The sequence below is a fragment of the Macaca mulatta genome, chromosome 3, assembly GCF_049350105.2.
Source record: "Macaca mulatta isolate MMU2019108-1 chromosome 3, T2T-MMU8v2.0, whole genome shotgun sequence".
Classification (NCBI taxonomy): Eukaryota; Metazoa; Chordata; class Mammalia; order Primates; family Cercopithecidae; genus Macaca; species Macaca mulatta.
In genome coordinates this window covers 15,991,177-16,277,520 of record NC_133408.1, presented here as the reverse complement: position 1 = coordinate 16,277,520, position 286,344 = coordinate 15,991,177, and the positions used below count along the sequence as shown (strand labels likewise).

At 43.0% G+C, this 286,344-nt stretch overlaps 1 protein-coding gene across 5 annotated transcripts; it reads right to left on the bottom strand.

The window, feature by feature from the left end:
- Window positions 1–48,058: 48,058 nt before the first annotated feature.
- TIAM1 (TIAM Rac1 associated GEF 1) lies at window positions 48,059–275,143 on the bottom strand. Of its 5 annotated transcripts, XM_077994821.1 has the most exons (29): window positions 275,002–275,143; window positions 270,064–270,244; window positions 207,154–207,328; window positions 197,199–197,368; window positions 196,395–197,025; window positions 181,819–182,266; window positions 175,349–175,521; window positions 155,735–155,959; window positions 153,434–153,619; window positions 147,282–147,428; window positions 143,034–143,108; window positions 139,945–140,115; window positions 132,841–132,945; window positions 124,147–124,228; window positions 115,672–115,758; window positions 111,139–111,363; window positions 94,528–94,631; window positions 84,144–84,323; window positions 82,721–82,789; window positions 82,296–82,421; window positions 76,457–76,565; window positions 70,968–71,147; window positions 70,762–70,880; window positions 65,575–65,683; window positions 60,504–60,562; window positions 59,831–59,933; window positions 56,666–56,753; window positions 54,475–54,647; window positions 48,059–50,477 (listed from the first exon to the last, which is right to left on the bottom strand). In XM_077994821.1, exons 5-29 carry the CDS (start codon window positions 196,980–196,982, stop codon window positions 50,008–50,010), a joined length of 4,401 nt encoding a protein of 1,466 aa, XP_077850947.1. In that variant the 5' UTR covers window positions 196,983–197,025; window positions 197,199–197,368; window positions 207,154–207,328; window positions 270,064–270,244; window positions 275,002–275,143; the 3' UTR covers window positions 48,059–50,007.
- Window positions 275,144–286,344: the final 11,201 nt, after the last annotated feature.

Here is a 286,344-nt window from a genome sequence, read left to right as displayed (position 1 = left end):
TTTGGGGGCAACGTCTTGCCCTCCTGTGGAGAATCACCCTCATCCTCGCTGGTGGTGTTGATGGAGTTGTCATTTAGGATGCCTCCCCTTTCCTGATTCAGGGGTAATAAACTAGGTCGGATTCTCCCTGTCCCCAACAACGATTCAAATATTGTGCAGCAAACTCCAAAGACAGAAAACATTTGGAGCAGATTTTTCCCAAAAGTGATGCTCCCAGACACTGTCCATTATTATTCTTACTCTGCCCACATGCTTGTCCCACTTATTGCTTATTTATTCATCATTTATTGCTTATTTTTTCTTCAGTTCTGTGTGCTATCCCATATCCTTCCAGTACATTTCTTTATTTTTCTCTCCTTATCATTAGCTAGAGGTAGCTTCTGTTGCCAGCAATCAAAGTGCCGGAGCTGAGCTGACCATCCAGCCATTGATACGATGATAGGGCCCCAGTTAGACATTTACAAGTCACTGCCCTGGGACAAATTGTGACATTGGGCTCCCTGGGTCTCTCTTTCCTGGATGCTTGTGTCTCCTTCCACCTGTGTTTACAGGATGTGCACTTTCATTATCAATTTGCCATGGTCAGCTAATCCCTTCTAAGACGATAATGAATGATAATAGCTAGGGTTGCATCATCCACTAAAAGAGATTTTATTTCAGTAGGAAGCACAAAAAGAACTAGAAAATGTGGCCAGGTGCAGCGGCTCATGCCTGTAATTTCAGAACTTTGGGAGGCCAAGGTAGGTGGATCACCTGAGGTCAGAAGTTTGAGACCAGCCTAGGCAACATGGTGAAATCCCATCTCTATCAAAAAAAATACAAAAATTAGCTGGATGTGGTGGCACACACCTGTAGTTCCAGCTACTCGGGAAGCTGAGGCACCAGAATCGCTTGAACCCAGAGGTGCAGGTTGCAGTGAGCCGAGATCCCCCCACTGCACTCCAGCCTAGGTGACAGAGTGAAACCCTGTCTCAAACAAAAACAAACAAACAAACAAACAAAAACAAACAAAAAAGTAGAAAATGTGGCAGACACAGAAGAGTGAGACACTAATTGTGAAATTCCACATATACTAAGAAAATATGTACAATAAATCATCCTGTGTAATCTTAGCAGTGTCTTCCAAGACCCTCCACAATTCATGGCATTCCCCACACAAGGACTCTCTCTGTATCAATTCTTAATTAACTAGTTACTGAACATTGTACCCAGGACCGTGACAACTTACGCTCAGCCCTTCCATGCTCTTCCATACCCAGTGCAGACACATTTATTGGGGTTTAATTCAAAATGCGTAAAAAGAAAACTCTGCAAATTGTTTTTAAAAAGGTATCATCTACTCTTTCACTGTTAGGAGCAAGTTTTACTGCAGATTGCTCAAATAATAAATTCCTGGGATTGAGGCCCATCTGCATTATCTTGTGCTGCTCGTTTTTCTCTGTGCACACTAACAGTGTGATCGGAGTAAACTACTGCAATCCGTACCATCTTGCAGATGTTCCGTTATGTTCTTCTATGAAACAGGTTTCTTAACCAAGGACAAGAGAAAAATTGTCAATTAATACCTGTCTCATTTAATGTGCAGGTGAATAGACGGCTCAGACAGCTGTGTTTCCTCAGGGGCTTCCAATTACAAAGGATTAAGAACGTATCCCTGCCCTGAGTTTCCCAGATGTCTCATATAATCACTTTTACTCCAAGAACTTTGGCTACAGCACTCTTATAAATACCAGTCATATTTTGAGAAAGACTCAAATCAGATAACTAGAATTGCATGCATGAAGTCAGTTCTAAATAGGTTCTGGACCCTAAACACTACAGATTCCCACTTTCTACTTTATTTACCCCAGGCCCCTACCTGGAAAATGCTCCCTCCCCTTTGTTCAGTTAAATCCTCCATGTCCTTTGAGGCATATGTCATTCCCTTCCTCCATGAAAGGTTCTGTGACCCACTGATCTCTGGCACATCCCTCCCCTGGGATCCATGAATCCCCTGAAATTGCAAGAGTCTCTTGAGGCACTTTGCATAGCTGGTCACGCACCCTGACCTCGAGGCAAATCCCAAGGCTTCTCTCCTCCTGTTTGGACAACTTATAAAAAATATCCTTGCACCCCTGCCAGAAAGTCCAGGGATATTTTGAAGAACAGAGGTACAACTGGGTCACAGAGCTGACAGGGCACAGGAAGAAGATGTTTAGCTAGAGGAACAAAAATGAGGTGAATAGTCTGCTTTTAAAAAAGATTTAAAGGGGGCCGGGCGCGGTGGCTCAAGCCTGTAATCCCAGCACTTTGGGAGGCCGAGACGGGCGGATCACGAGGTCAGGAGATCGAGACCATCCTGGCTAACACGGTGAAACCCCGTCTCTACTAAAAAATACAAAAAACTAGCCGGGCGAGGTGGCGGGCGCCTGTAGTCCCAGCTACTCGGGAGGCTGAGGCAGGAGAATGGCGTGAACCCGGGAGGCGGAGCTTGCAGTGAGCTGAGATCTGGCCACTGCACTCCAGCCTGGGCGACAGAGCGGGACTCCGTCTCAAAAAAAAAAAAAAAAAAGATTTAAAGGGATTTTCTTCTCTTGTGTGTGGCATAGGCTATAAGTAAAATTTATCAGGTCAAGATCAGCATTTGGTATAACCTTGATCTACCTCTAGTCTAAGTCCAAATTTACAGGGATACAGAGAGCCCTTGAAGCTGGGCATGATTCAGACTAGCAGCAGGGTTGGAGTCTCCAGAGAAACTAGGTCCTTAGGTAATAAAGAATTCCTTACTTGCAGGGTTCTGTACATGGCATCTAACTAGGACAGAGGCTGGCAGCTGAAGGGAGATTCAAGGAGACCTGGGTTCTGCTTCTGGCCCAATCCCATCCTATTAAAAATCATACACCACCTTGTAGAGTTAGTTGTCTATTTTAGACTCTTTCCAATTTTACTAATAGATTGTAAACCCCGCGAAGAGAATCTTTATCTCCCTAGCAACCATTTATCATGCCTTCCACATAATAAATATAAAGTGCTCAATGGTTTAAATTAGAAATGATTTCTTAGTGAAAAAAAAAAAATTACGTGGAGAAAAAGAAGTATCCTAACCAAAATATCCTATCCACCAATGAAACTAGGCAATTTAACACAGCTATGCACAGTAGAACTCACTAGAATAATTGCTTCCTCAGACTGCAGGCTCCAAGGGGAAAGATTTATCTTTGTGCCTGACACAGAGGAGAAGCTCAACAAATATATTTAACTAATTAAGTACAAGTAACTCAAAAGTTAGTATTTCAACACCCCCCCCCACCATACTAGTTTTCTATTGCTACTGCAACAAATTACCACAAACTTAGTGGCTTAAAATGACACAGATTTATTGTCCTGTAGTTCTGTAAGTCTAAAATCTAACTGGACTAAAATCTAGGTGTAAGGAGGGCTAGGTGTCTAGGTGTAGGGCTAAGTTCATTCTGAAGGCTGGAGGGGAGAATCTGTTTCCTTGCCTTTCTCAACTCCTAAAGGTGGACTGCATTCGTTGGCTCATAGCCCCTCCCTCCATCTTCAAAGCCAGCAGGGTAGCATCTTCAAATCTCTCTCTGTGACTCAGACACTTTTGCCTCCCTCTTAATAAGGACGATTGTGATTACAGGCAACCAGAGTAATCCAATAAGCTTCCCATCTCAAGACCCTTAACTTAATCTCATCTGCAAACTCCCTCTTGCCATGTTAGGTAACATACTCGCAGATTTCAGGGATTAGGATGTGGACATTTGGGGGCCACTGTTCTACCTACCACCACTCCCCCATCACAAACACATGCGCGCACACACACACACACACACACAAATGATTGTGTGGCCATGTCAGACATTTGTGAAGCTCCCCAGTGCTGAGATAGAGGATGTTTAGAAGTTTTCACATTGCTCCCACCAGAGAGATAAAAATAGAGCAGACGAAAGATGCCACTACCCCCACCTTCCAGGGCAGAGTGAGTACGTGTCTTCTCCCCTGTGAAGCAGCCCGCAGCAATGGCCAGCCTCTCCCTCCACACTGGGGCTGCAACTGCAAAGTTCATTGCCAACTGAAATATATTAATCAAATAATTTGTATATGTGATAGAAAGTTATGGGAATCTCTTTTATAAAGAAAACAAAGTTAAAACCAGAGGATCACTTAAAATTGGGGTGTACCCACGTTTATTTTGTCAAGCTCCAGGGTCTGTAATCCCAGATATTTGGGAGGCTGAGGCAGGAGGATTGCTTGAGCCCAGGAGTTTGAGGCTGCAGTGAGCTATGATCATGCCACTGCACTCCAGCCTGGGCAACAGTGTGACACTCTATCTCTAAAAAAGAAAAAGAAAGAATATTTTATCAAGTTCACCATCCTGAATCCCACTCAGAAAGCTACTGCCCCACGATTCCTTAAGGCTTTAGCCTCAAAAGTGAAGCAATGTGGGAGCCCTCATCAGAAAAATCAAATTTCTATGATTTGGTTTTCGAACAAAATAAGTAATAGAGGAGAAGAAAGAAAAACAGAGAAGACCAGAGGAGAAGAGGAAATGAGAGGGAAAGGAAAGGGAGGAGAGGAGGAAAAAGAGAGATGGTAGATAAAAATTTTCAGGGCATGCTTCCTTAGGAAGCAAAAACTTAGGCGACGCTTGCATCCAGTTTTCTTGAGGAGTGCAACACACTGGAATCTGGAGTGGGAGGAAAGGATAGCAGAGTGGCAAAACATAGCAAATAGAAGGGGATCCTCTCCCAGCTGGTCACATCCTCAACATCAAGTATATCTGCCTAGCACATGGACAGCCTCCAGATGCTACACGGAAACTAGAACCACATGGGGAGGGAAGGAGAGCAATTGATCTGTAGGCTTGTTCTTGTCTCGCCTTCTCATCAGTCCAAGTTCATACAACTTGTGCTACCTGCTCCCTCTGGGAAGCCACTGAGAAGCCAGACCACACTCCCTGAACACAGTCTTTATCTCAGTTCTGAAGGAGTAGGAAGGCCAGAGTCCTGTGAGCCTGGTCTTAGCTAACTCCAAGTTCAAACTCAACTGATCCATTGTCTCTAGGGATGCCTTTGCAGGACAGACCCTGATGGAAGCATGGGGCCTCAAACCCCCTGGTCTGCCTTTAGCGACTACATTCAAGGCCCCAGGAACCTAGTTAAGACAATTCATCTCCAGGGAAACTAGTTGGGCTTCCATCTTGCTGCTTCTTGGCCACAGGACCAAGACTCTGTATCACTCGAGTGCTGGATCTGCTGTGGTTCTACATCCATGAGCACAGTGGAGGTCACAGCAGCCACACTGCATAGTCGCAGTGAGCTCTGTGATGTGGAGGAAGTGAGCCAGGGGCACAGCTGCCCAGAGAGCCCTTGCCGCAGAGGAAGTTATGGTTCAAGACTTATGGAAAAGAAAAGATATAACATGGGGCACAGAGAGGCGCATAAAATTGGACCTGATACCAAACCAAGCACATAGTAATTTGTACATAACACCAAATTCTGACATGGCGATGAAGTGCTTTGAATTTCAGTGGGAAAAAAGTCTCCCAAAGGTGAGGGGACAAAGACAGCATCAGAAAAGCAGCAGCTCTCAAGCTAAGCCATGAGGGAGAGCTTGTAATAAGTAACTCCCAAAGATGGAGGTTGCATAATCATGCTGTGATCACGTAAATGCATCAGGAGCTGTCCTAGAAACTTTCCATGAAATAGTCCATTTAATCTACTGCTCTGGTCTGGGAGAGTTAAAGATGTTATTCCCATTCAACTAATAAGGAAGCTGACAATACAGTTTAGTGAAGGTCATTCAAAGTGGCAAAAAGAGCTAAAGATGTGGAAGAGTTGAGGGCTCATTGAGGAGAAAAGAAAAATATATTTTTAAGGGGTAGACAACCCCCAGACCCAGGAGGGTCTTCAGAGCTGGGCTGTAGAGTTGGAATATTATTTGGTGACAATGAGGCAAGCAGGGAAGGGTTATCTACTGAGGAATGACTTGTGTATAGAGTTTCAGAAGATAATCCTGCTGGTGGCATGAAGAACGAAGGCAGAGATGAATGGAAAGATAATCAGACTTCTGTCTTCCAAGTAGAAGAAGACAGAGGCCCTAGTGACCTTGAAAACCTGAAAGTGAACAAGATGGCAGGAAGATGAAGACAACCCTGGGGCTCTTCCAGGAGCATATCACTGGTGGCCCAGTGCAGATGAGGGGAACTACATTCCCTATTTGCCCTTCTGCACTAATTGTGCAAAGCTCTGGCCATGAGACCTGAATCACCCAAAGGCTATAGACGAGTGTGAAACTTTCAACTCGCTGTGACTCTCCCAAAGACAGAGAGTACATGAGGGCTCAGGACCAGCCCTGCCTTAATCCTAACATTTCTTTTGTAGTCGCAGGATCATATCACTTGGCACTTCCATTTTCAAGCAGTTCTAGAACTTTCCAGGTGCACTTGCTAATTATCACAGACCACTGGGTGCTGGGAGAAGCAGCTACAGTGATCACAGCCATAAGCAGAGTGCAGTTGGGCCCAAAACTAGTGTCTGCATGAAAAAGACATACAGAAGATCTGTTTCTTTGCAATATGGTATTATATTCACCAGATAAACATGGAGCTCATGAATTATCTTTCATCCAGTAAGATTAGCAACTCTTAGGAAATGATGTCCTACCTGGGATGAGAAAAAATAAAATTTATTATAAATGAAATATGCAACCCTATATGCAAACAGTTATAGGAGATGCGTTTGTATGAACTTTGTGCTGTTACAGAAAGCTAAATTTCCCTGAAGACTCTGAAAAGGTTATCACACGTGGTTTCTTACTGTCAGCCTATGGGCGAGGCAGGGTCTGCGAGGAATGGTCTCAAGCAATAGCCTCTCTTAGGAGCCAGTAAATTGCACTCGCTGGAGTATGCTCCCCACCTGCCCACAGGCCCTTCTTCCCCTCCTCAGCAGTCACAGTTCCAAATCAGTTCCTCTCACTGCCTTCAAGTCTTGCCCCCACCTCCATTTGAGGATTCAAAGTAGAGTTTAGATATTTTACAGGTCTGCTGCAGAAATTGGCTCTGAAAACATGACTTAAATTAGAGCTTAAGCAACCAGAGAAAAATATTCAAGACCTAGAGAGAATTTCAGGAGAACATTTATACATATCTTGGTATAGTATAATAGGTGGAATGGTGGTTCCCAAAAATAGGGTCAGGTGTGGTGGCTCACACCAGTAGTCCCAACATTTTAGGAAGCCGATGTGAGAGGATCATTTGAGCCCAGGAATTCAAGACCAACCTGGGCAACACAGCAAGACCCCATCTCTACAAAAAAAAAATTAGCTGAATGTGATGTTGCATGCTTATAGGACTAGCTACTAGGGAGGCTGAGGCAGGAGGATCTCTTGAGCCCAAAAGTTCGAGCCTGCAGTGAGCTATGGTCACACCACTGCACTCCAGCTTGGGTGACAAAGGGAAACTGTGTCTCAAAAAAATAAATAAAAATTAAAAAGATACGTTCCCATCCTAATTCCCAAAACCTGTAAAGGTTAATTTATTGGGGAAAAGAATGTTTGTAGTTGTGATTAAGAATCTTGAGATAAGATGATCCTGGATAATTAGGTGGGCCCTGAATTCAATGACAAGTGTCCTTATAAATAAAGGGCAGAGGGAGATTTGAGACAGAAGAGGGGAAGACACAGAGAATAGGAGGAAGCAATGTAACCATGGAGGTGGAGATTAGAGAGATGCAACCACACACCCAAGAATGCCAACAGCAATCAGAAGCCAGAGGGGCAATGGATGGAATATCTTCTAGAGCTTCCAGAAGGAGTACAGCCCTGACCCTGACGACACCTCCATTTCAGACTCCTGGCCTCCAGAACTCTGAGAGAATAAGTTTCCGTTTTAAGCTACATAATTTGTGATAATTTGTGACAGAAACCCCTTCAGTGCCAGCAGAAGACTCAGTATGGGATTCTTGTTGAAATCGCTGGGAAGAGAGGACAGTGGATTAGTGGGAGCTGTCGGGAGCTACCTTGAGACCACAGAGGGACATCGGGCTGAGATCAGAATCAACACAGAAAAGAGCAGAGTTGAAAACAGAGACATCGGCCGGGCGCGGTGGCTCAAGCCTGTAATCCCAGCACTTTGGGAGGCCGAGACGGGCGGATCACGAGGTCAAGAGATCGAGACCATCCTGGCTAACCCGGTGAAACCCCGTCTCTACTAAAAAAATACAAAAAAAACTAGCCGGGCGCGGTGGCGGGCGCCTGTAGTCCCAGCTACTCAGGAGGCTGAGGCAGGAGAATGGCGTGAACCCGGGAGGCGGAGCTTGCAGTGAGCTGAGATCCGGCCACTGCACTCCAGCCCGGGCGACAGAGCGAGACTCCGTCTCAAAAAAAAAAAAAAAAGAAAAGACATCAAGGCAACACCCCAAAACACCCCTGGAACCCCTGAGCTTTTCAGTTAAGTGAGATAATATGTCCTTGCTTTATTAATTTGAGTTTATTGACCTTTTTTTCACTTGCAACTGACTTGATTCAGGACACAAAGCAATGCAGACCCCAAGAGCATAAGCAATGCCTGAGGTTTCCTGTGAGAAGCGCCTGAAAGCCAATGTTCATTTGAGTGATGATTCTCATCAGTTTTTGGTTTTAAAGGTAGTCCAAGAGAAAGAGAAAGAACAAATCAAAACATGAATTTTGTCTGCAGATCAGTTTTCTATGACATCACCCCGCCCAGTCCTGGCTACTGTGGCTTTGAATCACCTGTCTTTTCAGTTCAAAGTTGGTAATTCAATCTTGCCTCCTATCAGCATCTCTAGCCAATCTTCCAGCCTTCAGGGAAATGGCGTACAAAATAATAGCTTTGTTGACATCAGAAAAGAGGAGCAGAATGTACCAAACATGACGTTAACTAGGTAAAGACATTGCTTCATGTCCTGCTGGAAACAATGGTCAAGTCACATTCCTCTTACTGGAAGCCAGAATCCATCCAAGCTATTAGCAAAGATATTCAATGTTTGAGATGTGTATGGCACTTTATAACTTATGAAGTGCTCTCTTTTTACATTTATTTTTATTTTTCAATAGAGATGGGGTCTTACTATGTTGCCCAAGCTGGTCTCGAACTCCTGGGCTCAAGCAATCCTCCCACCTCAGCATCCTAAAGTGCTGGGATGACAGGCATGAGCCATCGCTCATAGCCAAAATGCTTTCTTATCTATTTTCTTATTTAATTTTCTCTACCTCCAGCCTTCCATGGTAGGCAAGGACAGAATGGTACCCTGGCCTGCTACAGATGAGGAAACTGAGGCTCAGTAAAGTTGAGGGGTTACTTGTAGGCCAAAGAGCTGGTGACTCTAAAAACAAGACCCATGCCATCACGATATAACAGTGAATCTAAGGAATGCTTCCTTTGCCTCAGTAAGAGAACAATGAAGCTTTGCATCCCCTCCACTATCTCCCAAGTCACTAAACAAAGGCCTGGATAGGCTTTTCTTTTTTGATTTGGCTGACTACAGCTGTAGATGAAAAGAGAAACAAGTCTATTGCATGATTCCAGAGCTGAGAAATCCCTATGTCCCCAACTACCTCCTCCCCACCCCAGCTCCCACTACCTCTGAAACTGGAGCAAGAGAGCCTTTTATTCCACCATTAGACCTGGACTAAAAAAAAACTGCATAACATCAAACAGGAATTCACCATAACTGTGAAATCACCCCACAATCATCCCTTTCACCTACATTTCCCAATGATTTCTCACCAGCCTCCCATTTTACTCTTCCACCACCCACTGCCCCCAAATGCAAGGCTTCCTAAGAGCAGACTTGAATGTGAGTGAGGAGAGAAGTGAAAACTGCAGGGCACTGGGCATTGGGAGGATCTGCGTGTATAGGGGTGGACAGCCAGGGCAGAGAGAGGCGGGCTGCGAAAAAGGAGGGAATAATCCAGGTACCCTGTACTGCACCAGCTGCCACTTATGTGTCATCTTATTTAATCCTGATGACCCAGCTCCTTTATGGAAGGCATTGTTTCCTTCCCTGTGTAAATGCAGAAATCGAAGCTCTGGAAGGTAAAATAAGTTGCTCAGTTCAGGAGAAAAAGACCAACATGACTATGTATGCATGATTACGTAACATAAGATTGTAACGCCCACCTTGCTAGAAGACTCTCTCTCCTTTGGTGGCTTTGAAGCAGCAAGCTGCCATGTTGTGAACTGTCTATGGAGTGGACACGTGTCAGTGGCCTTTGGCTGATAGCAAGAAACTGAAGCCCACAATGCAACAGCCTGCCAGGAACTGAATTCTGCCGATAACCATGCATCCTTGGAAGCAAATCCTTCCCCAGTTGAGCCTTAGATGAAACCATAGTCCTGGTCAACACCTTGACTGCAGTTTTACAGAGGATCCAGCTAAGCCAGGCCTGGACTCCTGACCCGTAGATTTTATGAGGTGTGTTATAGTGTTTTCTTGGCATGATAGAAGAAGGTGGAAAGATATGTATCAGACATTAGAGGAAGATCAGCATAGGAAGTCAGTTTTCACCAATGACTACTCAATTCTACAGTATTCCCCTGACTTTTAGGCTCTTGCTTGCTTTTATAAAATCTGTCCCACTTGTTTCTTTTCTTGTCACAATAATAGCAGTCCATGATCATTAATCAATTTCCCTTCATTTTGAGCCAACACAGTTGTGGTAAAACTATTTTTTGAAGGTGAAGGTGTACAAAGTTTGCAACTCTTTAAAAAACCCTTCACGAGACTAAACCAAAATGGCCAAGGCCCCCTTTACCTGTGCATTTTCTAAAAACAAATCATCTTTAGAAGGGCAGCCTGATTAGAGCCCACACATTTCTCTCTCCTCCTGCCACTGCATCATCAGATCAGTGCTATGACGATGCTTCAATCATAGTTCTCAGACCTGATGGACCATCCAAATCACCTCAAAAGCCTGAGAGAGGCCAGGCGTCGTGGCTCAGGAGAGGTCAGGAGATCGAGACCATCCTGGCTAACACGGTGAAACCTTATCTCTACTGAAAACACAAAAACAACATTAGCCGGGCACGGTGGCAGGCGCCTGTAGTCCCAGCTACTCAGGAGGCTGAGGCAAGAGAATAGCATGAACCCAGGAGGCGGAGCTTGCAGTGAGCTGAGATCCGGCCACTGCACTCCAGCCTGGATGACAGAGGGAGACTCCGTCTCAAAAAAAGAAAAAAAAAAGCCTGAGAGAAAAACACAGATACCAAGTTTAATGAGACTGCTATATAGCAGCGGTTCTCCAAGTGTCGTCTCCTGGAACTCACGGAAATGCAACTTCCCAGGTCTTACCCTGGTCTCACTCCTAAAACAGGCACTCTGGGGGTAAAGCCAACAATCTGCGATTCTGAAACTCACTCATGTTTGAGAACCTCTGTGGTGTGGAATGCTCACGGCATAGAAAGTATAAGCAATAATAGTAATATGGGAGAAAAGGCAGTCTGCAAAGAAGTGTGTTCAATCCATTTCAATTTTTTAGGGAAAAAAAATCTCCTAGAAATCTATAAACAAAATATCAAAGGTGGTTATTTCTGGATGATGGTTTTCATTTTTTCTTTGTCATCTTCTATATACATAGCTTTTCTAAAATAGGTATGTATTACTTTCAAAATCAAAACAAGTTAAAAGAGAAATAGAACTGTGAGACTGAAAGGCAATTAATTTAAAGTATATAGCACAAAATTTACCATTTTTAATATTGCATTTTTGAGATATTCAAAAATTTTTCCCTTTTTATTTCACATAGAAATGTAGAATAATTTTCCTTACCCCTATAATAATAGTGGAAGATAGGGCAAGGGGAAAAATGATGAGTTGTTTTGACTTCATGGAAATGCAGATTTCTCTCGTGAATTCACAGGTTCCAAACTGGAGAATCTGGCTGATGACTATTGTAATTGTGGTCACTGTGTCTTCAGTGAAATCCCCAAGGTAATTTTTGTCAGTTTCTGCTCCATGTCACTTATCATTACTGACAATCTACTTCAGTAGGTAAAACCAAAATTTAAAGGAATAGACCGGCCAGGCGCAGTGGCTCACACCTGTAATCCCGGTACTTTGGGAGGTCAAGGCGGATAGATCACCTGAGGTCAGGAGTTCGAGAATACCCTGGCCAACACGGTGAACCTTCATCTCTACTAAAAATACAAAAAAAAAAAAAAAAAAGCTGGGGGTGGTGGCACGCCTGTAGTCCCAACTACTCAGGAGGCTGAGGCACAAGAATCACTTGAACTTGGGAGGCAGAGGTTGCAGTGAGCGGAGATCGTACCACTGCACTCCAGCCTGGGTGACACAGTGAGACTCTATCTCAAAGAAAAGAAAAGAAGAACAATAGAACACAGGTGGCTGTGTTTCTCAACTTTAATGTGCTCAGCAATTGCCTAGAAATCTCCCCAAATATCCGGGGATCTCATTCTAATACGGATTCTGATTTAGCAGTTGTGGGATGGTAACCAAGATCCTGCATTTCCAACAAGCTCTCAGGTAATGCCAAATGCCCATGCTGTTTGCCCTCAGGCCGCCCTTTGAATGGAGCCCACATGAAGGTTTCGAGCCCACCTTGTTGAGTGGTTTTCAGCCTATAACATCAGGTGAATGGTTTGCCCATGTCTTTTGAACAGGACTGCACGGTCCCGGTTCCCTGAAGGAGAGTCAGCAAAACAGCCACCAGTGGAGATCCATTACCTCGGAAGCACCTTCCCCCAACAGATCCCTCTCAGGCTATCCACTTACATTTTACTTATGGCAGGCTTATCTTTCCAACTTGTTTGTAAATACACACTACAAAGGCCGGAAAATGGGCCCGGGACAGTGTTTTTCTCAAAAAGTAGTTTCTCACATTGGTTAATGAGTCACAGTGGAAAATGGAAGATGCTAATCTTGCAAAAAGCATAGGCCAGGCACGGGGTGGGGGTCACGCCTGTAATCCCAGCACTTTGGGAGGCCAAAGTGGGAGGATCACTTGGGCCCAGAAGTTTGAGACCAGCCTGGGCAACACAGCAAGATTCAATCTCTGCTAGAATTAAAAAAAAAAAAAAAAAAAAAAAAAGCCAGGCACATGCCTGTAGTCCCAGCTACTCAGGAGGTGAAGGCAAGAGGATCACTTGAGCTTGGGAGTTCAAAGTTGCAGTGAACTATGATCCCTACCTCCAAAAATAAATAAATAAATAAAAGGCATAATTATAAGTTGGCAGAAATAATAATTATATAGTAATTTTTTTTTGAGCCAAAGTCTTGCTCTGTTGCCCAGGCTGGAGTGCAGTGGCGTGATCTCGGCTCACTGCAACCTCCGCATCCCTGGTTCAAGAGATTCTCCTGCCTCAGCCTCCAAGTAGCTGGGACTACAGGCGCATGCCACCACACCTGGCTAATTTTTTGTATTTTTTGTAGAAACGGGGTTTCACCATGTTAGCCAGGATGGTCTCAATCTCCTGACCTCGTGATCTGCCCGCCTCAGCCTCCCAAAGTGCTGGGATTACAGGTGTGAGCCACCGCACCCAGCCTATAATAATTATTATGGTGATAGCTGTCTTTACAACAATCCCACCCACAAGGTTGGTGATATTTTTATCCTATTTTTTGAGATGAGAAAATGGAAGGACAAAGAATTTTAAAAGCTTGCCCACTTACTGGTAGAAGTAGCAAAGCCGGGACTTGAACCCAGGAAGTCAGGCCCTCCAAAGTCTTCTTTCAATTTATTGATTTACTTTCCTTTTTTCCCCATTCCTGTTCAACTAACCGCTAAGATTTGTGTCCAAAGTCTTTCCATAATCAAAAGAAAAGAAAAAGACCATATTGTATTAACTGATATTCTGTCTACTTTTACTGTAAGGTGAGACAGTTGCTTGGAATAGTGAATCAGAATCTGAACATGGTGCTTCTAAGGCAATAAAGACAGGGAGAACCCTAAAGAGCTGGCATTCAAGAAACCATTGCAGATCACATCATTCTACGTCTCATTGTGTGATTTGGACAGCTGAAACCTTGACAGATTCCGGAACTAGTTCAAGGTCACACACACAATGGAAAATGTAGTTGAAACCAATTTAGGAGGGCCCCTACCAACCTCCTCTTGTTAGTTTGAATAGCCTGAAAGAGAAGGAAAAGCAGCAGTAACACCAATTAGAAGCAGAAAAGCTCATCTGCCTCCTAACTCCCTAAAGATCCTTCAGGCCCTTTAAAAAAAAAAAAAGTAGTGTCCAAGACACAAATACCAAGCCCACTGAAGGTCTCAATAACCAAGTTGTGTGATGAGGCACTTCTGCAGAGGAATATTTCTTTGGAGCTCTAAATCATCTCATCCTTAAATTAAATAATTCTTCCCCCCCCCCACCCGTGCCCACAAGGTAATTTAGAATAAAGAAGATTGTGTTTGTAACCCACCTTTCCTGCCCGCAACACACATGCACCTTGATCCCCTCATCTGTCAGGCTACAAAGTTCCTTTTAAAAAATATTTTTTCTAATTGACAAAGTTGTATTTTGCTTGTTAACTCTCCCAGTTAAAAGGTTGGATACTTTTTAAAGTAACACAGATGGAGATACGGGAAAGCAAAGATCAAAAACATTGGTGAAAGCACTGAAATGTTTCTTTTCTAGAAAGATTCATTAGTGATCAGAGGGAAAAAAAGGAAGAAAGGAAGGAGGGAGGGAGGGAGGGAGGGAGGGAGGGAGGAAGGAAGGAAGAGAGAAAAAGAGAGAAAGAAGGAAGGAAGCAAGGGAAAGAGGGAGGGAGGGAAGGAGAGAGACAGAAAGGAAAGAAGAAAGAGAAAGAAAAAAAGAAAGAAAGAAAGAAAGAAAGAAAGAAAGAAAGAAAGAAAGAAAGAAAGAAAGAAAGAAAGAAAGAGAGAGAAGAAGGAAGGAAAGAAAGAAAAAGAAAGAAAGAGAGAGAGAGAAAGAAAGAGAGAGAGAAAGAAAGAGAGAGAGAGAACGAGAAAAAAAGAAAGGAAGAAAACCTAAATTTCTTTTCAGTTGCTTAACCAAAGAAACTTCTGGAAAGCTATAGTCTCCATGCAGAAAATGAGTTGTAGCTATCAAATGTCAAAATCTAAATGCTCTCCAGATTTGACAATGGATTTTTCTAAACAACTCCCACATTGCCCTCTCTGGGGCCAGGACAGATGAAACTGTGAAAATGAAAGGTTGAGGAAAGGAACACTGAACTCTGCCATGTGACTGTTCAACTGTTTACACCCAAAAACGAAAGTCCATTTCCATCCTTAAAAATAGTAAAGGGGAAGGAAAAGTATCTTTTCCATTTGATCCATTTTCTTGGAAAGTTTGTTATTAAAAGAAACAGTAAGCTAGGCACGGTGACTCACTCCTGTAATCCCAGCACTTTGGGAGGCTGAGGCAGGTGGATCACCAGAGGTCAGGAGTTCAAGACCACCCTGATCAACATGGCGAAACCCCGTCTCTACTAAAAATACAAAAATTAGCCAGGCGTGGTGGCGGGCGCCTGTAATCCCAACTACTCAGGAGGCTGAGGCAGGAGAATTGCTTGAACCCAGGAGGCGGAGGTTACAGTGAGCCGAGATCGTGCCATTGCACTCCAGCCTGGGCGAAAGAGCGAGACGCCATCTCAAATAAACAAACAAACAAACAAAGGAAACAGTTATTTGTGGGGGAACAGGTGAATAAATGTTCAAAGAATGTGATGAAGAGAAACATCCCCTTCCTGTTATCACATCTGAGCTGACTTATTGAAATAATAGGAGGAGAAGGAAATGAAAAAGGGAAAGGAAAGGAGGACAGGGGAGAGAGGGGAGGGAGGAAGAGAAAGATAGAGTATGAAAATAAGAACCATAATTTTGGGTCCTAGCAACATGCTTGAGTTTGCGTTTGACCCTAAAAACATTCATAGTGAAAGAGCGGCCTCCTCTGGTCACAGGCAGGAAATTCAAGAACTTCTCTTTCTCAACCAAAGTCAATTTTAAACTGAAAATGGATGGATTATTACATTGGAAAAGAACTGTATTCAGCATTTACTAAATCTGCCATTGTGCACTAAAATCTTATAAACTAGAAAACTCAACCCAAAATCAGTGTTCTGAGGGTGATGAGTTCCAGCAAAGTCCTATGAGAAATTAGAGTTGGATAGGATCTTGTTCACATTTAGTCTATTCTCCCTCACAGTGATCTTCCCCAGTTCAGTAAAAACTCAAAATTATCCTCCAGGGTGAAACACTTTTCCCAAAATGGTCACCAAGATCTGCTTGTACTCCGTTTGGAGCCAGATAGACCTAGATTTGAATGCTGGGTTTATAGAGCTTCATAACTTTGGGCCAGGACTTAGTCTGTTTTTCCACCTAAATAGGCCCCGTAGCACCTCTCAGGGCTTCTCTGCAGATGCAGTGAAAGCACGCACAAAGCACTAAGCATGTAGGAAAAATTTTGACAACGTCAGGGCCCCTTCCTGTTGCTACCGCTGAATCCAATATAGCCGGTAGCTCATTGAGTTGTATGTCTAATATTTGTGTATTTGTTCTTCTTTTTTTATGTTTTACTTATTTATGAAAGTAAAGATCATCTTGATAACTTTTATTGTGGTAAAACATGCGACATTTGATAAAATATAATTTGCCATTCTAACCATTTGTAAGTGTATGTTTCAGTGGCATCAATTATATTGGCAATATTGTCCAACCATCACCACTATCCATTTCCAAAACTTTCATCACTTCAAATAGAAACGTTGTATCCATTAAGAAATAATTCCTCCTCCCCGCCTCCTCCTCTCATTCCTGGTAACTTCTAATCTACTTTCTGTCTCTATGAATTTGCCTATTTTAGATATTTCATGTAAGTGGGATTATGCAATATTTGTCCTTTTGCATGTGGCTTATTTCACTTGCCATAATATTTTTGAGATTCATTCATGTTGTAGCATGCATCAAAACTTTATTACATGCGGTGCAGTGGCTCACGTCTGAAATCCTAGCACTCTGGGAGGCCAAGGCAGGCGAATCACCTAAGGTCGGGAGTTTGAGACCAGTCTGGGCAACATGGTGAAATCCTGTCTCTACCAAAAATACAAAAATTAGCCAGGTGTGGTGGGCCATACCTATAATCCCAGCTACTTGGGAGGCTGAGACATGAGAATCGCTTGAATCCAGGAGGCGGAGGTTGCACTGAGCCAAGATCGTGCCATTGCACTCCATCCTGGGCAACAGAGCAAGACCCTGTCTCAGAAAAAAAAAAAACAAAACAAAACTATTCGTTTTTGTTGCTGAATATTTCCTTACATAGATATACATTTTGTTTAGCCATTCATCTGTTGATAGACACTGAGTAATTTCCACCTTTTGGCTATTGTGAATAATAAGCATTGGTGCACAAGTATCTATTCAGGTCTCTGCTTTCAGATCTTTTGGATGTATACCCAGAAGTGGAATTTCTGGATCATATGGTAAATTCTATGTTTCATTTTTTTCTAGACAGAGTCTCCCTATCTTACACAGGCTGGTCTCCAACTCCTGGATTGAAGCAATCTTCCTATCTCAGCCTCCCAAGTAGTTTGTATTACAGACATGAGCCACCACACCCAGCTAGGCTTCATATATATATGTGTGTGTGAATTTTGGAACCACCACCATCATGTTTTCCACATCAAGTGTACCATTTTACATTCCCACAAGCAATCTACAAGGGTTCCAATTTCCACACATCATTGCCAACGGTTGCTGACAGGGGATTTTTCATTGTGCAAAACTGAAACTCTGTATCCATTAAACAGCTTTGTTTTCCTTCCCCCTACCCTTAGCAACTACCTTTTTCCTCACTTCAAACAGAAACTTCCTACCCATTAAGCAACAACTCCTCCTTTCCTCTCTCCCAGCTCCTGGTAACTTTCAATCTACTTTGTTTCTATGAGTTTGGCTACTTTAGATACCTCATATCAATGGAATCACGCAATGTTTGTCTTTTTATGACTGGCTGGCTTCCCTTAGCACAATTTCCTCAAAGTTCCTCCAAGTTGTCATATGTAACAGGATTTTCTTCTTTTTTAAAGCTGAGTAGTATTCCTCTGTATGTATATTGCATTTACTTTATCCATTCTTCTATCAGCGGATATTTGGGTTGCTTCTACCTCTTGGCTACCGTGAATAATGCTGCAATGAACATTGGTGTGAAAATATATCTTCAAGATCCTGCTTTCAATTCTTTTGGCTATATAACCAGAAGTGAAGTTGCTAGATTATATGCTAAATCTGTTTTTAATTTTTTGAGGAATTTCCATATTGTTCTCCATAGCAGCCTGTACCATTTTACCTTCCCACCAACAGTGCACAAGGGTTCCAGTTTCCCCATATCCTCTCCAACACTTGTTATTTTGTGGTTTTTTTTTTTATAGTGGCCATACTAATATGGGTATGAAGTGACATTTCATTGTGGTTTTGATTTGCATTTCTCTAATGATTAGTGATGTTGAGCATCTTTTCATATGCTTGGTGGCCATTTGGATACCATCCCTGGAGAAATGTATGTTCAGGTACCTTACCCATTTTTAATTGAGTTATTTGTTGTTGAGTTATAGTCACTCTTTATATATTCTGGGTATTTATCCCTTGTCAGATATATGATTTGCAAATATTTTCACCCATTCTGTAGATTTGCTTTTCACTCTGCTGACTCTTTCCTTTGATGTGCAGAAGTTTTTAAGTTTGATGTAGTCCCATCTGTCTGTTTTTGCTTTTGTTGCCAAGCTTTTTGTGTCATATATAAGAACTTATTGCCAAATCCAAGATGATGAAGATTTATCCCTATGTTTTCTCCTAAAAGTGTTATGGTTTTAGCTTCTATATTTAAGTCATTGATTTATTTTGAGTGCATTTTTTTCCTTTCTGCTTTTGGGTTTTAAATAAAACAAAATTTTAATGAGCTGTAAAATTATTTATATACATATTTTTGGCTTTCATTTATATGAGACATCCACTCCAAATGAAATTTCAAATGAAATTTTTGACATTTTATTTCAAAATTATACTTGATTTTCTGTATATTTACATGTAGTTTTTTTTCTCTTAGGATTTTATTCTCAAACTATAAATACTGACTTAGATACCTTTAATTCATCATAATGTATCAAACATTTTCTGATTTTATTCCTCTGTATTTTATAGAGGATATGTCTCAGGTTTGGGATAGTATCTTAATAAAGTAACCCCTTCAAAAGGCAAACATTCAGATAAAGTTACCAGAAATCAATAATTTTTTAGTCAATTTGATAAGAAAGAAGAATGAACTATAGACACCCTGAATAAAAAATGAAGCATTGCTATTTTTTTACTCATCATTAAGACATATGGGTTTTAATTAAATATAATTTATATAATTAACTATTTAAAATTCTTTTTTCTCTTCTATAGTTTTTTATTGATATATAATAATTACACATAATTATGGAGTACATGTGATATTTGGTTAAATGTATACAATGTATAATCAAATCAGGGTAATTAGAATATCTATCACCTCATTTATCCTTTCTTTGTGTTTCTAACAGAGAAATGCCAGATCTTGTCTTCTGGCTATTGTGAAAGGCACAATAAATTATTATTAACTATTGTCACTTTATTGCTCTACCAAACATTAGAACGCATTCCTTCTATTTAACTGTATTTCCTTTATTGGGTAAGGAAACACATCCCCAATCCCCACCGGCCTTCTCACCCTCTGGTAACCATCCTTCTATGTTCTACCTTCATAAAATCAACTTTGATTGAGACATATGAATAAGAAGATGTGATATATGTGTCTTTCTGTGCCTGAATTATTTCACTTATGTAAGGTCCTCCAGATTCATCCATGCTGTCACAAATGACAGAATTTCATTCCTTTTAATGGCTGAACAGTATTCCATTGTGTATCTGTGCCTTATTTTTTAATTCATTTATCCACTGATGGATACTCAGGTTGTTTTCATATCTTGGCTACTGTGAACAGTGCTGCAATAAATATAGAAATGCAGATATCTCTTCAACATACTTTTTTTTTTTTTTTTTTTTTTTTTTTTTGAGACAAGGTCTTGCTCTGTCACCCAGATTAGAGCGCAGTGGCGCAATCTCAACTCACCACAACCTCTGCCTTCCAGGTTCAAGCGATTCTCCTGCCTCAGGCCCCTGAGTAACTGGGATTACAGGCCTGCACCACCACTACTGGCTAATTTTTGTATTTTTAGTAGAAATGGGGTTTCACCATGTTGGCCAGGCTGGTCTCAAACTCCTGACCTCAAATGATCCACCCACCTCAGCCTCCCAAAATCCTGGGATTACAGGTGTGAGCCACCACACCCCGCCACTGATTTCTTTTCTTTTGGATATATACCCAGTACTGGGATTGCTGGATCCTACAGTAAATCTATTTTGAACTTTTGAAGAACCTCTATACTGTTTTCCATAGTGGCTATACTAATTTACATTCTCATCAACAGTGTACCGGCAGGCATTTGTCATTTCTTGTATTTTTTATAATAGCTATTTTTACTGGGGAAGATAATATCTCATTGCATACAATATCTGGTTTGCATTTTCCTGATGACTAGTGATGTTGAACATTTTGCCATATACCTATTGGCCATTTATATGTCTTCTTTTGTGAAATGTCTATTCAGATCATTTGCCCATTCTTTAATCAGATTATTCAGGTTTTTTGCTGTTGTTTGAATTTCTTATATATTTTGGTTATTAATCCTTTGTCAAATGGATGTAAATATTTCCTCCCATTCTGTAGTTTGCCTCTTCACTCTGCTGATTATTTTCTTGCTGTGTAAGAAGTTTTTTAGCTTGATATAATCCTATTTGTTGATTTTTGCTTTCGTTGCCTGTACTTGTGAGGTTGTACTAAAAAAAAAAATCTTCGCCCAGACTAATGTCCTGAAGCATTTCCCCAGTGTTTTCTTCTAGTAGTGTCATGGTTTCAGGTCTTACATTTAAACATTTAATCCATTTGATTTGATTTTTTAATATGGTGAGAGATACGGTCCTAGTTTTATTCTTCCACGTACGGATAGCCAGTTTTTCCAGCACCATTTATTGACGAGACAGTTCTTTCCCCAATGTATGTTCTTGGCATCTTTGTCAAAAATGAGTTGGCTATATATGCATAGATTTATTTCTGGGCTCTCTATTCTGTTCCATTTGGTCTATGTGTCTGTTTTTGTGCCAGTACTATGCTATTTTTGGTTACTATAGCTTTGTAGTACATTTTGAAATCTGTTAGTGTGATACCTCCAGCTCTGTTCTTTTTGTTCAAAATTGCTTTGGTTATTCAGGGTCTTTTGTTCCAAGTGAATTTTAGGATTCTTTTTTTTTTCTGTTTCTGTGAAGAATGTTGCTATAGTTGGATATTTGACACCCCCACCCCACCACCAAATCTCACATTGAAATGTGATCCCCGATGTTGGAAGTGGAGACTAGCAGGAGGTGTTTGCATCATGGTGGCAGATTCCTCATGAATGGCTTGTTGCCATCCGCCTGGTAATGAGTTCTTGCTCTATTTACAAGATCTGATTGTTAAAAAAAGGCCTGGCACCTCCTTACCTGCTCTCTTCCTCCCTGTCTTGTCTGGTGATCTCACCGGATCCTTTTCAGCTTTTGCCATGAGTAGAAGTAATCTAAGGCCTTTGCCAGAAGCAGATGCTAATACTATGCATCTTGTACAGCCTGCAGAACCATAAGCCAAATAAACATCTTTTCTTTACAAATTAACCAGGTATTCCTTTACAGCAACATAAACAGACTAAGACAAGTGTCACTGGTATTTTGATAGGGACTGCATTGATTCTGTAGATCATTTTAGGTGGTGATATGACTTGCCTGTGTCTCCACCCAAATCTCATCTTGAACTGTAGCTCACATAATTCCCTCATGTTGTGGGAGGCACCCAGTGGGAGATAACTGAATCATGGGGGCAGTTTCCCCCATACTGTTCTCGAGGTAATTGATAAGTCTCACGAGATCTGATGGTTTTATAAAGGGAAACCTCTTTTGCTTGGCTCTCATTCTCTTCTCTTGTCTGCAGCCATGTGACATGTGCCTTTTGCTTTCTGCCTCCTGCCATGAATGTGAGCCCTCCCCAGCCACCATGGCATTGTGAGTCCATTAAACCTCTTTCTTTTGTAAATTGCCCAGTTTTGGGTATGTCTTTATCGACAGTGTGAAAACAGGCTAATAGAGGTGCTATGGACACATCAATATCAGTTTTTCCAATCCATGAGCATGGGATATCTTTTCACCTTTTGGTGTCCTCTCCAATTTCTTTCATGAGTGTTTTGTAGTTTTCACTGTAGAGATCTTTCACTTTGTTGATTAAATTTATTCCTAGGGCTTTGTTTTTGCTTTGGTAGCTAGAATAAATGGGATCACTTTCCTTTTCAGATTGTTCTCTGTTGACATATACAAATGCTACTGATGGCCAGGCATGGTTGCTCATGCCTGTAATCCCAAAACTTTGCAAGGCCAGGGTGGGAGGATTGCAAGAGCCTAGGAGTTCAAGAACAGCCTGGACAACAAAGTGAGACTTTAATCTCTACAAAATTTTTTTTAAAAATTAGCCAGGTGTGGTGGCACATGCCTTTAGTCCCAGCTACTTGGGAGGCTGAGGTAGAAGAATCACTTGAGCCTGGGATGTCTAGGCTTCAGTGAGCCATGATCCTGCTGCTGCACTCCAGCCTGGGTGACTGAGCAAGACCCTGTCTCAAACAAACAAATAAACAACAAATGCCACTGATGTTTGTATATTGGTTTTGTATTTTGCAACTTCACTGAATTTGTTCACTAGTTCTAACAGTTTTTTGGTGGAATCTTTAAGTTTTTCTAAATATAGAATCATGTCATCTGTAAACAAGAATAATTTGACTTCTTTCTTTCCCATTTGGGTGCCCTTTGTTTCTTTCTCTTACCTAATTGCTCTGGCTAGGACTTCCAGGATTATATTGAATAAAAGGGGTGAAAGTGGGCAACCTTGTCTTGTTCCAGACCTTAGAGGAAAGGCTTTTGATTTTTCCCTATTCAGTAGAATGTTAGCTATGGGTTTGTTATATATGACTTTTGGCCATATAAAAGTCATATATGGCTTTTATTGTTTTGAGATATATTCCTTCTATACTCTGTCAAAAGTTTTTATCACGAAGGGATGTTAAATTTTATTGAATGCTTTTTCAGCATCTATGGTAATTATACGATTTTTTGTTCTTGACTCTGTTAATGTGATGTATCATGTTTATTGATTTGCATATGTTGAACCATCCTTACATTCCTGGGATACAAGTGATCATAATGATTGATCTTTGTAATGTGTTGTTGAATTTAGTTTGCTAAATCTTCTGGTGAAGATTTCTGCACGTATATTAATCAGGAATATTGGCCTGTCATTTTCTTTTTGTTGTTGTTGTTGTCTCCTTATCTAGTTTTAGCATCAGATTAATGCTGAAATCACTTTGAATTAATTTTTGTATATGGTGTGAGGTAAGAGTGCAACTACATTCATTTACATTTGTCCTATATGCCTATCTTTGTAACAGTGTCACATTGTTTGATTACTGTAACTTTATATTAAGTTTTGAAATCCAGAAATGTTAGCTTTCCAATTTTATTCTTTTTTTAACTTTTATTTTAGGTTCAGGGGTACATGTCCAGGTTTGTTACATAGGTATATTGAGTGTCATGGGGGTTTGGTGTACAGATTATTTCACCACCCACATAATAAGCACAGTACCTAATAGGCAGATTTTTTTGTTATTTTTCTTTTTCAATATGTTTTTGCTATTTAGGGGCCCTGCGCAATTACGTATGATTTAACAATTCGCTTTTTCACTTCTGCAAATAAGGCTGCTGGGGAAACTATTTTTGAATAACTAAACTGAAAAGATCTTAACACCCAATGCAACATTGTTTTCAGATACTTATAAGTTTTCTGGAAAACCTAGTGACTGTACATGAAGAGTCAAGTTAGTCAGAGAACAGACACTACCCATGACAGAATGTCTAAGTAATGAGACTATTCCTGCTCTGGAAATAAAAGAAAAAAAAGAAACAAAAAACATGTCTCATTTACATGTTCAATCAATCCAATCAATCACCAGTGGTTTATATTTCTGTTAAGCCCCCGTAAAAGACCAAAGCAGAGTTTCACTTTTACTTTGCAAAATTCTAGTATCTTTGCTAAAAACAATGCCTATGAAATAGTGTCTTTGAAATAATGTCTTTGGCAAGGATGTCACCCAAGCCGATACAACCAAATAAGTTTTGATCCCAAAAGTGATCCCATGGGGAAGAAAGTATATTCCCAAAGAGGGTGATTTTACTCAAAAATTCTCTATGGCAACTGCTGCTCTCAGGATAGGCTTAACACATGCATATATACATACATCCACACATCTACACACACACATTCTAATTCCAATCGGGTCACATGTTGGTTTGGAGTGAAATTTTTTAAAAGCATGTTAGCTACTTGTTTACTGTTTCCCATATCAGCTTTGTTGTCTTATATATGAGGTTGTGTTTCCAGTCAGAGCTTGTGTATGTTTCTGCACAGGCCTTCAGAGCACCCACCACAGCCCCAAGCTCCTGTGGCAGCCTCACCAGCTCATCTGTTCTACCTGTGGCCTTAGCTTGTTCTGCACCAAGGCAACAGTTTTTGTGAATCCGAGTTTGAAAGCCTGAGAAATGGCTGGGCGTGGTGGCTCACGCCTGTAATCCCAGCACTTTGGGAGGCTGAGGTGGGCAGATCACAAGGTCAGGAGATCGAGACCATCCTGGCTAACACGGTGAAACCCTGTCTCTACTAAAAATACAAAAAAATAGCCGGGCATGGTGGCGGGCACCTGTAGTCCCAGCTACTAGGGAGGCTGAGGCAGGAGAATGGTGTGAACCCAGGAGACAGAGCTTGCAGTGAACCGAGATCGCGCCACCGCACTCCAGCCTGGGTGACTAAGCAAGACTCTGTCTCAAAAAAAAAAAAAAAAAAAAGCAAGCCTGAGAAATCCAGCACCACCATGTGTTATCTCTATGTCACCCCGAGTGTATTAGCCGGGGTCCTCTAGAGGGACAGAACTAATAGGATAGATGTATATATACAAGGGAGTTAATTAAGGAGTATTGACTCACACCATCACAAGATGAGGTCCCAGAACAGGCCACCTGCAAGCTGAGGAGTAAGGAAGCCAATCCAAGTCCCAAAGCTGAAGAACTTGGAGTCTGATGTTTGAGGGCAGGAAGTATCCAGCACGGGAGAAAGATGGAGGCCAGAAGACTCAGCCAGTCTAGTCTTTCCATGTCCTTCTGCCATTTTTTATTCTGGCCGAGCTAGCAGCTGATTAGATGGTGCCCACCCAGACTGAGGGTGGGTCTGCCTCTCCCAGTCCACTGACTCAAATGTTAATCTTTTCTGAGAACACCCTCACAGACACACCCAGGAATAATACTTTGCATCCTTCAATCCAATCAAGTTGACACTCAGTATTAACCATCACACTGGGTCATAGCCCAAAATGTAGTTCCCCACAATCATCTGACATCTCCTTTCTCCTCGTGTTCCTTCTGCTCTGTGCCCTTTGCCTCTCTTCCTCCCAAATCATCCCCTTGTGCCCTCCAGGACGTTCAAACCCTGATGAAAGGCCAGCTCCATCCTCAGGCTTCATCACGTCACTCACTTCCATATTGCAGCTTCCTGGGTTTGCACCTAATTGGGTAAAGCCCAGCACACACGTCTACATTCCAGTTGCAAGGGGTATGTGGGAGGGCTGGGAAAGGAAGCCGACCAGATTCTACCTTGAGAAAGCAGGACAATGCTCCCGAGGTGAGATGCTATCTATGCAAGGAAGGTGTTCACCATTTGGACAGCCACAGCTGGAAGATGCCCACTACCCAGGTTTTCATAGTCATAGGTAAGGAGAAGTTTTGGCAGTGGAGGATTCAAGATAATTTTTTAGATTATTTTAATTTTTTTGAGACAGTCTTGCTCTGTCACCCAGGCCAGAGTGCAGTGGTACGATCTCAGCTCACTGCAATCTCCACCTCCTGGATTCAAGCCATTCTCCTGCCTCAGCCTCTCAAGTAGCTGGGATTATAGGTGCCCACCATCATTCTCTGCTAATTTTTGTATTTTAGAAGAGATGGAGTTTTGCCAAACTGGTCTCAGACTCCTGACCTCAAGTGATCTGCCCGCCTCCCGAAGTGCTGGGATTACGGGTTTTGTAAGCCGCCGCACCAGGCCTAAATTTTACAGGAAGCAGGACTCAGTGATGGATTGGATGTGGACTACAGAGAGAGATGACTAGCTGTCCAGCTTGAGCAACCTGAGAGCAGGTGAGGCCATTTATTGAGATGAAACATGACGGAAGAAGATAAAGTGAAGGCGGAAATGATAAGTTCAGTTTGGGACATATTGGCCTTGAGGGGCTTTGCAAATTGCCAGGTTCTGAGGCTCCAGTGGTGGCAGCAGCAATCACTCGCGGCCTTTGTGTGGCACCCAGCATTTGTTCTAATTCCATCCATCGCCAGCTGATTCTCATTTCCCAAGCCTTTGTTCAGGCTGTCGAACGCCAGGGATCTGGGTTACCCTCTCCTAGTCCTAAACACTGTCCCCAGCCAAACCCCATTTAACCTAATTACTAGGCATGTGAGCCTGGGCAAACCACTTCACTGCTCTAGGCCTCGGTTCCTCATCTATAAAACGATAGGGTTACAAAAGATGACGTCCAAGGGTCCTTCTAGGTCCACTCTGGTTCTAAATAAAATGCGGCACTTCGCTGATCCACCGCGAGAGGGCACCAGAGAAACGTCCTCGCACAGGACGGCACTGGCAGTGCCCCGAGCCAGCCAGGGAGGGTACCAGGTGGGATGCAGCGAGGGAGGTGGAAGTAAGGTGGAACGCCATCCTTCCGCATCCTTCAGACTCGGGCAAACCCTTAGATCTAGGAAAAATGTTCGATAAGCAGCAGCCGCAGCCAACATTCTATTTATTCCTTTTATTTCTTTATCAAGACAAAAAGCATTGTCCGGCTCTTCACTGCCAGAGTGTTAGTTAAATGCATGAATTTTCGAGGTACATTAGATCCAACTGGCCCATTACAGTCACCTGGACGCTCTTAAATACACCGATGCTCCGCTCCCAACCACAGCAGCGCGAGGGGCCACAGCCTTCCCATCAGCTAAAAGATGAACTCGGGACAGATTCCTGCTTGGGACGGATTCCTGCTCGCCTCCCACTCCTGGCCCCCGGAAACTCACAGTCTGGTTGCTAAGTCAGATTTAGCTCCTTTGTGCACATTGTCAAAAAAACTTGAGACAATCCTACAGGTTTCCAGCAGGGAGCACTGGGGCACACGTGGTACCCTCAAAGCTGGTTCGGCGAAAAGCCCTTGATATGTGGCGAGCTTGCTCTCTTATCCTTACTGTGAGAAGCAGGGCAGAATCTTGATCCTTGGATTTCCAGCGTACAGTCCTGTTCTAATAGCTAATCGATGAACCTTCTGGCTTGGAAATACAGGGCCTTGCCAGTCTTGCCCTGTGTGTGCTGTCTAATCCCGGTCATGAACACGGAACACAAAAGCTGCTGTTTGTGGTAAGAGCCACACCTTCCTCTCTCACCTCTAAGATGGTGAGAAAAGATAAGCATATCTGCCCAATTCATCTGATGGGGTTTGTGAGGACCAGATAAATGTATATGTACATGTTCTGAAGTGTATAACACAAATGCAAACTCCAGGTGGAGTTATCCTAAGGGTGTGATTCATTATACCATGAATAATGTAATTATACAGGGGTGTCGTCATTTTCAAGGCAATGTTCACATCGCAGTGTTTTCTTTACAATAGCTAAAATGTAAATGATCTAAATGTCCAAAATTATCAAATATCAAGTTGAGACCCTCTTTTTGTCAGCAAGTATTTGAGGACCTATAGCGTGTTAGTCTGTTTTTGCATTGCTATAAAGGAATATCTCAGCTGGGCTCAGTGGCTCATGCCTGTAATCCCAGCGTTTTGGGAGGCCAAGGTGGGCAGATCACGAGGTCAGGAGTTCGAGACCAGCCTGGCCAATATGGTAAAACCTGTCTCTACTAAAAATACAAAAATTAGCTGGGCATGATGGTGCACGCCTGTAGTCCCAGCTACTCCAGAGGCTGAGGCAGAATGATCACTTGAACATAGGAGGCAGAGGTTGCAGTGAGCAAAGATCGTGCCACTGCACTCCAGCCTGGGTGACAGAGTGAGACTCCGTCTCAAAAAAAAAAAAAAAAAAAAAAAACCTGAGGCGGGGTAATTTATAATAAAAGCAGCTTAATTGGCTCATGGTTCTGCAGGCTGTACAAGCATGGCTCCAGTGTCTGCCTCTGGTGAGGCCTCAGGAAGCTTCCAGTCATGGCAGTTGGAGAAGGGAGAGACGGTGATGTCACATGGCAAGATCCAGGGTTGCCGGGAGGTTCCAGACTTTTATACAACCAGGTCTCATGTGAACTCACCGAGTAAGAACTCACTTATCACCTGGTGATGGTGCTAAACCATTTACGAGAGTCCTGCCCCATGATCCAATCACCCCCACCAGGCCTCACCTTCAGTATTGGAAATCACATTTCAACATGAGATTTGGAGGAGGCACACGTCCAAACTCTATCATATGGTGTGTCATTCCAAAGGGAATCTTTGTAACCATTAAAAAATATGTTATAGGAAGATGCTTAATGATAAGGGGAACTACTCATGACGGATAATAAATGAAAGAAGGCAGATGATACTACAATAAGGTACAATATGATTCTATTTAAATATGCATTCATATATGTGTATAAGTTAGACATGTGTATACATATGTAAATATGGGAGCAATACCCAAATTTTAGCAATGGTTATATAAGGGTAAATAGGATCTGCCATATAAGGCTGGAAAATTAAGATCTTAATTTTCTTTTCTGCAATAGATAATGAGGTAACAGGAAGAGGAAGAAAGAGTCATTGTTCTCCTTGGTGGCTCTGTGTACTAGTCTGTTCTCAGGCTGCTAATAAAAGACACACCCAAGACTGGGTGATTTATAAAGGAAAGAGGTTTAATGGACTCACAGTTCCACATGGCTGGAGAGGCCTCCCAATCATGGCAGAAGGCAAAGGAAGAGAGCAGAGGCACGTCTAACATGGTGGCAGACAAGAGGACATGTGCAGGAGAACTGCCCTTTATAAACCATCAGATCTCATGAGACTTATTCACTACTGCAAGAACAGCATGGGAAAAACCCACCCCCATGATTCAATTACCTCCCATCGGGTCTCTCCCACAACACATGGGGATTATGGCAGCTACAATTCATTTGGGTGGGGACACAACCAACCTATATCAGTTTGTATCTTAGGCAGATAAAGGAACTTCAGTTTGTTTGGGAGAGATCTTGGGGGTAGGTGGTCGGAGACTTTGAGGCTTCTTCAGTTCAGCATGGCAAAAATGCCATATTGTGAGGTATTGCTTTCTGAGCCCCAACAAGGTCAAACTTGTAACCTCCAGCTAAGCCCTACCTCCAGATTCTGTTGCACTGGGGACTAATTTTCCAACACATACTTTTTGGGGAATACATTCAAATCATAGCAGTCACTAAGATTGTCTTAGTGTGTTGGTGAGTTCGGCCATACCTGAAGCATCTTTACCCATCTGCTATGGTTTGAATGTGTCCCCTTCTCAAATTCATGTAGAAACTTGTATTAGTCCATTTTCATACTGCTATGAAGAAATACCTGAGACTGGGTAATTTATAAAGAAAAAGAGATTTCATGGACTCACAGTTTCACATGGCTGGAAAGGCTTCACAATCATGGTGGAAGGCTAAGGAAGAACAGAGGCACATCTTACAGGGTGACAGGCAAGAGGGCATGTACAGGGGAACTGCCCTTGATAAAACCATCAGAGCTCATGAAATTTATTCACTATTATGAGAACAGCACAGGAAAAACCCACCCCCATGGTACAATTACCTCCCACCAGGTCTCTCCTACAACACGTAGGGATTATGGGAGCTACATTTCAAGATGAGATTTGGGTGGGGACACAGGTAAACCATATAATTCCACCCCAGCCCCAACCAAATCTCATGTCCTCACATTTAAAAACCAATTGTGCCTTCCCAGCAGTCATCCAAAGTCTTAACTCATTACAGCATTAACTCAAAAGTCCACATTCCAAAGTCTCATCTGAGACAAGGCAAGTCCCTTCCACTTATGATCTTGTAAAATCAAAAGTAAGTTAGTTACTTCCTAGACACAATGAGGGTATAGGCATTGGGTAAATATACCTGCTCCAAATGGAAGAAACTGCCCAAAACAAAGGGGTTACAGTCCCCATGAAGTCCAAAATCCAATAGGTCAGTCATTAAACCTTAAAGTTCCAAAATGATCCCCTTTTGACTCCATTTCTTACATCTAGTTCATGCTGATGCAAGAGGTGGATTCCCATGGCTTTGGACAGCTCCACTCCTGTGGCTTTGAAGGGTATAGCCCCACTCCCAGCTGCTTTCAAGGCCTGGCATTAAGTGTCTGCAGCTTTTCCAGGTGCATGGTGCAATCTGTCAGTGGATCTACCATTCTGGGGTCTGGAGGATGATGGCCCTCTTCTCACAGTTTCAATAGGCAGTGCCTCAGTGGGGACTCTGTGTGGGGGCTCCCACCCCACATTTCTCTTCCACACTGCCCTAGCAGAGGTTCTCCATGAGGGCCCTGCCCCTGCAGGAAACTTCTGCCTGGACATCCAGGCATTTCCATACATCCTCTGAAATCTAGGCAGAAGTTCCCAAACCTCAGTTCTTGACTCCTGTGCACCCACAGGCTCACCATGTGGAAGCTGCCAAGGCTTGGGGCTTGCACCCTCTGAAACCAAAGTCTGAGCTGTACCTTGGCCCCTTTTAGCTATGGCTAGAGCAGCTAGGAGAAAACACGGCACCAAGTCCCTAGGCTGCACACAGCAGGGGAGCCCCAGACCTGGCCCAGAAACCCATTTTTCCCTCCTAGGCCTCAGGCCTGTGATGGTAGGTGCTACTGTGAAGGTCTCTGACATGCTCTGGAGATATCATTCCCATTGTTTTGGTGATTAACATTTGGCTCCTTGTTACTTATGCAAATTTCTGCAGCAGGCTTGAATTTCTCCCTAGAAAATGCATTTTTCTCTTCTGTTGCATCATTAGCCTACAAATTTTCCAAATTTTTATGCTCTGCTTCCTCTTGAACGCTTTGCCACTTAGTAATTTCTTCCGCCAGATATCCTAAATCATCTCTCTCAAGTTCAAAGTTCCACAGATCTCTAGGGCTGTAGCAAAATGCTGCCAGTCTCTTTGCTAAAGTATAACAAGAATCACCTTTGCTCCAGTTCTCAACAAGTTCCTCATCTCCATCTGAAAACACCTCAGCCTGGACTTTATTGTCCATATCACTATCAGCATTGCAGTCAAAGCCATTCAACAAGTTTCTAGGAAGTTCCAAACTTTCCCACATCTTTCTGTCTTCTGAGCCCTCCAAATCCCTAGGAAGTTCCAAACTTTCTCAAGTTTTTCTATTTTCTGAGCCCTCCAAACTGTTCCAAGCTCTGCTTGTTACCCAGTTCCAAAGTCACTTCCACATTTTCAAGTATCTTAATAGCAGTACCCTACTCTAAAGGCACCAATTTACTGTATTAGTCCATTTTCATACTGCTATGGAGAAATACCTGAGACTGGATAATTAATTTTTTAAAAAGAGGTTTAATGGACTCACAGTTCTACATGACTGGGGAGGCCTCACAATCATGGCAGAAGGCTAGGGAGGAGCAAAGGCACATCTTACATGGCAGAAGGCAAGAGTGTGTGTGCTGGGGAACTGCCCTTTATAAAACTATCAGATCTCGTGAGACTCACTCACTATCATGAGAACAGCAAGGGAAAAATCTGCCCCTGTGATTAAATTACCTCTCACTGGGTCTCTCTCATGACACAGGGATTATGGGAGCTACCATTCAAGATGAGATTTGGGTGGGGACACAGCCAAACCATATCAAAACTTAACCTCTATTGTGGTGTGTAAGAGGTGGAGCCTTTTGGGAAGATTAAGTCATGAGGGCTCCTCGTTCACAAATAGATTAGTGTCTTATAAAAAGGACTGGAGGGAATTAGCTTGGGCTTCTTTGCTCTTGGGCTCATCTGCCAAGCAAAAAAAACCCTTACTAGACACCAAATACCAGTGTCTTGATCTTGGACTTCTCAGCCTCCAGAACTGTGAGAAATAAATTTCTGTTGTTATTTATTATCCAGTCTGAGATGTTTTATCCAGTCTGAGATGTTTTCTTTTAGCAACATAAATGAACTAAGTAATCATGTCTTCCCACTGTAACATAAGCTCCCATGAGGACAAGGATTTTATCTTGACACCCCCAGCACAAAGAACAATGCCTGGTGCTTCACAAATACACTATGTGCTCAATAAATATTTGTTGAATAAGTGAATAAATTGTCCTAGGCAAGCAGTGAAGCCTGGTCCCATTAGTCACTTTGTAGCCTGGATGGTGGGTGCCATTGCTTCTCTTGGGCAGCCTGTTTAAAGATCCATCACCAATGAAGAGACACATTTTGGGTTGTTCATACAATGTAATACAACAACAGAGAAAGAACATACTACTCGAACATTCAGATGAAGCTCACAGGTTTAGGATGAGTAAAAGGAGCCAATCACAAAGAATACATTTTACCTGATCCCATTTACGTGAAGTGCAAAAACAGACAAAACTAATTGATCATGATGGAGCAGACACAGGGGAACTTTATGGGGTGCTGGAAATGTTCCACCTCTTACTCTGACTGGCGGTTGCATCAAGGTGCCAAGGTGCACATATTTTAAAAATCACTGTAGGAGACCAGAGTAAGCCACCCCAAAATATGCCTCTTTGGCATAGGGATTATTTTGCACTGATTATTTTGAGAAACAGCAGACACAGAAGAAGCTCTAAAACCAAAGTAGAAGTTAACCTTTTGTATGGGAAATATACCACTATAAAGGAAATCTCCATTTGTAAGGGTGTCTCCCTCTCTAACAGGAATAAAAGGATGACTAAATCACACGAGACTGCTATCAATGGAGAAGGCACTGACTTAAATCTGCATAACAAACCTTATTCTTGTTTACTGTGCCTCCTTTCCTGGTCACCTTCCTATAAATTGCCTCCCCCATAGCCCTCTTGTTTTTGTTTTCTCTGGTGAGGCTATATAAGCCAGGGTTCTATGCCATGGCTTTGAGATTTACTCATTTCTCTGGGTACCTCCCATGTATATATGAAATATAATATTAATAAACTTCAGCTTGTTTTCCTCTTATTTTATTTTATTTTTTTTGAGACAGAGTCTCGCTCTGCTGCCCAGGCTGGAGTGCAGCAGTGTGATCTCGGCTCACTGCAAGCTCCACCTCCCAGGTTCACACCATTCTCCTTCCTCAGCCTCCTGAGTAGCTGGGACTACAGGCACCCGCCACCATGCCCAGCTAATTTTTTGTATTTTTAGTGGAGACAGGGTTTCACCATGTTAGCCAGGATGATCTCGATTTCCTGACCTTGTGATCCGCCCGCCTCGGCCTCCCAAAGTGCTGGGCTTACAGACGTGAGCCACAGCACCCAGCTGTTTTCCTCTTATTAATCTGTTATTACAAAGATCCTAAGAACCCAGAAAAGCAGAGGGAAAATTATTTTTTCCTCTTCTACATCACCAAGGTATTGCTGGCAAAAACAGTCACACTGTAAAATATTTGAAGAGATTTATTCTGAGCCAACTATGAGTGACCAGTGACCCATGACACAATCCTCAGGAGATCCTGGGGAGAACATGTGCCTAAGGTGGTCTGACTACAACTTGGTTTTATACATTTCAGAGAGACGTAAGATGTCAATCAATACATGTATGATGTACACTGGTTCAGTCTACAAAGGTGGGAAGCAGGGGCTTCCAAGTTGTAGGAAGATTCAAAGATTATTTGATTAGCAATTGGTTGAAAAAGCTATTATCTAAAGACCTGTAATGAATAGAGTTATGATAAGGCATTGTGTAGACCAAGGTTTTATCACACAGAGGAAGCCTCCAGGTAGCAGGCTTCAGAGAGAATAGATTGTAAATATTTCTTATCAGACCTAAAGAGCCTATTCTATCAGTAATTCCAAAAGGGAGGAGAGTATAATGAGTATAATGTCTGGCTCCCCCTTCCCATCACGGCCTGAACTGGCTTTTCAGTTAACTTTAACATGCCCTGGGCCAAGAGGAGGGGTCTATACAGATGGTTGGGGGGAATGGAATTTGATTTTTGGTTTATAGTATTCACTTATGTAGTACACTTTGGTGTATATATACCTTTTACCTCAATTTTAAGTCATTTTAAAAAAGATCCCTCTCCCTCTCTTGAAATTCCCTCTAATTCCTTTTTCTCATCCAGTTATCAGTAAATTAATGATATGCTTTGGATTTGTGTCCCTGCCAAAATCTCATGTTGAATTGTAATCCCAAATGTCGGAGGTGGGGCCTGGTGGGAGGTGATGGGATCATGGAGACAGACTTCCCTCTTGCTGTTCTCATGATAGTGAATTCTCACAAGATCTGGTTGTTTAAAAGTGTGTAGCACTTCCCTTTTGGGCTCTCTTCCTTCTGCTCTAGCCATGTAGGACATGCTGGTTTTCCCTTTCCTCCCACCATGATTGTAAGTTTCCTGAGGCCTCCCCACCCATGTTTCCTATACAGCCTGTGGAACTGTGAGCCAACTAAACCTCTTTTTATTTTTTTAATAAATTACCCAGTCTCAGGTAGTTCTTTGTAGCATTGTGAGAATTAGCTAACACAGAATATTGGTACAGAGAGTGTGAGGCATTGCTATAAAGGTGCCACATTCCACCTGAAAATGTGGAAGCAGCTTTGGAACTGTGTAATGGGCAGAGGTTGGAACAGTTTGGAGGGCTCAGAAGAAGACAGGAAGATAAGGGAAAGTTTGGAACTTCCTAGAGAGTTGTTAAATTGTTGTGACCAAAATGCTATAGTGATATAGTCAAGGCTGAAAAGGTCTCAGAAGGAGATGAGGAACTTACTGGAAACTGGAGCAAAGGTGACTTGTGTTATGTGTTAGCAAAGAGGTTGGAGGCATTGTGCCCCTGCCCTAGAGATCCGTGGAACTTTGAACTTGAGAGTGACGATTTAGAGTATTGGTGGAATAAATTTCTAAGTAGCAAAATGTTCAATAGATGGCCTGGTTGCTTCTAGCAGCCTATGCTTATATTCATGAGCAAAGAAATAATCTGGAACTGGAACTTATATTTTAAAAGGTACAGAGTGTAAAAGTTTAGAAAATTTGCAGGCTGGCCATGTGATGGAAAAGAAAAACCCATTTTCTGGGGAGGAATTCAAGCTGGCTGCATAAGCCAGTTTGCATAAGCAAATAAGCTGAATCTTAATAGTCAAGACAATGGGGAAAATGCCTCAAAGACACTTTAGAGACCTTTGCAGCAGCCCCTCCCATCACAGGCCTGGAGACACAGGAGGGAAAAATGGTTTTGTAGGCCAGACCCTGGGCCCTGCTGCCCTGGGCAACCTCAGGACACCATTCCCTGCATCCCAACTGTTCCAGCTCCAGCCGTGGCTAAAAGGGGCCAATGTACAGCTCAGGCCACTGCTTCAGAGAGTGCAAGCCATAAGCCCTAGCAGCTTCCATGTGGTGTTAAGCCTGTGGGTGCGCAGAGGGCAAGAGTTGAGGTTTGGGAGCCTCTGCCTAGATTTCAGAGGATGTATGGAAATGCCTGCATGTCCAGGCAGAAGTCTGTTGCAGGGGCAGAGCCTTCATGGAGAACCTCTTCTAGGGAACTATGGAGGGCAAATGTGGAGTTGGAGCCCTCACACAGAGTCCCTACTCAAGCACTGCCTAGTGGCGCTGTGAGAAGTAGGGCCACCATCCTCCAACCCCTAGAATGGTAGATCCACTGACAACTTGCACTGTGAGCTTGGAAAGGCCACAGGCACTCAACACCACACCACGAAGACAGCTATGGCAGCTATACCCTGCAGAGTCATGGGGTAGAGCTACCCAAGGCCTTAGCAGCCCACCCATTGCATCTGTGTGGCCTGAATGTGAGACATGGAGTCAAAGGAGATTATTTTGGAGCTTTAAGACTTAATGACTTCCCTGCTGGGTTTGAACTTCATGGGGCCTGTAACCCTTTTGTTTTGGCCAATTTCTCCCACTAGGAAGGGGTGCATGTAACAGATGCCTGTACCTCCATTGTATCTTGGAAGTAACTAACTTGTTTTTCATTTTACAGGCTCATAGGCAAAAGGGACTTGTCTTATCTCAGATGAGACTTTGGACTGTGGAGTTTTGAGTTAATGCAGAAGTGAGTTAAGACTCAGGGGACTGTTGAGAAGGGATGATTGTATTTTGCAATGTGAGAAGGACAACAGATTTGGGAGGGTCCAGGGTAAAATGACATGGTTTGGATTTGTGTCCCCACCAAAATCTCATGTTGAATTGTAATCCCCAGTGTTGGAGGAGGGGCCTGGTAGAAGGTGACTGGATCATGGGGGCGTACATCCCCCCTTGCTGTTCTCGTGATAGTGAGTTCTCACAAGATCTGGTTGTTTAAAAGTGTATAGCAGCCGGCTGCGGTGGCTCACGCCTGTAATCGCAGCCTTTTGGGAGGATGAGGCAGATGGATCACTTGAGGCCAGGAGTTGGAGACCAGCCTGTGCAATGTGGTGAAACCTGTCTCTCTCCTAAAAATACAAAAATTAGCTGGGTGTGGTGGTGCATGCCTGTAATCCCCAGCTACCTGGGAGGCTGAGGCTGGAGAATTGCTTGAACTCGGGAGGTGGAGGTTGATGGGCTGAGATCGCACCACTGCACTCCAGCCTGGGCGACAGTGCAAGACTCCATCTCAAAAAAACAAAACAAAACAAAACAGTATGTAGCACTTCTGCTTTTGCTCTCTTCCTCCTGCTCCAGCTGGCCTCCCCTTTGCCTTCCACCATGATTGTCCATACTTCCTGTACGTCCTGTGAAACCGTGAGCCAATTAAGCCTCTTTTCTTTAATAAATTATCCAGTCCCATGTAGTTCTTTATAGCAATGTGAGAATGGACTAATACAATTAATAAAACATTTCAGAGTCAGTTCAGAATCTAACAATGACTTGCATGTTTCCAGCTTGAGATGCCAGCTTTCCTCTTGCCTCCCCAACATAATTTTACTTTTGCCATGTCAAAATTTCTTAAACGTAATATCTGCCAAGGTACAATAGGAACATTTCCTTCTAGAAAGCACGACCATTTCTTAACTTATAAAAACAAGCTCCAAGGCAGACAGGGATCCCCTCTGAGGCCCCACCACATGGTAGTGGCAGCCTGGGATCCCACTCCCGGGATTAGTGATATTGCTGGAGTCTGTAGATCCGAAACATAAGAGATTATCCTGGACCAGCTGTCTTCATAACAGAGCTCTTCATAAATAAAACCAGACCAACTTTTCTGGGCTATTACAGAAAAATGAGCAAAAGAAAATAACAACTGAAGCGTAGCGAATATAATAACCCAAAATATGACACTTTGGCATAAGGGCATAAGGATCCTTTTTTTCTTTTTTCTTTTTTTTTTTTTGAGACCGAATCTCGCTCTGTTGCCCAGGCTGGAGTGCAGTGGCATGATCTCTCCTCACTGCAACCTCTGCCTCCCAGGTTCAAGGGATGTGATTCTCCTGCCTCAGCCTCCTAAGTAGCCGGGATTACAGGCATGCACCACCACGTCTGGCTAAGTTTTGTATTTTTAGTAGAGACGGGGTTTCACCATGTTGGTCAGGCTGGTCACGAACTCCTGACCTCAAGTGATCCGCACTCCTTGGCCTCCCAAAATGCTGGGATTACAGGCGTGAGCCACTGCGCCCAGCCGGCATAAGGATTCTTCTGACATGAAGGCAATTGAGAAGAAGCAGATACGACAAAAGCTCTCTGCCCTTCCTCTATTTGCCTAAAAGCAAAACATAGATTTACATCAGGGTCCCCCCTCTCCTCTCTACCAAAAAGAGATGACTTTACAACCTTATCAACCTGAAGATGGCACCAGAGGAATCTACATGACAAACTAGCCGTTATCCACCCTTAGTTTCCTTTCCTATTTGCCTTCCCACAATTTGCCACCCCTAAAGACTGAAGGTCCTTTTCCTTGTCTTGTCACTTCTCTAAAGATGTGATGCTCTTTGTTAGAGTTACTGTATACACCAAAGTTCTCGGCCACCTCTTTGACAGTTACTCTTTCTCTGAGTTTGCTCCCATGGGTATATGAAATGTTTGCTTTTCTTTTGATAATCTGTCTTTTGTTACACAGATCCCAGTTAAAAACTAAGAAGGAGAGAAAGAAAAATTATTTTTCCTCTCACAGGCAACTACAAGTTTTAAAACTCAAATATCATTTTTTAAGAGAATTTCAAGATCAACTGCTTAAGAAACAGAAGTATCAATAAAACTCTGGTAGAATTCTCAAGGGTGTTCCTTATAAAAATTGAGTGAATAATGTAATTTTAACTAAAACAAATTGTATATGCCCTGAACAAGATTAAGGAAAAAAAAAGAAAGAAACAGTTGATGGAATTTCATGTGTATTTATTTGTACTATAGATTTCTTTCTGGTGTGCAGAGTTATAGGAGAAATCTGAAAGTCAACCAGAAAAAAATATTTTAGTAAATTCTTCCTATCTTAGCTAAGATATAGAATGTAATTCCCAAACTGGGGTACTTTAGACTCAGCTATCTGAATGTGAATTATTGAGTAATACGGCAGTAACACAGGGCTTACCCACAAATTGCTAGTCTGATTACAGCTTCCGTATTTGCTTTAAAAATCAGGCCGGGCGCAGTGGTTCATGCCTGTAATCCTAGCACTTTGGGAGGCCGAGGTGGGCGGATCATGAGGTCAGGAGTTCAAGACCATCCTGGCCAACATAGTGAAACCCCATCTCTACTAAAAATACAAAAATTAGCCAGGCATGGTGGCACCATCTGTAGTCCCAGCTACTTGGGAGGCTGAGACAGGAGAATCGCTTGAACCCAGGAGGTAGAGGTTGTGGTGAGCCGAGATCGTGCCACTGCACTCTAGCCTGGGCAACACAGTGAGACTCCATCTCAAAAAAAAAAAAAAAAAAAAAAAGTACAAAAATTGAACACACTTTTGAGGTAGCTTTTCCATTTTAAAAAATTCAATACAAACATGTTTACTTTTATTCTAATCACTTAGATCACTTTTAAGTCTAAATTGACTTTTATATATTTAACAGGGTGGTGCATAAGTTTACAAATGAATAGAAAACCCTAATGAGAATAAAGGCATTTTCCAGCATCTTCTCTACAAATGCCAACTTTCACTTGATTAGTCAAAACCAGAGCTAGAAGCTTCCAAAGCGAACTTGGCACCATCTCATCATCTCAGAACACTGAGAACATTGAGGCCCTGCTACTTCCTCGATGCGGGCTGCGGGAGGGAGAGGGAGACACGGCAGGTGGTGGCCACTAATGGTCACGTGATAAAGTAGGTCGTGTCATCCCCATGGTAGAGGTGCAGAAAGAGACGCAGAACGATTGGTGTTTCGCCCAGGTTCACACAGCTGGTCAACAGAAATGCCAAGGTTCAAGCACACAGGGGTCCACCCCAAAGCCCATGCACTTCCTCTCCATTCAGATGCCCTGTTCCCAACAGAGAGGGGAAGAGTGAGAGCCTGGACTGCTCTCGACAATAACTCCAACTTCTCAGCAATAATTTCCAATTTCTCCTCAGAAACTCCCTAAGATAATTTAAAAAATATATTCCCTCTGACAGCTAAATGTCATAATAAATGTTTTTATCATCAATTCAAGTAGTTTCAAAGGATGCTATGGTAGATTACTGCAGTGATGATCCCTAAGGAGCCACACTTCCCTGGATCCATGACCCTGGAGCGTTCCTTCCCAACTGGACACATGGCTTGCTTTTGCCAAGGGTTATGAAAAGGGGAGTCAGGAGGAAGCCTGAAAATCACTTGTGTTCTGGGACTTGCTCCTGCTACTCTTTGGAACCTGCGGTCACCACGTAAGGAAGCCTCTGCTAGTCTACTAGTGGAAAAGACACCATGTGAAGCAGAGACGAGCTGTCCTGGCTGAGGTTCCTAGACCAAGCAGCCCTCCAACTGACACATATGTGAGACCACAGGGTGTGAGAACACGTGGCGCGGGCTGAGCTGAACCACCAGCTGACCACAGAGATCCAGCAGCTCAGCCAAGTCCAGAACTACCCAGCTAACCCCCAGATTCATGAACATTATAAATGCTTGTTGTATTAAGCCACTAAGCCTTAGGGTGCTTTTGTTACCTAGCAACTGATACACTTACATATTATAAAATTTGAGATTTTCAAATAAAACTATTATGTCAGTTTCAGTGTATCCAGTGTATCCAAAATCCCAAATCAATTTGATGCCCATCATCCATTCAAAGGATACATTTAAAAACTCAAAAATTTCACATCATTCCTTTTTTCTTTTAGCCCCATTTTTCTAATATCCTATTATATCCTATTACCCTATGATACTTCTTTAAAATAAAGATATCTGGATAAATGTCTATGTTAAAAGTTTTGGCATTTCCTATGCCATAAAGCTCCAACTATTTTTTTAAAAAATCACTTACGGATTGTGTTACCATAAAGTAAGTATTATTGGTACATGATTGACCAATATAAAAATATATCAGCTAGGCACAGTGGCTCATGCCTGTGATCCCAGCACTTTGGGAGGCTAAGAGGGGAAAACTGCTTGAAGCTAGGAGTTCCAGACCAGCTTGGGTGACATATGGAGATCCTGTCTCTATAAAAATTTTGTAATTTTTACAAAAAATGTAAAAATTAGCCCCAGGGTCATGGTATGTGCCTGTAGTCCCAGCTGTTCTGGAGGCTGAGGTGTGAGGATCATCTGAGTCCAGTTTGAGGCTGCAATGAGCTATAATTGCACTCCTGCACTCCAGCCTGGGTGACAGAGTGAGGCCCTGTCCCCCCATCCCCCGCCAAAAATGTGTGTGTGTGTGTGTGTGTATATATATATTTTAGTAAAATGTATCAAGGTTTATTTCAAGTGAATGCCACTCCATCCCTGCCTTGACTTTCTACCCATTCCCCAAACTAAACAACTCTGTTCCTGGAGCCATTACCACTTTCCCATCTGCTGGAGTTTATATATATACACATATATATGGAGAGAGAGAGTTTATGTGTGTGTGTGTGTGTGTGTGTGTGTGTGTGTGTGTGTGTGTATATATATATATATATATAGAGAGAGAGAGAGAGAGAGAGAGAGAGAGACATAAAAATATCAAATATAAAGAGTAAAACTTCACTGGAAATAATCTCTTAATGAAATGGATATTTTTATTTTTCAATTAGTTCATGTATCCATTCAGTGGCTCTTATTTTTAGCTAGGCAGAGTTGTGCATCAATTCTATTTCTATTTTTCATTTTTTTTTTTTTTTTTTTTTTTTTTTTGAGGCAGAGTCTCGCTCTGTCCCCCAGGCTGGAGTGCAGTGGCGCGATCTCGGCTCACTGCAAGCTCCGCCTCCCGGGTTCCCGCCATTCTCCTGCCTCAGCCTCCCGAGTAGCTGGGACTACAGGCGCCGCCACCACGCCCGGCTAATTTTTTTTGTATTTTTAGTGGAGACGGGGTTTCATTGTGTTAGCCAGGATGGTCTCGATCTCCTGACCTCGTGATCCGCCCGTCTCGGCCTCCCAAAGTGCTGGGATTACAGGCTTGAGCCACCGCGCCCGGCTCTATTTTTCATTTTTGTAGCTGCAAGCACAGAAAAGCCTTGTTTGAAGACTACTGGGAGTGAAAGGAGTTTAATTACGGCAGTTTTATGTGTCACTCAATTCTCTGACCTCTTGAATTATCTGCACCAAATCAGAGATATCATCCATAATTAATGATTTATCACCTGACGACTTGATTAGGTCCTTCTTCAAACTGATTAGGAGCAAATAATTAGAAACCACCTGACTCACCGAAGGATTAGCTCCCTGGTCGGTGGTGTCATTTACTTTCTGAACACGCCATTTCTCTGTGACCGTTTGTTTAGTATCCCAGAGGTTCTTCCCCCTAAGTACAATCCAGGACAGGACAGCTGAGAGGAGTCTCTCTCTCTCTCTCTTTTTTTTTTAATAAAATGGGAGCAAGATGACTGTGAAAAAGGAGGGAGGGAAGACAGCGTGCACTTTATCACAAGCACATTCCCAGGCAGATCAGTTTTAGGAAAGGGCACTTGACACTGAGTATCTAGATATGGATTCTCCTTAAACTATTTGCATCCTGGAACCCTTGGAAAGTCACATTTTGGTTCAAGGATCATTGCTCTTTCTGGTCCGATGCACCTTACTCCAGCTGGTGGCGAGAAACTCCCTGAGACTTGAAAGTTTAATAGGAGACCTGCCAGTCATTGTCTGTTTCCCTGATTTTCCACAAAAACGCATCTTTTATGCAAGGGCTTTTAGCAAAAGGTATCAAGATTTGTTTCAAGTGAATGACGCTCCATTCCTACCTCGACTTTCTATCCATTCCCCAAATTAAACAGCTCTGTTCCTGGGGCCATTACCACTTTCCCATCTGCTGGAGTTTAGGAGTGAATTATAACATTACGGTCGCTTAAGCCACAACCTAGTCCTGTGACATCGCTGGTCCAACTATTAAGTCTATTCAAACCTTAAAAAAAAAAAAAAAAAAGAGGCAATAAATGCTTATTCCTCAAAATGGCCATGTCTGTCACATAAAACTGATTTTATCAATATCGTAAAAAACTCAACCTTCATTTAAATCTGGAGGCATGACATCACACAGCATGTATGAGGTGGGGGAATATTTAAAATCTCTGAAACTTTGAAGGGGAGTGCATGGATGCTATTCCTATCACCAGAAACCCCCAATACCCTGAAGACTGACAGTAAAACTGAGTGTGCCTGTAATCCCAGCACTTTGGGAGGCCGAGGTGGGTGGATCATGAGGTCAGGAGATCGAGACCATCCTGGCCCACATGGTGAAAACCCATCTCTACTAAAATACAAAAAAATTAGCTGGGACTGGTGGCACACACCTGTAGTCACAGCTACTCAGGAGGCTGAGGCAGGGGAATTGCTTGAACCCAGGTGGCAGAGGTTGCAGTGAGCCGAGATCGCGTCATTGCACTCCAGCCTGGTTACAGAGCGAGACTCCATCTCAAAACAAAACAAAACAAAAAACTGAGTGTGAACAGAGAAAGCAGGACAGGAGTGGGAGAAGGCCCAGCCCACCAAGCATAACCGGCCAAAATAATCGAAATGCAAACTCAGGTGGAAAAGCCATTTCTGTGACAAAGTGGAGACATTAGACAGGAAGTAGATCTTGACATCTCACCAGAAGACAAACAGGAATACAGCATCCTGGAATTCAGAAATGGCCATCAGGATTTAAAATGTATATAAATGTATGCAAAGCTACCTCTTCAGTATTCCCTCAGGAAGCAACTGGACCAATGCACAGAAACATCCAGTACAGGTGTTCATCGTGTTTTCTTAATAACAAAACCCCTGGAATCCTTAATGCCCATTGGTTATTGGTTATGTAAAGTGGGAATTGCTTATGTAAATTACGGTGAACAATGACCATTATGATGGATGTGACTATGTCTTACAGTGACGCAGACCTTTATAGAATGTCATGAAAATGTCTACAACTTGTATCATTAAGAGTAAAAATCAGGTTAACAAAACAGTATGTTAACAAAATATAAACTCATTTTTAAGTGTGTGTATGCGTGCACAACCCATGCCTGTATTCAACAAACCCATCAAGGACAATCAAATGTTACCGTCTTGATTGAAAGTGAGGGGCCTATAATTAACCAACCATTAATGTTTAAAATACAAGGTAACGTCACCAGGCAGAACACACAAGCACAGAGCTGAGTAGAACAGAAGACAGGACATCCTGTAACCAAATCATTCTTGGGAGCAGCCCAGGAAGCCCCGGGTGGTGTTCAAGAAAAGAAACTAAGTATTGAAGTCAAAAAGGATGAAGCTGGTGCCCAGAAAGGTGAAAGCAATCCCACCAGGGCCTCATGGGCTACAAAAATCTAACTTTGGCTTGACCTGGGTATGAAGTATGTTGAAGAACAAGGAAAAAGAAATTCTGAAGCATTATGTGATTCCTGAATTTTTAAAAAAATATTAGGGACCCTGGATTTGCGTTTTTTAAAAAAGTGTCACACCTCCCTGACTTGAGGGTAGTTGACTGTACAGAAAGTGCAAGGCGTGCACATATAGTCTAAATCCCTTGTCTTTTTTCTTTTTTTTGAGACGGAGTCTCACTCTGTCGCCCAGGCTGAAGTGCAGTGGCGCGATCTCGGCTCACTGCAACCTCCGCCTCCAGGTTCAAGCAATTCTCTGCCTCAGCCTCCTGAGTAGTTGGGATTATAGGCAAGTGCCATCATGCCCGGCTAATTTTTGTATTTTTAGTAGAGACAGGGTTCCACCATCTTGGCCAAGCTGGTCTTGAACTCCTGACCTTGTGATCCACCTGCCTCAGCCTCCCAAAGTACTAGGATTACACGCATGAGCCACTGCACCCAGCCAATCCCTTGTCATTTTTAATCCCAAGGGACCGCCTGTAATCACAGCACTTTGGGAGGCCAAGGTGGGTGGATCACCTGAGGTCAAGGGTTCGAGACCAGCCTGGCCAACATGGTGAAACCCTGTCTCTATCAAAATATACAAAAATTAGCCGGGCATGTGATCCTAGCTACTTGGGAGGCTGAGGCAGGTAGAACTGCTTGAACCTGGGAGGCGGAGGTTGCAGTGAGCCGAAATCGTAGCACTGCACTCCAACCTGGGCGACAGAGTGAGAAGAAAGAGAGACAGAGAGAGAGAGAGAGAGAGGGAGATCCCAAGTGACTAGACAACAGCAGAGGATCCACTGCACACAAGTTAGAAGCCATCAGCCCAGTTTGACAGCAGTGACATGAAGATGTGCATGAGTCACATCTAACTCAGGAACATGGTCGAGGTGGTGGACTCAGTGACAGTAGAAACTGACTTACTAAAACAGTAGAATGTATAGGCTAAAGGTTGCTTCATGATGTAGAAAGAATAGACCAGAATAAACTCCATTGTTGATGAATGAGGGTTTCTACAGAATGCATTCTGTTGGTATATGGTGTGGGTGGGGAGGCATATGACAGGCAGAAGAATGGAAATAAGGCGATCCCAGGAACACGACCTGGGAGGGTTTCTACCCCTACACTGTTCAGCAGAAGGCAGTATCTTGCCAACAGTATCCATACTCCATGTGTTTACAGAAGCTTTACACATTCATGGTTTCTGTTCTGAGTATTCCTTTTTCCTTCTTCCAACGACTTCCTTTAGAGAAGCCTAGGGGGATTGTGACACTGCATTTTTTTTTTTTTTTTTCAGATGGAGTCTCACTCTGTCACCCAGGCTGGAGTGTTCCTGGAGCCATTACCACTGTCCTATCTGCTGGAGCTGAGGAGTGATAGGACACTGGAGTGCAGTGCGGCAGTCTCAGCTCACCGCAGTCCCACCCCCCGGGTTCAAGCGATTCTCCTGCCTCAGCCTCCCAAGTTGCCGGAATTACAGATGTGTGCCACCACGCCCGACTAACTTTTGTATTTTTAGTCAAGATGGGATTTCACCACGTTGGCCAGGCTGATCTCGAACTCCTGACCTCAAGTGATCCACCCGCCTCGGCCCCCCAAAGTGCTGGGATTACAGGCACGAGCCACTGCACCCGGCCATTGACACTGCAATTTTGATCTCACACATTCTCTATGTAAGTGGCTGAATATTTTGACTATTTCTTTCTCTCCTTGTATTTGCACAACTTCCCCACAACCTGCTCAGCACCTCCCTTCTAAGGCAACTGTCACAGAGGTTCCCTATCCTGGAATAGGTTTGTGCCAAAAAGCAGAATTGCCTGTAAAACTTGGGTATCAACAAGCTTGCAAAAAAACACAAGGGCTCCCCGCTGCAACCCAGCTTCTCTGTCCTCATCCCCATAACCACCCACACACAGAAAAGGCAATAGCCAGCAGGGCACGATGGCTCGTGCCTGTAATCCCAGCACTCTGGGAGGCCGAGGTGGGTGGATCACAAGGTCAGGCGTTCGAGACCAGCCTGACCAACAGTGAAACCCCGTCTCTACTAAAAATACAAAACAAAATTAGCTGGGCATGGTGGCGGGCGCCTGTTATCCTAGCTACTCAAGAGGCTGAGGCAGGAGAATCCCTTGAATCTGGGAGGCGGAGGTTGCAGTGAGCCGAGATCATGCCACTGCACTTCACCCTGGGTGACAGTGCGAGACTCCCTCTCAAACAAACAAATAAACAAACAAAAACAGTACTAGCCCCTGGCTGGGGATACAGGCAGGAGAGCTGTGGAAGGGGACGGACCAGAACTTGGGCAAAGCATCCTGGCAACATCCCAGAGAGGAGACAGAATGCCGGGGACCAGGCTGCAGACGTGTCCTGGGTGAGCAGAAGGATACACTAGAGAGCCCACCATCACGCGTGAAGGAGCCTGTGGATGGATGAGCACGCTGGTCACTGCTACAGTTATCTTTGCAGAAGGGAGCTCCCCGCCCCCAAAACCTCACAAACAAAAAGGGAGAGGAAAACTGAGGATGCTTTCTGCCAGCCTGGTGGGAGATGAGCCTGAAAATAAACAAAACTAGTGGGGAAAGAGGTATGATTATTCCTCTATAGTCGACTTTGAGCACTCATTTCCTCCAAACACATAGGCTCAGCTATTGGTGAGGAAAGCAGCCCAAACTGCTAAATCTCATTTACACCAGAGTTCTAACTGCTGGAAGAACTTCATGGAGCAGGTGTTAAAGCTGGCTTCAGTCATCCCCCAAGACGGATGCATTGGCTACAGAAAGAAATCTTGTGTCTTCCAGATGTACATATTGTTGCTGTAATGCCTGAATATATTTACAAGAAAGAGGAATGTGCTCCAAATCACTGCTCAACATCAAAATGTTTGGAGGCCACCAAATGAATGTGACTCAAACATGAACATGGGTGAGTCATCAGAGGATCCCGTTAAGATGGAAGTTCTGGTTTAGGGCCTCTGGGTGGGGCCCAAGCTTCTGCATTTTTCTTTTCTGAGACAGGGTCTCTCTCTGCTACCCAGGCTGGAGTGCAATAGTGTGATCACAGTTCACTGCAAGCCTCAAATTCCTGAGCTCAAGCAATCCTCCCACCTCAGCCTCCTGAGTAGCTGGGACTAAAGGTATGAACCACGACGACTAGCGAAGTATTTTATTTTTCATAGAGATGGGGTCTCACTTTGTTGCCCAGGCTGGTCTTGAACTTCTAGCCTCAAGTGCTCCTCCTGCCTCCCAGTTTTTTGCACTTCCAACAAGCTCCCAGCGACATGATGCTGCTGCTGGTCTCAGGACCCCCACTGCAAGGAGCAAGTAGCTACACCACAGGGCTCGCCATGCGCCAGGGAGAGGCTCCTCTAGAGACAGGAGACAATGTTTTCACCGAGGGCAGGGACGGATGGGGTAACGTTGATGGGGAAGGTTTGTAAGGGACTCGGGAGGGTCAGATCTGGGGACTCTGACGGGAAGAGAAAGGCAGCCCAAGACACTATGTACCTTGTTTTGTGATTCTGTGAAAGGCTCAGGCAGCGGATCCCCGGTGATAAAATGTGGAGTGATTCAAGAGCTCAGTCAGGCCGGTCGGAGCTCTGCACTTCACCCCACCATTTTCATGGGAATCCCCCAGCCTGCTCCCAGTGGGATAGGCAGGAGACTGGAAAAGAAACAGTGCCCAGTAGGGTAACGTTAGGTCAAGATGCCAAGCAACTGTAATGCACCTGTTTTCCTGTTAAAGCTTCAAGCACTACCACAACAGCGTTCTCCTGATGATCATGAGTTACTTCAACGAACGGCATTCCCAGGAATCTTCTCCCACGGCCTCTCTCCCGCCAACAATTCATACTCATCCTCCCATCCAAAAAGGCATAGAACCGCCCAGACACTTTTCAGTATTTTTATTGTTTGACAAGCATTGACAACGTTCCATTCATAGACCTAAAAACATAAAAATAGACCTTCTTTCAGCTTATAAAAGAAATATATAAGAACTTTTGACATAGACACGTCATGACCTTATGTACAAGAGACAATGGCACCCTCTCCAAGCACCAGACTTCCGAGTGTTTTCAGATGGATGTGTTGCACTGGAACCAGTAAATGCGACGATTAGAAGCCTCTGCTTCCGTTTTCCATCTGGACGCGATCGAACCGGAGATGATATGGAAAAATGCAGTGGTACAAAGGGTATAGAAACCATTCTAAAGCTTTTTAAGAAAACCAGAAGATATAGCAAAAATTTAATAGAATAAAACTTTCAAAAGATCAAGCTCGAAGCCCTGGAAACCCGAAAGGCGGGGGGACGGGGATACAGGGTGGGAACGCAGGAAAAGCAGGCAGAGGCACAAGAGCATGATGTACTGAACTCTCTATTGTCTGGAAATATAAAGTCATAACTGATTTTTATAAAATATAACTCCTAAAGCTACTATAAAATTCAGGTCTAAAGTACCTACTGATGTGTCAAACACCAAATAGATATTTTCCCCAAAAAAAGTTTTCATAGTATTTTAAACCCTTCTTAGGAAGTGGACATTGTGACATGGGAAAAGAAAAAGCTATAAACCTTTTTAAAAAAAAAAAAAAAATTGAAAGTGCTATAACTTGTTTTTCTTCTTAGTATTTGGCTATCTGTTTAGACCATTAATGTGTTGAGCGTGTTTACCCTGTTTCGTTGGCATGAAGAAAGTGTTCAACACAAGAGAAGTTTTTAAAGAGGCTGTTCTGTTTAAAGGTTTGGTTATGAACTGTCAGGGAAGGGGAAGGTAATCTATGGATGAAGATGCAATTTTAATGGAAAAACCAATGATCACCATGGCAACCCCATGAGAAGGAGGCTCCCCTCCCTGCCATGTGCAACAGACACACACCCCCGCCCACCTGGGTGTCATGTTTAATCCAACCAAACTCCCAGCTCAAATACAGATTCAAACATTAAAAAGAAAAAAAAAAATCCGCTTCTTGGAAGAAAAGTATATCCTTAGCATGAGCTTGTTGGCCTTTCATGTATAAATATAAAACCACCACACCTCACTCTCTCTGTAAAAGGTTATATCCTCATTTTTTAGGCTCAGGGTTACACTAACACTGTAAAATCCTCATCTATTTGTGCCCCTGCATCTCAGGTAAAATACAAAAAATAGTGTTTCTTCTTTCTCTCAAGCGATAAATTTGGATCTCTTTTCAAAGAGTTTGGCATCTCTATAATTCTATGCAAAACTAGAGCTTCCGAACATGGACACAGAGTAAGACCAGCTATAGACCAAAACAGGAAGGGAAAAAAAAAGGCTCATTGAAACATGAATTGCCACCCTCTCCTCACACATTCTTAAAATACACAGAGATTCTGAGACATGGAAGAGGGAAGGGTACAGTCAGAACACTGCAAGCTGTACACATTTCATTTCATTTTGTGTTTGAAAGAGGTTTCCCAACTAGGGACTGATTTCAGATAGAAGGATCGTGTGTGCGCTACTATCCCTTAAATTAATCTGCTGTACATCTGTTAACTCCTGGGGGTGATCTGCTTTCCAGTGCTATAGAATCTTTTTTCTTTTAATTGTTCAGGCCCTGATTAACTGAGAATAAATAAAAGCCCTTAGTAATATACAGAAGATAGGACTCAAGCTTATTTGGGATTCTGAGGAATTATTTCTGATGTTGTTGAAAATGACAAAGTTGGGTGGCTACATGGCTTCAGAACCAAGTCAGCTGCCAAAACCGTGTGTGCAAGAGCGCGACCTAAGGGACATTCTTGTCGACGGTACAGGAGGGTGGGCAGAGTTAGGGCAGGAAGTATCTACACACATTCTCTACGGGGCAGGTGACACAGTCAGATCTCAGTGTTCAGTTTCCTGGAGGGGGCAAAGTCTTCGCGCCTAACCCAAATGACTTCCTCGCTTGCGCTCTCCAGGCCTCCATTGATCCCCGACAGGGCAGCTTGCTTCTTGAGCTGCGCCATGCGGGACGCGTGACTATCCAGGGTTTTCCGGCCTCTTTCCCGCTGACTGATGGAGGCAGCCTGAAGCCGCTCCTGCAGGTCTCTGTCCACTGAGGCGCCCTTCACGGACTCACAGAACTCATCATCGTCACTGAGGATGTCTGTCTCCTTGATGTCATCTTGCTCCTCATACTGAGCAAGATCAAACTGCTCCTCTACCCATCGGTCAGTGTCCCCACCACCGGGGGGCTGCTGGGACTCTTTCTCCGGGCTGCTTGCGGAGACGGCATCAGAATCAATGGTAAACCTGTTTCGAGCCAGCCGCCGCCTCCTCCTCCCAAGAGACTTGCTTGGGGCAGACACTGCACACACACACAAAAATATAAAAATAAAACCCCCACATGCTTTACGTGCGATGAAAATCCAGAAAGCAAAGGACAGGAGAAAATAAACACCGAAATGGTATGCACTGAATGCCTTGATGTCTTTTGGGGCTTACAGTCTAGATATCACCAGTCTGTCTCGGAGCATTTACCTTGTCGAGGTATCTGGACTTAGATGTTCTAGCAACTGATGGAAGGGCAAGGGGGAACCGGGGCACACAGCAGAGGTTGTAGGTTATGGGCAAAGGGGCACTCAGCTCCCTGGGAAATAATCTACTATTCTAACCCGTGCACCTAAGAGATGGGTAACAGACTACAGCTGCTCTCAAGTAGACAGACCACTGATTTGGGGATGAGTTAGTGAGTTAGTGTCCTCAATCCTGGTCATGTCCCATGGTCCAGTGCTATGAAGATCCCCAGCGCTGTCCCAGGGTTGTTTAGCTGGAATAGGTTTTTAGTAAGGGTGGGGGTGCCTCTCTAGTTTTGCTGTCTTTGTAGAAAATGCATCAAGGAGGCAGAAGCACTGGTCTAAGTTACTTGTTTTCTGGGAACTTGAACGTAACATTTCTTGGGATCTGCAGTTAGATCAAGGGCACCACATCCCTCTTAGAGAGCCTATGAAAAGAGAGTGGCTCTCAAAGACATGGAATCTTCAGTTATTTCCCTGTCTTCTTTCTGACAAAGTCCCACGTCTGGTAGGAGGCTAAGCAAACGTGAGCCTTAGTCTCCTCCAATTACAGTCTGTGCATCGCTCACTCTTCTACAAAGCAATTAACGTATCAGTGCCTCAGTGGCATGAGAAATAAAAAACCGATGATACGCAAGCAGTTTGATCAACAAAGTGCTGTATAAAGTGACTACCAGTTACGAAAACTTCATTCTTTCACCTACTGCCCTCTAGGAAGCCAGAATTAAAAACAAGCAAACAAAAGACACCATCCAATCAAGCCAACAATCCCACTACACGCCTATGCGAGACTGTTCACAGGGAAGGCCGCTGCTTCTCCCTCGAGAGTGAAGCGGCTGTTGCATTAGACACGAAAAGGTGAAATGCAACACGGGCTTTCCAGTGGAGGGGCAGAGTCTCAAAGTCAACTGGGAGCTGCTTTCCTGAAACCAAAGCCCCAGAAACCATCTAATTGCTTCCGTGCTACTAGAAGATGCCTCGTGTCTCAGTTGCTGCCAAACGCAGCCTTGACTTCAAACGCAGCAGGCGCAAGGTTAGAGAGGTCAACGAGGAGCTGAATTGGCTCCCACTGCAGCCAGGCTCTGCCTCAGACCCCTGTGTGTCCATCACTATTCCTGAGAGTTCTACCATCTCAAACCGTGGAACAAATGGACACTACTGTTGGTTGAGGATGGGAATAAAAGCCATTTCCAGGCAAAATGGAAAAAGGGAATAGAAAAGAGGAGAAAAAAGAAACAAACAAACAAAAAAACCCCGACTTCTATTGAGAAGAGACAAAAATTCTTGTTCACTTTTATCTCAGCACCAGCAAAATACAGCATCCCTCTCTCCAATCACTACATTAGAACTACCTCAGCTCAAAGCTACTGGAAATATCTGTTCATGATTTGCATGCTGAAGTATCTAGGGGTAAAGTGTGTTAATGTCTACATCTTTGAAATGTGTCAAAAATAAGATGAGGTGACGAATGATAGATGGATTCTAATAGATGAGTGATAATGAGAAGATAGAAAAATATAGAATATACATGGTAGGTGGGAATTCTTTCAGCTCTTCTCTAAGTTTGAAAATTTTCTTAGAAAGTAGAACAAAGAAAAAAATCTCTTAATTCAGTTATTGGCAGATGTATATAGCACTTTAGGCTTAATACGGAAGCAGAGTATTTGGCTTTACTATCCTAGCCAAACAGAACAGAGGGAGAAATAAACTAGCTGGGTATTCAGGACAAAGCAAAATGAAGCATGAGTATCTGTTCCTAGTATGCTTAAGAACCCGGCTACCGTTACTGGGTTCTTCCCAGTCTTTCAGGGATGCAATCTTTGACTATTTCCAGTGTTCACTGTTAAGACTGCCGGGAATTGCTGTGCTGTTCTACTCAGGCACCATTTTAAACTCCTCTAACATGAAGATTCTGAGGATAGTGAGATGCCTCCGAAGCAAAGTGATACAGACTTTCTTCAGCCAAAAATGAGCCATCAGGCAGAAAAATCTCTCAATCAGCTAAATCCAAAGGCTATGACATCAAGGCTTTCTCTTGGTAATCATGATGGATGATGGTGTTAAATTGTGGGCTGGTTTTGTTTTCTTTCCAAATGCATCTCAGCCCGAAAACTGAGTGACAGACTAACCATGCTTAGTTTCAAAGTAAATGCAGCCCTGAATTTAGGTTCATTGATTAACAACTGAAACAGGTGAGTTCCCTGAGGTTGAGACACATATTTCCAAACCGTTTTAAACATTTCCCTAGCAAACAAGAGGGGTAGATAAGACAAATCCAAGATAAAAATCTCTAAAGTGAGTTACAAAGGACCAATAAACTATTCTTCCATGGGGACCCCATGAGAAATTGTGCATATGGAGGTATGCAAGACTCTTAGGATACCTCAGAAAACTTAGCAAAGTGCTGGGTGTTCACTGCACTAAGCTTTCAATAAACACTTATCAACTGATTGGAGAAGAGGTTTACACTAACTAGTCCCCAAACATTAGTTAAATTTAAGGTTCTTTTTTTTTTTTTGGAGACGGAGTCTCGCTCTGTCGCCCAGGCTGGAGTGCAGTGGCCGGATCTAAGCTCACTGCAAGCTCTGCCTCCCGGGTTTATGCCATTCTCCTGCCTCAGCCTCCCGAGTAGCTGGGACTACAGGCGCCCGCCACCCCGCCTGGCTAGTTTTTTGGATTTTTAGTAGAGACGGGGTTTCACTGTGTTAGCCAGGATGGTCTCGATCTCCTGACCTCGTGACCCCGCCCGTCTCGGCCTCTCAAAGTGCTGGGATTACAGGCTTGAGCCACCGTGCCTGGCCAAATGTAAGGTTCTTAAAGAATGTAATATCCCATGTCAAGCCAGGGGGGTTTTGTCTATGAAAACCTTCAGGCATTCATACTTCTGTCCATGCCTCTTTGACAGGTAGAATGGTAATGGGGACAAAGGCCAGACACTTTTCTGGCAAGTGCAAAGGGGGCCTCTTTTAATGAAATCCTCCCTGCAAAATTCTAGGCTGCCTCTTAAGAAAGTTTTGATTAAAATGTTAGTATCTTGATGTCATTAAGTCCCTAAGTATGAAAACAGCTTTATCCCTAGACAAATTTTGCTACCATTAACGGGTGGTAGTATTTATTTTACTTCTTCACTGCTCCACCGTAATGGATTAAGTCCTACAAGAATATTTATGCTAGGGCCATTTAAACTCTAGATTCTTGTTTCCAAGAATAGTTCGAGGCTTCCCCAAATTAACATGGAGACTAAAAATAAAGCTGCAGGCACAAGGCCAGGATAAAAACTGGAAGTGTCATGTGGGCTACCAAACCTAGAACCCTTACTACTCAGAGCAGGCATTGCTATGCTGCCAGACCGTGAAGCCACCATGTTCTCAGAACAGAGGGCTGTGACCCTGCTGAAATGTGACACACGGCTTTCTGCTAGACAAAGCTGGCCGTCATGCAAAGCAGCGACTCTCATTCTGCAAGCAGGCGGAGACAGCCTCTCCAGAAAGAGGATGTGTCTGCATCCCGGCTTGGCAAATGAGAGAGGAGCTCACCAGCCAAAAGGAGAAGGGAGGCAAAGGGAAGGCTTGAGGGAGGACAAGAGGAATGTAGATATAGGGCGGATCCCCAGGAGCCACCAGGAAGGAGGCAAGGGCAAGGAACCTCACACCAGGGAAGAACCGTCCTCCTACATCAGTCCCCACCAGGCCACACCTCACCCCCACTCAACAAGGTGGTCAAGCTCACTGGAGTTCTACTGCGGAGTGGGGGTGACGGGAATCTTGAACGTCTGAATTCCCACAGTACCTGCCCTGCTCATGGCCGGCCTGGCCCCCTTCAGTGCACACAATCTTTTCCCTCCAAAAGGGACATATTGCTGGGATGAGGGAAGGCTCTCGGTTTTGAGGAGCTGTCTTCTGTGCTTATCGCGCAGGATTGAATGCACGGCCTTCAGGAAATCCTTTCGGCTCTCCGGGGAGCTAGGAAAAGATTTACAGATGTTAGAGAACCAGGGCTTAACACATGGGGAACTTCTAAGGTTATCAGGTGCAACCAAACAAATAACCCTTAGGGCCAAAGGCTGAAGACTGAGGCCTTGACTCCAATTTCTATGCTGAGTGGTGATTTTACAGCCAGGAAGAAAGAGCACATAACTCTTTTCCCTTCATGCTTTGTGATCCATCTCTTGCCACCGATGTGGGGCAGAGCAGCCTATTAACGAACAGATCTATGGACAGTGGGAGTTTGTACCACGAAGCTGCCAAATTCTGCTCCTGGCACTTAAGGCAGAGCTTTTCATTGTAAAATGTTTTTGAGGGCAAATGAACCACAAGATTCTTGCGGCTCTGCAGAGCACCCAAAGGCTGATGTCTCAACATTCCTAATGTCCTCTAGAGCTGAGCTCCCTCCTGGTAAATATCAACGATTCCCATGACACATTTCAACATGTATATATTAAGGCTGTAAAGAACTATCAAATCTTCCCAAGTCCCAATTCTCATGGTTTAAAAAAAAAAAGAAAGTGCTTCCTAGGTGAGAGATATTTTTCTTGTTATATTCCCAATATTTTTACCCAGGTAAGTTTCATCTGGTATTCCTTATTAACAATACATACAGCATCCGTGTAAGTAGGCTTACTAAACTCCACGGACCTTACCAACAAAATCACAAACAGATGAGCCAAAACAGACAGTAAAGGTGGTGCTCAAACCCCATGGGGTTATACAAACATTTCACTTGTAGTCCTGACAGCTTTCCGGGGATCTGACCTTTGTTGACCTCTGTCACCCAACACAGACAGATCTGATGTAGCAACACAAAACATGGGTTTTGAGGTTAAACCCACCATTCATTTTCTTTTTGTTTCTTTTTTTGAGACAGAGTCTCGCACCCAGGCGAGTGGTATGATCTTGGCTCACTGCAACTTCCACCTCCCAGGTTCAAGAGATTCTCCTGCCTCAGCCTCCCAAGTAGCTGTGATTACAGGCACCTGCCACCACACCTGGCTAATTTTTGTATTTTTAGTGGAGACAGGGTTTCACCATGTTGGCCAGGCTGGCCTCAAACTCCTGACCTCAAGTGATCCGCCTGCCTTGCTGGGATTACAGGTGTGAGCCACCATGCCCGGCACCAGCATTCATTTTCTCTGAGGCCTTAGGCAAAGTACCATCTCTAAGCCTTGCTTCCCCATTTGTAAATTGGAGTAAGAATAGTACTAGGCTGGTGCAAAAAATAATTGCAGTTTTTTCCATTAAAATTAATGGCACTTTTAATTACTTTTAATGGTAAAAACTGCAGTTTCTTTTTGTACCAACCTAATACCCTGGTCTGACTAACCGAAATAATGAATGTAAGGTGTTTAGCAAAGTTTATGCTTGGTAAAGGTACCTTCTTACCATACTAATATTATAAAATATTGCTACTAATCATACAATATCGATTCTATTGTCTTTTGTAGATAATCCATAGTATATTAGTACTCACTGTGTGAGGTACTGGGTAATTTACTGAGTAAATCACTGAGTGTCTATGATTAAATTAAAGCATGATTCAATATGGGCACATTTAAAGCCAAATATATTAAATGCCATCTGTTGGGGTCATCCATCTTATATTTTTAGAAAAACAAATGGTTGCATATGCGGGAAGACCTCAAATTCTCGTGGGGGAGGGAGAGGAGAGAAGGAAGGAAAGAAAGAGGGTGGCAGGGTAGAAGAAAAACAACAAGAAATAAGTAGAAGCCCACATGAGCCCAGCTTCCCCTCAAGACGTGCAGGTGATCAACACAGGGCGACCTCCCTATGTGCTCCAAATGATCAGGAATCCCGATGACACCTTCACACGCTGTCACCTCCTCCCAGCTGACTCTCCGTTTACTGCATCTCAGCGATGTTACAGTACAAGCAATGTACCAAACACCAGAATACAACATAAGACACCAAACCATTCCAGTCTGCAGAACTGTCATCACGGCCTCGACTCACAGGCCCAGGCTCACCTGCAGCACAAGTGGAACACCCTCTCCGGCCTCCCTTCAGACTCGGATTTGACGTGGACAATTTCACACACGGCATTTGCGTCTGCGTCTAAAGACATTAAAACAACAGGAAATCAGGGTATGTTTCTAATGGATTTATTTACATGTTTACAAAAGCATTTTCCAGCTGTGATAGAGAATTAATAATGCAGAAATGTACAAGATCAAAGATATTTTCCTACTATTCCACGATCTAAAGAGATGAAGCGACTGAAAGCTTAATGGATGCTAAGAAGAGAACACTTGGAAAATTTCCAGTTGGTAAAATCTTCTAGACGGTCTAAAAGGCCAGTCAATCATACTGACTGAACTCACTTTTTTTTTTTTTTTTTTTTTTTGAGATGGCATCTTGCTCTGTCATCCAGGCTGGAGCGCAGTGGCATGATCTCAGCTCACTGCAACCTCTGCCTCCCGGGTTCAAGCGAGCGATTCTCCTGCCTCAGCTTCCTGAGTAGCTGGATGTACACCACCATGCCTGGATAATTTTTGTATTTTTGGTAGAGACAGGGTTTCACCATGTTGGTCAGGCTGGTCTCGAACTCCTGACCTCATGATCCACTCGCCTCGGCCTCCCAAAGTGCTGGGATTACAGGCGTGTGCCACCACGCCCGGCCTGAACTCACTCTTTCAGCCATGCAGTCTGTTTAACTGAACTGTGCATTTCAATTAAATGATTAGTTGTTTTGGCAACAGTTGGACTAAATGGAGCCAAAGCCTCCTATGCAGATTTCATCTGGCCAGTGATATGACAGGTAAGCCCTTGCTGTCTGTTAAGGGAGTCTTCCCCCAGGTGGCTGGGCCTAAAGCCCTGGAGATCTAATGGGGTTTCTCGCCCCCCCGCCTACCCCTGGAGTCTACTTTGAACACAGCAGAAATGGTATGCCAAGAAAGGAAGGAACAATTTTAAAATAATTTGGAAGCTCTGTAGTGCCTATAATGGCAGAGTACTTTAAGTCACAAATAAAGTGTTTGTGAAAGGAACAATTCACTGCAGACATTCAGGCCATACGCTGTGAAGTCTCACTTTTATCCAGTGGCTCAGAACCCTGGTCACAAACCCTCACTGTGGTTGCATGATTTAACCCTAACCAGAATCTATCTGCAAAAAATTTTACAAACTTTCCGAACTAAGATAAAAACCTAAAATTCCACATTCTGATTCTCAAATCCACTAGAGTGGATTTCATAATGAAAAACATCTTGACGAGTCTTTATAACTCAAGTAAAATAAGCTTTTATCTTGATGGTTTTAAACTTGATTTGAATGAAAACTAGAGAGTGAGAATGGAGCATCGTATTACAAAGATGGCATTGTCTTCAAAATTTGAAGTCTTTATGTGTTTACTCCTCAATGCAGGCGAAATTCCTGGCTTAGAAGCTGTCAGTCTGCTACAAAAATAAACTTTCCCATTTGTAAACCTGGCATGAGGAAACAAAGGAACTGGATAATTCATAACCTACGATTCTAAAGTAAGACTTTAGTATTTAAGTGCCCAAACCTCAAAATGCTATTTGTAGCTGCCCTAGACTCACGACTTACAGGTGCCTGCAAATGTACGTGTAAATCAATTTTGCAAATCACATCGTAAGTAAAAGGGCATCCAGCAAATCACTGCCGGGAGATTAGAGAGAAATCTTCTAAAACAAATAATCATTCCAAATATATTTGCCCTACGTGATTTGTGCATTGGAGACTTCCTCCTGTAAGGCAGAAAAACTGTGAAGGGAGAAACACCTTTAATTTGGAAGAGTAACTCAAAGTGGGCACAATATGGCAAGAGGTTCTCCTCATGATGTTGGACTAGTGTGAGTTGGTTTTCTGAGGATCAGATCCAGTTTTACCGCTTATGGCAAATGGGAACAAGGAGAGGCTACACAACAGAAATTGGATAGTAAGACCTTAATGTTCACTTTAGATGCCAAAAGCATCACATAGAAATTCACTTGATCACACACCTGCCGGTCTCCACCGCCAGGGCTTTTCCTTACCAAAGCTGCACCTGCTGTCCAAGTGGGACAGGGAACAGGTGTGGCTAGAGTGTCCACTTGACTCCCCAGAGATGCTCTTTCCAGGGTGTGCCTGGGAGAGCCACACAGCCCATCCCTCCTCTTGAGAACTTGGCCTCACATTAGGCCCAGGATGGGGAGCTTCTGAGTCACAAAAATATCACTTTTCTTAGTCAGTACCCTGCTACTCATGTGTTTAAAGCATCGTCTAATTATATTATCAAGTATACTCACAGCTACCCAACAACTCACTTCACGGCTATGTGGATCATAGAAAAAGAACCAACATTTCAGACTGGGCGTGGCAGCTCACGTCAGTAATCCCAGCACTTTGGGAGGCCAAGGCGGGAGGCTTGCTTGAGCCCAGGAGTTCAAGACCAGCTTGGGCAAAATAGCAAAATTCCACTTCTACAAAATATTTAAAAAACTAGCTGGGTGTGTTGGCACACGCCTGTAGTCCCAGGTACTTGGAAAGGATAGCTTGAGCCTAGAAATTTGAGGCCACAGCGAGGTACGACAGCACCACTGCTCTCCAGTCTGGGCGACAGAATGAGATCCTGTCTCTAAAACAATTAAAATAAATTTTAAAAAGAATCAACATTCAAAAGCCTTCACACTAATACCAAAGATAAAGATTTGTAATACTTTAGGGAAAAAACGTGTAGTCAATGCTTTTTAGTGCTTTGGGCGGTATATTTGGATCTCTCCGTTGAAAGGCAAGGGAGTAGTTTACCTGGGCTTTGTCTGCTCACAGTCTCAAGGATTGTTTCAAGAAGCACAGGCTCACTGTACTCAGATGGCAGTCGCTATAGTATTGATGTACAGAATGGAATAACTAGAATCTCTTCCAGGAATTTTGAAGACATTACACATCCATTCACTCAGTTCATTCATTCACTTGGTTCATTCATTCATTCATTCATTCATTCATTCATTCAATATTTAATCAATGGCTGGGTAAATAAGAGGCCATGAAGAGACTGAGAGACAAGAGAGTTAAGCATAGAAAAAAAAAAAAAGACAGTAGAAGGGTTAGACCTAGAGTGTGGATTCAAACAAGTAATTCCTACACACACCAGAGATAAGTGTGTGAAATACCCAGCGCAGGTGAGAGTTTACCTGTACTCGCCAGAGCTCGAACCTGCAGCGCTTCCGTGGGGATCATGTGTCGAAATCTGCAGGGGTCCCAGTCCTCATAAATGGAAAGCCTGTGGGATCCCACCTGCAGGGGAGGAGTCAGCTGCGTAAGAATCTAACCTGCCCCGGACCAGTTCCCTGCATTTGCTAAACCAGCGACAGACTCTCACGCAGTAACTCCAGGCGTGCCCAAAGGATCTTCACCCCCACGAGCTCCTGTTCATCCAGCAGGGAGTGAGAGGCTGCGTGATAAATACGTTGAGGGGAGGGTGGGCAAATAAGTTTGCTAAGCAAATGCAGTGAAGAGAGACACACACAGGAAAGAGGAGAAAAGGGATCCCAAAACAAGAACAGGGGCAACAGAGAAGGGGAAAAGTAGCGTTAGGAAGGTTCTGGGCCATGGCAGACCCAATCAGCAATTGAGTCCAATTGGTTCCAATTCACAAAAATGAGACCAATTCATTTTTGTGCTCTAAACATAAGCCTGCCTGAAAAGAGGGCAGGATGGGTGATCTCAAGCATCCTTAGCAACGCTTAAGAAATAAACAAGATCATAAAAAGGCTCATACTGACAAAATGGTAGAATTATGCAGACATAACTGATGAGCAGATAGAGAAATAGTTTCAAACCATGGGGTGACAAAAGAAGTCTTACAAGTTTCTTCTTCTGTTTGGAACCATCTTTATACACAAGGACCACAGCAGTTTTGAAAACTGGAAAAAATAAAATAAAGACAGTTATGGCATGTCATGTGTAGCGTTTTCCTCTTGACATCACTAACTTGTGGTAATAAACACTACAGTTATGAAGAGGACATCGAGATCCCAGTTAACTGACTCCCACACACCTCCCATTCATTCATCACATCAGTGAAAATCAAAAGCCTATTGAGACACGCAATTTTCCAGGTTCAAAATAAACAAAGAAAGCCTACATAAATGGAAACAACCTATGCCTCAAAACACTTTTGGGTACAATACATTAGGTATGCTATCATTTCAAGGTTAAAACTTCAGCTGATACATATTCAACAAAAATGTACTAATTCAGTCGATGGAGGAATAATATAAATGTCTTTCACAATAACAATGCAATTGCTGAAGATGATTTATACTTATGCAAATTAAGGTAATAGTGCACACAGACAGCGATAATTTAGGAAATATAACTCATCGTTTCACCTGAAGAAACAAAAATGAGTTTATGAAATAGAATTCAACTGTACTTCCTCCAGAATGACTGAATCAGAGTAAGCTCTCTAGGAGTGGTAAACATGTAGTAGTTTCATTCTTATATTCTTTCGGGGGTGGGGAGATACAACGGAGTTATGCATAATCTTCCAGAGAATTCGTTAAGCAATGCCAAGCACATTTAACATGCAGTGATTCTGATTCTTCCTAAAAGGGGAAGTAGAGTTGGCACCCAGAAGGACTGGAAGGGTGACCGACTCCTGCCTGTCCTTCGTTCTCTGTGTCAGGGTCTCTGCTATGGTCCACGTTTGTGTTTCCCCAAAATTCATACCTTGAAACTAATCACCCTTGTAGTTTCAGGAGGTGGGCCTTTGAGAAGTGATCAGGCCGTGAGGACTCTGCCCTCATGAATGGGATTAGTGTCCTTATAAAAGAGATTTGAGAGAGATGCCTTGACCCTTTCGCCATGTGAAACCACAGCTAGGAAGTATGAGAAAGCGGGATCTTGGACTTCCAGCCTCCACAACTGTGAGAAATAAATCTGTTGTTTGGAAGCTGGCCAATTTATGATATTTTGTTATAGCAGCCCAAATGGACTAAGATAGTCTCCATTATCCCTTCATACTCTGACCCCAAGGAATACCCCAGTCACACAGCAGCTGAAGGAGGCACAGCCTTGTATACCAGACACAGAATTACAAAAGGAACAAGCACTCAGAGAATTCTCAGGGATGGGCCACCAGGCTCACAGGCCCTTTGGAGGCCAACCGGAAGTATCTGGTTCAATTTCTATCCTACGTAGGGCAAGCCGGTCTTGTCTCCTCTTTGTGTAAGATCATGCTAATCTCCACTGCAGGGAAATAAGCCCTGAGATGCAAAGAAACTGACTCCAGCCACTAGGTCTAGACTGCCCATAGCCCTTCACACCTCACAGCATCTGACCCCTCCAGGTTCCCAGAGCACAGACTGGCAGATTCCCTCCAAAGGTTCACACTGACCTGAAGCGGCCACACCAGCCTCTTCATAGTAGCTAAGCACAAGCAACCTGAGAAGGCCCTTCATTCCCACTATGAAGCCTTCAGAAATCACAGAGGCTGGGACAGCTAGGTCCTCTTAGAAATGAAAGGGCTCTACCCCAATGCCTCTCATCTCAGAAGCGCCACCCTGCCACTGGAACCACAGCTCAATGGTATGACTGCCCCCATGTCCCTTAATCTTAACCATCGCGGATCACAGCAGGAGGGTCAGAGAGTGAGTGTCAGCCTGGCACCAGGACCTCTGCCTGTCCCTTAAACTTCCCCGAACCCTCGGAGATAGTGTTCCTCAAGTGACTCCACAGCGTTGCCCAATCCCTTCAGACATGGCCTTGATGATCTCCAAAACTCACGCTACCTTTGCCAGCCTAAAGCTTCCACTCTGCGCCCAAAAAGGTGAATGTCAAATACCCTTCAAGGCAGAAGCCTATTTCTATTTGTGTTTGTTTTTTGTTTAAGGCAACGATCACCAACATTTGGTACACACGAGCCATCCTGTGAGTGAAACATCAAGGTGCTTCGTTGGCAGCAAGTCGACTTCGGTTTCAGCAGAAAGCTGCACTATTTCCTGAGGTTAGAGGTTTAAACCAAAACAAGATGACAACCACATTTTAACCCCAAATCTGCCGACTGAGGGGAACCGTGATCCCTCCTTCACAGCAACTCTTCCTTATTTCAACTCCTTGCTCAGCCTCTCTGCTAGTTCTGCCTTACTACTTGAAATCACACCCAAACCATCAAACTTGTCTCTTTAACGACTGGGAATCCACAGAAGCTCATCATGACTACAGCCTTTGTTCATAATCCCAGTTTTAATCCTTCCCCTTCTCTTTCCTTTTACTCTGGAGAGGATTCTGAGTAATGACAAAGCTGTCTTGTATCTCAGAGCCTTCAGTTTTTCTCTTGTGAACTACGGCCCCTGCTGAGTTTGCTGACGGTGTGATGCTCTGAAGCTGGAGTATGCAGTCTCCATTTACACCTGGGACAGGTGTTGTGGGCCCACCTTCCTGGAGGCAGCTCCCATACCGACCTCTCATAAACAGCCCAGGAGGCAGGGAACAGAGTAATGCAGAGTCCACTATCTGAGCCTGTGCAGAAAGTGGCACCTAAATCCCCAACCTCAAAACCAGCATTTTCCTGAATCACTTACACCATGGGCTGGCAAACAAGGGCCCTCAGGCCAGACCCAGGACTGCTGCCACCTGTGTGGTGCAGCTGCTGATCCAACCGCGGATCCAGCCATCTCATTCATTTACACGTTATCTACGGCTGCTTCTGGCTCCAGTGGAAAAGCATGTGGCCTCCTGGCCCAAAGCCTAAAATGTACCATGTAGCCTTTAAAAGAAGAGGGCCAGGCACGGTGGCTCATGTCTGTAATCCCAACACTTTGGGAGGCCGAGGCAGGCAGATCACAAGGTCAAGAGATTGAGATCATGCTTCAATATGGTGAAACTCCGTCTCTACTAAAAATACAAAAATTAGCTGGGCGCCATGGCGCACACCTATAGTTCCAGCTACTCGGGAGGCTGAGACAGACGAATTGCTTGAACCCGGGAGGCAGAGGTTGCAGTGACCTGAGAATGCACCATTGCACTCCAGCCTGGAGACATAGCGAGACTCCGTACCACCCACCCTCCAAAAAAAAAAAAAAAAAAAAAAACCAGAAAAGAGTTTGTCAACCCATTTTCTCCTACTTAAATTATTTTCTTATTCTAAATCTGTTGATTTCTAACTGCAGTGAATCTGTAAAATTGAGGGCAAAGCCATAACGAATCTAAATGTTGACCTCTAGTCCTACATCATGGTGTGGGTCATTTATATCAATATCCTCCATCCCATGAATGACCCATTAAGCAGCATCAGGGAGATCCCAGACTCCTCCAAGAAGAAATCACTATAGAAGAAACACAAGTGGTGATGTTGAAAAGAAAGCAAATACTACTGCCCTCCTCCCCCAAAACACCTACCCCATCAAAAACTAACAACTTGTTAAAATACCCCCAATATTCCTTTGAATGGCCTATTTAGTCACATGCTTTCTCTGCATTTATATATTTTGTTTTGTCTTGTTTTGTTTTAGACAGAGTCTTGCTGGAGTCCAGTGGCACAATCTCAGCTCACTACAACCTCTGCTTCCCGGGTACAAGTGATTCTCCTGCCTCAGCCTCTCAAGTAGCTGGGATTACAGGTGCCTGCCACCACATCCAGCTAATTTTTGGATTTTTAGTAAGGACGGGGTTTTACCATATTAGCCAGGTTAGTCTTGAACTCCTGACCTCAAGTGATCCGTCTGCCTTGGCCTCCCAAAGTGCTGGGATTACAGGTGTGAGCCACCGCACCTGGCCTCCTTTGTTATTTTTAATGAAATGGCATCAACAGCTACAGGGGCTCTTTGCAAATTCTAGGAATATCAGTAACTTTTCAGTGAAGGCTAAGTGATCTAAATAGAAAGTCCAATGAATCTTTGCATGAAATACTTTGATTTTAAAATCACTAGGACATTCCGATTGGGGATACTTTGTTCACATCATGGAGGAAAAAAAAAGTTTAGTTAAGAAGGAGTAAGCAACCTCCGTTCCCCACAAGCCCACACAAATAATATAAGGCAAGAGAATAAGCCATATTTCCATTATATTATGTTCCTACCAATGAGTCTTTTAGCAGGAGGCTAGGACAAAACACAACCTAAAACAAAAGCATGGAGTGTTGACAGTTTTATATTCATGAACAACACAGCAATATGCCAATAAGCATTTCCATTGCAACAACAAGCCGTGTTTCCTAAATTATACATAATTCCCAGTAAGCTAACCCATGTTTTTTCTCTCTCTCAAAAAGCGTATTACAATACAATCACATGAGATCTCTAATTGCAGCAATTGCATCCATCTAAACTGGTTTATTAAAGAATAAATCATTCGCAAACATCTCGAATGTCACTAGCATTGAGTGGCAATGTGATTGAGATGCACCTCACAGCTGATCCAGGCACTCCAGAGTTTGCCACAACAGCTCAGCTGAGAACCAGCATCCTAAATCCTGGTTTTAAGACCAAACAGTAACAAAGTCAGGAAGAAAATAAAAGATCTAGGATTTGGGGGCCTCAGAACCAGAGGCCATTTTGCCTTGATTTTTCACTTTATTTTTCCTTGGTTTATAATTAACCCATTATTTTGAAAAGATACTCAGAGCAGCAGACCCCCCCCCCAAAAAAAAAGAAAAAGAAAAAAAATTCTTTTCCTGCCTGTGTGTTTATGTCTGGGACAGACTTGGGCACAGCCACTTCCGCCCACCCATGTGGCTGAGTGACCACACAGTGTAATTTAACTCGAAGGTTTCATTTAGTGTTTGCGAGATGTTGGTGGCTACGGCAGGAAGACCCATTCAAGTAACTGCAATTAACTTTATTTTTAATCGGTTGGGTCTTGAAAAAGAAATGTTCTTGTTTTGAAAAATAAGCTAGACTTTTCCCCCTCCATAAAACCCTTTTCTGATACACACCAAAGGCTGCCAGCTCTGGTTCCTTTTTCCACTTGCCCAGCGAGGCCGGCGGGTTCAGCCAGATCACGGTGGTGTGCAAAAGCAGGTCCCCCATGCTCAGATCTGCAACCTGAAAGCCAGAGATGTGACAAAGCTTACCGGGCAGTATTATTAACACTCAGATCTTCATGACGTCTGAAAATTCAGCATGCTGGTATTAATTTTACTTCAAGAAAATACTGCTCCTAAAAACATTTGCTTAAATATACGAGATAATGCGTAAGTTAAACTGCTTGATTTAGCCATTCCACAACGTAACACATCAAAACATCACGCTGTACACCATAAATATGTAAAATTTTTACTTCTCAATTTCATGTTTTTGAGAAAAGAAATAGCACCAAAATGACAGATTACATTTTTAAAAAATTCTTTCGATTTGTGACGGTCTCAATCACCACCACCAAACAGGCTGAGGATACGATATCCCATCAAAACAGGCTGAAGATACAATACCTTTCCAATGGGAAATAATAGTATCATTATGTTCTAGCCTTGTTTGAGCTAGGAACAATACAATGAAATTGTAACAAGAAAATCCTTTAACTCATATGAAATCTCCTGATTGAAAAATAAATCCTCTCTATTCCCAAAGAAACACACGGAATACAGGGGAGAGAAAAGGCTGGTTTTTTTTTCCCCCCTTTACGCCAAGTTTGTCTACTAGAATTTCAGAATAAGATGGCAAATAGGTACAAACTGGGGCTCTGAAATTCACATGCAGTTAGTCTGTTAAAACTAATCTACGAAACTGGAGGTGTTTTGTGTTCAAACAGAGAGAGTTTCCCAAGGAGATGCTAATGGTTGTCTACGACAAAGATCCACCCCCAGATAACTGCAGACATTTCCACCAGTGAGTATCTACTTTTTGGAAGTGTAAGCAAATTATTTCTTCTTCCAATCCATTTCAAAGATGACTTTATTTCACTTTAGATGAGGGAGATAAGCCAAATGAAGAGTTTGAAGATTCCTCTATTGGCACGGGCAGTGTGAGTGCTGGAACCCCAACAGACCATGAGGTGTAGTCACTTGCCCCCAGTGGTCACATGCTAAACTGTCTCAGACAAGTGCTGGTTGCAGAGCCATCTAGACACAATGATCCAGAGAGCCTGATGCAAGTTCAATGTCTGCCTCACAACAGTCACATTTGCTTTTCTCACTGGAGTCACTGACCTCCTTCCAAACTGAGCTGAGTTTCCTATATAGTAGCAACCTGGCAACCCTCCACTGAACACAGTGCAGTTGGGATGGCCCTTCTCAAGCCACCAAAACAGGCTACCATGCTGAGATGTGGCTCCATCAGTACGGAGTACAATGCATTACTGCCTCCCTTGATTGGGATTATTATAATCATCACTGTCATTATTACTGAGCTGTAGTACCATTAGTATAACCAAGGGTTAAAATAATTTTTAAGCAGCTATATTATTTTGTCTATAGGTATTAAGTAACTCATCAACCAAACTTCCAGGATATTATCAGCCAAGGTAATGACATCGTCTCCACTACCTGTCCCCCAAAGACCCACACAGAAGAGGAGGAATTATACACAAAAGTCAAATTCCCAGGTACCACAGTCCCTGGGAGTACATCTTTAAAAGTGATTAAAGGCCAACATGGTAGACTGTCCAACTCTACTTCCTCCCACAGAATTACATTATCTGCACCTTCTGCCATGTGATTTTCCAGCACCTCCCACTAGACTAGGCAGGGTACATACATCACTGCCCAGATGACTTTGGGTGTAGGCATTTGACTTAACGCCCACCTTCCAGCCATGGGAAGGACTTGCCCAAGACAGCCACTGCTGCTTCAGCCTGGATCCTGGAAGGAAGAGACAAGGGGCACACCAGAACCTTCAGAACTGGAGCTAACCAAGAGAAACCAAACCTTGGTTGACCTACAAAGCCACATTTGAGATAAATATTTGTTGTAGAGAACCACTGAGATTTTAAGTTACTTGTTACACAACTTAAAATGGGCTGATGCTGTGCCTGTGCACAAGGTTTCTCTCTGGACAAGCTTCACACGGCAAGTGGAATAGGGGGTCAGGGTGCTCCCTCTGGCCACAGCCTCTCCCTGGGGCTTCCCCTGGTTCCCTTCTGAATCTTCCTCCCAAACCCCAAGAGAAAGTTCTGCTGGGAGGCCTCTACCTTCCTAAAGACTGGGATGCCCTACTGAGCCAGCATTTTTAAGGACTTCTTTTAAGGGGAAATGCCCTCTTGCATTCTTCTTCCTCCTACTTAAGCCAAAGGGATTCCTTAGCCCAACTCCCCAGAGTTTAACATGGAGGTATGAGGTTGAAGACCCAGTTTCATCAAAAAGCTGTTTCTTTGCCAGCTTTGTTCTCTATAAACCTACTTGCCTTCAGAGATATCTTAAGGAATGTTGGCTGAAGACAGGATTCAGGTACCCTGCGTTCCTAGAATGTTAACGTTTCACAATAAACCTGCTGGTACCAGCAGATACTGATAAATGTTCCTATTCCTGTTTACAAACTTCATCAATCCATTCTAGGCTGTTACTTCATATTGCCACTAAGAGGGAACCACAAGGATCAGGAGTTCAGGAATTGCTTTTGTGAAAATCTGAATATAATTTGGGTACCTCCACAATCACCTGCCTCAGTATCCGTAATTCTTCCAATATACTGCTGAGAGCAGTGGAGTAGAATTGTCACTGATCTTGGCATAGACTATCCTATTTCCCAAGACTCATTCTCCCTAGGGTTTTGTTCTTACGGCACTGAGGCTGCTGCATCCTTTCCAGTTTAAAGGCCGTTCTCCTCAATGGAAGAAAGAGATGAAATGGGGCCTGAGACTTGAGTGACCAACTGCCTTTGAGTAATTGATTCCCATTGGGGGTCTATTTCCTGTTCGTTTGTCTTATCCTGCCATAACAATATCTTCTCTTGCTCTCTTTGGCATCTTTTCCAAGCCAGAAATTCTCTGGGCTTTGCACCTCCTGGTAAAAGTAGGATTTTCCTCCTCTTCAGTCCTGGTACTCAGCCAGTGTCCCTCCTTCCATCTTTTGCATATTTCTTTTTACAATCTCAGCCCACAAAAAATACTTTGTATAGCACTATATGGCTTTGTTCCTCACTGGAAAGATTTCTTACGTGTCAGAATTTCATTTTAAAGGACTTCCAGTTTCACTGAAGCCATATTTCCTTTAATAGTCTCTGACTTTTGATCATATTCATCTTTTTTTCCTAAATTCTTTGTAACCCACTATCCATCTCGCCTTCTAATCTTTAGCATCATGGTCATTTGCTCCCAAGGTCATTAAAATCCAATAATTAATTTGGCATATAAAGAAAATATAATACGATGTAATGAAGATGTTCACTTCCATGGCCTTTACCAGTAAAATGCGCTTCTGTTAGAATGAAATAAACCAAAGGAGAGGAGGACTTCTTATAATAAAAAAAGTTTGCAGTATTATTCATATTAGTCAATTTAAAAAAGCATTAAAATTCTCTGATCAACATAAAATCAAGGTATAAAATTACCTTCAAGATATAACTAAACATATACATAGATATTAAAAACAATCAAAATCAACACCAAAATATGGTAAGTTCTATGTCTTGAAACCATGGTTTTCTTCTTGCCTTTTTCTGTATTTTGCCCTTTTTTTTAATAAGCATCATTTTTTTCTTCTTATAAAGTTTTATAAGAAAGTGAGAACTCAGTCCAGGGGGGCAACCTTCATCTTTTCTATACTGATAGATTAAATTATCTGCCAAGTAGTCTGAGAACATGCTCATGCTCTGCTTGTTATGTAAAAACAAAATTGTGTTTCAGTTGAAAACTACACATCCTCTACAGCACACCTTCCTGGGCTATCAGATTCTGACTGTATACTGTCTTTGAGAGCCTGTGCAACTCTCTGTAAGGTGTAGGTAACAGAGATGTGTAAATTCTGTCCAGTCTGACACTGGCCTAGCTGATTTCCTCCAGCTGTGGAAAAACCAGCTTTGTCTCATTTACAATTCATCTCAACATTTCTTCACTCCATATATAAACCTGTGTAATTGTGACTTTTCCAATGAACTTTTACAACACCTGCCTGGGTCCCCCACATCTTATGAGTAAAATAAATTATGAGATATCATCATTTTACCTCTTTCAGAAAATTATTCTTTAACAGCCTGAAAACTTGTTTTGTTTCATTAAGGACAAAAAAAATGAGCCTGGATAATGGCCTTTAATATCTCTGGAGATGAGGTGCTTTCTCTAGTCTACACTAAACAACCAAACTTCGTCCCACCCACACGCTTTTAACCCTGCTGCTAGTCACAGCAAGTGTTTTTCCTCTAGGTTCCTTCCCACATTTTATCTTTTTTAAGGTGGAAAGAAAAACTGAGTCTAATATTCTAGTTGAATCTGAGCGTACAGAGGCATTGATGAATGTTAACATATATCATATCCCTACAATTCCTCTAAGTATTACTGGCTTTTTTAATTGAAAAATAATAATTGTATGTATTCAGGGGTACACAGCGATGCTTTGATACATGTACTGTATAACTCATCAGATCAGAGCAATTAACTTCTCCATGCATCTCAAACATCTACCACTTCTCTGTGTTGGCAACAAACTTTTATTCAGGTAAGAGCTTCTTAATGACTCAGGCACCACTTTTAGCTCACCTTCAGTCTTTCTCAGGTGTATCTGTTCCTGCCACTGCTCTTCCAGGCAGGTTTTTGGGTAGATCCGATTCAGAGTCATCTGAAATTTTTATTCCTTTGACAACTATTTATTGAGCACCCACTATGTGCCTGTGTCATTCTAATCTCTGGAGGGAGAGCCCTGGGCTTTAATGACACTTCTAGAAACAGCCCAGATTGTGGTAATGGAAGTTCACTTTCACACTTAACACAGAATAAAGCCAGAGATCCCCAGGGTGAGGAGCTGAACATCAGGAAAAGATTTCCTACAGGAAGAAACAGTCCAGCTGAGGAAGAAAATTCACATTGCAGCCTCGGATAAAGCACAGATGTTCCACTAAGAAAAACAACAGCATCCTAACTGTTTTACTTTATAAGTAACACCTTTTTTTAAAAAAGGAAAAAAAAAAAAAAAAAAGCAAACTCAAACTCGGCTTTCCTGACAGATGTGTCCTGAGAAGATGGGGACCCTCACCTCTTTTTTCTCACCAGTCTGTTCAGCGATCAGCTGGTCAAACACAGCCCCAAACTCTTCATGGATTTTCTGCATCTCATTGATGTGACTGGCAACCTTGTTCATGGTCTTAATGGCCACTGGAAGAAAACAGGCCGTGAAATGAGAAGCTATTTAGAGACCCTCACGGAGACTCAGGTCTGCGGGGGTCCCGGGCCGAGGCCTACCGTCCAGGTGGTAGTGCTCCTCGCTCTCGGCATCGGTCAGGGCGAACAGCTCCCTGAGCAGAAGTGGGTACTTGAGGATCCTCTGGATGGGCTTGATGAGGTACGACTCGAGCGTGGATGAGTGCTGCTGCTTCGGGTTCTGGGCATCCAAGAACGCCTTGAAAGCCGTGTCTGTCTTGGCTGGCAGGGTTTAAACACAGGTCATCGGGGTGGAACGCCCACGTGACTCCCTTCCCACAATTTCCCTCCCTTCCTCCGTGACTCCGAGGTGCCTTTTTGCAGGACTGAGCAGAGAGTGGGTGGCAGGAAGAGGGAAAGGTAGGGGAGGGCGGTCAGGGAGACCACAGGCAGTCAGATCTACGTATTTATGTGTTGGGGTGGAGTGGGGAGAAGCCTGATGAGTTACAGGATGACGGAGTGTAGACTGCAGACACCCGGATTTCCAGCGGCTGCTCTTTATCCTCCTCCTATTACACATGTTTTTTTTATCCTGATGTTTTGACACCTGGGGCTTTACGGTCCATGGGGAGACTGCCCCACCCACACTGGTCAGTGTCTGGAGATAGTAAAAGACTTGCCAGGAAATGTGCCTTTTATAGAGTCCCCACACACTGTCACCTCCTCTCTGAGGCTCTTATACCCTGGGCCACCATTCCCGTCCTAATCATCTCAGGGTGGGGAGCAGACATCTTGGCTTTGAGTGCACCCCAGAGCCCGGCCTCCCCAGTTCCTTCCCTCAGAAACCCCAAGAAAGGCTCTTAACCACATCTTCCGCTCGCTCCCTCTGCCTCCTGACTGACCCTGCAGGTCCTCATCTGGCCCGCATGGCATGGGGTGCCCCTGCCTCTTGGGAACTCTGAGTGACAAACTGGTAATCATCCATCCCCTGAGCTGTTGGCTTTGTCATCCGAAAATAAGGATAAAGCTATATTCTGAACACTCCTTACCCTAGTTTTCCTAATCTTTCAAGCATTTCACTGCTGGAAAAACCTCTTTTGAAAAAGGCAAGCAGGCCAGGCGCAGTGGCTCATGAATGTAATCCTAGCAGTTTGGGAGGCCGAGGCGGGTGGATCACTTGCGGTCAGGAGTTTGAAACCAGCCTGGCCAACCTGCTGAAATCTCATCTCTACTAAAAATACAAAAACATTAGCCGGGCTGGTGGCAGGCGCTCGTAATCCCAGCTACTCAGGAGAAGGAGGCAGGAGAATCACTTGAACCCGGGAGGCGGAGGTTGCAGAGAGCCGAGATCGCGCCACTGCACTCCAGCCTGGGTGACAGAGGGAGACTCTGTCTCCAAAAAATAAAAAAATAAAAAAAGATTGAAAATTAAAAAGAATGGCAAGCAGACGCAGAAGCAGCAGCACCTCGCAGTGCCGGTGAAGGAGACAGAGGCAGGCTCTCCCACAGTGATCTGCTCGAAGTTAACTCGGTGGCACCACCTTAGCGTCTGTGCGATCTGATCTGATGCAACTCAGGCAGCACTTTCCTCACCAGCCTTGCCTCCTTCCTCTGTGCCCCAGCTGGTTTGGGAAGCAGCCCTGGGGGGTTGTGGGCCCCAGACAGAGGTACCTGGCAGGGGCTGATAGGAAGCCATGGCTAATGCCTTCCAGGTACAAAGGAATGTTGGGGGGAGGGCAAAATATGGGAAGAGGAAGAAACAATGTATCCAAGCAATGTAACAGTGGACACACACTGCCTCTGGGTTGGCGAGCATGTGGGGGTGTGGCACGGCCAGCATGGGCGCAGAAACTCCACACACCCTTGCCCCATACTTCGCCCAATCACCTCTCCATTTGGCTATTCCTGAGTAGCACCTTTTATGATAAACCAATAAATGAACACAATCAACATTGGAAAAAGCACATTCTTCACATTCAGAACCTAAATATTCATCTGGATGACTTTCCTCCATTGGAAATTTTACATGGCACTCCAATGACTCGATACTTTTCGTAACAGCACCTGGAATGTTACGGGAACTCAAAAATCTCTTCAATAAATAAATACCCTCTCCCTGCAAAAAACAGGGGAAGTGTATATATAATTTTTTAAATATATATATAAACACACACACATATATTAGAAAGTTTAAAATATAGAAATTTAAGTTTACTGATATATATATTTTATTAGAAAGCTTAAAATATAAAAATTTAAAAGTTTAATGATATTTATAGATTTTATTAGAAAGTTTAAAATAAATATTAAACTTTTAAACTGTCTAATAAAAATATCTTTGCATCCCCAGTGGTTAGGGGTATGAGCTAAGACTAAAGATGCTATAAAAGGGCATCAGAACATGATTCTTTATTTTTTTTTCCTGAGACGGAGTCTCAATCTGTCACCCAGGATAGAGTGCGATGGCACATTGTGGATCACTGCAACCTCCACCTCCCGAGTTCAAGCGATTCTCCTGCCTCACCCTCCCGAGTAGCTGGGACTACAGGCATGCACCATCATGTCTGGCTAATTTTTTTTTTTTTTGTATTTTTAGCAGAGATGGGGTTTCACCATGTTGGTTAGGCTGGTCTCCAACTCCTGACCTCAAACAATCTGCCTGCCTCAGCCTCCCAAAGGGCTGGGATTACAGGCGTGAGCCACCACACCTGGCCCTGTCTTTAATTTTAAAAAACAGCAATCATGGGGGAAGACCTCATAAGACCACAATCTTGTAATCCCCATTAAGCCCCATTAAGAGCAATCATTTCTTGTTGGCATCATTTCTTGTCTCTCCAAAGCACAAATTCCTGAAGAGAAAGGCACTGGGGAAAGGGGCCGACTAGCCCCATGTGACAGAAGGGCTGGGCCAGGCTTGGGGCCAGAATATGGGGAAGCAATGGATTTTGTGGGGCATCCCGCATCTAGGGCCACGTCTAGAAGGGACCTGGGAACTCTTGCCCAACAAAATATTCATGTCCAAAAATATGCCTGTGGGTATTTCACCCATCAACTGAATTCCATATCAGAGCAAAAGAGTGCACGGTTCACAGCGCTTGGTGCGGTACGGGAGCATCACTCCTCCAGTCCAGCTGTGAGTCCGTGATGAACATGAACATGCACTTTGTTGTTCTCAAAGTTATCCCAACCCTCTAGGCTCATTAGACAATTAGAAAAATATGGGTCGGCTGGGCACAGTGGATCACACCTGTAATCCTAGCACTCCGGGAAGCCAAGGTGGGCAGATCACCTGAGGTCAGGAGCTCAAGACCAGCCTGGCCAACATGGTGAGACCCCATCTGTACTGAAAATACAAAAATTAGCTGGGCATGGTGGTGTGCATCTGTAGTCCCAGCTACTCAGGAGGCTGAGGCAGGAGAATCACTTGAACCCGGGAGGCAGAGGTTGCAGTGAGCTGAGATCACACCACTGCGCTCCAGCCTGGGTGACAGAGTAAGACTCCATCTCAGGAAAAAAAAAAAGAAAAAAAGAAAAATATGGGTCATACCCACTGTTTTAAGGGATAGTTTTGAAAGATAATATAATATTTTTCTTATTGAATTAAGAAACAATCCATGGTGGCAGAATTTAATCTAATTGAGTGATTAAAAATAACACAAATTGCTCAAGGGCTGAGGTGGGTATATCATTTCACTGTGGAGCAAAGCACTCTAAAATTGTTACTTTAACAATCTCATAACAATTAGCATTCAATAAAGGTTGTAAAAGAAACACACTGCACACGTAGAGCCATATGCCCAACACAGCACACGGGAAAGGTCAGGCAGCATGACAAGGAGAATCCCAGGTCCCCTTTTCATTTGAGGTTCCACCAGAACTCTGTTGCACAGATCACCACTACCATTAAGACTGTTTTTATCTGGGGCAGGCTCATTGTTACTCAGAGATCTGTATTGTGCTAATACTTCCTATAATAGGTTTTAAATTAAGTCAAGCTAGTTCTCTTTGGTAGCAAACATAAACACAACACAAGAACATTATTTACATATCCGGGGACCTGATCAGCAGCTGTTTACTTGGCAGCTACAGTCAAGTGTTAAGGAACAGCAAGCTGATTTCCAGAGATTCTTTGAAATCAAACTTTCTGTTGGTGCTACTGTTTGCCAAGAAAATGTTTCCTTAATCCTTTTACCATCAAAAACCACCATATGCTGAACTATGGAGACATAACCACTTTCTGGAGACTCTCAGAATGTTCCACCGTCTTCTCAGAATACTTAAGAAAAAGCAGCTTGCCAATATAAAAATTCTACTTTGTCCTGCACAAAAATAAACCACAAATGCAAGAATTTTCAAGGATAACTGAGACAACTCTAGAAGTGCTTTTGGGAGCTGTTATCACACTCCTAGGAACAAAAGTAGGTGAAGGAAAGATACAACTCCACAAAAAGGTATACAGTAAGTCCTCACTTAATGTAGTCAGTAAGTTCTTAGAAACTGCAACTTTATGCAAAATGACATATAATGAAACCAATTTTCTTCCTCATCAACATTATAGTGAAATGATGTTGAACAGAATACATTAGTTGGGGACCTGCTGCACATCGTGTCACTTAAAAGTCACAGTTTCCAAGAACCTACCAACAACATGAAGTGAGGACTTAGTTATGAAGTGTGGTAGGTTATAATCGAAACTAATGAAAAACAGAAATAAAGCAGGGAATTTCTAAACTCCCTACATTTTTACATAACTGCAAAATGACCCATCAATTCTGGCCCCAAATAGCAAGGTAAAACTTTCATTACAAGAAAACTGACAAAATCATTAATTCAAGATATTGGCCAGGTGTGGTGGCTCATGCCTGTAATCCCAGCACTGTGGGAGGCTGAGGTGGGCAGATCACTTGAGGTCAGGAATTTAAGACCAGTCTGGCCAACATGGTGAAACCCCATCTCTACCAAAAAATACAAAAATTAGCCAGGTGTGGTGGCAGGTGCCTGTAGTCCCAGCTACTCAGGAGGCTGAGGCAGGAGAATCACTTGACCTGGGAGGTGGAGGTTGCAGTGAGCCGAGATTGCGCCACTGCACTCCAGCCCGAGTGAGAGCGCAAGACTGTCTCAAAAAAAAGGCATGGAGCAGTGGCTCACACCTGTAATCCCAGCACTTTGGGAAGCCGAGGCAGGTGGATCACCTGAGGTCAAGTGTTCGAGACCAGCCTGGCCAACATGGCGAAACCCCATCTCTGCTAAAAATACAAAAATTAGCCAGGTGTGGTGGTGCATGTCTGTAATCCCAGCAACTCGGGAGGCTGAGGCAGGAGAATCACTTGAACCTGGGAGGTGGAGGTTGCAGTGAGCTGAGATCGTGCCACTGCACTCCAGCGTGGGCAACAGTGAGACTCTGTCTCAAAAAGAAGAAGAAGAAAAAAAAAAGAACACATTGCATTGTTCAGCACCCCTATCAGTGGCTTGCTGGAACATCTATCTGGCAATCAATGACTCTTAGATTTCTGTCCAAAAGTCCCCAACCACTGTCAGCCACACAACTGAGAAGCAGCACACCCCCAACTCCACATCCTCAGAGGCCTTACCTTTCACCAGGACCTTGGGAACTTTTGTGTGGCTGGCGCAGAAGGCACTGTAGAGCTTGAAGCGGTCAGCATAATACAGGAACGATCCCCCCAGAGAGAACAGCACTTTCTGGATTTGATGAGAAAAGGCAGAGTTGGTTTGTTTCCTTCCTCCACTGGAAATATCAGCAGGTTATGGCAGGGAGCTCACATCTGCCTGGCTCACCCCACCAATCAACACCTTCCGTGCCTGTCAGAGCCTTTCTTTGTTATCAAAGGCCCTAAAATTGCCCATTACAAAGTATGTGCACGTACAGGTTTGTGTACAAGGTGTTGGACTTTGTCTTCTTAGTATTTACAAGGGAGATGTCCCTGGTTTTCCAGGTCTGTGTCTTTTAATAACCTATCTAGGCTGTTTGAATGTTGATGAGAAAGTATATATTTTGGAAAAATCAGAAATCTCAATTCTCTCATTAGCTCCTGCTGGCAAACTAAATAAAGCAGGAAATGCTCATACCCCCTGCTCCCGAAGTAGAACATGTTCCTCTGATCGCTATCTTCATGCCTTCCACAACCACCCTCTCCTCTAGCGGCTAAGAACATAAGCAATATTAAAACAAGAAACACGCTCAACTATGGAAATCAGTATCATCTCCCCAGCCTGTCTGCCCTGTCCCAGTAGTTCACAACTGGGTAGAGGCCTTCTCATTAAGATTTTACTATGCCTGACAGGATACTTTGCATCCCACATACTATATATACATATATATATATGTATCTCCTCAGAAAAACATCTGCGAGTTTCACACTGAAAGAGTCTTGTTCAGAGAGGCCTTATTTAGTTTATCGAGGCTTAGAATTAAAAGGCAGACTTCAAGCAAAGAAATAAGGTTTTGAATTTGAGTAACGAACTAGGTTCCCCAAAATGCAATTTATCTAATGAACACTGACAGTCTCTCCATGACAAAAAAAAAAAAAAAAGTTTATTTTAAACCACACGTAATTGGTAGAGGCCTCACTTCTCTTCTTGCATGTTCTCCTTTTTCTCCTTTACTTTCCAAGTCCTCCCCAAATCTCTACCCTAGCGTGGAGGGTGTCAGCAGGAGTACCCTCGGTACTGCCGTCGGACTTTGAGAGGGACAGTTATCCTTGGAGCCTGATATGGTTTGGCTGTGTCCTCAACCAAATCTCACCTTGAAGTGTAGCTCCTATAGTCCCCATATGTTGTGGGAAGTAACTGAATAATGGAGGCAGGTTTTTCCTGTGCTGTTCCCACGATAGCGAATAAGTCTCATGAGATCTGATGGTTTTTATAAAGGGCAGTTCCCTTGCACATGCTCTCTTGCCTGCCACCATGTAAGACGTGACTTTGCTCCTCCTGAGGCCTCTCCAGCCATGTGGAGCTGTGAATCCATTAAACCTCTTTTTCTTTACAAATTACTCAGTCTCAGGTATTTCTTCATAGCAATGTGAAAATTAACTAATACAGAGTCATACTCAAGAATTAAGCAAAAAAACAGTTGTGGAAGAAAGTATGCTAAATGTAACCCCTCCCTTTAGCCATCCTAAAGCCATTCATTTGTTTAACTTAATATTTACTAAGTGTCTATTTACCCTACCGTAACTACAGATAAAACATTAACGTATTCTTATTCCTCCTGCCTTATGATTATCAGGGAACACAGTGCACACACGTATGAGGGGTTTATACACAAAGACTGCACTTCCCCAATGTTTCTGTTCTGCAGGACTTAAGAACGCTTCTCACAGGCTGATGTACATTGCAAATTTCCAAATGAAAATTTTTATCAAAACTTACTTAACATCAGAACTAATTATTTTCTTCTGATACTACCTGAGACTAATGCTCTATGCAACTCAGTTTGAAGATTTTAACAAGTTTTTCTTTTTTCTTTTTTGTCAAATATACAATGAGGAATTTTTTTTTTTAGTTTCTTTTTTGAGATGGAGTCTCGCTCTGTCGCCCAGGCTGGAGTGCAGTGGCGCGATCTCGGCTCACTGCAAGCTCCGCCTCCCGGGTTCACGCCATTCTCCTGCCTCAGCCTCCCGAGTAGCTGGGACTACAGGCCCCCGCCACCTCACCCAGCTAATGTTTTGTATTTTTTAGTAGAGACGGCGTTTCACTGTGTTAGCCAGGATGGTCTGGATCTCCTGACCTCGTGATCCGCCCGCCTCGGCCTCCCAAAGTGCTGGGATTACAGGCGTGAGCCACCGCGCCCGGCTGACAATGATAATTTTAAAAAGGGCAGCAATTGTGGAAATCGACAGCAGTAGGTTTGGGAGCAAACAGCGACTGTGTGGAAACCAACTCAGAGAGCCCGGAGAGAATCCCGCAGGTAGGCACGCTCAGTGCCCATCAGCCATCTCGCCTTACAGATGGAATGGAGACAATCAGATTGTGCTGTAAGCAGCCAAGTGAAGGTCTATGAAGAGGGTCCCGCTTACGTGGAATTGAGAAGAGTGACTGTTGAGTATGGAAGTACAGGTTTGGTATCCTTGATCCAAAATGCTTGGGACCAGAAGTATTTCAGATTTCGTATTTTTTCAGATTTGGGAATATCTACATTATATTTACTGGTTGAGCATCAAAAATTGAAAATCCAGAATGCTCCAATGGCCATTTCTTTTGAGTATCATGTGGGTACTCAAAAAGTTGCTGATACAGCAGTTCAGATTTCAGATTTTCAGATTTGAGAAGCTCCACCTGTAGCTAAAAGAAGCAACGTACCAGCCCCTCCCTAGAATAACACTGATCTCAGTACACTCAAGTTCACATCAAAGTTCTGTTACCCAAAGTCTCCTTCCTGTGAATCCTTTTAGTGATGAACTGGACCCAAACTCAAAGAACCAGTCCCACAGCAAAAGACTTACTAATGAATATTAGCTACGTTAGGTTAAAACAATATTTTAAAGTACATCTATATCCATTTTTTAACCAACCCTGGCCTCCAGAATACATCCATTTTTATTAAGCAGCTTTTCTGTTTATCTAACTACCGGGCCACATCACATGTTCTACTGTGCAAATTATTAATTTACTAATTTAGAAAACATATCACTACAAGGAACCTAACTATTTCAAATGAAGAGTATTAACCACCAAGAAGCAATTTTTGAATACAAAAATGAACTATATGGAGTATTCAGGGTGAAAGATATATTGTGCCTACAACCTTCTCTTAAATGGTTTAGGAAGAAAACACTTTATATGTACACATAGACACACCATACATGCATAATGTACACACATGCACATATAGATACACATGCGCATAGGAGACAGGGAGGGGAAGAAAGAATAAAGCAAATGTAGCCCAATGTTACCATTTGGGGAATCTAGATGAAGGGTATTCAGGAATTCTTTGCACTATTCTTTTAACTTTTCTGTAAGTCTGAAATTATATCCAAACAAAAATGAACACCTATAATATATACATATATATTCACATACTTATGTGTGTTTGTATGTAATTCTTAGTAGCTCCTGTTGCACAGAGGCAATGTAAAGAAATAACACACACACACACAAACATATATTGAGGTAGAGTATCGAGGTGAGGCAGTCTTTACCTCAGCTCCGAAACTTGTACCCTAACATTACACAGCTAGATTTCTGCAAGTATTAGAAGACAGGCAAAGAGTATGGGGGCCTATACATACATGAACAACTGATTCTTAACACAAATGCAAAAGATATTGAGTGGAAAAAGGATCAAACGATAGTCACTGCAACAAACAGGATGAGAAAAATTGGATATTCATACACACACAAGTTAACTTTGATTCCTATGTTAAACCATAATAAATTTAAGTTCAAATAGATCAGAAGTCTAAATGTAAAACTATGAAACTTCTAGGAGAAAACTACAAAACTTCTAAGAGAAAACACAGGAAAAAATCTTTATGATCCTGGTTTAGGCAAAGATTTCATAGATAAGACACCAAACGTGTGATTCAAAAAGGGAAAATGTAAAAAACTGTACTTCATCAAAATTAAAAACTTCTGCTCTGTGAAGGGCACTGTCAAGAGAATGAAAAGACGGGCCTCAAACACAGAAACAAAATTTACAAATCATGTATCTGATAAAGGACTTATATTCAGGATATACAAAGAACTCTCAAAACTCAGTATAAGTAAACAAATAACCCAGTAAAATAGGCAAATTATTTGAACAAACACTTCACCAAGGTGGATACACTGAGGGGCAAAAAACAAGCACATAAAAGAAGATGCTCATCATCGTAAGTCACTAGGGAAATTAAAATTAGAACCATAATGAGGTGCTACCACACACCTGTTAGAATGGCTAAAAAAGGGACCGGGACCTCAGCAGAACAATGAGGAGGAACAGATGGAGGGAGCTGCAATGGTATAACCACTCTGTAGTTTAGCAGTTTCTTAAAAAGTTACACATACCCTTACCATATGACCCACCCATTCCCTTCCTGGGTACTTAAGAGAAATGAGAGCACATATCCATACTAAAACTTGTACACCAATGTTCACAGCAGCTTTATTTGTAATTACCAAAAACTGGAAACAACCCAAATGCCCAAGAAAGGTGAGTGGATAACAAAGTGTGGTCTATCCATTCAATGGAAGACAATGCAGCAATGAAAAGGAATGAGCTCTTGATACACGCAGCAATATGGACGGATCTCAGTAAAACTATGCTGAGTGGAAGGAGCCCCCCAAAAAACAGGTACTTGGTATGGGAGTCCACCAATATAAAATTCCAGAATGCAAACGTTATTTATAACAGGGAGCCGGGGTAGAGTAGGAGGGCAATAAGCAGCAGGAGAGAAAAACCACAAAACGGCAGGACAAGACTTTTAGGAGTAACGATTATGTGCACTGTCCTGATTGTGGTGATGGTTTCACAGGGGTGTGTGTGTGTGAATTCATCAAATTCCACACTAAACATATGCGACATATACTACTGCACAATTATACCTTAATCTGTTTGTTAAAGCACATGAGGGTGACATGTAAGCCAACACATGAAGCAGTGTGCTTTGTTAATTGGAGATGCAACACAGGAAATCTGCAATAAAAGAAAGCCAAGCAGGGGAGAGGAAATAAGCAGCCTTGCTAAGGCACTAGTTATAAATCCTCATTAGGCTGCAAGGACACTGTGTGCTGGAAGATTGTCTTCCTCCTGGATAATTATAAGCATTTCCATTAAGCAAAGTTTCCCAGAACAAGGTAAATTAATGTGTCTAATGGGTGACCAGAAGTGCCTTTTTTTTTTTTCTTTAAGACAGAGTCTCGTTCTTGTCCCCCAGACTAGACTGCAGTGCCGCGATCTCGGCTCACTGCAACCTCTGCATCCCGGGTTCAAGAGATTCTCCTGCCTCAGCCTCCTGAGTAGCTGGGATTACAGGCGCCCACCACCATGCCCAGCTAATTTTTGTACTTTTAGTAGAGATGGGATTTTGCCATGTTGGCCAGGCTGGTCTCGAACTCCTGACCTCGGGTGATTCGCCCGCCTTGGCCTCCCAAAGTGCCAGGATTACAGGCGTGACCTACCGTGTCCAGCCAGGAATGCTTATTCTAATTCACTAACAGCTAAAGCACTAAAGGCCCCCCGCATAAACCAAACAAAAGGTGAAGGTTGGTACTTCGCACGTAAAAGCCAGCAGCTGCACCAGTTTAATGCAAATTGATGGCCTTGGTCTTCCCTTAGCCAGACCAGCAAGACACACTCTGTTCTCCTCTCAGACACCCTTAAGGAACGGACGACACTGTGGCCCTCCAAGGAAGACGTCAACATGATCAGGGGATTCAACTTGCGCCACACTATGGCCCTGACGCCAGACGCAGCTTTGCACTACTTACCTTAAATTGGTCGACCTTCTCAAGCTTTTCCAAATCAGGTACCAGTCTCACTCCATCTTCTAGAGTTTTAAGGAATTCTACTTGAAACTCCACCATTTCCGTTAAATTTCCAAAAAGCACGTCAAGCTAGAAATGAAACAGAATTTAATCCACCTCATATCTCATTAGTCTTCCTAAACTTTATTTATATCTGATTACAAGGTTTTCCCATCAATCTTATCAATTAAGAGAATAATCCCACTAGAGAGTGGGGCGGTTTTTCACCACGAGCACGCCAAAGCTTAGCAGGCAATAATTTCACCTCCTTACTACAATTACATAAATTTAAATTGTTTTCAGTGTTACACGTGTCCCCATTTTCCCTTTTTACCAACAAGTCAAACCACGGTATGATATTCACAAAGTTGAAACCATTTCCACAATACCTCATCTTGGGTGAGAAAAGTTTCTTTTTGAAGAGGCTTTAGGTATCTCTCCATGAGACAGTTTAAATCCTAAGAAATGAAAAGAGACCTCATTAGCATATGTTAACGTCTATAAAAGGATCTAGAAGAGAGCAAACAGATCATGTCCTGAAGGCTAACATTAGAGACTTCAGGTCAGTAAGGTCCATTTCAAGCAGGAGTTTCTGTCAATATTTTAGGCTTCGAGGACTACAATACGGTCTCCGTTGCAACTTCCTCAACTGTAGCACCAAAGCAGGCATACACAATACGTCAAGGAATGAGTGTGGCTGTGTTCTCATCAAACTTTATTTGTGAAAACAGGCAGCGGGCTGGATTTGACCCGAGGGCCGTCGTTTGCTAACCTCTGATTTAAAGACTAAAACACAGATACTTAAACAGATCACCCTGCTTTCTCATGGGGAATGTGACCAGGTGTCAAAACAAGTGATAACACAAAGACAACAGACCTGACACTCTTCTGGCTAGACTCTAATTAGATTAGGAAGATCATACCATCAACTTTTTTAAAAATTAAATTTAGCTTTATTAGGTCACACACACACACACACACACACACACACACACACACACACACGAACTGCTCTAAGAATTGCTAGGCTTCCTTAAAAATCACAAGGAGGCGGCCGGGCTGCTCACGCCTGTAATCCCAGCACTTTAGGAGGCCGAGGCGGGCGGATCGCGAGGTCAGGAGATCGAGCCCATCCTGGCTAACACGGTGAAACTCCGTTTCTACTAAAAATACAAAAAAATTAACCAGGCGTGGTGGCGGGCGCCTGTAGTCCCAGCTACTCGGGAGGCTGAGGCAGGAGAATGGCATGAACCTGGGAGGCAGAGCTTGCAATGAGCCCAGATCCCGCCACTGCACTCCAGCCTGGGCAACAGAGCGAGACTCCGTCTTTAAAAAAAAAAAAAAAAAAAAATCACAAGGAGGCTGGGCATGGTAGCTCTCATGTCTATAATCCCAGCACTTTGGGAAGCCAAGGTGGGAGGATCACTTGAGCCCATGAGTTCGAAACCAGTGTGGGCAACATGGTGAAACTCCCTGTCTACAAAAAATAGAAAACGGGACTGGGCATGGTGGTGTGCACCTGTGGTCTCAGCTCCTCAGGAGGCTGAGCGGGGAGGATCACTTGAGCCCAGGAGGTCAAGGCTGCAATGAGCTATGATCACACCACTGTACTCCAGCCTGGCCAACAGAGTGAGACTATCTTTAAAAAACACAACAACTCAAAACAAGCTTTTAACATTCAGAGTAAAGGCAAAATTCCAGGAGAACCCAAGACACTCTTCATGACCACGGTTTGACTCAGCTGTTAGTGAAAACCAGCAAAAACAGACTTCTCCTTTACGAGGCAGAGGGAGGGGAGGGGAAGAAACATACCTTGACATAGGTGCGCTCCGTCTCCAGGAGCTCACAGATCACCTTACGCAGCTTATCCGCATCCGAGAGTTGTCTCATGGTCGCCAGCTGAGGCCCCGTGGAGTCCTGAGGAGATGGGCTCTGGTCAGAGGGGTTCATCTCATGCAAACTGCGGCAAAATGCAGCCACCTGTTCTGTACTCTTCAGAGCACGGGGGGAAGGGAAGGCAGAGGTCATTATCCCTCATTAGACGCACCTGACACCTGGACCGCCTAGAGGTGTTCTTCCTGGTTAATGAAACGTCACATATGAATGTTGCCTTGTGTTTCCACAAATTGCTCCACATTTAGGAGAACTTCTTGAATGCTCAAAACAACCAGGATAACAATTGCTACCATACACTAATCACTTACCACATGCCTACGCCAGTCTGATGCATTTCACCTGCTCACACGGGAAGGACAACGGAAGCCCAGAAGGGTTAAGTAACTCATCCAAGATGATGCAGTACATCAGTGGCAGAGCTGGGATTTGAACCAGGCAATCTGGTTCCAAAGCCTATGGATCTCAACCACTCCCCAAGCCAGAAGTTGATAAATCAGGAGACATAAAACTTAGCTGCATTTCACCCAAGGTACAAGCCTAATTAATTATCAGACTCCCAGTTCAGTACACAATCTACTTTGCAATGTTGCAAAGATGATTTTACAAGCTAAGGTTCTTCCTGTTAAAAATGGACACTGAGTCAACTTTCTAGATTAAGAAAGATACCCGTACTTTAAAAAAATTTTCTCCCTCTCCACCTTCTACAAAGGCAAAAAGATACCACTCCCCTTTAAGAATAAGGGAATTAGCCCTAAAACGGGCCTCAACGGGAGATCCCAGTCTCCACACCTACCGGGGATGAATCAGGTGCAGACCATAAGGGCTGCACGTATTTTGTCATCCATTTGAAATCTAGGATTCCAGGATTCTAAAATTCCAACTTTTGCAGTTACATAAACAGTTCTCCAAAGCATGGGCTACTGTAAAAACCCATGAGACCAGTAGTTCTCCACTATGGCTGCTTATGAGAATCACCTAGGGAGCTTTTCAACATCCCAATGCCCGTGAACACCAGAGATCAATTTCATCAGAATCTTTGGGGTGGGATATGCAGATATCAGTATTTTTTAAAGCTCTCTGTGTAATTGCTCTAGAGGCTATGCAGTAGCACAAAATTTCATTCACTAAAACTTGTTCCAATGCACCACTCAATGAATGTTTGATGGACATTTTCTTTCTTTTGTTTATGGAGGCAGAGTCTGGCTTTGTCGCCAAGGCTGGAGTGCAGAGGCATGATCTCGGCTCACTGCAACCTCTGCCTTCCGGGTTCACGCCATTCTCCTGCCTCAGCCTCCCGAGGAGCTGGGACTACAGGCGCCTGCCACCACGCCTGGCTAAATTTTTGTATTTTTAATAGAGACGGAGTTTCACCGTGTTAGCCAGGATGGTCTGGACCTCCTGACCTCGTGATCCACCCGCCTCGGCCTCCCCAAGTGCTGGGATTACAGGCGTGAGCCACCGTGCCTGGCCCCGAAAATTTTCTTGAAGCGAGTGGCTGCCCTTCTTACACTTCTCTCTCTGCTTCTGTTGTCTAATTCAACTCTAGGCACAAAGTATTTCCAGTAAATCCCGGTGCAAATAAATAATAACTTCTTCTATCACCCATCTATCCGGCAAGAACATGAGAATATCCTCCCAAAAACAACAGTTGGTGCACAGAGCTGAAAGTCAAGGCTGGTGTTTTGTGTAGGGCAGAAAAGCTAAAATCAAGCTTTTGGAGCAGTTTTAAACACAGAGGAAGGCAGCTAACATGGAAGAGCCTTTCCCTCATTGGCATATCCAAAAGGGAAGGAAGTCTGGAATAAAGATGAGGCAAGGACAGGGAAAATCAGAACCGAACAGGAATGCATTAGCCGCAGTGGCACGACAGGACAGAGGAGAGCCAGGACCCACATCCACATAATTATTATGCTAATTCTCTTACAATCACCACAGCTTATTCGTTGCTAGCACTAACCCTGGTCTTATGTGCCAGAAGGTGTCAGTCACCTCTCAGTGGCACTATCCAGTGTTTTCTGTAGAAATGCATGTTTCTGACACTGAATAACCCCACAAACGATTTTCCCTTAGGTGACTGACTGGAAAAATTGACCAAAATGGGCTGAGCTGTATGATATGTAAATTATATCTCAACAGGGCTGTTAAAAAAGAAAAACTATGTGTTTTTGATAAAAACTTGTTTCAATAGAAATAAACTAAACAATTTTATTTAGTTATGCTAGAATTTCACTAACTCAAAATCATCATTAAATATACAGTCAAGTAGGGCTTTGTCTTAAAAATTACATAGGAACAAATACATCCATTTTAGCAAAAATCTTCATGTGTCTTTTAGATGATCCACTGATAACTGTAATAGAAAACTCATTATAACATAGTCATAACAAGAAAGAAAGCAAACCCTTGACAAAATAAAAATCCATGGACAGACAGTGGTAACAGCTGACAACTAACTGTTCCCTGCCCTTATCTTATCCCAAACTCTCCATGGTTGCTTTGATTTGGTACCTGGCAAAGGCACCTAACACAACAAATGTATAACTGGCACCTCTCTTTATACCATGCTTTTCTAAAGGGTCCAACTGTAACCACAGCTGTCTGTTTTTCACAGAATTAATGGGAAAGCTACTGCTCATAGCAAATACATCCTTCACTGCAGTTTAATACAGTGAGTCCTTACTTCACGTGGTTTATAGGTTCTTGGAAATTGACTTTAAATGGCATAAAGAAACCATTTTTACCATAGGCTAATTGATACAAACAAGTTAAGTTCCTATAGCACATTTCTGGTCACACAAAAAATCACCACACTTCTAAATAAAGACCAAAAGACTCTGAATATTAAACACTGAAATAAATGTAAGCTAGATAAACATTTAAGTAAGATAAATAAAAACAAGTTAAGAGAACTATTTACCCAACTGTTGGTGAACTGGTGAGTGATAGTGGTCACAGCGGTAATGTGTTAAGTCAAGCAATAAATGTTTGCAAAGCAAAAATTTTAAGGAGCACCTCCTACCTACCACCATGCAGTTCAAAGACTAGCAAGAACAACTTTGGCAGGATCTCTGAATACTTTTGTACTGCATAATTTACTGCTATCCATTTGTATGATTGTATACTTTACAAATTTTTATTTTATAATGATTTGTATTCATTTATTCACTCATTTTCCAACCTACTTATTCCAGCTCAGGATCATGGGTGACTGGAGCCTCTCTTGACAGCTCAGGGTGCAAGGCAGAAACCAAGCCTGAATAGAATGCCATTCCATCACAGGGTGAACACACACAAACACACACACACACACACTCACTCAGGGATCACTGAGACATGCCAATTCATCCCACGTGCCCGTTTTTGGGACATGAGAGCAAACTCAGTACCCAGAGAAAACCCATGAAGACCTGGATTGAACATGCAAATTCCACATAGACAGTGGTCCTGGTCAGAAATCAATTTTTTTCACATAAACGTTACAATGAAATGATGTTGAACAAAACGTTATCTGAGGACCTGCCATAGAGGCACAGCACACCTTCTATCATTTAGGCAAACTGCCCGTGTGAAATCGGTGATTCACAAAAGGCAAAACGTTACAAACATGGGGATCTGACACATATCAAAGGCAGGAAATCCAAAAGACAAAGGAACCTAACATATTCCTTTGTGCTTCCAATTCACACCTCATCAATGGGTTCTCATTCCATCTGTTCTACCATAAATACTTGGAGAATTCCATTTTTAAGAGTGTGAACAGGGTTTCTGACTTGGTCTACAAAGTTTACCACTTCTGAGGTTTGGCATCCTTACTTTGAAGCAGGCGTGTGGGGTGAGCTCAGGTTAGTAGGATGCAGGCTAGGGCTTCAGTGCTCTAAATCCAGCTGTCTCCTACCCCAACTTCACCCTCAGACAACAAGAGCTAAATTCTGGATTATATTAGGAAACACCTTTAGCATCTCAGGGGACAGCTAAAATTCTCTTGGGTCCTCTTTGGACATTTCACAGCCTTAAATATCCCTTCTTTATATACAACCTAAGCCTACGATAGACTTAGCTGAGTGGTCTCTCAAGTTGAGCAACAGGCAAAGCGGTTTCCCCACTGGCAACCCTATTTAAGACTCAAGGCACCAACCCTCAGGTGCAGCACAAGGAACTGAGTCCAAATGGATGTAATCTCTTTACTGTCAACTGCATGTTATTTGAATAAAGAATAAAAAGGTACCATATGCATAATTACAAGTTATAATGCACATACATGTTAAGGGGTGTTATATATAAGGCTCTTAAAATTTGCTTGGAAAAAACTTAAAAGGATGTCATCAAGTTTGAAAGTTCTGTTTGATTAAACTAATACCCCCCAAAATTTTTTTGGAAGGAATTATGAAATGCAGGTTTTCTTTAGAATACCTCTAAGCTAGAGATTTTTCCGTACTGTGGGGCTCAGCTTTTAAATCCCCCTCCCTCTTTACTGTGGTCAAACTTCTTTACATCAAAACCATCAGGCCCTTCTCCATGCAGCTTAGCCACGATGTCGAATGTAGAAGGAGCTGGGTGCAGGGCTTTGCCCCGCTCCACCACTGAGTGTTAGAGATGGCATCCTAGTCATTCCCACACCAAGCGTGTCGCCACAGGTGCCCAGAAAGGTCGCCTCAATGGGAAGTTCCCAACATGCTCCCAAAAGCCAAGTATCCTGGATGTGGGACAAGCAGCTTAGGGCTCCAGCAAGGGGAAGACAGACCAGGTTTCTCCAGTGGGGCAAATACAAATCTCTCCCCTGCTTGAGGACTGTAATCAGTCACCCTGGAAACCAAAAAAGCACTTACAGGCATTTTGAGAGTTTAAAACTGTTAAAGGGTAGCAGAGCTCTTCCACTGTCAGGACTAAGAATTATCCAACCAACATACAGACAAGGAGAGGACAATGGCAAGAGGAAATGGGCCACTTTACTGAGACCAGCGTGATGCTCAATGTTTAGAATGCTGCTTTCCTCCTGTGGAAGATGAAAAGAAAGTACAAAAAGAGGGGGGTAGACTTTTAAGTACACACTATCAACTCAAGCCACCCAGCTGTTTAAGCTCTTCCTGTTATGCAACCACCAAAGGCAATTTCTAACTCTAGATGAGTTCACAGTTCTAAAACTGTTCTTTGAGTCTGACCGATTTAACACATCCCACAGATTTAAAAGGGGCCAGAGTGGCCTAAAATCTTATAGCCTTTACTTAAGCTTTTTTTGGGGACAATGCGCTCCATAATTTCAGAGACCTGATGTACAATGGTAATCCCTACGGTTCTCAATCACCTTTTCAGTTTCCTGTTGAACAAACTTCAAAGAAGAAATATCCAAGAAGGAAGAAGGCTTATTTGAGCAAATCAGGTGCACGCGCTGTAGAAGTTTAAATTTGATTACATGACACAATGTCTAATAGTCGACAGACTGCGCTATTAATAATAAACTATCAAAAGGTTGAATCTGATTTTGATAAATTATTTCTTGCCATTACCCCACTACACTTCCTTACTGGAGAGTTAACATTTACTGTAAGACTAGACCTGTTCAAATAGGTCAGTTGCCATCAAACCAATAACATGTCTCCTGAGCCAACCCTTCTATATCTATCTCCCTTTCAAGGAAGCAGAAATAAAGTCAAAAACACCTCAAGCCTTATAAAAGGAAACAAATTGAACATCCTATTTCCAGACCTCCCTGCCGATTACTCAGACTGCCCGTTCTGAGGGGGGATGGGAGAGTCTCACCATGCACATAACGCAAGACACAATCAAAATCTCAATAACCAAAACAAAGGCAAAAATTGCAACTGACAATTAATTAAACAAAAAAAAATGCAGATTACAGCTTTCTGCCATTTAAGTATGAAAGAGTAGAAAAACATAAAGACGCTAGGCAAATTCAACTCCATACCAACTCCGAACCTCCCCACCAAAGGCTACAATACAGACTTTATGAACAAGGGGATCCAGAGGGTAAAAGGACAGAATATGGGGAAATGGGAAAGGTATAATCACTGTCATTTGGATTGAAAAACAACTGAGCTAGAAAGTCATAACATAATCAAACCTAGCCAGATAGGATTCAAACAGCAAAGGCGCTCACCAGATGAAGTGTTCGATATATAGAGTCACCGGACTTGTCATTGTTTTCAATCCTGGGCTTGCGCTTTATTTTCCACAGTGCAGACATCATCAGGAATGTATTCTCATGGTAATTAATTCTACCACCTGACGTGTTCAGCACGGAGACAGAAGTTTCTTAAAATATTCCCAGAGCACCAAACGCCTCCTAGCTCCGAAGAGAGCATCCTCTCATATGGACGTCCCATGCTGGTTTTCCCATGAAAATCTATGGCCACGTCTCAACGCAGCAAGGACAGCGATGGTGCAACCCCAGAGCTGCACTCGTTTCCCACCATTGCCCTCTGGGAAGCTGTCAAAAGGCTAAACTGTGGACCAGAACTCAGGCTTTGATTTCACCTGGCTAAACAACAAAAGTTCCAAAAAGGGAGAGCTGAAACTGGCAAGAAAACAAAGCACTGAATGCCTCCCGGGATGCAAGCGTCTCTGCCCTGCAGTCCGAGATCAGCTGATTGGCCAGCATCCTGCACTGCACAGGAATACTAAACCTGCCTGGCTCCGACGACTTTCAAGGCATTCCACACTGAGTCAGGAGCAGGCAACTAAAAAAAAGTTTGGTGTGTGCGTGTGTGTGTTTTTAACGTTGATAGTTTCACATTGTTCCACTCATGCTTTGTTATAAAAGCAGACATTTCTGAGACAAAAACAATATGGATTAGAAAGAAAAAAAGTCATTCTTAATGGAAATGTCCTGAAAATTATTCTCATACATTTGCTAAATGGAAAACAAAATCACAGCTGCCAGGAGGCCTGGAATGCATGACACATGACCGCGCTGCCCTGAAGCTAATTAGCATTCATTTCCAGAAACAAGAGTTTTCAATGAGAAGCAGAGAAAAAAGTAGCCAGCGGTGATGAGGCTTTCTGAGGTTGTCACCCACAGTCACAGGAGAAAGGAGGTGGCTCAGAAACAGAAAGGCTGCTAGACTGTCCCTGCAGTGTGATGTTCCCCCGCCCCACCCTAGTGGCTGTGACATTCCAGTACCACCACGCTCAACAACAAGCATACAATTATTTACTTGCTCAATTCTAAAAGGCCACACATAGCAAAAACTGCTATTCAATACAAGTGAAAAGCACAGAACTCCAACATGCTTTTTCTTTATCCTGACCAATATTATGCAAAACAGCCCATTTAGAAAGAAACCAAGAACATTAAACAAAATCAACAGCTCTAACATATTCAGCTGGAATAAAAAGTGATTATTTGTTTCTGTTTGTTTAGTTATTTACATATTTACATCTCTACACTCAGCCTGGTGCATTCAGACAAGGCTAAATCATGCTTCCAAGTTTAGACAGCTAATGATTTCAAAATTAATTTTCAGTTTATTCTCAAGAAAATTTCACACTTATATAGGAGATGCATCAAAAAATATTTAGCCTTAATCAAGAAACTTAAGGTGTTTGCTTGCTCTAACTTTAAATCATAAAAAGAGACACACAGAAATATTAAGCATTAGGAAAAAATTTAAGTGGTTTATGGCTGTATATATAAATGGCCTACAGCACCACTAATAAATTAATGCCTTCTTTTTATGAAGCCTGGTATTTAACACCAGATGTTAACAGTCTGGACACAAAGTAGTTTTAACATAGCCATTAACAACACAAGACCTGGAGCAAACTGGGCTTGCATCCTGGTTTTGTCATTACAGAGCTGTGTGACCTTCAGCAAGTCGCTTAACCTCTCTGTTCTAGTGCCCTCATCTATAAAATAGGGCAAATAATAGTATCTCTCTCAAGGGTGTTATAAGGCTAAGATGAATTTATATAGAACAGTACTTAACATATACAAGCCCTTAAATAAGTATCACTTCTCATTTATTATTACTAACACACAGTAGAACCCAGTCACCAAGAACTGCTCATTTAAGCTTTTTGTGTTCAAATATCTTAAGAGAGAAATTTAATTGACCAAAGGTTATTTTAGCTAACTAATTTGGGTTGCATAACAAACTTTCAAATAAAGAAGATGAAGTCTGAATCAAAGCAAAACTAGGAAGTATTTCGGACACACAGTGCTCCCCATATCCAACCTAGCAGAATGAAATACCAGCTTATGGCTTGAATGCAGTCTACTGCATGATCTTCAAAAATATTCAAATCACCACCCAAACTTCTTAATCTTTTTTTTTTTTTTTTTTTTTTTTTTTTTTTTGAGATGGAGTCCCACTCTGTCTCCCAGGCTGGAGTGCAGTGGCGCAATCTTGGCTCACTGCAACCTCCGTCTCCCAGGTTCAAGCAATTCTCCTGCCTCAGCCTCCCGAGTAGCTTGTCAATAATTTTGAGAAAATTCTGTCCCTTTTTAGAAAGCCCACTAAGAATTTCTACAAGAAAATCTTCGAACAGCACCATCTATTTCTGTATTTGACCCTTTGTGTTCCAGATAAGTTCATGAGCCTTGTTCTCTGGAAAAAGAACCGTGGAGTTAGAGTGACACATGGGACCAGTCAGCAAAGCCCTGGAGCCTCTTCCGTCCCCTCCACACCAGACTCTCACATTATACAGGACTCTGTGTATGACCTCATGACTCACATATATTTAACACGGAAACGATCTCTCTCAAAATCCACAAGGAGATGAGAACACTGACTATTACGGTAAAGTAAAAAGGATCCAATCATTTTGGATCCAATACTTTTTAAGTGTTCAGAAATAAATGTTTTAGATACAGGAAAAATTGCTGTTTGCCTAAATCCAGTTAGAAATTGAAAATTAATATTTTTAGTTCCCATAATATAGTAACTTAATAGATACCCTTCAAATTGTCTTACATCAGTATAGAAATATCTGTTTCTCCTGAGGACAACTGACCGATCCCACAAAAGTAAGTGGGTAAAAGAAATGTAAGGATCACCTAAATAAAAAGTAACTTTAAGCAGCTGGTTTTTAAAATTTGCCTTAAAAGGAAACACCTGCATTTCCAATGATCTGCTTTTTAATTAACAACCAACAACATAATGCCTTTCAGTCTATAAATATTAATGTTGCTTTCAAATAATGTTGCTTTTATATTGTGCCCAACTTAAAAAGACACTGAGAATGAAGATCCTACAGTCAGGAAAGAGAAACAAATATGGATAAAAGACACTGAAGAATCAAATATGTGCACACAAGAAAGTCCTACAGAATATACACATACAGAGGGAATCAAAACAGGAAATGTACAAATGTAGGTTTTCAAAATAATAGTTTGTGTTTGAAAAGCATTTTTCAGTTATCAATGTGCTTTCTCACATTATTTGACCCACCCTAAAATCCAATCTCCAAGCAAAGGCAAGAATCACCCTAAATTTGCAGATAAGAAAACAAAGGTATAAAGTTACATGATTTGCTTAGGTTAAGTGACTAGTAAGTGTCAAGCAAAAAATTGAGATCGCAGAGGAATGTAAATATCTCAACAACATTATAGAAAAAGATAAGTATAGAACCATAATCACATGCAATTGCTTTTTGGGGGGGAGGGGGCATGTCTTTGGATTCAGGTAACACAGAGATTTTAAGTTGGGTTGTGTTGTGAAGACTGCGGTGAAAAGAGGCTGCTGACCCATGGAACACTTTATGAAGTGGAATAGACGCAGGATAAATTACGGGCAACGATTTCAGTGTCTTGCACCAAAGAGTCAGAAGAAGAACCTTCTTACTATGTTCAACTAAGGGAAAGTGTATTTGGATTAATTTGAAAATACGGTTTCTTTCCCTTTAACATAAAAGTTGCTCACTTTTAACAAGAGCTGAATGCAGGTGATTCAAAAGGAGTTCATTACAGAAACCCTAAGTAGCAAGAAAGCATAGCTGACTGAATCTCACATACTTTGGATGCTGTTTCATCCTACACAAATGAAGATGTAATAAGGAAATGGCATAAAATTATGGCATTCACTGGGAGCTCCAGCAGCGGCAGAAATTAAAGAAAAGGGATTTTATTTCATTACGAGTAATTTCTGCCCTATATTCTCACATACAGGTTTGTTACCAAGGCTGTAATTTGGATTTCATATCCTGCTATTCAGCAACATCTCAGAAGTAAAAACACTTCATCCATGGAGAGGCCTGGTAACCACCTACAGCTGCGTAGGTGACGTTGTCAGCTGTGATTCTTCAGTGGTTCAAGGCATGGGATGTGAAAATGAAAATCTCTCACCTTGCTGCTATGATCAGTCTCATCTGAGGATTCCAAGTCTGGCCCCTCGGTCTCCTCTGGAGCGGTCTCAGCACTGCTGCCCTGCTCACTGCAGAGGCTGTGCCCTGTCACATGAAATCAGAAGAAAATGTGGGTCAACATGGATAGTAATTGCTTAAAAGCCAACCCTGTGTAAGGGGGACAAGGAATCCCGCTCATGACGTGTACACATACTGTAAGACCCTCCAAGTACAAGCTCCATCACCTTGGCTCAATCAAATTCAAATGATAGTTGTTACTGTTAGAACTAGTATTATTACTTTATATTTTTCATAATAAATAATAATTGTGGATTGAATGTCTTTGTCTCCCCCCATATAAATTTTTATGTGGAAGACCTACCCCCATTGTAATAGTAGTTAGAAGAGGGATGTCTGGGAAATAATTAAGTTTAGATGAGGTCATAAGGGTGAGGTCCCCATGGATGAGATTAGTGTCCTTGTAAGAAGAGAGAGAAACCAGAGTTCGTTCTCTCTCCACCATGTGATGACACAGTAAGAAGGCAGCTGTCTGTAAGCCAGGAAAAGAGCCCTCATCAGGCAACTGAATTGGTTAGTACCCAGATGATGGGGAATCCCAGGTTCTAAAACCATAAGCAATAAATGACTGTTGCTTAAGCCACTCAATTTACGGTATTTTGTTATAGCAGCCTAAGCTAAGACAATAATAGTTTATAATAAAAGAATACATATATAATATACTAAAAAATTAACTGGTTTTGTTGATTTTACAAGTAGCAAATTGATTAATTAATTCATTAATTACTAAAATAAATAAGCCATGCTGAGAACAGTACAACCAAAAAAATGACTGTCCCACATCCATTACCTGAAAAATCCTGCAACATCTGTTTTTGCCAAGTCTGGCAAACTATAAACATCTTATAGTACCTGCTCTTCCCATGATATTCTGTGCGAAAGTGCAAGCAACTTTCCTCCTTTGCTATTTACTGAGTGCCTACCACAGTGGTTCTCTACAGTGGTTCTCCACATTGAGAAGAGAATGTGAGGATCACTTTCCCCTGGGGTGTTTCTCAAACTGACGGAACATCTGGATCCCCAGGGGAATATGTTAAATGCAGATTCCCATTCAGTAGGCATGGGGTTGGGCCTAAGATTCTGCATGTCTTACCAGCTCCGAATGATACTAATCAAAACTGCAGGTCCATGGGCCACACTTGGAATAGAAAAACTCTAGAACATCAAAAACTTTCTCTAGTTGCAGCTAAGAAGACAGTAGTTTGAGTACCACTGTCCTACAATATGAGGCACTGGATCATGGACTAGAGCACTATCAATATAACCAGACAAGAGAGAAGGAAAGAGAAGAAATGGGAGCAGAAGGAGCCTCTGATGCTTTAGATGAAAGATTCAGTCTGCAAAGTGGCTGCCTTGCTCCAATGACACCATTACAGCCATAAGCTGCTTGGCAACACTTTCTATTCAGGTCCACACTGGCCAGGAAAGTTAGGGAGGAAGTGGGCCTCTGAGCAAACCTGGCACCCATGCTGCCTCCTACTGTCCCTTTCTTCTCTGGAATGAAGCACCAACTAAGTGAGTGTACCCTGAATGGCTTAGAGGTTTCTGTCTGTTTCCCCACCTTTTGGCTCTGGCTCTTAGATTTTCTTGTGTTTCTTTTCATTATTCGATCACTCATTACTTGCTCTTAAGGTGGTAGTGGTCAAAGAAGGAAGCTCAGTTAACTTGGCAGATATCATCTATGTCAACTGTTATTGCCAAAGCAAAAGTGCTTGAATATTTTGCACAGGGGCAATGACCTAGGTACAAGTATTCATCCCTGATCTGGAACAGCTGACCAGCTCGTCTGGGAACACAATGGCAACAGCACTGAGTGCTCTGATCACAGGAACGACAGCATCCTCAGTGCGATGTCCACAGCAGCCAGGAGGCACGACGGACAGGGGCCCCCTTCACACTGTGGTCTGCAGAATCACAACCTCCTGGAGTTGAACAACCCATAGACTGTGCAGAGAAATGCTGCAACACTGCACATCCCATTGCTCACAATGCCTAGGATAGTTGATGCTCATTAAATAGTGGGAAAGGAAATAAAAGGATTTTCCTTTGTTTTTGGTTTTGGTTTTGGTTTTGAGACGGAGTTTCACTCTTGTCACTCAGGCTGGAGTGCAGTGGTGCAATCTCAGCTCACTTCAACCTCTGCGTCCTGGGTTCAAGTGATTCTCTTGCCTCAGCCTCCCGAGTAGCTGGGATTACAGGCGCCCACCACCATGTCCAGCTAACTTTTGTATTTTTAGTAGAGACAGGGTTTCACCATGTTGGTAAGGCTGGTCTTGAACTCCTGAATCCGCCCACCTCGGCCTCCCAAAGTGCTGGGATTACAGGCATAAGCTACAGTGCCTGGTTGGATTTTCATTTTTAATAATACTGAGAGCCAGGTTTCCTGAAGAGCAAACAAATAAATCTACTTCTACAAAACACTTAGAAATGCTAAATAAAGTAAAACAAATATCTTTTTTAAACAAAGCTGAGCTCCAAAAACTCTCCAAAGCCCAAATGAAAAAGATAAAGTTGATAAAGGAAGGAGGGTAGTGTCCATGCTATGGCAGCCTAAGTATATCCATCAATCCCCAAGTCCTAAAGCAGTGTTTCCCAAAGGGTGTGAGAACCTGTTAGTGTTAGCAGGGTGACAACTCTTTTGGGATAGAATTGTGCACTTGGTAGGGACACTTGGCACTAGGCTCCTTGGCTTCTGAGTATCAAACGATTAGGACTTGACTGCCACTGTGACAATCAAAAATGCACCCACACATTTCCCAACAGCAGCACCACCCAGTTTGAGACCACTGCCCTGGAGCCTTTGGTTTTAACTGTAAGCCCATGATACATGATACAGAAAACAGGGCTTGGGTCAATATAACTTCGGGAGTTAGAAGTGAATTTCCCACATTCATATGGTTCCCCTGAGGGGCGACACCTCTCCGTCTAAAAAGACATAGACTACAAGAAAAAAGTGCTCACTGGTAAAAGAAAAAGAGATGGAAAAAGAAATTCTGCCTATACTTTGGGGTAGGAGAGTGGAAAGGGAACACAGCAGGTTTCTTCCCTGAGATTTTTTTTTTTTTTTGGGAGACGGATTCTCACTCTGTCACCCAGGCTGGAGTGCAGTGGTGTGATCTCAGTTCACTGCAACCTCCGCCCTCTGGGTTCAAGTGATTCTCCCGCCTCAGCCTCCTGAGTAGCTGGGATTACAGATGCCCATCACCATGTTGGCTAATTTTTGTATATTTAGTAGAAATGGGGTTTTGCCATATTTGCCAGGCTGGTCTTGAACTCCTGACCTCAGGTGATCTGCCCGCCTCAGCCTCCCAAAGTGCTGGGATTACAGGCATGAGCCACAGGGCTTGGCCTGTTCCCTGAGATTCTAGTCATAGGACTGACTTCATGTGTTTGCATTCCAAGGCATCTGGTAGGAGCAAAAACAAATCTACTCTGGAAGATTTCACCCTTAATGATGATATCATAATACCCAGAGATAGAGCTTGGTCAAACAAGGACCCATAATCCCATATTATAAAACACAACAGGCAACGCATCACTACGAGCAAGAAGCAACAGACACAGTAACGGACAAAATCAGACCCCCAAGGAATGATACCGCAATGATCAGATGTAGAATATCAAATAAGTATGCTTAAAATACTTTTTCAAAAGAAGAAGAAAGGGGGCCGGACACAGCTCATGCCTGTAATCCCAGCACTTTTGGGAGGCTGAGGCAGGCGGATCATCTGAGGTCAGGAGTTCAAGACCAGTCTGGCCAACACGGTGAAAATGTCGTCTCTACTAAAAATACAAAAATTAGCCGGGGGTGGTGGCACGTGCCTGTAATCCCAGCTACTTGGGAGGCTGAGGCAGGAGAATCGCTTGAACCCGGAAGGCAGAGGTTACAGTGAGTCAAGACTGCACCATTGCACTCCAGCCTGGGAGACAGAGTGAGACTCCATCTCAAAAATAATAATAATAGAACAGAAGAAGAAAGAGATAATTTCAAAAAACACCAAGTAAATTAATAGAAATTTTAGAAATAGAAACTATAACCAATGAAAGGAAATACTCAATAGATGAGACGTAAATTGATGAAATGAGAAAAGACTAGAACATCTATCTGAAGACATTACCTTACTAGAGCTCCTAAAGAAATCTTCAAATGTTAAAACTATCAAAATGGAATTGCATTTTCAGCTAAAATATTACCCAAGAAAGACACTTTAATAAAGACTTTTGAGAAACAAAGAATGAGAAAGTTTACCAAGAACAGAATCTCACTGAAAAAGTTCTCTAAAGGATGTACTTTCAGGTGAGGAAAGAAAGATCTGGTACACAAGTGAAAATGAGAAACAGCTGATACACACACAGATAAGTCTTAGTATATACGACAACTCCCCCCCAACTCCCCAAAAAAGGTACTTGGGGGCAAAAAAAAAATACAAACTGCAACTAAAACAATGGTGGAAATGATTATATTTAAAGCCATTTCATAATTTTATGCAAGAGGGAACTAGAAACACTAACTTTGGTTTCTGTTAATAATCATGTTAAAATTTTAAGATCAACCACTAAAAGAACAGAAATAGATTATATAGGTTGAAAGGAGAAAGCAGAATTTATCAATGCAACCTGGAAGAGGACAGGAAAGGAAAAGAGAAACAAGCGAGACAAATTGAGCAAAACAAGATAATAGAAACAAATAAAAATATGTAGATATTCTAAATAAATGTAAGACAGCCTAACATAATACTTAAATTTCATGTTTAGATTATAGAAAAAAACAGTGCAAAACAAAGCCCCAGCTGCATGCTGTATGGAAGTGATAGACTTAAACATAAAAGACACAGAAGATTAAAAGGTTGGAAAACTATATTAGGCAAACATAAAGAAAGTTTCAAAAATGTCAGATACAATCGATTAGTCAGGATACTGAATACGTAAACATCAGTAATTATACAGCTTGATCCATGAATGCGTTTCAAACCTATACCCAAGAAATTGGTGAATATACATTTTCCATAAAAATTAGCAATTTATGCAAATTGGCCACATATCAGGCCACAGTATAAGTTTTAAGCAATACCAAAGAATCTGTATGGATGCAGACCACAATGGCAACATTTTTCTTGGAACTAAATATTTTATGAAAGAAAGAAAGGCCAATAACACTAAAGACAGTTTTAAAAAAGAAAAACAAGATTAGGGGATTTTACCTACCAGATCTCAAAACATATTATAAAATTACAGTAATCTAAAGCAGTGCAGAACAGGCTAACAGAACAGAGAGCTCAGAAACAGGGCCTCTATCCCATGCAGACGTTCCTCAACTTATGATGGGGTTATGCCCCAATAAACCCATCACAAAGTCAAAAAATCATTAAGTCAAATCATCATACATTGGAGACCATCTGGCCAGGCGTGGTGGTTCACACCTGTAATCCCAGCACTTTGGGAGGCCGAGGCAGGCGGATCGTGAGGTCAGGAGTTCGAGACCAGCCTGACCAACATGGTGAAACCCCATCTCCAATAAAAATACAAAAATTAGCCAGGTGTAGTGGCACACACCTATAATCCCAGCCACTCAGGAGGCTGAGGCAGGAGAATCACTTGAACCCAGGAGACGGAGGTTACAGTGAACTGAGACTGTGCCACTGCACTCCAGCCTGGGCAGCAGAGTGAAATGCCATCTCAAAAACAAACAAACAAAAAAAAGTGGGGGCCATCTGTATATGGAAATGTGAAATACAGCAGTTGTGCCATTGCAGACCAGTGAGAAAGGAATAGAATATTTGATAAATGATGCCAGGACAGTAGCCATATGAAGAAACATAACATTGGATCCCAACTCACACCATTGACAAAAATCAGTACCCGAGATATAAATCAGTATGTGAATAGCCCAAACTGTAAATCTTTTAGAAGAAAATATAGAAGACAGTGTTTATTACTTCAGGAGAGAGAGAGATTTCTTAAACAAGATATAAAGAGTACAAACCATGTAAGATTGAAAATTCAGATTTTGCTGAAATTAAACACTTTTGTTTGTAAAAAGGCACCATAAATACAAGAAGACATGTTACAGACTAAAAAAGTTATCTTCAATACATATAACTAGCAAAATATTAACATCTAAAATATAAAAGAACTCCTACAAATCAATAACTGGAGGTGTATCTGATTCTAAAGCATATTTTTTTTTAGCCCCGTATGTCATGTTTTCTACCCTTAACTGAATAAAATGAATTAAAATAGGCAATGCAGTTTGCAGCAGATCATTTGCAAAGATGACAGTGATTATTTATTTCATCTCTTTAAGCACAGGCTTTTGTGTCTATTTTGCCATTCCATGAATTTGGGCTGGTGTTGTGATTTGCTTTGACCAACAGAATGCAACTTAAGAGATAATATGTTAATTATGAGCCAAGGCCTCAAGTGACTTTGCAGTCTCTGATCTTGCCCTGCTGGTAACTCTGAGCCCACCATACAAAGAAATCTCAAGCTAGCCTCCAATGAGAGACCCCAAGCAAAGGAGGCCCAGCTGTCTAGTCACCACACGTGGGAGTGAGTTAGGCCATCTTAAACCCTCCAGCCCCAGTCAAGCCACTGGATCACAGAGCCACATGAGTGACTCCAGGGAAGATCAGCAGAACAACCAACCAGCTGAGCCCAGCCCAAACTGCTGAGCCACAGAACAGTGAGTAAGTTTGTTGCGTGGTAGGAGATAACCAGTAAGTGATTAGGGAGAATTTCATGATACAAGAAAGCCAGAAACGCAGGAGTTGACAGTGGTACACCTCAAGGAAGCTGAGGAGAGACACTAGCATGGCAGGAAGAGGGAATTCAAGTGGGAAAGGCCATTGTTCTGACTCCCATACTTTAGGGCCTTCTCTAAACACTCCCAGCTTAAGAAGTGTAGACAACACCATTGTCAAGTTTTTTTTTTTTTTTTTTTTTTTTAAATCCCATACAAACAGAATTTAGCCACTTCCTATTCTAGCTTCCTCTGTACTACTCACAACAGTAGTAGGCAAGAGGCTTTCCCCTAATGATAGAAATTGAAGGAATTATCTTCTTTGTTCTGGACATTCCCGTCCCCACCTACTTACCAGGAAACAATGCACGACAGCTCTGCTACCAGTCAGTGAGAGAAGACTGAAGATAAGGCTTGGCGGTGGCCAAAGAAGCAGCCAGAGCAAGCAGAATGCCCGTCCATATTTCGGTACCGAGCACATGGCCAGGCATGCAGCAGGGGTGCAGGGGAGAGGGAAGAGGGCTCAATCTAGAGAGACAAAGCCTCAGGGAATGAAGAAGCCCAGAGCAGGACCGCGGACCCTCTCAGACAGGGTCCATAGGCCAAGTCAAAAGCCTCCACAGGGCCGGGCGCAGTGGCTCCCAACTGTAATCCCAAACTCCTGAAAGGCTAGAGAAGTAGGATCGCTTGAGTCCAGGAGTTCAAGGCTGCAGTGAACCATGATTGTGACACTGCACTCCAGCCTGGGTGACAGAGTGAAACCCCAATTCTACTTGAAAGAAAAAAAAAAAAAAAAAAAACTGTGGTAATGCTGTAAATAAAATTCATTGTTGTGAACAGGTAAAATCAATGCTTTGCCTTTTAAGTTACTTCCATTAATAATATTTTTGCGTGAACCCGGGAGGCGGAGCTTGCAGTGAGCTGAGATCCGGCCACTGCACTCCAGCCTGGGCGGCAGAGCGAGACTCCGTCTCAAAAAAAAAAAAAAAATAATAATAATATTTTTGTTACTGTGAAAATGTTTGCAATCAGTACCTCCCACACACCATTAGCAGGACAGACAACGAGGAGATTTGGGAAAGTAAAAACATATTAGTGTAAGTTTACGTTGAGATTTACCTTTCATTTACCCAGATTAGACACATCTACTTTGGCTTCGTTCAAGTCCATGTGAGACTTAAGCTTAAAGGAGGAAGAAAAAATATTCTGGCCTCGTGAGATGTCTTAACACTGTGTTTTAAGCAGATCCTCCAATTCAAACACTGACAAAGAGAAACAATTATAACACTACACGTTTAAAAAGTCTTTTAAATGCCTGAGTTTAAATCCCTGATGGAAAAAGAACGACCGGGGGTGGGGGCAAAAGAAAGCTTAGACACTGTCTATAAAGATATTTAGCTGGAACTCAACCGTTAGGATATAATTTTATTTTGCGTTTCAGTCATTTTACTGTTATAAGATTTTAAGAATTCCATATAAGCACCCATAATAAGATCAGCATAAATGCTCACCCGTCCAACAAAGCTAAAAAACAAACCAAAATAAAGAGAGAGAAAAGAGAGAGAGAGAAAAAGAAAGAAAAAGAAAGAAAAAGAAAGGAAAGAAAGAAAGAAAGAAAGAAAGAAAGAAAGAAAGAAAGAAAGAAAGAAAGAAAGGAACGTTACAACTTGAACTTGGTAGACAAATAATAACTTCTTTTTAATCAAATGTCACAAAATCTCAGTCTTTGTTTCCTATAGAGAGAAATTCAAAAATCCGTAAAAACTTACTAATCCTGTTAGCTTGTTGTGAAAGTCAAATATAAAGTACATTAATAATCTTTAAAAATATCAAAATAGAGCATCTCAGTCTCCGAAACATGTTTTTCTCACACGCAGGATTTGACGGTGTCATCAGTCAAATCTCACTGGAAGTTACCCCGCCCCCGGCCCTAGCAGGGCCCACCCAAGCAGGCCATGTGCTGTGTGACAAGAAGCACAGCAGGCCGACAGTTTACCAGGCGCACATGGCTCCAAATGTTATCGACAAACAAACAGAGGACCATGTGCTGCCCGGGTATCTGTGAGACTTCAGAGAACCTGAAGCCCTGGACCATATTTGTTTGTGGGAAGAGAAATCTGTGCAGTTCCTCTTCCTTTGCTGCCCCTCCCTGCCGCCTGACTGTCTTTGGTTTTCAGAATCGAGCTCCAGGCCATCTCCATGGAACATCAGACCAAAATAGAACCTCACACTTCACGGGTACTGCACAGAGGCACGTCCCGCCCACGCAGACCAAGCGGCTGTCCGTGCTCAGCGCTTGGCAATTCCTCGCTCTGAAGCAAGGTGCCTTCGACTTTCACGGCTATCACAGAGGCCTTTCCTGTTCAACAAACGCTGTTTAATCTACTTCCTGCAGGAGGGACATTGGTCTGGAGTGCAGAGCACAGGCTTCCACTTGGCATCAGACAGACACGCCTGAGGTTTATCAAAGGGTCTGACTCTCCAACTCCAGCGCCGGCCCTAATTGCCTTTAACATGCCATGGGCCTGCTGTTAGCCACACGCACTGGGCTTTCTCCAACACAGTAGCAGGAATAGCCATTTTTTGAACAAGAAGCAGCAGTTAGAACGCTGGAACTTTTATTATTTTTAAAGTTGTTACTTTTTTCCTTTTTTTTGAGACAGAGTTTCGCTGTTGTCTCCCAGGCTAGAGTGCAATGGTGCGATCCCAGCTCACTGCAACTTCTGCCTCCCGGGTTCAAGCGATTCTCCTACCTCAGCCTCCTGAGTAGCTGGGATTACAGGCACCTGCCACCACTCCTGACTAATTTTTTGTACTTTTAGTAGAGAGAGGGTTTTGCTGTGTTGGCCAGGCTGGTCTTGAACTCCTGACCTCAGGTGATTCACTCTCAGCCTCCCAAAGTGCTGGGATTACAGGTGTGAGCCACCGTGCCCAGCCTGTTACTTTCTTTTTTAGAGATAGCGTCTTGCCTTGTCTCACAGGCTGGAGTGCAGTGGTGTGATCAAGGATCTCTGCAGCCTCAACCTTTTGTGCTCAAGTGATCTTCCTGCCTCAGCTGCCTGAGTAGCTGGGACTACAGGTGCACACCACCATGCCTGGCTAATTTTTTAAATTTTTAGTAGAGACAAAGTCTCACTATGTTGCCCAAGCTGGTCTCAAACTCCTGAGCTCAAGTAATCCTCCCGCCTCAGCCTCCCAAAGTGGTGGGATTACAGATGTGAGCCACAACCAACACCTGGCCTCTGGCACTTTTAATGTAATCCTGTGGGCTACTCATTGAGGTAAACCAAAGGCACCTGCTTCACCCCAACTGGTCAAGTGGAATTCTAGGGACAATCACTGCAGAGCTGCATGTACCACAAAAATAAAGTGAACGTGAACCCAAAGAGAGACAGAAACAAGCGTTTGAAACTTTGGAAAGACACTAATGGTGTCACTTGAACTATGATTCTTATAATTTGCATAAAAGCTGGGGTTTTGCATAATTACTTTTACATAATTGCATTTATTTTTTCTTTGCTTTCTCCTTGATATAAGAAGGAAAAACAAGGCCATAAAAGGGTATTTGTGTTGGAATTCTCTCAAATGCTTTATAAAACTTTTTTTTTTTTTTTTCTTGAGACGGAGTCTCCCTCCATCGCCCAGGCTAGAGTGCAGTGGTGCAATCTCGGCTCACAGCAACCTCCACCTTCCAGGTTCAAGCGAGTCTCCTGGCTCAGCCTCCCAAGTAGTTGGGATTACAGGCGTGTGCCACCACGCCCAGCTAATGTTTGTATTTTTAGTAGAGATGGGGTTCCACCATATTGGTCAGGCTGGTCTAGAACTCCTGACCTTAGGTGACCCACCTGCCTCAGCCTCCCAAAGTGCTGGGCTTACAGGTGTCAGCCACTGTGCCCGGCCTATAAAACTTTTTTAAAAAACTATTTTACATCTAGATTTGCTTTACTTTCCTATACTGATGTTACCTGCAACATTTTTCTAACAGGGTGATAGAGCTATACCTTTTAATAAATTAGGCCAGTAGTTCTCAACTGGGAGAGATTTTGCTGCCCAGTGGCCTTTTGGCAATGTCTGAAGATATGTTTGATGGGCACAACTTGGAGAGGTGGCATACTATTGTCTTGTAGTGGCTTGCAGGGGTACTGTCTAACATCAACACACAGGACAGCTCCCCACAGCAAAGCATTACCTTGCCCAGATTGTTAATATTGCTAGATAAGATCAGTATTCAAAATAAATCACACAAGAACATAAGAGAGACTTTTTTGAAACCTCACACAAATACAGGTCTGCAACTTCCTATTCTAGCTTCCCCTTCACTGCTAAGATCTTTTTATAAAAACAGCCACTGAAGGAACTATCTTTTTGTCCTAGACATCCTTCCCTTTTTTTCCTACCAATACGTACGAAAACAAATGCTTTGAAAAAAACCCAAACAGATGAAAGTAGCTCCAGTAAGATTGCAACCAGAACTCGGGGATGGCAAACAGCCAAGGATAGGAAACTGAGTCTTACAGAGAACACTCAGGATAGACTCTCCTTATGCAGATCCTGGCTTTCTAAGCCAACGTGGCAACCCATGCAGCAGGCTTCCCTCGTAAACCAAGGAACGGGAGAATGGAGAATGTACTACAGGACCACCTAACAAATTTTCATTACAAAAAAATCTCAGCGAAGCAGATCACAAAATGTAATCAAGAAACTAGAGAAGGTTTGCATGTCACTGTAAAATTCCAATTATCTTATGATTCCACCAAGACAAGAAAAAGGGCGGGGAGCAATAACCAGGAAGAGCTGGTGACCTAAGGCAGTGGCTCCCAAGCAGGGCTGGACGCTAGAAGCAACCACCAGAACAAATACAGACGCAGACCCCATCCCAGACTAGATGACTCCATGAGCTCTGAAAAAGGACCCAGGAACCTCAGAATTCATTTCTTTCTACTTGAGAAAGGAAAACATAAAAAGGTGTCATTCATAAACTTAGTTATCAGGTAATTCACCTGTTGCAGACTGAGGCAGCATAGAAGGCAGGGAGAAGACTGAAAAAGAGCAATCTCTGGTCATAGGCCAGGGAATCCTCATGTGCCCCATAAGAGAATGGCTTCATATACAGAACATTTATTGAGCGCTTACTGGGTAATATTCTAAACGCTTTACTTTTACGCGTCATTTAGTCCTCACAATAGCCCAGTGAGATGATAGGGTGCCATTATCCCCATTTTATAGGTGAGGACACTGAGGCACGGAGGGATTAAACATGACCAGGTTAAGGTCATGAAGCTGATGAACACAGAAATGGACAGAGTTCTGGCCGGGTACAGTGGCTCATGCCTACAATCCCAGTACTTTCGCAGGGTAAGGCCGGTGGATCACCTGAGGCCAGGAGTTTGAGACCAGCCTGGCCAACATTGTGAAACCCGGTCTCTACTAAAAATACAAAATTTACCTGGGCGTGGTGGTGGGTGCCTATAATCCTGGCTATTTGGGAGGCTGAGGCAGGAGAATCAGTTGAACCCAGGAGGCAGAGGTTGCAGTGAGCCGAGATCCTGCCACTGCACTCCAGGCTGGGTGACAGAGTGAGACTCTGTCCCCCCGGCCAATGACTGAGTTCCAAAGAAATGGACTAAGTTCCAAAGAACTTGGTCCCAGGCCCTACTCTTAGCCACTAGGCTGTGATGCTTCCACATAGAAGAAACAAACCTCTCTATAAGAAAGCATTTCAGAAACAATACAACTTTGAAAGCTAATCCCATACTCACTCAGGGTTCTTAGGGGAGGACCCGGCCAAGTCTGCACACTTGAGTTTGTGAGACCGTGGAGCTCTGCAGGACCAGCCTCCAGCAGCCAGGCAGCAGCCAGCACTCACGTGGACCCCGGGGTCCCTGAGACTCAGCAAGGCTCTCTGTCAAGGACACCAATCATCCACCTTAACTTACTCCCATCAAACCTCAAACCTGCCACTCAGGATGTTTCCTATTTTTAGTTACTTCTAAATTTAGACTAAGGCTGTAGTCCAGCCTGCCCATTGTACAAAATTTTCTTGGTTGTTTTCTGTTTTAACTGCAGCTGTCTGTTGATACTGCTTATCTCTGCCCCATCACGGAGCAGTCTTTCAGTTATTTTATCCTGTTTACTTGCCTCCACTTTTATCTTCCATTGTTAAGTGGGGACTAGAAAGCAGGAGCAATTAGAAGGTAGATAGGCAGAGACCCAGGTGGGGAACTGAAGCACCTTCTCCCCACCAGCAGGTCCAATTGGGCTGCTACTTGACCAGAGTATTCAGAAATTCTTCCGAAATTTACTAATTTTGAAGCCAGTTTAGAAATCTTACCAAAAATAAATAATAAATAAAATAAAAAACCAAACAATACAGTGGCTTTACTTTCATGCTTTATTCTTGACTCAGTCTGATTACCTAACTTGACCAAGCAGACTCTGTTCTGAAGGAATTTTTTTATTTTTTTAGACAGAGTTTCACTCTTGTTGCCCAGGCTGGAGTGCAATGGCACAATCTCGGCTCACTGCAACCTCTGCCTCCTAGGTTCAAGCAATTCTACTGCCTCAGCCTCCCTAGTAGCTGAGATTACAGGCATGTGCCACCACGCCCGGCTAATTTTGTATTTTTAGTAGAGATGGATTTTCTCCATGTTGGTCAGGCTGGTCTCGAACTCCCGACCTCAGGTGATCTGCCTGCCCTGGCCTCCCAAAGGGCTGGGATTACCCTAACCATAATCCTAATGCCTAGCCTGAAGGATTTTTGATGATTGTAAAATTGCAAGATTTCAAGAGATAAAGCAATGTGGCCGGGTGCAGTGGCTCATGCCTGTAATCCCAGCACTTTGGGAGGCCGAGGCGGGCAGATCACCTGAGGTCAGGAGTTCGAGACCAGCCTAACCAACATGGTGAAACCCCGTCTCTACTAAAAATACAAAAATTAGCCAGGCGAGGTGGCAGGTGCCTGTAATCCCAGCTACTCAAGAGGCTGAGGCAGGAGAATCGCTTGAACCCAGGAGGCGGAGGTTGCAGTGAGCCAAGATGGTGCCATTGCACTCCAGCCGTGGGAACAAGAGCGAAACTCCGTTACAAAAAAAAAAAAAAAAAAGATAAAGCAATGAAAAAACAAAAAAACTACACTAAAACATAAATTGGAGCACAAAATTGAGTCATACTTATTATCATACTTTCAGCTCCATGCCTGGCACATAGTAAATAAATACTTAAAAAATAGTTCCGAGTTATGGCCATTTAATTGAAAAAAACATAATAATAAACCTTCCAAAGATGATCCCAAAATTGTAGTTTTAATGTGTTTCAAAATAATGGCAGGGTCCATGGATTTAGTGCACAGCCTCCAAAGGTGAGTGGTCTGAAGGAGGTAACATGTAGTCAGGTGTAAAGTCTAGTTGTTTAAAATTCCACCACACAAAAGACCAGACAGCAACTGTATACAGAGAAATACGCAGATATTTCTGAGATAGATATATATAAAATGCATTTTAAAAATCTTTTAAATGCATGTAAAGATTTGTTCAATGCATTTTAAACTCTATTAAATGTATTTTAATAGATTTTTGAGCAAACATATGTACATATACATATGCATACACAGATTTTTTTTAAAAAAAAAGAAGAAAGAAATAGACCAACACATTAACAGTGGCTATCCTTAAAAAAACAAATTGTGAGCAATCTCAGTCATACTATACATTAGGGGACAGCAAGTTTTATGTGTAAAGGGCCGTAGAGTAAATAGTTTTGGCTCTGCAGACTAAGTCCTTGTCACAACTACTAACTACTCAACTCTGCCACTGCAGAGAGAAAGCAGCCAGAGACAAGGTGTAAATAAATGGCATGACTGTGCTCCAATAAAACTTGATTTACAAAAATAGGTGGTGGGCTGCTTTTAGCCTATGGGTTGTAGTTTACCAACCTGTTTTTTTTTTTGTTTTTTTTTTTTCCCGTATCTGGAACGCAGAAGAAGGGCTCAGACAGAAGAAAAATATCCAAAGAAAGTTGAGTACACACTGTTGCTTATACCACGTAGGTGTGCAAGCTTATAAAATCCTTTAAATAATCTAATCTAACATAACATGTCTCATTCAAAGTCATATTCCAGAAACAACTGTATCTGTGAACCGTTTGATGGGGTCGAGCCTGCCATCTTGTGGTCACATGAAACAACAGCCTTTATGGTCTTCATTCTCCTTTATTAAGGGTACACAACTCACTGGAGTCACTTTTCCAAAACGTGATTGAAATGTGGGGACCACAATAACATAATGAGTCAAGGAAGTCAACTGTAACTGAGGGCAATCAATTTTCTGAAGCTTCAACTTGTCAAAATATTCCAAGGAGTCAATGAACAAAAGAATGAGGGCTCCTGCTTCCTCAGCAAGCCGAGCTTCAGAAAACGATTTGAAAAACAATAGCAGGGCAAGAATATCCAAGGACCCAAGAGGCTTCCATTTCAGATTTTGAACGGAAGCCTCTTTTTTGTATCCCAAGCTTTGAAAAGAGAAAATAATGACAAAACCCCAACTTACTAAATCAACCCAAACCCTAGAACCCAGTCATGGAGAAATAAACGATAGCAATCTATGCTGCTCATCTGTTCCATCATCCACTCACTCTCTTGCTGAACAAGACGGGGCCACCCACGTAGTGAACCACACGTAAAGAGCCAGGAAGACGAAAATGAGGAATATAAATCCAGTCTCAGGAAACACATTTAGGCAAAAAGAGAGACACAAGCAAGTAAGAATCGCATGATCTAATGAGAGCCCACATGGAAGTCAAACGTGCAGGGTCGTGGGGGCCCAGAGGACAGAGCTAACTCTGTGGGGTCACAGGAAGACTTCGAAAGGCAGGTGGCACTCACACTGCTTCTAGTAGAATGAGCACAGGTTGCCAGAAGGAGGGGGTGAGGAAGGAAGGGCAGGGCAGGGGGGTCACTGATGGGCTCAGGTTCAGCCTTCAGGGTAAAGAAGTCCAAAAGACAGAGCAAACAAGAGCTCTGCACACATTTCCACTCTGGGCCTCTCAGCATCTCAACTCACGTCCTTCTCTCAGACAGTAGGAAAGCAGGGCTGGGTGGTTTGGAAGATGATGACAGAGAAGGTAGGACTTAGTCTCAGCATCTTATGTGATTCCCAGCACTTGTTTTTTTTTTTTTTTCTTTAAGAGACAGGCCTCTGTCCCCCAGGCTGGAATGCAGTGGTGCAATCACAGCTTACTGTAGCCTCAAACTCCTGGGCTTAAGCAATCCTCCTGACTCAGCCTCCCAAGGAGCTGGAACTACAGGTGCTCTCCACTGTGTCCAGCTCATTTTTTTTTTTCCCATACAGATAGAGTCTCGTTATGTTGCCCAGGCTGGTCTCAAACTCCTGACCACAAGTTATCCTCCCACTTCCGCCTCCCAAGTGCTGGGATTACAGGTGCGAGCCACCACACGTGGCCCAATTCCCAACACTTCTGTGCCTCCGTATCTCTATCCACAGCCAAAGGCCTCTAAACATTCACCTTTCTCCAAAATGAGAAACAGTAGAAGCACTATAAAGCTGCCCATGGGTGACAGGTGGATTTGTAGCAAAACAGGTCTATGAGAAGATAAAGATCCCTCTGCCTTTGAAATTTCAACAGGAAATGCAGGGCCAGTCACCAGCACATCTTGTGTACACATTTTATGCCACCTGCCAGACAGAGGCACTCACTGAAACACACACGCTGCGTGATAAACCCCCCGGGTCGTGGCAGAACGGAGTTCAGACTCAACCCCAGCACCCTGCACAGTCATACCTGGGTTGCTGGTGAGAAAGGCGAGGGGGCTCTCGCCGAGGTCCGCAGGGCCGTCCACTCGGTGGGGAGGGCTTTCCAGCAGCTCCACTCCTTCCTCCAGCTCGGGGTAGGTCCTCACCAGGAGGCCCAGCGAGGGCTGTGAGAGGAAATCTTTGAGCATAGAAGAGTTCAGGGCGTCAGCAGCACGATTATTGATCTCAAGAATCTCATCTCCTGCTTTCAGACCTGCCAACGCAAGATGGAAAATTTTTAATTTCACACACATAATCAGAACACGACAGCTTAGGAGCTCCGCTATACAGGGCACACCTGCTGTGGGTCTCACAGCCCCAGGTGCTGCTGCAGACAGGCTGCGGTGCTCAGAAGTGATCCTGAGGAAAGGACATGGGCCTCAGATTCTGAAGGTTCTAGATTTGCAGGTGACAACATGCCTAGCCGGTCCTTCATACATCAAGCAAACAAACTTACTCCTTCGTTAATCTAAGTGTTCCAAGCATCTGCCAATTTCTCACAAATGTTAATTAATTCAGGCTATCTTCCTACACTTTTGGGGTGGGGCGAGGGTGGAATGACAGTGCTCTCTGATGACTGCCATCTGTGTTTTGTGCATGTTCATGCCTCAGTGCACACTCAAGTCCCAGCCAGCTAATACCTATTGATTATTTCCATGGAACCAAAATGCAGGGTGTTCACTCTGGCTATGAGGACAGAAGTAAGGATGTCTCATTCCAAATACACTTAAGAGATGACAGTTTCAAGAACCCAATGCAATCCTTTTTGCCCTTTTTTGTTTTGTTTTCAAACTACATCAGAACCTTGGGATGAATCTCTTTCAGCAGATCCCCAAAGGATCAGCTAGGGGAACTGCCAAAGTTTGTGACCCAAGGGAATGACCATGAGCAAGCCCAACCTAGAAGAACAGGAAGTTGAGACACCGAGGTGCAGTTCAAACCGGCACTGGAAGAACATTCCAGCAGCCTGAGAAAGGGAGAGGTTGGGAAGAACATGAAAGAAAATAAAATAATCCTTTCAGCTAGGAAGAGAGAAGGAGCCCAATTTCTAATTTTATATACCAATATGGAAAAACCAACTTGAAAAACGGAGTGAGTGAGGGGCAGGCAAAGACAAATGATAAATTGCAGGAACGAGAAGCCTCCCAGGTCCTCGAGCATGCCACTCAGATTCTGCAGAAAATGACCCTACAAAGAAGTTCTCACTTCCCAGCTTCACAGAGTCACACGCCCTGGACATCCTTATTCAGGTTTCTAAAATATCTGAAATCTGTTTGTTTGTTTGTTTGTTTTTGAGACAGAGTCTCACTCTGTTGCCCAGGCTGGAGTGCAGTGGTGCAATCTTGGCTCACTGCAACCTCTGCCTCCTGGGTTCAAGCGATTCTCCTGCCTCAGCGTCCAGAGTAGCTGGGATTACAGGCACTCACCACCACGCCTGGCTATTTTTTGTATTTTCAGTAGGGACAGGGTTTCACCATGTTGGCCAGGCTGGTCTGCTGACCTCAGGTGATCCACAATTTTTTAAAATTTTTATTTATTTATTTATTTATTTTTCTGAAACGAAGTCTTACTCTGTTGCCCAGGCTGGAGTGCAGTGGCACGATCTTGGCTCACTGCAACCTCTGTCTCCCGGGTTCAAGTGTCTCATCCTTCTGAGTAGGTGGGACTACAGGCATGTGCCACCATGCCTGGCTAATTTTGGTTCTGTTTTGTTTTTGAGACGGAGTTTTGCTCTTGTTGCCCAGGCTGGAGTTCAATGGCATGATCTCAGCTCACTGCAACCTCCGCCTCCCCAGTTTGAGTGATTCTCCTGCCTCAGCCTCCCGTGTAGCTAGGATTATAGGTGCGCACCACCATGCCCAGCTAATTTTTGTATTTTTAGTAGAGACAGGGTTTCACCATGTTAGCCAGGCTGGTCTGGAACTCCTCACCTCAGGCGATCCACCCGCCTCGGCCTCCCAAAGTGCTGGGATTACAGGTGTGAGCCACCGTGCCCAGCCAATTCACAGCTAAATTTAAACATAAAATACCCGCAATATCTTTCTAGACACGCTGGGTGTTGGGATCGTGTTTGTGGACCAGAAGGACAGAATGGACATCACTCCTGCATCTGTTGAGGACAGAGCAAGGGGGTTGGTACAGATGATAGTTCATCTTCATTTAACACCAGGGTTCTCAGATTCAAAGAACTAAAACAGGATGTGACTGAAACCAGGGCGGCAGATTCCCCGCCCCCGTGCCACGCAAACCGGCACACTCATTGTGCTGAAAGAGATACAAATCAGTCTTTGGGCTTGAAGGGGAAGAAATCCTGTCATCTCTGCTCTTTGCTGAGATACAGCTCAGTGACTGTGTCAAACTCTGGCCCCAGGCTGCCTATGGCCTAGAAAGTATGGAAGGAAAAAGAAGGAAAATGCTCCTCCATGACAGTCAGCAGCAGATACATTATTCTGACTTTACTTCCCACTCGTCACACCTTTGCCTTTCCATGCAGAGCCAAGTCTGCGGTTGCGCTTCTCCAGTGTTGACAGGACAGGTCAATATAACCTGCACAGGTAGCTTTGTAAAGCTAGCCATGAACTACCCAGAACTCAGCTGAACTAGGACAAAAAAAAAAGCGGTGGCGAAGACCAACACTCAATTTCCCTTTTCTGCTCCATTCAGCAGTAGTTAACACAACAGATGCAAGATAAGTACATCTAAGCACAGCTGACCTGGATGTGTTGATCTCTGAGATTCAACACGTATTATTTTGCCACTGCTTGGATGAAACTACAAATCCCATAGCAAGAAGAAACAAAGGTGGATTTCCAGCCCTACCTACCTGTCCCATTTATTTACAGTGAGTATAGTGGGTCCAACAGAGTGTGCCCCCACATTCATGTCCACCTAGAATGTCAGAATACAACCTTCTTTGGAAATAGGGATAGATAGACATTACAGATGAAATTATAATAATATAATCATTGTAATTATATAATAATTACACATCATAATTATATAACAATTACATAAGCAATTATACTTATATATAATTGTTATATAATTATATAATATAGTATAATTATGTTAATGATTATTATATATTTATATAAGTTAATATCATATATCATATTTTTGATATATATCATATATCAAGATAATAATTATATAATAATTATAATCATAATTATATATAGTATCGTTATAATTATATAATAATTATAATCGTTATAATTATATAATAATTATAATCATTATAATTATATAATATACATGAAAGTTACAATCAACTCATAATGATTTAGAGTAGGTCCTAAATCCAATGACTGGTGTTATTATAAAAAGGCCATGTTAATGACACAGAGACAGGGCAGAAGCCATGTGACTTCAGGCAGAGATTGAAGTGATACAGCCATAAGCCACAGAATGCCAAGCGCTGCTTTCACGCCAGAAACCAGAAGGAGGCATGAAGCCATTCTTCCCTCAGAGGCTCCAGAGGAATCAATCTTGCCAATACCTTAATTTCAGACTTCTGGCCTCCTAAACTGTGAGAGGATAAATTTCTGTTATTTTAAGCCACCCAGTGTGTAGTAGTTTATTACAGTAGCTCTAAGAAATTAGCACTGTGAGCAAATCATCTAGGTTGCAAAGACTTTCCAGGATGGAGAGCTGGGGTTCGCCAACTAGCCCAAATGCATTATGGGCCATGGAAGGGCTGAAATGAAACAGGCAGGATGTAGCAGGGAAGTGCTGTCTAAGGAAGGGGAGGGAGGCTGGATCTCAAATCCCTAGGTTCTCAACTTCTGCAGATTCTTCTATGAATGGAAGCAACAGAACATCTGGTTTGAAAGAGCTCTGCAGGCTCAGGTAATGGCCAATGCCAGCTTTGACCAGTGTGGACCAAAGTACAGAGGGCTCTTCCCCCATGCTCTGCTCCAGGAAGAATCCCCCCAGGAACCCCACACCATCCTAGAAGATGGAGAAGGACGACCACATGATGAGAATGGGATTTCCCACCAGCCCCATGGAAATGGGCTCCATCAGATTTAAAATCCAAAAATGTGTGATTTGAGAGGCTGAGACAGGAGGATTGCTTGAGGCCAGAAGCTCAAGAACAGCCTGGGCAACACAGCAAGACTCCTGACTCTGAAAAATAAGCAAGTAAATAAATCAGTCAGGTGTGGTGGCATGCACCTGTACTCTCTTAGCGACTCGGGAGGCTGAGGTGAGAGGACGGCTTGAGCCCAGGATTTCAAGGCTGCAGTGACCTATGATTGCGCTACTGGACTCCAGCCTGGGTGACACAGCAAGACCTTGTCTCTAAAAATTAAAAAAAGAAAAAAAAAAAGTTCAAGAATATGAGCTTTCTGGTACACTTAAGTGAATTGAATAAAATGCACATTCCCTGGAAGGGTTTTCAATGAGAAAATGTTCAAATACTTTTCACAAATGAATCCTTTGGGCAAATCTTTCTCATTCAAAAACTAGAGAAGCCCCAAAGGGCATTTAAGATGGACAGACCAGCCCTTCATTGACTTACCTTTCTTGGAAGCTAAACCGGTTTCCTTCACACTATTCACGTACAGCCTTCGAATACCATCTTCTTCCACAGAAGAAAGTAAAAACCCTGTGAAACACAGAAAGGCAGAATGGCAGGGCTCACACCTTCTGAATGTTTAGCAAACAACAGGAAGTGCCTGCTGTGAACTAGGTATGTTTCATGTTTGTCATTATAGTTTGGAGTGATTGTTTTTTCTTGTTTTACAAAGCAGAAAAGGTTTATTTTTAGATCACTCTGGAAGTCACTACTTGTAAAAACAGAGATTACTAGGTATGTCTATCTTCATATTACCTACCAATCAACTCAAAGGAAAGCAAATTATTTTGTTTAATCTTGCTTCCTGGTAAACACCATCATTTTTTTCTTTTCCATACTCTCCTCCAAAGCAGAAAACAGAAAGATTAGCTTACCTCAAGAGTCCCCAGACATTTTTCATCCAATCTGTGTCCTAGAATATATTACAACTGTACTGTTGGAGGGTGTGTGTTCATCCACATGTATGACTATATGGACAATGGTTTCATTTAATACAATTGTGCAAACAGGAGCAAGATGCAACTCACATTACGAATCTGTAATATGAGTAACACATTACAGAAACTGTACCTGATTTCACACTCTAGCAGTATCGGATCAGAAGATTATCTTATACTTCTCTGGACTTCCAGAGCTCAAAGCCAATTTGCTAATTAACCTTGGGCTCTGCTTCATCCTTCAGAGAGAAAAGCAGAGTGAGGCCCAGGTATTCTATGTGGCTTGAGGATGTTAGGTACTCAAAACTCTATGGTTACGGGTCCTGGTCACTCCTGTTTCCAGACCGCCTCATGTAAAATTCTTCCCTAATCAATTACGTCAGTGTCCACAATGAATACCTATTTTGCTAAAGGAAAGAAATACCTTTGCAGATATTTCTACAAAGGACAATGGGAACACACGTCATTGTATATATCTGCAATAATTTCAGCTCTGGAAGAAAAATCATCCCATAATATAGATAGCTGTCTTAATGCTGAGGGGAACGCAGTGGTTGAAAAAAAAAACAAACAAACAGGCAAACAGCAAAACAGAATTACAAGACTGGGTCCCAGGGAGTCATTGAGCCTTTTGAGGCCATGTCATGATGAACACATGGCTTTTTGTTTAGTTTATAGGACCAGGAAATGGATTACCTCACATCGGCAAAAGTGCTAATTGCCATCGCCCTCTCAAGTACCATAACCCCCTCAGATAGGGAACGGCACAGGGCCACCCCGAAGACTCTCCAAGTCATTTCATTCTCTTATTTTAAATTCTCTTCTTTCAGCAACTTCTAACTTTCAGATTAAGGGTCAAGAATATTTTTACACAAGAATCATTTAAGTTACATGAGCCTTAACACAGGTGTATTTATCTGCATTGTAGTAGAAAATTTCTTTAAAAATCTGTTAGGACAGAGAGAATCAAGGGCTATGTCATCGGAAAGAATGAATAGGACTCATCTAAATATCGGAATTTCCTTTCTGAAATGCCACCATTCTATTACAATGAGATCTTTTTTTTTTTTTTTTTTAAAGAGACAAGGTCTTGCTCTGTCCCCTAGGCTAGAATGCAGTGGTGTGATCATAGCTCATTGTAGCTTCAAACTCCTGGGTTCAGGCAATTCCCTACCTCATCTACCAGAAGAGCTGGGACTACATGTAAGTGCTACCATGCTTGGCTAATTTTTTAAATTTTTTAATTTTTTTGTAGAGATGGGGTCTTACTACGTTGCCCAGGCTGGTCTCAAACTCCTGGCCTCATGCGATCCTCCTGCCTCTGCCTCTCACAGTGTTGAGATTACAGGTGTGCACTACTGAGCCTGGCCCCAGTTTTTTTTCTATTAAAAAATTAGCACCCCTGTGGGGTACCAGGAAACACCTTTGCTTAACTGGAAGATGGCAGAAGAGGCAACACGGTGAGAGCCTGCTGCAAGTCACCTGAGGCCGAGTCGATGGAGATATGGAGACACCTCAGGTATTGATTTGCTCCATTCCCTCGTTGTTTTTTTTGTTTTTTTTTTTTGAGACGGAGTCTCATTCTGTTGTCTAGGCTGGAGTGCAGTGGTGCGATCTCAGCTCACTACAACCTCTGCCTCCTGAGTTAAAGCGATTTCTTGTTTTACAAAGTAAATCCCTAGTAGCTGGGATTACAGGCACACACCATCACACTCAGCTAATTTTTCTAATTTTGGTAGAGATGGGATTTCATCTGCTGGCCAGATTGTTCTCAAACTCCTGACTTCAAGTGATCCACCCGCCTCGGCTTCCCGAAGTGCTGGGATTACAGGTGTGAGCCACCATACCCGGCCATTCCCTGTTTTCTTGGTCTTCTTTTTTTATAATCAAAAGGTTAAAAATAGGAGTGAGAACAGAGGAGACTTCCAGTCTGAGGACTGCAATTGATTATGTAATTTGTACCGGACAACTGGGTAAAAAGAACAGGTCTAAGAAACAGATCAGACATCTCTAATTAGTGGGGAAATCTCTATGACAGGAAAGAGGATGGGAGAAAGGATAATGGGCCTAAGCTCCTTTTTTGAAGATCACCCAAATGAAAGCCAAAAATTTACCAAAGCGAATAGCACTTTAGCACTGTACTGGAATTCATACTGGACACTGGTTTAGGGGTCAAACAGGAGCCCCCTCTCGCTGTTCCAAGAAGGAAGCCCTCCCCACACCTTGCCTTGCAACAAACATGTGAGCGGCTTCCATTTAAAGTTGCCAATACTTTGCACACTAGGGGGAAAACATTATAACCATCTCCTATATGAACAAATATAAAGAAAATTATGAAATATCCTACAGCGGGATTCAGTGGAGCTGAATGAAGAACATAATGATTTTAACGGTTAATCAGCAAAGTCAGATCTATTTCTTTTAAATAGGATAGCAATGTTGTAACTCTCAGCAGACAACTCTAATATCGTCCAAAATGATTGCTAACAGGGGGCGGAGGGAAATTATTCAATATAAATCGATGTATCCACCAATTGGAAGGCTGTTCGCTTCAAACACAGGAAGGGATCATGAGTGGCAAGTGGAATAATGATCAGGAGAATGAAGGAAGTGCTTAAAACTAAGTGATGAAACTAAGGTCGGGCGTGGTGGCTCATGCCTATAATCTTAGCACTCTTGGGAGGAATGCAGGAGGAATGCATGAGCCCAGGAGTTTGAGATCAGCCCTGGCAACATAGTGAGACCCTATCTCTAAAAAAAATTTTTTTTTTTTTAAATTAGCTGGGCATGGTGGCACATGCCTTATAGTCCCAGTTACTTGGGAGGCTGAGGTGGGAAGGATGGCTCGAGCCTAGGAGGTTGAGGCTGCAGGGAGTCATGATCCCACCACTGCACTCTAGCCTGGGTGACAGAGTAAGATCCTGTCTCAAAAAAGAAAAAAGAAACTAAGAACAAACTCATGAGATGAACCACCAAAAGATTCCTCACCCTGGAAAAACCATAACATGATAAACAATAGAGAATTACTCAAAACTAGAGTCCAGGATACAACGAAAATTCAGATAACAAGCACAGGCACCTATAACATGAGGAGAACACATGACTAAAAAATATAATAGTACTAGAAGTACCCAGAGAAAAGGAATACTAAGTTGCTGAAATGACGCATTCTTCTACTTCAAGGCAGCCTAGGGCCTCATGCTTAGTCTAAGTATCATGTAATTGGATATGTGAACTAATTTCAACAGTAAGGTCTGGGAGTGAGCTGAAGGCTGCGGTGGAGAGAGGGGCAAGAGAGAGAAATTAAGTAAATGTTCCCTCTTTAAATGTGTTCAGTCAGTTGGATTATTAAATTATATTTTCCTCCCTAAAGTGTTCTAAAATAGAAAGCAGCATTTGATCTGTATGGTGAGCTGTTTTTGTGTTTGTGCTAGTAGCTTTTACTTGTACCAAACTCAGTATCTAACCGGAAGCCACTTAGTGAGGTGTTAATATTAGATACAGATGGGCTGAATTTCGACTCTGTGGTAGCCTTTAATCCAGAGGCAATCAGATCTCTGAGGATTGGGGGAATCTTTCACCTCTTCAATCAATATGCTGTTGGAACATCACACCCTAAAACCAACCCAAGCACGGAGAAGAAGTGATTTAACTGAGCTTATTAGCCATGCGTGGCAGGGCTTTTCTTTTCTTTTTTTTTTTCTTTGAAACGGAGTCTCACTCTGTCACCGGGCTGGAGTGCAGTGGCGTGATCTCGGCTCACTGCAACCTCTGCCTCCCGGGTTCAAGTGATTCTCCTGCCTCAGCCTCCTGAGTACCTGGGACTACAGGCGCGTGTCACCACGCCCAGCTAATTTTTGTATCTTTAGTAGAGACGGGGTTTCATCATGTTGGCCAGGATGGTCTCGATCTCTTGACCTCGTGATCCGTCCACCTTGGCCTCCCAAAATGCTGGGATTACAGGCGTGAGCCTCTGCGTCTGGCCTGTGGCCGGGCTTTTCAAAGTGAAGTCCAGGAACAGGTGCCAACTGTTGGCTAATGGCAGTAACGTAAGGACAGAAACCGAGACTAAGCATTGAGAACCTCTTGGAACCTTGACTTTGCCACAACCTCCAAGCATGGAATTTAGTATTTCACCAAAGCAGTGGTAGTTACAAAAGAGTGGAAATTAAAACAAAACAAAATACTTGCTTCTTTGCATCAGATGGGTTGAGAAGCACTGTCTGTAATACTCTCAAGACTGATCCCTGGTGCCCTGTCATACCTTCCTCAGGGGGTAAAAGTAAATGGGTTCTGTGAGTAATTCAGTCACTTTAATAAAAAGTATTAAAAAGTATACAAACGATAGCAGTTTTATGCCCAGTTCCAATTTTGGGGTCCCTGAATCACTCAATCTTAGAATCAGAGTCCAAGAGCTTTGAAATTCAGCCTTCTGAACTTAATCTTTGCTAGTTTATCCTTACTCAACAAAAATTAAGTAAACTGAAGAGAAAAAGAATAATCATTATGGGAGCATCTAATTTTGGAGGATCCAGGCACTTCACTGCCACCAATTACAGCTCTAATTACTGAGGTCGGCTTTTTGCTGCATAATAGGCCGCTCATAAACATTTATTCCTTGCGATGAGAAACATTCTCCTGGCTTTATGATGTCTTTAGTTTTAAGGTCAAGAAATAAACAGCATAAAGTTATAATGCAAGTGGCCAGGGTTCAAAATTGGGTTCTCTTCATTAGGCCCAAATCCTCGAGTATTCTGAGATGAAGATTGGTGGCCTACAGGGGAAGGTCCAGAAGGAATATAATATCCCACTGCTCAGAAAAGAGTTTAAAGATTTTCAAATGCTAAAAAGCTTAATAACTTGGGCCAGGCGCAGTGGCTCATGCCTGTAATCCCAGCACTTTGGAAGGCCGAGGTGGGTCAATCAGTTGAGGTCAGGAGTTCAAGACCATCCTGGCCAACACGGTGAAACCCGCCTCTTCCAGAAGTTCAAAAATTAGCCAGGCATGGTGGCACATGCCTGTAATCTCAGCTACTCGGGAGGCAGAGGTTGGAGCGAGCTGAGATCGCATCACTGCACTCCAGCCTGGGCGACAGAGGGAAACTGTGTCCTAAAAAAAAAACAAAAGAAAGCTTAATAACTTGATTCAGAGAGAAATCTTTTTTTTTTTTGAGATGGGTCTCGCTCTGTCACCCAGGCTGAAGTGCAATGGCATGATCTTGGCTCACTGCAAGCTCCGCCTCCCGGGTTCACACCATTCTCCTGCCTCAGCCTCCCGAGTAGCTGGGACTACAGGCACCCGCCACCGTTCGGCTAATTTTTTGTATTTTAAGTAGAGCTGGGGTTCCACCGTGTTAGCCGGGATGCTCTCGATCTCCTGACTTCGTGATCTGCCTGCCTCGGCATCCCAAAGTGCTGGGATTACAGGCGTGAGCCACCGTGCCCAGCCGGTTCAGAGAGAAATCTTAAGTCAACATATACGGTAGTCTTTATGTCTTTCCACCAGGAACTTTGTTCTCCTTCTACCAAACAGTAGAATCACACTTCTACGCTCCCTTGTAGGTAGGTATGGCTGTGTGACTGACTTTGGCCAATGAATTGGGAGTGGGACAACATCTGCTTTCGCACCTCCTCTTCCCCCTCCGCTGAGTGACAAGCACTGTCCCAGGTGGCAGCTGCTCCAGGCCTGGGTGTGGAATGAGGACAACGTATGGAGTCCCAGCCAACCCACAAGGGATGCATGGTGAATGTGAGAAATAAATGTCACTGTTTCGAGCCACCGGGCTTTGGTGGCTGTCTGTCACCTCAGCTAACCTCGCTGCTCCTGACTGAGCACAGTATGGATTTTCCTCACTTAATTTACTCAAGCACCAATTCTGTTACTATTCAAGCCATACACTGTAATGCTAAGTAAAGAAGACTGGTCTTAAACATATGGAAAGGAATATATATTTAACTCCACCAGAACGTAGACAACCGCCTAGGAAAGCATTAACACAGCAGGCTTGACTGCTGTTCTTCGAAAGGCCCGCTTACAAATTTGGACCTTGGCTGGCATCCTGAGAACCTGGATTTTGGGAGGGTTCCCAACACCCTAAGTGGCTCACGGTGCCTAAACTGTGTGTACAAACAATGGGATTCATGGTGAACGCCTACTTTCCTCCTGGGAGTCTGGAATTTTGGTGCACGCTAGGCAGAGCTTGCCTAGGGAACCAGCCTCCCCAGAAAAGCCCTGGGCATTGAGTCTCTAACCACCTTCCCCAGGAGGGAGCATTTCTCAGGTGTCCTCACAGCTTGGTGCTGGGGAAGTTATCCTCATTCTACGTGACTCCACTGAAACAGGGCTCGCTGAAGTCACACCTGGTTTCCCCTAGACTTTGCTCCACGCGTCTTTTCCCTTTGGTGATTTTGCTTTGTATTGATATAGGAGTTAAGATGAAATGATTTAGGCAGAGAGTGAAGGGAAGAAAGTCCTCAGTAAGATTTTCCTTTTAATGAAAAGCAGCCCCCAAATAATTTTCTTTTCTAACAAAAAGCGGCCTGTAAAATCGAGCCACACACATAGACAAGCAAGCTGGAAGCTTACAGCAGTGAATGCTGGCAGTTGTGCCAATAGGAAAAGGCGAGCTGGAACTAAGCATGTTCAAAACGGCGGCTCCATCCTCTCTTCTCTTTGCCAGCCACCTGTACAGTAAGGAGCAGTGAACATGGCACCGGCCAGGCAAAGACGCCATTTGCATAATAAAGTTAGGACGGGGCAGCCAGTTTCCCTGCGTGCTGTGTAGACGTCACACCTGGTCCAACCAATCTATGAGCCCTATGTAAATCTGACACTACCTCCTCAAGCCTGGCTATAAAATCTTCCACCGCTGGCCGGAAGACCCACTCAGGCACCCCTCTCTCTCTGCAGGAGAGACAGCTATTCTCCTTTCTCTTTTTTTGCCTATTAAACCTCTACTCCTAAACCCACCTGTGTGTCTGCACCCGCGATTCCCTTGGCGTGAGACAATGAACCTTGGGTATTCACCCAAGACAATGAAGCCACTTCAGTATAATTTTGCTATTAAAAAAACATAATTGTGAGTATGACCAGATGCTGAGCTCTGCGGGTCTTCCTAGTGAATCAGCAAACCTAGGGATGGTCTTGGGGATCCCGCAACACAAAACCAAAGTAAGTTCCTTTAACATGACTTATATGGGTAGGGAGGATAATGTCTATGTTTTCAGGAGAGGGGTATAAAAGAATAATTCCTACATTACTAAGGTACCTCATAGTATATGTTAAACAAAAATTATGGGAGGCCACTGTTGTGAACTGAGTTCCTGCATTACGCCCAAAAGGCCAGATCAAATAAAAAATGGAATCACTCATGCTGGATGCCACATAATCAAACTAAAACTTTCAGGAAGCAGGTAGATCCCCAAACAGACCAGTTTTTCCTGAAAACAAGAGATTCTGGTCTACCATAATCAGCAAAATAAGTGTGTCCCCTCTGCTTTAACCCTTACAAAAAAGTAACCTGAAGTAAGCTAATGTTAGACAATCAGGTTTCTCCTTGCACTGTTCTGTTTCCTTGTCTTCACCTTACAAAAATCACTGTTCTGCCATTGCCCAGAGGGAGCTCTCATTCTATTTTGTAGAACGGAGGCTGCCCCATGCACGAATCACAAATGAAAGCCAATCAGATTGATAACTAAACTGGCTGTAATTTTATCTTTTGACATACAAAATAACCTACCCACTTCCTTTTTATGACAGTAGAACCCCAGTAACTAAAGTTATGAAATTTAACACCAAAGTCTACATCGTACCCAGAGTAAATATCCCTTTTTTCCCCTAGTGTGGCTACCCTCCACAGCACAGGAGCCAGATATACTGTCTGTTTTAGAAAGGACCCAAAGGCATTTTGTTGAACTGTAAATAAATACATGCTTACATAAGAAATGCTTTACCTTAAAATACAAAGAAACACAAACTTACCGTAAGTATCGGCAGCTGTGTCTGACTTCTCAATGTGGATGCTCTGAGTGACTTTTGGACAGATTTCAATTTCTTTGTATAGCTGAAAGTTACAAAGAGAAATCTAATTAGAATTTCATTATAACTAACGTTAAAAAATCGTCATTTCATAGATCTATTTTTTCACAAGTGATACTTATGTGAATTTGCACTTCACAATCTTTTCATTAAACGGAACTCATTAAGAGTAAAAAGTAAAAGTAAAAACTTACAACTGTCATCCTCAAACACAGCCACACTTTGGTTTCTAAATAATTCCCCCACATCACTCTCTATCTATTCCTACCCAATGTCTTCCACAGACCTGAAAAATAATGCTAAAGTAATGGAGGCCTCTAGCTGTGGGGAGAAAAAAGTTTATTAAAGCCAGGAAGAGGTATAATAAAGATCTTGGTACGGAATTCATGGAAATGAGATAAATCTCTATGCTTCCCTTCCAAAAAGTTCATGATAGTACAAATAAGTAGAGACAAATGATAGCATTGAAACAGAAAACAAATTACATAAAGAGGATATTCTTTTTTTAGCCACTGAACTTTATCGAAATTAGCTAGAATACTGAAGTACACAAATTAATCAGCCCTCTAAAAGCCCAAGAAAGGAAATCATTTATGACTAAGTCCTCAAAAGCAATTGCAACAAAAAAGAAAATGGAAAAGTGAGACCTAATTAAACTAAAGACCTTCTGCACAGAAAAAGAAATTACCAATACACAGACAACCTACAGTATGGGAGAAAATATTTGCAAACTATGCATCTGACAAAGGTGGAATATCCAGAATCTATAAGGAACTAAAATCAACAAAAAGGCCGGGCGCGGTGGCTCAAGCCTGTAATCCCAGCACTTTGGGAGGCCGAGACGGGCAGATCACGAGGTCAGGAGATCGAGACCATCCTGGCTGACACAGTGAAACCCCGTCTCTACTAAAAAATACAAAAAAACTAGCCGGGCGAGGTGGCGGGCGCCTGTAGTCCCAGCTACTCGGGAGGCTGAGGCAGGAGAATGGCGTGAACCCGGGAGGCGGAGCTTGCAGTGAGCCAAGATCACGCCACTGCACTCCAGCCTGGGCGGCAGAGCGAGACTCTGTCTCAAAAAAAAAAAAAAAAAAGAATAATCTCATCAAAAAATGGGCAACAGACATGAACAGGCACTTCTCAAGACATATATGTGGCCAATAAATACATGAAAAAATGTACACATCTCTAATCATCAGAGAAACGTAAACCAAAACCACAATGAGACACCATCTCACACCAGTCAGAATGGCCATTATTAAAAAGTCAAAAAACCAACAAATGCTGGTGAGGCTGCAGAGAGAAGAGAATGCTTTTCTTTCTTTCTTTTTTTTTTTTTTTCTTTTGAGACGGAGTGTTGCTCTGTTGCCCAGGCTGGAGTGCAGTGGCGAGATCTCGGCTCGCTGCAACCTCTATCTCCAGGGTTCAAGCAACTCTCCTGCCTTAGCCTCCCGAGTAGCTGGGATTACAGGCATTTGCTGCCACATCTGGCTTTTTTTTTGTATTTTTAGTAGAGATAGGGTTTCGCCGTGTTGGCCATGCTGGTCTCGAACTCTGATCTCAAATGATCCGCCCCCCTCAGCCTCCCAAAGTGCAGGGATTACAGGCGTGAGCCACCATGCCCAGCCGAGAAGGAAACGCTTATACACTGTTGTTGGGAATGTAAATTAGTTCAGCCACTGTGGAAAGCAGTTTTGAGATTTCTCAAAAAACTTAAAACAGAACTACCACTTGACTCAGCTATCCCATTACTTGGTATATATCCAGATGAAAATAAATCGTTCTACCAAAAAGACACATGCACTTGTATGTTCATGGCAGCACTATTCACAATAGCAAAGATGTGGAATCAATCTATGTGCCCACCCAGGGTGGACTGGATAAAGAAAACGTGGTACACGTATACCACGGAATACTATGTAGCCAAGGAAAAGAACAAAATCATGTCCTTTGCAGCAACACGGAAGCAGCTGGAAGCCATTTTCCTACGTGAATTAACACAGGAACAGAAAACCAAATACCTTCTCACTTACAACTAGGGGCTAAACAACGAGTACTCATGGACATAAAAATGGCAACAATAGATACTGGGGACTACCAGAGGGGGAAGGAGAGAGGAGGAGAAGGGTTGTGGAACTAACTGCTGGGCACTAGGCTTACTACCTAGGTGACAGGATCAATAGTACCCCAAACCTCAGCATCATGGAATATACTCAGGTAACAAACCTGCACATGTGCCCCTTGAATCTAAAATAAGTTAACATTATTAAAAATTTTTTTTAAACAAAAAAGGCTGGAAAAAGAGCTTTACGCATAGTCAAGATAAGAACGATGCAAAGTTCACACATCAGAAACATTGTTGTTTAAATTAATCGATATTTCATTTTCAAATGTCAAGATCGATCATCAAGACAATAACTTACGGAGTTCTGACCATATGTCATGCCTCTCACACTAACTCCAAGAGACAAGCGTGATCTCCATTTTACAAATAAAGGCAAGAGCCTAAAGAGAAAGTACTTTCCTAAGTTCAGAAGACCAGTTCACACACAGCTGGGATTATGAACCCAGGGCTCACTGGCTCCAGAGCCGCACTCCTTCCACTACACTACAATGCCTCCCAGATCAGCCCTCACCGGAACACAGGGTATGAAAGCAAAGGGAACCTACCCTCCTAGGTCAGTCAAAGGTTCAAATCCAAAATTTATAATAAAAACTCACAAACAAATAGATGTGTCAAATGCTCATATAGATTTTTTAAATTATTACTCTATCTTGAAATGAAAACTAATTTTGAGCCAAGGTCAAGAACAAAAACTGTGGCCGTGAGCACTAAAGAGAAGTCTCGATGATTATTTAAACTTGCCCGCATCTCTGACCACACAGCCATTTGTCCAGAAACGATTTTATTCGGGCAGGTAGAAAAGAGTGGCCAGTTTCTTCTCTTTATTTGCTTGAGGCATTTGAGAGGTCAGCATAATACTTATGACTCAGGAGCCTGGAAAGCGTTTGCTATAATAGAAGGCTAAGGAGTGTGGGGGGTAGGAATGTGGACAGGACAGCTTGGATCCTCTTAAACATCTTAATTTAATGCAACTCCCACCACATGCGACGTGTCAAGGGCACGACTGAATGCGGCTTTAGTGCTATACTTTAGAAATGTTTCATACAAATAAATTTACAACTAAGAAGAAATCAGTTATACTACTTTTTCATTCAGAAAACAGCCACCAAAACTCTAAATACTAAATTCAATAAGGTTTACAGTATATACCCTAACACCACAGAATGCTCGATGGAATGTTATCAACTACGTTCACTTCAACTCAGTAGGAGCCTTAGTTTTATTTTTTAAAACTTTCTTCAAGTGCCAAACCCTACCTCCAGGTGGCAGTATATAACTGTTTGTTTTAATCATTTCCACAGGATCTAGTGGGAATTGAGCTTTGTGCATTATCTTTCCTATTTTTTCATAATACTACTTCCTAGTTTTCTTTGGAATTAGTGTGAATATCATTGTGTCTTTTGCTGGTCTCAGACAGCAACTCAGTATCATATAGACAGGCCGGCTGGCCACAACATCCTTAGGCTGGTTACACTAAAGCCAGGTTTAGTGAACAACACTAAAACTATATAGAATTTCAAGAAGGGTTTATACTTTAAAATGTATTTTCAATGCAACCACAATATCTGGAACCAGAAGTTTTGAAATCCACTAGTTTTATACATCAATGCACTTAACGATGAAATAGCTCACATCTTCCCTTTCTTTTATTAAACTGACAATGTTGCAACTTTCCCTGTTTTCAAAAATTGGATGAGAAGAGCACCAGATTTTAAGAAACAAATTGCTTACCTAGGCTCTTGAGTTCTCACAAAATCAGGATCATTTCTTTCTCTGTCTCCTTTGGGTGATTTGGTCTGAGCCATCGTCATGCTCTTACCTGACAAAGACTCTCTGCAGCCTCCTGTGGGCCCTGGCTACTCATCCTCCCATGCCCTGTGGGCCACTCATCCGCCACAGTGAGCCTTTCAAAACAGCTCTCTGGGGTTTCCCATGGCATTTAGGCTCTACATGGCCTATCCTTTCTCCCTCCTCCCCTTATCTCCTGCATCCCCCCTTTTGCGCCCTCTCCACCAATCCGCCTCACACACTGGGTAAGCCACCTCCACCATGGCCACTCTCCCCCTGCCTGGGCCTTAGCCAGTTTCTAAGGTTCTCAGCCTAGAACTTTTTTTTTTTTTTTGAGGCAGAATCTGGCTTTGCCACCCGGGCTGGAGTGCAGTGGCGCGATCTCGGCTCCCTGTAACCTCTGCCTCCTGGGTTCAGGCGATTCTCCTGTCTCAGCTTCCCGAATAGCTGGAACTATAGGTGTGTGCCATCACGTCTGGCTAATTTTTGTATTTTTAGTAGAGATGGGGTTTCACCATGTTGGCCAGGCTGGTCTTGAACTCCTGACCTGAGGGGATCCACCTGCCTCAGCCTCCCAAAGTGCTGGGATTACAGGCGTGTGCCAGCCTATAACACTTGTCTGCAAAATACCTCTATGATTCCACTCCCTCACTTCACTCACTCACCCTGTTCAAACATCACATTCAAAAAAAACCCACGAAAAATAAATAAAATAAAATTAAAAAGCAACAAGACCCGCTGCAGATGCATCATCTCCCTCTCTCTACTTGCCCCAACTTCTTGTCTCTCTAGGCTTTGAACATTCCCTGACATGTTACACATTCGCACATATTTTTACCTGTTTCTGCAAACCTGAATACAGGTTCCACCAGGAACAGAATTGTTTTGGTGTATCCCCAGTGCCTAGAACAGCTAGAATAGTGCCAGGCATACAAATGCTAAATAAATATTTGCTAGATGATAGCTGGGTGTGGTGGTGGGCACCTGTAGTCCCAGTTGCTTGGGAGGCTGAGGCAAGAGAATCACCTGAACCCAGGAGGCAGAGGTTGCAGTGAGCTGAGACTGTCCCACTGCACTCCAGCATGGGCGACAGAATGAGACTCTATTTTAAAATATATATGTATTTGCTGGATGAGTGAATAAATAAATTGATCAGTGTTTCTGCAAACTTTACTTCTACCTGTCAGTTTATTAAAAAATACATTTAGTGTGAGTTTTTGAAAAGCGCTTCACAGACTACAGTCATGTACATGATCACTCCGTGGACCAGACCCAACAAACAAGTCATCGTGAAAAAGTGGCCAAACAGGTATTACTTGTATTAACAGCACAACCAGCAAAGCAGATAAATCAATGGCTAACTATTCCTGGTTATCCATAAGCAAGAGAATCCCCTGACCCCCAAAATAAACACACTAGACCCTCCAAAAAGATCTTTAAAATATACTACATACTTTTGCTAATTAACTATTGGTCTTGCTACTAAAGACTGTTTGACAAAACAATGGCATAGAATAAAATATCCTGGGAGAGTCATACATGAATGAGTCATTTATAGGGAAATGGCTTGTAACACTTGAAGCTTCCCATGTCCATCAAAATCAAAATGGAGGTGAGCCAGGGAAACCAATTAACTGTGTGTGGTCTGATGCTTATTCAGTAAGGACAAGACATTGAATACCTGCAGACTCTCAAAAAGCATCCAGGAATGCTGTTCAGAAACTCCCTGTCTCCAGAATGACACTATGTGTAGCTTAATGGCCTAAAGCAGGGATTCAAAACCAGGGACCCATGGATAGAGTTCAAGTGGTCTGTGAATGTGGATGATAAAAAACAGTGATATCGGCTGGGTGCAGTGGCTCACGCCTGTAATCCCAGCACTTTGGGAGGCCGAGGCAGGTGGATCATGAGGTCAGGAGTTCAAGACCAGCCTGGCCAAGATGGTGAAACCCTGTCTCTATTAAAAATACAAAAAGTAGTCAGGTGTAGTAGCAGGCACCTGTAATCCCATCTACTCAGGAGGCTGAGGCAGGGAGTTGTTTGAACCTGGGAGATGGAGGTTGAAGTGAGCCAAGATTGCGCCTCTGCATTCCAGACTGGGTGACAGAGCAAAACTTGGTCACACACACACACACAAAAAAGTGATATCTTTGTATTTACAAACCTTAAACTGAAAATCAGCATTTCCTTTTATCCTAAATGAACGTAGGCAACAAACATAGTAAAATAGTACCAGTGCCTGTGACTCTGTCACGAACAGAAATCACAGTTATTTTCATATCATGTTTTAGCTGCTGCTAATGTCTCAAAATATTACTTATTCTCATCATTCCTCAGAACAGTGGTAGCTATTAGATTTACTGCTAGGTCTTGTAATTTAATGGTCTAGCTATTAGGTTTATGTCTACCTATTAAGTCTTATAATTTAATGAGCTAATAAATAAGAACATATATTACCTATAATTCAAAAAATATTTTTGAGAACTATTTCAATATATTTAGGGCACAGGTAAGCCTATGTATTGTATTTCATGTGACTGAAAATATCATTCTGAGAAGGGGTCTAGAGGCTCCACCAGGCTACCAAAAATATCCAAAGGACAAAATAGTTAAGAACCTTAGTCAAAACAGAGGTTTTGCAAGACTGTGGCATTTGCATCCTTAGAGATCTTTGGGCTGGAGACCTTCTGCAACAGGCCAAGAAATAATACTATGGTCTCCCTGTACTTTAGATTCTTTTAAAATACATATATAGCTATCTGCATACAAAAATGGTAGATCCAAACAGACTAAGCTTGGCACACCTTAGTCTCCTATGTTGGAGGAGACCACACAATGGGCAAGGCTTAAAAATAATAAATGAGTCCGTATAATTTCAAAAACTATGTCTGAAGTACCTATACCTCTTATGTGTAAAATATGAGGAACATGGAACCTGGTTAGGTAAGATCCCTACAATTCAGGATGCGAAATATTCATTAACCCCAAGATGCAAAATACGTAATCTAGTAACTCTTCTAGTGTTAGTAGGAAAGCACTTCCCTTTTTTAAGTAAGAAAAAAGGGTTTTCTTTCCTCTACTCATACAGCAGCACCAAGATCTGGCCTTTTCCCTAGGCCAGAAAAATACATCAGCTCTCTCTGTTAAATGTACTGAACACAGAACAGTTACCGATTTAAGTGATAGTTTAAAAAGGGCTCATTATTTTGATCATCCTCTATTGCATAACATGCTAAAAGTGTTACAAAAGCACACCCTCTCTTATATTTCCTTAAAAGCCCTTAAAGGGGCACGAGGTAACTTTCTAGGTAACAGAAATGTTCCAAAGCATGATCGCAGTAGTGGAAACAAGATTGTATACGTCTGTCCAAACTCATTGGGTTGTGTCCTTAAAGTTGGCGAGGGTTTTCTTAAATGTAAAATATACCTCAATAAAGTTGACTAAAAACACAATTTCCTACTCATTTTTAAATCATGCTTCCCTTTTCCAAAAAGAGAATAATACTTGGGTTTAAACGTTCAGTTCCGCTTTCTGTAGTGAAACCCTGTCTGAAGTCACTGTTATTCACACATCCATGGCAAGCAGTCAGAGCCCCCAGAGGAATGACTAAGTACAGAGAGAGCACAGGAACTCCAAAATAGAGGCGCCTTGCTCCCAAAATGTTTCTTTCCTGGAACTGACAAACGCAACACTTTGCTAACAAGCAAAGAGCTTGTCACTGGCTTACTGCAAATAACAACCACTGTAATTTACCAAGTAAGCGTATTATCTCTAATCTGTGTAAAATCCTAGAAATTAAGTATTAGCATTTCATTTTTTTTTCTTGGCCAGTTCCATATGATTAGTAAGCAGGTCTGATTCACAACCCCAGTCCCATAAGTATGTTCAAACTCAAATATATGTAAATGTCCTTGAGAAGCTATATAAATACAGCTCCAAAAAACTGGACATAGATGGCAGCTTTTTTCACCCAACAAGATTTGACCCAGCAGTTTCAACATGCCTACGGATGTCACACAAAATTAGAATTAGCACTGTTTTCTGTAACGACAAGCAGCTGATCTTTAAGTCACCAATTTAAAATAAAAGACTGGCCGTGCGCAGTGGCTCAAACCTGTAATTCCAGTACTTTGGGAGACTGAGGTGGGAGGATCACTTGAGCCCAGGATTTTAAGACCAGCCTGGGCAACAAAGCAGGATCCTGTCTCTAAAAAAATAAAAACAAAAAATAAAAGTTTGTCGGCCATGGTGCTATGTGCCTGTGGTTCCAGTTACTCAAGAAGCTGGCACAGAAGGATCACTTAAGCCCAGTAGCTCAACGTTGCAGTGAGCTATGACCACACCACTGTACTCCATCCAGCCTTGGTGACAGAGTGAGATCCTGTCTCTAAACAACAAAATAAAAACACTAAAATACAATAAAATAAAAGACTGCCAATGCAAGGCAAGCTAGTATTACAATAATGACTAAAGTTCAATGTAAGAGAAAGCTCTAGATTTTGCTTTTCATGATAGCACTGCACTGCTTCTTGTGTAAACGAAGGTGGTCATGCCACTCTGGAAATACTGAGCTAAGTAAGGCCATCTCCACCAACTTAAGGGCTCTGCATGAAGCTCATTTATTTCTGAACTCGTTCCACTCCACCAACTACAATTAACACAAGAACACTCATAATTTGAAAATAATCTCCCATAAAATGTGCTTGGACAACAGTCATAACATTACCAGCTCATAGATGTCTTCCTCGGGCTGTGGAACATAGTGCTGCATTTTGTTTTCTATCAGAAATTTCAGGCGCAGGTAATGAGCAGAATGATCCAGTTGATGTGTCTGGGACAAAAGAAAGAAAGAAAGAAAGAAAACGCCTGTTCAATAGTAAATAAGCACAATTAGTTCTCCACCGACATATTATGTATTCCCACGATCAAGAGAGGTTTTTGTGTTTTTTTTTTTTTTTTTGAGACGGAGTTTCACTCGTCGCCCAGCCTGGAATGCAATGGCGCAATCTCGGCTCACTGCAACCTTCGCCTCCTGGGTTCAAGCCATTCTCCTGCCTCAGTCTCCTGAGTAGCTGGGATTACAGGCACCCATCACCACACCCAGTTAATTTTTGTATTTTTAGTGGAGATGGGGTTTCACTATGTTGGCCAGGCTGGTCTCGAACTCCTGACCTCAGGTGATTCACTCACCTCGGCCTCCCCAAGTGCTGGTGTGAGTCACTGTGCCCGGCTCAATAGAGATTTGATACTAAATGGGGATATAAGGTTTCTACACGTCTTAAAAAGTCTGCATCGTAAATACAAACTTTTAAAATAATTTTCATTGAACGCATCGGTAACATTCCAAGGGTATCTCAGGATTTAGTGGCAACAACTGACTCACATCTCCACTTCTTATTTGATTCATTGTGCTAACACTGGTGAAATTTTCAACAAAACACAGCAGATCAAAAAGGTTCTTAAATATAACTTCATAGACAGGTGATCAAAGAACAGAGTAACAAGAAAGGCAAGAAAATACTGTATTTACAATGAAAGAAGAAGGCTGTGCCCGGACAAAGTTGTTTTTTTAACCACATGGGGACAGTGGGACAGTTATTAACAGTTCATTTGCAAGCGAGTCAGTGTGAAGACTTACTCGAACTGAAGTGTTGGACTTCAGTCTTATTTATATACTCCCCAAGTAAGACTCTCTCCGGGGGCAGTGCTAATAGGCATGTGTCCAACTACGGAAACACACTGAATGACTTGCTTAAAGAAAACAATTCTAAAACTGAAATTTTCAAGGCTTCTCCTTTGGTCTAGGATGGGACAATAGATTTTTTTTTTTTTCTGTCTAAAAAGTAATCCTTGAATTAATTTTGAGGAATAAGTAATAACAGCAACATGGTTTTATAGTAGACAGTCAAGAGGATACAGGGAAAAAAGAAAATGCTCTCCGAAAGTTACACAGCAACATGAAAATATATTGCTAGAGATAAAATGTTTAAACCAATTAATTTTTTAAAGCATCCTTATCTTTTAGAGATATATCCTAAAGCGCTAATAGATAGAAATGATATAATATCTGGAATTTGATTCCAAAATAAGTAAGAGCTGGGGGTGGGAGTGAGTAAATAGACAAACCTTAACTTGATCATTACAGATTCTAGGTGATAGATACATGAGAATTTATTACATTATTCCCTACTTCTAAGCAAATTGGAAATTTTTCACAAAATAAATATAAAACCTCTTCACATTCAAAGCTCTACAGGTAAGAATTATTTCAAAATAAACAAAATTAATTGTTAACTGGTTCAGTACTCTTTCTACTTAACCCACCCTCAAAATAATACTTTTAAAGTCTAACAGCATTCCAATAACTATTCCAGTAATATATATATATATATAAAACGAACTCTTAGATACGCCAGACACCTTGTGCAGTAGTGAGAATACAGGAACTAACAAAACATAAATGCCGTCTTCAGGACTGTCTGCAGCTGCAAGTACAAGCCATGTAGATGGGGGAGGTGAGGCAACAGTGGTTTAGCATTTTAAATAAACACGTACATGCAGGACAGGCAACCTGCATTCTTGCAAAAGCACATTTCCAGAAAGTGGAAATGAGTTCACTCTGAACACACAGCAGAAGGATAAAGTTTTCTATCAGTGATTCTTGGGAACCCCAACCTTTCTCCTCTCCTGAGTAATATGATAGTTTGCAGCCTGCTGTGCCGGACACAGATGCCATTCACCGAACACGTCCCAGTGCACCTGGCTTTTGTCCTTTCACTGTCTATATTTGAGACCGGATGCTCAATGTCCAACAGATCCATGATTGTTGATGTCAAAGATAATAAGGGTGGAGGTGAAAGCCCAGGTAAACATAAAACAGGGGCTTTTTAAGTGTGCTACCTACTGCTGGAGAATCAAGATAAATAAACAACAACAAAATACTAATATTTAGGGTGATGTGTTGAGCAAGAAAAGTTTTCCTAAGACAGACTGAAGCTGCAAATGCTTCCCACCTACCTGGGTCCTCACTGAAATCTTTAATTAGAAGCAAAAATTTTGGTTCACCATCTGTTTCCGACTGAGGCGGAAGGGAAAGAAATGAAATTTCATGGGTTCTTAGTAACAGGAACAAATCCACTTGGAAACCTTATCATCATCATTAATAAACACTTTGTGGGCACTCCTTAATGAGACTGCCACGGAAACAGACTGTCTTCCAGAAATCAGGCCAAAACAGCAACCTCACCTAAGAAGATTCTGGCTTCTGAAACTTCAGTGTGAGAGACAGCCCACTGTCAGGCACAGAGAGCCTAAGGTGGTCCTGGTGTGGACTATGGAGAACTCCATCATCCCCTAAATGCTACAGTGCTGAAACCATTTCTACATACATGCAGAGAATATGAAGGCACCTCACTTAAATTGTGTAAAGCACTGCGGAGAACTAAAGAATGATAACTATAGCAATGGTAATAAGAACGATTCTTGGCTGGGTGTGGTGGCTCATGCCTGTAATCCCATCACTTTGGGAGGCCAAGGTGGGCGAGTTGCTTGAGCCCAGGTGTTTGAGACCAGCCTGGGTAACACGGTGAAACCCTGTCTGTATCAAAAATACAAAAATTAGCCAGGCATGGTGGGGGTGAGCCTGCAGTCCCAGCTATTCGGCAAGTTGAGGTGGGAGGATTGCTTGAGCCTGGGAGGTGAAGGCTGCAGTGAGCTATGACTGCACCACTGTACTTCAGCTGGGGGACAGAGTGAGACCCTGTCTCAAAAAAATAAGTAAATAAGTAAAAGGAAAAAAAGATTCTTGCCACCAACCATCATATTTTTCAAACTTGTTTAAGTTACAATAATATCTTGATAACTTAAAAAAAAAATCAGCACAAGCAGCAAACATAAAAATTATAATGGTCTTACTTGTAACTTAAGAGCCCTAATTTTGGTCAGTAAATAGTTACTCTCAAAACAGGACAGTGGATCAAAATATATACCAGTGTGTCTTATTATTTTGGTAAAAGCTTCCGAGTTATAAGCCCTTGTTAATCATGGCTGGTTTAACATAAAAAGAAAATCTTAATGAATTAATTAAATCAGATCATCAGAACAATCAAGAACAATTTTATGTTCCTCAGATACCTGTTAGTCAATATCAAAGCAAGTCAAACAACTAACCATGTTCAGAATATGTCTTTGTGCAAAAGAATTTCAAATGTTAATGGATATTTAAACATAGTAATTCTAAACGTGTGGCCTTGCTTTAGACATAAAACATTCAAGTGAAAATTCAAAAGAAAATTCAGACTTGTAAAGCAGTCAAGGAAAATTCACTTAGGAAAAAATTTAAATGGTATAAATTTGTTTTCCAATGTACATGTACTTAAGTTACTAGCATTTGATTCATTTTGAGGCAATGCAGCCACAAATTATACCATAAGTATTATGGTACAATGTTTTTAGTTTAGTTGGCATAGTTTTTAAAATTCGCATCTTACTATGACTATTTCAAAGGATGAAACAGCAAAACACAATGTAGATATTTTCAGTAAATAGTTTGCACCAATTAAAATAGATAACATGTCTCAGAGTTTACTGCCTTAGCTCTCCTAATCCATTATGTTTTGCTCTTCTATTTCTCTTCATATTCTTCCATTTCAGTCAAACTTCTAGAAGACATATAAACATGCAATTACTGCATACAGAAATACAAACATGTAGTCACTGCATACAGAAATATGTATCCACATACACACACACAAAGTGCTATCGTAGAATTTCTAGAGATATTTTCCCTCCCCTTCAAAGTAACTTTTTGTTTCTTTAAACGCCAATGGTTATAGCTATCCAAAGCCATAGCTGACGTAGTAAAAGCATGAAATAAAACTGACACATGGTCATAAGTGAATAATATCAGTAGGTATAAATGAATGAAAATATGTTGCAATTATATTTGTACTTGTAACGATCAGAATATATCCCAAACCTATAGGCCAACATGGTTACCTGCTATACTTAGCAACAATCATTCCAGTAACATCTCTGACATGAATTGTATATGAAATGAAGATCTTGAAACTTTTACTATACCAGAACTTGACTGGTGCTCAGATGGCAGATGGCAAACTGATGTGAAATGATGTGGATCAAATAGAATAGGAAAGAGAATGAGCTGAATGCAAGAGACAGAAGAAACAGATTGATTATTAAATATTAGAGAAAGCATCTATCACCAGACATTGAGAATAACAATAATGAAACAAAAGACAGGCATTTTTACAATCATCTTTGTTTTCAATGGTGGGGGGGAATATTCACCATGATACTAGATTATTAATAACATGGGGCACTGTTTTCCCCATTATCTCCTTCCCTCTTAAGAATAAAATCAGATCCACTAATTACAATAAGGTGTTTTCCAAGGAAGAAGTAAGCTTTAGAAGGCACCTGGCCCTGAGCATACTGTATCACTTTTCTTACAGGGGTGTTTTCCCAAAGACCATCAAATTCTGAAATGCACACACAAGTCTTCCATTTTTAAACTCAGGAGATTTTTTCTGTGTGTATATTTCTAGTACAGATGGGGTTTTGCCATGTTGGCCAGGCTGCTTTCGAACTCCTGGACTCAAGAGATCTTCCCTCCTCAGCCTCCCAAAGTGCTGGGATTACAGGCGTGAGCCATCGTGCCCGGCATAAACTCATGAGATATAAAGCTTGTTCCATACCACGTTGTCTTTGTTTTTATTTCTGTGTCTTGGGAAAAAGAACTGGGCCCAGGGAAAATTGGGCAGGACTTTTACTGTCGGAGAAAGGGATTTTGTACCTTAATGATGCCATCAGAAGCCCTTCAAGTGACAGAAATAAACACTTTAAAGAGGATCAGTCCACTACATTATCTAGATATGGTCTCTAACTGGCAATGACAATATTATTCTTCATTCCCCTAGTTTCTTCCAAAGCAAAAGCTTGAAATATATGTAAATTGAGCCAATCATTCATTGCTTCACTCATTGATCAATCTTCCACCAACCAATGGTAATTGGAAAACTTTGGCTTAACCTTCGATTCCCGATTGAGTTGAAAGCCAGTGTGCGCAGGAGGCTCCAAAGCCATATTATTCCTCTGGAAACACCTTCCAGAGTTGGGCTTACACAAAAAGGCCAGAAAGTCCTACTTTTAACACCTTCATCTGCGGATCTGACAATAACTCTTCAGCTCTGCAGAATGTTAATGGGTCTCTAAAGAATTGTGCTAATCTATAAATAAAGGAATGCAGAAATCCTCTACAGACCAATTTTGTTAAGTAATTAACATGAAAAAAATTGTGAACAGAGATACCATTATCTCCAAAAGCTAGAACCCTCGTACATGAAGGATTCAAAGCACATAGAGAGGTGCTATCATTTATTTTTAACATCCATGTCAGGGCTGCCTTTGGTTATTGCCCAAAACAAGTGATTCTTCTGTTTATCCTCCACATCCATAAGACATTTTAAGAGGCTAATTTGAGCTGGACTGCTCCATTTCCCTGATTCATATGAAGAGCCATGTTTCTTCTTTAAAAAGCCGCCTGTGATTTGCTTTTTTTAAAATACAAAAATTGCTGATTGTAGAACTACAAAACTGAGGTACTTGTGGAGATAGTGAAAGTCATTCAGTATTTACAAACATTGTGTTGAATGATGAGATCTTTAAAACGTCATTTTATCCATCCAACTCTTCTAGGATAAAATTGTGATAGAAAAGCTTTTCATTTTTTTTTCTTTTAGCAGCCCCAAAGAAGATCAATTCACTCCCCTAAGAATATATTCTAGATTCTTCTGAGCCTTACTGATTGTCCTTCCTGAAGACTAAACCCAGGTTCTGAGAGTTCTTGCGGACTGCAGGATGCACCCAGCTGTAGAGAAGCCAGATGTGGGTTCAGTGTCTCCTTTGCAACTGACTGTGACGTGAGCTCAGGCAAGCAGCTAAGGCCCTCTGAGCTTCACTTCCTCCATGGGTACAATGGCAAAGTCTCAGCTCTTTCTCGGGCTCAGACCTGATATGACTACTACATAGAACTATTAATGCTATTCGTTATGTAAAAATAAACACAAGCATGCAAGTAAAGTTCTTCTTTCTTCTCTCTCCCCTAACTTAAGGCCATTCACCTGGCTGCCCGTCAGGGGGAAAAAATGAAACCAGGTTCACTTTGAAAAAGATCAAGGCATTTCTTCCATGGTTTAAGGTGAAAGTAGAGAAAAGGAGCTCAATCATTTGTCCTGTTTCTAAAAAGGCTAATTCTGTGTTCACAAAAGAGGAATTTCCCACCAATGGAGGTCAAACTTATATTTCCTTCCATTTTCCCAAATTCTCAAGATGCCCACAGTGGATCGGTTACTGATTAAAGAGCAGGTGACAAAATGGTACCCACAATATGATGCCACTGAACACATGTACATGTATGTGTGTGGGAAAAAGAATGAATGGTCAAACGTCTAAACGTTTACAACGGTTATTTTTGGATTTTGTGCATAAGAGTGGCCTTAATTTTCTGTTGTGTTCTTCACCTAGATTTTCTAAAAGGTTTGCAATGAGCATGTGATACGTGCATTAGAAATCTATCAAACACACATGTTGAAAGATGCCACTTAGAAGAGTTCCTCTCCTTCCAAAGGTGAAGCATTCACTAATATAATTATGAGTATTATCACAAAGGAATGCAATGCTGCTCGAAATGAAAGAGAGGTGTGTTTTAAGCACCTTCCTCTCCCACATGACTCTAGGTTTCCATGTGTGCCTTAGAAGATTCCTACACCCCATTCTGTTCTTGGAGAAACAACCCAAAGCAGCTCCATACCTTGCAAATCAGCTCCAGGGTGTCCCGTGCAGTGTCCCCCGGCCGGACGACCGTCAGGGCAGGCTGATTATTGGGCAGACAGAACCAGGATGGAGTGAAATACTCGTGGACCCAAATGTCGCAGTCAGGGTTGTGCTGGTGAACGTTAGGTAAGACCACTTCTTTCTCCCTCTATAACAAGAAATAAAGTTAGCAGGGCACCAGCAGTGGAGCTCTGACAACCCTAGATCCCCAGACTGCACACAGGAATCACCGATTCCTATGAAAATGGCCCAGGGCAGAAGCAGAGGCAGTGGTGGGAGGCAGGGGAACCCTCGGAGAGAGAGAAACTACTGAGAAAGCAGATTTATGGTGCAATGGGGAGATTTCAAACTTCAGCTGTGAGGCAGGCTTCACACCTGGCCCACAGCATCCAGAGGTGATCACGGCATGAATGAGTGGGCATCAAACTTTGGAAGAAAGAAAGAAAGGGGTCACCCATTCAGCTCAGCTTCATGGTTCTTATTTCTTCCACAAACTCATTTCAAGTTTCAAGCAGGGAATTCCTACAGCAAGCATATCTGCTATGTGAACTTTACAGTTCAAAGCAATGATGATGCCCCAATAATTTTTTCCAAAAAGATAATGTGTTAGCACTACATATTTATATTTATAGAGAGCATCATTTTTGTGCTCTCCTTGGACCTTCAGCACGACCCCGGGGACAGAGACAGCTCCATTTTCCAGATGGAGGTCAAAGAACTTGATGGATAACCTCATGGCACAATGTAGCAAAAGCAAGCCTCCTTTGCTGCCATCACTATATCCCCCCATCACTGTGCCTGAGGACCAGGGAGTGGAAGGAAATTTGTGAATGTGGGAGAAGGGTCGGAAGTCCTCCTTCAGCAGCTGGGTTAAACCTAAGCAAGCTAAGCAGATGAAGCAGAGGATGTTGCTTAGATTGACAAAATGTTATGTTGCTTAGATTGATACAATGTTAGGAGCCCATCACCCACCCCCCACAACAAGTAAGCAAGGAAAGAATGATGTTAGATTTCAGCAATGTAAACATAATATTGATGTTCAATATATGCTAAGTAATAGGACTTCATTATTGATTTATAAGCAGGCCACTAGTTGGTAAATATGTACCTACTGATCAGTAAGAACAAGGCTGGTATCAGCAAATTACAAGAAGAAACAAATTTCCCAATGAAAGCTGAGAGATGGTAATACAACCTCCCTTCATAAGAAGAATGGGATCCAAGAATGGGGAAAATGTTTTAATAAAAGCCACTAAACTAAACCCAACTGCGGAGGGTAATTTCAGCCTTGACTTTGAACAGAGTTGCTTTAGCAGATAAGCTGGACTCCAGGGAAGGAACCGTCAAAAAGCAATCAACATACCCAAATTCCATTAACTATAATTGGAATCTTCTGACTCTGTTTCAGCGTGCCACATTAAATAAACGCCCCTTAGCACTGAATCAACCCAAGTTTTGCATCTAAACACTCTGAGAACAAGGCATTCTAGCCAGGATGTGGGAGAAAGAGGTATCTTGGAAAAATGGAAAAACAAAAATGCTACATAGAAATCCAATGGACAAACTTTTGCAGTTTTCAAGTTCTGTGGTCTAGAGAAGATATCTCAGTACTAAATGTGGACTAATAATGGTATGCAGGATGAACTGGCCAACCTCAGAAATGACCAAGTTAACATCAAGAACTATGCTTGCATTGCACATAGGCCCAAAAACTGAGTTTCTTCAAATTTCATCAGAGACAGATGCTCAGACAGTGGCCATGGATGAGTATTTCCAAAGACAGTGGCCTTTATATCCAGGATAGCATCATTCATTAGCAGTTTGGGTATGAAGGAAAGAAAAGGCCTTCCCATGACCACTCTTCTCTCTTCCCCCTCCAATAGCAGAACTCGTCATGGCACTCTGGATTCGGAAACTCAGTTCCATCTACAACATGAGGCTGAGCCACTGATGACTGACGCTACTTGGTTACATGGCAACTGAGGGCTGAGTTCTGTCATATTGATTCTGAGCCTGAGAACCAGAGGATCACACCAAGGTCACATTATCAACATCAGACCACCCCCATCCCCCACACAAACAGGCTCCCAGTATCACTACTAGGGTCTTGAAAACGAGAGACATCTATTTATTTAGAGGCTGAAAAAAGTGGCCAATAAAAAAAAAAAAATCAGTATTTTTATGGGCTTTCAATCAGAGCTGTTTGAAAGCCCCTGTTAAATCCAAGCACAAGGCTGAACCAAGTCTGTGAATCTTTTTTTCTTTTCTTTTCTTTTTTTTTTTTTTTTTTTTTTTGAGAGAGTCTCGCTCTGTCGCAGGCTGGAGTGCAGTGGCTCCATCTCCGCTCACTGCAAGCTCTGCCTCCTGGGTTCACGCCATTCTGCTGCCTCAGCCTCCCGAGTAGCTGGGACTACAGGTACCCGCCACCACGCCCGGCTAATTTTTTTCTGTATTTTTAGTAGAGATGGGGTTTCACCATCTTAGCCAGGATGGTCTTGATCTCCTGACCTCGTGATCCGCCCACCTCGGCCTCCCAAAGTGCTGGGATTACAGGCGTGAGCCACCCTGCCCGGCCGAATATTTAACTGAATACTTGACTTGGGAGGCAAATGCGTTTTTGTTGTTTTTCTTTTTTAAAAGAGCACGCTATCGGAAGAGTTCTTTGAAACTAATGGGAGGAAAACAGCATGTGTGGGCAGAGGGAGGGCAGTAGGAACACACCTCTTCAGAAGAGAAGTTGTGCACAGAAAGAAATTGGCAATGGCATAAAATATTCAGCTATTCAGAACCCAAATTTCCTCTTACATTCTAGTGAGAAACTCACACATCGAATGGTGAGTATGGGAAATGTGATGTCAGCAGGAGAATCTTCTCGCTACCACTCCGTTTTAAATATAAAATGATTTTCCATCTCTTGTTGACTTATTACAGAACTTTGAAAAACTGATCATTTCAGTTTTTAATATTGAGTTTACTTAATTTTAGTAGCTGAAGACAACACGGCACCATGTATATGTTGATGCACTTGCGGCACTTTCAGAAAAGAAAACACATGTTTATTTTTACCTTGCCATCTGGAACAATGTCATCAAATATTCCCTCTAAAGACTTCTTTACAGCTTCGGTTCCCTCTCCAAACACCTGCGTATACAAAAGTACCATCTTAAAAAGGAATCTGGGCAACAGGGCATACGAAACCTAGGAAGGGGGAAGGAAATGGGCATGGCTATGACAAAACCTTTCACACGTGTTCGGATACTCCTACATCAAATCCCAAAGCAGGTACAATAATTTATGGGAGCAGACCTGGAAAAACACATCCCTCTATCTACATCACTTCCCTATGTCTTTGACAGTTGGGGGGAAAAAAAAGTTTGCTCTCAAATCTGGATAATACATCTCTACTTAAAGAAAATAGGCTGGGCATGGTGGCTCATGCCCATAATCCCTAGCACTTTGGGAAGCTGAGGCAGGAGGACTGCTTGAGCCTAGGAGTTTGAGACCAGCCTGGGCAATATAGTGAGACCTCATCTCTACAAAAAAAAGAATTACATTAAATTAGCCAGGCATGGTGGTGCGCACCTGTAGTCCCAGCTACTCCAGAGGCTAAGGCGAGAGGATAACAAGATCACATCACTGCACTACAATCTGGGCAACGGAGGGAGACCTTATCTCAAAAAAAGTAAAGAAAGAAAGACAATAGGCTAGGCATGGTGGCTCATATCTGTAATCCTGGTACTTTGGGAGGCTGAGGCAGCAGGATTGCTTGAGCCCAGGAGTTCTAGACCAGTTTGCTCAACAGAGTGAGACCCTGTCTCTACAAAAAACTTGAAAATTAGCCATGTATACTGGCATGTTCCTGGAGTCCCAGCTACTTGGGAAGCTGAAGTGGGAGGATCACTTGAGCCCTGGAGGTCAAGGTTGCAGCGAGCTGAGACCACACACCACTGTACTCCAGCCTGGGCAACAGACTGAGACCTTGTCTCAAAAAAAAAAAAAAAAAGAGAAAAATATAAATATAAATAAAAGAAACTAGCAAAAGCAATGAGCTAGATAAACCCACAATGAAGCATTTCTCTTATAGCCTCATATACCTGACCAGATACTTATAAATAAAAATGTTTGCTTTGTAATACTTTCTTAAGTAGAGCATGAGAATATTATAGTTTTTTACCTCAACATGGCAACATAGGGTTTTTTTAATTTAAAAAATAGAAAATTGTCTCTTCTTTGAAATGTAATCAATCCTGCTAACTTAAAGATATCATGAAAATCAGAATAGCATGTAGTATCAGGATAATGTACACAATTAAGAAAAAGCCTTTCCTCCATGCAAACAAAACATACAAAAAGTACAATGTTTTAAACTTTTTTTTGGTAGAGATTGGGTGTTGCTCTGTTGCCCAAGCTGGTCTCAAACTCCTGGCCTCCAAGAATCCTCCCACCTTTGCTTCCTAAAGTGCTAGGATTACAGGCATGAGCCACCACGCCTAGCCAAAAAAACAAAAAACCAAAAAAACATAATTTTTGTCCATTTCAAATTACAGAATTAATGAGTAGATTTCTACTGGAATGTTTATGGCTAAGCAAAAGGTTCTCAAAAACTCATACTTTGGGGGGAGGGGGGAGGGGGGAGGGATTGCATTGGGAGTTACACCTGATGTAAACGACGAGTTGATGGGTGCTGAGTTGATGGGTGCAGCACACCAACATGGCACAAGTATACATATGTAACAAACCTGCACGTTGTACACATGTACCCTAGAACTTAAAGTATAATAATAATAATAATAAAACTCATACTTTAAGAAAAAATTAAAAGAATTGTTTGACATTACATTGTGCTTTGATTTTAGAAAAATGTGAAAACATTCTATTGAATCCATTTAAATTCAGTCATATATTTCAGTAGAAATGGGCGGTAGCATAACCTGGTGCCAATCAAGCAGAAGCACATGAACAAAGGGTTTTGCTAGAAAACAAGTCCAAACTGTGAAGTCCAGAAGCAGTGGGCTGAGCCAACGCTCAGGGCAGAAGATACATACACAGTGACACCACCACCTCCCAAAAGAAGAGAAATGGGCCGGGCGTGGTGGCTCACGCCTACAATCCCAGCACTTTGGGAGCCCAAAGCGGGTAGATCACAGGGTCAGGAGTTCGAGACCAGCCTGACCAACATGGTGAAATCCCGTCTCTACTAAAAACACAAAAATTAGCCAGGTGTGGTGGCCGGCGCCTGTAATCCCAGCTACTCAGGAGGCTGAGGCAGGAGAATCACTTGAACCCAGAAGGCAGAGGTTGCATTGAGCTGAGATCATGCCATTGCACTCCAGCATGGGTGACAGAGTGAGACTCTGTCTCAAAAAAAAAAAAAAAAAGAGAGAGAAATGCTGATCATTCATGTCCTCCTTTTGCAGGTTTTAACTGAGAACCATCAAGTCTCTTATGTGATTTTTTCTGATGAAATGTTGACTTTCCTCCACAGTTTTTTCTTTAGATTTACATAAAAGCAAAACCCATGGAAGAAAGCTCAATGATCTACTCTCCCCAAAGACCACAGGACAAACTGCAAAACTGCTTCAGTCTCACGCTTGCTTAGCATTTGCTCATCTGCTCTCTGCAGGTTCCATCAAGGATAGGGAAATGCCACATTGAAACAGTGAGTATCAGCCAGGCGTGGTGGCCCATGTCTCTAATCCCAGCACTTTGGGAGGCCGAAGTAGGCAGATCACTTCGTTAGGAGTTCAAGACCAGTCTGGCCAACATAGTGAAACCCTGTCTCTACTAAAATTATAAAACTAATTAGCTATTAGCAGTGCATGGTGGTGAGCATCTGTAATCCCAGTCACTCAGGCTGAGGCAGGAGAACTGCTTTAACTGGGAGGCAGAGGATGCAGTGAGCCAAGATTGCACCACTGCACTCCATCCTGGGCGACAGAGTGAGGCTCCGTCACAAACAAAACAAAACAAGCCAGTGAGTATCATAGTCAGCTAAGGGACTCAGTGCATCAGCTTTCAGGACTAATCTCTTTTCTAAAATTCATTTCTTAAGTAAGTTAATGGCTGGAACTGTCAGAGCAAAAAAAGAGAGATCATTCTATCAAGTCAGTCGATGACGTCTTCTCACTTTGCGTAAGGGCACGGGGTGAATAGGTCAAACTAGCAGTCTTAGTCATGACCTCCAAAATGCTGAAGGCCTGACTTTCCAGCCACCACAAACGGGACATTCTTCTTCCGAAAGACTACAGATGCTCATGTACCTTTAGTCCCTCAAATCTAAACAAGCAGTTCTGGAGCCACTCATTTCTCAAAGTCAAAGGACAAGGATGACAATAACAACAGACAGTGAGCTTCCCGGAAGTAACCCCAGCAGGAGACTGGCCTTGGCGAGTGAAGAAGTCAAATTAATGGGGAAGAATTGGGTGGCTGCACATGGTCAGCGGACACCCGTCACGGCACCAGGCTATGTTGCGCCCTCATGACATACCGAGATCCCGTTCCAGCCCCTGGACCTGAGCAGAAGGAGGCCGTGGCAGTGGGTGAGCTCTCTCGGATTCCTGGCTCCTCGTTCCAGTAGGCAGAGGATCTGCCCATTTAATGTCAACCCCAAAAAGTCAAGGGCAGAGAATAATCAGATTTCCCTGGAAGATGACTTTCATGCAGTGCCAGAGGCAGCTTAAAAAGCATAGCCAGGCACAGTGGCTCACACCTGTAATCCCAGCATTTGGGGAGGCTAAGGCAGGTGGATCACGAGGTCAGCAGTTCAAGACCAGCCTGGCCAATATGGTGAAATTCCATCTCTACTAAAAATACAAAAATTAGCCGGGCGTGGTGGTGCGTGCCCATAGTCCCAGCTACTCGGGAGGCTGAGGCAGAAGAATCACTTGAACCAGGGAGGTGGAGGTTGCAGTGAGCCGAGATGGTGCCACTGTACTCCAGCCTGGTGACAAAGTGAAACTCCGTCTCAAAAAAAAAAAAAAAAGACTGCACTCAGGTGCCCACTTGGCTTCATCGCAGAGCCTGCTTTTTCCTGAAGACTCAGGGTGAATTGTGCGCTTTGAGTAGGTCTGTAATTAACAAGGGTTTGGAAAGGATGCAGGTGGGAAACTGCAGCTTGGTGACAGACTAATGGTAGAGTTCAACGTTATGGGTATGCATTACCTATTAAAAGTGTCTAGCACGGCTAGCTTCTTTGTGTCAACTAGTTGATTTTAAATAACACTCAGCCTCAATGAAGAAACACATACATCCCAAATTGAGGTGGCCACAGAATCGATCTGTGTGGGCTCGCTTTTCATCTGCTCTGAAACCTACCTGATTGATACTTGGACGTCCCTGCTTCTTTTTGGAGGTAGTATCCAGGCCCCACAGAGAAGAAAACCTGCTCCTTCGCTTGCTTGCGGATCTGGACATGGCCTGAGTACGTCTTCTCACTCCAGTTTCACCAGTGCGTGCTGCCACCTGAAGATGGCAAGGACAAGCAGCCACAAGGGAGATGCGTCAGGACCATTCACCTATGTCTTCAGGCCCCCATAAGTCCCACCCTTCAAAAAACCCTCTTCCATCATGCCAGCCTACCCTGACCTCAACGCCTAAAGTATTTAATCCATGACCCAGACATACTGGGACTTTGAGAGCCCTTCATGGATTCAGAATGGAAATGAAAGGTTGGCAAATTCAATCCTTGTTTGAAATCACCAGCAAAAATACATAATATAGGAATAAAACATATATGTTCTGTTTCCAAAAATGGCATGTCCTTCTGGTCACAGGCGTGAACTACAACAGCAAGGGAAATGAGCCAGGCTTTCTCTCCAAATGCCACAGAGCTGTTTCTGCATTCTACTGAAAAATGGTGCTCAAGCATCAGCAACAATAGTGGAAAAACAGCAGAGTTTTGTTCCTGGGTTTCCAGGTTAAATCTAAAATTACCAATCTCTACTATTTTGTTTTCTTAGGATAGATATAATCACGTTTCAAAATCAGGCAATTTGATGGTTGGCCCCCAATATCCATCCTCTATTCCATCTTAGTCAGAAAAATCTCAAAAGTAGGCCAGGTGCGGTGGCTCATGCCTGTAATCCCAGCGCTTTGGGAGGCTGAGGCGGGTGGATCACCTGAGGTCAGGAGTTCGAGACCAGCCTGGCCAACATGGTGAAACCCTTATCTTTACTAAAAAAATACAAAAATTAGCCAGCATGGTGACAGTCACCTGTAATCCCAGAGGCGGGTGGATCACCTGAGGTCAGGAGTTCGAGACTAGCCTGTCTTTACTAAAAAAATACAAAAATTAGCCGGGCGTGGTGACAGTCACCTGTAATCCCAGCTACTTGGGAGGCTGAGACAGGAGAATTGCTTGAACCCAGGAGGTGGAGGTTGAAGTGAGCTGAGATCACGCCACTGCACTCTAGCCTGGGCGACAGAGCGAGACTCTGTCTCAAAAAAAAAAAAAAAAAAAAAAAAAGGAAAATCTCAAATACCTCAAATGTAAGTGAGCATGCAGCCACTAAGTCCAAGATGACTTATTTTCCTTGCAGCAGGGCATGGATTGGGCTTAAGTTCTGGTCAATGGCACATAAGCAAAAAAACTATTTGCAACTTTCAGGAACTGTGCTCAATGGTAGGGGGTCTTCTGTTATCCTTTCCGCTATCCTATCTGTTTTCTTTTTCCTGATAAAAGGAAGGTGTGTGTTGCGGTCGAGGATGTCCCTACCCAAGCCTTTTCAAGGATGGCAGATAACAAGACAAAAGGGACCGGGCTCACTGAAGACGAAGGCACCTTACCAGACTTGCATCACTTACATGTCCTATGTTTAGGTAAATGGGAAAGAAAACTTGTATTTTTTTGTCAAACAAAAGCTAAACTCTGTCGAGATATTACAATGTGCCAGCAACCCAGAGAAGCATTTCTTTTTCTTTTTCTTTTTCTTTTTTTAAGATGGAGTCTTGCTCTGTTGCCCAGGCTGGAGTCCAGTGGCGTGATCCCAGAGAAGCATTTCACAAGGGAACACCCTAAATGTCAATCTGTCACCAGGATAACTGCTCAAGTAGAATCTCCACAAGGACTCCAGAAAGTCCTCCCAGGCAAAACATTCAGACTTGAACTTTATCCTACAGGTGGCAAAAGCAAAGTCCCAGGAACTTAAGGGAACTTCTGCCAGAAGGTGTCTCCACGGGCCACCCACGGGCTTGCCTTTCAGAAAAAAGGGAGTGGCCGGAGGAACAGCGAGTCAGACTTGAAATGAAACTTCTCCACCCACTCTTTTGTTGCCAGAGGTGAATGTCTTGGAACCTACTTGTAGATTCCCACACAGGCAGCTCCCGATGTGACAGATGCCAATTGGCAGCAATGTAGGGGATGAGGCACTGTTGGTAACATGAGGGGCCTCCCCAGCAGTCAGCGTGTTGGTTGGAAGGCATGCCTCTCTGGGGCTTCAGTATTGACAATGTAAACACCGCAGAAGCCCCATGGGTGGATTGGCAGGGACCCCTATGTACATTAAAAACAGGAATCAAAACAGCTTCTCTACAAGGGTATTTAGGGGGAAGGTTTTTGGACCCAAACAAAAATAGGAAGATGAGGGAGCTGAGAGGTCTTGCATTTTGCATTTTCTCAGCTTAGCAGGTTAAAAACAAAACAAAACGAAACAAAAAAACCCAGATCAGGGCATAGAAAAATGTGGTATCCAAGACACTGGTGGGAATTTTCACGAGAAAGATCTTAATCTAAGATTACACTGGAGATATCACAGGGAACAAAATCACAAGACAAACACACCGTAAGATATGCAAAAATTTTCTCTATTTTCATCACTTTCTCGGTTAAAGGTAAATAAAGGTTGTAAAACGAATAAATTATAACATGCAGACACGCATAGGCTCACATGACTATGTCAACACTGAATAAATGGTGTTAAAAATTTTAAATTCTAGAGGAAAAAAATGTCCATTTGGCCTCACGGTCATACAGTCATTTTACAAACAAATCCAGTCATTAATAGTGACACATACACAGAGGCAGCCATATAAATATGTTGACATATATTACCGTTTGCTTTCTTCATACACACAGCAATACCTGTACTTACCGTGTCTAGTTAATTGTTTACTTATTTCTTACCCTTCTCTCCCACAAGAATAAAAGCTTCAAGAGGACAGAAACTCTGTGCTGTTCACTATAGTCCTAATCACAAGGATAAAACTGACAGATGCCAGGCACTTACATATATTTGTTGCTTGAACAAATAAATACATAAATACTACAAAGCAAAAGCATATCCCTATGTAACATGGTGACAACAATGAAAAGGTAACTCTTCAGTTTACAATTTCCAGACAAAGAGAGCATGAAAGAGAAATCCATACACCCAAAAATATTCTCAGTTAACCAGCTGACTAGTTAGTTTAGCCCGTTTAACAAAACACTTCACTGAAGTTTCTTATAAGCAGTATTCTCAATTGCTTGGAGCCTTGTAAACTGCAAAAGTAACCACTACCTCCAAGACAATAATGACTCAAAATGAGCAAAGGGATTTAGAAAAAGGGCTGGCAGAAGAACTGCTGGACCAGAGCTCAAGAGTTTCTCAATGATCTTTGCCCAGACAATGCCTCCCTTTGTGGCCTGAACCTGATTACTCTATCATTCTGCTCATCTGTGCAAACAAGAACAATGATAACCTTCTTTCAAAGAGTACAGCGGGGGCCCTTTAGTTAATTACTGCAAATCACGCAGCATTACGGGAAGCTTTCTCAGTGAATGCTACTTCAATTGTAGCTCCACTCTCCCCGACCCAGCCCTGTTACCCTCACACCTCCTCCTTCCTCCTCCCCTACTGAAAAGAAGAAAAAAAAAAAATCTGGACAAAGACTAAATTGAAGAATGTTTCAACCCCAAGGAGAAAAAAAATCTCAGGGGTCAAATGACAAGGAGAGGAGGGAAAGAAAATAAGAGTCCCTAATAAATCAGACTGTAAAATTCCCTGCCCAGGATCTTCCACAGGAGCTAAAGCAACAAATAGGAACAGACACCCAACAGGCTCGCCTGATTTGTTCTGTCTGAAATGAAACCCCTCACAGAAAAGAGAAGTTGCAGGAACATATTGAAACACCCAGACTTGTATCACTGACAAAGCGAGCAAAAATCCAACAAAGGAACAGACAGTTGAACGTATGGACTTCAATACTCTTTAAAACCACTGACCAAAACACCTCAGAGTAACTAACTCTCCCATCCCCATCTTCAGCTGGCCAAATTTTATTTTTTTTTTTTTGAGACGGAGTCTCACTGTGTCGCCCAGGCTGGGGTACAGTGGCCAGATCTCAGCTCACAGCAAGCTCCACCTCCCGGGTTCGCGCCATTCTCCTGCCTCAGCCTCCCGAGTAGCTGGGACTACAGGCGCCCGCCACCTCGCCCGGCTAGTTTTTTGTACTTTTTAGTAGAGATGGGGTTTCACCGGGTTAGCCAGGATGGTCTCGATCTCCTGACCTCGTGATCCGCCCGTCTCGGCCTCCCAGAGTGCTGGGATTACAGGCTTGAGCCACCGCGCCCGGCCCAGCTGGCCAAATTTTAATAGCCTGCCCCTTGAAAGAAAAGTATACACACACATCACAGGCATTGAGACGAAGGAAATTAGAGGGTCCGAAGATGAATTATGGAAGAGTAAAACGGTAACTTTCTCAGGGAGGTTGCGCCCAATGACTTTGAAGAAAATAATGAAAGCATACAAGTTTTAGGGAGAAAGCAAAATTATTTTCTCCAAAATCTAGAAGGTACAGTAAGAGGAGGGAGCCACTTCGATGCTCAAGGTTTAGTACTAATACAGATGGTACCTCAATGACACCACGAGTTCCCTTCATAAAAATGTGCCCTCAATGGATGATATTCTGACGAGGAGATAGAATTTCTATCCTAGTTTTTTTTGTTTGTTTTTGATTTGCAGAATAGGCGAACTGAGATTTGGCTAAGTTAAAAATGAGTGTCCAGGTCTCCGAGAAATAGATCTGGAGTCAAAAACTGAAAACCTTTTGTAAGTTTATTCAACACAGCACTTTGTCCCACTACTGAAAAAACAGGGTTTAATAGCTGTATGGAGAGGTGGTAGCCAGGGAGACCAAGAGCTGAGCTGTAATTAGCAGAACAAATCAGGATGCCAGTTTTAATAACTCCAGAAATTGGTTTAAGACTTCTTTAAAAATGTAAATCTACCCCTAATTATCTGAATGATGATGCTAATCTATCTATAAAGAATACAAACGCCTCTGACTGAATTATAGCTCTGAATGCAATCGAAGGGTACAGCTGACAAAGCAAGAGAAGAACAGCACAGCTAAGGTTTTACAAAGCTGTTTCTGGAACCTGAGACTTAACATTTAATTCCCTAGCAAATGTGCTAAGGTGCAGTACATTTTAAGTGGGTGTCGACTTGGATAGACTAAAACCATGTTACTCATACAGCAATTTTTGAGAAGGAGCCAAAAGTACACAAAGCTGCTCGCAATTTAGCAAGTACATGAAATTACAGATTATAAACACACAACACGACTACACAGTCTGCCGCCGTAGAGGTCAGATGGAAATTCCCTTCCTCAAGCAACGCATATGTTCAGCCGGCGAATCACAGAGGTCGCCTTGCTCTAATGCATCGGGTATCCGTGGTCATCAAAACAACAGTAAAAATAAAGTGAAATGGAGATCTCCAAAGAGATCTGTGTTCCATATATGGTGTATGTATTATGTGTATGTGAGTGATTGAGTGAAAGAGACAGAATGAGAATGCGTGTGTGTGTGTGTGTGTATTTTTTTTTTTTTTTTTTTTTGAGACAGAGTCTCACTCTGTCACCTAGGCTGGAGTGCAGTGGTACGATCTTGGCTCACGGCAACCTCCTCCCGGGTTCAAGCAATTCTCAGGCCTCGGCCTCCCGAGTAGCTGGGATTACAGGTGTGTGCCAACACACCCAGGTAATTTCTGTACTTTTAATAGAAACGGGGTTTCACCATGTTGGCCAGGCTGGTCTCGAACTCCTGACCTCAGGTGATCCGCCTGCGTTGGCCTCCCGCAGTGCTGAGCCATCATACCTAGCCTGAGAATGCATTGATGTATGAGAGTGAGCACTCCACTCACCATTACCACAAAGTTAATATAAAAAATAGGTATTTGGGTTCCAAACATGACACTGCCTGAAGACGACAAGAGCTATCAACAAATACTACATGTGAACAACGCTGAAGATGGTACCTTTCATATTTTCTTTGCACAACAGCTTAGGCCACCCCCATCAAGAGATGCTTAAGTAATATATTTTGGACAGGTTTAAATGGAACTTTGCATCCACTGCAATAGGAGGGCATTTCAGAAATCCACACACAGCAGGAAGCTCGAAAAACACTTAGGAGACTCTTGTCAAGTCCTGCTCAGGATTAAGTGTCAAGCTTAATGTTTTTCAAAAATTCATTAGCTTCTACTCACCAGGGCATGAAACGATGATACGGAAAAGATTCCAAGGCGGCCCATGGCCACTTTCGTTGGTCGACTTGCAAAAGCAAGAAGCCTTTTGGGGTTTGGCAGCTCCCCACCCTGCAGGCTGGCTAAATAACAGCGGAAACGAAAGAGGTCCATTTGGAACTGCTCGAGATTTTGCTCCCAGACAAAGATCTACGGTAGTGAAAACACGGGAAAAGCAAAAGTGAGAACACGGGAAACAAATGTTAATATTTTCATCCTATACAAATCTACATGTCGTAAAGGCATTCACTATAATCCTAAGGAATAAACAACAGGTACCTAAGTTTCTTAGTTACTTATGTTTCCTTCTGCAAAGATCTACAGCCATAAATTCAGCATCATAAATAGAAAATGACAAGTTCTTCTGTTCCCTCCTATCTTGGAGTTCGTACTGGGGGCATGATAGGTCTGTCAACTCCAAGCTCTGGGCCACAAACACAAGACTGAAGAAGTAAAAAGGTAGAGATTTCCATCACCAGAGAACTATATGACTTAACAAGAGGTGGGTTTTCATATAAAGAAGAATGAGATGAATTAAAGGCTAGAAGCACTTGACCAAGTGCTTTTGGGAAGAGCGTGGTAGCCTGGAACAAAGGGTGGAAGCGGAACACAAGACGGTGGAGACCTAGGCTCTGGAATACAAAGTTCCAGCTGTAGCATGTCTCTGAGACATTCCCTCATTTTTCAAAGTGGCAAAATAATACCTACCTCATAAGGCTGTTGGGATGTTTGAAAAAGATAATACAAGCCTAAGGACAAGGTCTGGCATAGAGCGAAGGCTCAGTGATGCTGACAGATAATGATGAATGGTTGAAATCTCCCTTTGTGCTTCGATAAAATATAGTATCACTGTACACACGTGTTCACAGCAGCACTGTTCGCAAAAGGTGGAAACAGCTCGAATGTCCATCAACAAATGGCCAATAAACACAACATGGTGTATACATACAACAGAATACGATTCAGCCAGCACTCAGGAGTAAAGTGCTGATGTATGCTACCACGTGGATCCACCTCCAAAACATGAAGCTCAGGGAAGGAGCCAGACACAAGAGGCCACGTACTGTGGAATTCCATTCACATGAAACATCTAGAATAGGCAAATCCAAGAAGACAAAACGGGGCAGAGGCGAGCAACTGCTTCACAGGTATGGGGTTACCTTTTGGTGCAGATTAACACATTTCAGGGCTAGATGAGGTAGTGGCTGCACCACATTGTACACATACTCGATGCTACTGAATTGTTTGTGTTAAAATGGTTGATTTTACATTATGTGAATTTTGCGTCAATTTAAAAAAACACAATGTCAGGTAACAAAGGGAAACCCCAGAGGGAGAGAAATGTGGAAGGCCCATGTCAATTGTTCAAATACTTAAATATCATTTATTCATGCAATTATTTCCTAAGCATTAGGACAAAGTGTCAAAACACTACCAGATGGCTGTTACTGACAGCTGAATAGCAGGCAAAAATGTTCTATGTTCATTTCACTCAATCTTTTCTGTTTAGCATGAAATATACTTATGTACATATAAAGCAATTTTATATATATATATATATATGTATTTATATCTAGATATATAGAGAGATAGTCTTGCTCTGTCACCCAGGCTGGAGTACAATGGCACAATCTTGGCCCACTACAGCCTCCACCTCCCAGGCTCAGGTGATCCTCCCATCTCGGCCTCCTGAGACTACAGGTGTGGCTAATTTTTGTATTTTTTGTGTAGAGATGGGGTTTTGCCATGTTGGCCAGGCTGGTCTTGAACTCCTGGGCTCAAACGAATATGCCCACCTCAGCCTCCCAAAGTGGTAGGATTACAGGTATGAGCCACCACGCCCAGCCAGATATATCTTTTGAATGTACTTTACCTTTTCCAAATTAAGAATTCAAAATTTACTGAGGAGTCAGAAATGAGTCCCCACCATAAGAGAACTCCAGGTCAGTCTGATAATATGGGAAATGAAATTGCAAACTTTCCAGTTACACAGATCCCCTAGAACAGCACATCCTTGGTGGGGGCCAGGGGCTCCTCTGTTGGGTTTCTGTCTTTCATTCAATGTAATATTGTTACATTTAGTTGTTAACAATCAGCTACGAACAGAGTGAAGAACACCGACAGTCACAATAAAGAACTCAGCATCCTGGATGACAGGCTGTTGAGGAGATATCTGATGATGTTTCACAATTCCAAAACAGCAAAAAAAGAAAAACAAAGAGACCTAACAATTTTGTCTGGATCTAAACACGGAAGAACGATTACCTGATCTAATATTGTTTTCTTTTTCTTTGAGTCAGTGACTGAAGACAGCTGCATTTCGCCCATTTTCTTCATCTTTTCATCCATGTCAATCTTCTGTTCCAGTTTTTTGATCTCTGATTTCAAGAGTCGGAGCGTGTCTTCCTTGTGGTGGTGTCTTGCGACTGCAGTGGCGCAGGCAGAGTGGATGGCGGTGATCCAGTTTTCGAGCTCCGTCTGGCTAGTGGTCTGTACCAGGAAGAAGGGGCAGGAAGAAAAAGGCACCTCTTAGGAACTTAAGAAAAATGAACCGGAGCATTTCCAGAGAAGCACTGCCTGCCAGTCGAGGTGACAGGTCTAGACACCCATGGATAGGGCTAACCTGACCTCCTCTTCCTTCAGGAAATTAGTAACAAAAAGTGAGTCTCAGGTCAGATGCCCACTCTCCCCTCCTCCCCTTCAAGGGCTGTCCTGAATGAAGCCACCACATCCGCTCACTCAATGTACTTATTGAATTCACATGTGAAAGTGACACTCCTAACACAGACAACTTGGTATCTACTCACGAAGGTGCCTGTGAAGTAAAGGTCAGTTTCCAGATAAGTCTGGTCAGTTACAGGGCATGAGTGGGACTGAGGGACATTACTGACATAGGAAGCTACAACAGCCCTGCCCTCGTGAATCACTGCAACACAGATCCAAAGGTCCTATCCTGGTGCTAAGCAGCAAGACAGAACTAGGGCTGGGGAAGCGGTCAGGTAGCCAGAAGAAATACTGTCTTTGGGGACTCCATGGGAGCCTCTAAGAATTGCAGCCACCCAACAACACTCCACGTGCTAAAAGTGGCCTGTTTGAGATGGGCATTAAGAAAATGGTGACCAACACCCACCAATGGTGACCTAAGTGGGACTGGTGTGACTCGGTGTTCTGAAAGGCAAGTCAGAATAGTTTTCAAGAGACAGCACGTGTGTGATAACTCACTATTAATGATTCTTTAGGAATTCAATCAATGAGTTTTTACAGGTGAGGAGATACTGGACCTTTTCAGGTATTCTCTTAAGTCCAGAGAGGTGAAACAAATGCTCAGAAGTTAGTGCATCTCAAGAAATAGTCTATTCAGCCATGACAATACTAAAGGAGCTACTAACATCATTTTTCATGCACAAAAACACTTCATTGTTTTTTCCTTTGAAGCACCTTCTTAGTTTTCTGACTCATTTGAGTGTTGGCTTCTAAATAAAATTCTGGGTTTTTGCTGGTGGTGGTGGTGTTGGTTTTTTTTTTTTTTTTTGGAGACAGGGTCTTGCTCTGTCGCCCAGGCTGGAGTGCAGTGGAACGATCTTGGCTTACTACAGCCTCTGCCTCCCAGGTTCAAGCAATTCTCATGCAGCCTCCCGAGCAGCTGGAACTACAGGCATGTGCCACCACGCCTGGCTAAGTTTTACATTTTTAGTAGAGATGGGGTTTCATCATGTTGCCTAGGCTGGTCTCGAACTCCTGACCTCAAGTGATCCGCCTGCCTCGGCCTCCCAAAGTGCTGGGATTACAGGTGTGAGCCACCTCGCCCAGCCACTTGTAAACAACATTTTATTAACAGGACCCCACCAGCACATGACTCTGTGCTGGCTGGCAGCTGGAACTTAAGTCAAGAGAGTACTTTATCTTTATTATTTCTGAATCGGATCAGGTTTGTATTCCACATAAGAAACAGCATCAAATATTAAAAATGGCGCCAACCAACAAAGTTACCTCCCACTGGGCAAACCTAACTGGTCCAGCAGTTGTTATGTGGATAACAAATATTTTGCCTGTGGACAAAGAAGATTTCAATACGCTAGACAATCCAAGAAGAAACAGCAGAAGCACCACCTGACAAAGCAAATGGAATCACTTTGTAAAGACTGAGTGGGAGGAGGCGAGGCGATAAAGACATTGGAAGCCACAGGTGAGGACTTGTAGATTGAGAAACTTAGGGGGAAAAAAATGCATGTCTATTTATGAGATTAAATTTGCTTCACTTTATGTTATAGTTATCTCGTCTTCGCAGGTCATGATCTTATAGTTTGTCCTTATGTATCACCTTGAAGTTCCACCAGAAAAAGAGAGGCCCCCCTAGAGCTAATGAAAGCACCAAGCTTGTTCCTGCTGGTGTGTTCTGTACAAAGCTCGATCACTGGATCTCTCAGTGCCTCACAATAAGTGGGTATCTCGTTAGGTGGGGTTATTCCCCCCCACTTTTTTTTTTTTTTTTTTTTTTTTTTTGAGATGGAGTCTCGCTCTGTCACCAGGCTGGAGTGCAGTGGTGCAATCTCGACTCACTGCAACCTCTGCCTCCCGGGTTCAAGCGATTCTCCTGCCTTAGTCTCCCGAGTAGCTGGGACTACAGGCGTGCGCCACCATGCCCAGCTAATTTTTGTATTTTTTTTTAGTAGAGATGGGGTTTCACCATGTTGGCCAGGATGGTCTCAATCTCTTGACCTCGTGATCCGCCTGCCTCAGCCTCCCCAAGTGCTGGGATTACAGGTGTGAGCCACCACGCCCAGCCTCGTTTTTTTTTTAAATTAGGAAAGGAACCAGCTCAGATGGAAAAATAATCTGGTAAGTATTTTTCCTTAAAAAAAAAAAAAAGAAAAAAAAAAAAAAACTTTCAAGATGAAAATACCCAGTGTTGGCAAAGATACGGAGTAACCAGAACTCCTATGCACTGCTGACTGCTGGCTGGAAAGTAAACTTGCACAACTGCTTTAGAAAGCTGTTGGATATTACTTACTAAAGTTGAATATATGTACACCCTGTGACCCAGAAAATGCACTCTGGGTACATATTCAAGAGAAATACATTCATATGCACAAAAAATATACACACCAGAACATGCACAGCAGCATATCATGGGTGAAACTGGACACCATCCAGATGCAACCAATAGGGGAATGGATGAATATGTGAGATAATCACACAATGAAATACCATACAGCAAGAATGGAGGAACTATAACTATAGACTAACACACATAAATCTTGCACACATCATTTTGGGGAAGGAATCAGATGCACCGCAGTATACATACTGTAGGATTCTATTTATATGAAGTACTGTATTAGTCCATTCTCATGCTGCTAACAAAGACATATCCAAGACTGGGTAATTCATAAAAGAAAGAAGTTTAATTGACTCACAGTTCAGCATGGCTGAGGAGGCCTCAGGAAACTTACAATCATGGCAAAGGGGAAGCAAACAACTTCTTCTCATGGTGGTAGCGAGGAGAAGTGCAGAATGAAGCAGGGGGGAAAGCCCCTTATAAAACCATCAGATCTAGTGAGAACTCACTCACTATCATGAGAACAGTATGGAGGTAACTGCCCTCATGATTCAACTACCTCCCAATGGCTGTCTCCTATGACAAGTGGGGATTACAGGAACTACAATTCAAGAAGAGATTTGGGTGGGGACACAGCCAAACCATATCAAGTACCAACACAGATAAACTAATATATACTATTAGAAGTCAAGAGGGCAGGTTTTTTTGGTGGGATGAGATGCAATAGGTAGAATCTGGTAAGAAGCATAAGAAAGGTTTCTGGGGTGCTGGCCACCTTCTGTTTCTTCATCTGGGTGCTGTTTACATGGGTGTACAACACGGGTGTGTTCAGTTTGTTAAACACCATCAAAATGTGCCTTTTCTGTGTATACATTAAACTAGAAAGTTTCAAAGAACATCTTTCCAAGGTATATTATCCTAATAGTTGAGTATAATTTTTCTATAACTATGCTAAAAATATGATACTTCACATTTTTAGTTTTCATTAAATATTGTCCTTACAAAACTACAAAGGAAGTTCCAAGAAGCTTCATCCTTCTCTACCATTTCTTTGTCCTCCAAAGTGCCTGGTAGTACCTGATAAAAAGCTGGTTCCTTGACCTGAAACTTGCTTTCCATTTTGTTTGTATGGCTCAGTGGAAATGAGGAGCTTTTAGATTTTAGTGGAGTCCACGTCTTCACGCCTGTTTTTTCTTTGAGACGGAGTCTCTCTGTCGCCCAGGCTGGAGCGCAGTAGCAGCACAATCTCAGCTCACTGCAACCTCCGCCTCCCGAGTTCAAGAGATTCTCCTGCCTCAGCCTCCCAAGGAGTTGGGATTATAGGTGCCCGCCACGACGCCCCGCTAATTTTTGTACTTTTAGTAGAGATGGGGTTTCTCCATGTTGGCCAGGCTGGTCTCAAACTCCTACCAGCCTCGGCCTCCCAAAGTGCTGGGATTACAGGTGTGAGCCACCCCGCCTGGCCATCTTCACCCATTTTTAAAGGATAATGTGGGGGCATCCAGATGCAATCCCTGCAGAGGTGCATGAAGCACTAAGGAGAGGCTATGGTTCCTGCACCAACACCTGGCAGGTGGAAGCTCAGGGGCAGTCCACGTCCATCTCTTCAAAGCAAACCTCTCTCATCTCTGCCTCAGTTAGAACCTCCTAGCCCCTACCCTCACCCCCTACTGATGGAGTAAGAAAAGGAAATACCTACAACCCTGACATAATACCTGAGTAATGGATAGAAAGATCTGAAATTTCTGACAGCAAGCTCGGTTGAATATATGTTACGAACTTAAGAATTTAAATAAAAATATTTATCCAGAAGGGACTCAGATGACCATTTTTCACAGATGGAGGGGAAAAAAGCCCAGAAAAATTAGGAAGAACACAGTCATTTATTATAAATCCCAATCTCCACCAACTCTGTTCTTAAAAAAAAAAATGTTTTGGTTCTGTTTTTTTCTTGTTTAATATGACACACTGATCCTGACCCCTAGTTCTTGTTAACTGCTCTGAAAGCCAGGCTGCAGAGTCATGAGCATTACCCATTCAATAATAATAACAATTGTTATTATTATTATTATTTTAGATGGAGTCTGGCTCTGTTGCCCAGGCTGGAGTGCAGTGGTATGATCTCAGCTCACTGCAAGCTCTGTCTCCCGGGTTCACGCCATTCTCCCACCTCAGCCTCCCTAGTACCTGGGACTACAGGCCCCTGCCACCACGCTTGGCTAATTTTTGTATTTTTAGTAGAGACAGGGTTTCACCATGTTAGCCAGGATGGTCTCGATCTCCTGACCTCGTGATCTGCCCGCCTCAGCCTCCCAAAGTGCTGGGATTACAGGCATGAGCCACCGCATCCAGCCATTATTATTATTATTATTATTATTATTATTATTTTAGACAGAATCTCACTCTGTCACTCAGGCTAGTGTGCCTGGGCACAATCTCAGCTCATTGCAACCTCCGCCTCCTAGGTTCACGTGGTCCTCCTGCCTCAGCCTCCCTAGTCCCTAGCTGGGACTACAGGCTACTAAGGAACCACACATCCAGCTAACTTTTGTATTTTTAGTAGAGATGGGGTTTCACCATGTTGGCCAGTCTGGTCTTGAACTCCTGACCTCAAGTGATCCACCCACCTCAGCCTACCAAAGTGCTGGGATTACAGGCATGCATCACCAAGCCCAGGTAATTTTTGTATTTTTAGTAGAGAGGGGTTTCACCATGTTGGCCAGGGTGGTCCTAAACCCCTAACCTCAGGTGATCACCCTGCCCCGGCCTCCCAAAGTGCTGGGATTACAGGCATGACCATTCAATATTTTGAGCTCTTCTCATTCTGGGAATATGAGAGAATAGACCTTTCTGACCCCCTCTGAAGCCAGGCATGGCCATGGCACTTGGCTTTTGCCAGTAAAATGTCAGTAGAAGTGACATCACTACTCAACTAAAGCCTGATTCGCTTTTGCCCCTTTGCCACAGTCACAGAAGCATTGTGCCAAGATAGAGCTTCTGTCTGCCTGGATCCAAAGAGTCTAGGATGAGTACGGCTCTGGAGCCAGCCTCGATCATGCCAGGAAGGAGAAAGCATGTTCAACCACTGAGATTTAAGTGCTCCTTACTTCAGCATAATTCTACCTATCCTGACAGATCTCCCAGCAAAGCAGGAATTCCACTGCAAAACAGGGGATGTCTCAAAAATAAAGGAGTCTGTGTAGTGCACGTGGAAGCCCAAGAAAGACCACAATCTGATACGTTCTGTGGAACAACAGCCTTTTGCTCTCCCTGTTTAATGAAAGTGGGTCTTCTTCTTCCCTCTGTGTGGACCGCAGCCAAATTCAGCCAATAGCAACACACTCCATTCTGATGTCAGAGAGTTCACCTTTGTCTTCCACTTAAGAAGTAAAAATGAAGGAAGCTGACCAAAGTTAAACACCCTTTGAATGGTATCTATTTAATTTTGGCAAAGCAGCTATCCTGGAACTTATAAAGAAAGACAGTGGTTGCTAGGGGCCGGAGTGAAGGGGATATGGAATGTTGTTAAGTAATGGGGACCGCGCTTAAGCTTTGTATGATGAAAAAGAGTTATGGGCTGGGCAGAATGGTTCATGCCTGTAATCCCAGCACTTTGGGAGGCCAAGGTGGGCGAATCACTTGAGGCCAGGAGTTGGAGACCAGCCTGAGCATGGTGAAACCCCATCTCTACTAACAATACAAAATTAGCTGGACATGGTGGCACATGCCTGTAGTCCTAGCTACTCGGGAGGCTGAGGCACAAGAATTGCTTGAACCTGGAAGGTGGAGGTTGCACTGAGCCGAGATCATGCCACTGCACTCCAGCCTGGGTGACAGAGTGAGACTCCATCTCAAAAAAAAAAAAAAAAAAGTTCTGGCGATTAATAATGGTGACAGTTGCACAACAGTATGAATGTACTTAATGCCACTCAACTGTCCATTTAAAAATGGCTAGATGGTAAATTTTATGTGTGGTGTACCACAATTTAAAAGAAAAAATAATTATAAAATAAAAAGAGCCCCCAAACCTAGAGAAACATATATAGAAATGTGTGATGACAGCTGTATGAAAAATTTAGCCATCAGCCCTTTTCACCATTAAGTATGCCTCAGTTCCCCCAAACTTTTTAAAAATCTGTCAATGGCTGAAGGCAGTTCCATTAGAGAGAACTTTGGCTCCCACTGTCCTGTCTAAATAAAATGACAGCCCCTACCATTCTCTATCATTAAGCCAAATCAATTTCTCAGAAGGACAATTCAATAAATGAGCTTTTCTGCAAACTTTGTCCTTTTGCAGTGGCAGGCAGGGAGCTATGTGTCCACAAGAGAGGAGACGAACTCTCCATTGACTGCTTTCAACAGCTAGTTGGGTGGAGAAAAGTCTTGCAACATTTCTTGACCATTCATTGGCCTAACACCTCAACTGGGGACTCCTGACCTGACACAATGTTGTTCCTCAAAGTCTCTCCAGGATATAAATTCTGACATGCTAGAAAAAGCCATTTGAAGCCACTAACCTTGCCTCCCCTTCTTGAACCAGGCAAGGTTAGTTAGGGACATCAGATTCATGAGGTCCCTTCGTCAGAATCCAGAGGTCAAAAAGGCAGGAAGGAGAGACCACCCAGTGGTACCCTCTCAACTTGCTAACCACAAATCACCTTCCATTAAACAAACAGCAGCAGACAGGTAAAGAGAGAGTGAATTTTGTGATTCTTCCTTTGCCTTCTGGGGATGCTATAAATACTGTATACAGTTCAGTGAAGGGAATAAGCAAAGTTCTTGCCAACAGACAAATATAATCAGCAAAAAATGCATTTTGCATAACAGCCCCTTTGAGTGCAGAGATAAGATGAAGCTCAGGGCTTCATTATGTATTTAAATAGATCCAGCTTCAATTATCCAACGGCATGGAGGACACTTGGTGATTTCAGATAATCAATGGTTTACGTAAGTGGCAGGAAAAGGGAAATTCATTTTAAACACAAGAAATACTAGGGAATGTATGCCAAATCTAGGAAACTAAAATTTTGGATAATCCAAGTTTATAGAAGCACAAGAATAATTGTAAAGTAGGTCAAACGTTTTCATTTTAAAAGAAAAAAAAAAGAAAGTTACCATTTTTTAAGAGGCTAGATAGGAATAAAGTTCCAGTGTGAATTCTTAAAATGCTTTTTCTTGTTGATTCTACACTCATCATATTTTGTTTACATAAGACTTATTTAAGCCATTATTTTTAATATCTGTAAAGAGAACTTAAGGCCAGGCATGGTGGCTCACGCCTGTAATCCCAGCACTTTGGGAGGCTGAGGTGGGATCACTTGAGATCAGGAGTTCAAGACCAGCCTGGCCAACATGGTAAAACTCCATCTCTACTAAAAATATAAAAATTAGCCAGGCGTGGTGGTGCATGTCTCTAATCTAAGCTACTTGGGAGGCTGAGGCAGGAGAATTGCTTGAACCTGGGAGGCGGAGGACGCAGTAAGCCAAGATGGAGCCACTGCACTCCAGCCTGGGCGACAAGAGCAAGACTCTGTCTCAAAAAAAAAAAAAAACAAAAAAAAAACACGAAGCCATGCCTGAAACAGAGAAAGCTTCCCTAAAATCTACACAACCTTTGGAGATGCAAGGGAATCTAAAGCTATAAACAAGTGAACGAAAAGTACAGTTTACAATAAAAAGGAACAATGAGATTGAAAAGAGAGTGGGAGAGGGGAAAGAAGGCAGGGAAGGGGGAAGCGAGGGAGGAGGTGGGGAAGGAAGTAAGGAAGGGAGGGAGGGAAGGAGGGAAGGAGGGAGAGAAGGCTTCTTTTAGGAATTAAAAAAAAATAACCAAAATTAAAATGTCAATAGAAGGAAATCATTGTGAAGGATCAGAACACCAACAAGGTGCAGTGGCTTACACCTGTAATCTCAGCACTTCGGGAGGCCAAGGCAGGTGGATCACTTGACCCCAGGAGTTCAAGACCAGCCTGGGCAACATGGCAAAACCCCATCTCTACGTAAAACACAAACATTAGCCAAGCATGGTGGTGTGCACCTGTCATCCCAGCTATTTGAGAGGCTGAGGTGGGAGAACCTGGGAGGCTGAGGCTGCAATCAGCCATGATTATACCACTGCACTCCAGCCTGGGCAACAGAGTAAGACCCTGTCTCCAAAAAAAACCAAAGAAAAGAAATTGTGCTTGCTTCGGCAGCATATATACTAAACAAGGATCAGAATACTAGTGATAAAGAAATGATGCTAAATGATTCAAAAAAGAAAAAAAAAACCACACACATATGCGAATCAGAAATGAGAACATTATCAGAAAATAATTAAACCAAGGGGAAATGACTTCCAAGCCAAAATTCCAAATTACTCAAATATTATGCAAGTAAAAGGTAGAATGAAGACATTTAAAAATATGCATCATTTTATAGGAAGTTACTACAGGTTATTTTCATGAAAAAGAAGCAGCTGGTAATTCTAGGGAGGCTGTTGTACAAGAGGCCCATAGAGCAGCCATATGGGAGCAGGACAATGTGCCAGGGAGGGCAGGCTTCAAAGGAAAACATCACTGATGAAACAGCTAACACGCTGGAGATTTAGAAAATATCACTGCCACATAACCAGGAAAATAAGCAATATGAGCCTTCCTCCCCCCCAAAAAAAGAGGGCAGTCATTAACTACAGAAAAAAACAAACAAGTAAGAAATTGTTACAGAAAAGAAATAAGATCACAGTACACTACTTGACTCTGCAGCCAATACTATTTATATAGTTATAACAATGTAATAATACTGACTAGTGCTTTAGTCCTAAATATTCACATACCTATATGGGAAGATGAGGAAAGAAGAATTTATAGCTAACACAGCTAAATGTTCATCTATCATAATAGAAAGTCAGTAGTACCTAAAATCCATTAGAAACAGCAGTATAAACATGTTAATGAGAAATGAGAGCAAATGCAAGAAAACAAAGAAACAAAAACATCAGCTAAAATAGTTTTGTATAGTTGCTTCTGGGGAATAAGCCTCATGAGGCAAAGAGGGCAAAAGGAGGAAAATAATTTCACTCTAAGCCTTTTAATGTTAGCTGAATTCTTTTAAACTATGCTGATATTGATTTAATACAAATTTAAACTAATGTAAGAAAAGGAAGAATACCATTAGTAACATAATTTGCATGATACATAACAGTATAGAAACTGTATAGGAAGATCCAGCTCAACCACAATTATACCTCTGCAGTGTGGGGGAACCTCTGAGGCACCCACAAGAAGGTATGCAATCTAACTGATTTCCAGCCTTTTATATTCATTTTGCACTTCAATATCCATATTCTCCATTAATAGTCTCCTAAGAGGTAGGCAAGTGGGGCCCCTGCCAGAGCTCTGCACCTCAGGAGATCCCATAGTTTGGAGGGTTTTTCTTGAAATTTTCCAAGTCTCCCTCTGGCTCCTGGAAAGGGGAGGTTTCAGGAGGTTTCTCCCCTTCAGGGAATTCTCTCACCCTGTACCAGCTATGCGGTCTCAAAAAGATGCCCAAAACTCTTGAACTTGAGTCTGTGGCTAGTGAGTCGTACCCACCAGCCTGTGTGGTATTTCTTTCACCAGACTGCTTGAGTTTGGGCCACCAGAATGGTGCTGACAGTTGATCCAAGGTGAGCCAAATTCTTTATATAGATAAAGCCTCCATAAAAAAATATTTTCCTGGGCCTCCACATATCCTAGAGTTGGCCCTTCTCCACAACTAATCCATGCCAAAATCAAAGGTAAATATTTCTACAGTGGCTGGCTAGGAGGAGGGATATAATCTACGGAGTGGGGAAAACAGGACTTAACTATAGACTAAGTCAACACAGAAACCAACAAAGAGAACGAAGACCTTGTACTCAGCTTGTCATATCAGCGGATAATGTGAAGTTAAGAGGAATATAAACACCAGGGAAGATCAAATAAGGATCCCAGAGGATTTCAACAGTTTATTAGAAGGATAAAAGCCACAAGGATAACATATCAAAGAGGTACATTTAAGTTCTGAGTTGGGTTTTTGAAAAAAAAATCTATTAAAATAAGATGGGGAAGGTCTTGTTGGGTAAGAATTGATTTTGAGGGTTTAAGATACCATGAGCTCAGTCTGGTCAACAGTTTGATGTGGCTTTTAATAAAAGGAATTGACTCTAGAGGAAACAAGGACAATAGGAACCTCACTGCAGGCTGCATGGGGCAGACCACACAGAGGCTCACACAGGATGCTAAGCTCGCTTACAAGTAAGAACAGGGAGAATGGCTTGGAAACCTTACGCAGGGTAGCCCAAAGAGACGTGGCAGGAGACAAATGAAAGCTGTTTTTAAGTATCTAAAAGGTGATGAGGAGGATAAGCAGAAGACTTGCACAGGACTCTGGGGGTGAATACAGAAACAAAGAGAAATGGCAAGACTCACTAGAAAGAACATATTATCTCAGCATGATGAAAAACTTTCTGGGACTTATGGTTGCCTAACAAAACAGACGGTTGAAAGCTGGGAGATCTCCAGGAATGGGAGATGCTGCCCAGAGAGTAGGCTCACCTGTTGGCCAGGGACCGTACCCCCTTTTGAGAGGGGCACTGGGTAAAGATGCCAAATCTCCACTAAAGTCTTTTCTACCACAAGTCCACTTGACACCTCCTTGTGAAAGATGATTTACAGCTTCTTCCCCAGCCTGGCTGCCCTTGTCCAGGGCATGCGGCCATGACCTTCCTCAAGTCTGACATACATAGCTAGACATGGCTTCCAAGGGAGTTCTCTAGACCCTGATGAAACTCAAGACCTTAGTCTTTTCACAGTGAAGCCGCACTTAATTTCTGTAAAGTTGCTTATTTATGAGGAGCCCATGGAATGGTCTTTTTTTATTACTAAAATGGTAACTGTTAAGTGTTTGCTATCTATCAGACACCATCATCATCACACTTAATCTTCAACTCAACTTAATGACATATGAGTCTCTTAATATGCATGTAATACCCTCACACAAGTGACTTTGTAAATGATGAGAAAACTTTCTATGGAAGGAAAAGGCAATCAATTCCTAGAGATAACATTTTCTATACCCCTTTAGATACATAACAGCATATGATTTTCTACTCTATTATCTTTCTTATTTGCCTGCTAGCTATGTTCCCAAGGCGTTTAACAGACATATTAATAACTAACATTAGGATATATTACCATAAAGGTGGGTGAGCTTTTTGGAATTGCATGTGACATCCTAAGATAATAAATGAATGAAGGCCCAATAGGAAGTTGTACTTTGTAGGTGGTAGGTACAGTCTCTGGCTTCAAGTTGAAGGAAAGAACACAAATTAAAATAGTGCAGACAGCTTAGCACTTCTTCCATATACCCGGCTCCAACATTCCTGCTCATTCCCACCCTCCTCCGACCTCACACATAAAAATTCCTTTCCTACTTTTGTTGGTAACATGAATCTCCTTTCCATGGGTGAGTCTGTGGGTATTTGAGTAACAGCGTCGAATCAGCAGCACACAGGCTCTGGAAGCTGTGTGCACTGAATTGAGCCCTGGGGCTGGAATAACCTACAAATTACTTCCATAATCGTGGCTGATCGCCTGTGCTTTAGCCTCACCCCTACACACACAGGTTTCATTCTGATTTGGCTGCTCCAGAGTTACGTGGATTTATAATAAGCAGAAAGCAGAGAATGTTTTCAAACATTTTCTTTGAAAGAGAGAATGGATGTGAAAACACAAAGGTTTTCAAAAATAAGATCCTATGTTGTCACATACAAAAAAGTTTACTCCATGTGATCTATTGGGTATTTACATTCTACTAGCAATTTTATGGCCATGAAGGTTCTTTCAAAAGGAATTCACATCAGAAATGTGTAAGTGAAAAAGAAAACCTTCCGGTTCCACTTGAGGGTTAAAAACAAATTTTTAAGGGAGCCTTTCTGAAATCCATCTGATAATCATCTAACCTGTGTAGTGAGGAAAGGCAGGACCAAGATTAGGTTTCACTTTAGAAATATTTCCAATGAGTAGCTTAATTCTAGGATTGAGAAAAGGCTAGTCCCTTTTTATGGTAGCCACTGACTCTTACCCTTGTTCTTCTTAGGGTCAATCGTGATAGGACAAATAGTATACTCAGACAATAAAAGGTTTGGAGAAACAGAGGCTTGGTTTGAGTTGAGTAAGTATGTGACTTTGGGTCCAATTACTAGCTTCTGTAAGCCTCGACTTCAACAAATGGGGTATACAACATGCATCAATGGGTTAAAATGTGGATACATAATCCAACTAACTACTGCTCTAAGAATTACATGTGACTCACATTAAGATGGTAGTATACAATAAGGGCTAAGTAAAACATAGCCACTAATTTCACAATAACGTTACTGTTGCTGTCAGACAGTTAGACATTTCCTCATTTGCAAGATTTCCAATTAATAAAAACTATGCCAGATGCAGAAAAACAATTTTTTTTTTTTAAGATAGGATCTTGCTCTGTCACCCAGGCTGGAGTGCAATGGTGCAACCATGGATCACTGCAGCCTTGACCTCCTTGGAGCAAGTGATCTTCCCACCTCAGCCTCTCAACTAGCTGGGACTACAGGTACATGCCATCATGTCCAGCTAATTTTTTTTCATTTTTATTTTTTGGTAGAGACAGGGTCTTTCCATGTTGTCCAGGCTGGTCACAACCTCCTGGGCTCAGTGATCTGCCTGCCTTGGCCCCACAAAGTGCTGAGATTACAGGCATGAGCCATCATGCCCAGCCAAAACAATTGTTTATAACATATATATGAGAAAATTTTCATGACGCTATAGCATGTAGATTTAAAAAATAAGATACTCAAAGCATCACCCATTAAGGAAGGCTTGAGAAGTGAGCATGGGTTACAATTAAGTTTCATGGCAACAAATGGCACCCTTAAGAGAGTAAAAAGCAAGCCACAGAGTAGAAAAAGATACTTGAAATGAATATAATCAACACAGATGATATATAAAATATGCAAAGAGCTGCCATAAATCATTAACAAAGAAACTCTGATGGAAAAAAAATTGACAAGAAAGTAAAATAAGCACTTCACAAAAGATGATATTGAAATGGTCACTAAGTGCATGAATATGCACTCAATTTCACATTAATATCTTAAAAAGGATTTTTTTAAATCTCAATATCAAGTTGGTAAACATGAGGAATAACTAGAATTCTCCTAGGCTGCTGATGAGAATATAAATCACACTAATCATTTTGAAAACTGGCATATCCTGAATATGTGCCTAACCCATGACCCTGCATGCCACTCCTAGGTATATATGTTTGTCCAGCAGAAATGTGGACAAACATAATCTGAGAACAGGTACAAGACTGCTCACAACAACATTGCTTGCGATCCTTAACACCTGGGAACAACTCAGATGTACCTATGGAATGGTTGCTATATGTCCCATTTGGCCTGGGACTGTCGCCACTTATACCTGGTATACTGGCATATCTGTTAATAGTGTCTACTCTCTAAAGTGTCCTGGTGAAGGCCATCAACATCAGTGGGGGCTGGGGTGGGGTAGGAGGGTTAAGAACCTCCAAAGAGCCATTCCTTCACAAAAGCAACAAGAACAGTGGTAAAAAATGGTCAAAATCAACTTTTTCACAATTCCAGAAATCTAAGTTCTGTAACAATCTGAGCTGCATTTATTAAAGACAAATGGCTGAACCTCAGTAAAAACAGCAAGTTTTGTGATATTTTAAATCGCTCTATTTCCATCTTTGTCTCCTCATCTATACAATCACATGAAAACCAGCTGCATAGCCCCACAGGAGGAAACTACCTTCCTCAAGTCTGACATATGCAACTAAACATGGCATTCCAAGGTAGATCTCTATATCTTTCCCAAAACACCTTTCTCAGAGAACCATCACTAAGCAACCTGTCTAACAGGTCCCAGAAAAACCTCTTCACAGAGCTTGTTGCTATTTGACCTGACTCAGACCTCATTCATGCAAACACTCTTCACTCCAGGGGGTGCTTGTGAAAAACAATTAATGACAATTGTTTAACACTGCAGTCGCCTGAAGCAAATGAGAAGTTGACCAAGAAACTTGAGGAAAAGCTGGGGAATACAATTTCCACAAAAGGCTCTGAAAAGCTATGACACAGTTCTTATAATCTGTAAGGTCACTGATATGGTTTGGCTGTGTCTCCACCCAAATCTCATCTTCAATTGTAGCTACCATAATTCCCACGTGTCGTGGAAGGGACCCAGTGGGAGGTAATTAAATCATGGGTGCAGGTCTTTCCATGCTGTTCTCATGATAGTAAGTCTCATGAAATCTGATGGTTTTATAAAGGGGAGTTCCCCTGCATACACTCTCTCGTCTGCTGCCATGTAAGAGGACTTTGCTCCTCCTTTGCCTTCTGCCATGATTGTGAGGCCTCCCCAGCCATGTGGAACTGTGAGTCCATTAAGCCTCTTTTCCTTATAAATTACCCAGTCTCGGGTATGTCTTTATTAGGGGGGTGAGAATTGACTAATACAGTCACAAATACGTATAAGGCTGTCCACAAGCCCAGATAGTCCCAAGAAGTTCCTAAGCTCACCGTCTGACTTACCCTACAGCTCGGTGAAAGCAGAGATGAAGGCTAAGGCAGAGAGGAAAGTTAGTTGCCTGAGCATTGACGATGTGCAGGAACTTGGAAACTTCTGTTCTTAGGAAAGACTAGGAAACTTATTGCTTCTGTACATTCAAGGAAATCTCTCTCTAATAGTTAGCTGACTACTAAACTAGCTGAGCAGAGACTTCAGTGGGTACACATGACAAAGCCTAAATATTTTATAGATCTCAAGAAAGTCACTAAACAAAGAAGCACTATCACCACCAATAATCAACAACAATAGCAAATCCCAGGGGATGGGAGGTGGATCTGCTTTCAGAGTTGCCACATTTATATTATTTTAAACGTACAATTTAAACCAAAAAAGTATGAGACATGCAAATAAACAATAAACAACAATAAAGTATGGGCCAGGAATGGTGATTCGTGCCTATCATCCCAGAGGATTGGTAGACCAAAATGGGAGGACTTCTTGAGGCCAGGAGTTTGAGACCAGTCTGGTCAACATAGCAAGATTCTGTCTTTAAAAAATATTTTTAAAAAATTAGCCAGGTGTGGTGGTGCACACTTGTAGTCCCAGCTACTTGAGAGACTGAGGTGGGAAGACTGCTTGAGTCCAGGAGTTCAAGGTTACAGTGAGCTATAATTGCACCACTGTACTCCAGGCTGGGTAATAGAGCAAGACTCTGTTTCTAAAACAATTTAAATAAAGTATGGCCCATACACAGAAGAAGAAGTAGTCAATAGAAACTGTCTCAGAAAAGTCCCATGTTGAGTACTAGACAAAGATTTCAAGCAACTATTTTGAACATATTCAAAGAACTAAAATAAACCATGTCTAAAGAAATAAAGTATGAGACTAATATCACATTCAATAGAGAATGTCAATAAAGAAATGTAATTTTTGTTTCAAAGAATCAGGCCAGGCACAGTGGCTCATGCCTGTAATCCCAGCACTTTAGGAGGCTGAGGCGGCAAAATCACTTGAGGCCAGGAGTTTGAGACCACCCTGGGCAATAAAGTGAGACCCCCATCTCTACAAAAAATAGAAAAAATGAGCTGGGTGTGGTGGTGCACACCTGTAGCCTCAGCTATTCAGGAGGCTGAGCTGGGAGGACTGCTCAGCCCAGGAGGCTGAGGTTGCAGTGAGCTGTGATCAGTACACCACTTACCCTACAGCTTGGTGAAAGCAGAGATGAAGGCTAAGGCAGAGATGAAAGCTAGTTGCCTGAGCATTGATGATGTGCTTGAACTTGCAAACTTCTGTTCTTAGGAAAGACTAGGAAACTTATTGCTTCTGTACATTTAAGGAAATCTCTCTCTAATAATTAGCTGACTACTCAACTAGCTGAGCAGAGACTTGGCAATTTATGAGACATGCAAATAAACAATAAACAACAATAAAGTGGGTTGGGAGACCAAAATGGGAGGACTGCTTCTATTGACATTCTGGTAGTCAATAGAAACTGTCTCAGAAAAGTCAGATCCAAAATCAGCACACCACTGCACTGCAGCCTGGGGGACAGAAAAAGACTCTGTCTCAAAATAAAAAGAAAAAGAAAGAAAAAGAAAAAATAGCCAGGTGCAGTGGCTCACACCTGTAATCCCAGCACTTTGGGAGGCCAAGACAGGTGGATCACCTGAGTTTGGGAGTTTGAGGCCAGGCTGACCAACATTGAGAAACCCCACCTCTACTAAAAAAAAAAAAAAAAAATACAAACTTAGCCGGGTTTGGTGGTGCATGCCTGTAATCCCAGCTACTTGGGAGGCTGAGGCAGGAGAATTGCTTGAATCTGGGAGGCAGAGGTTGTGGTGAGCTGAGATTGTGCCATTGCACTCCAGCCTGGGCAACAAAAGCAAAACTCTGTCTCAAAAACAAAAAAATATATTTATATATATATATATTTTTATATATTGTATATATTATATATACTATATATTGTACATTATGTATTATATAATATATATTATATATTGTATATATTATACATAATATATAGTATATTATATATACTATATACAATGTATATATATAAAAATAACCAGAAGAGCTCAACAACAGATTTGAGTTGGAAGAAAAAAGAACCAGTGAACTTATGACAGATCAAGTGAGATTAAGGAATAGAATGAAAAAAAAATGCACAGAGTCTCAGAGGCTTGTGGGACTTCATCAAGCATACTAATGTAAACAGAACATGAGTCACCAAAGGAGTGGAGCAAGATAAATAAGCAGGAAGATTATCTGAAGAAATAATAGCTAAAAACTTTCCAAATGTGATTTAAATACACAAACACATACACAGAAACCTACAGATCCAAAAGATACTACTCCATAAATATAAACACATTTTATTTTGTGGCCACTAGTACTCACAATTTTTAAAATTTAAAAAATATTAAAAGATATGTATCTGAAAGACAATTCCAGGTAAAGTAAACTCAAAGAGAATGATATACCTAGACACATAATACTCAAACTGTTTAAAGACAAAGTCACGATCTTCAAATCAGCAAGGGAGCCTCATAGGATAAACAGCTGATTTTTCTTCAAAAACCATGAAGGCCAGAAAGTAGTAGGATGACATTTTCAAAGCACTGAAATAAGATGGTCAATTAAGAATTCTATATCCAGCAAAACTATCCTTCAAAAATGAAGGGGAAATTAAGTCATTCCCAGATAAACAAAAGTGTCTTGGCTTGGATGATAAAAGACATATTCACTCAATTCAACTAGCAGGTTGCGTTTGTGAGTGGGGTGGGGTTGGGGGAGAGGCTTAGGTGCCTGAAACTTCTATTTCTTGTCCTAGTTAGTGGTTGCATAATTACTTTATGGTAGCTCATTGAGCAGTACACTTATGTTGTGTGCACTCTTCTTTCTGTGTTTTACATCACAGATTTTTAAAAAAGAAAACACAGATGCTTTGTCTTTACATAATCAAAATTAGCACTTTATATTTCTTACTTTAATTGTCCAAATAGAAACAGGTTCTGAAGCCAAAGCCAGAAACTTGGTGAAATAAATGATTTCCTTCCTCTATACCTTTGTTCCAGCCCCCTCCTTCCATGTTATATTCTTACTGTCCTTGTCATGCCATTTATACCTGCTCTTCCTTTAATAGTCATTGTTAGGCTTTACCATATTATAAAGATTTACTGTGTCTGTCCCCTCTGCTCTATGTGAACACTTTGAAGAAGATGAACTGTCAGCTGGGCGTAGTGGCTCACACCTGTAATCCCAGCACTTTGGGAGGCTGAGGTGGGTGGCTCACCTGAGATCAGAAGTTCGAGACCAGCCTGACCAATATGGTGAAACCCCATCTCTACTAAAAATACAAAACTTAGCCAGGCATGGCAGCAGGTGCCTGTAGTCCCAGCTACTCAGGAGGCTGAGACAGGAGAATTGCTTGAACCTGGGAGGCGGAGATTGCAGTGAGCTGAGATTGTGCCACTGCACTACAGCCTGGGTGAGAAAAAAAAAAAAAGACGAACTGTCAAAATCTTCTTGGTGTGCTCAGTAGCACTATGCAGGGCACACAGCAAGCACAGAATAAAGATTTGAGACATTAATTCTTGAATGGAATCAATAAAGAAAGCCTTCCTACATAACAACACAAAAAAGTTCTTGCTGAGTATATTATAACTATCCAAACTCAAAAGATTCTGTATCAAAGAAAATGTTAATCCTGAAGCAGTTAGCAGAGAAATATTTTTTTTACAAGTTGAAATTCAAGGATGCTGAGTAGAAAGTTTTGATCAGATGAGGAAGAGAAACTGTTAGGTGATGCCAGTCATTTCTGAGATGTCATTATTTTACTTTATGATTAATATTAGAAAAGAACATATTATAAGTAAAAATTTTTGACAGCTCAAATCATGTCTAAAAGAAGAAATTCATGATCCTTTTCTTAAATGCAACAGAAATGGTACTGAGACCACACGAAGATATTCTTCAACTCATGACAAACAGAGCAAGTTTCTCACATCCAACTCATAGCCCTCCTTAGCCTTCACTTGGAAAACCTCTGAATGCACCCATTCTTGGAATTTAGTACAGATGTTTATTTTGTCATTCACCATTTTTGTTTTTATAATGAGCAACAGATTAATCTCACTACCAAAAAAAAGCAGTAGAGGAAGACTGGGTACCTAGGCAAGAAAAAGAAAAGAAGGTACCCAGTTCAGAGGTTTGAAATGCCCTGCAAAGGAGTGCCCAACAAACCTGAAAAAGGAAGGCATCACCCAGGGAATTGCTGAGGCAGAAGACAAAGTCCTTCTTGGGGTGCTCAGGCACCGCCTGCACAATGCTGTTCTCCACCCAGACGGCGTGTTTGGGGATGCTGTTGTGGTCTATCCCAGACCTGCCGTCGCTCTCGTAGAAAAATAGCGTGCATCCTGAGGAAACAGAACAGGGGTGTGCATGAGTATTTAGTGCTTGGGAAACAAAAAAACCCATAGTGGAATCTAACACGTGCACCCTGTCAGAGGCTGAAAATTAAAGCACGTGGAACCCAGGAAGTAAAGAGAATGGAGCCAGGCTTGGACTTAAGTGTTGGATGGGACTAAAGAAGGTCAAAGATCTTAAATTGTAGCTTCTCAGCCTGCCTGGGATTCCTTCCTGCATGCCCTCAAGTTCTCTCAAACCCTGCCTCTGGGTTTTAGATTGATTCATTACAGGTCTATTCACAGACATAGGGTCTTGTGACTCGTCTGTCCCGAGGCGAGTATAAACATGGTCCTCCAGGCCAGAACTGTGCCTGGCACTGTGTGAGGACTGGAAGTCACTACCGTCTGACTGAAGCTTATTCAAATATGTCTCACACGATATGCAACCAGAAAAATCTAGAAATGGTAGTTTCCAGACCATGCCCTTGGATAAAACAATATATAATACCAGCATTAAGAACGTTAAGGATAAGAAAAACAATGATACATTTTTGGTCTCACATCTATAAACATTTTTTTTCTAGAAGCCAACCATGCCCTTGTTCCTACTGAAAGAGGAAATCCATGGCACACATACAAAGGCCTGGGAGAAGCCAGAGTCCTGGTCCATACATAATTGCACTGTGAAACTAACAAGATAGTAGCAACAGAATATTTCATAGACTTGTGGCAAGATGGCTTCCATAGATTCCCTCCATTATCACCTAAACTTGAGGCTCACTTTAATAGCAACTACTAGCTGAACACTTACTCTCAACTAACTGAAATCAATTTCAGGGGAAGCCAGGGTATAACTTTATGACTCTTCCTCAACTTCAACATAAGCTATCCGTACATTTTCACCATCTTCCTTACCACAAACAAGTGCCACACTTCCTGTGAACTGCACAACCCTTGAAAGTTCAATCTATTCAGCTACAATGGGAATCTGTAAAGCAAATTTGCTTATATGCGATTAGTAGTGTAGAATGATGCAGATCAATGGAAAGGTCACACTGGTTCAAGGGCAACTTTTCCTAGCCTATAATATTTCACATTACCATAGAAGAGCTGTTGAACTCTACATCCTTTCACACAGATGAATGAAGCATATTGATATGCCCTGCCCACTCATTTCACATTTTTTCTCTTGGCACAGTCTGACCACGGGCTCTGCTTACAAGTCCTTATTGCACGGTGCTGCTGAGCATCAAGATTTCATACTTGTGGTCCTTGTCTCCATAATTCAGGAGTCTCAATTGTTCCTTCTACCCATTCAAATTACAGTTGCTTCTTTTTTCAAAGGTAAACCCTTATACTAACGCTTTTTTGAAAGATAAAGTTTTCTAGGCACAGTGGCTTATGCCTATAAACCCAGCACTTTGGGAGATCAAGGTGGAAGGAATACTTGAGCCCAGGAGTTCAACACCAGCCTGGGCAATATAGTGAGGCCTCATCTCTACTAAAAATAAAAAAAAAATTCGCCGGACATGCCTATGGTCCCAGCGACTCAGGTGACCGAGCTGGGAGGATTATTTGAGCCCAGGAGGTTGAAGCTGCACTGAGCCATGATCATGCCACTGCACTCCAGCCTGGGCAACAGAGCAAGACCCTGTCACAAAAAAATTTAAATGAAAGATAAAGTTTTGGCCTGGCTCACATGGTGAAACCCCATCTCTACTAAAAATACAAAAAAATTAGCTGGGCGTGGTGGCAGGCGCCTGTAGTCCCAGCTACTTGGGAGGCTGAGGCAGGAGAATGGCGTGAACCCGGGAGGCAGACCTTGCAGTGAGCCAAAATTGTGCCACTGTACTCCAGCCTGGGCGACAGAGTGAGACTTCGTCTCCAAAAAAAAAAAAAGATAAAGTTTTATGTTGCTTATTGTTAAAAAATTTGAGTGGAGTTCTGCAGGGTTATTTCTATTTTTATTACTATTTTTTTTTTAAGATATGGGGTCCCACTGTTGCCCAGGCCGGGGTACAGTGGCACAGTCATAGCTCACTGCAGCCTTGAACTCCTGAGCTCAAGTGAACCTCTTATCTCAGTCTCCCAAGTAGCTGGAACTACAGGCATATGCCACCATACCTGGCTAATCTGTTTATATTTTTTTTGTAAAGACAAGGTCTCACTATGTTACCCAGGCTGGTTTCAAATTCCTGGCCTCAAGTGATCCTCCTGCGTCAGCCTCCTGTAGTGCTGAGATTACAGGAGTGAGCCACCACACTAAGCTAATTTTTTTTAGTTTGGGGTTTAAAAGTTGCATGGTGTAATTTAAATACATACCTGTGGAGTAGCCCACCCCAACTCTATTTTTCTCAAATCCCAAAGATTTTGAGAATCTCAAGGCTTTTCAGGAACACTTGTATCAAAAAGCAGAATCATCTGTACCTCCTATTTCCATGGCTTAGGCTAGCACAGATTAGAGACAGAAAGAAATAACAAAACTGGGAGGCCGAAACTGTTTTCCTCTAAATCAGAGGGTCTCATGGTGGGGCAAACTTGGCAATGTCTGGTGACCTTTCTGGATGTCACAACTTGGGGGAAGGTGCTATTGGTATCTAGTGGACAGAATCTAAGGAAGCTGTTAAGCATCTACAATGCCCAGGACAGCCCTCACAACAAAGAATTATCCAGAAAATGTCAACAGTGTCACTGTTGAAAAACCCTGCTCTAAATAGTTTTTGTGACTAATTCAACACTAATGAAAAGTAGATTCTTAACATAAAAGGAGCAACACACCTTAGCGTGGGTTAAGAACAGAGAAAGAAGTCTGTGGATAATGCATTAGGGGATACTCACAAATCCTAACATGTACACCTACTGAATACTGTATGGTCCTATCAGGTAATTGTTTTTATAATTTTTCAACTTTGATTTCGAATCATCCACAACAAAGCACCACCAAAGGTGACTAAAATCAGCTTTTACTCAATGATCAACTTGTTCCAATTTTAAGATGAACACGAAGCAGCAAATCTGAGAACCACATTCCCCCTGATGAAAGTCTGTTTACCTTCATCTTCCCTGGAACATAATCTGTACGTTCTTCCATTGCCCATGGAAACACTCCAGAGACTAATTCCAAATGAAATCTTTTTTTAAAAAAATCAACTACTTTGCCTAATGGGAAAGAATCTCTGGGGGAAAAAAAATCTCTATCCCACAGTTCCAATGTGTTCTGCTTTTTATTTCCCAATATTCAAGCATTGCTAAGGAAAAGTTCGCCGCAACTCTTGCTTTTGAGCAGCAAGGACAAAGCCCTGAGGTTGTCAACAAATACTGGGAACCCATCAGGATGAAGCAAAGAACTCAGCGGCTCCATGTTCTGGGCCTGAATTCCAACAGGTTGTGTCACTCAGATCCGCGTCACCAAGAAAGTAAAGACTCCCTTCCCTAAAGAGCCTGTGGGCTGTGCTCCTGGACACCTGCACCCTGACTTCCTGTATCATTTACTCTTGGAGGGAATGGCAGAAACAAAATAAACCCCTCTGATATGTCAAAAGTAAAAAAAGTCAACTAATCATTTTTATTTTACACCACTAACACTGCTGCTCTCAACCGGAGAGTGAGAATCCCCTGGGAAGCTTGTTTAAATCACAAAGTCAAGGCCTGTTGCAGGCTGAATTGTGTCCTCCAAACATCCTAAATCCAGTTAGCTCAGAATATGATCGTATTTGGAAATACGGCCTTTAAAGAGGTAATTAAGATAATATGAGGTCACATGGGTAGGCCCTGATCCAATATAAATGGTGCCCTTATAAGAAGAAGGAATTTGAACACAGACAAGTAAAGGGAAGACCATGTGAAGATACTGGAAGAAGACAGCCATCTCCAAGTCAAGGAGAGCAGTCTCAGAAGAAACCGACCCTGCCAACACCTTGATCTTGGACTTCCAGCCTCCACGCCTGTGAGATGATACATTTCTGTTATTTCCACCATCCAGGCTGTGGTGCTTTGCTATGGCAGCCCCAGCAAACTCATCCAGGGCCCACCTCCAAATCTTGTGATTCAGCAGGTGTGGGGTACAACCCAGAAAGATCCTCAAGAGGCTGTGCTGCAGGTGGTCTTCAGATCAAGCTATTAAGAACTTGGCACTAATTAATAAAATGAACAGTAAGATGGGCTGCTAAGGATAAGAAGCTGCAGCGTCCAGTGGTGTGACCATCTAGGGGAGAAGTAGGAAGTGGAAGAAGAAGAAGCCTTTCCCCTCATCTCCTCTCACTCTCCCAGAGCAGAGCCACTGGTGTGATCCAGGCCCCTCAGACATAAGCCTGTAGCACCTCCAAATTAAGATAAGGCAGGTCACACATGAGAAAGAAAGAACACTGCAGTTCTCCAAAATGCTTCCACCACGATGCACATCTATGTCTCATATGCAAGACCACTACAGCAAAAAAGCATCAAAAGATAATGTTCTAGGAGGCCAGGAACCAATGCACCTGTAAACCCAAGGACAAAGCAGGAGGATTGCTTGAGGCCTAAAGTTGGAGATCAGCCTGGGCAACATACCAAGACCCTGTCTCAACAAAAAATAAAAACATTAGCCAGGCATGGTGGCACATGCCTGTAATCCCAGCTACTTGGAAGGCTGAAGCAGGAGGATCACTTGAGCCCAGGAATTTGTGGCTGCAGTGAGCTATAACTGTGCCACTGCATTCCAGCCTGGAAGACAGAGTGAGACCCTGTCTCAAAAAGAAAAAAAGGAAAAGATAATGCTCTAGGAATAGCTGAGCATCCAAACTTCAGAAGGAGCCGGGGCCTCTGAGTGACTTCATAGAAAAGAGTTATCACACAAGCCTTCGATTGTCTATTTCTGATAGGTGGGAGGGAAATAAAGTTCTGTCTTGCTTACGGCATTGGGAATGGCATGGCGGGTCTCTGGCACATGCAAAACCTATATCCTAACCAAAACCCTCTCTTTCTATGTCATCAGGCATCTGAGCAACAGCTGGCACCAAGAGTAATGGGGCTAACCCAAGTCCTACTCGTGCAAGGGTTGATCTGCACCTGCATAGGCATTTGTGTTCACCTCACTAAGCAGAGCTCTAGGCTGCTCCACGTCTCTAGGATTGCATGTTCCCAAACCAACCACAGTTTGTGAAATCTAGTATCAAATGATCTAGTTTGATACTGGTAAGCCCAGGCTTCTTTCTCTTGTGCCTTTCCATCAATCCTGTTGACATAGCTAACCTAGCCTGCCATGTATTAACACTGTTTCAAGTCTAGCTTGGGATGAAAACTCTGTGTGTTTGAGAAGTGTTTTTCTTTTTAAAATATAGAGCTCACAAATATATTACATTTTCTACGCTGCCAGGACATACGCAGATACGTGCAACAATACGTACATGTAATTCACGAAAATGTGCAAAATAACAATAAATACCAACAAATACAAGCATGGTTATATAAACAGAAAATAAAGTGATCTAACATACATGTCTGTTATCTATATATACACAGTAAAAAACACAAAGTTTGACTATTAAATAGTAACTGACTTTTTCATAAACATGATGGTCTATACATTCCATTAATATCAGGTTGAAGCCTATGAAATTAACGTTATTCTACCAATTCTTTACCTTAAAAAATGGCAATTTCATAGAATTCAAGCTAATAAATTTCCCTCCAAAATAGTCACTTTGAAAGATGCAAAGCTGAATGATTCCAAAAAGATTTGTTTGTTTTTGGAACTCATCCTTTGAAACTGTCATCAAATCAGTTGCATATATGCCAAAACTAGACATGAGATGCTCCTCTAGCATAACTGTGAAAAAAGAAAATAAAACATCATTTGCAGGGGTGGGGATGGGAGAGTTACTACTCAGAGGGCATAAAGTTTCACTTAAGTCACATGAATAGGTTCTAGCTTATTTGTTTGTTTGTTTGTTTATTATGAGCTGGTGTCTTGCTATGCTGCCCAGGCTGGCCTTGAACTCCTGGGCTCAAGTGAACCTCCTGCCTCAGCCTCCCAAAGTGCTGGGATTACAGGCGTGAGCCACTATGCCCAGCCCCGATGACTAGGTTCTAGAAATCTGCCTTACAACATTGGACTTGTAGTCGATAATACCATATTGCACATTTTAAAATGTGTTAAGAGAGTAGATTTCATGCGAAATGCTCTTACCATGATAAATTTTTAAAATTAGTATAACTTTCAGATTCTATATAACAACAACAATAAACCCACCCATCCCGTGAGTATGTGCACCACGGAGCACATCTATTAGTGCATTTGGCACATAGCTAGGGCCGTCCCGCTCTCACCTTTCAGGGACACCCAGTAGTGCTTCCACTTCCTCCGGGTGGCTGACTCTACCTTCTTGTTCTTCTTGTGCACCAGGAAGTTCTTGACGGCCAGGGCACCGGCCTTACGCACCGTGCCCTGCGCGGCAGTCAGCAGGATGTCCGACTGGCCCGGGGAGCTCAGGGTGCCGCTGCTCTGCTCATCGCTGTGCGCTGAGCCGGCCTCCTCCAGGCTCTCGCTGTTGGTGGTGCTCATCTCCAGCTCCCGCCGGAAGTTCTCGTACACCCCCTGACGAGCCGCATCCCCGGTGGAGCTGCTGCCGCTGTCGCTGCCCACAAAGGCCCGGCCTGTGGTCGGTGAGTAGCTGGAGTTGGTGGCATTGGATCGTCTGGACAGGAGGTCCGTGTCGGCGGTGGCCCCTTCAATCCCACTGTCTGCAAACTCACTGCCCTCGCCTGCATTAATATCCTTGGGAGCAGAAAGGGAGAGCAAAGAAGACAAGCGTCACGTAGAGAAGGAACCCGGGAGCTCCTGTGGGTCCAGCCAGGGCTCTGTAACACCGGGAGACGCATAAGGTACGGCCACTCCCGACGGCTCCTGGACCAGGTCCTGCTCAACCCTGGACCAGCACAGACCCAGCAGAGCTGCTCAGGAAACCTTTAGCCACCCTCCATGAGAACAAACGATTTGGAATGTTCAAGAAATATAAAAGAAATAAGGAACACTTCAAAGAGCTTATTATTTCTCTAAGATAATTAACGAATTGGCAAATTCGCGATTGAGATTCTACAGCTGCCATGCTGAGAACCCAGCACCCTCAGCCTCATCAGCTTGCCCTGAACTCCAGGAAATTCTGCAGGCAGATGAGTTAGTTGTTCCAGACGTAGGGAGTGACCATGAATAACTAGGTCTTTATAGCTGATATCTTTAAAAATAAATAAATAAAAGGCCTGCTTAAGAGTCTCTTTTATAATGGGGTGACTGAAAAGATAGCTAGGGCACCGCTTCACCCACTCACCTGGCACAGCCCCATGTTCCAGGAGCAGGCAAGAATCCTCATCCTCTAATCAGCTTCGCTTCTTAAAAACAAGCAGCCTCGCACTCTGCATTGTGCTAAATAAGTCTGCAGGGCCCACAGCTCCATCCAGCTCTCCAATTACCTTGCCCTTTCAAAGCTGGGATGCTAGGAGCCTTGGGCAGGCTACCTGCTGCCCCAGGGCCATGTGACAGCTCAGGGCAACTGCCAAGATACTGGGGGGTATCAATTCCTAGTTTAAAAACATTGGAAACTTCCAAAACTGCTTCTGCTCTGAAGTTGAACATTTCTAAGACGGATAGGTCTGTTCTTAAATCAGTATCTTAATTGCTCTAAAGTGCTACAGGCATTTCCATAAACAATAATTAAATGATGGTAGTCATCAAGGAAGGATACTGACTGCAATACTGGACAGAACAGCTCAACAGTCTTATGCATAAGAAAGGAGCCGGACTGTTCTCCAAGGAAGAGAATGGGAGCCTGAGTCTAATATAGAAGATGCCAAAGTAATACACGGTTTGGCAGTTTCACCAATTTGGGGGCCTTTAGTCTCACAAATGGCTAATTCTGGTTCAAACATGTAAAAACTAACCAGATATTCTGAATTACAATACAAATGAATGCTCTGGGCTCCTATCTTTGCTGAGAGGCAATGGGGGTAGTACGAGCCATGCCACAAACGAATACTGGCCTACACAAGGCCCCAGACAGACACTGTGCCTGTATCTCCACGAACCTCATTTAGTCAGTTCTAAGAATTGTTCAAAATTCACCTTCATCATGAAGAAATATTAAGTGAGCAACTAAAAGAGGTGTATAGCAAGACATGGAAAAAAGACGGTGGTGGGAGTAGAATGGCAGCAGGAGATTGCTGGGTGAGCTTCTAGGGATCAACTCCATTATAAATGGAGCTTAGACCCCCGGGAGTTAGAGGGACTTAAGGGAAAGAAAGAAACCACGAATGCAGCTCAGATGCAGACCCCTGTAACTGCTGGCTCCCACAGCTTTGCTATCTGCTATCCTGCTTATTAACATCCACGGGTGGTCATGAAAGACCTAGAGCCAATTGGTAAAAATCCTCTACACAAACAGGAAAACACTGTCATCAACCCACATTGCTCCCTGGCAGGGACACTGACCATATGCTTCCTTCTTGATACAAGACAAAAAGAAAATTTGACAATTGTTGATTATTCAGGATAACCACTGAGTTATAGAAGGTAAGTCCATGAATTTTCCAAACTTTTGGATTATTTTCATGTCTCAGTCCTTCTGGTAAGAAAGTTAGGTATGCATGAAAAATCAGCTATTAAGTTCTCTCCTCTAAAATGCAAAGAGGTGAAATGCTTCTCTACAAGACAGGGAAATTTAGCTACACAGGTAACATCACTATTCCATAAGAAAGACTTTGGTACAAAGGAGAGAAATGATCCCAGGCGTCTTGTAATTCCCAGAGCTCCAGAAGAGGAAGGGACTTGGCAAAGTCATCTCATTGATTAACAGCCTGCGGCTCAGAAAATCACAAGTCTGGCTGGTGGCAGATGGGAGGTTGAAACCTATCTTTCCAAGTACACTTTCCACTATTATATGGCGACCTCATGGCTCAGCTGGAGGTAGCACCTGACCAGATTCTGTCTAAATATTCAATCCCAGCAGGGCATGGTGGCTCATGCCTATAATTCCAGCACTTTGGGAGGCTGAAGCAGGTGGATCACCTGAGGTCAGGAGTTTGAGACAAGCCTGGACAACAAGGTAAAACCCTGCCTCTAATAAAACTACAAAAAATCAGCCGGACATGGTGGCATGCACCTGTAGTCCCAGCTACTAGGGAGGTTGAGGCAGGCGGGAGGATCGCTTGAGTCCAGGAGGCAGGGGTTGCAGCGAGCCAAGACTGCCCACTGCACTCCAGCCTGGGCAACAGAGTGAGACCCTGTCTCAAAACAAAACAAAACAAAACAAAACAAACCAACCAATCCCATGCCTTCCCCTTTTTCTTACCAACAATGGCTCTTCTAGCTTTTTTCAGCAAAAGCTGAGTGACTGTTTATCCAGTTGCCTTGACCTGCCTGGCAAAAAGCTAAAACCTTCAAGTGGAAGAAAGTGGAAGGAAGAGATGAAGAGAGGATAAGGAAAAGAGAGGCAGAGACCTGAAAGACCAACTCTCAAGAGCATGTCTCATAAGATTCCACTATATTCCCAACACCATCCATCCCTTTACAGAAGGTCTTCACATCTGTCTCTATTTAAACTAAGAGTAAGGCCTCAATGGACACTCACCTCTGTATAAGACCTGAACATCTGCTCGTGCCAACTGACACTGTAGCTCTGCCATGGCCCAGACTATGTGTGTTCAACTCGGGGACAACCACTAAACTAATGGAGGAAGTGATTACTCCAGGTAAAAGACCTGCGGGCCCCAGCTGAGCTTGGATGCTTTGGAACCACACAGCTCCGTGTCACTACCCAGGAATGCTCTTGTCATCTGTGATCCAAGACAACTCGACCTTGAATCCTTAAGTGGTTATTCAGGCTCAGTGGTACACATGCCCCCACTGATATGTGACCCAGCCCATTGAGAAACGGATGCAGGTTGCCCAGCCCCAGCCCTTATTTAGTCATGAAGCTTGGGATGTCCCAAATTCCCAGAAGTCCATTCTCCAGCGTTGCTGGAAATAGTGATGACCCAGAGGTGCTACTCAACACCGTTCTTTCTTTCCTTCATTGTGTTGCAAATTCACTTAGTGGTCATCTTTCAGGGGGGCTCCTCCTACTACCCACCTGAGAATCCCGATCCTTCCCCTACCCAGAAGCACCTGGAAACCTCCGCAGTCTTCCCAGGAGCGACAAATACCGAAGACTGACACCATAGAACAGTCCCAGGGGAGCTTCAGCAGTTTTTGTAGCAACTGCAAGATAGGTTCCCTCTTAGAGTCAAATACAAAATTTTAATCAAAAAAGGCAGAGGAAATCAAGGGAAATGGTAAGATCCTGGCTAGACAGAGAAATCATTCTAAACAAGGTTCATGATCTAGCCAAGATTTCCAGAAAACAGCTCCAAATAAACTCTCCATGTTAGAAGCACTCCGTTGAAGAGATTTCCGATCACGAACAACATTCACGGGGCAGAGAGGCTCTTCAATCCTGTTCTCCCAGGACAAATTCTCTGAAGCCAGATTTTCAGGGCACTCACCAGTTTCCATTCTACTGGCAGCTTCCCCAAAATGAATGTATGCACAAGTGGCCAGCTGTAGCCTAATACATACAACAGCTGTGGGCAAGAGTTTTCTTAGCATTTGAGCTGGGCAACAAATGCTTAAATGAGCTCCCACACTAAAATGAAGGAGGCAAGAGGCAAATTCAAAGCCTGTTTTCACTGCCTAAAAAACTGGAGGGTCATGCAGCATGAATGTAGACTAATGACACATTGTGGTAAGGCTCCAGTTGTTTTGACAGGAGACTTCAAATACTACGAAAGGGAGAGGTTTTCTGAGCTAATGATGTGCGAACACAATTTTGAAAATGCAATTAGCCAGAAAGTGCAAAGGCTCTGGGACAATTCCAGGACGAGTAGAATCAATTGGCCACTTGTAGTTAAGTTATAAGTCGAATGCAATTAGATAATGTTTCCTTTGTCACTTTAATTTCCCTGATAGATCCAGCTTAGCTTGAATATACCTGTGTTAAGATGCTAAATATAATGCAGAATTCACTGAATTCCAGGGGGTAAAGAAATGTGGACCTGCAGAAATCCTGAATTAGAACTGTTTCTGGCTTGTTAAATTCTAACATGTCCTTCCTCTGATTGATCATCTTCTTCCTAACCCCAAAATGTTAAGTACCCTTCATTAGACACACACACACACACACACACACACAGACACACACACACACACGCGCGCGCGAATATCATCTTTGGTTCTCAGTATTATCTCCTTGGTATTCTCAGTACACTCTCCTTTGATAATCTCAGTACAGCAAGTATCAATTCTAGGTAAATGACTCTGAACCAATCTGTGCCTCAATTTCTTGATATGTGTAATGGGGAGAGCAACACATGTACTTTGTAAGACACTTTGTAAGACACTGTGAGATTGAGTTACCCAGGAAAAGTGTCTTGAACTGAGCCCAGCACATAGTACCTGCTCAAAAATGTTAACTATAATTATGGTCATCTCCACCTTCAGCCCTACTTCTCGGCCCAAGGAGAGAAGGCATTGCCTGAACTCAGTTGCTAACTTCCTGCACCAACATGGAAGAAAGGTCTCTGAGAAACCTGGGAAAAACACAGGCATACCAATGCTGGTGCTAGCCTAATACTAATTAGGCTTGTTCACTGTTTTCACATTCATAAAACAGCACACTAAACTAGGAAAATGGTGACGTTCTCTACATCGTAAATTAGTAACTACTGGTCACTATTATGAATTACTAATAATTGCCACCCTTGATTTGCCAGCATAAGAAATCAACTCTATTTTCCCTTCCCTTCCTTTCTTAGGGCAAAATCTCTATGCCCTTCTTTTTATGTTTCCAACACCCATTCCTTTTCTTCTAATGATTTCCAATGGGAGTGACTCACAATTTCAGCTACAAGCATTGGAACCAAAATTCTTACTGTTACCAAAAAGGGATTCCAAAGTACGTTCGCAAAAGCTTGAAATGTTCCTTCAGGTAACTCCTGATTGGAGACGCTTTATGTCTAACTTAAACGAATCATCACCTCTCCTTTCAGCTGCTTTTCTATGTATGTGCTTATACTTTACGGTCATCCCTCCCCTCCCTCCTCACTATCCATAATATATCAGAGACTCAGTTTTTTCTCTTCCCTTCTGAGTGCCACATCACTGGTTGAGCAATAAGCTCTCTCTTCTAAACCATCTTCCTTCCATCAATCCATCCGGCACACCCTGCCAGGTAAATGTTCCAGGAGCAATGCGGAGGACTCCTCAGACTGCTGTTCCAGACCCTCCCCCAGTGTCCGGCTTTAGCACTTGAGCTTCAGATGTCCCGGCCCACCAGTGAAATTGAAGAACTCATTCCAGGGCATACTCCCAACCTTTCTCGCTCCCAAGAATATTCACGTCCCCCCTTTTACTACAACCAGAAGCCTTCTCTGTGCTTCCTCCAACTGCCATGCCAACCTCTCCACAGCATCTCCTCTCCCACCCCCACCCCACCCCAGCCACACTGAGCTCCTCATCCTTGCTGAAATGTGCCGCGCATCCTCCCATATTGCAACTCAGGAGCCAGTTCCCTCCTCCCCTCCTCTCCTTCAAGTCCCTATCCAGGTCTGCCCTCTCAAGAGTGCCCACCCTGACCACCCTGTCAGAAATTGCCCCCAGCATCCCCCACACTCCATCTTCCTCAACACGCCCTGTCTTTCTTCCACAGCACATCGCTTACTTATTGTGCTAACTGTTTTCTGCCACACACACCCACTTCACCCCAACGAGCTCCACGAGCTCGTGGATCGTTCCTCGTTGACGCATCCCAAGTGCCAAGAATAGAGCCTGGCATGGGGAAGGCACTTCAAAAATAATTGCTGAATGAACTCACTGTTGCTCATTTTCCACCACAATCTCAAAACAAGGAAAACAGTCTCTCAGGGAATGCACTGCAGCTGGAGTTAAAGGTTTTGTCATTTCTCAACTCAGCTCATGCTCAACTAAAGTTGAGGTGACAAATGAGTCCTAGCTATAAAGCTTACATTTGTAGGTTTCACGCAACCCAGATGGACTTTGTCTTGTGTGGATGCAATCGGAGTTCACTTAAATTTTTGTTAACTCTTTTAAAAAATTGAGAAAGTAAGAAAGATATATTAGGCCGGGCGTGGTGGCTCATCCCTGTAATCCCAGCACTTTGGGAGGCCGAGGTGGGCAGATCATGAGGTCAAGAGATCTACACCATCCTGGTCAACATAGTGAAACCCCATCTCTACTAAAAATACAAATATTAGCTGGGCGTGGTGGCAGGTGCCTCTAGTCCCAGCTACTCCGGAGGCTGAGGCAGGAGAATCACTTGAACCGGGGAGGCAGAGGTTGCAGTGAGCTGACATTGTGCCACTGCACTCCAGCCTGGCAACAGTGCGAGACTCTACCTCAAAAAAAAAAAAAAAAAAAAAAGAAAGAAAGAAAGATATATTGAACTATCTTATGGCCCAAGCTAGATGCTCGGTCAACTGGTGGTCCAAAGCCAACTGGGCCCAAATGACAATGTGACAGGCCAGTCAGGTGAGTTTCCTAAGTTCTCCCCTGGGACCCATGGAGACCCTGTGAGGCCTTTAGGGCAGGCTGGCTTCATGGCCACATCCAACAGTCATACTTTTACAGTTATGCTGTAAGAAAACAATGATTACACATTGTTATGACCCAATTTGAGTTAAGGGGCACAACTTTCCTCTATTCTTATACTAGGAATGTGATCTTTTTTTTTTCTTTTTTCTTTTTTGAGACAGGGTCTCATTCTGTCATGCAGGCTGGTGGAATACAGTGACATGATCATAGCTTGCCGCAGCCTTGACCTCCCAGGCTGAAGCAATCCTCTCACCTCAGCCTACTACGAAGCTGAGACTACAGGCACATACCACCACAGCTGGCTAATTTTTTTGAAATTTGGTGGATACAAAGTCTCACTATGTTGCCTGGGTTGGTCTTGAACTCCTGAGCTCAAGTGATCCTCCCACCTCGGCCTCCCAAAATGCTGGGATTATAGGCATGAGCCACTGTGCCCGACCTAAGAACGTGATCCTCAAAAGCTGAACTGGTGGCCATAGTGGTCCATGCCTGTAGTCCCAGCCACCCAAGAGGCTGAGGCAAGAGGATCACTTGAGCCCAGTTCAAGGCTGCAATGCACAATGATGATACCTGTAAACAGTCACTGCACTCCAGCCTGGGAAACACAGCGAGACCTGTCTCAAAAAACAATAATAATAATCATAATCCTGAATGTTCCCAACCTGTATTAGCATAAATGACCAGCTCTCAAAGTATGGACTACGGTTCCCTAAAATATGTCCAGGGAATCCGTGAGGCTCTTCCTTTTCCAACTACCCTGTGCAAGGCCAGGTTCTGCTCATAGGGTCCAACCAAACAGCATATTGCAACAGAGTGAATGCAGAAGTAGGTATGAGATGCTAGTGTCTTCTGTTAAGCTGTAAGTCATAGAGATCTGCAAAAATGGAAAACAATGCCTGTGTCCCACATCTTTTATTTTAGACAATAAAACATTGTATTCTTTTAGAGATAGGGGTCTCATTCTGTCACCCAGGCTGGAGTGCAGTGGTGTGACCTAGCTCATGAAAGCCTCAAATTCCTGGGTGAAAGCCTCAAATTCCTGAGTTCAAGCCATCTTTCCACCTCCGCCTCACAAGTAGCTGGGACAATAGGTACTCACCATGGCCAGCTAATTTTTCCTTTTCTTTTTGTAGAGGCGAGGTCTCACTATGTTTCCTAGACTGGTCAAAATATATATATTTTTAATATAAATATATATTTATACAATATATAAATACATATAAATCAAATATATTTGTTATATAGAAAATATATCAATGGCTAATTGCATTTTCAAAATTGTGTTCGCACATCATTAGCTCAGAAAACCTCTCCCTTTCGTAGTATTTGAAGTCTCCTGTCAAAACAACTGGAGCCTTACCACAATGTGTCATTAGTCTACATTCATGCTGCATGACCCTCCAGTTTTTTAGGCAGTGAAAACAGGCTTTGAATTTGCCTCTTGCCTCCTTCATTTTAGTGTGGGAGCTCATTTAAGCATTTGTTGCCCAGCTCAAATGCTAAGAAAACTCTTGCCCATATATATATATATAAATATATATCATATATATTTGATATATATTTATATATATAGAGAGAGATATATGTATATGTTTTGAGACGGAGTCTTGCTCTGTAGTCCAGGCTGGAATGCAGTGGTGCAATCTCAGCTCACTGCAACCTCCATCTCCTGGGTTCAAATGATTCTCGTGCCTCAGCCTCTCGAGTAGTTGGGATTACAGGCACCCGCCACCATGCCCGGCTAATTTTTGTATTTTTAGTAGAGATGGGGTTTCACCATGTAGGAGAGGCTGGTCTCCAACTCCTGACCTGAAATGATCCGCCCACCTAGGCCACCTGAATTACTTTTTTAAGAGTATAAAAAGGTCTAAGAACTGCTGACATAAGCTATCTCTCAACTACCTACCCACCATCCCACTTCCCAAAAAAAGATCTTGGCAAAGAAGATATATATTCTTGTTGAAAATGCATGGGTTCGTTTTCAAAATAAATATCTCATTGCTTAACTTACGTGCCAGAAAAAGAAAGATAAAGAGAAAAGAAAAAAAAAAAGGCATCAAACAGAAGACAGAGGAGAAGGGAAAAAAAGACAAGGGTGTTTTAAAAATCGATTTTACGTGAAAAAATGTTTTACAAAAACCTGAGGTTCTTAACCAGAAAGAAGCCTCTAGATGGAATGTACTTTAGGGGACCTATGGATCCCCTGAAATGATATGCAGAAGTCTTTATTCTAAGGAAAAGGTCCACATTTTTCATCTGATTCTCAAGAGTCTGTGAGCAAAGGTCAAGAATCATATGGTTGTTGATGTGCATTTTCAGCCCAGGAAACAAACTTATCTCTGAGGCATTGAAGCTCAGTTGCAAAATAAAACAAAATTTTAAACATCAAGATAATTTTTCTAGGAACTCAAGCTCCTCCTCTGACAATGCTGCACTCTACCTTGTTATTAATGAAATCATCAACGCGACTACTTGCTTATCAAAGAAGGCAGCCGTGAGGGATGGCTCTGCTAGAGTTATCCTGGCCACCTCTCTCCGTAATCACTGTTTTAGGTGACAAGAGTGGGCAGTAACAATTTTCTTTTCAGCCAAGCCCTTGTGTGTGTGTGTGTATGTGTGTGTGCGTGTACCACAATTGAGGGTTTTGATCTTAAAATCTGAGGATATTGAGCTGAAACCTTTTCAAGCACAGGGAGGCAGTGCAGTGTGGGTGTGTGCTTTGGAAGAAAAGGCCCTCTCTGATTAGCAAGTCAGAAGACTTGGATTTTTGACCGGGTGTGGTGGTTCACGCCTGTAATCCTAGCACTTGAGAGGTTGAGGCGGGAGGGTGATCACTGGAGATCAGGAATTCAAGATCAGCCTGGTCAACATGGTGAAACCCTGTTTCTACTAAAAATACAAAAAATTAGCCAGGCGCAGTGGTGCGTGCCTGTAATTCCAGCTACTGTGGGGGCTGAGGCATGAGAATCGCTTGAACCTGGGAGGCAGAGGTTGCAGTGAGCCAAGACCATGCCACTGCATTCCATCCTGGGCAACAGAGTGAGATTCTGTCTCAAAAAAAAAGAATACCTGGGTTTTCATCCAGTTGTGACACCTTATCTCTTAATCTCTTTATTTTCTAGGAATGCTGCTGTGTCTGAAACTGGCCAGTGAAACTCACAAACCTATTCACCAGCACCACACCTGGCTAGGGATGCTCGGAGAGCCGGGCTCCTTGCTGCTCTCCTGAGGCTGAGGTTCCCAGAGACATGCTCAGTAGAACCTGGCCATGTTCCTTCATCTCCCAAGTGGATGAATGAAGCTCTCCTCGCAAGCATGCACAACGGCTCCACGCCAAAGCTTCCCACAGAACACAGAACCTGGCTATAAGACTCCATCAAACGGTAGGGTTCTCTCGCCAACTCACACACTGAAAGCCTCAAAGACACAGGAGAGCTGAACCCTAAAACAATGAGGCAGTCTTCACTACCACATTGTGCATCTGTATGTGTAAAACTCCTATTAAGCATCTGTACGTGTAAAACTGTGCCGTGAGTTCTCCATTCATTCGTTTGCAGAATCTCCAGCCTCATTTAAGAGGCACTGAGATCCATAGAAGTTAAATAACCAAGAGGTAACAGCCTCAAAATTGGAAGCTCAGATATGCTCCTAACTTCTTTGTCTGACACTAGGCAGCCCCCTCCTCTGTCTGTAATTAAAGAAATACATAAAGTTCAGGCCCAAAGACGAACTAGCCATCAATTAAATCCAAGGAGTAACCTATTAAGTACTTTTACAGAAACCAACAGAAATAAATTCTGCTTCAAATAGCATGAGGCTTTACTCATGTTGACCCCCAAGACAAACTTTTCTGCACAGTGCACATGTGCATGCACAACAAACATGCTCATAAAATACCCGGATTAAACCAAAAATTGCCAGCCAGACCCTGAAGAACATATGTGCCACCATTCAAGACTGAAATGTGAACTCCAGTGCCTTCACATTTCAATAATCCATCCAACTACTGAAAAAATCCAAAAACAGGAAAAAGGGCCAAAAACCCTTTTTTCATCATTTTCAAATCAAAGAAGTTGTTCACATTATTTCAGATAACATGTGTTTCCTTCCAGGCTTAGAGGTCACGCTCCTGGGTCAAATGTCTGCCAGGAACTCTTTTCTGGGGAGGAAAAGTGCTGACAGGACGATTACAGATTCAACTACATCACCAGGGCAGCCGAGGAGACTTAATATCTACGATTCAAGCTCACTGGAGAGGTCTCCTGGGTCAAAAACTTTTACCAAAAAAAAGAAAAAAAAATTTTTTAAAAAGCATTCTTTTCAAGGAAGCTTCCACACCCACTGCCTCTTAAAATACACTGTTTGGAACATAGTGGGCTCTCAAGAAATCGCGTTGGATGAACACGCCAAACTTAGACTAGGAAATGTGGGCGGGTGGATAGTGTTGTGCATAATTCTGGGGTTTGTTTCAAGTCATTAAAGATCCTCACTCAACATATAAAGTCAATACAAAAATAATACTTCCGTGCATTTTATAGGCTCCACAAGAGGTTTCCATGCATGGCATCCTATTTGGTTCTCCTAATGGCCCTGTGGGAGGCTGGTGTCACTCAGACTGGACAGCAAGAGATCCTAGGCCACAAAAGATGGAGTGACTGGCCCAAGGTCACCACTGGGTAAGCACTCACGCCAGGATGCAAATGCACTTTTTAGGATTCCTGGCCAATGGCACTTCCCATTACATTAAGCTGCCTAAGCAGTGATTTTATGAGACACCACCTTTAGATGATCTCACTTCCATATATTAACAATTTTAGAAGGTGACAAGCCAAAGAATGGAAATTTCATATAACAATGACACATGAGAGCTTTCAGTGGTACCAGACCTGGAGGGGAGAACTGTCCTTTGCTTTGCCCATTTTCTGGGGGTAACCATAACTCAAAAGCTCAAATCCCCATCAGCCATGGAGTGTGAAGGAGAGCAGGGGTCTAGCCATCCCTAGAGTCAGAACCACGGAGAGCCAAAATACAACAGGGCACCCCTCTCAACTCTTACATAGCATATGCACTAACTTAGCACCGTTCAGGTGAAAGTGAAAGTCGAAGATGATGTTCTGTTTTTAACAGTCTGTGTCACTGTATCCTTCTCTAAGCTCCAAAGGCTCTATAGATCATCTCTTTGAATCAGCCCTGCAGTGCCAATCTGACGATGCCTTCAAGACAGCCCTCGCAGGGCAGACAGAGGGGCTGCAGATGGGTTATCTGGTCACTTGTGTCATTATACTCTCAATTCAGAAGAGATGGGTTTAAAATTCAGGGAGTGCATCTAGAGGCAAGCTTCGGGCTTACCTTCTCAGACCACAGATGCAGCCTTGGTAGCAACTTGGTTTCTAGGACACAAGTGTTTTTTTCTTTCCTCAGAGTCAAGGGGTACACGTGCATGTTTGTTACATGGACATATTGTGCAATACCGAGGTTTGGGCTTCTACTGAACCCATCACCTAAACAGTGAACGCAGTACCCAATACTTCGTTTTTCAACTCTTGCTCTCCTCCCTCCCAGCTTTTAGCATCCCTAGTGTCTACCGTTTCCACCTTTATGAGGTACTCAAGATACTGATACAAACAACTACCCCGGGTCCTCAACCCATATGGTTCCACTAACAATGATGAATATTACAACAGCTAACAAAGTTGCCCTTACTGGCTGCTTCCTAAGAACCAGGCACTTTGCTTCACATATTATTTCATTCTACTTTCTCAAAAAACCTCATCATCTCCATTTGACAGATGAAGAAATTGAGGCTACAAGAAAGCGAACAACTTACCCAAAGTCACTCAGGTAAGAAGAGGTGGAGTTAAGATACCTGGCTTGGACACCATCAGCAAAACCTGTCCTCAGGCAGGAACACAGACGGTCTAATGCCAGTTTTCTTTTTATCGGCTCCCCCTACGTCCTCCATCCAATGCCCATTATATTTAGACCCCCTTTCCGGCAGAACATACCTTCGAAATGCCCATTTGACTTGCACTGGAGCGAGGCCGGAAGGTGCAGCACCACCTCCTACTGGGCAATCAGAGTGCTGTGCAGGGAAGTTTGCTGGTCAACCTTGAGGCTGCTCCGCCGTCAAGGCAAATGGGCCCAGTCTGGAATTTTAACCTGAAGCACCATCTACAAACCACCTCCCCATCCTCAGCAAAAGCCAAGACTCCCTGAACTCTGCCTTGGGGAACAGAAGTACCAGAAAAGGCCCAATACTCCACCTTCCTTTCTTTCTTTCTTTTATTGACACAGAGTCTCAGTATGTTGCCCAGGTGGGATTTAAACTCCTAGGCTCAAAGCATCCCCCTGCCACAGCCACCAAGCCGGCTCAATTGCCCAACATTTTATTATCCTAATCTTAATTATCACTGCCAACTAAGGTAATGGTGCCTCCTTTCACTAGGAAAACACTTTCAAAGTCCTTTTTTTTTTTTTTTGGAGATGGAGTCTCACTTTTGTCACCCGGGCTGGAGCGAAGTCTCTTAGTTTCCTCCCCACGGTTTCGTGCACTAGACCCCGAAGCAGGCAAGCTGAGCATCTTTATCCCCATTTTTCAGAGGAACGACCAGAAGTCAGGGTTTGCCCAAGGTCAAACAACTAGCTGGTTGCAAAGTCAGAACTGGAAGCCACTCATGTTATTCCTTCCGCTCCACCTCCCTCCAGAGACAGGGCTGGCCAGCATCGCACGGAACAGGAAATTGAAATGGCTCCCGGTAAGGCAGCGAGCCTGCCAACCACCGAGAGGAGCTGACAAGTGACCCAAACCCGCCCAGAATTTAAAATGCCTCCTCAAAGGAGTTGCCGACTAACCTCCTCCCACCTGCTGCAGTGAAGAAATAAGTTCCAAGAGTCTGCAACCCACCATGCCTGTTTTTCCACGGGAAGGACCAAGTTAGAAAGGAAGCTGGAATAAGTGGGATGCTGTTGAAGAACTAAGATGTAGAAGCAGTTTCCCAATATGAACTTACTAGCTTTTTTTCCCACTCCTATCACATCGCCACTCCCCCCACACACTTCCCTTAATCCCCACCCCTTAACCACAGAACTGTAAGAGGGGCAAAGCAGAAGAGACAGAAATCCTCCCAAAACAGCACCAGCTGCAGCAACTACCAGGCAAACAGGGTAAAACCCGATTAAAAGATGGAAATATTCTAAGAGCAAAGTCATGCACTGAAAGAGTCATGCACCATTCCCAAAATATTGAAACAAATTTCAATCACTTTACCTGAGTTGTTTTAGCTCTTCTGCCTTGCATGCTGTTGCTATGGCTAATTTGTGGGTTGGTGGCACCTTCAGAGAGACAGTGAGATTTCCTACAGGGAAGTGTGTTATAATTACTGTACGGAGGAGTCTCTTCAGCAGCAGCTGGTGGCATCTTATGGTTTGCAAGATTGGGAATATCAGACACCAAATTCCGACAGTAGCCTGCAAATTTGCTCCCCGGCCCCCCGTTTGCTGTCACTCCAGAGTTTTTCTGAGCATACAAGTCACCCAAGGAATTGGCTCTCTGACAGGTGCTGAGCTGCCGCGGACTCGCCCGCGTTTCCATCCCCCGAGCCTCCTCGCAGTCCTTCTCTTCCGCGGAACCCAAGATTTCTTCGTTGCTTGTTAAATGTTCTTGGCTCAGATCAGAGAGTGAGAATTCCAGGCTGTCCTCCCGCCAGATGTCTGCAGATTTGGAGCGTTTCTTCTTAAAGCTCGCCGTCTCCATGAAAGTGGGCCCATTGGATGTATAGGAATGCTGCCTCCTGCCTCCCTCAGCCAAATATGTAGCGTCATCCCCGTAAAGCCTGCTCTCCTCAGAGTCTGGCATGCTCTGCACAGAGGCTGCCGTGAGCACGATGCTGCTGTCTACGCTGGGAGTGACAGAAGAGTCAGTGTAAGACACAGGTCTCAAGCCCATGTCCACTCGGTCCACCCAGATGGGGCTCCCGAAGTCTTCTAGGGTACCATCTTGGGAGAAGGGCTCCAGGCCATTTTCAGCCAGGGACTGGGGGATGCTGGGGGTGCTGCTGGAGCGGGTGCTTACTTCGGAGTTCCTGTGGATCACCTTCCCCGAGGAAGCGTGCCTGGTCCGCCGCGTCTTGTGCGAGAGGCGGAGGGAGCGGGACGTGTGCTTGCGCCCCAGGCTGGCATGCTTTTCTCCATAAAACTCGTGCTCTACATGTTGACTTTCTGCGTTTCCCATGGTTTTATGGTCTGCAGCAAAGCGGGGGGAAAGGGGGAGAACTGAGTCACTACCAGTACAGGTATAGGCATCTCAGAGAAAGAGCTCAGCCTGCAGGCAGGGTAGAACACCTTGGCTCACAGGGCTTGTGGAGTAAGTAACAGCACAACTTCCTACATGCACCTGGTAGGTTCTTGGACTCTTACCTGGGAGCAGGTCAACAGTAACATCCTCTACTGAGACTGCCCCCTGAGATATGAAATGAGCTCCTAAATATGAGCATCAGACAGTTAGACTCGTCTCTGCCCAGAAGGACGATGGCCACAGGCCACAGCTGAGAGCGCTGCTTTTGTACAGCCAGAAACTCCACTGACCTGGTCTTCCTTACTAAATATTTGAAGTTCTACTCCTATCTGTAAATTGAAAACTCTGAAAGTACAAACCAAAATGTTCACCAAAGGAGTAATTTCTGTTTGCAATGATATACGTATTTCAAAATACAAAACTTAGAGGTGCGTTTGGTAACCTCCTTCCCTCCCTGCCAATGGGTACTTTTGGGTTTTTTGGGTTTTTTTTTTTTTCTCTATTTGATCTCTAATAATGCTTCAAAATCAATCAGAAATGGAAAACCTCAAAGTGTAAGTCTGATCAACTTTTCCTAGTAAATCAAAGTCAAAAATTAAAAAAAGCTTTGACCTTTAATGTCACAGCCTTCTGAGGACCTGGATTTTAGGGGCATTTTGGGAGGGCTATGGAGGGGTGGTGGGGATGGGCAAAACAAAATAGAAACTCCGCTCTCTGCTTAGCAGTAGATTAATGGGTTTATTTCTGGGAGCAAATCCAACCTGCGAACATTAATCTGGTACAGCGTGCCCTGCAAACAGAAATTCACATTGTGAAACCACTAAGTGTGATTCAGCCTTCTGGGGCCCCCCAGGTTAATTCAAGTCCCTCCTTAATATTTTTACAGTCTCTCTCACTGACCCGATGACACAATTCTGTTACCCACAGTGGGAAAGAGAAAAATCTTCAAAGCTCGACACCTGTGACTCTACTTAGCCTATTCTCCTTGCTCCGTGAGGTCCCTCTGGCACACTTCAAATTCTATGCACTTAAGATAACGCACATGAAAATAGCTGGAAAGGAAAGAAGAAAAACAAAGTAACTGGGCATATCTCTGAGGTGGTTCTTTTAACCACCTAGCGAGTCATTCATTCAGAAAATACACATTGAGCACCTGCCATGTTCTAGAAGCCAGAGATACAGCAGGGAACAAAAGGGACACATCCCCTACTCTCATGAAGCTAACTTCTAGCCAGGGAAGGCACGCAATACACAAGAAAGTAAAAGGCATGGTGGCAAAGCAGGAAGTGATATTACCGTGATCATTGCAAAGAGATCGAAACAGCCTGGAATACAATATACCTTCACATTGATCCTAGACTTACTCTATAATTCCACTGTTCAGGCTAAAATGTTACTGAAACTCTCACCAGCACATCTTTACTGAAATAAAATTTGTTGCAATACAAAGGGAAACCCTCCATTGAATGTTCTAGTGAGTTCAGGGATAACTCATACAGACACCAGATGTTAAGCTATTCCCAGTCTGGAATATTCCCCACCAGGTCACACATCAGAGGAATCTCAGAGGGAATTTTCCAAGAAAGACAATCTCCTTTTTACTAGTAGCAAGTAGATTTCAAAGCAATATGTTCATGCTTCTCTGGTATCTTTAAAAAGAAAAAAGATAAAAACGAAAAGATCAACGGTCTGTGCACAACCATTTATATTATCTAAATTCCTAAGAATGGCACATGCTACATTTCGTACAAGTAAAATAAATAAATGTGCATTTCAATAACACTATAGGCTTTGACCAATGCCTTGGAGTTCTTTAGTTTTTTAAAAGATATATTAAGATACCTGGATGTGCCTATGTAACTATATCTTTTGCCAATAAATAAAGACTTAGAACCAATGTTAGTCACAGCCCCATTTTAAGAATCACATAGGTTTCAATTTAAAAGAGGAAAGGACTATGATGAAATAAATCGAGTAAAAGAAAAGGCAAAACTGTCGCCTCAAACATGCTAAGATTTACCCTCCTCTACCACATATATCAAAAGTTTGCAAATATAAATTGACAGATATATTTTTAACAACAGCTTTCTGGTGAGGCTTGTTTCTGCCAACAGAAAACTCATCAAGTTAAAAGCCTCAGGAGAGGTTTTCCTGAAGGAAATGGCCCCAACCTTCAAGAATTACCGCACTCCATGTATCACGCTGACGGCTCTGTTATATTCGTAGCATTTTTAGTAGCAAGATTCTTTTCAGCTGGCCAAGGTAGGCAAGAAGCCACTTTTATCTTCAGAACTAGAATGTAGACAGGAATGCCAAATCTCCTAAATCCTACTAAGAGAAACTCTCAGGGGATGGCCTAAGGAGCGTGAGCGGGAAGTTTGAAGCAACTGAAGTTAAGAAAAATAAGTTTCTAGGGACTGCTGAAACACCTTTCAATTTGAAAGCTGTTCCTGAAAGGTTAGTAAGAATGATGAAAGCCCATGTGGATCAGTGGAGGACTCTGAAATAACATCGGTGTGAAAAGTTGAAATAGCTCATTGCATACAGGAGACAGCATCTCCGCTTCCGAAACAACCCCTGTCCCACTGGCAAGCCCCAGAAAGTTGGTGAATTGTAAGTTTTTTTTTTTTTTTTTTTTTTGGAGACAGAGTCTTGCTCTGTCGCCCATGCTGGAGTGCAGTGGCGCGATCTCGGCTCACTGCAAGCTCCTCCTCCTGGGTTCACGCCATTCTCCTGCCTCAGCCTCCTGAGTAGCTGGGACTATAGGCGCCCGCCACGACGCCCGGCTAATTTTTTGCATTTTTAATACAGACGGGGTTTCACCGTGTTAGTCAGGATGGTCTTGATCTCCCGACCTCATGATCCGCCCGCCTCGGCCTCCCAAAGTGCTGGGATTACAGTCGTGAGCCACCACACCCAGCCGGTGAATTTAAGTTTTAACCTTTCCATGTACATATGTAAAATGCCAGCTACTTCCATCCTCTTAATTTCTTCCTATTCTATCTTACTTAACCCTTTTTATTTTTATCTTCAACAAACAAAACCTGATTTGCATTTTATATTTGCGTGGGTTTTGTTGTTCCTGTAGTACAAAGGAAGCAAATTCAGGGCAGAAATTTACTTTTACTTTTTTTGCGGCTTCCGCAAGACTAGAAATATTCCACGCATGATAAAGAATCAAAAATATTGGTGCATTTTAGTAACAAAAGCAAAAAGTGAAGGACCAGCACCTCACCAACATCATCACACAGTCACTAGGCAGGAGAGAGAATATTTGGGACAAGAAGGACAAGCTGAAATGCAGAAACGGGGATTGACATTGAAAAGGAGGATGCCAGAGAACTGGTACTAGATCTCAAGCTGGGAAACGTTACCAGGTTTAAATTCATTTAAATTCTTTTATTTCCGACTATGACTTACTTCTCTAGAATGTTAGTGGTCCCGGATAGCTCTCATGTTTAGGGACTAGGTAGGAGGGAGGTAGGACAAGTTTTTAGCCTAAGAACAACTCTCAATATTCAAACCTCAAGTCTGGCTTCTCGTGCTTTTCTTTCGTTCCAATCTTCTAAGTCAAGCTTGTTCAACCCGTAGCCCGCAGACCACGTGGATGGCTTTGAATGCAGCCCAACACAAATTCACACACTTCCTTAAAACACTAGGAGATTTTTTAGCGATTTTGGGTTTTTTGGCTCATTCGTTATCGTTAGTGGTTAGTGTATCTTATGTGTGGCCCAAGACAATTCTTCTTCTTCCAATGTGGCCCAGGGAAGCCAAAAGACTGGACATCCCTGCTCTGAGTTCTGGCTTCCTTAGCCTGCCTCGGGGCCTGTGCCTGTCCCTCTGCCTAGAACGCTCCGCCTTTCCGCCTACTCCACCAAGTTCCTTCAGACCTTCAATCAAATGTCCCCTTGTCAAGGAGGCCTTTCCTGACCCCTCCATCTAAAATGACACCCAGTGCTGCAGAACTCAACATTTCTTACCCCTCTTCTTTCGCTTTTCGCCTTCACATTGATCATAATTGTAACCAACAATATATATTTCACTTACTGGTCTTTCCTATTCTCTACTGGTCTCTCTTATTCTCTCTTCCCACTAGAGCCTAAGCTTCAGGAGGGCTAGAAGTGTCTTGTTTCCTGCTGTATCCTCATTGCCTAGAACCCAGTCTGAAAGGTTGTAGGTGGTCCATTAAAAAAACACTAAAAACTCAAGAGAAAAAAAAATCCTGGAATGAATGAATGACAAAGACACTTTAATGTAAGATGTGAAAACTCATACAACTACAATGCAACACAGGTGAGAACATGACCACAATGCGAATGAGACACAGCACACATCAGTCTTAAATACACTAGCCTCTTCTTTCAGGATGCCTGGAAGATACTTCCCAATCAGCTCGCTGCTCCCTGGGCCCTTTCCACCTGCAGGTCTGTGTCCGTCCCTTACTCTGGACCACTGGGTTGAAGGTCACCCTGATCCACGAACTTAGGGGTGAGGGTGTTCAGCTTGTGCTCCAGTGTGTTCCCCTCCCCACCCCCAGTGCTTCCTGGGGAAAGAATTAAGGGCTTGCACCTGTTTCATTCCACTGAGTTCTTGCCTTCAGTTCCTATCTTCCTCTTCCTTTTGGAGCTACAGTGCAGAGGTTCAGGAATGAGGTTAAGAATTGAGAGAGCAGCTCTCCCCATAGTCAGGGCAATGAGTGCAGAACTGCTCAGGCCTAGGAGGATCCAGAGAAAGTGGGGGCAAAGGAGACTAAGTGGCATGATGGGCAAGAGTGTCATCTGAAAGTGGTATGGGGTCAAAGCATCAGGAGTTCCCAGGGGAGTGCTTAGGGCCAGGGATCAAAGACAATAGGACGAGTGTGATTCTTCTATTCTTATCAACACCACGATCCTCTCTTAAAGTGATGAGTTAAACTTTTCAGTAAGTAATCACCTGAAAGGCCTTTAAATCCCATCAAATTAAATGCAGATGCTCCTCCATTTATTATGGGGTCATATCATCATAAACCCACTGTAAGGTGAAGATATCCTAAGTCAAAAATACATTTAATACACCTAACCTACCAAACATCATAGCTGAGCCTAGCTTACCCTAAATGTGCTCAGAACACTTACATTAGCCTATAGTTGAGCAAAATCATCTGACACAAAGTCTATTTTAAGTATTGAATATTTGTTGAATATTTATTTATAATAAGTGTTGAATATTTCATATTCAACACATATTTCATGCAACTTATTGAATACTGTGCTGAAAGTGAAAAACAAAGGGATTGCATGTGTACCACCGTAAAGTTAAAAAAACACAAGTCAAACCACCCTAAGTTGGGGACTGTCTATACATAGTAAAGGAGTCAAAAGGTATTTTAAGAAACTTTAGCAATATGCATAAATACTTGTTAGGGTGGTTCATATATATCTGATAGGTGGTCATTTCTCAGGGACTGCTTTTATAGATTTATTAGGCTACTAAGCCTTAAAAAAAAAAAAAAGATATAGAACTACACATACATTGAAACAATGTCAAATTCCTGGCTTTGGTATTTTACTATAATTATGCAAGATGCAACCATTAGAAAAAACTGGGTGATGGTTACATTTCCTGCATACAATTTCCTGTGAATCATAATTATTTTGAAATAAAAAGTTAAACAAACAAAATGAGTCTTAATTAACTAACTGAATAGTCTAATGAAACTGTAGTTTAAAGTGAGAGTTCTTCCAAAAAAAATGTAGTTGAATCCCCTTTTATTTTTAGCTGAAAAGCATCTAGAATATTCTAACATAATTTCAATGAATTAGGCAACAACAAAAAAAAACAAGCATTTATTGAGCATCATCTAGCAAAATGTGATCAGAAAGTACAAAGCACACACAGAACGGTGGTCCAAAATGAGGTTAAATAAAGAGGTGACATTGATTATCTGAGGATAAAGCTTCTGTCTTAACAAACTAGTGAAAAAAATAAGTTTTTAATATCTGGTGCCGGCAAGTTGGAGTAAACCAACTAAGGCCTATCTTAGCCCAGCTAATGACAACTAAAAACTCTGGACCAACAAGTAAACAAAAGCAAGAAAAAAAAAAGATCAAAACCTGAGGATGCCACCCATTTAAGGGTGAGTTTCCTATTTTGTTTTTAATGTCCTAATTTCTCACCCAGTCTTATACCAAGGGTGAGTATAGCTCCAGTGAAGCTATGACACAGGCAACAAAAACTCTGGATCAGACCTTGTTGTTCTACCCAGAGGAATCAAGAATAGTCCCTGTAAGCCAGAGAGAGTGTGGAGATCTCAGAGAAAAGAGAACTGGAAAATAACATCCCATAATGATGCATATAAATCTGCACAAGTGCCAGGCTCACTCCTCAGATGCACATGCCTAGGACTGATGTGCAAGTTCAATTCAGTTCTCAAAGCAAGACAGCAAAAGCTTTGAGAACTGAATCAAGACATAAACCACAGCCCAACCCTCAGACTAACACCTGAGTGGTGCACAAACAGGACAAACTCAAAGTAGTATACCAAAGGCTTTGAAAACTGAACTGACATTAGAGCCTCAACCCACGGAGGTGAGACAGCACTTACAATCTGAACCCAGTCAGGTTGACTGCCTGCAAAATAACAACAAGGAAAAATCAATATTCTCCAGATTGTGTACCAAGACCTGGAGTATCATGACATAATATTCGAAATGCCCACAATGCATTTCAAAGAACCAGGAAAATGTGATTAGCTCTCAGGGGTAAGGACAATCAATAGATGCCAATCCCAAGATGGCCCAGATGTTGGAATTATCAGACTTTTAAAGCAACTATTACAAGTGTGCTTCCTGAGTAAAAGTAAACACCCTTGAAATTAATGAGAAACTTAACTGCTTGCAATGCCTGTGTAAGATCATTATGAACATCAATAATGATATTAATACATGAGTAAAGGCTGGGCACGGTGGCTCATGCCTGCACTTTGGGAGGCCAAGGAGGGTGGATCACCTGAGGTCAGGAGTTGGAGACCAGCTGGCCAACATGGCAAAACCCCATCTCTACAAAAATACAAAAATTAGCCAGGCATGATACACGCCTGTAATCCCAACCCTACTTGGGAGGCTGAGGCAGGAGAATCACTTGAACCCAGAAGGCAGAGGCTGCAGTGAGCCAAGATTTTGCCACTGCACTCCAGCCTGGGAAACAGAGCGAGACTCCTTCTCAAAAAAAAAAAAAAAAAAAAAAAATACATGAGTAAACAAATAGAACACACATAAAAAAGAAAGGTCAACCCTATATGACCCAAGATACAGCACGTACCTTGCATTTTTAAACCACCTGTACTGCGTAAGGAAATATTCCAATGAATAGAAAGCCACCCTGTGGTCAAAGTCCTGGGTATAAAGAACATAGAAAAACACTTCCACAACCACAGATTGTTGAGAGGGAAAACAGGGAAGGAAAGAAAAAGACACAAGGGAATCTGGAAACAACTTCATCACCTTGAGGACTAAGGAGGTTGTAATAATATTTTTATGGTTTAGGATGTCTAATGCCCTCAATTATCCCAGAGGTTCCAGTGGTGCTCCTGGCAGACAGTAGGATGCCCCACCCTCTAGCGGAAGAACAGGAAAGTTCCACATGAACAATGCCTAGCCCTGTGGGTCAGCTGGCCAGGGCTTTTCCTGTGTGGGAGTAAATAATCCAAAAGGTGATTCCACCACTGGGATCAAACATCTCTAGTGCAAATTCTTCTCATCCTCCAGAATTAAAATCTTAGATGTGAGATGCACATTCAAGATACGGACTTTGAGAGAGTTAAAAATTCTCTCCAAGAGTATTAAGATGTGGCCGGGCACAGTGGCTCACACCTGTAATCCCAGCACTTCGGGAGGCTGAGGCAGGTGGATCACTTGAGGTCAGGAGTTTGAGACTAGTCTGGCCAACATGGTAAACCTCATCTCTACTAAAACTACAAAAATTAGCTGGGCGTGGTGGGGGGGGGATGTCTGTAATCCCAGCTACTCTGGAGGCTGAGGCACAAGAATCGCTTGAACCTGGGAGGCGGAGGTTGTAGTGAGCCAAGATTACACCACTGCACTCTAGCCTAGGTGACAGCAAAACGCTGTCTCAGAAGGAAAAAAAAAAAAAAAAAAAGAATATTAATATGTAAATATTTCACACGCCTATATACATGATAAATCTGTATAAGAATTTTAAAAAGCAATTATTCCGGATGGATTGCTTGTAGGGCAATTTTCACAATTATACCTTTTTTTGGTATTTTCTAATGTTTTTATACTAAATATGTAATTCATTTTAAGGGAAGCAAAATAAATAGAACATGCCAACAGGTTTTTAAGTCACTGAATTTTTTTTTACAGTTGAAGAGAGTGAGGATGTGGGCACTATGCTGACAGCTACAACAAAACGGCATCAAACCCAAACTCTAAAACAGATGGCCTGGGAAAATTACCTACGATGAAGAAAATACTACCTAGCTTGGACTTACTCCACTTTTTCACTATGTTTCAATGGCACACTGACCTCCTCTCATTGTATCTCTGGCAGGGTTATTTGTACACTGGCACATCTGTCTTGTTTTTAACTACCCTCTTCTCATTTTATTAGAAAAATCTCAATGGCAGAAACCATATCTTACTTGTGATTGTAAACTAAATATACAGAAGTTTTAGTCTAGCTCTTCTGAGTGGGAATGTTCAACACCGACACTGCCTTATTACAAGGGTACTGCAAATACATAAAACCTTAGATCTCACTGGTGGGCCCATGATAATCCAATTTATATCATATTCAAGTCAACAGTTAACTGTGAAGGCAAGGTTTCTCTGTTGTTGGGAAGGACGTTGTGAAATCTGACCAGAAGGCATTTAATGATGTAAGTTATAATGATTAATAATATAAAATCTCACTCCCCTGAGGTATTTAGAAACTTATTAAAATAAACGTAATCATTACCCTTCTATGACTTGAAAACAGGCCTCCAAAACTGCAGGAGAAAGGATGAAATGTATTTATTTCTAAGTTAAATTTGAAGCGAAATCACAAGACAACAGATTGCAAATTTAAAATTAGATTCTAGTGGGAGGTCTTGGTTTCAAGCCTGTTTTTTCCCTACTGGAGGCTGAGCTTGAAGACGGTATTGGGGGGTGGGGGTGAGGGAGAGAGCTAAGATTAAACTGAGACAAAGTTCTGAAAGTTTTCGCTAAATCGTTACAACCCATGAAAAGAGTTTTGCCAAGTCACACACAAATACCCTGAACACCAGAGACTAAGCAGGAAAGTTTTGCAACAAATATAAGATGATCTTTGATTTCGAAAAGATTATTATTTTGACGGTGTTTATTTTTACTTTTTAAAGATTATCCAAAGCAGAAACAAAACATATCATTGTTTTCAAGTCAGATTTTGAAGCTCGGGTTTGCCTTTTTCAAACATAATCCGATATAAAGATAGTGAAGCCCAGGGATAAATGTACGAGATCCTGAGGGCAATTCACAGGGGAGAAAAGGATTTCATAGGCACCTACTTTGTTTTCTCTGTTTTGTTTTAATGCTAATGTTTTTGAATTGTCAGATAGGTGTAACCCTAATTCAAGGAAGTGATTCCAAATTCTTTTTCCCACGAGCTACACACAACAATGATAGTAAAATGCATCTGTCCCAGCACCTTTGAAGCATTTCCATTAATTCATACAAACATAATAGGCTCAAATATACATATGCAAACCTACCTTAAAAGGCAACAGTGGTCCCCAGCCCAACTTGCTCCAAGAGCACTGTGGCATTTAGATATTGAGGTTGGAAATGATGTCTGGATGAACAGCCACTGGGCTGGGGACGATGTCAGCACCTGCGCCCTGGGGTGGCCATCAGTTTCATCTAAGTCTGTGAGAATGCGCCAAAAACCTGGAGAGGAGCGGGTCAGAGGAGACAGAAAAACAGAAAGGAAATGATGAGGCAGAAGGAAGGAAATGGGCATTTTCTGTCAAACCCATTTCATCAATTCTATGACATCAACTTTTTGTGAAATACTGTCAGAGGCATTTGAACCACAGCAACTCCATCTTAAATAGGAGCTGGGTAAAATGAGGCTGAAACCTACTGGTCTGGGTTCCCAGGCAGTTAAGGCATTCTAAGTCACGGGATGAGGCAGGAGGTCAGCACAAGATACAGGTCACAAAGACCTTCCTGATAAAACAGACTGCAGTAAAGAAGTCTGCTAAACCCCACCAAAACCAAGATGGTGACGAGACTGACCTCTGGTCATCCTCACTGCTACACTCCCACCAGCGCCATGATAGTTTACAATGCCACAGCAATGTCAGGAAATTACCTTATATGGTCTAGAAAGGGGAGGCATGGGCTGGGCGCGGTGAGTCATGCCTGTAATCCCAGCACATTGGAAGGCCGAGGCAGGCGGATCACCTGAGGTCAGGAGTTCAAGACCAGCCTGGCCAATATGGTAAAACTCCATCTTTACTAAAATACAAAAATTAGCTGGGCATGATGGTGGGTGCCTGTAATCCCAGATACTCAGGAGGCTATGGTGGGAGAATCTCTGGAACCTGGGAGGTGGAGGTTGCAGTGAGCCAAGATCACACCTTTGCACTCCAGCCTGGGAGGCATGAATAATCCACTCCGTTTAGCATATAATCAAGAAATAACTATAAAAATGGGCAACCAGCAACCCTTGGGGCTGCTCTGTCTATGGAGTAGCCATTCTTTTATTCCTTCACTTTCTTAATAAACTTGCTTTGACTTTATAAACTCTCCCTGAATTCTTTCTTGCGCGAGATCCAAGAATGCTCTCTTGGGGTGGGTCTGGGTCGGGACCGCTTTCGTATAACATTATGACATCCCAAATCAAATGATGTAACATTTGGATACAGGCATAAAATGACAGGCTTAAATCAGATAAATAGAGAAATAAATAAATAAATACCAGCCTATTTACATTCAGGGTAATCCATAGCCCTACAGACTAAGTAATCTTATTATTTTAATCTATCTGTTTATATTAAGGTGTTGGAGAACAGAAACAGGTTATTACGGAATGGTTCCCATGTCCCACTCAATCTTCAGAGTCTCAAGAAACAGAAATGAAAGGAAACCAGCAACCCTCAGTTATTCTCAGAGTAGTGCTGTATTTATAACGGATATTGAAGAAAATGTGGAAAGAGAGTAAAACAGAAGCCCAAATCCATTACATAGAACTTTCCACTGTATACACGTTGTCTTGCGAAGGCAAACATCAAATTCAGAGAAAACACATGAAGAATACGCATGGGAAAGAATTTAGGTAAAAGATCCAAACTGTAATTTGACATGGCAAATCAATGAACAAGGCAAGGGCTCCAGGAACACATGGGTTAATGGGGTTGTTTTATTTCCTTCATCTTTTTAAAGCCTGCTGGTAGAGGTAAAATGACAAATACTAAGGCAAGCAAAACAAAGGCCTGAAGGGCCTCTTTGGGTGGCTTCATTTTGGTACTTTCTTCTCAGACATTTCCCTGGGGCTGCCCGCTGCTGGTGGTTTCACCAGGTGGGAACCTGAGATGGCAAATACTTTGAGCAGGAACATGAAGAAAACTGCCTGTTTTGTGGAAAGGAGCCACATACAGGAAGTAAGTAAATAAATATATATGTCTATCCAGAATGGAACAGTAAGCAAATACAGTTCTTCCTTATCTTGGAAAATATGCTATTTAACCATGAAGTTAGTGACTCATGCTTGCAGGGAAAGGAGCACAAGTTCTCAGCAACACCCCATTATTACCCCACAATACGTTCCCTTTCCACAATGCCCCCATTGCTACCCGGTTCACTCCCTTTCCCTGGGCATCCTCCTTAAAATGCTCTCTGCAAATTTCCACATTTCCAAAGCAGTTCCTGAATTGCTTAGGAACTGGCAGAAATTAATAAGCAATAGCCCATTTATGCTGAAATGGACTCATTACAGTGCCAGCTGCCAATAATTTGCAAGGCTGGATTCTTGCTGGCAAAGGAGGCCGGCAGGCGGCTGTCCTTCCACCTGCACAACGGAGGCTGATAATGCATTTTCTATACTTTAAAAAAAATTACGTATTCAGATAGAGTACATTTTTTTCTCTATATTCTTCTAGTCCCTGAGCAAATAAATAAATAAATAAATAAATAAATAAACAAACAATACAGGGAGAAAGGGCATTATTTGAAAAACACAAGAGCAAAACAGAGTTGATTTGGTATAACTTCTTTCTGATTTTGGTGGGGAAAAGAATTTGCCTATGACCCTGCTTGTGGAACTGATCCACGACGCGGCCTAATGAAGAGCTCCACAATCAGCAGATATGCTAAGGTCAAAACGTGCCAACAAGTACGTATCCATTTCCCTTACAGCAAGTTAATTGCTTCATGGCCTTGTGAATGGATGCCACCACGGCAATTTGGGAACTGTCAGTACTCTGGGTTTTCTCCAAGAGCTGCAAAGAACTCAGTTTCACTGGGAGACAGCTACGCACCAAGCTCAGTGTTGGCAGTCCAAGCTGGGAGTCGGGCTGCACGCATCCGGTCATATCTTGGCTTTGCAGGTCAAATCTTTACTTTCAGCGTGACCTGGGGCAAACTCTAAATGTCCTATCCCTCTAACAAGTGAGGACGATAAGATTCCTAAATCATTGGGCTGTCATGAGCTTTAAATGAGATAATCTATGTTACAGAATTATCCCATTATCAGTTCTCAATAACCATATCCCATGATCGGTTCTCGATAAACATTAGCTATTACTTCCACTACTATTTAAAATGTTGAAACCATAAGGAATGTGCTACAGAATGGGCCAGTATTATGCAGGCCTCCTTAGCAAAATGATACCCACTTCACTGAAACTGAATCGTATGTTATAAATGGAATGACATCAGTCACCTTAAATTTGCTGTGGAACAAATTGGAGAATTAACTAATCCAGCTATCAGATGCATGCGGTCTACTCAATTGGCTACCCCCCCCCCCCACACACACACACAGCCATACTGATGAAATCCAGCAGTACCAGTAGGCCTGCTTACATTACATTAAGATGACTCTTAGGGAACCAAATGCTGAGATTACCAAGTTTTTCAGTCTCACTCCGAGACATCCTTGATATGGTTTGGGAGTGTCCCCACCCAAATCTCATCTTGAATTCTAACTCCCACAATTCCCATGTGTCATGGGAGGGACCCAGTGAAAGGTAGTTGAATCATCGCGGCAGGTCTTTCCTGTGCTGTTCTCGCAGTTGGTGAGTGGGTCTCGAGAGATCTGATGGTTTTACAAAGAGGAGTTCCCCTGCACAAGCTCTCTCTTTGCCTGCAGCCAAATAAGATGGGACTTTCTCCTCCTTGCCTTCCGCCTTGATTGTGAGGTATCCCCAGCCACGTGGAACTGTGAGTCCAGCTAAACCTCTTTCTTTTGTAAATTGCCCAGCTTGGGGTATGTGTTCATCAGCAGCTTGAAAATGGACTAATACAATCCTCAATTCATATGGCCAATTTCTGTGTCATATGTCAAATGACCAGTTTTCACAGGAATATGCGTGTACTGGAAGTGAGGAAGGTATTACCAAAACTAATCTCAGGCTTCAAATACCTGCAAAAATTGATAGGGCTGAGAAGTCCTACTGCTCCACTCCTGTAATATTATTTAAGATGAAAATACGGTAAGTGTCAGAAATAGTGTGTCCACAGCATTTAATCCTTGGCTTTTCCAAAAATGTCTGCCAAACCAGAACTTTCTTTTTCACCTTCAAAGTGTCAAAGACACTTGGGGGTGGGGGATGGGGGGCAGGGGACAGACACAGTGGCTTGTGCCTGTAATCACAGGGCTTTGGGAGGTTGAGGTGGGAGGATGGCTTGAGGACAGGAGTTCAAGACTAGCCTGAGCAAAACCGTGAGACACCCACCTCTACAAAAAAATTTACAAAATTAGCTGGGCATGGTGGCGTATGTGTATTCCCGGCTACTTGGGAGGCTGAGGTCAGAGGAACCCTTGAGCCCAGGAGTTTGAAGTTATAGCCTGGGCAACAGAGTGAGACCCTAACTCAAAAAACAAACAACAAACAACAACAAAAACACACTCATAAGGGGCATTCTGTCATTTTTAAGTCTTTGCAAGTTCCAGGGATCAGTGTATAGAGAAAAAGACACTGTATTGTATTTGCCCTGGAGATACCCAAGTTCAGTTACCAGGTGCTATTACTTCATAAATTATGTGACTTTTGGACAGTAAATTACCCATTCTGAAAACCATTAGAAAAAATGAGGACGTAATATGTTTGCCTTACCAATACTTAACTCTAATATCTTTTCTTATAGGAAACTGTAAGATTCCTATAAGCTGTATAACTGTACAGCTAACAGCTGTATACAGCTGTATAGCTATATAACTGTAAGATTCCTATGATTCCTATAAGTTTATAACACTATAAACCGTAAAATTTATATAAGTATGTAAATTCTTACTGTGTTTACTATGATTTAGTGTCCCCAAATTTTCCATAACCAGTAGGTTAATGACAATCAGGAAGTTTTCCTTTATACGGAGCTTAAACAGTGCAGGCAGAGGTCTTGGATCAAATTCCTAAACATTTATTTCATATACAATAAGCACCAACAACCTTAGTTTTTAACAGTCATACTTAGACCCCAAATCAGTACTGACAGATAAATAGGTGGATGGTAGATGGGTAGATGGATGGACGGATAAGTAGATGGATGGAGGGATGGAAGGATGGATGGAGGGATGGATGGATGGATGGATGGATGGATGGATGGATGGATGGTGGATGGATGGATGGACAGATGGTGATGGATAATAGATATATGGATGAATGGTAGATGGATGGATGGGTGGTGGATGGAGACAGAGACACGGATGAATGGTAGATGGGTGGATGGATGGATAGAGGGATAGTGGATGGTGAATGGATCATTGATGGATGGTAGATAGATAGATGTAGATGGATAGAGCTAGCGCATTAGAAAATTTTAAATGGCTCAGAAATTAAAGTTAAAGAAGTCTCATCACTTTTTAAACTGTTACTTAAGAAAAAACTTGGGAATGACTTCCAAGGATACAGAATTTAAACAGTAATAGGAGGAAAGAGGGTAACCATGCATATCCTATTGAGCTGCATACCTAGCTCCATTTAACAGTAAGCTTTATAACAGCCAAGTCAAATAGGAAAAACATGGCAGTTGTAAAATTTACAATGTCCAAATGGATGGCTCAAAGGAAGCACAAAAGTTCTTGGTTCTTGGTACTTGGATCAGACAGGAGTCTCCACTGGTGGTCCTCTGAGGCCACTGTGATGTGATGAGCAATGCTCTAGACCTCATCCTTCCACGAAGGCTCAGTGACAAATTTCATAGAAATGTTTCTTGTCTTGACAATTATTTTTTTAAAAATCACAATTCAGCAGCAAACAGCCGTCTTGAAGACACAGGATACTGCTGCAGAAGAGACAGACGGTGTTCCTTCCAGGAAATTCTTCTTGAGCACTGTCTGCCCTCCACGGAGTGCAGAAGCATGACTGAGGGGGGTGACCTTGAGATGGACTCTCTGGCTCACAGCTGATTGTAGCTAGGACATGCTGACAGATGACCACACCCCATCTGGTGTAAAGCCACTGTTTCACCAAGGGTGTGCTTGTCTGGCTTCTGTGAAAGCTGAGATGGCAATAAGGATTCATGCACAAAGCAGAGCTGCTCCACCTTCCCACTGATGGCCCTGGGGCAGGGCCAGGACTCCCAGTGAAAGACCAATCCCTCTAAACAGATGAATGAGCCATGATAAGGGCCCCAGGTTCCTACTCCATAAAGCATGATGAAATAGTTTTAGCTCTACCATTGTTTTAAGGCAGGTATAAAAAGACATCGAAATCAGAAAATCATTAAAAAGACCCCAGAAGTTTCCATATCCATAGACTGCCCTAGTTTTGGGCAATGTGACTTCCTAATGTATCCAAATATATCCTAAATAAACTACGCAAGAAAACATATTCACACAATCAATATGTTTAAGTCAATCACAAGTCGGGAACTATCTAAAATCATAACTTTAATTTTAGAGCAGTAAATCTTTGGCAATACTTAACCAACAGGTTCAGCCAGGATAGACATCACCATATTTCTTAGGAGTAAAGTCGGTACATTTCAAAGTGAAGTTAATATGTACCTCAACTTAGGGCGAGCTACCATTTATGGAAAGCTTACTATCTGGCTGGCACTGTGTTCATGGCATCAGGCCAAAATACTCTTTAGACTTCTCCTAAGTTCTTGGTGTTTATCACCTTGGAACTACACCTCTGACTGACAGCTGCCAACGTACTGCAACACTGACAGCACGTCACTTCCTGCAAAGCTTGCTCCCAACAGGGTTTGGAAGCCACTCAACCCCCAAGGGCTGTGTCACACAGCTAGTGTCCAAATCTCCCAAATACTCATACAGCCTGACTCTAGGAATGGTTCAGATGAGGCCCCAGCTTGCTGAAATGGATGTAATAACTTTTTCAGGACACACCATGAGAATCATGTGCCTTCTCCAAAATCCAAGCAGCATCTCTTTTCCCATTTCTTTCTTTCTTTCTTTTAAGATGGTGTTGCTCTGTCGCCCAGGCAGGAGTGCACTGGCATGATCTCTGCTCACTGCAACCTCCGCCTCCAGGATTCAAGCAATTCTCCTGCCCCAGCCTCCTAAGTAGCTGGGATTACAAGCGCACATCACCACGCCCAGTTAATTTTTGAATTTTTAGTAGAAACGGAGTTTCACCATATTGGTCAGGCTGGTCTCAAACTCCCGAGTTCAGGTGATCCACCTGCCTCGGCTTCCCAAAGGGCTGGGATTACAGGCATGAGCCACCGCGCCCATCCCCCTTTTCCCATTTCTTAAAGCCGCAAAGCTACTGAACTCTTGGGAATTCCATCCCGCACTCCAAGAGTAGTGACCATGGAATGCTAGAACACAGCTTTGGGCTTCCTCCTGGCTCCTAAATTCCAAGTTGCAGTCACATCAAAAAAGCACGCTTACATCGTAAGGCAGGGTAGAACATTTGATCCCCAAAGAAAACAGAAACGGAACTGAACGTCATTAACTTCTAACGCTGAGATCCATCCTTTGCTATTTCACCACACTGTGGCTTAACGTACAGGGTGTTCCCAGTGAGAGAACTAGCTAATCATGCAAGAAGACTGTGGGAGAGGACGGTATTCATTCTCAGTGTTTTCATACCTCCTGTGAAACACAGGAGAGTAATAATCCTTCAACCGCACACCAAAATAATCGCCTCAAGAACGTATCAACACCTTGGTTTAGAAGAGATGTCAAAATCAAATCACTTTACTCAACAACTCATTTTCCAAAATTGAGCCACCCTTAGGTGTCTTCCCTTGGACAGAGCTGCCTCCCACTCCCATGTAAGTTGTAGAAGCTGCACCAGACGCAGGAGGAAGTCACGCTTCCTGGGACACACAGCAGGGTGGATGGAGGGTAAAGAGAGCTCCTCTTTCACTGTCAAAGACTGAAGTTCCAGGAAAGCAATTTATTTTTTATTTTTCTTAGATGGAGTCTTACTCTGTCCCCAGGCTGGAGTGCAGTGGTGCTATCTTGGCTCACTACAACCTCCACCTCTCAAGTTCAAGCGATTCTCTTGCCTCAACCTCCCGAGTAGCTGGGACTACAGGCATGTGCCACCATACCCAGCTAATATTTATTTTATTTTATTTTTTTAGTAGAGATGGGGTTTCACCAAGTTAGCCAGGCTAGTCTTGAACTCCTGACCTCAAGTGATCTGCCCACCTTGGCCTCCCAAAGTGAGAAATTTGGTTCTAATTCTCTGTTTTCCAAGTCTGAGGTTCAGCCTTGAGCCTGCCTGGAGACAAGGGAATCTCCATTCTAAGAGACATGGCCCAACATGGGAAGTCAGGGAAAAAGGCACCGCAAGGAACTCTCAGACTCAGCAGCTTCTGTCTACCTCCAAGACATTCTCCAGACCAGCCCCAGTGACCCAAAAGCATGAAAGTGCAACCTGCAACTTCCCTGATAGCCTCTGACCCCTGCAGCCTGGCTTCCCCCACCTGTTCCCTTCCCGCGCAGCCAAGAGGAAAGTCTTTCAGCCAAAAATACAGTCAGGATATCAAGGGGTCCCCTTCCTTCATTAGGAAGCAGAACAGGATGTGGTCATCAAACATTTCATTCCCCAAGCCACCCCCCAAGCCAAATCCCGACCCAGAGCTGCCTTCGCACACAGAGGGGTGCGGCCACTCTGGAATCAGGGAAGAGCTTGTGGCGGGGTGGTGAGGCCATGCACTCGAGAGGCCAGTGTGGCAACTAAGCCTGTTGGCAACAAGGGCTGGAACTGCCTGCACCCAGACAACAGAGAAGATAACCCCAAGCCCCGCTGGAAAGGTCACAGGGATGGGGTGTGAAAATCTGCCTGGTTGTCCCTGGATGCTTTGAGTCTAAAGGGCCCATCCAAAAAGAATCACTCCCCCCACGGACTTGCTGCTTCCACCTTGGGGCTGTCTCTGCTGCTGTTGCGCTTGTGTTGACAGCATGAAATTCTTTTAACAGAACATGGTTAAAGAGAGATTTCCGGCCAGGCGCGGTGGCTCACACCTATAATCCCAGCACTTTGGGAGGCCAGGGTGGGTGGAAAACTTGAGGTCAGGAGTTAAAGAGTCCAGCCTGTCCAACATGGTGAAACCCTGTATCTACTAAAAATACAAAAATTAGCTGAGTGCGGTGGCACACACCTGTAATCTCAGCTACTTGGGAGGCTGAGGCAGGAGAATCGCTTGAACCCAGGAGGTGGAGGCTGCAGTGAGCCAAGATCATGCCACTGCACTCCAGCCCGGGCACAGAGTGAGATTCCAGCTCAATAAATAAATAAATGAATTAATTAATTAATTAAAATAAAAGAGAGATTTCAATCCTCCAGACAATGAGAAAGCTTTTAAGGCTATGACACTGTAAGTGGAGAGGAAGCAAGAGAATCTAGAAATATTAAGTATGTAAGTGTGTGTATATAATTGATTGGCAACTTAATTTAATAACTAAAAGGCATTGGGCAAGCACGATAGTTGGGAAATAAGAGCTGCCATATGTAAAAAGTGAAATTGTGATAGGATCCTGTGTTGCACCATTGCTAGAGGGATATTACGAACATCAACCTTGATATGTGTTTAGGTGGCATAACCTAACAGAAGGATTTTAATCAAAGACTAAAGAAACATCACAGTGCAGCAAAGAATATTGCACTTTAAAGTTAATGATTTTAAAAATACATTTAAAGGGTCCAGGCACAGTGAGTGGCTCATGCCTGTAATCCTAGCATGTTGGGAGGCTGAGGCAGGAGGACAACTTGGGCCCAGGAGTTCAAGACCAGTACGGGCAACGTGGTAGACCTCATCTCTATTTCTTTAAAATAGTAACATTTACAGGACTGGGCTCATGCCTGTGATCTGAGCATTTTGGGAGGCCAAAATAGGAAGATCACTTGAGCTCAGAAGTTCAAGACCAACCTGGGTAACACAATAGGACATCATCTCTACAAGAAATTAAAAAAAAAAAAATTAGCCAGATGTGGTGGCATGCACTGGTAGTCCCAGCTGCTGGGGTGGCCGGTCCGGGAGGATCACTTAAGCCCAGGAGATCAAGCCTGCAATGAGCTGTGACTGTGCCATGGTACTCCACCCTAGGCAACAGAGAGAGATTCTGTCTCAACAAATGTGTGTGCGTGCGCATTTATTTATTTAAAGAAATTCTTCCCACAGATTTTCAAAATACATGTGATTCTTCACCCAAAAATACTCATCTTTTGAAAGAGAAGAACTGAGGTTGAAACTTGAGGACTTTGTCAGAGGTACCACAAGATAGAGTGACGTAACCATGGTCAAAAGGCCTTAAGTCCCAAGTCACTCCCTGGGCACTTGGTCCCAAATTCTCCTTTAGTCACTCATTTTAAAATAGAAAAAAAAAAAAAAGTCCTTAAGTTTTTATTTGCAAATCATTTCAAGTTGTGTCACAGTTATACAATTAAGACTACAAGCTCTAACATGTAAAAACATAATTATTTATTTCATTGATTTTAAGAAACATCATTTTTCACTCTTAACATCTCTGAAATTGAATATATCTTACAATCACAATGGTGTATTGGGATTTAGTTGGTGCCATTTTCTTTGCTTCTTAGTGGTATGCAAAACAGTGGTGCATTTTACAAATGACAGCATCTTATGAAATAGAGTATATAAAAATAGGCTTCTAAATAGCTACACTTAGGACTATCTAAAAACTGCTTACGAATTGTTTGGGTAAGGCAGAGTATCTATGTAGAATTTTACTGATGATCACACATTCAGTTCAACTCAGCCAACATTTTACTGGGCACCTGTTATATGTTTGAAATGAGGAAATAGACCCTTTCTTTATGATGCCTATCATCTGGGAAGACAGTGGGCATTCACCCAGTCAGACAGGGCTGTTAACAGCTGGTCTGGCATTAATAATAGTGAAGGATGTGGAGAAATAGACTAATTCTGCTAGGAGAGGCTCTCAGTTGAACCTCATCCTGACAGGTTAATAGGATTTGGCTTAGCTTAGGAGGATGGGAGGAAATGAACAGGGATAGGAGAGAGTTTACACAAAGAGAAGAACAGAAATTTCCAGTAAAAGAGAAGGGTATAAGCAAAGACTCTGAGGAATCGAAGTATCATTAGCCCAAAGTTGTAGGGAGGCGAGTGCATGGGAAAAAGCTGGAGATGATGAAGCTAAAAAGATGGGCTGGGGCTACAGATGCTACACAAAGGAACTGAACATGATTATATTTTATAGGATTACGTGATGATATTTTATTATGGTAGTTACATGATTAAACATAGTTTCCCCACCTGGGTAGCTCGGAAGAGAAGGGTAAGACTTATTGCAAGCAACTAATCACATGGGATGGCCCAACAGGGACAGTGAGTGCCTTGGAGTAGTGAGAATGACAGGTAGGATCACCAGGACTCAGTGGTCACATACACGCTTTGAGGAAAGGAGGAGGAAGAACGAGGAGGCACAGACTTCTCTCAAGTTCCTGGTTTGGTAACTGAAATGGAAGGCGACAATAACACCTTCCACTTTGAGGTATAATCAAGCACCAGATTAAAATGTTATCCCTGACAGGCCACAATTCACTTACAGTGATCTGACTGGAAATTTGGTGTCCATTCCACAAAGGACCTCAAAAACAAAGGACTGGAACCCATTAGAACAGCAATACAGTTAGAAAAAAAAACCCTCCTGACTTAGTGTGTTTGGGCTGCTATAACAAAATAACTTAGACTGAGTAATTTATAAACAACAGAAATTTCCTGCTCACAGTTCTAGGGGCTGGGAAGTCCAAGTTCAGGTTGCCAGAAGATTCAGCATCTGATGAGGGCCTGTTCCTCACAGACGGCACCTTCCTGCTACATCCTCTCCTGGTGAAAGGGGCATACAGGCTCCCTCAAGTCTCTTTCATAAGGGCACGAAACCCATTTACGAGGGCTGAGCTCTGAAGACCTAATCATGTCCTAAAGGCCCCACCACATGATACTATCACATCCAGGTATTAGGTTCCAACATATGAATTTACACCAACATTCAGAGCATAGCACCTCCCAAAAAACTTAGACCAAGAAGGATATTGGAATGGAGACACAAATAATGGCCAATTTCAATGCAGATTTATGGAACTTAAAACACACACAAAAACAAAAACCAAACCCTCTAATTATCCATGAGAGACCAGAAGTTTCGAACATTATCTCAATCACACTTTATATGGACTAAATCAATACCCACAATAATAAGTGGATTTAACAGCTTCAATAATTTAATGCAAAAATAAAAATAGGACATCTCGGCCTTGGCGTCATAAAGTTAAAAAGTAAATTAGATTTAGGTTCAGCCTCCAAAATACTCTCAGGCTGCAGGAAACCCACCATGCTCTTGACTCACACCTTGAACTCACTCTTATTATTTAAATAATATCACTGAATGCAAGAAGCGATCAAAGCTGTACAAATCACAGTGCGATATATCTGCAATGCATAAATAAGCATGCCCAAGTGCCACTTAAACACATGTAGCATTTAAGAACAATCATTTAACTTTTCTGTGAGTGTATAAAATAAGAAGTCAATAGCTTTCCAACACCAAGCAGACCTCAGGCAATGCCCTGGTTTATGTGAGTGACCAGACCAGCAAAGGATGAGAGTAGAGCACATGGTGATGGGCATAGAGGGATGGCAACAAAGACATGGGTTAACTATGGGTCACAAGTGACTCGGCCCAACTCTCCTGGGTATCCACTCTTTTTAAAGTTAGGAGGATGGTCTGGAAGTTTTTGTGTTCCCTACATCTGGAATGAAGTCCATGTTTCCTTAACTTGCTCAAGTCAAAACCCACAGGCATCACAATCATAACCACCATGAGATTTTTCTCTACAGGGTATTCTTTTTTCAGGATCTAAGTGATTCAATTAAGGCAAAAGTACCACTGAGCTGCACCCCAGAAAAGTGACCTAAGCTCATTTAAAAGCCGGTGCAAGATTTTTTGGCTGTACAACAATTAATGTTCATCCTAGCCAAATGACAAATTGGGAAAGAATAAAAAGCATATGAAGTCATTGCAAATCAGATTTGTTAAAGTAGAAGAAAACAAAAAATCAAACAGACCCCATATTCCCCTCCCTAAAAATCATAAGAGGATAATCAGCCTCTTTTAACATAAAGGCAGTTCCTGGGGAGTCATGGGAATGTTTCTCAAACAATGATACATCAAAGTCCCCATGCAGAAAACCGATACATAAAATCACAAAGCAAATCTGTTTCTAGTATGACAGCAACGGGCTTTAAAAGCTTGACATTCATTGCCAAGTAATATCTAGGGGACCACACACAATGCAAGTGAAACAGACACTAGGCTTGCCTTCTAAGAATCAATGAGTATACTCCTGTCCAGGGCACTACAACGCAAATGGTTTTATTGGCATCCCCATTCAAAACAATAGTTCTAAGCATACCCACCGAAAAGAGTATGCCTATCATTGCTTATTTATTTAATGTATAGATTATATACATGAAGTACTGTTCAAACACATTGTGCACATTTCAATTTTCTGTATTTATAAAGCATATAATTTATTTGAACCAACAGAAATACACAGAAATCTAAAGGCAAAAGATAAAAAGAAACATAAATTTTGAAATTTCCTTCCATGCCCTGATGAATTCATCTTGCAAATTCCTCTGATATTGAAGACCACTGCTCAAGGAAATACAAGGCCAATCTGGAACCTACCAAAAAAATCAGGAAAGGCAACCTGTGCAGAACTCAGGCTCAAAAAAACAAACATTGGCCAGGCATGGTGACTCACACCTATCATCCTATCACTTTGGGAGGCCACAGCAGGCAGATCACCTGAGTCAGGAGTTCAAGACCAATCTGGCCAACATGGTGAAACCTCATCTCTACTACAAAAAAAAATACAAAAATTAGCTGGAATGGTGGTGCATGCCTGTAATCCCAGCTACTCTGGAGGCTTAGGCAGGAGAATCGCTGGAACCCGGGAGGCAGAGGTTGCAGTGAGCCGAGGTCACGCCACTGCACTCCAGCCCGGGCAACACTGCACTCCAGCCCGGGCAACGGAGCAAGACTCCATCTCAAGAAAAAAAAAAAAATTTAACAACAGATTGTGGAATAGCTTTTTACCAAAGAGGATCTGTTTTCTGCTGCTGAAGAGTGCTTTTGCAACTTGCAAACCCCACCTGTGCTTCCTCAGTTTCCCCATCTGTACAGTCAAAATATTATCCACATTTTAGCCTTATTACGAAGTCACATTATGTGTGAGGGCCAAAGTCTCCCAGAATCTTCAGGAAGGTAGCACACCACCATTCAGGAGACATGTGCCGAAATCCTCTGGCTGCTCTGAAATCATCTGCTGATAGCACTAGCGCTCACTAGGGACCATTAAATTCAGTTGTGCTTTTGCAACGATAATAACAAATTATCCCTTCACCAGTAGTTAATAAAACGGCACCATACGTAGAAGAAGAAAACTGTAAGACAGAAGGACTCATCCCCACCCACCACAAGTCAAGACAATAGAGTGTATTGTGATTCACCAAGACGCAGTAAACAAAAAACACCTTTCCAACCATAATGGCATTTCTCGGTGCGGGTGATTTCAGACACAGCCAGGATAAGTAGCCAAGAAATGCCAGTTCTATAGTCTGGAAGAATAAAGGCTAACAATAATGAGCAATGGAAAAGTATTAAAAATTTTTTTATACAAAACTTTTTTCCTCATAGATAGAAAAAACAACAAAGAAGCTTCATCTTCCAGAAACCTGTCTCTGGCCAGCTTCCAATCCAGAAAGTCACTGCTGATGATGGAAGGAGCTCTCCTTAGGAACTCATAGGGCTATGGCCTCCCATCTGCATCTGATCCTGCTCATCTGCACCCCCTCCAAAATACACACCCTTCCTTGAATGCCATGCCTTTATTTATTTATTTACTTATTTACTGAGATGGAGTCTCGCTCTGTCTCCCAGGTAACAATGCAATGGCGCGATCTCGGCTCACGGCAACCTCCGTTCCCAGGTTCAAGTGATTCTCCTGCCTCAGCCTCCTGAGTAACTGGGACTACAGGAATGCGCTACAATACCCGGCTAATTTTTGTATTTTCAGTTGAGACAGGGTTTCGCCATGTTGGCCAGGCTGGTCTTGAACTCCTGACCTCAGATGATCTGCCCGCCTTGGCCTCCCAAAGTGCTGGGATTACAGGCATGAGCCTGTATACCTGTCAGATATTCCTCTTGCCCCAACTGTAGGTGCTGCCCACAGCCTTCTACTTGGCTCCATCTAGTTCCTTCCAGACTCTTCTTCAGCACAAACCCCTCTTTCTCACCTCCTGGGATTATCCTATTGATGATCCACCACTTAGGGTCAAAATCTTCCACCCTTAGGAGGGCAGCGTGATTGGTAATACATTTACATAGGCTTAGAATCTGAGAGACCTGACCCTAATCTGCCGTTCACTGCACCTGTGACCTTAAGCCAGGCACTTAACATCCCTATGAACCACTTTCTCCATCTGCAAAACAGGATACCTGCCTGCAGGTTTGTACTGGGAATTAAGTGAGGCAATGTATGTAAATACACCTTTCCTTGGTATTTAGTCGGGGCTTAATAAATGTTCATTTCTTTCTTTTCCTCTTGTCTCCTTCTTCCCCTTGTTCTTCCCCCAAGGTCCCTGAAGTATCTTCTACATCTTGTCCTTTCTATTCCTACCTTTCTAATCCAGGTCACTTTACTTTCAAAATTGCCATTGTTTTTTGTTGTTGTTGTTGTTGTTTTGCTTGTTTGTTTGTTTGTTTTGGAGACAGAGTCTTGCTCTGTGGCCCAGGCTGGAGTGAAGGGATATGATCTCGACTCACTGTAGCCTCTGCCTCCCGGGTTCAAGTGATTCTCGTGCCTCGGCCTCCCGAGTAGCTGGGATTACAGGCATGCGCCACCATGCCAGGATAATTTTTGTATTTTTAGTAGAGACAGAGTTTCACCATGTTGGCTAGGCTGGTCTCAAACTCCTGGCCTCAAGTGATTCACCCGCCTCGGCCTCCCAAAGTGCTGGGATTACAGGCGTGAGCCACCGCGCCTGGCTTTAAAAAAAAAAAAAAAAAAAAGACAAGGTCTCACTTTGTCACCTAGGCTGGAGTGCAGCAAGGTGATCTCAGCTCACTGCAACCTCCACCTCCCAGGTTCAAGTGATTCTCATGCCTCAACCCCACAAATAGCTGGGACTACACGTGCACACCACCACACCCAGCTCATTTTTATATCTTTGGTAGAGACAGGGTTTCACCATATTGCCCAGGTTGGTCTCGAATTCCTCAGCTCAAGCAATCTGCTTGCCTTGGCCTCCCAAAGTGCTGGTTTGAGCCACCATATCCGGGCCTCAGTTGCCATTGTGAATATCTCTTTTCTGTCCTATTTACCTAATGCATATGTCACTGAACAACCAAACTAATCCAAAGTACATTGACCGTCTTCAAAAATGCCACCACTCCTATCCCTGCTCTGCTAACTTGAGGTACAAACAACCGCAGCATACACAGCAGAGAGAGGTGCTAAAGTTCTACTTGGAAGTTAGGGTGAGCAGGGGAGGTGGGGCAGATTGATACTGGAATGCAATTTTAAATATGTATGACTTTCTAAAATGAAATATCTATCTTCCCCTAAAAATAAAATGGCACATGGAATGGTTAGAAGCTCGTTCTCTTTTTATGTTGGGATGTTTCACTGGAAAACTTTGCAAACCTCTGATCTTCCAAAATTGTCTTTATCACTTTTCTTCTCTGAATCCCCATGGTTATCAGATTTTTGAATACTTGACTTAATCCTATCCTCTGGTTGAATCACAAGTACCATGGGAGAAGGGACCACAGCTCATTCCTTTTTGTCATAGTGCTCGATGGCACATGCCTCCCTGGGTTAGTCAAAGTGGTCCAGAGAAAAAAAACCTATATAGAGAGATATACAGTTACACTTCTACATCTATATGAAGAAAGAAGAAAAAGATTTACTTTTTTATTTACTTGTTTGTTTGTTTATTTGAGGCAGAGTCTTGCTCTGTAGCCCAGACTAGAGTACAGTAGCATGATCTCGACTCACTGCAATCTCCGCTTCCCAGGTTCAAGGATTCTTGTGCCTCAGCCCTCCAGGTAGCTGGGATGACAGGTGCACACCACCATGCCCGGCTAATTTTTGTATTTTTAGTACAGACATGGTTTCACCATGTTGGCCAGGCTGGTCTCACATTCCTGACCTCAGGTGATCCACCTACCTCAGCCTCCCAAAGTGCTGGGATTACAGGTGTGAGCCACCGTGCCCGGCCACATCTTAATTACTCTTGGAGAAAATGTTTAACTCTCTCAAAGTCCGTAATTTTTGTATTTGTAGTAGAGATGGAGTTTCGGCATGTTGGCCAGGATGGTGTTGAGCTACTGACCTCAAGTGATCCGCCCTCCTGGGCCTCCCAAAGTGTTGGGATTACAGATGTGAGTCACCGTGCCTGGCCAAGATTTACTTTAAAGAATTGGCTCATGTGTTTGTGGGGACTCTCAAGTTTGAAATCTGCAAGGTAGGGTTGGAGACCCAGGGAAAAAATGATGCTGCAGTTTGAGTTCAAAAGCATCTGGAGGCAGAATTTCTTCCTTCTTGGGGACCTTAGTCTTTTGTCTTAAGATCTTTGACTAAGATTGGATGAGGTCTACCGATGTTATGAAGGGTCACTTGCTTTACTCAACCACTACTGATGTAGATGGTGATTATATCCAAACATAACTGACAGCAACATCTAGACATCTAGACTGGTATTTGACCAAACGACTAGGCACCACAACCTACCAAGCTGACAGATCAAATGAATCATCATTCCCTACACAACAGACTTTTTCTCCAGTACCTAGGAATGCCATCAATATTAGCCAATGAAAGAAAGAGAATAAAATGTATTTCTCCACAGAATGTCTACAATGCAATATCCAACAGGTGCTCTCGACAGACTCTCTTCCATCCCACAAAGCCACCTGTCCTGAGGTCAGCTCAGGTGTTCCAGGTAGCCACAGTCCCCGGGGCATGAAGAGGTCACTGAGAAGAGCGGCAAGGCTTGCAGAATGTCTTCCTCTGCACATATTTCAAGACAATTGCAACCATCCAAGCTTATGTCTCTTGGTAGCCAACATCATCAAGAGTGGTGACTACCTTTTATTTCAACATGGAAAACTGTATTAAAATATATTTACAGATTAGAAAACACACATATCCAGGAACAATGTGGTAGTTTATACCACAGCTCCTGGTTCTTGAAACAGCCCCTACTTTTAACCACCCTCCCTCCCCTCCCAACAAACATAAATTATGGAGGTCCTGGGTACATAAGCTACCCTTGCTGGTATTATTTCTGCTCTAGTCTTGGATCTGAAATCATTGCCCTCTCCCACTTCTAAGCCAAGACTTCAAGCACACAGCATGGTGGGGGTGGGGGGTGCCCCCAGCAAGTCCTCAATTCCAATGCAGCTGGGCTTAAAGTTCAGCATGAAAGGCCAGCAGTGGGGAGGGAGGTTGGAAGGATTGTTCAACAGCCTCCCACTCCCTGCTCATGACTAATGCATCACACTGGGAGAGCATTTCCTCCCAGCTAGTAAGAACTGACAAGTCACATTTAAACCAAACCAATCCCAAGAAGGCTCAGAAGCCACTCAGCCCCTCCAAGCCCTAAGTATACCCCTTTCTGAAAATATCCACCTAGACAGAAAACAAGCTGCGACTGTTGGCTTAGGAGTCTTTTCTAACTCTGCTTCTCCACCATGGAGCAGGGAGTTTGAATTTTCAAGGGTCAAATCAAAGAACATACACAGTGGGTAAGCAATTGTTATTCCATTTTGAGCACCAGGGTAACCTGTTAACTTAGGGAAAATCAGTTAATTTCTCTATGGTTTCAGGTTCTTCCTCAGTAAAATGCAGCACTTAGTAAGGGCTTTAAAAATGTTGGGCTTCACAGAAAAGAGAGCCGTTGGGTATGGTATGTAAAGAGAAAAAAACAGGATTGTGGGCATCATTAATGTAGAGATTTATTTTTCCAGTAGTGATTTTCCATTCAAAATAGCATCCATGAGAAGAAGGAGGGAAATTAATCAAGTGTATTCACTAAATAGAGCTTGGTGATCAAAATAACATCAGCCTTCTGGTTCTGCGGCTGCCTCACTCGCACAAGCACGGGGAAGGGGGCCCCGCACACGGCCCGAACGCATGTTGGCACCAGGGTGGCAGCTCTTGAGCCACCTGTTTGGTTCTGTTTCTCTCGCTCCGTCCCCACACTCACAGGAACAGCCTGCCATCTGTGCTGCACCACCCAGCACAGCTCGGTTTTCCAAAAAGGTAAATAAGATCCTGACGCTATTTTTCATCTAAAAATTTCCCTTCAATTATGGCTTCCAGACCTCCATCTCAATTCAACTCAACCCCATTCACTGTCACCATACGCTGAGCACGCACCTAGTGGATGGCATGGGTCAAGATTCCACATAGGATGAGAAGACAAGGAAGGCTTAAGACTTCTTAAAGGGTCTTAAAGGGCCAGGCGCGGTGACTCACGCCTGTAATTCCAGCACTTTGGGAGGCCGAGGTGGGCAGATCACGAGGTCAGGAGATCCAGACTATCCGGGCTAACATGGTGAAACCCCACCTCTACTAAAAATACGAAAAATTAGCCAGGCCTGGTGGCGGGCGCCTGCAGTCCCAGCTACTAGGGAGGCTGAGGTAGGAGAATGGCGTGAACCCGTGAGGCAGAGCTTGCAGTGAGCCGAGATCACGGCACTGCACTCCAGCCTGGGCGACAGAGCAAGACTCCGTTTCAAAAAAAAAAAAAAAGAAAGAAAGTCTTAGAGATTATTTGGATGGGTAGGAATGAAGAAATGAGATAGGGACCCCAAAAATGTAATCTAAGGCTCAAAAGTTAGGTGCTATACAACAAAACTCAGAGGTTATGAAGAGGGAGGTGTGCAGCTTAATGAAATTCTTTATGGTGAATGGTTAACAGGTTATGCGGGTGCTCAAAAGGAATGCCAATTGCCACAGTATGGTAATACAGCTCAGAGTCTCTACAATTCAACAGAAGCCCTTAACAGGACAAAGGTACAGAATACATGTACCTTTCGAGAATATGCACATTAGGATTCTAAGATTCTTCACTCTGATTTCCGCCCCCTCCCCCTGAGACGGAGTTTCACTCTTGTCGCCCAGGCTGGAGTGCAGTGGAGTGATCTTGGCTCACTGCAAGCTCCGCCTCCCAGATTCAAGCGATTCTCCTGCCTCATCCTCCTTAGTAGCTACGACTACAGGCATCCAACACCAAGCCCGGCTAATCGTTTGTATGTTTAGTAGACACAGATTTTCACCATGTTGGGCACACAGATCTTGAACTCCTGACCTCAGGTGATCTGCCCCCCTCAGTCTCCCGAAGTACTGGGATTACAGCCGTGAGCCACCGCACATGGTCAATTCTTATTTCTTTTAACCTGGATTTGATGATTATTCAGGAAAAGAATATGATCATTTTGATTATTTTGATATACTATTTAATGTATAATCAGAATACTATTGAAATCTTTGGGAAAGGAAACATTTCTATTTCTTGGGGTAATAATTAGAGTATTTGGATATACTTTTACCCTGAAATCCTGGTATAGAAGAGAATACTCATTCCAAAAAAATATGCACACATTCATAAGGTTTAACCTTTATTTAAATGAATAAAAACAGACAATTTCAAATTTTCAGCTATTTAAATTTGAAGTGATCATCACCTAAAAGTGACAAAGGACTTCCCCAACAGAGCCCCAAATCAAGAATAACCATTTTAAGACAGGTAGAAATGACAAAATACATAATGTTTTAAACTCCTGCTTATGCATGAATCATCTGCAAGGTAATCCACAAGAGAAAAAGATAATACTTAGGTGCTGACACTCATGTCCTTCTATTTCAAATCCCTGGCTGCAGAAAAACAAAATGAGACTTCTTATCAGGGGATTCCAGGGTCCTTTTAGTTTCAATTTGAGGTTGGACTGGAATTTTTTTTTTTTTTTTTGAGACAGAGTCTCGCCCTATCACCCAGGCTGGAGTGCAGTGGTGCGATCTCAGCTCACTGCAACCTCTGCCTCCCGGGTTCAAGCAATTCTCCTGCCTCAGCCTCCTAAGTAGCTGGGACTATAGGCATATGCCACCATGCCCGGCTAATTTTTTGTATTTTTAGTAGAGATGGGGTGTCATCAGGTTAGCCAGGATGGTCTTGATTTCCCGATCCCATGATCCACCCACCACGGCCTCCCAAAGTGCTGGGATTACAGGTGTGAGCTACCGCGTCCGGCCTGGACTGGATTTCTGATCAGCATTTCTTAAAAGACATATCCTTGACATCCCTTCTCCTGAAATCATGCTACTAACTCTTCAGGGCTGTTCTAGAGGAACACTCTAGGGATACCTGCACACTTCCAACTTCATGCTATGTAAAAGAATGGCACTAGGGGTGAGGTAAATTAAGAAAATGAATAAAACCCAATTAAAATTTCACATTATATAAAATTAGAGGGTATACTTTAAAGCATTATGCTAATTGAATAAACCGGACACAAGAGGACAAATACTGTATGATTCCACTAATATGGGGTACCTAGAACAGTCAAACTCATTGAGGCGGAAATAGAAAGGTGGATGGCAAGCTGTTGTTGAATGGGTACACAGTTTCAGTTCTGCAAGATGAAGAGTTCTGGAGATGGATGGTGATGATGGCCACACAACAGTGTGAATGTACTTTCTTTTCAGACAGAGTCTCGCTCTATCACCCAGGCTGGAGTGCAATGGCGAGATCTCGGCTCACTGCAATCTCTGTCTCCTGGGTTCAGGAGATTCTCCTGCCTCGGCCTCCTGAGTAGCTGGGATTACAGGCGCCCGCCACAACGCATGGCTAATTTTTGTATTTTAGGTTTCACCATGTTGGCCAGGCTGGTTTCGATATCCTGACCTCAGGAGATCCACCCGCCTTGGCCTCCCAAAGTGCTGGGATTACAGGCTTGAGTCACCGCGCCCGCCTTGGCCTCCCAAAGTGCTGGGATCACAGGCTTGAGCCACCGTACCTGGCCAATGTGAATGTACTTCATGCCACTGAGTTGTTCACCTGAAAACGGTTACAATGGCCAATTGTGTGTTTTATGTTAGGGTTTTGGCACCCCAAAAATACAATATAATGCTCAAGAGTTAAGTGCCATACGATGAACTCAGAGGGCTATGAAGAGGGAGGGATGCAACTTAATGAAATTCTTTATGATGAACAGTTAACAGGTTATCCTGGTGCTCAAAAGGAATGCCAACTGCCCGAGTATGACGATACATATACTATGGTAACAAAAAAATTAGAGGGTATAATAATAACTACTATTTGCAGTGTGCTTCGTAATTTGAAAAAGGCTTCTATGTACATTAGATAATTTAATCATCACAGCCACCTGGGGGAGGACACGTGACTTACTCTTACACCCATTTCTATGTAAGTGGCCTGTCTACAGCTGAGCGGATGGAGTGGCTTGACTGTCATCAGAACCCAGGTGGGCTTCCTTCCAAACCTGCAGTGCCCCTTTCACTCCTCCACACTGCCTTCCAATAGTTGTGCATATTTCTGTAGAAATACAGGGATGTTACCAGGTGCTCCAGGAAATATGCATTCTACAGCCAAAGTTGGGAACTCCAACTGCAACAGTAAAGAAATGGATTTCACTTTATGTAACCTAGTGTTTCCTAAACATTCTTAATCATGAAAACTGATTTTGTAAACTGTCTATTGAAAACCTGTGAAAGAGTTAGTGTGTCACGGTGACTACCGTGCGAATAATCTTAATGAAATGTGCTCAGTTCTATTCCTACAGATTCTGTCTACTTGCAATAATCAAGTGATCAAGGTGTTTACTTAATTGACATTTCCAAATATCAGTGTCATGCCTGGTCAGCTCTACTCCCATCTGGTATTCTTCCCTCTCTTGTTGTCTATCTTCCCTCATCTAAAACTTTCCAACAACCATAAAAGTACCGCACACAATAGGCCATGAAGAAGGTAATAACTAACCTGACAGACGTCATCCTTGGCTCCTGTAGTTCTTACTCACCAAGCATGGATCAGATCTGATCCAATTGAGGGTTCGTGTGTGTGTGTGAAACAGAGAGAGAGAGAGAGAAAAACAATGAGAGAGAGAGAGAGAGAGAAAGAGAGAAACTGGGCCATGAGAAGTATAATGGTATATATCCTCCCCACCTCAAATCCCTCTTCACAGGCCTGCTACAAATGAGTCAGAGAAAGAAGCAAATATATCACTCTGTGTTAAACAAATGTTATCGGAGGAGGGAGGCGTAGGGCGAACAGGAACACAGGTTCAACAACAATACTTAGATCTGGAGTTTAATATACCTCATTAGCAGTCTCTTCACACCAATTGAAACAAAAACATCAACAACCACAGACCAACATTTCTAATCATGGGTTTCTTGTCTTGTTTTGTTTTGAACACAGTGCAGCCATAAACCTTTAAGACAACGCAACAAATTGTTCAAAAATGATCTATAATATGATAGGCATATTTAATTATTGAAAAGACTTCAATAGCTTCTTCTGGGATTCAATTAAAAATAAATGCCCCTCCCTATGCTTTTCACAGCCCTCCTTTTTAAGTTGTAAACCTGGCCATGCTACCACGTCGCCACCCTCTCCTTTCCATGACATTTCTGAGAAGGCAATTAACTGCTGACACTGGCCCAGGCTTCAGTGGAGAAAACACTAAACCTATCAACTGTTATTTCTTGTTGGGGCTTGCACTGTTTGTTACGTATGTTCAGTTTATAATGGAGTTTGTCAGCTTATTTTGTTTGAACTTGACACAATGGAAAAGCCCTTACGGGTTAATTATTAATCTTGAAATCTGAAACAGATAATGAACGGGTCTTGAGCAACTGTGAAAGAGACGCAACAGCATTAGTTAAAATAGGGACTGTTCCCAGACGAGAGCAGTCTCAAGTCCCACGGCACGACGTTCGCCATTAAGTGGTAGGGAGTAAGGGATTCGTGCTTGGGGAATGGACTTCAGAGCCAGACAGAAGCGGCGGGGATTTTGCCTCTGCTGCTTGATGCCCAAATGACAGTGGAAAGTCACTTCACATCACCAAGCCTCGGTTTCCTCACTGGTAAAATGGGAATAATAAGAGTACACGGAACAATCTGTTGGAAATCACAGCCCACTGCCTGAGACACAAAAGTGATCAATAAATGGCAGCCTGGAAAAAAAAAAAAAAAAAGTGGGATCTTTCCTTACATCTGCATATTGATTGGCTATCATAATCTCCAGTCTCCTGGGCTGATAGAGCTTGGATATTGTCCTTGCCCAAATCTCATATTGAAATGTCATTCCCAGCGTTGGAGGTGGGGCCTGGTGGACATGACAGAATGGGTTAGTACCAACCCCCCTTGGTACTGTCCTTGTGGTTGAGTGAGTTCCCGTGAGATCTGTTCATTTAAAACCGTGCAGCACCTCCCCACTTGGTGTCTTGCTCCTGCTCCTCTGACTTCACCCTCTGCCATGAATGGAAGTTTCCTAAGGTCTCCCCAGAAGCAGATGTCAGCATCATGCTTCCTATACAGACCCGTGAGTCAATTAAACTTTTCTTTATAAATTACCAAGTCTTAGGTATTTCTTTATAGCAATGCAAGAATGGCATGAGCCACAATAACTGGGATTTTTCCAAAAATAAACAAGTATGAAAAACGCTCTCTGAAATTAGTGCCTGAATTCATAGAATCTCATTCCTTCTTGATTACAATGAAAACACACAAACTCTTTCATGGCCAGAGGAAGGCACAACATAGAACAGAGGTAGGGGCATCCTGAACCCCTCGTCAATGATAAACGTCAAGGATAAGAAGTGACAATGCAAAGGACTACTGCCTTGCAAAGTAGTAATACACTAATTCTCTAGCTTCTTCATGTCTTTACTACATTTTCTGCAAAAGATTATTGTTGCTCAAGATTAAAGTCACAGACAGCTCATCTTCTAAACATAAGCAACCGTTGTTGACTAAAGATGAATAGAAGCAAAAATGTAAGGATCTTGGAAAGAACATTGTCAATGGCAAACATTATTTATTGCTCCAGAACTTATCAGAAAGGCACAAAGCAAATCAGATTTACCAAACATAGATATGGTAAAATACTAATTCTATAATATTTAGATGTTTAAAGTCACACCTTTGAGGCATAATCAAATTCCAGCTATCTCATGGTAGCAGGTGCCAGTAGTAAAATGTATTTGCTGCTAAGTTGACTCAAGAAAGCCAGCACCAAAAATATGGCTTATAGTAGACAACCCCCAGTTATGTTTGAAAATAACAGTAACGATGAAACTGCATTGTGAATTTTGGAGCCGAGTGAGATTATAAGATGTGATCACTTTTTGTTAACAACCATACACAACAGCTATTACAAATATTCCCAGTCCTTAGGACAGGGGCGAGATGGAAGTTGTATCAGCTCGAATACAGATGTGCTATCCTCATGAGTTCTCCTGGAAGGACCCAGACCACAACAGGCCAGGAAGCCAGTGGCCTGTTTCTAGAAGGCCTAATTCCTAAGAACTAGATTAATACAGTGGGATTTAAAATTCTACGATAAAAACTTTGGGTTCAATTTCTCATTCTTCTCTAGATTCTCTTAATAAGCAGCCCATAACTATGGAAGATAGATGAGGGTATTAAAAAAATACACCATTGGGATTCTACAGCATAAAAATAAGACCAGACAGGAATCACATTCTAGGTAAATTACGGCGCAGTGGCTCACGCCTGTAATCCCACCACTTTGGGAGGCAGAGGAGAGTGGATCACCTGAGGTTAGGAGTTCGAGACAAGCCTGGCCAACATGGTGACACCCCCTCTCCTAAAAATACAAAAATTAGCTAAGCATGGTGGCACACACCTGTAATCCCAGCTACTCGGGAGGCCAAGGCAGGAGAATTGCTTGAACCCGGGAGGCAGAGGTTGCAGTGAGCTGAGATCGCGCCATTGCACTCCAGCCTGGGCAACAAGAGTGAAACTCCGTCTCAAAAAAATAAATAAATAAATAAATAACATATATATATAGATAATATATATGTGTGTGTATATATATGTGTGTGTATATATGTGTATATATATAACATATATAAAATGGAGATGTAAATAGCCTGCAATGCTATCCATAATCAATTTTAAATTACCTTTTGTTTCTCCAAAATTGCATTTTAATTTTAATTACAGGGCTAGCCTGATATTGTGATAAGAAATTCACTTTTCCTCAGGAGAAAGAAAATGTTTTCATGGCATTGTGAACAAATGTATACATCTCCACTTTTTTAAGGGTTAAAAATCACATTAAGTAACTAATTGCCTTATGTAAAATTAAACCTTTGTAACACAAAAAGAAACCACTTCCAGTATAATAGCCTTGGTAATATGAATATATTTAACTATCATAACTTCAAATGCAACATTTCAACCTTGAATGTTTTCACATTGTTTTGCTTAAAAACAAGTCTTAAGGACCTTCAGATTCCAATGCAAGAGTAACACGTTAATGCTGTATTAATGCTGTCTTTGACATACCGCAAGCCCTCATTGTCTTCCACGTAAAAGGCTCTGGTGCTACAACATCATTGCCAAAGTGGAAGCTGTTGTGTTGTTCAAGTTCTAAGAATGAGCTGGGCAAGAAGACATTTCTTCCAGTTGGTGTAATCCATGTTTTCATACTAACTCCAAACACACGGCACTACACCACAAAAGCCAGGATGCCGCGCCATGGCCAAGTCTGCCTTCCTAAACATCCAAGAGATTTTCTTTTCAAGGAGACTAGACCGCTTTCACTGCTTTCTGTAGAAAAAGATTAATTATTTCACACAGATTCTGGTAAAGACAGTCTCAGGAAAAGACAATTATGATGTAGACTGTCATTTTAATAAAAATAAAATCTGTCTATATTTTCTGGAGCTATTTTCCTAACTGGTGTTCCTTGATTTTAAAAATCTCCTGAAACAGCAATTGGGAGGGCCCGTTTTACTGGCCAATATATAATTTCATTAGTAAGAAAGACTAGCAAAGAATAATCGTATCAACTTCTTAATCAGCTGCAGCCATGATGTATTTGAACTGGCAAACTCTGATGTTAGGAGTGATCTTCACATCACTAAAATGAACAAGATAGCATTCTAACAACTTCACATAGAGACAGTCTAGAAGACATTGTTCTGCCACAGTCACAGTAATAAAAGAGTGGTATAAAATCAGTTACTTTATAAATACTGATCATTTGCAGCATTAAGGAACAGGACATTAAAAAACTAAATTTCCCCATAGGACACCTATGACTAGGAACTCTTATTTTCCTAAGAGAAGCCAAAGTTTTAATTATTCAGTTTCACAACTACTGTACTGGATTACCTACTCTAAGAAAGAAAAGGCGCTTTACAGAGGTTTCCTACACACACGAAGAATCAGCATTAATTTAGCACAGTCTCTGTCATTCACAGATCTGGCGGATTCATTAACTCATTTTAAATGAGTAAGACCAATAGGATGTGGGTAGGAGTGGCTGACTGATTTCCAGGGGCTGTATTTCAGCTTATCGATGGCACCCCATTAGGAAACTGAATACAAAGAATTAGTTTATTTTTTTTCTTGTCATGTTGTGATATTTAAGTAACTTTTGAATTTAAATCTTCTGGCTTACAGGGCAGCATTGTCTTCATTATAATTAGCATCAAAGTGATTTATAACTATCAAAACAAAAAAGAACTAGACCTTTAAAAAAACACCCTTAGGGAAAAAAACCACCAAAAGAAAACAAAAAGTGGTCGGGCGCAGTGGTTCACACCTGTAAACTCAGCACTTTGGGAGGCTGAGGCGGGTGAGTCACCTGAGGTCAGGAGTTCAGCCTGGCCAAAATAGTGAAACCTTGTCTCTACTAAAAATACAAAAATTAGCCAGGCGTGGTGGCATGCACCTGTAATCCCAGCTACTCGGGAGGCTAAGGCAGTAGAATTGCTTGAACCCTGGAGGCAGAGGTTGCAGTGAGCCAAGATCCCACTGCTGCACTCCAGCCTGGGCGACAGAGTGAGACGCCGTGAGCCGAGATCGCGCCACTGCACTCCAGCCTGGGCGACAGAGCGAGACTCCGTCTCAAAAAAAAAAAAAAAAAAAAGGAGAGAGAGAAAAGAAAAAGCAAACGAGACAGATGAATACGACATAGCTCTGTCCCAAGGTTCTACTTTCCAAAAGCAACGAAATGGAAGATGCTGGCTTGGTGGGGCTTCTGAGAGCTCTGGCCTTCATTTGGCTGTGAGAGCTATACACACGTTCATATACTTCATTTACTCCTCTAGCAAAGAAAAAGTTCTTTTTCCAGTTTTCTCAGAAACTCCTGGCCAACTTAAAGGTTTCCTATCTAACTTAGTATCAGAGGCATTAATAAATGGTAAATATAGCAACCATGCAAATATGTAGTTAGAGGGAAGGAAAACGAAGAGAAGAAAGAAAATAAAATGACAAAGTAAAAGACAAAATAATCTTGGAAGCTTTTGTCAAAAGGGAATCAGGATACACAGATTAAATCCCAGTCTGAAGTTTTCAAATACTCTTTATTCATTGGAAGCTATCAGGAAAAGCTGCTTTTAAGAAATCCATCTTACAGTCTCAAAACTAGGGGCCCAGTTCAATTCCATTCAACCAAACAAGTACCGTGTACCACAGGTAAGAGCACCATGCTAAAATACGAACATGGTTGAGATTCTTTTAGAAATGTGGTTGTGGCTGCTGAAAATTCAATAAGACAAAAAGAATTTTTCAGTCTTAGTAAATCCTGACAACAGATTAGAATATTGTATCATTGGTATGTCTTGAATTTTTTATTTTTTTTTATTTTTTGAGAGCGAATCTCACTCTATTGCCCAGCCTGGAGTGCAGTGGCACGATCTCAGCTCACTGCAACCTCCGCCTCCTGGGTTTAAGCGATTCTTGTGCCTCAGCCTCCCCAATAGCTGGGAGTACAGGTGCCCGCCACCATGCCAGGCTAATTTTTATATTTTTAGTAGAGACGGGGTTTCACCATGTTGGCCAGGATGGTCTTGAACTCCTGATGTCAAATGATCCACCCACCTCGGCCTCCAAAAGTGCTGGGATTATAGGTGTGAGCCACCACACCCAGCCTACTGAATTTCTAATTCACCCAACTCCTGTCTCCAATAAGTACCTTTCATCACACTGCTTTGTAGTAATTGTATATGTGTGCAAGAGACAGAGAGACAACATTTATAAAATAAATGGTAAAAATTTAAAATATTTTTCTCAACAAAGATGTGCATCTGGAAGTGTCCATTAGAACCTCACTCCACTAAACTGCTGATTTTTTTAAAAATCTATCTATAAACAATGTTTTAAATTAAATTTGGAGCCAAGAGTTTTCACTGATTACTTTCCGTGTGATAAATGAGAACAAACCATATAGGAAATTAGGTGATACTGAATGAGCGATTGGTTCTACAACTGGCCAAAAAGGCTGGATGGTAGGATTCAGCAGCAAGGGGGTGGCAAATGGATTAGGGAAAGAGCAATGGACATTAACTATGAAAAAAAGAAAAATAGTTCTCAGCTTTTTTCCTTCCTTACAGGACCTTTGCTGAGAATTTTAAAACAATCCCCAAAGGTTCCACTGACAGCTGCCCCTCACGGGGGCTCACCTTCTTCTCTCTCACCCACACCGCTCTTTAAAAAGCTGCCCCCCTAGCTCCCTGGAAATTTTATCAACACCCAGGTGCTGAGAGAAAAGTGATTACGACATTTTCAAACTGGGGTTTTAACACAACCGAACCCCTCCTGAGTCTTTTAATAATTCGTATGAGCATTTGCCTGGAGGCGCAGAGCTACCCTTCTGTGCCAGTTTATGAATTCTAAACAGGCCTCATTATTTTCAATTTAGGCACAAAAACAACTCTCCCTAAAACCTCCAGAAAAAAAAAAAATGTCTATGGCTTATTTAACCCAACCTAACCAGAAGATACACTTTTTTTAAAAACATGGTGACTGGAGCCAAAAGTGTCTGCTCACAGGGGTGACTGCCATGGTGGTGTCAGAAGCCCCAAAGGGCAAGTCCCCCAGGGGAGGAACCGCCAGGGTCCTCACAGGCCAGGCAGAGCACAGGATGGTGAGACACAATGAGACAGAGAAGCACATTGACAGGCCAAGTCAGGGCCAATTTGAGTATCAAAATAAATAACAGAATGGCCTGGTAACCCAGCAAGACCTCATCTCTACAAAAAATTAAAAAATAAGCCAGGCATGGCGACATGCACCTGTAGTCCCAGCTACTGAAGAGGCTGAAGGAGGAGGATCGCTCGAGCCCAGGAGTTTGAGGCTGTGGTGAGCTCTGACTGCACCACTGCACTCCAGCTTGGGTGACAGAACAACACCCTGTCTCTAAAAAATATATCAATAAATAATACCACTAGCAGATTATAACCCACTGAATAAAATAGGAAACTGTGAGTCCATATAGAGAGAAATAAAATTGGAAGTCTGATGAGAAAGAAGAGACTTACATTAATTTCAAAGTATCCCACCACAAAACATTTACTAACATTTCTTTCCTTGACAAAGAGGAAAAGAATAATTTCACAAGCGGGAAGGCTGGCAATGCTGTCTTAACCAAGTGGCCAAGGTGAGTTGGCAGCATCAGAAGTAGGACAGGTCAACTTTGGGAGCACTCAGAGAAGACAGAGGAGGAGGACGCCCTCCATCGTGGCCTGTGGTGTGTCTGCCAGTGATGCCACGATCCAGTGTGGAGTGAATCGTGAGGAAACATCTGGACAAACCAAACTGAGGGGCATCCTACACAACAACTTGCCTGGACTCTTCCAAAGTATCAAGGTTGTAAGTCCAGGAAAGACTGCACAATGGTTCCTGACTGAAGGAGTCTAAAGACACGAGACAATCACATGCAAGGCATGATCCTCCGCTGGAAACCTTCGCTGTTTTCCAGCTCCCCGACCGACTGGCAGGAATGGGCCAGCCTCTGACCCCTGTATGGTTGCTGTATAGAACAGTGGCCTTGAAAAACACTAATGTCTTTGGTAAGAGCCATGGACTCTCAAATGATTTACAGAAAATAAAATTCTTCATACTGTATTGCATCGCCGACTTTTCTAGAAGTTTGTGGCAATTTCAAAACAAAAAAAAATCTTAAACCTGACAGCTGATTTATTCTTAGTTACATATACAAGTGGAAACAGATATGGATAACTGATATAATGAAATGAGGCACAAATTACCACATCACTTAGTCTACTAATGTGAGAATTAATGACAATGTATAAAATTTGCTAATGTCTTATTAGGAAAAACAAAAGGCCCGTTAGCCACATGGGTTAATGTGTTCTTCTTGTCCTCACCAGAGTATCCACACCCTCAGCCAGCAGGTTGTGCAAATGCAGGGCTTTGCTCTGTCTTTTTATGCCAAGCCACTCTTATGACCATTACCAACCCTCTGAGTACACGGAGGGCTCAGAAACACCTCCTACATCCAAGAGCCCCGGGACACCATCCAGAACACGGCCAGAACTAAGGAACGCAATCGGAATCCCTGTCGGGTCTTCCGTTTCAAAGGCCATGCTGTCACAGACTCTGAATACACGGGTTCTAGTCCTGGATCTACCCCGGAGAACTGTGTGACGGTATCACACTGGGCCTTGGTTTTGCTATCTGGAAACTGGGGAGGTGGGTGCGATCATCTAATTCTGATCAACTCCACCAGCATTTAACAAAGGTCTTCCCTTTTGCCAGGTCCTGGTTCTGTCTTCAAGGAACTCAAGTCTAGCAAGGAGGGGCTTGCAAACAGATGCCTCTGGAAAACTGAAGGGCAAGGGGAGATGGGACATTATCTCATTAGACAGCACAGGCTCCATCCTATTCAGGAAGAAGACACTGGAGAGGAGGGAAGGTTACAGGAAGATGGAGAATCTCAGTTGAATTTACAGGATAAAAAACAGAGGCTTTCCCTAAGTGAAATAAAAGGATGGGGAGAAGAGAGTGAAGTTACTTCAATCAGAATCAATATTACACAATGGGCTGGGTACAGCAGCTCACACCTATAATCCTAGCATTTTGGGAGGCCAAGGCAGGCACATCACTTGAGAAACAAAATCGGAATCCCTGTCAGGGTTCCAGACCAGCCTGGGTAACATGGCAAAACCTCATCTCTACTAAAACTACAAAAATTAGTTGGGTGTGGTGGTGTGCACCTGTAGACCCAGCTATTCAGGAGGCTGAAGTGGGAGGATTGCTTGAGCCCAGGAGGTGGAGGTTGCAGTGAGCTGAGATCTCGCCACTGCACTCCAGCCTGAGAGATGGAGTGAGACATCTTCTCAAAACAAAAATCAAAAAGCTGCACAATGGTTAGTCTGCGTGACCTTGGGCAAGTCAGGTAACCTCTGTCTCGTTTCCTCATCTGTACAGGGAACATAATGGCATTATCTAACTCATCCTTGGGAGGAGGGTTCAATGTTTTCATATATTCTATATGCCTATATATTTTATACATTTAACCTATATTTAATTATTAAATCACTAACATATGGTTTATATTATATATTAATTACATATAATTATTTTAAACATTTCATAATCTAATCTACATTTACTATATTCTAAATGCTTCAGTCTCCAGTAATGTTTACTATAGTATATTCTATAAAAGGACCTGGCACATAATATACACTCAATAAACATGTGTTGTAATTTGTTATGATGACATTGATAATATCCATTATAATCTGGTGTGATTCGGGAAGGGGATGCAGTGTGTGTGTGATGGCGGTGGAAGAGTTGCAGCAACTGGTGCATCCAGCTAAGGCCAGATGAGCCAGCTGCCAGAGGCCTACAGACACCAGGACAAGGAGTCTGAACCTGATTCTGTCGATAATGAGAGTCATTTTGTTGTAGTCCCTATGTACAGCCTATTGATTCTCAATTTAACAAGCCTGGTTATCTGGTTTGACAGCCTACAGCAAACTAAAGGCTGGGCGTTGGTGGGCGGGGGTCAGTTAGTGCTAATGCAAAGGAGGAAACAGGGATGAAAAATGAAGCAACATAAGAAGCAAATGCAAGTAGCTTGAAAACTTCACCATTCTAGGCCTTACGAGCTCAATGACCTCCACCTCACCAAATCTCAGCACGATATGCCAATCAATTCTGTGGGAGGGGAAAACTGACTAAAGATCAATTTAGAGTAATTTAACATATTCTGTCGAAGATGACTAGTAACAAATGAAAGGTTTAAAGGTCTTCCAAAATTGGGCCGGGTGCAGTGGTGCAACCTGTAGTCCCAGCACTTTGGGAGGCTGAGGCGGGCAGATCACCTGTGGTCAGGAGTCCGAGACCAGCCAGACCAACATGGTAAAACCCTCTCTACTAAAAACACAAAAAATAGCCAGGCGCGGTGGCATGCACCTTAATCTCAGCCACTCAGGAGGCTGCGGCGGGAGAATCACTTGAACCTCCGAGGCAGAGGTGGCAGTGAGCCAAGATCGCACCACTGCACTCCATCCTGGGCGACAGGGTGAGACGCCATCTCAAAACTAAATAAATAAATGAAAAAATAAATAAAATAAAAGTCCTGCAAAATTATTTCAAAGGTGAAAAGCTTTCAAACTTAGAGGGAAAAAATATTTCAGCAGGAAGAGTCATGTACCTAGAATTCTAGAGTCCTGAACTGGAGAGTCTGGTTGGCATCCTCCTGAAAAGTCATGAGAATGCTTCAGAAATGAAAAAAAATGAAGATGCGGTCTACAAGCCCCGGAAAGCTAGGATCAGTGAGAGACTCAGGACAAACTTAAGGGTATCTCTGAAGTCAGCATAGATCCCTATAAGAAACTATACGAAAAACCCAAATCTGATTTCATCTAAAATCCATCATGCGTGACCAGACATTCATTCTGGCTCTCTGAGCTGGATATAAAGACCTCATCAGGCAAAGAAGAAAAGTCTCCAGTGCAGCATTTTAAAAAGTAAAAAACCCAAATCCCCTCCTTTCCCATCTGTGAGAAGCTCGTAACCACCTAAGGCAAAAATAACTCCAGAAATGCAAATCAAATACCCAGCTACCAAGTGAAGTAAATTGCACAGCCAACGTCTTCCTACTAGATACACTTTACCTTAAGACTAAGTTTAAATACTCAGCAGTGGCAGAGATGCTAAATCAATTCCTTTTCTACCTGGGAAGTAAGGATATGTACATTTCCAGGCCCATCACAGCTATGTGGGGGCCACACGCCTGAGTTCAGGCCAGTGAAATGTGGGTGAAAGGAATGATGGCCACTTTCAGACGCTACCCCAGTCACCTCCCTGGAGGGCCTCCAAGCTCTATCTCTAATATTCCCTGCACACCAAATGCAGAGAAGCCAGGTGGGGATTCTGAGAGCTTGGAACCAACTAGACGGAGGAAGCTTGGGTCCCTGTAGGACCACATGGAGAGACAGAAAGCAGTCCCCTCCCACAGCCAGCCAGCTTTGGCCTGTGACATAGGCAGTAAGTAAACCTCTAAATCCATGAAGCCACTGAAATTTGGGGTTGTGCGTTACAGGAGTCAGCCTGTCTGGGTGAAAAATGGCCTTGGGTTAAAGAACTTTTGTGAGAATCTTCTAGGTAGTCACAAAGCTACCAAAACCACTCCAATAAAGTCTGGGACATTTACCCCCATGGAAGTTAAATTAATTTCACAGACTTACAACCTAGACACACCTGATTCCTAAAAATCCAGGTCACTCGCTGCCTTTCAGATGCAGAAGGTAACTACTCCCTGATGGAAAACGCTACCTACTGCATTTCCTTCTACTACCAATTTGGTGACCCCAAAATGACAAAGCAGACAAGTTAGAAAAGTGCTCTTGTTAGCGTAGCCAAAAACCCTAAAGGAAAGGTTACACAATGCGAGACGAGAGAAGAAGGATGGCACTAACAACCATCATTGAGGAAAATTATTTAAGGCAGGATGTCAAAATGTTTATTTCTACAGCAAAGCATAATTTGCATTTTCAGATATTTACATTTAGCTCAGTGACTCGTGCAATGCAATCCTCTGACAAAGGGCCGCATTCCAACTTTTCTTAAGAGAAAATAGAGCGCAAACTTGTCTTAGCAAGTCAGTAACACCTGCATTGGCCTGGCAGGACTCTCTCACGATATGTAAATAATGAACTGCCAATAAGCTCTTTCCAGAACAAAGGAGAAGAAACTTGATTCCTCTCCCTGATGTCTCTGCCGTCAGGAATTTTTTTTTTTTGGGGGGGGGGGGTCAATATAGCAAGAGGAATATTGTCAAAATTGTTAACTCAGGGGAACAAAGACCCTCCAAAGGGTGGGCAGGAGGGCCTGGATTGGGCTGCCAGTTTCCTAAAAAGAGGATGGACTTTACTTTGGGAACAATTCATATTACTAAGAAATTGTTTTCTCTAAGACACTACCCAATGAAAGACTAAAGCTTTAAACATTGAAGTCAAATCATTTCAAATATGCCCACCATGGGTTCCAGGGATTATGGCCCAAACAGAATGGAAGGTGGTTTACCATCACCCTTGTCCAAATAATTTCCTGAAGACCATCTCACACCTGGGTTTAAGCAAAAATGCCAAAATAGCTCCATTTCTGCCACAATGGAACGTATTAAGTGTGTGATGAGCAGTCTATGAATTCAGGGGGAGAAGAGGATTCTCTACATCTCCTCACCAGCCTATTTATGCCTGGTACTTACTGCCACAAAAGTCTCTAGTACCCACTTCTTCATATGGACTGAGCAGTGATTAAGAATTTAACCTCTGCGGCCAGAAAGACGATGAGAAATGTGATAGTTAATATTGAGTGTCAACTTGATTGGATTGAAGGATGCAAAGTATTGTTCTGGGTGCGTCTGTGAGGGTGTTTGCCAAAGGAGATTAACGTTTGAGTCAGTGGACTGGGAGAGGCAGACACACCCTCAATCTGGGGGGGCACCATCTAATCAGCCGCCAGCACAGCCAGAATCAAAGCAGACAGAAGAACGAGGAAAGACTAGACTGGCTGAGTCTTCTGGCCTCCATCTTTCTCCTGTGCTGGATGCTTCCTGCCCTCAAACGTCAGACTCCAAGTTCTTCAGCTTTTGGACTCTTGGACTTACAACAGTGATTTGCCTGGGGCTCTTGGGCCTTCGGCCACAGCCTGAAGGATGCACTGTTGGCTTCCCTACTTTTGAGTTTTGGGGACTCGACCTGGCTTCCTGGCTCCTCAGCTTGCAGATGGCCTATTGAGGGACTTCACCTTGTGACAGTGTGAGTCAATGCTGCCATAAACTTCCCTTCATATATACATCTACTCTATTAGTTCTGTCCCTCTAGAGAACCCTAATACAAGGGATTTACACACTAAACATCAGGTTTTCATCCATAAATGAGCTTCCTAATAATGACCCCCTCCCAGGTGAGCTATGAGAGTTAAGCACATAATACCGGTCTTGGAAGGGAAACAATATGAAAGGTGAGTTAGCGTCATTAGTATATGCAGCCTGTAGTGGCAGATCCCTTACAGATCATGGGAAGATGAGAAATAATGAGATTTCAGGAGTTCTAAAAAAGACCCTCCTTGTTCACAAAACACTTTCCCTCATCAAAAATTTCACTGTTTGATTTTTAAATTATTTCTCTTCTTAAGAAACATACATACGCCCAAAAGGAAAAAAATTTGAGCCTGATCCGAATGAAAGTGTTTTCACTGAATCCATCCGTAATATAGGGTCACTTTACAATGAGCAAACTGAGGCTTGGAGAGGTCAACTCTATTGTCCAAGTTCTCGAAAGTAGCTGAGTAGAAATTCCAACACAGGTCCACTTGCTCTTAAGTTCATGCTCCTTTCCCGGAGGATTCTGCTAGATACAGTAACTGCATTCTCTCTAAGGGAAGGTTTTTATAGCCAGACAGAATGAGGGGAAGAAAAGAAAAAAAATATGAAAATATGTAAAAAAGACGAATGAAAGAGGTAGGTTATGATACAGAAATGTGTGCCGGGGGCATCATTTTAACAAAGGTCAGGCCCTCTGAGACATAGCTCAGCAATCTTCTCCAGCCCACATCACACACAACCCTTAAATTATGGCAGCTACTCACCTGCCCGGTGCAAAAAGAATGTTTCTGTGCATAGTGTGTCCTATATATTATTTAATAAGATACAACAAGCCCAAACATTCTTCTTGCAAATTGCTCAGAGTGGTGCAGAAGCAAAGTTTTCATGCATAATTTTCTTTTCTAAGAATGTGAATACATTTATGTGCAGCAGACATTTGCTTTTAGTATACTTAATAATGCTGGAAATTCAGTATGTTTCTTTCCTTAAAAATCAACATGATACCCACAAAAAGTACTTCTGGAGGGGGATGGGGGTGGGGAGGAGTACACCAGCAAAATTGTTTAGCTCTTTGTGTGTTTTTTTCCCACTACATTTACTTTAATAGCAAATCCTTGCAGTGGAGTTTCAATGCTATTCTGAGTCTTCTCGGAGGTTCCCATCTGGGTTCCAAATAATCACCATTTGCAACATTTGTAGGTGAGCAGACTGTTGGTTCACAATATAAAGAAAAGAAAGATTGTTCTTTTAATGTCATTCATGATGTGTGGGGGCAAAATAATTTATACAAAAATTCAGGAGTTCAATAGAGTACGCTTCATTTTTTTTGAGACAGAGTCTTGCCCTGTTGCCCAGGCTGGCATCCAGTGGCGCGATCTCGGCTCACTGCAACCTCCGCCTCCAGGGTTCAACCGATTCTCCTGCCTCAGCCTCCCAGGTAACTGGGATTTACAGGCATGCACCTCCACACCCAGCTAATTTTTTGTGTTTTTAGTAGAGATGGGGTTTCACCATGTTGTCCAGGCTGATCTCAAACTCCTGACCTCACGTAATCTGCCCGCCTCAGCCTCCCAAAGTGCTGAGATTATAGGCATGAGCCACTGTGCCCAGCACACTTTTTAAAAAAAGATTAAACAGGTGCTTTTGAAACAAAGATATTACTAGATGCTCCAGAGTGCCCATTCATTAAGTTAATGCAGTCAGAATGGACAACTTAACAGATTCTCAGAAATCCTAAAGGGAGTCTAAGATGTGATTCCTGCATAGTAGACAAACAGTACAACTACTACTAAAAATAATAATGTTTATGGAGAAATTATACTATGAATTTCACATATAAAAGCTCATTCAGTCTTCCCCAACAATCTAGAGAGAAAAATATCATTATTATCAGGACCATTTCTCACTTACAAATGAGAAAAGTGAGGCCAAGGAGGAGAGGTCTCCCATGTGACATTATTAACTAGTGGCCAGTCACACTGATCCCTGGCTAGGATTTTTTTTTTTTAAGCTTTACTATTACAGAAAATCAGAACATTCAGCAGATTTAAGCTCACTGATATTGGAGGTATCCTGAGAATAACTGTGGATAAATGATGATTGGCAGTAGGATGTATTATATAAAATGTTAGCAAGCCCACTAAACTCTTTGACCCTACTTAAGAAGAAGAAAAAGCGCCAACAAAGTCAAAGCATATAATGAAAAAGAAAGCAAATATTTCTTTAAATTGCTCTCACTGCCCTAAATATATAGTAAAACAAGCAGCACATACATCAGTTTTTCTTAAACAGGGGCCCATAGTTTTATTTCTCAACCCCAGTACACACACATAATAGCTTGGTTTATTTTCTATCCTATTCCAATATACTTTTTAGAAATATTCGCTACAAACCACTAAAATTATTTTATAAACTCCAAAAAGGTTTCAACCCTCAGTTGAAATGCGCTACCCAGACGGAAATTACAATTTTGCACATGGAGCTATTTGTATTTTTAAAACGTGCATGCTTGTAAAGGTAGGGATCACACAGACTTGCTAATTTCAGCACTTTTGCATAGGCCCTGGGAATCGACCGGGACAAGAATGCTTAGCATAGGATCCCTGGAGGACTTTCAAAGGTATCTGAACCTTCTGGAATTGAGTGTAAAAATTATGTGAAGGGACATACCTGCATTTGTATAAAGAGTAGTTCCATGGCTTCTACCAGCTTTATAAAAGTGGGATCCATCCAAGTTTCAGGTATTTATTTAGTTAACTACTTTAATTTTTTGGTGAGTCACCAAACCTCCCATCAAAACCACATTTTGGTTAAATATAAATAAAATTAACATGCAATGAGGCTGGGCGTGGTGGCTCACGCCTGTAATCCCAGCACTTTGAGACGCCATGGCGGATGGATCACCTGAAGTGCGGGGTCGGAGACGAGCCTGACCAACATGGTGAAACGCCATCTCTACCAGCAGCACAGGGCCGGGCGTCGGGGCTCACGCCTGTAATCCCAGCACTTTGGGACGCCGAGGCGGGCAGATCACAAGGTCAGGAGATCGAGACCATCCTGGCTAACATGTTGAAACCCCATCTCTACTAAAAATACAAAAAATTAGCTGGGCGTGGTGGCAGGCGCCTGTAGTCCCCAGCTACTCGGGAGGCTGAGGCAGGAGAACGGCGTGAACCCGGGAGGCGGAGCTTGCAGTGAGCTGAGATCACGCCACTGCACTCCAGCCTGGCGACAGAGCAAGACTCCGTCTCAAAAAATAAACATGGGATGAGAGGAGATCATCCCAACCATGACGACCCTGAAATTGTGTCACAAAACAAAGAGTGGCAACACGGCCAACTGTCAATAACTTTCATTCGTTTCTTCATATTGAGTGCCTACCAAGGATGATCAACTGTATTAAGATTCTGGGTTAAACTGGAAAAGGAGGAAGTTACATGAGAGGTACCCTGATGTCCTCTGCAGTGTTCTAGTGTAATTACACTACAATTCTGAAATCCACAAAATTGAAGATTGTCACCTATTTCCTGCCTCCCACAGAGAACCTGACAGAATGCTCTGAAAGAGGATGAGTTTCAACCAAAAATCATATCGTTTTATCACTGTTTGTTCCCAATTAACAGCCAAAATATTTCAAGGAAAGGTTTATACTGATTGATTGAGACAATGGTGAGATGTAGCCACCCTCAGATGAAAAGGCATGAGTATTTTTCATAAAGGAGACTATTTTGCAAGGGCTAAATCAAAAACTGCATTTCCACTTGAAAGCCCATTAAAACACTAACAGTGCATTCTTCTCCTCACCCTATGGTTGGAGCATAATAAGCTCTCTGGCTAAGAAGTAATCAAGACTGTATGGTTTGACCCTTATTGGATCTAAGGTGTTCTGAGTCAAGATAGGATTGTGTGATGGGCATGCCTGTGCCTCTTGTTTCCTTCCACATCAAGGATTCTCAACTACAGTAAACTTCCTGGCCTCTCTGACCCCTCAGGATGGCTCTGGGAAGGTGAGTCATTGATGTGAACAGAGGAGAGGGTTTGGGAGAATGACCCACACATGCCTAGATCAAGTCCTTCTTTTCCAGTTGCTTAGGAATCCAGGCCTCTGGGGAACTCAAGGTTGAACTGCCATGGATCACGAGGTAACTGGAGAGATCCTGTCCCCCAGGATGGAGGCCTGTTATCCAGTGCCAGGTCTACCTAGGTGGGTAAATCTACCTAACTCAAATGGCCAGGGATGTCCGGGAACCCTACATTGCTGTACCTCTGAGTCACAACCTCCAATCCTACATTTACCAATAATAAAGCTGAGCTTTTGGTCTCCACTTGCTGAACCCTTTGTTTGTCTCAGTTGGTCTAGAAATTAAGCAGGAAAAAGAGCTTCTCAAATCCCAATAAACTCTGTCCTCTCCATCTTCTCAGTTTCAAGTGGATTGACGACACTTAAACACTGCTTGGCGGGGCATGGCGGCTCATGCCTGTAATCCCAGCACTTTGGGAGGCCAAAGTGGGTGGATCACCTGAGGTCAGGAGTTCGAGACCACCCTGGCCAACACAGTGAAACCCAGTCTCTACTATAAATAAAAAAATCAGCCGGGCATGGTGGCACGCACTTGTAGTCCCAGCTACTCGGGAAGCTGAGGCAGGAGAATCCCTAGAACCCAGGAGGCAGAGGGTATCGTGAGCCGACATCATGCCACTACATTCCAACCTGGGCAACAGAGTGAGACTCTATCTCAAAAAAAAAAACCCAAAAAACAAACAAACAAACAGAAAAACTCACCACTGCTTAACTCATCTGTGACTTTCCAATTTTAGAACAAAACCACATGTGCGTTTTGATGAGACAACTTGATGAGACAACTATAGGTCTTATTCATATTCTCAGGCAGCCCCAACACAGCAGAGAAGTTCCTAGAAATCAAAACATAACTAATGACCCAGCTCAGCAGGATTTCAAAAAGAAGATATTTTTCTTTAGGTTACTGCACAATCACAGAGGAACAGCAGCTTTGCAGAGGGAGTTAAACGGTAATTTGGGTACAGCTCCCAGGTCTAGGCAGAAAGAGGATCAAATTATTCTTTCTTTTTTGAGACAGTCTCAGTCTGTCACCTAGGTGGGAGTGCACTGGCACCATCTCAGCTCACTGCAACTTCCGCCTCCCAGGCTGAAGTGATTCTCCCACCCAAGGTTCCCGAGTAGCTGGGACCACAGGTACATACCGCTACACCTGGCTAATTTTTGTATTTTTTTGTAGAGACAGGAGACAGGGTTTCACCATGTCGGCCAGGCTGGTTTCGAACTCCTGAGCTTAAGTGATCTGCCCGCCTCAGCCTCCCAAAGTGCTGGGATTACAGGTGTGAGCCACCACGCCCAGCCAGAGGATCAAATTCTATCATTCAAAGTGAATTTCCAAAATAACAAATATCAAGGGTGAGTGTCCCAAGACATTCCCACAGGCTAATAAAAATTCAGAATGAATTACCAACAATTTGCTAGGCAGTCAAGAGACTCTCCTCTGCAGACAGAGCATCCAAGAACCCAAAACCTACTGGTTCCTACTTAGATTTTCTATTTACGAATCTGATTAGCAAAATCTGTCAATTTCATCATGGTAAGGTCAACAAAATTTACTAGTCTGGAAATAGTTCTTTCTGGCTTTGAGTCTGGGAGGGGAAAAAATGGAAAGATTTCTGCACATAAATCTTCTTGGTGTTATTTTGCCTTTATCTTGATAATGTTACTAGAAAGATAAAATCTGATTCAGACTGGTTTCTCATTCAGGATGCTTCCTCCGTAACAAAACACTACAAGATGCCCTTCGAGTTGGTGGTTTTTGTTTTTGTTGTTTTTTACACAGACGGGGTCTCGCTCTGTCACTCAGGCTGAAGTGCAGTAGCGCAATCACAGCTCGCTGCAACCTCGAACTCCTACGCTCCTGAGATCCTCCTGCCACAGCCTCCCAGCTGGCTACAATTACAGGCCTGTAACACCATACCCAGCTAAACTTCTGATTTTGAATCCAATTTTTTTTGTGTCTCCAGCGCATCACAACCGGGCCTCAGTTTCTACTCATGTGGCTTCCCATCATGAAGTACAGCATAAAGGTTGCCAGGCCTCTTGTTTCTGGAGCTTTAGTTTCCGCTATGCAACAGGCTAAACACCCATACAGTGACTAACCAGCCTTGGGAGGGGTGATCTGATTTAAAAAAAAAAAAAAAAAAATACATGTTCCAAAGCTGCTCAGTTGGTATACAAGTGCATAGTTGAGTCCCCGTTTTCAATTATTTTGGGCATATACGTGGCAGTGGAATTGTGGGGTCACACAGAAATTCTATGTTTAACATTTTGAGGAAGCAGTAAATTGTTTTTCACAGTAGCTGTGCTATTTTATGTTCCCACCAACAATGCACAAGGGTTCCAATTTCTCCACATTCCTTCCAACACTTTATTATTTTCCATTTAAAAAATTTACTGTAACCTTTCTACTGTGCATAAGGTGGTACCTCAACATGGTTTTGATTTGCGGTTCCCTACAGATATTGAGCACCTTTGCATGCGCTGATTTGGCTACTTGTATATTTTCTTTGGAGAAGTGTCTATCCAAGTCCTATGCTTATTTTTTAAATTGCATGGTTTTTCGTTGTCGCTGAGTTGTTTCACAGTGTTTATAGCAGTATTATTCACAATAGCCAAAAAACTGAAAACCCAAATGCTCATTTACAGAAGAATAAACAAAACATATGTATATATATACCTATGCTTACATGCATATAAACATATATAAAAGATACATATATATAAAATCATCAACCCAAAACAGGAATGAAATTCTGACACACGCTACAACATGAATGAATCTTGAAAACATGATGCTAAGTATGATGTATGATTCCACTTATACAAGATACCTGGAATAGGCAAATTCATACACAGAAAGTAGAATGGAGGTTACCAGGGGCAGGGAGGTGGAGGATGAGAAATGGGAGCTATTGCTTGCTGGTTACATTTTCTGTTTGGGATGATGAAAAAGTTCTGGAAATAGATCATGGTAATGGTTGTGCAATTGTTCACTTAAAAATGGCTACAGTGGTAAATTTTATTATAGATATTTTATCAAAAGCAAAAAAGTCACTATGTACTTCTAAATATCATTAGTCAAAAAAAAAAATCCATAACATTAAAAAAAATAATGGCTTTGGTCAATGATGGTTGAGTCTAAGGTCTCCAAGGCAGGAATGAGCCAGAAAATGGCATTCAGGGTATGTGGTATCAGAAGCTTAGGACAACCCCAGCTGCACACTGACCAGTGAGCAATGGTCGGTGACTCCCTCTACCTCTCAGAGCCTCGCTAAATGTGGAATTGAAAAAAAGGAGAGCTGGGCTGGGCGTGGTGGCTCACGCCTGTAATCCCAGCACTTTGGGAGGCCGAAGAAGGCGGATCACTTGATGCTACAAGTTCCAGACCAGCCTGGCCAACATGGTGAAACCCGTCTCCACGGAAACTACAATAATTAGCCAGCGTGGTGGCACGCACCTGTAATCCTAGCTACTTGAGAGGCTGAGGCTGCAGAACTGCTTGAACCTGGGAGGTGGAGGCTGCAGTGAGCTGAGTTCATACCATTTCTCTCCAGCCTGGGTGACTGAGTGAGACTCTCTCTCAACAACAACAACAACAACAACAAACCAGACTGGGCGCAGTGGCTCACGCCTGCAATCCCAGCACTTTGGGAGGCTGAGGTGGGCGGATCACGAGGTCACGAGATCAAGACCAACCTGGCTAACACAACACAGTGAAACCCCGTCCCCACTAAAAATATAAAAAATTAGCCAGGTGTGGTGGCGGGCGCCTATAGTCCCAGCTACTCGGGAGGGTGAGGAAGGAGAATGGCGTGAACTCGGGAGGCGGAGCTTGCAGTGAGCCGAGATCATGCCACTATACTCCAGCCTGGGTGGCAGAGCGAGACTCTGTTTCAAAAAATAAAAATAAAAATAAAATAAAATAAAAAAGGAGAGCTGGGTACAGTGGTGTGTGCCTGTTGTCCCAGCTACTTGGGAGGCTGAGGCAAGAAGATCACCTGACTCCAGGAGTTTGAGGCTACAGTGAGCTATGATTGCACTACTGCGCTCCAGCCTGGGCCACAGAAAAAGGGGGGCTGAGGGGATGACCTGAGAGTTACGGGAGAGATAGAGGAAATTCCCTAAGTGATATGCTCAGTGCAGGGACTGGCCAAAGAAGCCATTCAGCATCAGTAGACCTGCACGTCCGCCTCAGACTGAGGCTCCTCCACATAATCTGAGGCCAGTCCACACTGCCTTCTTAGAGTACATTATTGTCCATGCTCTTCTGTCTTTTTGCTTGTTTGTTTTTGAGACGGAGTTTCGCTCTTGTTGGCCAGGCTGGAGTGCAATGGCGCGATCTTGGCTCACTGCAACCTCCGCCTCCTGGGCAAAAAGCGATTCTCCTTCCTCAGCCTCCAGAGTAGCTGGGATAACAGGTGCGTGCCACCACACCCAGTTAATTTAGCATTTTTAGTAGAGACAGGGTTTTGTCATGTTGGCCAGGCTGGTCTCGAACTCCTGACCTCAGGTGATCCACCTGCCTCGGCCTCCCAAAGTGTTGGGATTACAAGCGTTGAGCCACCGCGCCCAGCCTCTTCTGTGTTTTAGAAACAGTTCAGGAAAGAATTTTAAAAGCAGTAAAAATTGCTCCTTATGACATAAGAAGCCAAACGGATTGAAACTTTTAACCCTCCTCAACAGCCTTCAAAAACCATCTCAGGCCGGGCACCGTGGCTCACACCTGTAATCCCAGCACTTTGGGAGGTGGGCAGATCACCTGAGGTCAGGAGTTCAAGACCAGCCTGGCCAAAATGGTGAAACCCCATCTCTACTAAAAATACAAAAATTAGCCAAGTGTGGTGGTGGGCACCTGTAATCCCAGCTGCTCGTGAGGCTGAGAAACAAGAATCGTTTGAACCCAGGAGGTGAGCCAAGATCCTGCCACCAGCGTGAGACTCCATATCAAAAAAAAAAAAAAATCTCAGCAGAGGAAGAAATAAAAACCTAGAAAGAAATCATCTAAATAGGAATAGTGAATACCTTTGGTAGTTTTGATTGCCATCTTTTTGCTTAACCATATACTCGGGTGTTCCTATAATGAATGTGCATGGTTATCTAAGAATATCATATACAAAAAGGAAAGAAAATGCTAGCTTGGAGTCTAGCTTCTTCCAAGTCTCCTTGCTCCTTCTCCTCCCTGACCACAGTCTTCCCTGTCACTCTGTGTGTTGCATCTGCCTCATAATGATGGGGAGGACAATTCTAGCTCATATTCACAAAGGTGTACCTGTGGAGAGCACTCCTCTAAGTCATGACACATGTCAATTCATGTCCTACTCACGATACCTCTGTGAGGGGGGTGCCATCATCTGCCATCTTATAGGGGAAGGAAATTAAGCCCTGAGAAAGACAGCAACTTGTCCCCGGGCACCCTGCTCGCCTGTGACAGACCTGGCTTCAAATCCATACTGAATCCTGAACCCAGCCTCTTGGCCTCAACAACCTGGCCCCTCCCGTGGGTGTTTCTATTTTCACCACTGCCTGTCTCTGTGTCACAATGCATTGACTTTTCTGTCACCTCCGCCACACTGTGAAGCAGGGGCTGTGGCCCTACCCGGAATAGCTAACCCACAGTTTGTCCACTTAATTGAGCTACGGCTGAATATTAGGTCCCAAACGCAATGACATTTTAAACCTATCTACGCATGCAATTGTATTTCTATTTCCACAAGGAGGTCAAGCAGCCACTGGTCACTTCAGCAAGGCAGGGCCCACTTCATGGTTTTCCCACGCAACTCCCGCAGGTGAGACAAAGCGCCCTTCAGGGAACTCGGTTCCTTGGTGGAGTCCATGGTAGAACACTGGTAGGTGCACTTCAGGGCTCCACAGGCAATGTAAAGAAAGATAAGAGGCCGGGAGCCATGGCTCATGCCTGTAATCCTGGTACTATGGGACACCGAGGCAGGTGGATCATGAGGTCAAGAGATCGAGACCATCCTGGCCAATATGATGAAACCCCGTCTCTACTAAAAATACAAAAATTAGCAGGTCATGGTGGCACCCACCTGTAGTCCCAGCTATTCGGGAGGCTGAGGCAGGAGAATGGCTTGAACCCAGGAGGTGGAGCTTGCAGTGAGCCAAGATCATGCCACTGCACTCCAGCCTGGGCAACAGAGGTAGACTTCATCTCAAAAAAAAAAAAAGAAAAGAAAAAGTGCATAAAGCCATAAAAAACTGGTGCTAAGCCAGTCTGAAAAGACTACGCATTGCAGGATTCCAAGTACATGACATTCCAGAAAAAAACAAAACTATTCAGGGACATCAGTGGTAGGCCAGGCACAGTGGCTCATGCCTGTAATCCCAGCACTTTGGGAGGCCAACATGGGCAAATCACTTCAGCCCTGGAGTTCAAGACCAACCTGGACGACAAGGTAAAACACCGTCTCTACAAAAAGTTTAAAAATTAGGCTGGGCATGATGGCTCATGCCTGTAACCCCAGCACTTTGGGAGGCCAAGGCGGGCGGATCACCTGAGATCAGGAGTTTGAGACCAGCCTGGCCAACATGACAAAACCCCGTCTCTACTAAAAATATAAAAATTACCTGGGCCTATAATCCCAGATACTTGGGAGGCTAAGGCAGGAGAATCGCTAGAGGCTGGGAGGCGGAGGTTGCAGCAAAACGGGATTGCGTCATTGCACTCCAGTCTGGGTGACAGAGTGGGGCTCTGTCTCAAAAAAGAAAGAAACAAGAATTTAAAAATTAGCTGAGTGTGGTGGTGTGTGTTTGTAGTCCCAGCTACTCAGGTGGCTGAGGCGGGAGGATCACTGGAACCCAGGAGTTCAAGGCTACAGTCAGTTATGATCACACCACTGCATTCCAGCCTGGGCGACGGAGAAAGATCCTGTCTCCAAAAAAAAAAAATCAGCAACTTTCTGGAATTAGCAAGAAAGGGGAAGAATTGGTGGAGCACAAAGGATTTTAGGGCAGTGAAACTATTCTGAATGATACTGTAATGGTGGATACTGTAATGGCTGCTTGACCCCTTGGAAACAGAACTACAACTGCATGCATAGGTAAGTTTAATTCATTGTGTTCTAACATTCCACAGTAACTCAATTCAGTGGACAGACTGTGGGTGGATACCGTAAAGGAGAATCACTTGAACCCGGGAGGCGGAGGTTGCAGGGAGCTTAGATCACACCACTGCACTCCAGCCTGGGCAACGGAGAGAAACTCTGTCTCAAAAAAAAAAAAGGTAAAAAAAATTCAATTGGTGCCTGTTTATGGGCAGAGGGATGATGTCCATGATAGTGATAACAACAGTAATAGTAATTGACACTTGTAGAAGACCTAATGTAAGTCAGATGCTGAAGAACTTTCTTAATATTCTAACAATTCTATCAGGAAAGTACTTATCCCCATTTATAAATGAAGAATCCAAAGCACAGAGAGCTTCGGTGACTTATCCAAGGCGAAACAGCCTATAAATGGTGGAGCTGGTGATTTGTATTCCCACGGTGCTGCTCTCAGCCATCTTTTCTGCCTGTGCCTTTCAGAAAGCTGCCTCGAGCCTACCTCCGAATTCTAGGATTCTATCCACAGGGCCCCTACATTGCCAAAAGCAAAGAGATTAACTGCCCAACTAGACTATGTGACATTCAGGCTGGAGACAAAGGTTTTGGCTTCACTTGGTTTCCAAATAACAAAGTCATTTCTTTGCTCCAATTATTAACCTATTTAAGAAATATGTTGGTCATGTTTCCCTGTACTGTACTGTCCCCAAAGTATAGGGAAATGGTGAATACCTACTCCACACCGGCATCCCTCGGTAGTACCACCAGGGTAAACAATGAATATACCAACACTATAATAATCAAATGAAAGATCAGAAGTGTTTTTTTACAGGCCAGGCACAATGGCTCACACCTGTAATCCCAGCACTTCGGGAGGCCGAGGCAGGCAGATCACTCGAGCCTAGGAGTTTGAGAGCAGCCTGGACAACATGGCAAGACCCCGTCTCCACACTCAAAAAAAAAAAAAATACAAAAATTAGCCAGGAATGGTGGTGTGTACCTGTAGTCCCACCTACTCGGGAGGCAGAGGTGGGAAGACCCCTTGAGCCCAGGAGGTTGAGGGTGCGGTAAGCTGTGATCAGTGATGGCCCTGCACTCTAGCCTGGGTGAGAGGGAGGCCCTGTCTCAAAAAAAAAAAAAAGAAACAAGAAAAGTAGTTTTTACAGTTCCATACTACTAGAGAAGAATCATGGAAAGGTACATTCTCATAGAGTTATGTTTTCAGAATTTATTCAGAAGGAGCCAGGTGCAGTGGCTCACATCTGTAATCCAGCACTTTGTGAGGCGGAGGCAGGTGGATCACTTGAGATCAGAAGTTCGAGACCAGCCTGGCCACCATGGCAAAACCCTGTCTTTACTAAAAATAAAAAAACTAGCCAGGTGTAGTGGCGCTCGCCTGTAATCCCAGCTACTTGGGAGGCTGAGGCATGAGAAACACTTGAACCCCGGATGCAGAGGTTGCAGTGAGCCAAGATGGCACCTCTGCACTTCAGCCTAGGCAACAGAGCGACATTCTGCCTCAAAAAAAAAAAAAAAAAGAATTTATTCAGAAGAATGTTCATCTAAAATAACATAAATATTCACCATGTATCTGGGGAAACAAATATGTTTCCACCTTTTAACTTATAAAGCTGGAAAGAAACCAGTCATCGGTGAGTTAAGAGGAATCACATGGAGGGGGCATTGAAGAACCCACACTTTTCAATATTTTTCCCCTTTACTGTTTACTTTCACATGCAACTGGGAATAAAAGCAGTAGATATGCTACACACTGGCATTTAGAAATTGTTTAAAATGGAGCTAAAGACTTCCCATTTAAAATTGAAGAAGAGCATCCCTTTGCAAACCAACCATGTATCTCACGCCCTCCAGACCCTCCAGACCCTGCCGAGGCCTCTGCTTTTCCACTGTCAAGCCGAGTCCCCCTGGAGAACAACTGCTGTGCATATGAACACCCTGACCCCAGCAAGACCCCCAACTCCCCTCCTACAGGTGAGCAGCTGGATTCCTCACCTATGAATGACATGACCATACCATTTCCTGATTTTATTTTGTTCCATTTTTCTTATAGAACGCCCCATTCTCTAGGAATGGAGTTGAGCAGCTGACACTCTGTCCTCTGATCAAAGTCACGGTCCTCTCCTGTCTTTCCGTTGTCCCAGCTCACCTGAGAGACTTTCTGGGAAGAGACTCAGAGGGAAAGGGATGTACCATGCCGTTCATGGAGAATTCCCAATGACCAGCTTGGAAGGCAGTTGAAATTTTCAAAGGAGCTTCCTGCCTATCTGCATACCAAACTAAAAAGATGGAAGGAAAACCAAACAGCTTTACCAGTTAACGACACCATCCTTCAGTGCATACCATCAGACTCCAAATAATCCATACTAAGTGGTAAAAGCCCATGAACTGGAAAGAAAGAAGGCTTCTGCAATGACAACACCAAAAAGATAGGGCAAGTCCCTAGTATCTCAGGGTATTCCCCACGCCCTGCAGATGTACATGGTCATACACTTCCCACCAGGTAATACTCGGGAAGTATTTAAGATGCTAGATGAAAGGCATTTGTTACCCAGGGGCAATCCCTCTAAGTTTCTTGCAGTGGTGATTAAAGCAATTGCCCTCCATCCCTTCCCTACCTTCCAGTGATGTGAGGTTTAATTAATATGCACTTGGGGTTTTAAGATCCCTAGATGAAAAGAGAACCAGATGTGAAAGTTATTATTATTTTGTTCAAAGTAGACGGGTATACTAACATCTGTGGGCAAGTGTACCACATGCCACTTAAAACAGGCTAACAGGGTCATATGCCAAAACGTTCAGGTTTGCATTTCTGAAAAGCTCAGAGATCTGACAGATGTGTTCTGGCCGTGATTTAACATGCTGCTCCAGTGAGAAGGAAGCAGATATGACAAACGGTTCACTTATTTCCTAACTAAAACCCCAGAGGAGCAGCCTGAACCAAAAAGGGAAGTGATCAATGGAAAAGAGGGTCAAGTCTGCTCACGGGCAAGGCAAGGGGGCAACACGGAGCATGTGCACGGAGGAGGAGCTTTCCGTCTCGAAGGCAATGAAACACTGGGCTGCAGGGAACCCGAAATTATCTTCAAGCATTTTTTAGCCATGCTTGAACTCATTCTAGAATTCATCAGCTAAGTACCCTCGTAGGATAAAAAGTCCCTTTCCTCATCCTCTGTAAATAAAGAGATCTGTGGGCTGGGCGCAGTGACTCATGCCTGTAATCCCAGCACTTTGGGAGGTTGAGGTAGGCAGACCATTTGAGGTCAGGAGTTCGAGACCAACCTGGCCAACATGACAAAACCCATCTCTACTAAACATAGAAAAAATTAGCCTGCTATGGTGATGCACACCTGTGATCCCACTACTTGGGAGGCTGAGGCACGAAAATCGCTTGAACCCAGGAGAGGCAGAGGTTGCAGTGACCCTAGATTGCACCACTGAACTCCAGCCTGGGCAACAGAGTGAAACGCCATCTCAAAAAATAAAAAAAGAAAGAAAGAAAGAAAAGAAAAGAAAATATTTGTGCCCACCCCCACCACCCTGTACCAGTGGGATCAGACTGTGTGAGCAATAACAAAGTCTAATGGATGCTCAAACACAGGCTTACTGAGAACCACGGTCCACATGAAATGGTGTGTAGCCTCCTCCCAACGCAGCCATCAGGCGGAACCTACGAACCTAAACCAGACCGCGTCTCCCTAGTCCTACCCACAACCCTCAAAGGCTTCTCATCTCATCAGCAGTCCCGCAGACCCTGCCCTGATGACCCTCCTCTGTCTGCATCGCCTTGGCTCTCCCACTTTACTCTTTCCATCCAAACTTCCAACATGCCCAGCCCAGCTCTCTGCCCTCCGCTTCAATGCTCCCTCTGTCAGCCCAGGGCTCGCTTCCTCAACCCCTTGCCATCTTGGCTCCAATGTCACCCATGCAGTGGGGCCTTCCTAACTCCCCTATGTTCAGAAGCTCAAACACCCAACACTTCCTTGCTTCAAGGGTCTCCACTGTAACAATCACCTTCCCACATGGTACATGTTATAACTACAGTCTCCTCTCCCTATCTACGGGTTCAGTATCCAAGGCTTCTGTATCTGTGGAATCAACCAACCGTGGATCAAAAATATTCTAAATAAATCAAGAAATGATTGTGCCTGTACTGAACACGTACATATTTTATTTTATTTTTTGAGACAAGGTGTCACTCTGTCTCCCAGGCTGGAAAGCAGCAGCACAATCACGGCTCACTGCAGCCTCAGCTTCCTGGGCTCACATGATCCTCCCGCCTCAGCCTACTAAGTAGCTGGGAACACAGGCACACGGCACCATGCCTGGTTAATTTTTTTTTTACTCTAAGTTCTGGGATACACGTGCAGAACATGCAGGTTTGTTACACAGGTATACATGTGCCATGGTGGTTTGCTGCACCCATCAACCCATCATCTAGGTTTTAAGCCCTGCATGCATTAGGTATTTGTCCTAATGCTCTCCCTCCCCTTGACTCCTACCCCCCCCAACAGGCCCTAGTGTGTGATGTTCCCCTCCCTGTGTCCATGTGTCCTCACCGATCAGCTCCCACTTATGAGTGAGAACCTGTGGTGAATTTTTCTATTTTTTGTAGAGATGGGGTCTCGCTATGTTGCTCAGACTGGTCTCGAACTCCCAGGCTCAAGTGATATTCCTGCCTTAGCCTCCCAAAGTGCTGGAATTACAGGTGTGAGCCACCATGCCTAGCCCAGACTTTTTTTCTCGTCGTCATTCCCTAAACAATACAGTATAACAACTATTACATGGCATTTATTTTGTTTTAGGTATCCATAGACGATTTTAAAGGTGTGGAAGGATGTGCCTCAATTATATGCAAATGCTATGCCATTTTCCATAAGAGATTAAGCATCTGTGGATTTTGGTGTCCTCAGGGCAGGGAGGGGTCGTCCTGGAACCAACTCCCCACAGATATGCATGGACAACACCTCTTGATATTGTCTGTATTCAGAATGTCAGTTCCCTGAGGGTAAGGATGCTTCCCAGCCTTCTGCCCTATTGTCTCCTTACTATCTGCAACTGAGCGCGTGAATACAGTCAACACACAGATGCCGACTTCAGAGACAACCCACAAGGAGTAACACTGAGGTCGGCTCCCAGAAAAATCCTCATAATTGCTCACTTTCGTGCTAAGGTGCCTGTGCACACAGTCCTGGCGACTCCTTGTGGGAAGGGTGATAAGACTGAGGCGGGATTTGACCATGTCTGGTCCCCAGGTCACAGTACTTTCAAATACGACCAAATCCCTACTCCCCCTAACCACCCTTGATGCAGGAAAGGGTGGCAAACACGGCATCTACCATATGAATCAGCTCACCAGAAAATGCATCCTTAGTGTCCATAGCGCAGCACATGGCCAGAAGGAAGAAAACAGGAACGTGAAGTCAGCGCTTTCACAGCTATGAAGCCGCCAGGGAAAATCCCATTCTCAGAGTATCAGAGCCTCCTGCTTGATGAGGGATTCTCCCCCGCTGCCCAATGACTGCTGCCCAAGCCGACGGGCTGCAAAGAACTTCGAGAAGTAATCTAGGTCAAAAGACACTTTACTGGATGTCAGGAGTAGAATGCAGTGCTGTGTCTCCTCAGCTTTGGTTTGAATGTTGTTGCTGTTCCATAAAACCATTTTATAGAGCAGCTCAAGGTTCACAGCAAAATTACGCAGAAAGCACAGAGATTTCCCGTATACCTCCTGCCCACATGCACAGCCTCCCCGACTACCAACATCTTTCACCAGAATGGTCCGTTTGTTGCAATCAATAAACATATATTAACACATCATTATTACCCAAAGTCCATAGTTTACATTAGGGTTCAGTCTTGGAGCTGTACATTTCATGACTTTAGACCAACATATAATGACATGTATCTACCATCACAGTCTCATACTGAGTAGTTTCACCACCCTGGGATCACCAGTCCTGTGTGCCCTGCCTGTTCATCCCTCTCTCCTCCCTAGCCCCTGGCAACCACCTTGATGGTTCTTCCACGTCCTTTCATGACTAGCTCATTTCGTTTCAGTGCTGAATAATATTCCATTATCTGGATGGACCACAGTTTATACATTCACTTACTGAAGGACATCTTGGTTGTTTCCAAGTTTCCAATAAAGCTGCCGTAAACATCCATGTGCAGGGTTGTTTTTGATTTTTCGCATGGTTCTTTGTATTTTTTGTTTTTGTTTTTCTTTTTGGGAGACAATCTCCCTCTGTTGCCCAGGCTGGAGTGGCACAATCTCAGCTCACTGCAACCTCCCCATCCCAGACTCAAGTAACTCTCGTGCCTCAGCCTCCCGAGTAGCTGAGATTACAGGCGTTCACCACCACGCCCAGCTAATTTTTGTATTTTTGTAGAGATGGGGGTTTCACCATGTTGGCCAGGCTCGTCTCAAACTTCTGACCTCAAGTGATCCACCTGCCTCGGCCTCCCAAGGTTCTCTGTATGTTTTTAATACCAGTGTGGTGTGGGGAGACACACCGAAAGAGAAATGAAAAGAATGACCTTAGCGAGTTAGAGACAAAATAGACTTCATATTCTCCAAGAAAGTCCCTCTTTCTAAGAACACTTTTGAGAAGTTAAATCTGGCAAAGAAGTCTAGTGTTAGTTTTATATACACATGCATCCATTTCTAATACTATGATTTTTTTCCAAGCACTTCAGATGGATTTATAAACTCTGAAAGGTAAAATGTGATTTGAACATTTTCTTTTGTCCCTGTTAAATAAACACGTGTGTGGAACTTCGCTGTATATTCCATTATACTTAGGCTGTGTTTGCCCAACTGGTACTACCAGCCCACGTGTTCTGTGAGGCATCTACTGGTCTGGCATACAGAGCCAGTGCTAAAAAAAAAAAAAAAAAAAGCTGGGTTGAATGCGTTTCAAAGATTCAACCAAGTAGTCAACAAAGATGATGACAAACTTTAAAACAAAGATGCCTACAAATTTCTGGACACAGGAGTAGAAATGAATTAGGAAAGTAAGCATCCATCCTACCAATTATGTCTCTAATAATGGTTAAACCAAAGTTGCAAAAATGTAGGCATCTCAAGGCAGATAGGTCCATCCCTTAGAAAAGGGGAGCTCATCACATCAAACACAGCCTGCAGGCCCACAGGCCCAATCGACCACGACAACTCCCAGGGGAAAAATGAGGAAGGAGGATGTCCCAGAACCCAAATGTGCCTTAAATGTGATTCCAAAAGAAACTACTTCTCAACTATCTCTAAAGTCCAAATGCATTCCTGGTAGGACAGAGCCTGCCCTACCACACTCCTGAGGACTGGGAATCTCCGGCTATGCCATACCAGCTTGAAATATACAGTCAAAAGGAATTTGACCAGGCCTCCCATTGGAGAGCACTACCTTCCTACTGAGGGCTGACATTCTGCAGACAAATTTCCCAAATCCTGTATTGACCACTAAGTATTCCTGGGCACTCACACCCACTGCCATTTGTGAGTCAAAAGGAGGGCTGGCAAGGGAGCCTGGTGGCTACACAGACAGGGGTCACAGAATGAGGGTCCCACGTGCAGGATTTCAGTCTGATTTCAAACGATGGAAATAAGAGGCAGGCAAGTCCCATTTCAATACCAGCTTCATGTGCTCTTGAGAAGAGGGAAATATTGAACATCCAGACCTGCTTTTTGCTTTCTTTTAACTACAAGGTCCCAGCGAAAACATAATCCGCGTCTAACATATCCAGTTACTGAGAAAAAGCACGTCCACGGTCCTGTGTTCTCTTCACCTGGCTAGTAACAAACGGAGTCTTTTCCCATTTTGTTTAATTTTTCTGCTCTCAAAATTACTTCCAGATCCTATTTTTTTCTTTAGTTTTCATTTTCATCCTACACGAAAACCCCTACTCCTGGAGTAAAAAGGAAAGAAAGAAAAGAAAACCACCAGAAGTTAACACGGTATTTTAAAATACACCGCCAAAAATGTAAAACCCAGCCACGGCATCTGAGACTGAAAGAAACAAATAAATAATGTGTACATCAATAATGCAGCACTATCAAGCTAAAAGTTGAGTCTTGGTACATAATATCCATATTACAGGTTTTGCCAACTATAGAGACATTTCTATACATCTCAAGGAACCTAAGGATGCAACTCACACAGCCCTGAGCAACGGGCTCAACTGAGGTCGAAGAGTCAAGAAGAGCCCAGGATAAGAACTTCGGTCTCTTGACCTCTTTCTAGCCCAGTGCTCACCCTCTCATATTTCATTAATAATTGTAATAATTATTTTCATATTTATTAATCATATATAAATCATATATAGTGATCATTTTGTTTAAACATAAATGACTGAGTTTACCAGAAATACCCTCATTCACCTCATTCAAAAAAATTTTTTTTGTTCACCAAAAGAGAAAAATCACTGTGCCCTGAGCAGGAACAATTTCTAGCAGTATCAACACTGCCAGTGGAACCACCTGGAGAAAATGCTCAAACCACCACCAAGGAACTCGCGATAAAACACCCACACTCACATTCACACTATGTACGTGATCATTAAAATCACCCTCCAATGACCTACAAAAAAAAAAAAGTCTGTTGGTTGTTGGTTAAAGTTCTTCCTAAATGGCTCATCAGACATCTGCGCAAACTAGATTCCTCTAAACACTGAGGAAGGTGAAGCAGAAATACTAAGAGTCCATATTGGTTTTCTATCCCAACTCTTAGAAAGAACTAAATAAGGCCGGGCGCGGTGGCTCACGCCTGTAATCCCGGCACTTTGGAAGGCCGAGGCGGGCGGATCACGAGGTCAGGAGATCGAGACCATCCTGGCTAACATGGTGAAACCCTGTCTCTACTAAAAATACAAAACAAAATTAGCTGATCGCAGTGGCGGGCGCCTGTAGTCCCAGCTACTCTGGAGGCTGAGGCAGGAGAATGGCGAGAACCCGGGAGGCGGAGCTTTGCAGTGAGGGGAGATCGCGCCACTGCACTCCAGCCTGGGCAGCAGAGCGAGACTCCGTCTCAAAAAAAAAAAAAAAAAAGAACTAAATAAGCCAGGCATGGCGATGTGTGACTGCAGTCCCAGCCACTCAGGAGGCTGAGGCAGGAGGATTGCTTGAGGCCAGGATTTCAAGGCCAGCTTGGGCAACACGGCGAAATCACATCTCTCAAAAACAATTTTTATTTTAAATAAATAAATGAATTAAAGACTGCAGATGCACAGTTCACCGCTTGAGCTACCAACACAGGGAAATCAGGACCACAGAGGCTGGGGTTTCTCAGCTGCTCAGAGGGCTGAGGACCTGGGTAGGCGTGGTGTGTCCGCCTGGTGGCTGCAGAGCCTAGCTGAGGCACTTTACTGCTCTCCACCTCCGTTTTTTCAGCTGTAAATTCACTAGAATGATAACAGCTCATTGGATTCCTTTGAAGATTAAATGTCCTGACTCTTCAAATTTATCAAACTTCTAGTTTATACCTCTGGTTTGAACCCTTATATGAACTGTCTCTCTTTTTGTTTTTTCTTTTGAGACAGGGTCTGGCTCTGTCGCCCAGGCTGGAGTGCAGTGACGCAAACATGGCTCACTGCAGCCTCAACCTTCTGGGCTCAAGCAATCCTCCTGCCTCAGCTTCCTGTATAGCTGGGACCACAGGCATGCACCACCACACCCTGGCTAATTTTTTTTATTTTCCTGTAGAGACCAGGCCTCACTTTATTGCCCAGGCTGGTCTCGAACCCTTAGGCTCAAGTGATCTTCCCACCTCAGCCTCCCAAAGTGCTGCGAATATGGGCATGAGCCGCCACGCCTGGCCTGAACACTTATGAATTCCTGATGGTATATCTTTTCTTCCCTTCTATACTGTAAGCTACACTGTACCCCAAAGATGATATTCTACACTGTACCCCAAAGATGATATTCTATACTGTATCCCAAAGATGATATTCTACACTGTACCCCAAAGATGATATTCTACACTGTATCCCAAAGATGATATTCTACACTGTATCCCAAAGATGATATTCATAACTACCCAACAAATGATTGGTTGAAAGAATGAATGAGCTAACCACACCACCCTCTCCCTCCAAAAAATTAATACGAAGCATAGTAACTAGATGTCACTCTGCTAACTTGAATACACTGCCTTACCTTGGCTTGTTGAGACTTCTGCAAATACATTAGAAAGATAAACAGCAACAGTTACTACGTAGAGGTGAGAATCGGAAACGCTTCCAATCAACGCTTATGGCTATAGGCTTTTCCACTTCGATTCAACCCCACACTTGGTTTGCATGCAGGCAATTGCAACCACCCCTGGTGTTCCACTCTAAAGCTGAAACCGCGAAAAACCCATTTTATTTTCACCTAACGTCAACTCTTGTGCTTTCTTTGAAGAGGGATCCTGCTGCCTCCTGCCCTCCCAGCCTGGATGCTGTTTCTTTATTATCCTCCCCTTTTTTTTTTCTGACTTGGGATCTCACTCTGTTGCCCAGGCTGGAGTGCAATGGCGTGGTTCTGACTCACTGCAGCCTCAAACTCCGTGGCTCAAGGGATTCTCCCCCTGCTCAGTCTCCGGAATCGATGGGATTTTATGCAGGAAACGCTGCACTCGGCTGTTCTTCATCAATGCTTCAGTCCTCATTACACATATTGATGCTGTTTGATCAGCAAAAAATCCCACTGATAAGGGCATCTAACTGCTCTATCTTAACTCTCTGGGGATTTCAGATACCCTCACCTGCACCTCCAGTAAAGCTAACCCAGGCCTCTGGAAAGAATTTTTTCCGAGCTCTGAAAGTAGTTATCTGTAGCCCATCCCTCCCTTGACAGCCCCCACACGGTTCATTCCCATCCCCGTAAGCAAAGCAAACTCTGCTGAGCATCAATTAGGAGCAGGGGGAAAAGGCTGTGTGCTCTGAGCAGACTGGCTCCTTCCCAAGCTAAACACACTTATGTGCATCTGACTCCATTACCGCCCCAGCCTGCACACGTAACGGGGCGCCCAGCCTTTCCGGAGGTGAGCTGGTGTTTACCCACTGCCGTGGGGGTATTTCCCAGTCGGCCTCTCCTCCCCCCAGCGGAGACTGGCTGCAACCACCCTACCCCCCACCCAGGCAACCAAATGTGACATCCAAGGAGTTCCCGGAGTGGCCATCTGTCCCTGCCATGCCAATGTTTACGCAACATGGGCAGGAGAGGGACAGGCCAGGGAAGGCTTCAGGGTATCTTGCATCAGACCCAAGGCATCGACATCCCAGGCCATTTGTGCCACAAAACACAACAGTGAAAGAAGAGTCCTCGGTCTAACCGGAGAGGTTCCTGGTTCCTAAAGAGAAGCATCAAATCTCTTTAACTTTCCTGAGGGTGTTCAAAGAACCAGCCTGATACGTTTCACCTGTGGATGAGCATCTAAAAATAACATGAGATCCCTAATTTTGCAGTTTTAAAAATATTACCTGACCGCCCCCCCCAACCCTCCACAAAGTTAAACCTAAACATGGTATTTCAGACAATAATGACTTCAACAGGTTCATGAACAGTGAAGTGCCAGGAGGAATTGGCTAATGAAGAAAAGATTTAGATCAGAACTAAATTCAAGCCAGGTGCGGTGGCTCAGGCTTGTAATCCCAGCACTTTGGGAGGCTGAGGCGTGTGGATCACCTGAGGTCAGGAGTTCAAGACCATCCTGGCAAACATGGTGAAACCCCGTCTTTATTAAAAATACAAAAATTAGTTGGGCATGGTGGTGCACATCTGTAATCCCAGCTACTTGGGAGACTGAGGTGGGAGAATTGCTTGAACCTGGGAGGCGGAGGTTGCAGCGAGCCGAGATCGCACCGCTGCACTCCAGCCTAGGTGACAGAGCGAGACTCTGTTTCAAAAAAAAAAAAAAAAGAAGAAGAAGAAGAAATAAACTCAAGAATCTCCAAATTCTAGAGTTAATATGACCATTAGACATCCTCATCTAAATGTCTCTGTTTATATTCAGAACCAGAGGTCAAGATGTGTGGGAATGGTCACGAGTTTAGAAATCAGATAAAACACAGTTCAAGTCCAGGGTCACTGCCACAATAGTGCGATTTTAGTCAAGCTCCCTAGGTTCCACCAAGTAGACTTGGAGATGAGAATATGCACAGGCCCAGAGGGGCTGTGAGCTGCAATCATGTATTCTGTTAGAGATCACAAAGCAGAAGAATGCCAGGCACACAGTAGGCATTCAATGTTTGCATCTTCCTTTCCAGCCCTAGTCCTCCTTCCACAGCCTTACAATGGGGGGCGCACCCAGGAGACAGAATGTCCAAGACAGCACAGGTGAAGAGAGAAGCCACCGCAGCGTTCGGCTGGCCATCAGCTAAGACTCAGCGCACTGACTCTGCTGAGGCATATTTCTGTTATCTTTCGAATGGGGGACAAAAGACGCTTGACATGTTTCACCTACCATTTGCATGAAATCTGTTGAACTACATTCCAAGTATTGGGGGAGAATCCACATTATTCATCACATAAATGCGCTTAAACTCCCTCTGGGGGGAAGACGGGCTAGCCACTGTGCCTGAAGCCAAGAGATGACACATCCATTCTATGACTCAACTCGAGCAGCTGCAGTGTGAAAATACACACACAGGCTCACAAAGAAATGGGCTAACAATTTTTAGATTTGCCCCGTGTGTGTGTGTGTGTGTGTGTGTGTGTGTGTGTGTGTGTGTGTGTTTTAGTTTTGCTCTTTAACCTCATTATTTTCCTTTGCTCACAGAACCTGGAAGCAACGTTGGCATTTCTCTGCACAGCTCTGACCAGAGTTTAATCCCAAAAAGAATCCCTCAACACTGCGGCACATGTGGCACAGGGCACAGTCACAGCTCTCAGGGACTCAGGATCCTACTTCGGGGGAGAGCTCGGAAGGGTAACATCATCTGAGAAGGAACACTGGTTCCGAGGGGCAAAAATCACAGTGACTGGGGCAGTCCAGAAGGACAGGCGGGAGGAGGTGGACTTGAACTGACCCTGAAGGAGGTAAAATCTGAATCGGCAGAGAGCAGACAGGAGGCCACTGGGGGTAACCAACAAGGACAGGCGCCCTGAGACAGGACTCAGTAAAGCAAAGCTGATTCTGGCAAGCTGTGTGGCCACTTGTTCAGCTAACATTTACTAGGCACGCTATGGCAGTCACTATAGCCATGCTGGAGCAAGTATAAAGAGAAGTCCAAGCAGCCCACCCTGGAGGAACACACAATAGCACAGTGATCAGGAGACCAGACTCCGTGGGCCAGGCTGCCTGGGTTCAAATCCTGGTACCTCACTTTCGAATGCTATTGTTTTGAATAGGTTACTGAGGCCAGAGGTGAGAAGTCATGAATACATTTTTGATTAGGAAGTGTTTTCAGAGAAAACCAGAAAGTAGGTAGGGGAGACCTTGGAGGGACGGAAGCCCTGGGGGCACTCTAGACCCAGGGCAGATAAGACCTCAGCGATGGCCTGGAATATGTGCAACCTTCTCAGGGTTAGCCCTTGCTAGGGATGCCCTGGGGGTATACAGACTACCAGGTAGTTGGCCAAAGGGAATCCAGCCCCTAAGGGCACCCTCCACCAAAGACAGCAGGAGCAAAAGCACTCAGGGAGAGGGAATTCACCAGACAGGTGAAGGGGATGCAAAGGGATAGGGGCTGAACGTGGACAGCCAGTGCCCCAAAGGGTTAATGGTTGTTGTTTTTATTATTATCATTTTGAGACAGTCTCTCGCTCTGTTGCCCAGGCTGGAGTGTGGTAGTGCAATCTCAGCTCACTGCAAGCTCCACCTCCTGAGTTCAAGCGATTCTCCTGCCTCCCTGCGTAGCTGGGATTACAGGTATGCGCCACCACACCTGGCTAATTTTTATATTTTAGTAGAGACAGGGTTTCACCATGTGGGCCAGACTGGCTCGAACTCCTGACCTCAAGTAATCCGCCCACCTTGGCCTCCCTAAGTGCTGGGATTACAGGTGTGAGCCACTGCACTCCGGCCTATTATTGTTTTTACCCCTTGAAAAAGGCACGTAACCTAATTATGATAATACAATGTGTCTGTATTATCACAGGGAAAGTGAGTGCTTTGACTCTGCTCTCTGTTAGAGGGTACCCTTAGGGGCTGGATTCCCTTTAACTACCTGGGAGTCCCTGTATCCCCAGGGCATCCCTAGCAAGGGCTAACCCTGAGGAGGGTGCACATATTCCAGGTCAACTCGGAGGTCTTATCTGCTCCATGTCCAGAGAGCCCTTGAAAGAAAGGTTTTTCCAAGCCACTGTGTACATTCAGAGAAAGGAGTGGCTACGCCGCTGTGCGTCTGGATGCAGGCAGAGCGGAGCAGCAGGTAAGACTGGAGGAACAAGTCACAGCAAGATCTGCAAAGCAGGACCCGGAATGCAGGGTGGGAAACTGAAAGTTACAGGAATCACGCACGCCTCAGGAAGCATCTGTGATTCTTGCTTTCTCTCAAGTCCGCAGTCTCCTATTGTGTTCAATTTCTGGACCAACAACATAGGAGCCAAACCTGGTAAAGGTTAAATAATGCATCTCGATGTCACCTGCTAACAAGGTCGAGGTGGGTTTGTCCACGAGAGGAAGGCAAAGTTGAAAATAACAAACCAACTTCGCATAGCTAGAAAGCCCCTTTTGGTCTACGTCATTCTCCTCCTAGGAAGTACACGGGGACTGCATGGGCAGAGGTGACCATTCCCACTTAGCAGAAGGGAAACTGAAGTCCGCACAGCCCTTTCTGCTGGAATTCCCTAGAAGGGGTCTGTGCCACATACAGGAAGTAGGGAGGGTGTCTTTGCAGCATATTTCTTCTCTTGGAGTAACTGCGAACGTTGCACGGCGACCACTTGATCCATTCTGTGAAAGTCCCAAGCCTGTCACGCAATAAAGACGTCCAGTTTCACCGCAGCAGGGAGGACCGCATGAAATATTCCCACTTGAACAAAACCACTTAGCAGTTTACATCAATGCTCACCCTGTCTCGTTAAAAGTGATGTGAACCCACACACAACAGCCCCCAAACCAGCATGTTGATACCAAGTTTCCCCAGCTGCATCCAAATCAATTCCTTCTTCCCCTTTCCTAGTATCATGGGGGCAGGCAAAAGAGAAGTCAGAAAGACAGAGGATTACCCGCAGCCAACTCCAAAACAAAATAACCATGGGAACCACCCAGGAAGAATGGGAAGGGTTCCCAGGAAACCCATTTCAAAGCCTCAGATTGCAAGTGGGGAGACTCAGCAACCCTTTAACCACCAAAACAATCGTCACAAACAATGAACTTTCTATTGTACCAAAAAAGGTGGATTTGGGCAGGATCAAGATAATAAAGACTTTAAAAGCTTCAATCCTCATTCCCCAGCCTTCTGCAAACGCCACACTTACCCCATTGGAAAGAGAAGAGGCTTTGTCAAGATCTCCAAATGTGCCATCTGCAGGGACTGCTCACATACTAGGTGAGACGCTAGGATTCAGAGCATCATCCCCCATGGTACCAACCAGCCTCCTCTTCCTCCTCCTGGGCTTCAGGTCTAGAAAGGTGGGTCTCAGTCCACAGTGATTCTACCTGTAAGAGCAACATAAGAAAATAATGGGTTTTGTGCTTCTTTTTTATATACCTCTAGAGATTGCAAGATTATCCTCAGAAACATTAATGTGATAACACAGGAAAAGTACTTCACATGTTGCAGACACTCAATACATTAGTATTTAGTATTGATATTTTAATAAGCAGTTCATATTTTAATAAAGAAGCATTTACCAGGCTTAGTTCTCAACAGCTTTGTAGAAAGCACCTCGACTATAGAGATTCTTGCCCAGCAAAATCTCATAGTCTATGGAAACACTGAAGCATGTGGCTGCAAGGTACTAGAGGCAGCTCTACGATTCAGTACAAGAGCTCACACATCAATCCACCCTAACCATTTCAAGAAACAAAACTTTCCAAAAGTGATGATCTCTTCCCTAAAAGTTTTACCAATGAAAGCCATACTAACACTTGTTTTCAAGCAACGGCATCAAAATAAACTGGAGAAGCGGGTGTTGCAAAATACTTATGAAAACTACGCCTCCTTGTTCTCTATTCTCATGAAAGCATTGGCTAGAACAAAATAGCACCACCGGGTCATAGCGGGCAGGCCAGACCAGGTGCAGCTAGTCAATCTGTCTTCATCGAAAATAACTCCACACTCGAAGCTGATTCACTACCCCAAATGTAAACCAAGACTCACTCCTTGAGCAAAGCAGAACGACTTTAGCATAGCACCATAAAGCCAATGAAGCCTTTTCCCAGCTCACAATCCCTTCCCATCCCCAGTCCAGTCCCTTTCAATACTAGATGCATAAATAAATGCTAACTAATTATGCCATTACACAGGACAAGGTCCTAATGCCCTAGGACCCTGTCAACTGAGAGACCCTAGAAAGAACCAATGGCTCAGTGTTGGGCAAACTCAATAATGCTAGATTCCCTTGTCGGGGAATATTAACCAGTCAAGCTCCTCTGTCCTATGCTCTTATTGTCCCTTTTTGGTTACAACATCAACCATAATACCAAACAATCAACACTTCCCCAAAAGTGCTTAGAAACTCCAGGGTCTGAAACAGTACTCCAAAGTCTGTGGCACAAAAATGCTATGGCAGTCACCAGCATTCTCTGTCTTCAAGTTTAATTCTTTTCCTGTTTTAATTTAATTTTTAGAGATGGGGTCTCACTGTGTTGCCCAGGATGGCCTCAAACTCCTGGGCTCAAGGAACCCTCCTTCCTCAGCCTCCTGAGTAGCTGGAACTACAGGCACACACCACCACGACCAGCTTCCAAGTTAAATTCTTGAGTAACTAAATTTAACACACTTTGCCTTCATAGAAGCAACCCACTAACTTACATCCCAGTCGCTGCCAAGTTTTGGGCTTTGTACTCATTTCATTTTTACACTAAAGGCAGGCAAAAAAAGAAAGAAAGAAAGAAAAAAATAACAGAGCAGTGCATAAGATCCTTAAGGAGATGAGACAGGAAAAAAAAAAGAAAAAAGAAAATCCTGGGAAAGTAAGATGAAAATTGGAGGGAAGAAATGGTAACATAATCAACTAGGAAAATAAGATAAAAATACTGAAAATATGGAACTTGCCCATAATGAAGAGAGAACAAATGGGGGAAGTGGTTTTTGTTTTATTCTACTACAGTAACTTCACCTTCCTTCACCTTCCATTGAGAGAGGTGGTAAGGTTGGAAGTAGGACAAAAAAGGGTAGGAGGTAGAAAATACTAATCGTTACACTGAAAACACTCAATGTCACTATTAAATGCCTACTTTGTGCCAAACGAAGGATAGAAACCTTACATGAATATTCATAATGAAATCTCATTATACGCTGAATTCACAGTGCAATTTCACAATCCGTTTCCAGATCACATTTGAGGAAATACAAGTTCAGAGAGGTTAGGCAATTTTCCTGAGGCCACACAGTCAAAAGTGGCAGAGCAAGAATTCAAAGCCAGGTCTTTCTGACTCCAGCATCCTTTCTGATATACTCAGAAAAAATCTGCTCTGAGAAAACTTTAAAATGCTCAGACTCATGCATTAAATATGAACCAAAATGAAGTGTCTTCTCCAGTCATTACAGCAAATTTGTTCTGCTGTTGTACAAGGTAAATCTGTACTGTCAAGTGGGTTGAAAGTACCTACAATTCACTTTAAATTACCAGTAAGTCTTATGTAAATTCTAGTTACATTTTTCCAGAACAATATCACAGGGTGTGCCTCAATGAATACACAAAACCCATCTTGGAACAATTTGGTCCACTGTGCATGGTGTTCACAAACAGAAAGTATATTTTAATAAAACTGAAAAAATATAATCTATGTCAAAGATACAAAGATACATATGTGGTGTCCTCCCACTTACAGCTAAGGAACTCAGTTGCTAATTTTCAAAGGCTGTTTAAGGTCCTTTTTGACAGAGTTCCACTGGGCAGAATTTTAAAAATGAATATAAACTCAAGAAAGGAGGTGGCCTTTGTTTGTGTTCCAATTAAGATACCATCAAAAATCGAAGTTGGTTCTTCCAAAAGACCAATAAAATTGATAATACATTAGCAAGACTGATGGGGAAAAGGTACACATAACGCCATGAATGAAAAAGGAAACATATCTACAGATATACAGTCTTTAAAAATGTTATGAGGATATCATGTTCAATATGATACCAATAAATTTTAAATTGTACATAAAATGGGAAAATTTCTGTAAAAATTAGTTATTAAAACAAACAATTTTAATGATCTGGTACCTATTAAACAAATTTACAATTTAAAAACAGTCAGATAAGGTGGCACACGCCTATAGTCCTAGCTACAACAGGAGGTTGGGGCGAGAGGATCACCTGAGCCCAGGAGCTCCAGTCTAGCCTGGGCAACAGAGCAAGACTCCATCTCTAAAAAGAAGAAATGAGTGAATAAAATTTAAAAATATAACCAACCAGAGACAAATCAGCTTATTTACTGGGAGAGGCAGGGAGACAACATGAAAAGATAATGATATAGAAATTGCCACTTTCTCTCACATCTACACGGTCATATAGTAGCATTAACCCCAATTCCAAAAGTCCTCATGATGGTATCTTCTAACAGTCACATGTGACAATATCTAAAAACCTTTGCTCTGTGAATCGTGCAGTTCCCCTTTTTGTAGCTAAGAATTATTGTTCCATAAAACTCCATCTATTAGTCAGTTTCACCAGCATTATCATGAGATCCAATTTGGTTGTCTTTCCTGTTGAGTGAGTTACTAAAGGTTCCTTGTGGGGTGGAGGGGCATGAGGGAGCAGGTCACAGGCCTCCTGTCAGCATCAGTTACATCGACCTGCAGCTGGGTCCTTTCTTGAGCCCAAAATGAGCTAGAACTCAGGGCTCTAGCCCTGGATCATGCAACCTGTTGGTCTTCCCTAAGCCATGTCTCATTTGGTTGAAAAGTAATTTCCTTTCCATCTGTATCTTTAACTTCAAGGAAGTGGGAGAGTCAGAGCAAGCTAAGTGAACTGTGGCCCCAGCAACCTGCCTCCGACCCCCAAAGTTCAAGGGAAGGTATGCCGAGAGAGTCAGACAATTCCACTTTGATATTAGAAAAATGATAAAATCAGCTACTGACATTTTCCTGATTGTCCGCCGCCCCGCCAAGACCCGGGAAAGAACATTTGGCTTGCTATAAATACAACAGAAGCCACACATTTTTCACCTTCATTTCTTCCCCTAAAAGTAAGATGATTCTGTAAACATTCTCATGAAAGGATTCGCTTACAAAGAACAAAAGCCAGCTCCAACTGCTGGTGTATCACTAAGCTGTTGATCAGGTATGAAGTAAGTGCAACAGGTAACAGTTAACCCAATAGCCTCCCTCTGACCTCTACACACTGAGCAAAAGCTACACAGGCCAAATGGAAGCCCCCTGACCAGCTCCAAACTTGAAATAAAATCTAAAGCCTATCTGCGAGAAGCCTCATTTGAGCCAGGTTTATCCTTTGCGGGGAGATACTGTCACTTGCAATAAGCCCAGCCCCCAGTGCCACCTTCCACCCAAACTTCCTCTCACACCCCACCCAAAATTGATTTAGGCAATCAATCCGAAGATAAGCTAGCTTTCACAGAAAGACAGACATTTAAAAAAAAAAAAAAAAAGAAAAGAAAAAATTATCCAGATAAACAAATCACACCTCCACAGCCAGGAACCTAGAGCCGAACTAATTTAATCAGCTGTAAAATTAATGAGAAACACGAGACTTCCGATGTCCCACTCCAGAACTCCCATCCAGGTGCGGTCGGGAGCCACAGCTTCTGAATATTCCTTCGGAACTTTCTGCTCACTTGATTCCCAAGCCTGCCATGGGGTTCTTTTTCAATGGCACTGACCTGCAATTACCCAACGCGCAGCGGGACAGCCCCGGGCAGGACGCATCCTGGGTGGGTGACGTGATCCCGCAGTCTCCTCCCCGACCCCGTATCCCATACAACGATCCTTGCTTACAGAAGTCAAAGGGGAAAGATGAAGCTTTCAAAGACCGAATCTCTACCCTGGAGCCGGAACCAACGTCGCCGGCGTCCCCTGCAGCTCAGCCGGCAACGCGCGCCGAGCCTCGGGACGCAGCTTGGAGACGCGCTTGCTCTTTCTGGGAAGGGGCTCCGGGGCGCACGGTTCCCCCGCCCCAGCCGCACAGCGAGCTCGGGGCTCTCACCTATCCTCGTTCAGAGCCACATTCGGCTGCCTCCCCCGACCACCCGACACAAAGAGACTCGCCGGTGGAAAGAATCGATTTCAAAATTCAAGCTCACCCCTGCTCAACAGGGCGCGCACGTTTCTCCCGGTCTGGCTTCACATGTCTCGAACTTCCAGTAACACAAATGAGGAAGCAGCAGCGTTCCCCGGCTGCTGGCGGAGGCAGTGGGTGTAACTTGTGAAGTTTCGTGCTATGATGAATCTGGTCACTTGGGTGTGTTGGAGAGGGTTGGTCGCTCCTCCCTTCCTCCTCCCACCATCACCTCCCTCCTCTCCGCCTCCCTCTCCAATTTAATTCTTCCCTCTGGCATTCGCCGGCTGTCACTCAGAATCCCAGCACCCTCCCTACCGCATCCTTGGGGGCAATGTATTTCAAAAAGGTCTTACCCAATTTACAGATGAACCTGGTCACGCTGCACAAAGCATGGGCGCCTGTCAGACAATTTTCTACAGCACATGGCAAAAAAGCAGCGCCTCTTAAAAGATATAAAAGGCCAGCAATGTTACATATGTGCCCCCCACCAGCCCTTCACGGGCAGAAACGTGGGTAGCTCATCAAGTGGAGACCTAACTCCTAAACATCTATTGAAAACGAGTGGAGGGCAGAAAAACAGGAAGCAAACTTTCAGTTGGCTGCCTTTTCTTTAACAGGTACTCGAAAGTATTTCCAATGCACAACATGTATTTGAAAATAATATAATGAACACCCACATGCCCACCATGTAGCATAAAAAATGAAAATTATTCACATAGTGTAAACTATCTGTGAACCTCTTCCTCGCTGAAACACATCCCTCTTTCCTTCCCCCTGGAAAGAAAACTGCCCCAAATTTCATTTCCCATGAGCAATTTTTATATCATGGTTTCTAAAAATGTTAAAGAGAACATGCTAACTTCAAGTTTACCAGAAAGCCATGCAATGAACATCCCTCTGCTGTGCTTGACCTTGGTTTCCAAACAGAAGTTTCCTTAAATAAAACTTTAAATGACCTCAGGTTAAATGAAGCCTCAGGTGGCTGGTTAAAGAGAATGAAAGAAATCACGAAAGAAGAAAACAGTAAATCTGAAGTGACAAGTGAGAGGCTATATCTGAAATGGTTGAAGCATTCATGGATGAAATTGATAGATTAATAGAGCATTATCATTTTATAAGGTTAAAAGCTGTGCCAAAAACTTAGGCTACTCATCCATACTGCAAGGGACTTTCCTCAAAGATACAGGCTACAAAAATAGAAACCCAACACTCATTGAAGAAGTCATAATGACTCAAATGCCAGCCAGGGATGCAGCCTGGAAACAAAACTCCAAAAAGGGAACTCTGAGATACATTTAAACTTGACTCAAATATATATGTATATATATCCATATATATTCATATATATCATGTATTCACATATATATTCATATGTATATGAACATGAAGAAAGAGATGCCTGGTTCATCTTTATATTCTTGGTAAAGAATATAAGCTGGTATCAAGGCTGGTATGGCAGAAAATTTAATAACTACCTGATAAATGAATTAAGTAAATAAAAGACTGCCCACAAACACACCTAAAGGAACAGAATGGGCACGGTGGCTCACGCCTATAATCCCAGCACTTTGGGAGGCCGAGGTAGGTGGATCACCTGCTGTCTAAAGTTTGAGACCAGCCTGGAAACATGGTGAAACCCTGTCTCTACTAAAAATACAAAAATTAGCCAGGCATGGTGGTGTGCACCTGTAATTCCAGCTGCTCGGGAGGCTGAGGCATGAGAATTGCTTGAACCCAGGAGGTGGAGGTTGCAATGAGCCAAGATCACACCACTGCACTTCCAGCCTGGGTGACAGAGTGAGACTCTGTCTTAAAAATAAATAAATAAATAAACAGAATGAAGAAAGAGAATAATGTTTGGATAGAGCAAAGCTCCTTAGTTGGAGGTGATTTTGCCTCTCCGGGGAACATTTGGCAGTATCTGGAGGCATTTTTGGTTGTCACAGCTGGGGGGTGCTACTGACATCTAGTAGGTAGAGTCCGGAGATGCTGCTCTACATCCTATCATGCATATAACAGGCCCCCACAACAAAGAATTATCCAGCCACAAATGCCAATAGTGCTGCCGCTGAGAAACCCTGATTTAGAAGTTTCACTATCATCTGTCATTTAATTAATGAATTCCATCTATTCCATATAGCATCATCAATTTGAAGAGAGTCTCCAGGGACTTATAAAAACATGAAACAACACTTCTCCTTTTCCACTGTGCAGCTTTCAATCGCTGAGAACCATACATATGGACTCAGAAGAAAGCAGATACTGAGATCAGAGGCAGGAAAGCATCCCATGGTTTTGGGCGCAGCCTTGCCGTCCATGCACTCACCAAGCTACCGACTTATGCTGAATCTGGATGAAAACAATCAGGAAGGGGATGGGCGAAGGAGGATGGAAAGCCAGGAGAGACTGGTTTGAGAATCAGACATCACACACTTTCAGGAAGCCGACATGGTGTGCAGCAAGAGATGTGACAGATACAGAGACAAACGGCCTTAGCGAGGCCCATCAGTCATTTCTCCATTGACCACTATGAGTCTACACTGGAACTACTCCACACAGAACAGGAAGGTGCTTCATCTCATCACAGCATATAGAAAAGAATGTCACAAATCACTCATGGGAAGAGGAAGGCAAGCACCATGAAGTCAGCGGTCAGAGCATCAGAGCAGTGGGCTTACACAGGGAGCACATCTTGCCTACGGGTTTTCTGGTCTCATGATTACCTAAGAAGGTTTCTTTTTTTTTTTTTTTTTTTTTTTTTTTTGAGACGGAGTCTCGCTCTGTCGCCCAGGCTGGAGTGCAGTGGCCGGATCTCAGCTCACTGCAAGCTCCGCCTCCCGGGTTCACGCCATTCTCCTGCCTCAGCCTCCCGAGTAGCTGGGACTACAGGCGCCCGCCGCCTCGCCCGGCTAGTTTTTTGTATTTTTTAGTAGAGACGGGGTTTCACTGGGTTAGCCAGGATGGTCTCGATCTCCTGACCTCGTGATCCACCGGTCTCGGCCTCCCAAAGTGCTGGGATTACAGGCTTGAGCCACCGCGCCCGGCCAGAAGGTTTCTTTTAGCTCTGGGGGCGGGGTGGGAGGCATATACTTTTTTCCCCTTCTTTCTGATATTATTATTTAATTTCTGCATGGAAGGGGAGAAGAGCTTTTTGTTGTTGTTACTTAGTGTTTCTCAAAAGGGGAGGTGGGGAACAGTAGGTTTGCTCATCTTGAATTTTCTTAAAGCCACATATGTGGTGGGGATGCAATACATACATGATGGATTAAACCAAATAGTCCCCACTTGCTTCCCTATCTCTCAGGCCTAAAAATAAAGGGTCCCCTGTAGATGCTTCTAGAGAAGAACACCCTGAGATCAAGAGTCCGAGCAACATGTGAACACGTGACATAAACCCCGCTGGCTCCATACAGTGGCGGGCAGGTTTTCACAGATCTGAACAGAAGGGCTGACCTGATGTGGGTGAAAATACAACTATACCAGAACTGGAGAGGCCCCAGGCATTGGCCTCGGGCCTCAGAGGGAAGCAGGACTTAGCATCCAAGAATTTACTCCTAGAGCAGAAGGGCTGCGTCCTCCTGCCCAGGAAGATTCCCCCACAACACTACTAGACAAGTGGGCAGTAAGGAAGATGCCCTATCCCTCTAAAGGTACCAGTTTCTTAACCTGCGGTTTTGAAAGCCACTAGTTTTGCTTTTTTAAAGTTATGCGCATTTTGGAAAAGAAAACGTGAACACAGGTCCGAGCTCCATCAGCAACAATGAACTTACGCACAAATGCACGGTATTTCTGCTCCAAAGAAATGCAACCAGTAGAGGGAGCACAGCTGACTTTTGTTGTTAATTTCTCAAGATCGGGATGAACCTGGGGATGATGCTAAATGATACAAAAACATACACATCACCACAAAAGAAAAGATTTATGCACGAACATTTAGAGAAACTGTAAAACCATGATATCCTTAGAAGGTATGTGAATTGTCAGTGGATATTTGCACAAGAGCTGGCTAAACAGACAGAAGAGGACTACATAAAAAATAAATTCATGTTGGAAAACAGTATGTGGCATGTGGAGAAAAGGTCACAAAGGGTTAAACTTCTTTTTCCCTTTGTCAAGTGGATTTACACTCAGAAATGAAAACCTATGGAGAGTTTATTTAAGTATATTCTCTCCAAAAATTTTAACTCAGTGTTTAGCTTGCTTGCTCTCTCTCTCTATATGTATATATTAGATCTACAATAGCTGGGCTTTAAAATTCCTTTCGAATTGCATTCTCAGTGACATAGATGACTTCCAAAAGCAAGCATTTTCTGGATTTCTCTTTAGGGGTCTCCAGAACCAACCTGGTCAGGAATCAAGGTGTCTTCAAGATCTGTGAATTTGAAGCCATCAGCCATAATGGAGCTTACCTCCACCTTTTCAAGCCTCCATAGAACAAAAACAAGGTAAGAAGTGCTGGCACCAACCTGTCCTCACCTATGTCACCTAGCAACAGTGTTAGCAGCAGCAAGGCCAGGGAAGAGTCTCCTCCTCCTCAAATTGGGTGATACGCAACAGGGGTGTTAACACCATCAAATTACCTGAATCCAAACATGATTTCCCAGCATCACTGTAGTTCCAAATATGAATCTTGTTAATGGAATCCATATTTGGAACCGCTATGGAAATGCAGAAGGTTTTTCATCAATACATTTTGTGGTTGACTACCAACGGATTGCCAAAATCAATTTTTTATATTTGAAACTGATGAAAGGTCTAAATACGGATCCATCCCACACACTCCCATGCTAGGTAATCTGAGGGTCTGCTCAGGAATACGGACACGTTTGAAAACACTGGAAACACTTGTTTCAGCCCTGGATGGGGTCCTTCTTTTCTCTGAGAGACAAACAAGGTTCACCTTTTTAGGCAAAGTTTTAGGGCATAGTCTTCATTAAATTTGATTTAATACAAGAATATTTTACAACTTCAGAGTAAATCTTATGCCAACCAAACTTAGAGACTCTTTACATAGTTCTCTCTATCTGAAAATGAAATACCTAAGAAATACATAGAGATATTCTTAAAAAAATAGAGGGCCAGCCAAAAAGAGGCCAGAAAACTCTAATAGCTTTTAAACACCACCTCCAGAATGCATTACAGGGACTGTGTGGCAAATTCCCTAAAATCCAAGGGCTTCAATTTCCTTGACTATAAAATGATGATGTTCGATTTAATTTTCTCTGCCTTCTGAGCTCTATCTTCCAATTATATGTTTCTATGATTTTAAAGCCCCCATTGCTTTCATTACCCCCAAATTAGATTTCCTTACAGAAGAACAACTTTCATCTAACAAGTCAAAGTTCACAAGGTCAGGGCTCCTTGGTAGCCCACATTCTTGTAAGTGAAGCCAGGTTTGTAACTGAAAGTGTGAAGGGAAAAGGGAGGAAGTGCAACCAGAGTTAGATAAAGGTAACAAAGAAGGCTGAGGAAACATCCGTGAGCTCTTAGCTCCCACCAGCAATAAACCATATGGGGCCAGATGCTGTCCCACCCACATACACAGTAAGGCTTTTGATTTCAAGGGCCCTGAGTGTCTTGCACAAATGGTGCATGTGTTCATGGGGGTAAAAGCATCTAAGCTTTTCCTAGTTTGGGACGTTTCAGATACCTCCCTGCTCGGCAACAATAAACAATACTAATTGTTATTGGCACTAGAAGTAAGATCGTATAGAATAACTAAGAAGACAAAAAGTCAAGTTCTAATTTCAGTCTTGTCATTTCTTCAAAGAATGCCAGGATAGCTGTATAATCCTCAGTATAGCCTCTTGAAAAAGCTGGGTCAGGGAGTATCCCATCGGGGAGGCCTCATTTGGTCATGAGAGAAGCAAGGATACAAAAATGAGAAGACCCGGTTCAACTCCAGGGTCCAACGACAACCAGAAGAGTAACTTAGAGGAAGCCACTCTGCCTACCCTTCAGTAAAGTGGGAACTTCAAATAAGATGCCTATTGGCAATGGAATGCATGGGTTAACAGGCTTTGGACTGGGCACATGCCCAACACTGCCTCTAAATGGGCAAATGCGCACTAATCATGTCAAGACAATTTTCAATCAGGAAATAAGCCAACCCTGTATCTTAAACAATCTTAGCGTTTATAATGTTCTCAATGTTATCACGTTGACGGTGCTATTTTGGTAAAAAGTACAGTTCTGGCACTAGTTATGTGTCGCAAGAGAGAACAGAGGCCCCTCCCGATGGGGTCCCAGAGGGCTCACCTCTTGAGCCCTAAGCCTTCCCCAGAGAGTCCCTACTGTGGGACAGTAGCAGGCCACCCTTGTGAGGGTAGACACGGTGAGCGACGAAGGCCCGGCACCAACCAGGTCCAACCAATTTAATGGTATTTAATCGTATTTATGGGTGGGAATCATTTTGATTTTTATTTTATACTAAGATACAGTAACTGTCACTTTAAAATTTGGGGGGGCCAAAACATACTGGGGCGGGGAGTGGAGAATGACACTGGCTAAGAAGGTGATCTAGTTTGGATATTTGTACCCACCCAAATCTTATGTTGAATTGTAATTCTTAGTGTTGCAGGTAGGGCCTGGTGGGAGGTGATTAGATCATGGGGGTGGATTTCTCATGGATAGTTTCTCGTGAGAGTGAGTCAGTTCTCGCAAGATCTGGTTGTACAAAAGTTTGTGGCATCTCCCCGCATCTCTCTCTTGCTCCTGCTCTGGCACATGACATGCCTGCTCCTGCTTCTCTTTCTGCCGTAACTGTAAGTTTTCTGAGGTCTCCCCAGAAGTCGAGCAGATGCCAGCATCATGCGTCCTGTACAGCCTGCAGAACCACCAACTAAACCTCTTTTCTTTATAAATTACCCAATCTTGGGTATTTCTTTACAGCAGTGCAAGAATGGCCCAATACACGAGGAGATACCTAGCACAGGGGTAGGATGGTGAAGTGAAAAGGACCCCACCCATAGACCTGTTTGTAACACATGACACCTTACAGAGTTTTGTACTAAACACAGGCACATAATCAATTAAAATTAGATGACTTCTAATGAATAATGGCCAGGGAAACATGTTAATGAGAATCCACTTGTCTTATGTTCCCTTCCAATAACACAGGCATTTGATTTCACTCTAGGAGCATTTGCTGCCATCTTCCCTAATGCAAATGAAAACCAAATACGCAAAGGTTACTTTCAATCAGAGAATACGACAAACCTGTGTCTCAAAATATTAAATGGCCTAACATAGGGGTGACACATTTAGGGTCATAGACCTCTATATGTAAGAGCAGAAAGGAGGTCTTATAAATCACTCATTCATCTGAAGTCAGAAGGAGTAAGTGACTTGTTCAAGCTCACATAATAAAACCATGATAGCTTCAGCCCAGTACCCAGGTCAACAGAAATAAACTTGCTGTATGTCCCACTCATTACCTCCTTTAAAAAATATTTCCATAAAATGAACATTCAATGCAGTATACGTACATATAATTTGGGGTCCCAGCCTAGTACAAAAGGCACATACAAATAAAAAAATATAAATTAAGCCCATCTAGAATTAATAAGCAAACCGTAATAAGTGGGTACATGAGAAATTCTTGGCTCAGCCCCAGACAAGCAAGCAAGGGGCCCAGAGACCTGGCAGGGAGGACGCAGTCAAACCCAGATGGCTGGAGGCAGTCTGACTCACCAGCAGCCAGCGTCCTCCCAAATTACAGTGGCAGGTTCAGCAAGAATGCAGGAGAAAGATTCACATGTGCCCAAGGAGTTAAGATAGCAACCTGGTCAAAGACACAGACTTCCTCAGTTAGGAAAGCTCTACCGCTGGAATACCAAGAACTTAAAGTTCATCTCTGGCCAGCCATGGTGGCTCATGCCTATAATCCTAGCACTTCGGGAGGCAGAGGTGGGCAGGTCACCTGAGGTCAGGAGTTCAAGACCAGCCTGGCCAACATGGCAAAACCCCATCTCTACTCAAAATACAAAAATTAGCCGGGTCTGGTGGTGTGTGCCTGTATTCCCAGCTACTTACGAAGCTGAGGCAGGAGAATCGCTTGAACCCGGGAAGCAGAGGTTGCAGTGAGCCAGGATCACGCCACTGCACTCCAGCCTAGGCAACAGAGCAAGACTCTGTCTCAAAAAAAAAAAAAAAAAAAAAAAAAAAAGTGCATCTCTGCTAATGCCACAAAATACCATCATTTTCACTTGTCTGTGAATATTCATTGCAGCATTTGCTCACAATAGCCAAGAGGTGTAAACAATCTATGTGTCCATCAGCAGATGAATGAATAGACAAGACGTCGTGTATCTCTGCAATGGAATATTACTCAGCCATTTAAAGTAATGAAGTTCTGATCTGTGCTGCTACATGGATGAACCTTGAAAACATTATGTTAAGTGAAAGAAGTCACACACAAAAGGACAAATATTGCATAATTCCACTTATATCCAAGTTTTGAACATAGATAGTGGTGATGGCTGTACAACATTGTGAATGTAATTAATGCCACTGAAGTGTGTACTTACAAACAGCTAAAATGCCAAGTCTTATGTTATATATATTTTACCACAACTTTTAAAAAATATTCCAAAAATATCATTTTCAACTTTTTGGCTCAGATATATGTAGCTATTAAAAAAAAAAAAAAAAAAAAAAGCAGCTGCTGGCCTGGTGCAATGGCTCATGCCTATAATCCCAGCACTTTGGGAAGCTAAGGTGGGCGGATCACTTGAGGTCGGGAGTTCAAGACCAGCCTGGCCAACACAGTGAAACCCCATCTCTACTTAAAATAAATAAATAAATAAATAAATAAATAAAAATTAGCCAGGGATGGTGACGCACGCCTGTAATCTCAGCTATTTGGGTGGCTGAGGCACAAGAATAGCTTGAACCCGGGAGGCAAAGGTTGCAGTGAGCTGTAATCATGCCACTGCACTGTAGCCTGGGCAAAAAAGCAAGACTCTGTCTCAAAAAAAAAAAAAAAAACAAAAAGCTACTGCTAAAAACAAAACTAATCAAAACTTTACGCACATTAACCAAGCCTTCCAATAAGCCAACTCTCCCTGTCATATCACCATGATCTCCGCACGCCCAGATAAGTGATTTTCTCTGATGGTAAGGGATAAAATGACATTGCCTCACCTATCAAGGTAAATCTTTCACAGTTATGAAGATAAAACAAGGCACACCTTTGCACAGTATGCTGGAGTCACAGCGGTAGAGAACAGCTGCTTCCACCAACCCATCCCAATCCCAAATTTCAAAGCAGATCAAGAAACCAAAAATGAGTCCAAAACCCTAACAGTGGGGGAAATGAATCAAACCCAAACTCTTAACTGCAAATATTAAATGGCACACATGTTAACTAACCACATTCAGGTGTACCCTCAACCCACAGTAATTTCAGGAGTTAAGACAGAAGCAGGGGTGCCAGGCAGTCTAAGTAAGAATTGTGAGTCAGCCAGGAATTCCTCTTCCAGTCACAGGCCTATCCCTTCATCTTCATAAAGCCTCAGTCCCTCATCTGTAAAATGGGAATAAGAACATTTCCCTCATAAAGCTATGTGAAGACAACTTTGGTGACGAGTTGCGGACACTTTCTGAGCACTATCTCTGTGAAAGCCACTAGGCTAGGGGCTGCTTATTCAATTTTATACCTGGTCCTCATGACAGCTCAGCAAGGTACTACTTATCACTAGACCCATTTAACAGATAAAGAAACTGAGGCACAGAGCGCTTAAATGAACGGCCCAAAGCCACTCAACAAGAGGCAGGTCTAAAATCTAGTCTCTGTGAAGCTGGGACCCCAGCTCTCTCCAACCTCACTACTGCATTTGGGCTACAGTCTTGTCATTATCAACCCTGACATCCTTACACTTGATTTATTTGTTTTTATTTATTTATTTATCTTTTTTTTTTTTTTTTTTTTTTTTAAAGACAGAATCTCACTCTGTTGCCCAGGCTGGAGTGCAGTGGAGTGATCTCAGCTCACTGCAACCTCTGTCTCTTGGGTTCAAGCGATCCTGTGTCTCAGACTCCCAAGTAGCTGCAATTACAGGTGCCCACCACCAGGCCCAGCTAATTTGTATATTTTTTGTACAGGCGGGATTTCACCATGCTGGCCAGGCTGGTCTCGAACACCTGTCCCCACACGTTCTGCCCACCTCAGCCTCCCAAAGTGCTGGATTACAGGCGTGAGCCACCATGCCCGGCCTTATTATTCCTAACACTACCTTTCGTGTCATGAATCTCAGCTTCCAGGTTCACAAAGTCAGAGGGCTGAGTGTGACTCCCAAAGCCTACACTTACTCATGGAGAACCTCATTGCCTTTCAAGGACAAATGTGGCAGGCAAGCAACATATTTCAGAGTTTGTCATGAAGCTCCTGGAAGTTAGTCATCACTCCGTCTGAGAAAGGTGAGTGAACAAGGTATCTAACATGAGCCAGCTAAACTGCACAAGAGGCAAATAATATGCATAATGCATGTGTGGGAGATTCCAAAATGTATTCATGGGGTCCTTTGACAGAACCAAGGACGCCCCCGCCAAACCCCCACCCCCACCACACGAAGAGGCAAGTTCAAACTCTGGACTGAGATTATTAACTGCTGGTGGATATTTTATACTGAACTATTTATAACACCTCCCTGAAGTACTAATGTTGGTTCACAATCAAAAGAAATACGTACTGAACAGCATCGTGCTCGCAGCTGAACCACCCAACTTCCCGGTAAAACATGACAGGTGACTCACAGGGATGACACAGTTCCTGGCACAGGTACCAGGAGTTACTACTCGTGTGGAGTAGGCTCAGCCAGCAAGTTGACAAACACTTCACCACATCACCTAAAACACCAAAGAATGTTTAGCTCTCGGATGCCTGGTTTCTGAGAAAGGGAATTTCTCAGCATGGGACCACAACGCTGACAACCTGCCCAGCTGAGAATCCTTGCTGTGGGCTGGTGGACGCCAAGATAAGCCATCTCTGACTTTTACTTTTCTCAGCCTCAACAACTTCACACACCTTGCTCAGGCTCAGGCTTATGATTCAAGCTTCTCACCCCTCCCAAAGTCCCGTACCCTGGGAGCCTTTGTTCTTTTTCTGGCCACAGATGAACTCAGCCCATTAAAGAACAGCTGTTATCCCTTACACATAACTTTCCATTGGCAAAAATTAGTCAGGTCGGCTAGGTCTGAAGTCAGCAGTCTCCTGCAGAAACACCCACCAGACACTGTTCCCCCACCACCAAAAAAAAAAAAAAAAAGGTGGCAGCAATGAACTGCCCATTACCCATCTGGTAGACACATACACACAGACACCACTGACTCATTCCATTTCAATAACCAAAAACAATATTCTTGG

What these genes read in the sequence shown, in the direction of transcription:
- TIAM1 (XM_015132943.3), bottom strand. Translation starts at nt 197,357, where the DNA reads ATGGGAAACGCAGAAAGTCAACATGTAGAGCACGAGTTTTATGGAGAA. An exon ending in TCCCAAGGTCCTGGTGAAAG is followed by an intron (nt 71,148 to 76,456) that starts GTAAGGCCTCTG and finishes AAACCCTGCCAG; the next exon opens with CCAAGACAGACACGGCTTTC. An exon ending in GGAGCACTACCACCTGGACG is followed by an intron (nt 70,881 to 70,967) that starts GTAGGCCTCGGC and finishes GTTTTCTTCCAG; the next exon opens with TGGCCATTAAGACCATGAAC.